Source organism: Oncorhynchus tshawytscha, linkage group LG14 (genome assembly GCF_018296145.1).
Source record: "Oncorhynchus tshawytscha isolate Ot180627B linkage group LG14, Otsh_v2.0, whole genome shotgun sequence".
Classification (NCBI taxonomy): Eukaryota; Metazoa; Chordata; class Actinopteri; order Salmoniformes; family Salmonidae; genus Oncorhynchus; species Oncorhynchus tshawytscha.
In genome coordinates, this window is record NC_056442.1 from 24,067,463 (window position 1) to 24,311,255 (window position 243,793).

Here is a 243,793-nt window from a genome sequence, read left to right on the forward strand (position 1 = left end):
CCTTCGTCTCTCCCGAGCCCGTACAGGAGTTGTAGCGATGAGACAAGATAGTAGCTACTAACAATTGGATACCACGAAATTGGGGAGAAAAAGGGGGTAAAAGAAAAAAAGAAAACAAATAATTTAGTTAAATTATTAAGCCACGGAAGTTTGGTTTGGAAGCGCGGCCGCCCTTGTTTTGAGGAACCAGGACGACCGGGTCCAATCTCTGGTCCTGATTGAGTAATGAGCCGAACCGGACCATAGTTAAAGAGCTCCCTCTAAAAAGCCATTGACTTCTCTGTCCTGTTCTGCTGCACTGTGTCTGTGGGGTTCTGGGATCTTCTGTGGGAATGGGGTTTTAGGCGGGATGGGGGCAGGAAGAGGGTGGTGGCGGTGGCAGCTCTGCAATGCCCATTTGGGGACAGTGGGAGAGCTTTTGAAAGAGGGGGAGCGAGCGAAGGAGGACAGGAGATTGATAGCGCCTGATGACAAGTGCGCGAGGAGGAGTGAGGACAGAGGCCACACTGGCCTGCTGCCACCTCTGAGCCAGTCCTTACCAGACCCCTCTCTGTCCCAACAGTCCCTTACAGAGCACAGAGCCACATTGACCCGCACTACTAACTAGACTAGAGCAATCGATGGTGGAGCAGTTGAAAAGCCTCTATCTGGAATGGTTGATCGCAGAGCCCGTCTCAGAGGGATCAAAGATGGATGCATTAAGACTGACCCCTAGCTTTGATCTAACCCAGCAGTGTTGACAAGTAGTCACCCACTGAGCTACAGCTGTTCCCCCATCCCCTCCACTGTCTGTCATGTCTGAGCTACCCTGGTCTCTGATCTGATGGTGCTGTATTGCCAACTCCTATGGTCATTGTCAATAACGCACAAACAGTTCTGGGACCAGGTTATGTCAGAGTCGCTGTGTTGAACCGGCGACAAGCATCACTGGAGGATGGGGACCATTCAAACGCATGCAGAGAGTGCATAGATAGATAGCTAGACCAGTCTGTGTGTTGACCACTGAAATCAATAATGGAAAGTAGGGATCATGATGTGGTTTAAGTCTGGAGAATGACTTCCCACATTGGGATAAGGTTGATTGAGATATGATTATGTCTGATAAAAGACTTGAGAGAATCTGTGTGTGTGGTAAGGATTCGGGCTTCAGAGCTTCCCACATGCAAGACGTCTTTCTCCACAGTTCTCTCCAGCAGATTGGTAATTGTGCAATTCAGGACGTGTCAACTTCAGTCATGTATCCTCTGCATATTTGCAAACACTTCTCATAACCAAGCAAATATTTTACCTGGGTTCCACCTATCAGATGTTTACCCAAATAATGTTCAGTACACTCTTGGAAAGAACCTAGAATGTTTCCCACCCCTTAGGAGAACCCTTTGAATAACCCTTTTTGGTTCCAGGTAAAATCCTTTTGGTTCCAGGTATAACCTGTTTGGGTTCCATGAAGAATCCTTTCCACAGAAGGTTCTACATGGAACCCTAAAAGGGTTATACCAGGAACCAAAAAGGTTCTCCTATGGGGACAGCCGAAGAACCATTTTGGAACCCTTTTTTCTAACAGTGTACAATATGTTAGTACAGTAAGTTATTTGGGAGTTGCGTAAGTCAGGAATGATCGTTTTTGTACCCTTGTGACCCTCCGTCCACATGCGTGACCCTAACCAGGTCCCTAAATCTGAGGAGACGAAGCCCCACTCGCAGAGAAGCAAGGTCTGAGAAACAAACACACACACACTCAAGTATCTGTGGACCTCACCACTGGGCATGCTTCTCTGTCGTGGTGCATTGACATCGCCTCTGTGTCCATTCTTTCATTTATTTATTCATGTATTCCTTTATTAGTATTTTCCATCCCTTTGTTTGATTGTGGTGGTGGTCATCCTCCGTGTTAACCCTGTCAGCCCCTGGAGTAGTTTCACCACTCTCGACCACACTCTTGTAACACTCTCGTAAGTTCCCCTCAACCAGGTCCCCTCAACCAGATCCCCTCAACCAGGTCCTCTCAACCAGATCCTCTTAACCAGGTCCTCTCAACCAGATCCCCTCAACCAGGTCCTCTCAACCAGGTCCTCTCAACCAGGTCCTCTCAACCAGATCAACCAGGTCCCTCAACCAGGTCCTCTCAACCAGATCCTCTTAACCAGGTCCCTCAACCAGATCCCCTCAACCAGGTCCTCTCAACCAGATCCTCTTAACCAGGTCCTCTCAACCAGATCCCTCAACCAGGTCCCCTCAACCAGGTCCCTCAACCAGATCCCTCAACCAGGTCCTCTCAACCAGGTCCTCTCAACCAGATCCTCTTAACCAGGTCCCTCAACCAGATCCCCTCAACCAGGTCCTCTCAACCAGATCCCTCAACCAGGTCCCTCAACCAGGTCCTCTCAACCAGGTCCTCTCAACCAGGTCCCTCAACCAGGTCCCTCAACCAGGTCCCCTCAACCAGATCCCTCAACCAGGTCCTCTCAACCAGGTCCTCTCAACCAGGTCCCCTCAACCAGGTCCTCTCAACCAGGTCCCCTCAACCAGGTCCCCTCAACCAGATCCCCTCAACCAGGTCCTCTCAACCAGGTCCCTCAACCAGGTCCCCTCAACCAGATCCTCTCAACCAGGTCCTCTCAACCAGGTCCTCTCAACCAGGTCCCCTCAACCAGGTCCTCTCAACCAGGTCCCCTCAACCAGGTCCCCTCAACCAGATCCCCTCAACCAGGTCCTCTCAACCAGGTCCCCTCAACCAGGTCCCCTCAACCAGATCCCCTCAACCAGGTCCCTCAACCAGGTCCTCTCAACCAGGTCCTCTCAACCAGGTCCTCTCAACCAGGTCCCCTTAACCAGGTCCTCTCAACCAGGTCCTCTCAACCAGGTCCTCTCAACCAGGTCCTCTCAACCAGGTCCCCTTAACCAGGTCCTCTCAACCAGGTCCTCTCAACCAGGTCCTCTCAACCAGGTCCTCTCAACCAGGTCCCCTTCAACCAGGTCCTCTCAACCAGGTCCTCTCAACCAGGTCCTCTCAACCAGGTCCTCTCAACCAGGTCCCCTCAACCAGGTCCTCTCAACCAGGTCCCCTCAACCAGGTCCTCTCAACCAGGTCCTCTCAACCAGGTCCCCTCAACCAGGTCCACACAACCAGGTCCCCTCAACCAGATCCCCTCAACCAGGTCCTCTCAACCAGGTCCCCTCAACCAGGTCCCCACAACCAGGTCCACACAACCAGGTCCCCTCAACCAGGTCCCCTCAACCAGGTCCCCTCAACCAGGTCCCCTCAACCAGGTCCCCTCAACCAGGCTAACTTAAAATAACAAACAGCTGTTCGTAATGAATGCTATTCCCCTCAGTCTCCTGGGACGATATACAGTGTAAAACAAAGGCATGTAGATTGATTGGAAACATCCAAGGATGGACTGGCAATAGTGCAATTCTGTCAAGTACCAGATGGGCTGGTCCATCTTTAGTCCATCTGACATATTTTTAGTTGTTGTGCACAATTATAATACTAATAATAGGTCTCTTAAATATTTAAAAATGGGCTGGTGTGGGGAGCCTCAAGAGAAACAAATGGTCCGCTGTGTTAGAAATGGCCGGGCCTATTTCTGGTCCCAGTCCGTCCCTGTGACCATCACATCACAGCATGTTTAGACATCATACACCAGCCACAGTGACGTAATGATGAACCCAGGGGCTCACAGAGTCAATCCTGAGACTCTCGTATCCCTGAGAGTGTCAGAACTCCTCCATCAGTGTTTGCCTGTTTGATGTCTGTGCTGTTTCATTGTGCTGAATAAGTCACCGTATATATGTTCACCCTGTGTTTCTGTGTACAAGCTTTCTATGGTGACTGACTGCCCCAGTTGTAATGTAGTTCAAGGCCTTGTTTGAATATTTTGCAAACACACCCTGCCTTCCTCCCTTTCTTGAAGCAATCACTGATCTTACACAAATTGATAGGTGTAAGCAATGGTTCTGTGCCACATAGCTTTCACCTACCCAGCCTTTTCAGATCAGAGATTTCCTTCAGGAAGTGAGGAAGAAAAGAGGCATTCTCTAAAGTATTTCAACAGGGCTCTATTTATTCCAGCCTGTAAGGTTATTGATCTGTGTGTGTCTCCCCTCTCTCTGTCTGACAGGATGACTACATCCCATACCCGCGGATAGAGGACGTGAGTCAGCGCTCTGATACGATCATATCAGCTGGATCAAAACACTATGCACACACAACCATGAATACCACAAAATCCACGTATGCATACGTACACCCACGCACACACGTGCAGTAATGCAAACACTGGTGGTCAATGTAAAACGAGGCTCAAAGGACATTTATAGACACATTTATGATCGAAATCCCAAGCTCTTATTTGTTTCTATGGCCCTATTCTTGTGGCTGGTGTAATTTTGGTACACAAACCCCTTGTCCCTTGTTTCTGTGGCTCAGATTCTGGAGAAGGGTAGCCCATACCCGCAGGTGATCCTGCCCCAGTTTGGGGGTTACTGGATTGAGGATGCCGAGGCGCCTGCGGGCACGCCCACCTCCTCGGAGAGCAGCTTCTGCGAGGAGGATGACGGAGGGGGCATGAGCCCTGGGGTTGGGTTCGGCTTCAGGCTGGAGTGTAACAGCTCGGCCAGGGCCTACCGCAAACACTTCCTGGGCAGGGTGAGTCAAGGCCTATTTGGCTAGCAGGAGTAATGGGTGTGTGTGAGTGGGGGGGGGTGTAAGCGCCTGCATGTGTGTGTCTGTGTGTGTTTATGTGTGTACGTGCGTGTGTGTGTGTGTTCTCTGTAAGGGTGTTTCCCTCTTTTAGTCCTTCTCCATCCAGTGATTTTTCCTATTTCAGACTTAAGGCTCTGGGGTTATGACTAAGAGTTAGGAATCAGTCATTTGGAAAATGAACGTATAATTGACTCCAATTATACGGAGATCTGTGAAATATTGACTGTAAAACCGTATTAGAAGGTGTTTAACTTCTTTAAACTGTCTCATCATACTATAGTAGTGATTCACTGTCTGTCTGACCCTCCCTCCCTTCCTCCATCACTTTCTCCCCCTCTTTCTGTCTATCTCTCTGCCTCTCTCTCTCCTTCGCTCTCTCTCTTTCTCTCTCTCGTCTTCAGGAGCATATGAACTACTACTGCACAGGCAGCAGTCTGGGGAACCTCATTATGTCACTGAAGCACGAGGAGGCAGAGGGCCAGGAGTTCCTCCGCATCTTGCTCAGGTAACTACACTAGGGCCAGGAGTTCCCCCTTCATTCCCAGGTAACTACACTAGGGCCAGGAGTTCCTCCTTCATTCCCAGGTAACTACACTAGGGCCAGGAGTTCCTCCTTCATCCCCAGGTAACTACATTAGGGCCAGGAGTTCCTCCTTCATTCCAAGGTAACTACAGGCATATAATGACATACAGTAGGGCCAGGAGTTCCTCCTTCATTCCCAGGTAACTACACTAGGGCCAGGAGTTCCTCCTTCATTCTCAGGTAACTACAGTCATATAATGACATACACTAGGGCCAGGAGTTCCTCCTTCATCCCCAGGTAACTACACTAGGGCCGCCAGGAGTTCCTCCTTCATTCCCAGGTAACTACACTAGGGCTAGGAGTTCCTCCTTCATTCCCAGGTAACTACACTAGGGCCAGGAGTTCCTCCTTCATTCTCAGGTAACTACAGGCATATAATGACATACAATAGGGCCAGGAGTTCCTCCTTCATTCCCAGGTAACTACACTAGGGCCAGGAGTTCCTCCTTCATTCTCAGGTAACTACAGTCATATAATGACATACAGTAGGGCCAGGAGTTCCTCCTTCATTCCCAGGTAACTACACTAGGGCCAGGAGTTCCTCCTTCATTCTCAGGTAACTACAGTCATATAATGACATACAGTCGGGCCAGGAGTTCCTCCTTCATTCTCAGGTAACTACAGTCATATAATGACATACAGTCGGGCCAGGAGTTCCAGTATGGATGCAGGATCTGACCTAACTATGATCTGCCCTGGCCTGGACCCATAAATACATCCACAGCAGACAGTGTCTAGTGGGCCTATGTTGGGTGGAGCCATGTTAGGGAGCCATGTTATAGTCACACTACCAAATCAAATCAAATCAAATTTTATTTGTCACATACACATGGTTAGCAGATGTTAATGCGAGTGTAGCGAAATGCTTGTGCTTCTAGTTCCGACAATGCAGTAATAACCAACAAGTAATCTAGCTAACAATTCCAAAACTACTACCTTATAGACACAAGTGTAAGGGGATACCTAGTGAATGTGGATTGACACCCTTTACACACTTATCATGTAACCGGAACTTTCACTGTAGATATAGGAAGTATGTGTGTGCGATGTGCACACAGCCTACCTTCTTTAAGATGCGGTTATTGACACTTGTTTTCCACAATCATCACCCAGGTCGAGGACAAAGACACACCATGACAGGATCTCTCTGGCAGGCCTCAACCAGCTTCCCAGTGTACCCCAGATAGCCAAGGTAAGGAGGACTGACCTAAGCACCACCAAGTACCACATGTTCACTCAATGCAACATGTGCTCCATGTAAAGTGGCGATCTGGATTTCAAATATCAACAATGCTGACAGGCTGGGGCTGAAGAAATGTAACCACTTTCAAATACATAGACTGACCATGAGATCAAAATGATAGTTTTAACCATGTGTTGAAACTATACAGTGTTTGTTAACAATGACATTGTTTACAAACAACGAAGTAACAAGCTTTGGGCTTCTGATGCGGTAAGACAGTTGAAATAAGCTCATGATTCATTTATACATATATTATAATTCATTTAACAGTCCAATAAGGGATGTACCAATACCAGATTGCCCCTTTAACCTAAAAATGGATTTATTTCCTTCACTGTGGTTTCAAATGGATCCGTATCTGTCTGTCTGCCTGTGGTTTCAGCTCCTCTGTGATGACGTGACTGGCCTGAAGTTCAACCCGGTCCTGTACCCCAGAGTGAGTCTGCTCCACTGTTTCCTTTCAGCCAGGCGCTTCCACCTCTACCACAGTAGCCATAGAACCAGGGACATTCATGAGGTCATGCTCTAGAAATATACATAATTTTCTAGCCATTCTATTTCTATGGGGCATGCAGCATTTTCAAACCGTTTTGCAATGGAACCCAAGTGTATCTTATTGGACAAGCCTAGGTAGTCTCTCCCTTTTTCAGTCCCTTTTCTTCCGTTTGCTGCCTAATGAACACGATCCAACTTCCACCTGGTCCACTATACAGCCTGACCACCCTGTTCTCTCTAACTGGTGTGGTGTAGGCAGTGCTAAAGACAGATCTGATCCAGGACCTGTTTGTCACATCAGAGGTCATTTGGATGATGGAGCTGCTTGTTGTGCCTCTACTCCGGGTCCAGTAGAACTCATCTGTTATTAGGGCAGTCTGCTCAGACTGCCCATTCCACACTGGTCACAGCTGACTGCCTTTCAAAATGGCCACAATCAACCCACTGTGGTCCTGGGTCGTATTCATTAGGGCATGCGACGGAAAACATTTTGCAGACTTATTGGACAAGTCCAAGTAGTCCATTCCTGTTTTAGTCAGTTTCTTTCCGTTTGGTGCCTATTGAATACAACCCTGACCTCCCCAGACGTGATAGACATATACTACCTGACCAAAAGTATGTGGACATCTGCTCATCGAACATCTCTTTCCAAAATCATGGGCATTATAATGGAGTTGGTTCCCCCCTTTGCTGCTTTCACAATGTCCTCTCTTCCGGGAAGGCTTTCCCCTAGATGTTAGAACATTGCTGCAGGGACATGCTTCCATTCAGCCAAAAGAGCATTAATCAGGTCGGGCAATGATGTTGTACGATTAGGCCTGGCTCGCAGTCAGCGTTCCAATTCATCCCGAAGGCATTCGATTAGGTTGAGATCAGAGCTCTGTGCAGGCCAGTCAAGTTCTTCCACACTGCTCTTGATAAACCATTGGACCTCGCTTTGTTCACAGGGGAATTGTCATGCTGAAACAGGAAAGGGCCTTCCCCAAACTGTTACCACAAAGTTGGAAGCACGGAATCGTTTAGAATGTCATTGTACGCTGTAGCGTTAATATTTCCCTTCACTCGAACTAAGGGGCCTTGTCCAAGCCAAGACATTTTTTTAATGTCCTACGTGCTTCAGCACTTGGCGATCCCGTTCTGTGAGCTTGTGTGGCCTACCACTTCGCGGCTGAGCCGTTGCTGCTCCTGGACGTTTCTACTTCACAATAACAGCATTTACAGTTGACCGGGGCAGCTTTAGCAGGGCAGAAATCTGACAAAATGACTTGTTGAAAAGGTGGCATCGTAAGACGGTGCCACTTTGAAAGTCACTGAGCTCTCCAGTAAGGCCATTCTATTGCCAATGTTTGTCTATGGAGATTGCATGGCTGCGTGCGCGATTTTATAGCCCTGTGAGCAATGGTTGTGGCTGAAATAGCCAAATCCACTCATTTGAATGGGTGTCCACATACTTTTGTATATCTAGTGTAAATGTCTGCCCGAGTTATGGAGGGACTTTATCACATAACTGGATATTATACAGTTGAAGTCAGAAGTTTACATCACCTTAGCCAAATACATTTAAACTCCGTTTTTCACAATTCCTGACATTTAATCCTAGTCAAAATACCCTGTCTTAGGATCACCACTTTATTTTAAGAATGTGAGATATAATAGTAGAGATAATGACAATTTCAGCTTTTATTTATTTCATCACATTCCCAGTGGGTCAGAAGTTTACATACACTCAATTAGTATTTGGCAGCATTGCCTTTAAATGGTTTAACTTGGGTCAAACGTTTTGGGTAGCCTTCCACAAGCTTCCCACAAAAGTTTAGTGAATTTTGGCCCATTCCTCCTGACAGAGCTGGTGTAACTGAGTCAGGTTTGTAGGCCTCCTTGTTCACACACCCTTTTTCAGTGCTGCCCACACATTTTCTATAGGATTGAGGTCAGGGCTTTGTGATGGCCACTCCAATACCTTGACTTTGTTGTCCTGACGCCATTTTGCCACAACTTTGGAAGTATGCTTGGGGTTGTTGTCCATTTGGAAGACCATTTGCGACCAAGCCTTAACTTCCTGACTGATATCTTGAGATGTTGCTTCAATGTATCCACATAATTTTTCTTCCTCATGCCGCCATTTATTTTGTGAAGTGCACCAGTCCCTCCTGCAGCAAAGCACCCCCACAACATGATGCTGCCACCCCCGTGCTTCACGGTTGGGATGGGGTTCTTTGGCTTGCAAGCCTCCCCCTTTTTCATCCAAACATAACAATGGTCATTATGGCCAAACAGTTCTATTTTTGTTTCATCAGACCAGTGGACATTTCTCCAAAAAGTACAATCATTGTCCCCATGTGCAGTTGCAAACCATAGTTTGGCTTTTTTTAAGGCGGTTTTGGAGCAGTGGCTTCTTCCTTGCTGAGCGGCCTTTCAGGTTATGTCGATATAGGACTCGTTTTACTGTGGATATAGATACTTTTGTACCTGTTTCCTCCAGCATCTTCACAAGGTCCTTTGCTGTTGTTCTGGGATTGATTTGCACTTTTCACACCAAAGTACGTTCATCTCTAGGAGACAGAACGCGTCTCCTTCCTGAGCGGTATGATGGCTGCGTGGTCCCATGGTGTTTAAACTTGCGTATTATTGTTTGTACAGATGAACGAGGTACCTTCATGCTTTAGGAAATTGCTCCCAAGGATGAACCAGACTTGTGGAGGTCTAAAAAGGTCTGAGGTCTTGGCTGATTTCTTTTGATTTTCCCATGATGTCAAGCAAAGAGGCACTGAGTTTGAAGGTAGGCCTTGAAATACATCCACAGGTTCACCTCCAATTGACTCAAATTATGTCAATTAGCCTATCCGAAGCTTCTAAAGCCATGACATCATTTTCCGGAATTTTCCAAGCAGTTTCAAGGCATGTATGTAAAGTTTTGACCCACTGGAATTGTGATACAGTGAATTATAAGTGAAATAATCTGTCTGTAGACAATTGTTGTAAAAATGACTTGTGTCTTGCTCAAAGTAGATGTCCTAACCGACTTGCCAAAACTAAGTTTGTTAACAAGAAATTTGTGAAGTGGTTGAAAAATGTATACTTCCGACTTCAACTGTATGTATATACACATCCTTATAATGTTGTTGTTTCTGTTTCAGGGCTCTCAGTTAATAGTAGGTTATGACGAACATGAAGTGAACAACACCTTTAAGTTTGGTGTCATCTACCAGAAGTTTGGTCAGGTGAGTGTGATATGCAGGTTTTTATAGCCAAAGGGGGTTTCAGTTTATTCCTTATCAATCCCATGCTATTTATTTTTGCCCTGTAACCTGCATTAACATCTCTCCCTTTTAATATTCTCCCGTCATCCCTCTCTCCTCTCCTCTCATCGCTCCATCCCAGACGTCAGAGGAGGAGTTGTTTGGGAACAACGAGGAGACGCCAGCCTTCCGGGAGTTCCTCAGTGTTCTGGGAGACAACATAGAGCTGAACGACTTTAAGGGGTGAGAGACATTGATACAACTTTACTACGGGAGAGGGAGGGAGGGAGAGACAGAGACAACTCTACTACTGCGAGGGAGGGAGAGACAGACTATGTGCAAAATGCCCACAAAATGAAGTGGAACTGAGCTGCACTTCCTAACCCTCTGCCAAATGTATGACCATTTTAGAGACACATATTTTCCTTAGATTACACAGATCCACAAAGAATTCAAAAACAAACCCAATTTTGATAAACTCCCATATCTTCTGGGTGAAATACCAGTGTGCCATCACAGCAACAAGATGTGTGACCTGTTGCCGCAAGAAAAGGGCAACTAGAGAAGAACAAAGACCATTGTAAATACTACCCATATTTATGTGAAATTATTTTCCCTTTTGTACTTTAACTATTTGCACATCGTTAACACACTGTATATATACATAATATGACATTTTAAAAGTCTTTATTCTTTTGGAACTTTTATGAGTGTAATGGTTACTGTTAATTCTTATTGTTTATTTCACTTTTGTTTTTACCTACTTCACTAGCTTTGGCAATACTAACATATGTTCCCCATGCCAATAAAGCCCTTATATTGAATCGAAATGTAATTGAGAGTGAGATGGGGAGAGCGAAAGCGAGAGAGACAGAGACAACTCTACTACTGCTCTGATACTGAGAAAGAGAGTCAGGCGCAGAGATCAGAGGGTTCAGTGGTTTGTAGATGTATTTCTCCGGCACAAAACGGTTACACCAAATGCATGGCGCATAAACACTGACCAGCCCAAACACAGGGCAAACGATCCGGAGAACAATGAAAACACAACCGACAGAGAACACAAATAATCCCGCACAAACCTAAGCGGGCCTAACAGGCTTAAATAGACCAGAAATCAAGAAACACAAAAGGAACAGGTGCAACTAATGAGACTAAACTAACAGAAAAGGAAAAAGGGATCGGTGGTGGCTAGTAGACCGGCAACGATGACCACTGAGCACCGCCTGAACAGGCAGGGGAGCCACCTTCGGTGGGAGTCGTGACAGAGAGGATAGAGGGGGATAGAGAGAGGGGGGAGAGAGAGAGGGGGATAGAGAGAGGGGGGATAGAGGAATGGAAAGAGAGAAATGCAGGACTTTGACTATATTTCATCATGAGTAGGGCCAGGAGTTTTCCCTGTCACGTGATCAGGAAATGCTCCTTGCCCTACCCAATAATTGAATGTCATGGTAATGTTAATCATATTGTGTTGTCACTGTGCTCCTAGGTTCCGTGGTGGTCTGGACGTATCCCACGGTCAGACAGGCTCTGAGTCCGTCTACACCGTCTTCAGACAGAGAGAGATGATGTTCCACGTCTCCACTAAACTACCCTTCACCGAGGGAGACGTACAACAGGTACTGAACACGCTACACCACACACAGCATACTAACAGTGGTTACAGTAGGTGTTTAGTGAGTGCGTGCGTGTGTGTGTATGTGTGTGTCACTCATAAACACCCTCTGTTTCCTCATCCCTCACACCATTCCTGTACATTTTGCCTCTAATAATTGTGACTAATTATACTGTAGAACATACAGTCTTAAGGTGTTTACAGAACGCTATGCTCTTGTCCCTCAGCTCCAGAGGAAGAGGCACATAGGAAATGACATCGTGGCGGCGGTCTTCCAGGAAGGTGCCACGCCCTTTGTGCCTGACATGATTGCCTCCAACTTCCTCCATGCGTATGTGCTGGTGCAGGTGGAGAACCCTGGTACTGAACACACAACATACAAGGTCAGTGCTATAGCCTACTATGAACCTAACAGGCTCACTATGTGATATTTGCGAAGCCATTTTAAATGTTTTATTACGGAGTGGGCCTTTAAGGCATGGATATTATGTAACTGGTGTGAAATGGCTAGCTAGTTAGCGGTGCGTTCTAGTAGCGTTTCAGTTGGTGACGTCACTCACTCAGAGACCTTGAAATAGTTGTTTGCCTTGCTCTGCAAGGACCGCTGCTTTTGTGGTAACGATGCTTCGTGGTAACGATGTGGTAACGATGCTTCGAGGGTGACTGTTGTCGATGTGTGCAGAGGTTCCCTGGTTCAAGCCCAGATTGGGGCAATGAAAGGAACGGAAGCAATACTGTTAGAATGACATAAGCCAGACTCTCCACACAGTAAATGGGTGGCATGAATTGCTTTGTGTCGACAGGTGTCTGTTACAGCGAGGGAGGATGTACCTCCGTTTGGACCACCTCTCCCCAATCCAGCGGTCTTCAAGAAGGTAAGTAAGAGGGAGAGAGAATTTCAGAAAAAGATACAGAAAGAAAGAGATGGAAGGAGAGGGATAAAAGACACAGGGAGAGCGAGAGATGGAGGGAGAGTTCAAGTTTCCCACTGTTATGTACAGTGAAAGTTTGATAAACTTGCCATTATACAATTTATTTATAAAGTATTCATACTGCTTGCTTTACAGCCTGAATTAGAAATTGATACATTTATGTTTTTTTGCACAATCCAATACCCCATGACAAAGTGAAAACATGTTTAAACAAATTTTGGCAAATGTATTGAAAATGAATTACGGAAATATATTATTTACATAAGCATTCACACCCCTGAGTCAATACATGTTAGAATCACCTTCTGCAGTGATTACAGCTGTGAGTCTTTCTGGACAAGTCTCTAAGGGCTTTGCACACCTGGATTGTACAGTATTTGCATATTTGCAATTTTCATGTCATGCCATTAGATTTCCACACCTATTTAAGTCAAAACTGTAACTAGGTCACTCAGGAATATTCAATGTTGTCTTGGTAAGCAACTCCAGTGTATAATTTGCCTTGTGTTTTAGGTTAAAAGGTTTGTTGAATTTGTTTCCCAGTGTCTGTTGAAAGCAGACTGAACCAGTTTTTCCTCTAGGAATTTGCCTGTGCTTCACTCACACACTTATTCCAATGTATTATTATTTTATCCTCCCTAGTCCTTGCTGATGACAATCATACCCATAACATGATGCAGCCACCACCATGCTTGAAAATATGAAGAGTGTTACTCGATGATGTGTTGTGTTGGATTTGCCTCAAACATGACGCTTTGTATGCAGGACAAGAAGTTAATTGCTTTGCCACATTTGTTGTAGTATTACTTTACTGCCTTATTGCAAACAGGATCAATGTTTTGGAATATTTTTATTCTGTACAGGCTTCCTTCTTTTCACTCTTTCATTTAGGTTAGTATTGTGGAGTAACTACAATGTTTTTGATCCATCCTCAATTTTCTCCTATCACAGCCATTAAACTCTGTAACTGTTTTAAAGTCACCATTGGCCTCGTGGTGAAATCCTTGAGTGGTTTCCTTCCTCTCCAGCAACTGAGTTGGGAAGGACACTTGTATCTTTGTAGTGACTGGGTGTATTGATACACCTTTCAAAGTGTAATTAATAACTTCACCATCCTCAAAGGGATATTCAATGTCTGCTTTTCTTACCCATCTACCAATGTACCCATCTTTGCGAGGAATTGATAAACCTCCCTGGTCTTTGTGGTTCAATCTGTGTTTAAAATTCCCTGCTCGACTGAGAGACCTTACAGATAACTGTATGTTTGGGGTACAGAGATTTGGTAGTCATTCGAAAATCATATTAAACACTATTATTGGTCACAGAGTGAGTCCTTGCAACATTATATTATGTGGCAACTGCTCGCCATCCAGACGTAAGGCGCTACAGAGGGTAGTGCGAACAGCCCAGTGCATCACTGGGGCCAAGCTTCCTGCTGTCCAGGACCTATATACTAGGTGGTGTCAGAGGAAAGACCAAAAAATTGTCAGACTCCAATCACCCACATCATAGACTGTTCTCTTTGCTACCGCAAGGCAAGCGGTACCGGAGCCCCAAGTCTAGGTCCAACAGGCTCCTTTACAGCTTCTACCCTCAAGGCATTTGACTGCTGAACAAGCCCCCAGGACTACCTACATTGACCCCCCTTGTTTTTAAACTGCTGCTACTCACTGTTTATTATCTATGCATAGTCACTTTACCCCTACCTTCATGTACACCTACATGTACAGATGACCTCGACTGACCGGTACCCCCTGTATATAGCCTCATTATTTTAATTTTATTGTGTTACTTTTTATTAAATTTTTTACTTTAGTTTATTTAGTAAATATTTTCTTAACTCTACTTCTTGAATTGCATTATTGGTTAAGGGCTTGTAAGTAAGCATTTCATGGTACTGTTGTATTCAGTGCATGTGACAAATAAAATTTGATTTGAAATGTTAAGCACATTTTACTCCTGAACTTATTTAGGCTTTCCATAACAAAGATATTGAATACTTATTAACTCAAGACATTTCAGCTTTTCATTTTGAAATTAAACATAAAAACAGAATTTCACTATCGGGGATTTTGTGTACAGGCCAGTGACACAAAATCTAAATGTAATCCATTTTGAATTCAGGCTGTAACACAACAAAATGTGGAAAAAGGAAAGGGGTGTGAACACTTTCTGAGGGCACCGTGTCAGTCCTTTCCGTCCCATCGACTCCAGACGACCAGATGATAATGAGTATGGTGCAGATGAAAGTCACCTCTCCCCTCCCGCTCTCGTCTCTCCCCAGGGTCCTGAGTTCCGCGACTTCCTCCTGACAAAGCTGATCAATGCAGAGAACGCCTGCTACAAGTCTGACAAGTTTGCCAAGCTAGAGGTGAGAGGTGCAGATGACTCGACACCCTTGATGTGCTGTTCAATCTCTTTCATCTATCGCAATCCCCTCTACTACTGCTTCTTAAATGATACATTGTGGTGTTGTTTTTTTTGCATGTGTGTGTGTGTGTGTGTGTTTGCTTCTGTGCATCTGTATACATCTGTGTGTGTCTCTATGGATCTGTGTGTGCATGTGTCTGTGCGTGCGTGTGTTGTAGGGGCGGACGCGAGCTGCACTGCTGGATAACCTTCACGATGAGCTCCACAGACAGACCCAAGTTACTCTGGGGCAAGGCCAGGCTGGGGAGGAGGACAAGCTGGAGAATGGGGGCCATGGGGGACTGCTGGAGTCCTTCAAGGTGACTCTTTTACACCATTATTTTTACATCATCATCCGTCGCCATGTCTGAACCTCTCTCTTTCTCTTTCTCTCTCTCGCTCTCTCCTCTCTCTTCTCTCTCTACCTCCTCTCTCGCTCTCTCTCTCCCTCTCTATCTCTCTTTCGCCCCCTCTCTCTTTCTCTCTCTCGCTCTCTCCTTCTCTTTTCTATCTCTCTGCCTCCTATCGCTCTCTCTCTCCCTTTCTCTCTCTCTGTCTCGCTCTGCTGTTCTCTTTCTCTCTCTTGCTCTCTCTCTCCATCTTTCCCTCCCTCCAACCACGCTGCTGTTGATTGAGATGAAGGGGTATTAATCATCGTACCCCCTTACCCATCTCTCCATCTCTCTCTCCCTCCCCTACCCTCCCTCTCTGACCATATGGTGTCTCACTGTCTGTTCACAGGCAGTGTGGAGGTGTGTGTTGCATGACACTCATTCAACCACTGGGGGTGCTGTGCTCATCACTACAACAGCAGTCACTGTTTATTACCTGTCATCGCAGATACTGTGTTATACTAATTGAGATACAGAACAAAGCATATCCCATGTTGAAAGCTTCTCCAAACATTGAAACACTCAATAAACACTGTTCTGGTGGTTTTGTTTGTTGTGTTTTATGCCATTCTAGACTAACGTTGAAACACACCGTCCCTGTCTCCCTTAGTCTGACCTACTGGTGATGACACGTTATCATAATGCAGGCAAAGGGGCAGGCAAAAGGCAGGTCAAGGGCAGGCAGAGGTCAGTAATCCAGATAGGTGGGGCAAAGGTACAGGACGGCAGGCAGGCTCAGGGTCAGGGCAGGCAGAAAGGTCAAAGCTGGGATAAACTAGAAAACAGGAAGTTAGGCAAGACAGGAGCAAGGGGAAAACCGCTGGTGGGTTCTACGAACAAAACGAACTGGCAACAGACAAACAGAGAACACAGGTATAAATACACAGGGGATGATGGGGAAGATGGGGGACATCTGGAGGGGGGTGGAGACGAGCACAAAGACAGGTGAAACAGATCAGGCCGTGGCATGTAGTTCCACGAGTAAAACACTACTGAAAACACGACCTAGATCAGAACTTAGTTCAACTACCACCAAGCTACTGCAAAATGAGGTTAAACTACTAGTTGAACTACATATACTGTAGTTCATTACTGCCCAACACTGATAATACTACAGTCATATCTCTCACTATCCAAATCAAATCAAATCAAATCTAATTTTATTTGTCACATACACATGGTTAGCAGATGTTAATGCGAGTGTAGCGAAATGCTTGTGCTTCTAGTTCCGACAATGCAGTAATAACGAACAAGTAATCTAACTAACAATTCCAAAAAACTGTCTTATACACAGTGTAAGGGGATAAAGAATATGTACATAAGGATATATGAATGAGTGATGGTACAGAGCAGCATAGGCAAGATACAGTAGATGATATCGAGTACAGTATATACATATGAGATGAGTATGTAAACCAAGTGGCATCGTTAAAGTGGCTAGTGATACAAGTATTACATAAGGATGCAGTCGATGATATAGAGTACAGTATCTACGTATGCATATGAGATGAATAATGTAGGGTAAGTAACATTATATAAGGTAGCATTGTTTAAAGTGGCTAGTGATATATTTACATCATTTCCCATCAATTCCCATAAGGAGTGCAGTGCATTCCCAATTCCATGCACTGCACTCCTTATTCCTCTGTGTAGGAGAAGTGCACTCTGGAAAAAAATGGGGTGAACTGATCTGGCAACTGGAGGGCTGCTGGGTTCACATCGTAAAGATGTTCCCTCTATTGTTGGGCCCTTAAGCAAGGCACCTTTACCACACAACATGTTCTGCATCCAGGGGCCCTGTGCTTGTCTCAGCTGTACAACTGTACTCATTTCCCTTCTCTTCCTCTGTCCTCTTTTCTCTCTCACTCTGTCACCGCTCCCTTCTAACCCACTCCCTCCTCTGTCCCCTCCTCTGTCCCCGTCTTTGTCCCCGTCCCCTAGCGTGCCATGCGCGTCCGGAGTCACTCCATGGAGACCATGGTGGGGTCCCACCGTCACCGGAGTCCAGGGGTGGGAGGGGGGGTCCCGGCCAGCTTGAGTGGAGGGGGGCTGCCACAGAGCACCGAGTGCACAAAGAGTACCTTCACGGTGAGCAGGGGGGAGAGGGTAGAGGGGGAGGAGCGGTAGAGGTTATAAAGTCATATTTACACACAAATGAAACTGGACATGCACATACTCTTGGTAAATTGCACATTTTGCAAAAATGTCCTCTAATGAGTTATGATATCAACATGTACTTTTGCAAACAGTCACATCCATGTAATAACTCCATATTATCAGTGTGCCGATGTAATTTCCACTGTTTTATATGTGAAGGATATTGGTCGATCACAATGTAGCCAAAATCTGCCTTAATGACGCTCTATCAGCCTCCTAATGCTGTATATTGCCTGCTTGTTAATGCTATTGACTGGGTGTCTCTCTCCAGCCACCAGTGCTGTCAGCCAAGTCTCCCCTGAAGAGTCCAGTGAAGCGTCGTTCAGGCCTCTTCCCCCGCCTCCACTCAAGCACAGAGAGCCCCTCGGACAGACACACGCGCAGGTCAGTAGGCTTTCCTTAGCCTGGTCCCAGGTCTGTTTGTGCTGTTTTGTTAATGTCCACAGGAGTTGGCAAAACATCACAAACAGATCTGGGACCAGGCTGTGCATTCAGGTCATAATACTGAAGCTTTAGTTTTGTCAATGTCTATTTGTTCTATCTGTTAACTTGGTCCGTATGTTGTTGCAGTGACCAAAAGACCCCAGACATCTGCCCGCTCGGACAGGAAGGGAGGTCAGAGACTTGGTCCAACCCCAGCTCGCCAGAGATCTGCCCCAACAAGGAGAGGTGAGATGAACCACAAACAAAACACTGAACATGAACACACAAGGTGTGCATGACGTATGCATGTGCTCTGTAAACCTCTCCTCTCCTCCTGTCCCGTCTCCTCCCGTCCTCTCTCCTCGCCTCCCGTCCTCTCTCCTCTCCTTCCCTCTCGTCCCGTCCCCTCTCCTCTCCTTCCCTCTCGTCTCCTCTCCTCCCGTCCTCTCTCCTCTCCTCCCGTCCCCTCTCCTCTCCTTCCCTCTCGTCTCCTCTCCTCCCGTCCTCTCTCCTCTCCTCCTGTCCTCTCTCCTCTCCTCCCGTCCTCTCTCCTCTCCTCCCGTCCCTCTCTCCTCTCCTTCCCTCTCGTCTCCTCTCCTCCCGTCCTCTCTCCTCTCCTCCTGTCCTCTCTCCTCTCCTCCCGTCCCCTCTCCTCTCCTCCCGTCCTCTCTCCTCTCCTCCCGTCCTCTCTCCTCTCCTCCCGTCCCCTCTCTCCTCTCCTCCCGTCCCCTCTCCTCTCCTTCCCTCTCGTCTCCTCTCCTCTCCTCTCCTCCCGTCCTCTCTCCACTCCTCCTGTCCCCTCTCCTCTCCTTCCCTCTCGTCTCCTCTCCTCCCGTCCTCTCTCCTCTCGTCCCCTCTCCTCTCCTCCCGTCCTCTCTCCTCTCCTCCTGTCCTCTCTCCTCTCCTCCCGTCCTCTCTCCTCCCGTCCTCTCTCCTCTCCTCCCGTCCCCTCTCCTCTCCTCCGTCCTCTCTCCTCTCCTCCTGTCCTCTCTCCTCTCCTCCCGTCCTCTCTCCTCTCCTCTCATCTTGTCTCCTCTCCTCCCGTCCCCTCTCCTCTCCTCCAGTCCTCTCTCCTCTCCTCCTGTCCTCTCTCCTCTCCTCCCGTCCCCTCTCCTCTCCTCTCCTCCCGTCCTCTCTCCTCTCCTCCCGTCCTCTCTCCTCTCCTCCCGTCCTCTCTCCTCTCGTCTCCTCTCCTCCCCGTCCTCTCCTCCTCTCCTTCCGTCCCCTCTCCTCTCCTCCTGTCCCCTCTCCTCTCCTCCCGTCCCCTCTCCTCTCCTCCCGTCCTCTCTCCTCTCCTCCCGTCCTCTCTCCTCTCCTCCCGTCCCCTCTTCTGGTCCTCGTCTATCCTCTCTTCTCCTCTCCTCTCCTCCTGTCCTCTCTCCTCTCCTCCCGTCCCCTCTCCTCTCCTCCCGTCCTCTCTCCTCTCCTCCTGTCCTCTCTCCTCTCCTCCCGTCCTCTCTCCTCTCCTCCCGTCCTCTCTCCTCTCCTCCCGTCCTCTCTCCTCTCCTCCCGTCCCTCTCTCCTCTCCTCTCGTCTCCTCTCCTCCCGTCCCCTCTCCTCTCCTCCCGTCCTCTCTCCTCTCCTCCCGTCCTCTCTCCTCTCCTCTCGTCCTCTCTCCTCTCCTCCCGTCCTCTCTCCTCTCCTCTCGTCTCCTCTCCTCCCGTCCTCTCTCCTCTCCTCCTGTCCTCTCTCCTCTCCTCCCGTCCCTCTCTCCTCTCGTCTCGTCTCCTCCTCCCGTCCCCTCTCTCCTCTCCTCCCGTCCTCTCTCCTCTCCTCCCGTCCTCTCTCCTCTCTCTCCTCTCCTCCCGTCCCCTCTCCTCTCCTCCCGTCCCCTCTCCTCTCCTCCCGTCCTCTCTCCTCTCCTCCCGTCCTATCTCCTCTCCTCCCGTCCTCTCTCCTCTCCTCCCGTCCCTCTCTCCTCTCCTCCCGTCCTCTCTCCTCTCCTCCCGTCCTCTCTCCTCTCCTCCCGTCCTCTCTCCTCTCCTCCCGTCCTCTCTCCTCTCCTCTCGTCTCCTCTCCTCCCATCCGCTCTCCTCTCCTCCCGTCCTCTCTCCTCTCCTCCCGTCCTCTCTCCTCTCCTCTCCTCTCGTCTCCTCTCCTCCCTTCCTCTCTCCTCTCCTCATATCCTCTCTCCTCTCCTCCCGTCCTCTCTCCTCTCCTCCCGTCCCCTCTCCTGGTCCTCGTCTCTCCTCTCTTCTCCTCTCCTCTAATGCTGTTCCTCTACCTCCTGTCACCAGGCCGTTCCTCAAGCTGAAGGACTGCAGCAGCAGACCCAACATCTCCCGCTCCTCCTCCAGCACCAGCAGCTTCAGCAGCACCACCGGGGAGGGAGAGGCCCTGGAGGAGCTTGACACTGTGAGGGCCTGCAGCCATTGGGGAGACAAGGGGGCTGGGGAGGCCCTGGAGCCATTATGCTGGTGGCGTATGTAGGATGGACAGAGGGTTAGGGAGTAGGGAGGCAGGGGGAACAATGAGGCAGTGGGCTGGGAGACAGGGGGGCAGGGTGGGCTTGGGTGGGCCATAGCATTTGGATCAGGACTGGCAGGGTGCTTCTGGAACATAATTGGGCAGATCACAGGCCTGTGGTGCTCAGTAGTTGTGGGACACAAAATGATGAATGGTATAAGGACCATGTTTGTTTCATCGTTAACTGCATGAAGGCATCATCAAATGACACTGTTGGAATGATTTGAGATAATTTGGCAGTACTGAGAGAATAAATTGAGATGATGCAATGACAGCTGGTGATTAAGTCAGTTATGGTTTCTGTCACTCTCTTTGGATCATATTGCGTTGGATGTCAATCACGAACAATTGGCAAAGGATGAGAATGATTGTATCATACACACATTAACACACACAGATCAGTGTTTACACACAAAGAAAACTGTTGTTCAACAGTTAACAGCTCAGTTTACAGTTTTGCTGTTGTACAGAACTCAGTTAACCGAAGGCTGGAATTTGTGTGCCCCTCTGGAGCAGTTTGGGGTTTAAGTTCCTTGCTCAAGAGCACAACGGCAGCACAGTGCTGAAAACCAACCATTTGTAGTAATTCCAGTTGATGCCTATTGGCCTTGAGTTAGTAGCCCTAGTATGTAGTGTGTAGTGTGTAGTCTGTAGTCTGTAGTGTGTGGTGACAGTAGAATGATACAGATGGATGACTACCCTCGCCCTGACAGCTCTTCCTAAACTTCCTCCTCCTCTTCTCCCTCTTCATCCTTCCCTCTTCCTCTCCTCCCTCCTCATCTTCCTCTCCCAGGGAATCCACCCGTCCATAGCCTCCTCATCTGTGTTCAGCCCCTACCCTTCCCTCAGCGTGGAGAGCCAAGGCTCTGCCACCCCCCTCATCATGTGTCGCAGTCCCACAGGTAAACACCCAACACTGATACACTACACAACACCTAGGTGTGATTGACTGGGATACAAACCCGGGTCTCCCGCACACCACAAGATCATGTTAAGCCCTTTGGGCTGAAGTCTAGGCATTCTGGAAGTCATCAGGGTTACTCAACACTCGAGCATCTCTGTTATATAGGTCTCTGTGCCCTCTGTATGCATCTCTTACACTGTAGATTCCAATGGTGGGTTTGTTGACGTTCTATACTTGAACTAATCAGGAAGCACACGTGTTACTTACTTTATTGTCCGCGAGTATGTTTTCTCGTCCTCAATGTGTGATTGACACTCAGTCATAGAGTGTGTACTCCTCTGTTAACGGAGGCTTTATCTTATTCTCCCTCCAGATGTGAAGAGTAAGATGTCTCCCAGGTCAAACTTGAAGTTCCGCTTTGACAAGATGAGTCACACCACAACTGTAAGTGATGTCTCACTGTGCTGTACCGTACTATACTGTACTATACTGAACTGTACTATACTGTACTATACTGTACTATACTGTACTATACTGTACTATACTGCACTGTACCGTACTATACTGTACTATACTGAACTGTACTATACTGCACTGTACTGTACTGTACAGTCGTGGCCAAAAGTTTTGAGAATGACACATTCATTTCCACAAAGTTTGCTGCTTCAGTGTCTTTAGATATTTTTGTCAGATGTTACAATGGAATACTGAAGTATAATTACAAGCATTTCATAAGTGTCAAAGGCTTTTGTTGACAATTACATGAAGTTGATGCAAAGAGACAATATTTGCAGTGTTGACCCTTCTTTTTCAAGACCTCTGCAATCCGCCCTGGTATGCTGTCAATTAACTTCTGGGCCACATCTTGACTGATGGCAGCCCATTCTTGCATAATCAATGCTTGGAGTTTGTCAGAATTTGTGGGTTTTTGTTTGTCCATCCTCCTCTTGAGGATTGACCACAAGTTCTCAATGGGATTTTCCGATGTTTTGTTCCCCGAGCCACTTAGTTATCACTTTTGCCTTGTGGCAAGGTGTTCCATCAAGATGGAAAAGGCATTGTTCATCACCAAACTGTTCCTGGATGGTTGGGAGAAGTTGCTCTCGGAGGATATGTTGGTACCATTCTTTATTCATGGCTGTGTTCTTAGGCAAAATTGTGAGTGAGCCCACTCCCTTGGCTGAGAAGCAACCCCACATATTAATGGTCTCAGGATGCTTTACTGTTGGCATGACACAGGACCGAAGCTTTCGGAAAGGGGATTCATCAAACAATCGGAAAGGGGATTCATCAGAGAAAATGACTTTACTCCAATCCTCAGCAGTCCAATCCCTGTACCTTTTGCAGAATATCAGTCTGTCCCTGATGTTTTTCCTGGAGAGAAGTGGCTTCTTTTCTGCCCTTCTTGACACCAGGCCATCCTCCAAAAGTCTTTGCCTCACTGTGCGTGCAGATGCACTCACACCTGCCTGCTGCCATTCCTGAGCAACCTCTGTACTGGTGGTGCCCCAATCCCGCAGCTGAATCAACTTTAGGAGACGGTCCTGGCGCTTGCTAGACTTTCTTTGGTGCCCTGAAGCCTTCTTCACAACAATTGAACCCCTCTCCTTGAAGTTATTGATGATCTGATAAATGGTTGATTTAGGTGCAATCTTACTGGCAGCAATATTCTTGCCTGTGAAGCCATTTTTGTGCAAAGCATTGATGACGGCACGTGTTTCCTTGCAGGTAATCATGTTTTGACAGAGGAAGAACAATGATTTCAAGCACCACCCTCCCTTGGAAGCTTCCAGTCTGTTATTCGAACTCAATAAGCTTGACAGAGTGACCTCCAGTCTTGTCCTCGTCAACACTCACACCTGTGTTAACGAGAGAATCACTGACATCAGTGATGTCAGCTGGTCCTTTTTGTGGCAGGGCTGAAATGCAGTGGAAATGTTTTTGGGGGATTCAGTTCATTTGCATGGCAAAGAGAAACTTTGCAATTAATTGCAATTCATCTGATCACTATTCATAACATTCTGGGGTATATGCAAATTGCCATCCTACAAACTTAGGCAGCAGACTTTGTGAAAATGTATATTTGTGTCATTCTCAAAACATTTGGCCACGACTGTACTATACTGTATTATATTATACTATACTGCACTGTACTATATACTATACTTTACTATACACTGTACTCTATTCTACCCTAGTCTACTGTGCTGCATGTGTGATAAACACACTGCTCAGTGAATGCAGTCTTGAAGTGACCCACTGCTCTCCTCCAGACATTGGGATATGATAGGTGGATATAGCATCAGGGACAGTAGCTTGGTCCTGTATCACAGTCCCTTCACTGCTGGGTCTGCTCTGAGCTGGGTCCTGTATCACAGTCCCTTCACTGCTGGGTCTGCTCTGAGCTGGGTCCTGTATCACAGTCCCTTCACTGCTGGGTCTGCTCTGAGCTGGGTCCTGTATCACAGTCCCTTCGCTGCTGGGTCTGCTCTGAGCTGGGTCTTGTATCACAGTCCCACCACTGCTGGGTCTGCTCTGAGCTGGGTCCTGTATCACAGTCCCTTCACTGCTGGGTCTGCTCTGAGCTGGGTCCTGTATCACAGTCCCTTTGCTGCTGGGTCTGCTCTGAGCTGGGTCCTGTATCACAGTCCCTTCGCTGCTGGGTCTGCTCTGAGCTGGGTCCTGTATCACAGTCCCTTCGCTGCTGGGTCTGCTCTGAGCTGGGTCCTGTATCACAGTCCCTTCGCTGCTGGGTCTGCTCTGAGCTGGGTCCTGTATCACAGTCCCTTTGCTGCTGGGTCTGCTCTGAGCTGGGTCCTGTATCACAGTCCCTTCGCTGCTGGGTCTGCTCTGAGCTGGGTCCTGTATCACAGTCCCTTCGCTGCTGGGTCTGCTCTGAGCTGGGTCCTGTATCACAGTCCCACCACTGCTGGGTCTGCTCTGAGCTGGGTCCTGTATCACAGTCCCACCACTGCTGGGTCTGCTCTGAGCTGGGTCCTGTATCACAGTCCCTTTGCTGCTGGGTCTGCTCTGAGCTGGGTCCTGTATCACAGTCCCTTTGCTGCTGGGTCTGCTCTGAGCTGGGTCCTGTATCACAGTCCCACCACTGCTGGGTCTGCTCTGAGCTGGGTCCTGTATCACAGTCCCACCACTGCTGGGTCTGCTCTGAGCTGGGTCCTGTATCACAGTCCCACCACTGCTGGGTCTGCTCTGAGCTGGGTCCTGTATCACAGTCCCACCACTGCTGGGTCTGCTCTGAGCTGGGTCCTGTATCACAGTCCCACCACTGCTGGGTCTGCTCTGAGCTGGGTCCTGTATCACAGTCACTTCGCTGCTGGGTCTGCTCTGCATCCCTCATCTCTTGTCTGTAGTACACTATCTAGCTAGAGATCCTGCTTTAACCTATCAGCTTGATCCCTCATTAGAATAGAGATGATGATGCTGATGATGATGATGTTGTTGTTGTAATGGGACATTTATGTTATTTTCTATTGCAGTCCGAATAGAAATCTGGATTTTCCAAAAAAGGGACAACACTGTTGGAGCAAAGAACATCCCCAACATCACCAACGCATTCACAATGGAATCACAAAATGTACTGAACTTCATGACTAAAGGGAATTAAGTGGATTAGCTAGTGCATAAGAGCACACACGCAGACAGATACTGAGCTGGAAAGGAGGGAGAAACCTGTGAGTCCTCTCAGTATCTCTCTCTCTCTCTCTCTCTCTCTCTCTCTCGATGTGTCTGGTACAGAAATAGCTCACAGTGAGAGGCTAGGCACCATGTGTTGCTGAAATTCTCATCTGTAACATTAACCTCATACAGCAACTAGACAAGGCAAGGTTTTAAGGTCCAATGCAGGCATTTTATCTCAATATAATATAATTTCTGGGTAACAATAAAGTACCTTACTGAGATTGTTTTCAAACGGTCAAAAAGAAACAGAAATAGCTCCTTAGCAAAGGATAATTTCTCAAGCAAGAATTTTGCTAGGACTATCTGGGAGTGGGGAGGGGAAAACTGAAAATGAGCTGTTATTGGCATAGAGGTTGGGAACTCTCTTTCTTATTGGTCTATTAACCAATGTACTGCGTGGTGATGTCACCAATGGAAGGCCAAAACTCCATCCCACCAGAACAGGCAGAAATTTCAGGGCTTTTCAAACAGCTCTTACACTAAAATGGCATTATCACCATTTTCACAATTTCACAGTATTATTCCAACCTCATAGTGTGGAAATATATATAGAACACAGGAACAGCTAGTGTTTGATTGCACTGGGCCTTTAACCTCACAACATTCATCGTCATTGATTTACAAAACTGTGGTTATAGGTCACTTTTTCGCTGCACTCATCTCTCAGATTACAGCGATTGTTCATTTTGGTCCTCTTCTGCTACGATCTCCATATATGGGTCCAGGAGGGTGTAAGTTGTGGTACTGGCCTTCAGAAATGGATGTTGTTTCACCATGGGAAATGTCTCTCTTGTCTTTGCCCCAGTTTGTCTGTCTGGGGACAGTTAGTCTATTGCCTTACAAGGAGTTCTTCCGGCAGTAGTTTTGCTTCTTTTTGAGTCACCTGTTGTAATGCTGGTCGTCTTCCCCTCTGGCCTCACACACAGTACAGTCAATGCAGGTCAATAGAATGGGTCAATCCACAATAGAGAAAGATACAGTATTTAGATACTGCATAGATTCTAGGGTTGGGGTCAGTTCCATTTCAATTCAACTACTTATTTTTTTATCTTATAGGAATTACATTGAGGACAATAAGGAATTGGAATTTTTGTTTACTTCCTGTTTCCGACATGGAATTGATAGATACGGCATTTATCTATATGGCTCAATCCTCATCAAACAGTATTGAAGTGATCGGGTTTGTCTTAAGCTGCCGAAGGAAGGGACTTGACCCTCATAAATCAAGTGCTCCATTTGTGGAGATTTGCTCACACGAAAAGAAAAATGCCATTGCGCTCTGTCACAAGCTTAATTTAGCCAAAGTCGCGCCTTACAATCTATCTGAAACCCTTTCACTTTCCATGTGCTTCTCACTGTGTGAGAGGTTGAGCAGAGAGTTTGGATAAGGTTTATTTTGGTTTACGTTTAGCTGTGGGTGTCTGATGAATCCAGACCTGGGTTCAAATACTATTCGAAATCTTTCAGATACTTTGAGTATGTGCTCTAGCCTGCCTGGTTTGCCGTTTTGGGACTATTGTATGTGTCCATTAAGCCAGGCAGGCTTAATCAAGCACAAATGACGTATTTGAAAAGGTTTAATGTAGCATTTGAACCGAGGTCTGCTTCTCACATGTCCTTATATAAACAGCCAGTTGTATTTCACCCAATGAATCAATGTTAATTGAAAACATGTCTGCTTCTAAAAGGGTGCATGTCTGGGAAACTCACAGACTGCTCCATGGAAATCATTTTCAGTAGTTGGAGTCATTTCACAATGCTTTTTTTTCTCTCGCTAACATTTCTCCAAAAAGAAATGTCAATATAATATTTTAAAGGGATCTTGCATATTTTGGAACTGTGATTGAATGCCTTGTGATTTTGATGGTTCATTTTTCAGTCTTAAGTAGAAGCAAACAGCAAAAAACGTTTGATCTTACAAACCCCAAAACAATGTTAGTGCATTGTAGTTCCAAAATATAAGATGGCTTTATCTTGTTGCAAAAGCTACATGATTACAAACAAATCATGTGTGAATGTCTTCACCCAGGAACACATCGAAATTGCATGGTCTCCATTGATGTGACCAAATCAGTCAGCTATATTTGAGTTTGGGAGAATATCCATGCACTATAGCTGTATAGAGGTTCATTCTTATCGCTGGAGTATTTGTGACTGGAGTTCTGTTATGTGGTACACAAAAACTCAGAAAGTTGAGCAGGCCAGAAAGTTATATAGGAACTAGTCTTTTAGTTTGTAGAGGGCATCCACAAGTGCCCCTCAGCCTACTCTTTGTTAATAAGGCCATAATTTATTGATTTTATCTTTTGCTATTGATGTTATGTAAAAATGTAATTGCAGATTAAATGAATGAAAGAGGTCAAATGAAAGGAAATGTTCATTTAAAAAGCCTAAACATGAATATGTATATTTCGTTATGTAATGTGCCATTAAGAATTTATTGTAAAATAAAATGTGGTATTTTGTGTCAATTTGAGTTGTGTTGCTTAATTCAGTGACCTCAGAGGAAGGAACAGAGGCATATCTGATCGTTTTTGTCTGTTTATTATAAAAGGGAGAGAGCATGCTTTAGACATGGGTTCAAATACTATTTGAAATCATCTTAAATAATGTATATGTGCTTGATTGAGCTTGCCTGGCGTAATGGACCAATAGAATAGTCCAAAAATGGCCAAACTCGCCCCTCAGGTCCCCCAGGAAGACTAGAGCAAACACTCAAAGCATTTAAAATATGTCAAATGGTGTCTGAACCTGGGTCTGCTTTACATGGAACATTGTTTTGAGGGGGGAAACATTTAATAGAATTTGCTCAACTTTTCTTAGCAGTGGCAATGTTTTGGTATGGAACATCAGTTCTAGTCTGTTGATTCAAACACACGGCAGAGAAAGTAATTCCCACAAATAATAATGACAGTGTTATCAAATAAAAGACAGTTGCATAAAACACAATTTAGAACACTGAACACAGATTATATTTACAGATGATTTTCACATGGCACCGCGATCTAGCTGAGCGCGAGGATGGAAGTTACTGCATGACACACACAAAATCAGAAAGCATCTGAAGTCATTCATTCCAGATCTCTGAAATGGGACCACTCGATCAACACAAGTCTGTTACATGCGGAGGTGAATATTGACGTGAATTCAGGGGATAGCATCGGCCAGGACTCGAACCTCGGTCCAGCGACTATCAACTCAATGCATTAGCCTTTACGACAAGAGATCCGAACCATTTGACGAGGTCACTGCCTACTGGGCACAGATGTCAATGCAACATTTATTCCACGTTGGTTCAACGTACTTTCGTGGAAACAACGTTGATTCAACTAGTGTGTGCCCAGTGGATAGGAGTTGGGTTGAGGTCTCTACAATATAAAAGTCTGACTGGCCATACATTGTCCATCCCACACTAAACAGTGAGTCAGGAGAAGCGGGGAGAGGAGTAGACTGTGAGCTGTGCGGCTTTTCGTTGAGGATTAGGATTCTGCTGTTCAAGGCAGTCCTTTGAAAGAGCTGCATAGACCAACTGCAAGAAAACAGACACTCAGGTTAGCCCGAGAAAGCATTCTAGAAAAACGTTAAGGAAAAGGGCATTCAGAAACAATTATTCAAATAATACTCACCTCTATCTTTGGTTTAGGCTTGGGTGTGGCTGCAAAGACAATATCAGGGTCAGAATTAGATTTAATACATTCCGTAATGGGCACTTCACAAATTAGCATTTGACTGGCCTTTAAATAAGCTGTAGACACGATCAACTGTACAAATTGATCGCATGTTCATGTACAATGCTGTAGTAGAAATGTACATGTGCAGCAAGATGTTATGAAATTGTATCGATAAAGAAAGAGATGTCTTACGGGGCTTGTCCTTGCGTGCACTTTGGGAGCGTGGTGGGGGCTTGGGCGGTGGTATTGGTGGGGGCTGAGATGGGACCTTTGACCTTATATGGTAAGCCAGACCCAAAACCAGGGTGATTACCAAACAGGTACTTACATACACCGCCACCCTGGAATAGACCTTCCTCATGGGTGTGGGTGGTATGGCTGCAGAGAAAAGGTACAGCACATCAATGAAGTCAGATCACATGCATACCAGTCTACCTGTCATCTGGGAATGTCCAGTGGTCATTTTCTGTGATTGATTCTCATTTTTTGGGGAAAATCTTACACAGCAATACATACTGTATATTCATTGTATGAAACATTAACATAGTTCATGTAGACTAGAAGGACCATATGTACCTGCAGTGATGTTCACATATATCATATGTCCAACACTGGTGGATCCTTCAACCCAGGTGATCTGGCATTGGTACATTCCATGATCTGATTGGTTGACGTTGAGGATGTCCATGATCAGACGGGTACTATTGGTTGTCAATGTGACTTTGGAGAGATGATGCCTTGGAGTGAGACTAAAGAGAAGGAACTGTCCCTCTGTTGACAGCCCCCATCCCCCTGTCCAGCCATCATCTCCACAATGCTGAACAACACAGGATAGGGAAAGAGTGCCCCCCTTTGGTACGTCAACAGAACCTCTCTTTGCCAAGACAGAAGTCACACATTCCTCTGAATCATAACCTGATGGACCAAAAGTTGACAAAAGTGAACACATAAATATAATATAAATATAATATAAAACATTCACAAGACAACAGAGGAGCAGCATCTACATCCATTCATATCCCAATGGCAATCTACATGTATAGTACGTGTATAGCAATGTATAGTAAAGAGTTCATTGAGAGAAGATATCTCTCATGATACCTCTTTTGTAGGGAAGCAGATGATACATACATTTAGATAAGATTATTTGATTACTTGTCCTTCCTTTTCTGATCTTGAGTGACATCCTAGATAGCTCTTTCAGTCATTTGTTGGTCATCCTACATATATGGTTATAAAACCAAGGTTCTGACCACAACTGTCAGGAATCCTAAACAAGAGTAGTTGGACTTACCCGGGAGAAAACATAGACAGGTCCATGAGAGAAACAGACAGTTGTACATTTCTTTCTTCCCCATAGAATAGTAGGACGGGTTCCATAGAGCAGCCCCAACACAATGTCCTGGTGCCTCAGGAAGCTGGACCCAACATTATTAGCGCAAAAACTACCGTGTTTTTACTAGGCGTATACAAATGGTTCTTCTTAGTTTCTCAATTGTTCTCTCACTTTCTCATGACATTTTTCTCCCTTCAATGGGAGTGTACTCTCCACAATTGCGAAATGGTTTCCAGTAGCTGCCTCAGTTGAGTTGGAAATAAGGAAGGAAGTACACGAGCGCACGCACGCACACACACACACACACACACACACACACACACACACACACACACACACACACACACACACACACACACACACACACACACACACACACACACACACACACACACACACACACACACTCTCTCTCTCTCTCTCTCTCTAACTCCAACTCCAACTCCAAAAGAAAAATCACATCCTTCCCCAAATTCTGAGGGCTGGGCACAATCATTAACTCCTTAGATAGAATATAATAGTTAACATTTAGCAATACATTTACTAAAGAATACCTTTCCATGAAAACCAAGAAAAAAGTGTGTTGAATGTGTAGGTTTTTGATTGTGTCTGTACATTGAATTTCATTTAATCCTCTTTCAAATAAAGGTTGTGTAATGACACGGCCCAAGTTGTATAGTAAATCTTCTTGTTGCATCTATCCACCAATTCAGGCCAACTGCAAGGTAGTTCAAAATGAAAAATGAAAGCAACAAAATGTGTTATTACCTAATAATAAGAATGGTATACATACATTGCACAATTATTGTCACATTTCATCCGAATAACTTGGTACAGAGCTTCAACTATGCTGACTCTGATATAAGGTCCAATGTCCTCACCAGTCTCGGGCATACTCTTAAATGCCAAGGGGCATGTTAAAGGAAACTGTTATGCCATTGGTGTTTGTGATACACAACATCCCAGTCTATTGTTACATTGTAACAATTATGTTTCCTGTTTCCGGTCGGAAATCTGATCGGACTGACTGACTGTCGGCGAATGAGATAAACAAAGAGCCGGTGACTTTTATAGACATATAGAAACACTTCCTAACCCTCTTCGGAAACATGGAGACTGGTATGTCATGTGTTACTTTGTCTTATTTCATTCATTGTCACTTGTATAGCCAGCATGTGAGCTCAATTTGCGTTCCCTAGCTAACGTTAGCCGGATAGCTAGCTTTATGTCACTTTTCAGATAGACCATTAGCTATCCGGTTAGCGAAGTTAGGTAACGTAGCTTAGCTAACATAGCATAGCTAACCAGCCAGCTTTCTTATGTGTTTTTTCACTTTGATAATGACATGACAGATAATGTTAGCTAGCTTGATAATGGTAGCCGACCAACTTCAGCACAGCCATCCAACGTCTTCCCAGCTATCAGTGCCAGAAAAGTTGATGGGTACTGTTACTACTAGTAACTAACGTAAGCTAGCTAACTCTATGTAATGTTAGTCAAGTATCGGCTTGGCAGCTAACTGTTAGTTATCCAGTCAGTCAGTTAACATAGGAGGCAGCTCAACTTGCTAGCTATTTAACCAACTGTTTAGGTGAGCATTAGCCAGTTCTATTCCATAAAGGGGATTTAACCCAACCCCTCTGAATCAGAGCGGTGCGGGTGACTGCCTTAATCGACGTCCACGTTATCGGCGCCCGGCTTAAACTGCCTTGCTCAAGGGCAAAACGGCAGCTTTTTTTTTTTTTTACCTTGCCGGCTCTGGATTCGAACCACCGACTTTAATTAAACTCTTAATCGCTAGGCTACCTGCTGCCCCTTTAATAAAGTGGAATAAAGTGAGACTAAGTGCGAAGCAGTGTTTGTCAACAAGCAGGCAGTCCACGACGAACCCAATACCTTGGTTGTTCAAGTAGCTAGCTTGACGTTAAACTGTCAGAATATGCCCTCCCCAGGCACAATAAAACATTAAGCTATCTGACAGGGAAGGATGTTTGACACTATGACAATGGGTTTATAGTGATAGACTTTGAATTTTTGGTGTGATGTGATTTTGGTACCTTGTTGACCTCAGAAAGACTTGCACCCAAAGACCAGGAAAGATACTAAGTCAGTCATAAAAGCTATACAACAACTTATATGTAAAGTTGCAAGTCACTCCAGACACCAGTTTGGCACCTTTCCATACAAAACTAAAGTGACACTGACAGTCATTCCCATTCATGCTTTTCCATTCTGTGGAGGCTGCGTTGGAATGGGCTCTCTGCCTATCCCTGCGTTTGTATGGCGACACACCCCACTTGGTTTTGTACACCGATTAAATCAGCATAATAGGGTCTCTATCATCCATTTACTGTAGCAAGCTGACAGCAGGAAATAATGTATGATTTATCCAATTTATGTGGTAATGATGGAGTACTGAGGCATGTGGGTTTGTCTATCCCTGTAGATCTGGGGTGTATTCACTTTGAACCAAATGGAAGCAAACTGCCGAAACAGGGAACCTCAATTTGTCCAGTAATGAACACTCATTTTTGTCGCAAAATGTTTTCTGTTGCAAAACGTTTGCTACGCTTTACCACGGTGTGGACTAATGAATACACCCCAGGAATGGCCAGTGCATTTGAACCTCGGTCATGTAAAATAGCCTGATGGTCCAGAACCAATAGGGCTTGAGTCAGGCAGTATGCATGATTAAGCAATGTTCTTTTCTGTGTTTAATTGCTGTGCAGTATTTGATGGAATATTACCGGACGTGTTACCTGTCCCAGACCTGGGGTTTTCAACTCTCTAGAGACAGCAGGAGCGGTAGAGATACTCTGAATGATCGGCTAAGAAAAGCCAACTGACATTTACTCCTGAGGTGCTGACCTGTTGCCCCCTCGACAACCACTGTGATTATTATTATTTGACCCTGCTGGTCATTTATGAACATTTGAACATCTTGGCCACGTTCTGTTATAATCTCCACCCGGCACAGCCAGAAGAGGACTGGCCACCCCTCATAGCCTGGTTCCTTCCTAGGTTTCATCCTAGGTTCTGGCCTTTCTAGAGAGTTTGTCCTAGCCACCGTGCTTCTACACCTGCATTGCTTGCTGTTTGGGGTTTTAGGCTGGGTTTCTGTACAGCACTTTGAGATATCAGCTGATGTAAGAAGGGCTTTATAAATAAATTTGATTTGAATTTGATGGAATGACACAGCAGCATTATTTTATCAGTGTACTACTACTACAGATAGTTCTAGTATCACATATACAGTGCCTTCAAAAAGTATTCACACCCCTTGACTTTTTCCAAAGTTTGTTGTGTTACAACCTGAATTTAAAATTGATTAAATATAATAAAGAAATGTGTCACTGACCTTCACTAATGTTCCCTACATTTTGGTCTGCTAAGCGCAAACTTGAACATTCTGTGCAACTTCCGGCACGTGTTTACTGTGAACACTGAGACTGTACCCACTTTACGTTACAGTTTTAACAGTGGTCATGTAGGCTACTGTGGCTATTTGATCATAATGTAGGCCTACCAGAGCGGGAAGCAGTGACACAACACCTATCCATATTTTCAAGCATAGTAGTGGATGCATCATGTTATGGGTATGCTTGTAATCGTTAAAAGTGGGGAGATTTTCAGGATTAAAAAGAAATGGAATAGAACTATAAGCACAGGCAAAATCCTAGAGGAAAACCAGGTTCAGTCTGCTTTCTATCAGACACTGGGAGATGAATTTAACACAAGGCCAAATCTACACTGGAGTTGGTTACCAAGAACACAGTAGGGCTGTCTCTGACTTGAAAAAAATCTTGGTCAACCAAGAGTCATCTGTTCTTTCGACCAATTGATTGGTCGAAATGTTAAAACATGTCATTTTCCATATACTGAATGTATGGTTAAATTATAAAGCCAGGCACATTTAACAGTTAGGCTATTGATTATATACCTAATTTAGTTGGTTTCCTATTTTTTCTTAGAAAATTAAGGCAAGGGCTGTTTTCTCTTCTCCTAACTCCGCTGCTGCCTCCGCCCATTGTTCTCAACACCAATATGCTGGTTAACTTTGCTATTATGCACATAACAACATGGTCCAGCAAAAGGAGGCAATTCAACAGCCCACTGATGTTTCAGAACCATGGACAGCAACCGCTATCCAACGCGGTAGAAAGCACATTTGTTATAAAACTTTTTTTTTTTTTTGTGTTTCCCCATTGTTCGTACGTAATATAACCATATACAATTTCTGTAGCATGTGTGTGATAGACTGTGCCACCCCCACGACCTTAACAATGGATTAGTCCACTCAGACAGGCGCCAATCAGACAGGTGTCTTGTACACCATGATTTTACAATGTTTTTTTTGCTACTGCTCGACTAAAGAAATCTCGGTCGACCAACAGCCTATCGACCAAACAATTGTTCAGTCGACTAAATAGGTTCAGCCCTAGAAGACATTGAATGTTCCTGAGTGGCCGAGTTGCAGTTTTGACTTAAAATCTACTTGAAATGTGATGACAAGACCTGCAGATGATTGTCTAGCAATGACCAACAACTAATTTGACAGAGCTTGAAGTGTTTTGAAAACAATAATGGGCAAATGTTGCACAATCCAGATCTGAAAAAGCTCTTAGAGACTTACCCAGAAAGACTGCCAAAGTAATTGCTTCTGCAAAGTATTGACTCAGGGGTGTGAGTACCTATTTCATTTTCAATACATTTGCAAACATTTCTAAAAACATGTTTTCACTTTGTCATTATGAGGTATTGGGTGTAGATGGGTGAGGAAAAACATTTCTGCAATCCATTTTCAATTCAGACCGTAACACAACATTGTGAAATAAGTCAATAATTTCTGAAGGCACTATATATGGATCGTTCCTGTCAAAATAGGATGAGAACACTTTTGTGAACTGGGGCATATTTGATACCGAACTTGATGTCCTGCTGTTTTGTACCACATTGTCCGGTGGGGAGTGGACGAAGGCGGGGCAAGGCATTATTTGATCGCTCCCTTTGCCACTTTTTTGACATTTCAATACAATACAACTTTATTAGTCCCGCTGCAATTCGGAACCCATTGCCACTTTGCCCGATCAAACACCAATAACATCCTCCTTATAATACAGCTCTTTACCACTTTGTTTCATCCTGACTGTTTCCATTTCTAATACACCCTGGCCTAGCCTGGTCTCAGATCTGTTTCCCTTTCTAATACACCCTGGCCTAGCCTGGTCTCAGATCTGTTTCCCTTTCTAATACACCCTGGCCTAGCCTGGTCTCAGATCTGTTTCCCTTTCTAATACACCCTGGCCTAGCCTGGTCTCAGATCTGTTTCCATTTCTAATACACCCTGGCCTAGCCTGGTCTCAGATCTGTTTGCATTTCTAATACACCCTGGCCTAGCCTGGTCTCAGATCTGTTTCTGCGTTTATGCCAACTCCTTGTCACGCCAAACAATGTTTGGCAGGCTAATTCCATTACAAAGTTGTCAAGAGAGCATAAACAGACCAGTAACCAGGCTAACCCTGTCCCTGTTTCCTTAAAAATTACAACCTCTCTATTGTCCTCCTCAGGTTTGAGTCAGGAGAAGATCGCCTCCTTTGTGAAGCGTTTGCGGGCGGAGCCCAGGTACCTGCTGGCCCAGAACGTGTCCACGTGCATCGACCCGCTGGAGGTGTGTCTGCACAGGCAGACGGTCCAGGACACCGTGCACATATTCCAGCACTCCATCCCCACAGAGGGCAAGCCTATCACCAACCAGAAAAACTCAGGTACGCTTACCTACAAATACGGTCAAATATATTGGCACCCTTGCACTTTACAATGGATTGCAATGGAGCAGAATGTTCTGTTTTTTCTTTTTAAAACTGGTTGTATGGCAATTTTTTACCCTGTAGCCACCGGGGAGGCAGGTAGCCTAGTGGTTAGAGCGTTGGGCCAGTAACTGAAAGGTTGCTGGATCGAATCTGTCGTTCTGCCCCTGAACAAGACAGTTCCCCGGTAGGCCGTCATTGTAAATAGGAATTTGTTCTTAACAGACTTGCCTGGTTAAATAAAGGTTAAATAAAATAAAAAATTGCAGATAATTTAGTCCAGGCCATTGTTGTCTTTGAAGTGAGAAATCTCAATTTTAGCTGTAAATCAAACAAATACACAAAAAACAAATGTTTTTCAATTTCAACAATTAAAAAATAAAATAAAATAATGTTGCGCGCAAGGGTGCCAATATATTTGACACCCAGCATCTGTAACTACTCCAGGGGCCTGGTCATGTACAAAGACTGCATGTGAACGAAATAGACCTACATACCTGATGCAGAGATGTGACGCCAATGTCGCCAATGGCGACAGCTAGTCTTACTGGTGCACTGTATATATTCCACCCTGCATACCACTGCTGGCTTGCTTCTGAAGCTAAGCAGGGTTGGTCCTGGTCAGTCCCTGGATGGGAGACCAGATGCTGCTGGAAGTGGTGTTGGAGGGCCAGTAGGAGGCACTCTTTCCTCTGGTCCCAAAAAATATCCCAATACCCCAGGGCAGTGATTGGGGACATTGCCCTGTGTAGGGTGCCGTCTTTCGGATGGGATGTTAAATGGGTGTCCTGACTCTCTGAGGTCATTAAAGATCCCATGGCACTTATCGTAAGAGTAGGGGTGTTAACCCCGGTGTCCTGGCTAAATTCCCATTCTGGCCCTCAAACCATCACGGTCACCTAATAATCCCCAGTTTACAATTGGCTCATTCATCCCCCTCCTCTCTCCTGTAACTATTCCCCAGGCTGTTGCTGCAAATGAGAACGTGTTCTCAGTCAACTTACCTGGTAAAATAACAGATAAATAAATAAATACAGTAGGGTAGTGCACTATATAGGGAATAGGGTGCCATTTTGGGACACAACCGTGGGGTGGGGAGACAGGAGGTCTAACTATGTGTCTATGAATAGGGGATAGAGTGTTATTTGGGAAGCTGCTATTGAGGCACAGCCCCATATACACAGTTCCATACTCATCTGTGCTGATTGTGGGTTTCAGGGAGATGTTGGATCTTCTCGTGCCTCAACGTCATGCGCCTTCCCTTCATGAAAAAGTTCAACATCGAAGAGTTTGAGTTCAGTCAGTCCTACCTCTTCTTCTGGGACAAGGTAAGACCTCATTTGTTCGTCACACGTATTCACTTGAGCAACTTTTAGTAACAGCCACTAGAATATACAATGCATTTGTTGTTACATTTCAGCGGTGGGGTGTGAACAGTGTTGGTGTGTTTGGCAGTGCGTATCTTTAGTACTATTAGACTCATTGTCTGCCTTAAACCCCCTTTGTGTGTGGCTCTGTACACTGGACAATGTTGTACCGATTGGACGTCACCGCCCCCCCCCCTCTCGTCTCCTCTCTCCATCATGTCCCCTTTCTGCACTCTCTCCATCCTCCCTTCAGGTGGAGCGGTGCTACTACTTCCTGCAGGCCTGTGTGGAGACAGCCCAGAGGAAGGAGCCTGTAGACGGCAGACTGGTCCAGTTCCTGCTCTCCAATCCCACCAACGACGGCGGCCAGTGGGATATGCTGGTCAACCTCATTGGTCAGTTCATACCTGTTACCCGATCAGGGGAGTGTTGCTGCTTCGGTTGCATTATTCTATGTCATTATGTCGCACCTTATTCCCTAAATTCGGTACTACCTTGGCCCAGGGTTCATATGTAGGGAATAGGGTGCCATTTAGGACTCACAGTGTAACTACCTTGGTAACTAGACTGTAACTACTCGGCGGTGGCCGTTTACTGCAGAAAATAAGCAAAATTCTACTGGAACTGTCTAGATTCTGTTTCTGGTGAGTTACTAATGTAGTAGTTACTGTGTAATTCCTTTTAATTAGACATTCTATGTAACTATCCTTCCACTGTTTTAATGGGTCAGGTTAATGGTTTAGATCAAGGGTGCGTCCCAAATAGCATTCTATTCCCTACGTAGTGCATTACTTTTGACCACAGCCCGCGGGCAAAGCCTTAAAGTTATGGTCCTCTGTGGCTCAGTTGGTGGATCACGGCGCTTGCGACGCCAGGGTCGTGGGTTTGATTCCCACTGGGGCCTCCCATAGGAAAAATGTAGGCAGGCATGACTGTAAGTCGCTTTTGGATCAAAGTGTCCGCTAAATGGCATATATATATATGTTATTACCTTTCCCCGATCATCAGAAAAGTATGGCGTTATCCCAAAGAAATGCTTCCCAGAGTCTCACAGCTCCGAGGCCTCGCGGCGAATGAATGACATCCTCAATCACAAGGTAGGTCGACTCACTTACATCTTTGCGACATTTCCGATTTCATAGTGATGTCTTGTGTAGAAGTACAACACCAAAAACCTAGTCCTCCTGTTTCATACCAAGACAAAGCAGTACAAGCATATACACCACGGAAAGAGCGTAGAAGCCACCTTTTTTCATTTTGGTGTCGTCTGTTTTCTTATAGAAGACCCAGATAACTAACCCCTAACCCGAGATGCTCCACAATGTCACGCGGTAATACATGTCGCTGTGTACTATGTCATGCCAATGTTCCCTGGCTTCCAGCTGAGAGAATACTGTCTAAGACTGCGCAACATGGTGGCCAGTGAATCCACTGAAGCCGAGCTGTCTGACGCCATGGACACCATGATTGAGGAGGTAAGCGCATGTTAGGGAAAGACGCACACGACTCGCACACCACACAGAGCGCACGACCCACACACCACCACCACATCACACACACCGCCACCACATCACACCACACACTGTTTTCCTGTTCAATAATGTTGTAGCACTGCGTCAGTTTGTCCAGAGGAGGGGGCTGTATAACAGACCGTAGATCTGTGCTCTGAGAAGGACACGTGCTGTAACACGCCTGTATGTATTTAACACAGCAGGTACTGGGTAGGCAAGGACGATAACCATTACGGCTCCAGTAATTATTAGGCAATATTTGTTTTCGGATTAGTTATTGGACATTCAATTCAAACGTATCTGTCGCCTGTTGTAGCAGCACACAGAAAGGATGATAACAAAGGTGTGTGTGTCTGTGTGTGTGTGTGTGTGTGTGTGTGTTACACTACCCTATCTAATACCATTGACTTTCACCACACCACTGATTCCTCTATCAAATCTGATTCCTCTAACTGTCAGACAGTGGATAGACCCTCCTCGGTTCAGATCTAATTTTGGAATTTGTTGGAGCTGTGTTCCCCCTTAAATAATGACGCTAATTAGTTTTCTACCTTAAATCAGCATGTTTGACATAAGTAGGGTTAGAAAAGGAACTGCTAGAAATGGCCAAATAGAGATGACTGTTTATTTTGTTAAACAGTGCTTTATCAGTAGTAATGAATTAGGACATAATCACAAGCCCCTCCCAGCACTGCATAACATTGCGTAACCCAACTCTTCCACATTTAGCAATGGCTGTAGTAATGGCTGTAGTGATATATGGTCGGTACTGTTTATAATCCACTGGTGACAGCTTGTCATTCTATACTTCTGGCTGCAAAGAGAGAGAGTGCGTGTGTGTGTCCACATGCGTGTGTGTGTGTCCACGTGCACTCACACACGCCTCACGGACCTGGTGACAGAATGTTCCATAAACAAGATCTTTATCGCAAGGCTCCTCACATTGAATGGCGTAAGGCAATTTCACTGTGAGAGAATAAAGCCTTAATGTCCCAACATTCACAGTACCACTTAAGACAGAGGTGTGTGTGGTCAGTCAGTCAATATCACACAGCCAGAGAGAGAACATTACATAAAGGATGTAGCTTTTGTGTGGAGCAGTTCTGTTGTATATGCCCCTGACTGCTTGTTTAAACAGACTCTGTGTCTACTGCCCTTACCGCACTGGATACACTACGCTCGCTACAGCACATTCTGATTGTGCAACACTTCCAGTTCTCCCTCGTTGCACTTCTATGAACAAGAGAGGGTTTTTTTTGTGTTTTTGTCAACGTGTTTGTTTGTCCACCTGGTAGTAGTTTGTTTTGTGTAACACAGCTCTGGCAGCCAGGGGGAGTGTGAAGAGAGAGAGAGAGAAAGGTGGGGGATGTTGGCTCGGGAGGGTGAAGGGTGTAACCAGCGCCTCTCCTCCCGTCCCGTGGGCATCCGTACGGAGAAGGGTGCGTTGACTGCGCTTTCGGGCTTCTATTTTATGCTTGGCATCTGTTGCGACAAGTGAAACATCACTGTTGTGCCGTGATTTAGATTAGCTCCTAGCTAGCAAGCCAACAAATTAGCCATAATTAATTAAGCTAGAATACACTCTGTCGGATGTGATCAGTTAGTCGGGTTCTTTTTCATTAATTAACTTCTCTGTGTGCTCGTCACTCAGCATGTTGTGTTGACACAGTAGGGCTACGTCCCAAATGCCACACTCTTCCCTTTATAGTGCACTATATATAGGGAATAGGGGGCCATTTGGGACACTTCCCAGGCCATTTGAAACGTGTCATGTTCAATTACAGAGTATTGCAGTCCTTTTCCGAGTGTTGCATGTGACTTCAGTGTGCGGGCTGTGCCACCTTGTTCTGGGTTCAGACTGCACACGTAAACCATGTAAACACCAAGTATGACAGGTTGTGGGTTTGTGCGTGTGTGAACGTTTAGAAGTGGTGTGTGTGTTTCTATGTATGCTTAGAAGTGGCTTGTGTTTATATTCAGAAGTGGTGTTTGTGTCTGTGGTTACATTTTAGAGTTGGTGTGTGTGTCTGTGGTTACATTTTAGAGTTGGTGTGTGAGTCATAGCTGATCAAAGCTCCCAGACTCGGCCCTCGTTAAGCCAGGGGATGTCAGGCCTACTTTAGGTGGGGAGGATCTGGCGTTGGGCACACTCCCTGGGTGAGGAGTGTGACGGGGTGCAGGTGCGCACAAACACAGGGAGACGTTTCCAAGCACACACACACACACACACACACCACCTCTGCTAGCACACGACCACACATAATACACACACACACACACACACACACGTTCCTCACATCCTCTCTGCAGCACTCCTTCAGGCCGGTTCCTGTTCTCTTCATATCCAGTCCTATGCGGTTTCTGCTGTATAGAACATGCCCATTTGGGCGCCGGACATTCTGAATAGAAAGTCTCCTTCGGGCACATATGACTGTGTTCAGTATGAGTGGTGTGTTTGTAGATTGTACGGAGTCATTGATTGGACAGTGAGTTGACTGACATGCTGCGTGTGCCTTTGGAGTGGCTACCTCTCTATGGACCCTCTTCCCTATATAGTGCACTGCTTTGACCAGGGCCCATTGGGGGCTCTACATAACCTACGGAAATGCTCCGTAACCCCATTTCATCTGAACAGTGCACTAAATGTAGTGCACTATAAAGGGAATAGGGTGCGGTTTGGGACGTAGTCAGTGTGTTGGCTCAGCGCTGGCTGTAGCCGCAGGCCGCTGTGGGTGGGTTTGTGTTATTGTGTGGGCTCGTTTGCCAGCGCTGAAAAGCGGCCCGCCGCACTTCATCAGCTCATATTTCTTAATTTGACAACGTTGTTACAATCTGTAATGGCCCCATGTGTTTTCTGTTTACAAGGCCAGAAAGTCTCAGTCAACCCCAGTCCATTTCTTCTACCCCAGCTGCTCTCTCAAACAGGTCATTTGCTTACAGTTTCATCTAGGCTCTGTGTCCCAGGGCTTTGGCTCAAAAGCAGCAAGGCCCGTAGTCACAAAGCATCTTGGAGTTGAAGGGCTGATCTAGGATCAGGTCCACCCTTTTCATCTATTGTGATTCAAAAGAAAAGCTGATCCAAGATCAGCACTCCTACTCTGAGACGCTTTTTGTGGATACGGGCCGTGGCAGGTTCCACCCTTCACAGTTACAAGCACAAGGTGTTTTAGTGTGTTCTGCTGTTTGTTTGTTTATTTCTCTTCTGACGAGGTGATTTCCCTCTGTTTGGGCAACGGGAGGTAACTCAACAAACAAACAGGCATGCGTGAGCCGACGAGGAGAGGATGGAGCGTGTGTGTTGCTGTAGCATTGACGCTAACTGGCTGGCGTGCTGCAGGCGCTCCAGTGTTTACTGCCAAGCATGCAAACACATGCTACGTAGGTACGCTCAAAGGCTAGCATGATCCGCTGAGACACGCAGCCTCTCCGGATGCCCCGGCATCGGCCAATTACAGGCCTTATTACCCACACCTGGGCTTCATCCATGTCACACGACACAAGAATACGGTCTGCGTTATCCCACAGGCGGCTGGAGGTGGGGGTGGGGGGGCATGCTGTGGATCTAGAGGAGCTTCCTTAATCTATTAATTGCTGGGCCTGTTCAGATGAAATGGGGTTACGGAGCATTTCCGTAGGTTATGAGTACAGGGCCTTGTTCATTAGGCACCAAACGGAAGAGAACGCGCAGGAAGGGAATATCTTGTACCTTAAACTTGTCCGATAAGAAACACTCCTTTTCGCTTTCCGTTGCAAAACCTTTGAGGACAAGAGCCAGGTCTTAGACTACTGTTAACCAGTCCCGTGTTGCCGTCTGGGTCAGTCTTTATGAAGACGGACACTTTCTTATTACAACGTGTGTTTTAATGTTTATCCCAGGCTGTTGTAGACTGTCCTCTGGTGCAGGCGGTGCAATTTCCCCAAACAAACACGGGTCACTCCGGCTTCCTGCTTTTGTCAATAACAGGGGATCCCAGCCGCCATCGCAGATAAGGCCCTAATTCAAACCTGGCCAAGCAGAAAATCAGGACCCGGGTGGCCTTGAAGAAGCCTGCCTGCGCTCAGAAGCCACACAAAAACCTTACTAATCTTTCCCAAACGGCTTACAAACCCACAACAGCCAGCCCCCGACAGACGGCAGCCATGGGATTCTTTCACCAGCTCCACCCACCCGCTGAAGCAGCGTGTAAGGAGTGGGAGGGAGAGGAGCTATGTAGTGTACGTCAGAAGATATACAGACAGCGACACACACATTAAAAAAAGAAAGCAAAGGTCTCTAAAGACACTGGTCAAACACGGTGTCCAGCATGGTCCAGCGGTCGTAAATCTCCCCTCTCCCTCTTCCATCCTCAACGCAGTGTGTCTGTCCTCAGTGGAAGGGCCAGGGTAAGGGTGGCAGGCAGGCAGGAAGGGAGGGTGGGCCGCCTGCTCCCCACACATGACCCTGTCAGCCTCTGCTGGTCCATGCTGATGGATGGTTGTCTGTGTCCTGAGAGGGAGAGAGCCAACAGGAATGGTTGGATATCTGTAAGAGATTTGGTAGCCTACTACTGAGGAGGACTGTACCAGTGCTGAGAAATGAACTGGGGGGTTTAACACAGTGAAGGAATACAATGGAACAAGGCTACTCATAATCAACATTTTAGCGGGTACAGGACAGAAGAGACAGTACCAAGAATCTTGGCGGTAGTGCTATATACATGATTCTAATGGAGACGTGCCCAGCCCACCCAGTGTCTCGTGCTCATCTTCGTCTGTCCGTTTTGGAAGCAGGTGATTCAATATTGACTCACTGAGGGCTGTGCTGCTGCAGCCTGCTGACGTCAGTGGGGCTCTGGCTCATTGTTTTGTGAAAAGCATAGCCTCGTTTCACCGGGTCTACATGGGTGCTCTGTTGTGTTTGGACGGGCAGGGGCGTTTATTTAACCTGCCAAGGAGGAGACCGGGATGTGAGGTGGGACAGGGGCCCGAGGGCACGGGGGGGCAAAGGGGCCTGTTTGTGTGTTCGGTGCATCTGGGGCCCGTGCTGGTTAAATACAGGGCAGGGATGGGCACCGTTGGCATTTAGTCTGCACCGCGGGGCAACGGGATAGAGAAAACAAACCCAGAGTCTTCAAGGCGCTGTCTTGTCTGGGTTTGGGAAAAGGTGAGGGTTACTGTGAGGGTCTGGGTAGGTGGGAATGTGACTGGGTGTGCTGTCTTTTTGAAAATATTTGTGTTTTTATTTAAGTCAGCAAAAACATCAAATTCTTAATTTACAACAAGGGCCTATGTGGGAATAGTTGACTACGATCAACCTGAACACAGGCATGTCATTTGTAGTTAATGTTGTTGACACAGTGGAAAAGTGCAGCAGCAACGGCCCTTGAGTGTCTCTGCTTTGGTGAAGAGCTCCGGGGCCAAACGTAATTCCCCAGCTCTCACCCTATTAGGAGTTTAATTTGCCTGGACTTTTTTGCCGAAAGTAAATGAAAATTGTGGGAGTCAATGGGAAGTCCTCGTAAATATAGGCGTGCGTGTATGTGTCTGTGTGTATTGCGTATGTGTGCTCGCGTACTAACGGTCGGACTACCTACGCGTACATGCCAGATTGGGAGTCAGTGTACACATTTTAAGCCTTTTTTTGTGATTGACAGCCCGACAGAGCATAATCAGACACCGACAATGGCTGGGTATTCTCGAACCGCCAGAACATCCGCTTACATAATAGGCTTTGATAGGACTGGTGTACACGACGTCTTTTCAGAAGGAAATTCCCGAGATCGACGTATCAGTTGGGAAGGCTAAGGGATAAGGGAAGGCTTATTCTGAGAACCCTGTCAAAACAGACTGGTCGAGGCCAGAGGAACGCCATGGGAACACAGTCAGAAACCACAACGACAGGAAGAGCCAGCGATACAGCCAGGCAGAGAGCGCAAGAGGGATTGGGCTTTGGCAGGGCGGATATCCTCCTCACACTACTGTTAAGCTCTCTTTGGTCCCCGAGTTTGAGTTTTAGAATGGCGCTTTTACATAAGAGACTATCTAAGAGATATCAATGTGCTCTGTCTGTGTCTTACAGTGGTATTGCATGTCTAACGTAAGGTCTTTTCTTCGTCCTGTCTGTTGTTTCACGTGCGCTGTTTACAGGTCTTCAGGGTGGCCACTGTGTGTCTGGGCAGCCCCGCTGACTCCATTTATTGGGAGTACAGAGACAAGGACAAGAACTTCCACCGCATGGGCCCCCTGTCCCCTCAGCAGTTCTACAAGGAGCTGGTCAAGCCCCTCTACAACATTCAGGACAAGGTCAACTTTTTACCCAGCTTTATTGGTATATTTGAATAAAATATCAATATCGGCTTTGAGTTGATCGTAATGAATTATTACAAGAGCTAATCATTATTAGGGCCATGAGTTTTTCCCCTGGGGTTGAAAAATTCCTGAAGTTCCTGGAAACTTTGGGCGTTTTCTGAATTTTTGCGACCCAGGAAAAGCACCGGGCCCAGTTAGTCTATATTAGACCAAGGGTTGGAGTCAGGAATAATGCCCTCTCTTTCCGTGTTTGTTGATGAGCTGAGTCTAACCTCTGTTCTCCCTCCCCCACCCCACAGGTCTGTCTGGTGAATGACCCGCGGCCTCAGAACCCCTATGAGAAGTTGTATAGCGTTGAGTTCCTGGGCAACATGGTGGGCGGACACAACACCCTGTACAATAACCAGCCCATCCAGCTACTCAAAAAGGCCGCCGCGGACTCCATCAAAGAGGGAGAGGTACTGTGTGTGAGCGTGTCCAGGAAGTTAGATCATGGCTACGTCTGACAACTGAGCGAGTGTGCAAGGAGACGACCTGTAACGCATGTTTCTCTCCCTCTTTCTCTCTCTCTCCCTCTCTCTCTCGTAGGCTGTGTGGTTCGGTTGCGACGTGGGCAAGCATTTCCATGGCAAACTGGGCATCAACGACATGAATGTGTGAGTTTTACGAGAGAGAGGCGAACATGTGTCAACATCGCATGTATAACTCACTATAAGTCAGATCTTTGTGCGTGCGTGTGTGTGTGTGTGTGTGTGTGCGTGTGTGTGTGCGTGTTTGTGTGTGTGAGTTCTCATCCTGTCCCTCCCTGTGTTCCCCCGTCTCTCAGGTTCAACCATGAGTTGGTGTTCGGGGTGTCCATAAAGAACCTGTCCAAGGCAGAGAGGCTGATTTTCGGAGACTCCCTCATGACACACGCCATGATCCTCACCGCTGTCACCGACAAGGTAGCACACACAGTACACACACGTATGTACACACACACACACATGCGTACATACGCGCCGCATTTGAGTGTTCCCCAGTGACTCTGCACCAAAGGCGTCCAGTGTGGTGTTTACAGTCGTTTGAATCGACTTTATGTTTTAAAATGGCTGTCAATTTCCCCCCCTGTATGTGAACCCCACCTGTCTCCCCGTTCTCCTCAGAACAGCTGGACAGGGCCCTAGGCTACACAACGTAGGAGTTACCAATCCTGCCCTGCACCCCACTAGGAATCCTGCCCTCCTCTGTTACTAATGGACATACTGTATCATTTGCTGAATATACTTCCACCATGTATAGTGTACTTCATGTATGACGGGCATAAATCAGAAAACACAGACTGACTTGTACCCAGCAAATGGAGAAGAAGTCCATCTGCCTCCTAATAATCACACATTTTGATTGAGCTCTGTCTCTCTCTCTCTCTCGTTCTCCCTTTCGCTCACTCTAGCAGGAGGAAAAGGATGGAGGTTATGAGAAGTGGAGGGTGGAGAACTCCTGGGGGGACGACCGTGGGAATAAAGGTGAGAGCGCTGAGTCGGCCAGAGGTCAGAGGAGGAGAGGGCCCGTTCTCACGCAGCCTTGTGATGTCTGTCTGCCTCTCGCAACACGAGAGCCCCTCTAGGTCCGCCTGAGCCGAGTTATGTGAAGGCCCAGACCCCTCGTCTCTCTTCTCTCTCACACCACAGGGCGTCAGTGTACAATCACCGGGACAGTTGAATTTCCTGTCAGGTCGATTGAATTTGAAGTAGGATTAGCTCCCTCCCCACCCGCCTGGCTTTGTTTTTGAATTTATAATTGACTAGGTGTGGAGGGCTGGTTTGGTTTGGGGTTAGTTTTGCGGCATACACTCATGTCTGGCCCCCTACCGTAGCTTTGTCTGTTATGGCTATGAACCCCAGAGGGAGAGAAGGCACAACAACGGGGATGTTTCCCAGACAACGGCCCTTTGTCCCTCTCACAACACAACAGTACGCCATTTTGTTTCAGCCTCCCGACTTCCTCTGTGTGGAAGAGTCCGGCTCAGACACTGTCATACTACAGGCCTGGGTTCAAATAGTATTTTCCTTCTTCCATCCAGCGCCACTAAAACATTTGAAAGTAAACAAATACTGAACCCTCCTCTGTTGGGACTGTGTGGCTTTTTACCGAAAATACGTAATTATCCACCATTCCCACCTCTCTCTTTCTCTCTCGCTCTCCCTCTCCATCCCTACGCACCCTGTGCTCTGCATTCCAGTGCAGATTATTTGGGTTTTGTTATGTAGTTCCACTTCCTGGTGAATGACTTCATGCCATCTGCATATTGAAAATGTATAAAAAGGCCTAACACTTTGGTGCCTCCTCAAATCAACTGTATTTCACTCATATTCCATAAACATCCACGCAGATGGGAGTTAGCCTTCATATCCGCACTCTTCCATCTCGGATGTATTAATAAAGTTATTGAAAACAAACGGTGTGGAGGACCCGCGGCGGTGAGCACCGCTTGATGGACAGCTGGGGACGGGGAGGGAGGACTTGTCAACGCCACGGCGGACGGAGAAAATGTGTGTTCGCAAAGTTTCGAGGGTTATCATCTATCCAATTGCCAGTAATATTTTGTTTCCCCCGAGAGGATCCCACCTAATTAGGTTAACACCGTGGTGCCTGGTGCAAACTGCCCAAACCCTCCAAACGCCAGGGCTTTTCTCAAGATGGATTATTATGGCCTCAGAGTGCACTATTTGTACCTTTCCGTGATTACTATACAAATATGGGGAATGTGGGCCAATCTGACATGTGATATTTCATTGTGACAGACTGTTTATAGGCTAGAGATGCCCTTCTCAACACACCTCTGGGATTCTACACCGCCCCTTTTACAGCTACTTCGGTATAGTGAGAAACAATATTTGTACTGGCTATTGCGATTCCCTTGTTAACATATCACGTTACCGGGCAGACTATGGACACACTCTTATATCTGCTATTACATTTACGTTGGTGACGTCGTCACAGATAGGTTTGGGAAATAATGTTGACGTTATGGCGAACTAAGGAGGTGATGGAAACAGGATGTGCTGCAGACAGTACTCGCTTTAGCAGTCTGTGACCCGTATTGCTCAGAACTTTTCAGCTGTACTATGGGATCTAAAGCAGAGTAAATTCCACCCACAGCTCTCCCTGTAAGGCGAGGTAGGACACATCTGCTGTCCCGTTAAGACAAATAATGCCGCTATACGAAACCGCCGCCCGACACGCACACACCTTTCCTGGAAACTGGAAAGGAAGAATACGCAGAGTGAACACCCAGGACGAATAACACCCAGGACGAATAACACCCAGGACGAATAACACCCAGGACGAATAACACCCAGGACGAATAACACCCAGAACGGATAACACACAGAACGGATAACACCCAGAACGGATAACACACAGAACGGATAACACACAGAACGGATAACACCCAGAACGGATAACACCCAGAACGGATAACACACAGAACGGATAACACCCAGAACGGATAACACCCAGAACGAATAACACCGAGAACGGATAACACCGAGAACGGATAACACACAGAACGAATAACACCCAGAACGAATAACACCCAGAACACAGAACGGATAACACACAGAACGGATAACACACAGAACGAATAACACCCAGAACGGATAACACCCAGAACGAATAACACCCAGAACACAGAACGAATAACACCCAGAATGGATAACACCCAGAACGGATAACACCCAGAACGAATAACACCCAGAACGGATAACACCCAGAACGGATAACACCGAGAACGGATAACACACAGAACGGATAACACCCAGAACGGATAACACCCAGAACACAGAACGAATAACACCCAGAACGGATAACACCCAGAACGAATAACACCCAGAACACAGAACGGATAACACACAGAACGGATAACACACAGAACGGATAACACCCAGAACGGATAACACCCAGAACGGATAACACCCAGAACACAGAACGAATAACACCCAGAACGGATAACACCCAGAACGAATAACACCCAGAACACAGAACGAATAACACCCAGAACGAATAACACCCAGAACGGATAACACCCAGAACGGATAACACACAGAACGGATAACACACAGAACATAGAACGAATAACACCCAGAATGAATAACACACAGAACGGATAACACACAGAACACAGAACGAATAACACACAGAACGAATAACACCCAGAACGGATAACACACAGAACAGATAACACACAGAACGGATAACACACAGAACATAGAACGAATAACACCCAGAATGAATAACACCCAGAACGGATAACACACAGAACGGATAACACACAGAACGGATAACACACAGAACGGATAACACACAGAACGGATAACACACAGAACGAATAACACCCAGAACGAATAACACCCAGAACGGATAACACACAGAACGGATAACACACAGAACGGATAACACACAGAACGGATAACACACAGAACGGATAACACACAGAACGGATAACACACAGAACACAGAATGAATACCACCCAGAACGAATAACACCCAGAACGAATAACCCCCAGAACGAATAACACACAGAACTTGGGGTATTGTTTTGAGCTGAGGTACGTTTTTCTGAGGTCCCTGTGACGTCATCGATAATGCAACTTTTCAGCGCGGGGAGAGATGTGCTCTAGGCACTGCCCGGGTCCAGAGATGAGAGGAAAACCAAACAGTGGTCTCAATCTGGTCTAGTCCCCAGCTCTGACCGTTACACAATCCCGTATAACCACAGGATCGCATTCATTAGGCACCAAACGGAAAAAAGCTGTCTGAAACACGGAGAGACCACCTGGACTTGTCCAATAAGAAACATTAGTTGGAAAATGTTTTAAAACGTTTTCTGCTGCGTGCCCAAATGAACCAGCCCGTGCCTGCTCAAATCCCAAATCTATCGCCACGTGGACAGATTGGAGCTGTTCCTCTCCCTGTCTGTAATCTGGGTTGTTAGTTTGTTCAGACAGGCCCATTGCCCTTGTAGATAAATAAGAACACTGTATGAGGAATGCCCCTATTGTCATTAAACATCCTGCTCTCGCCCCTCTAATCTCTTCACATCAAGTGTTTTATATGCTGCTCTTTATGATTTGATGTACTCTCGGTCACCCTGTCTGTGAGAGCGAGGCCATGGCCTGTGTCTGTACGTGTTTTCAGGGCCAAGGTCTCAGAGTGGGATCGTGTACACTGAAAGTTGTGTTTTTGGGCTTGTTATCAAAATGTATTAGAGCAGGATGAAGTGGCATTCGAGATATTCTTTCATCTTTTTTGTATGGGAAGGATAAAGTGGCCTAATGCTGTGTTAATGAATAAAATGATGTGTGTTTTCAGTCTCTCCCTTGCAATCTGGAGATTTATTGGGCTGAGGTGTGCGAGGTGAGGACAGAAGTGTGGGACAGACTTGGGTTCAAATACTATTTGACATAATTTCAAATGCTTCCTGCTTTACTTGCTTGGTGCAATGGAACAAATAGAAACGTCCCAAAAGTGCAAACCCAGCCCACCTGGCACTCCATGCAGGCTAAAGAAAACCAGTCCAAGCCATGCATTTGAAAGATTTCAAATAGTATTTAAACCCAGGTGTTGTGTGGAACAGACAGACAGGGTGAGGGGTCCGTCCTTCCTTCCCTCTCCCTGTGGAACAATAGGTCTGAGGCCAGGGGTGCTGACGGACGCCCCTCTTATCTGGTCTCACACTTTAGAACACTCGCACCTATTGCTTTCAGTATAGGGCAGTCCACTGAAGTACAGGGTGAGTCACTGGTACTGCTGTTGGCTAATGGATTTCAGACTGACTGGTCTTCGAGACGTTAATCAAGACTAATGATTCCTGAGAAGAAACTCCAGCGGCACGTTGGGGATCTCGACGCTCCACAGATTGAATGGATCTTATACCAACAATCTCAATTACACCTTCATCGGGTCTTTTTTAACCTTCTAACTGTATGAATTAACCCTGTGTGTGTGTGTGTGTGTGTGTGTGTGTGTGTGTGTGTGTGTGGCAGGTTACCTAATCATGACCGACGAGTGGTTCTCTGAATACGTGTACGAGGTGGTCGTGGACAAGAAGTACCTGGCCCCCGAGGTGCTGGAAGTAATGCAGAAGGAGCCCATCGTCCTTCCTGCCTGGGACCCAATGGGAGCCTTGGCCTTGTAACTATGGAAACAGAGGGTGCCATCCCACCCGCCTGGTTTCAGCCCTGGTCTGTTTGACTCCGCCCCATCTCTCTGGTTTTACTCCTCCATAGACTTCCACCCACCACAGCCTGTTCTCTAGACAAATAATAAAAGTCGGGTTTTTTTACTGGAAAAACACACGTCTTCTTTCGGCCATTTTGTTTTGTCCATGTCCTCTTTTGCTTCTCTCCGCCACCAGGCACCAGCAGAGTTTATTGCAATTCAGTTTTTGTTGTTGTGTGTCCTCTGGCTTCATAAACATTCTGTGGTATGTAGAAAGCTGTGGGGTTGTTAAAAGGTCTGTATGTACCATCTCTTTGTTAGGGCTGGTTCAGGGTCACGTCCTATGTAAGTAGTCCATCCCAGTCTTTCACCAGGAGACACACATATCCACCCCACCAGCCCTAGCTGTATTATTGAGGCCCAGCGTAATGCCATCCCTTCCTCTCTGCTAGCTTCCCTAGGTCAGAGTTCAACCCAGAGCAGCTAGACTAGAGTGAGGTGTGTGAGAGAGAGTTAGGCAGGGGTGTCAGGAAGCAGCGTACCAGTCGCCCGCCCTCTAACCACCCTCCCCCAGCTATGGTCCAATCCGGTGAGTTATCGTCCACTGACAGAAGGGGAAGTGCCAGTTCAGCACATCAGCATCCAGGGGAGCATAATATCACAACTATGACAGGTTCAGTCAGAGTTTAGTGGTGGTGGTCAGACTAGTATGTTTTGATGAATAAGCAGTAGGGGGAACTCAACTCCCAACACATTCAGTTCAGCTCATGTGGATAGAGACAGTTATTACGCACAAGCTCCCCCCTGTGAACTTGCCCCTGCTGCTCCTCGCCGTATGCCTTGCATTACTGTGAGCTCTGCCTGGAATGAGGTGACAGAAGGGCCGGTAGGCTGGAGCTCAGAGGGTGGGGGTCGGGAGGGGTCAGCTCAGTCCCCTGGAATCCCAGCCGTGTGAGGCGTACCACAGCCACCCGCCACTCCTCTCACCCCACTATTAAATCATTACAACTCCCAGAGATCCCCCGAACCGACAAACGCAGGAACGGCCGGCAATTGACCCCGACCCCTGAATTCCAACCCTCCTGAGTGGCCGAACACAGGGGCAGTACATTTCCCATGGGGTCAGACGGAAGAGAGGGCGAGTGTGTGTGTGTCCCTTACCGTTGAGCTCCACACAAACATGAACACAGCGTGTGTAAAAGTTCACCTTCCTTTCCGTCTGTGGTCCACTGGCTTTCTCTCTTGGCTCCTTCATTTGCGTCACAACCCCTGTCTCACTTTTCACCAGTTCTCCCCTGTTGGCACATAAGAGACTTGTTATTGTCGTAGCTATGAATGTCCCAGTGCAGATTTCTCCTGTAAGTAGGGAGCAGTGGAAGTGGAACACGTGGACGTGAGAACCATTCAGGTCCGTACTGGCATCCCTCTCACCTTAGGTTCCTGTTTATGGATCATCTCAAGTCTGAGGAGGAGTGCTGATCTCTGATCAGATTTGCCTTTTAGATCATAATAGATCAAAATTGATATTCAGTGGACGGGAGGGGGGGGCTGATCCTAGATCAGCACACCTACTTAGAGGCTTGTATGACTAAACACAATAGAGGAGCAACACAGTAAAGCTGTCAGATCTCTTGTTTCACCTTCGGGGAGGTTGATGTTAATCTCTCCGTTGAGTTTGTTTGGTATGTTTAGCAGCGTTAAGAGTTTGGAGGGGATGGAATGGTTTTTTTCATATAGGCTGCTGGAGAGTTACACACACACAAAGTCATGAACACACACACACAAAGTCATGAACACACACACACAAAGTCATGAACACACACACACAAAGTCATGAACACACACACACAAAGTCATGAACACACACAAAGTCATGAACACACACAAAGTCATGAACACACACACAAAGTCATGAACACACACGTACAAAGTCATGAACACACACACACAAAGTCATGAACACACACACACAAAGTCATGAACACACACACACAAAGTCATGAACACACACACACAAAGTCATGAACACACACACACAAAGTCATGAACACACACACACAAAGTCATGAATACACACACAAAGTCATGAACACACACACACAAAGTCATGAACACACACACACAAAGTCATGAACACACACACACAAAGTCATGAATACACACACACAAAGTCATGAACACACACACACAAAGTCATGAACACACACACACAAAGTCATGAACACACACACACAAAGTCATGAACACACACACACAAAGTCATGAACACACACACACAAAGTCATGAACACACACACAAAGTTATGAACACACACGTACAAAGTCATGAACACACACACACAAAGTCATGAACACACACACACAAAGTCATGAACACACACGCACAAAGTCATGAACATACACACACACAAAGTCATGAACACACACGCACAAAGTCATGAACACACACGCACAAAGTCATGAACACACACACGCACAAAGTCATGAACATACACACACAAAGTCATGAACATACACACACAAAGTCATGAACATACACACACAAAGTCATGAACATACACACACAAAGTCATGAACACACACACACAAAGTCATGAACACACACACAAAGTTATGAACACACACGTACAAAGTCATGAACACACACACACAAAGTCATGAACACACACACACAAAGTCATGAACACACACGCACAAAGTCATGAACATACACACACACAAAGTCATGAACACACACGCACAAAGTCATGAACACACACGCACAAAGTCATGAACACACACACACAAAGTCATGAACATACACACACAAAGTCATGAACATACACACACAAAGTCATGAACATACACACACAAAGTCATGAACATACACACACAAAGTCATGAACATACACACACAAAGTCATGAACATACACACACAAAGTCATGAACACACACACACAAAGTCATGAACACACACACACAAAGTCATGAACACACACGCACAAAGTCATGAACACACACACACAAAGTCATGAACATACACACACAAAGTCATGAACATACACACACAAAGTCATGAACATACACACACAAAGTCATGAACATACACACACAAAGTCATGAACATACACACACACACACACTCCGCCACAAACACACTCACTCCATCATGAACACACAAGCAGAGTTAGTTTCCATGTGAGGGGCTTTGGGGCCAGCTGGGCCCAGGATTGAGATGTAGTAGAGAGGCTGTTAAGGGGCTTTTAGGTGCTGTACCTTTTCCTTGGCAGCACTGAGTAGCAAATATGTAGCTTTGTAGTTTAGCCTCCCCCTGTGTTCCCAGAGAGAGATTCCAAGAAATTCCACTTCATCTTTTCAGGGCTTTGTCTGACTGACCTGATCGTGATGGGAGTCTGGATGGTGACTCATTCAACACTTAATACACACACAGTCCGCTTATTCAAGACTCATATTATACCCTCCAATTCTCCGACTTTCCCTGGCTCTGATGGACTGGTAGATGTCCTGACGTCACCACTACCGAGGATTTATCTGGGCTCAAAGTCCTTTGTTTCACACCAACTTAAAACCCTCAGAGGATGGATTGTTCTGCTTTGTTTATTTCTCTGCCTCCCCTCGTGTGTGTGTGTGTGTGTGTGTGTGTGTGTGTGTGTGTATGTGTGTGTGTGAGAGAGATGGCGATTAACCTACCACAGATTGGAGTGACTCGCACTCGCAGCAGCACCCCACACTGGTTAAGAGTGAGTCGTTGTGAGTATCTCTGTGTAAAAATAGTCATGATTACAAGGACTGTGTTGTCTTCTGTGTGTGACTCTCTCTCTCTCTGTGGGCCTCCAGTGACTGGACTTGGAAGTCCCTACCCTAGAGACTTAACCCTGGCACACACACATGGTGTATGATAGTCTAATGCAGGTGGTTGTAAGAGGAGTCAGGGATAGCCCCACTGCCTCTCAGCCAGGCTCTTTCTTTCCCTTTCAGAACTATGCGTCTTGGATTAAGAGCAAGGGATCCCTGCACTGGCAAAAGCTGTGTGTGCGCGCGTGTGTATGTGTGTGTGTGTGTGCGTGCTCGCACGCGTGTGTGTCTCTAATCAAGGCTAAGTAGAATGTGGCCTTGGGGAAGCCTAGCTTTGTCCAGTGTGTATCCGTGCCCGGCCTCTCCAGGATGCTGAGTTGGAACTGGGAGTGAGCTGGACGTCTATGGACAGCAGAGCTGGTTGCTGGTCCCGGCAGCACCCAACTTCACCCCAGGTAGGACACACCTCTCTTTCTCCCTCTCAGTCACCATTCTATGCTATCCACAGCTTGGACCTGACCTATTGCTACAGTAGAATTGCTTTTGTTCCAATTCCACCTCATTTCTTTCCACTGTCCCGGACCAAGACTAACACACATTCATATGTACAGGGAATAGAATGAAATACTGAATGAAAATGTTACGTAGGATATAATACATACTGTATGAGTACACAACAACATATGGTTTTTCCCCAGCCTCTCAAAACAGCCATAAAGCAAAGGTTCCATATCTATAAATCATCGGCTCTAAAACTTGGATGGTCTTGCTGTTTAGTGTTGGGAGACTCACCAGGGAGAATCAATGGAGATTACTGTAGGCATGTTTTATAGGACCCAGGTAGTGCTTGTGGAGCCCTTCATATCTGCTGGGGATTATTGCCGATTTAGTTATTCTATTATTCAACCTCCTAATCATATACCATGGTTGTGTATGGCCGTTGTTGGATTTTCAATGAGTCTTGCTATAATGACCGCAGTACGTTCCATATGTTTGTCTGGAATTGAACAGCACCTTTAGTCCCAGCCCCTGTGTTGCTGTAATGGTGAGACCGAGTGAGTGCAGTTCCTCTGAGCTGTACCAGAGGGAGCTCTTTTCTCCCTGAGCCGCGTCGCCCGGGACAATCCCAACCTGTTGTGTTGACAAGAAGTACTCCGTCTAGACAGACCGAGGGCCTAGAGGGAGAGGAGAGACTGAAGAGGAGGGTGAGAGAGGAGAAGTAGAGGACGGAGAGAGAGAGTGTCTCAGGGGGTTGGGTTGTAAGCAAAAAGGCACATTTACGTTCTCTGCGAGATAGTAGGGAGGGCGGTGAGAGGGACAGAAACGGTACGTGGTAGTTTTTATCTAGCTTCGTTGGACACACTGACTAAGTCGCTCTGGATAAGAACTTCTGGTAAATTAAAATGGGGAGGGAGACGGAAGGGGGGGGGGGAGGAGGGAAGGGAGGGAGTGAGAGGGGGGAGGAGGGCACGGAGAGAGAGCGAAAGAGGAGGGGAGGGAGAGAGGGGGAAGAGGGGAGGGAGAGGGGGAGGAGGGAACGACAAGAGAGAGAGGAGGGGAGGGGAGGAGAGAGAGAGGTGGAAGAGGACAGGGAGATGAAGAGATTAGGCTCCTAACTTGCTGATAGAGGGCAGCTGCCAGTGATTGTAATTGAAGAGATGAAATGATCCCATGGCTGGCTCCCTCCCTGCCTACAATGTCCCCTAGTCCTCTTGTGTTTTCTGGCTAATCTTACCTTCTCGATCGATCTCCCTCTCTGTCTGTCTCTACCGCCCTACCGACCTCTCTCTCTCTGTCTCTCTCCCTCTGTCTCTCTCTCTGTCTGCCTTTCTCTCTCAACTCTTATGTTCCCCTCGATATCTACACATTTCCCTCTTCCTTAGAAATTTGATTTCTCTCTCACGTGGCACACACAGAGACATACTTGCTCACACATGAGTGTCAGAAGGTTCAGATATTAATGAGAGTGCTGCCTTGTCCCATGCTGTTAGGAGTCCTAGCCTCCTTGCATAAATCCTTGTTTTTCTTTCCTACTCTACGATGGAGATGTGTGGAGATTTGTTTTTTTTTACAGCTATTCCTCAGTTTCACTAAGCTAGCTGGGGTTGCTCAAGACCCAATATGACTGGTTTTGTATGTGGGAACCACATTTAGTCAGAGGAAACTGCAAAACACTTTTGAAATAGTTTAAAGGTTAAGATGCTTTGTCCTCGAAGTCTACAGGAGGTCAAGGGGCCTCAGTAACCATAAATGGATGGAATCATAATGCATCAATTCCATTAAGTAGACCTTTTTAGATATGAAACAATAGAGAGCATTGCTATCTTCTAGCCAGCAGGGTGAGGTTAGGTATCCATACCGGATCTGCCTAGTTCAGACCGGGAGATGGTGGGGAGCATCACCAACGAAGAGGCGAGATGAGGGAGTGCACCTACCTGGCATGGCACATTTGACATTTTCCAAACACTTCTTTATCTGGATGTATTCCACCTGATCTGGGGGGTTACCAAGGAACTGGGAAACACCCTCTGAGGGGCGGTTGGAGAGCGGACACCTGTTAGCTGATTGTGTTTTAGACAGATGCAGCGAAGGCCTTTTCAGACTGCTGATGCCTAATGGCTTCCTGTAGGTCTTTGTTTGCGTTTGTTTGGGAAGGGCACGAGGTGGGTACTGCCAAAGCAAATGTCCAACAACACGATGGCAGTGGTAGTTCTGATATGCTTCCTGTAAGTGCTTGTTTTATTGTCTTTGTGTGTGTGTGTGTGTGTGTGTGTGTGTGTGTGTGTGTGTGTGTGTGTGTGTGTGTGTGTGTGTGTGTGTGTGTGTTGTGTGTGTGTGTGTGTGTGTTGTGTGTGTTGTTTTTCCCAGGGGATATGCACACTATCCTTCAATCTGTCGTTCGGCGTATGGGTTCCTATCGCGGACTACTTCCTACCGCTTGGTGATTGGCTTGTTATTTTTAGTCCAGAGAGCTGAGTGAGATTGAAGATGCATTTGGACTGGTCATCTGTTGGTCTTCTGCGTTGCTGTGTAACGTGCAACGCTGCTCATCCAGCACTTCAGACCGACTCCCATTTACGTCATGTCACTATTCACTATTTGTTTACAATATTTGGTTATTTTGAGAGGAATGCGTAACCTACAACTCAACTCCTCTTTGTGGCTGGAGATGTTTGCGAAACCAGGCAAATAGTCTTGCCAGGTGGAATGAGACAACCATTCGCAAATGGGGAAGAGGGGGCCAACAGGTCAATGGGAAAGGAGGACAGCGTCCGGTCGGGAGTGACATCTCCTTCAGAGAAACCCCTTCACCGCCAAATACATCTTGATAAGCACATTAGCTCGGCAAACTGCTCATAATGTCACTCTTAGATGTCTTCCTATTCTGTCTCGAAAACCAATGATCTAGTTATGCCAAGTTCTCTGTAAGTTTTAGTTTTCAGATTCGTCAACATGCTCTCTCAGGACTTCCTTTAGCGTCACTATCTGGCTTTCTATTTCTGGACCCTACCTTTTTAATGTTTCGGGTCAAACATGATTTATCTACAGCCCTGGTTGTATTATGACAGATGAAGTTCATGGGCAAACGATTCAGCTGATAAGAACAGCTAAGTGATCACCGTAGAGCGTTTCAGTCTGCAGACTCGATGGAGCTGCTGAAAGTTGTCTGAGGCTGCCCGTGAATTTGTCTGTCAGGGATTTGGAGTGTACCGGAGTAAGAATGATGTCTGAGGATATACTCTGTGTTTTGTTCACAGCTAGCCATGGGGACGAGGGGATGCTTTTGACGGCGGCTGTTAAAGCAACACAGAGGGGGGGGGGGGACTCCGTAAGGTGAGACCAACAAAGGCCTCGGGAAATCATCCCCTATTTATCGTCTTCAATATTCCATAGCTGATGAGGAGCGTAGATTGCAGTCCGGCGATGACAGGCGGATAGCGGTGCAGCTACCAGATGTCTGGAACTTTATCCAGGTTGTCCAACAACAACACAAAATGATTTGTGCATGTAGCCGTGTACATATAGTACTGCACATTTTTTTCCCACGTAGATGTAAATGATGCCAAAAGCGAAGTAAGCCGTAAGACAATATGATTGTGTATAGGAGAGACAGAGAGAGAGAGAGAGAGAGAGAGAGAGAGAGAGAGAGAGAGAGAGCGGAGTAAAGGGTGTAAGAAACTCCAGCAGGGGTGTAGGGGGAGTGTCTGTACGTGTTCTTCAGAGGGACAGTGGTGAGTACCACCCTGACGCAGACCCCCACATAACTACGGATGACTGGTTTTGTATGTGGGAACCACATTTAGTCAGAGGAAACTGCAAAACACTTTTGAAATAGTTTAAAGGTTAAGATGCTTTGTCCTCGAAGTCTACAGGAGGTCAAGGGGCCTCAGTAACCATAAATGGATGGAATCATAATGCATCAATTCCATTAAGTAGACCTTTTTAGATATGAAACAATAGAGAGCATTGCTATCTTCTAGCCAGCAGGGTGAGGTTAGGTATCCATACCGGATCTGCCTAGTTCAGACCGGGAGATGGTGGGGAGCATCACCAACGAAGAGGCGAGATGAGGGAGTGCACCTACCTGGCATGGCACATTTGACATTTTCCAAACACTTCTTTATCTGGATGTATTCCACCTGATCTGGGGGGTTACCAAGGAACTGGGAAACACCCTCTGAGGGGCGGTTGGAGAGCGGACACCTGTTAGCTGATTGTGTTTTAGACAGATGCAGCGAAGGCCTTTTCAGACTGCTGATGCCTAATGGCTTCCTGTAGGTCTTTGTTTGCGTTTGTTTGGGAAGGGCACGAGGTGGGTACTGCCAAAGCAAATGTCCAACAACACGATGGCAGTGGTAGTTCTGATATGCTTCCTGTAAGTGCTTGTTTTATTGTCTTTTTGTGTGTGTGTGTGTGTGTGTGTGTGTGTGTGTGTGTGTGTGTGTGTGTGTGTGTGTGTGTGTGTGTGTGTGTGTGTGTGTGTGTGTGTGTGTGTGTGTTGTGTGTGTGTGTGTGTGTGTGTGTGTGTTGGGTGTTGTTTTTCCCAGGGGATATGCACACTATCCTTCAATCTGTCGTTCGGCGTATGGGTTCCTATCGCGGACTACTTCCTACCGCTTGGTGATTGGCTTGTTATTTTTAGTCCAGAGAGCTGAGTGAGATTGAAGATGCATTTGGACTGGTCATCTGTTGGTCTTCTGCGTTGCTGTGTAACGTGCAACGCTGCTCATCCAGCACTTCAGACCGACTCCCATTTACGTCATGTCACTATTCACTATTTGTTTACAATATTTGGTTATTTTGAGAGGAATGCGTAACCTACAACTCAACTCCTCTTTGTGGCTGGAGATGTTTGCGAAACCAGGCAAATAGTCTTGCCAGGTGGAATGAGACAACCATTCGCAAATGGGGGAAGAGGGGGCCAACAGGTCAATGGGAAAGGAGGACAGCGTCCGGTCGAGAGTGACATCTCCTTCAGAGAAACCCCTTCACCGCCAAATACATCTTGATAAGCACATTAGCTCGGCAAACTGCTCATAATGTCACTCTTAGATGTCTTCCTATTCTGTCTCGAAAACCAATGATCTAGTTATGCCAAGTTCTCTGTAAGTTTTAGTTTTCAGATTCGTCAACATGCTCTCTCAGGACTTCCTTTAGCGTCACTATCTGGCTTTCTATTTCTGGACCCTACCTTTTTAATGTTTCGGGTCAAACATGATTTATCTACAGCCCTGGTTGTATTATGACAGATGAAGTTCATGGGCAAACGATTCAGCTGATAAGAACAGCTAAGTGATCACCGTAGAGCGTTTTCAGTCTGCAGACTCGATGGAGCTGCTGAAAGTTGTCTGAGGCTGCCCGTGAATTTGTCTGTCAGGGATTTGGAGTGTACCGGAGTAAGAATGATGTCTGAGGATATACTCTGTGTTTTGTTCACAGCTAGCCATAGGGACGAGGGGATGCTTTTGACGGCGGCTGTTAAAGCAACACAGAGGGGGGACTCCGTAAGGTGAGACCAACAAAGGCCTCGGGAAATCATCCCCTATTTATCGTCTTCAATATTCCATAGCTGATGAGGAGCGTAGATTGCAGTCCGGCGATGACAGGCGGATAGCGGTGCAGCTACCAGATGTCTGGAACTTTATCCAGGTTGTCCAACAACAACACAAAATGATTTGTGCATGTAGCCGTGTACATATAGTACTGCACATTTTTTTCCCACGTAGATGTAAATGATGCCAAAAGCGAAGTAAGCCGTAAGACAATATGATTGTGTATAGGAGAGATAGAGAGAGACAGAGAGAGAGAGAGAGAGAGAGAGACAGAGAGAGAGAGAGAGAGAGAGAGCGGAGTAAAAGGGTGTAAGAAACTCCAGCAGGGGTGTAGGGGGGAGTGTCTGTACGTGTTCTTCAGAGGGACAGTGGTGAGTACCACCCTGACGCAGACCCCCACATAACTACGGAACCGCTGCACGGTAGGGCTGCATTCTGGACATTGTGTGTGTGTGTGTGTGTGTGTGTGTGTGTGTGTGTGTGTGTGTGTGTTTCTCCACGGTTCTATGCATATATGTGTTTGTGCCAGACCAAACGTCAACGTGTCTATAGTGTGATGATGGAAGAGGTTTGAGTGCTGTACTGGGCAAACAGTGTGTCTTGATGTGTTTGTGCATGCTTATCCTGGCAAGTTCATGCCACGGCAGAGCATCACATAACTTCTAGGAGGGGGACAAAAGTTCCATTGGGTTGAATTGTCTGATTTTGAAGCGTGTCTGATTTGACGCAACGTCGACTACAGTTTGTGCGCCGTAGAGACTAGATACAGTGGTGAATAGTGATGGAGATCATGTTAGGTGTTCGGCTTCCTCATTGTCTTACAACGAAAACAAGAAGTACTCCCCGCTAGAAACCCCAAAGTTGTGATCCTCTATTGTTTTGATTCCTTATCCACTACTCAATATTTCTAATATACATCATTGGTTGTCTGTCTCTGTAACAGAACAATAATGCTCAGAGTTGGCGCGATGGTTGCTCTCGGTGTGTGTGGGTGTTCTTCTGTACTGACAGAATTGCAGGCTCTTTGTTAACGTAAGGTGAAGTGTTCCGGTGACGGACATTGGAAGGCCCCCGCCCCCCTTATGTTATAGTGTTTTTAATGTCACGTGTACAGTACAGTGAAATGCCTTTCTTGCAAGCTTACACTATGGTAACCTTGACAGAAGTGTTTTTTCTTCATAGCTCCAAGTTGCACCGATTTTCAGAACGTGTAGGATTGTGTGGGATCTGATCGCAATGATGTTTCGAATATGTGGTTCAGTCATTTCATTCTCAGCTGGAATATCGTTGATGATGAAGTGGTTGTTTGACGTTACTCAGTGCTGAGCTAATGTAAGTGCTGTACGGCAACCCAGCGAGTCAAAAAAGATGGTACTTTTAAAGGAAGTTTCATTTATCTGATGAGTTTGAATTAATTGTTACCCCCAGTGTTTATTTGTGGGTTTTACACTTTGCACTCTTTCTTCCAGCCGTTGTTTTCTCATCTTTATTTATGAATATCCATCAAGTGCTCTGCTTCCACCTCCTATATGTACTCTGTTGTCAGTCCAGGTGCCTTATGCGGCTTGGATAGGAGCATTCTGTTTGACTGATAGGGGGCATGGACTGGAATCCCATGGAGAATAGCAGGACAATTACTTTTAATTGGGATAATGGCATTCCATTTGAATTAACTCTCCCTTTGCCATTAAATTCCAATTGAAGCAAACGAGTATATAAACGAGGCGATTAGCTCTAAAACCTTTTTTTCTCCCCTTCATTTTCCAACGTTTTTTACTCAAATCATGGGACTTTTTAAGTGGGGTATGCGGTTAACGTTTGTAAATAAAAGAATCGGCAAAATATATATATATTTTTTTTAGTGCATCTTCAGTCAATGTAATATGGCGCATATTTAATTCATTTTAAGATCGATACAATTGTGTTTATGATATTTGTCAAATGTCATCAGTATACAAGTTTTGAGACGCACAATGATTTGTTTCTTTCGGTGTGAAATTCCAACATAGAAAAACATGGTATGATTCCGAGCCCCGTCACAAACGACATCTTTCTGGAGACGGCTTTCATCACTTCCATTTTAGTTTCCCTGTTTGAAGAAAATAGCTTCATAATAATGGGACTGAATACACTACTTTATTAAATGACTTTATTGCGAGTCTGTACATTACACCAATATTACATTACACTGGTACACTACTTTTTTCCCAGTCTATTGCTAAGACTTGTACTTTGTCTAACATATACAGTATATGGATTAGATTTTGTACATTACACCAATATACATTACACCAATGTTACATTACACTGATACACTACTTTTTCCAGTCTATTGCTAAGACTTGTACTTTGTCTAAAATATATGGATTAAATGACATGAAAATGATCATTCTCAATAATTGACATTAAAAGGCCCCAGAATGAAGGGTCGTTGCAGTGAAGAGAAAGGCAACAGGGAACACAATGGAAAGGACAGGAGAAACGCTCCTGTTGGATACTTTTGCATATAACTGTGGTAAACATCTACTGTGACCATGCTGAAAAGTAGTTAAACATAAAAACACATTTAAAATGTAGTCCAAAAAATATTTTTTCGAAAAAAAGGAGTTAAACATACAAAGTAGTTTGTTTCTTAATTTGATTTAACACATTTTTTGTTGTTGCTATGATATCTTGATTATACCCACGTACTGTCAAAGGAAAATGACGGATATGTCTGTGATGCGTGTTTTCTTTGATAATATGTCTTATCGGGGTTATCAGAATCAGAGGAAGTCACTTGGTTTCAAATCCTATCAACGTGTTCCATCCTGCCTTAACACACTGACTGCACATTGATTTCATCTCTCAAACGGACTTTTCTTCTAACTATTTTTTCTTCCTTACAAATCTTGTTGCTGCCTGAATTATTTTGAAAAATTATTTTTATTTTCATCTAATTTGGTGAAGTTCAACATTCATATTTTTTTTATTTTTTTTTTATCTCCAAAGGTATAGAGACCTACAGATGTGATTGTAGCTTCGGCAGTAACAGCATTGTGAAGAAAGAAAATAAACTAACGTGTTCTAGCAGAATCCCCTCAGGCCTTATTTGGCAGGGACATTCAGGTTTCACAATTCCCCCAGTGTTGCACACTTTTAACCCCATAGTGACATATCACAGTCACCCATTTGTCTCCGTCTTTCCCTGTGTTAACTAACCACTCAGGATCTTCCAGAGAAGCCCAAATAAAGAGCAAACCATTCAAGGCAAAATACACAAGTCATTCAAAAAAAAAAAAAATCATTTCTAAACATGTCCTGTTGTTATCACAATGGTCATTTACACAAGTGGTGTTGTGTTTGTGTTGCAGTCTGGTACAGGTTGTGTCAACACTGGTGTTTGCCATAGAAGGCAGTGGAGCCAGTCCAAGTGTCTAACCCTACAGCGGCGCCCCCTGGCCCCGGCCACACCTCTCCCTCTCCGTCTCTCTCTATGATATCCCTCATCCCCTGATGGGCACCTCATCACACCGTGCCACAAGTCCACCGTCGTCGCTAACAACCACACCACGCCACTAACCACCGGCCATCGCCATGGAGATGAAACAGTCAATGATGATGGACAGAGAGAACGAAGGAGGGGAGAAAGAGAAAGGGGAGGAGCAATCGCAGGAGAACGGCAGACTCATGCTGGCTGACGGAGGGGTGGCAGAGAAGGGGGACCCCAAAGTGAACTCTGGTGGGGGGTCAGGAGGGGTGTCCAACGGGTACCCCACGTCCACAGCACCGAGCCCCAAGGAGGGAGCGGGGGGTGTACCCGCAGGGGCCCTGAGGACTCTGGTGGTCCAGCAGACCAGTCTGGACCAGCCCCGGGAGACCTGGAGCAAGAAGATGGACTTTCTGTTGTCTGTGATTGGCTACGCCGTGGACCTGGGAAATGTGTGGCGCTTCCCCTACATCTGCTACCAAAACGGCGGAGGTGAGACCCGGGCCTGTTCATTCGAGCACGCTGTTGCAAAAAGCTCAAATAAGCGTTTCTTGTTGGACAAGTCTAGGTAGTCCCTCCTTGTTTCAGCCTGTTTTCTTACGTTTGGTGCCTAATGAACACAACCCAGGTTGAGGGAGAAAGTAACACTGGAAAGGAGAGAATCTGTAGCTGGGAAAGGGAGGTTAAGGAAATTGACAGAGGAAACTAAACCATCTACAGTATACTGGTAACAATAAGCATTAATGCAGATTGAATATAGTTTTCCACCCAACATATTTTCACACTTAATCATATAGCTAGATAAAGCAAGATAGATCAATCGGACAGAGCGTCTGGAAAACACAGACCATTCAAACCAACCAAAACTTTGATCAAATGAACATTTACACCTTGGACAGAAATAGCACTGGGTAAATGCATAACATTAAACCTTGTGTCTTCTGTAATGAATGTTAATTTAATGTTCCCAGATGTTTACAAGGGAACTCTGCTGTCCTCCCTGCCTTTCTACAACTCTCCTCCTCACATCAAATACAGGCCTCCGATTTCATTTTATTGAATTTGCAATAATAAAATCTTTGCAATATCCTGTTTCTCTGTTTAGTGGGAGCGAGGGAAAGAGAGAAAGAGAGATGGAGACAGGGAGACACTTGATAGAAGCAACACTATTAATTGTCTGTTTTTATGAGAGTGGCTTCAATCTATTCTCTCTCTCTCTCTCTCTCTCTCTCTCTCTCTCTTTCTCTCATTGCTTAATAACCTGTCTCCTAGTCCCAGCTACTGAATCAACAGTTATCTTTGCTTTCATGTCAACCACACAGATATAAATTCCTAATCAAATACAGAGACAGGCTCCAGTCCAGCCAAGCCCCTATCTCCCTGGTACTCTCCAGGGTTCGCCATGTCTTTTTTTCTCTGACATTTCCAATTCCTCCTCTCACTCCCTTTGCTCTTTAGGGTCAGCTACAGGTCAGTGTTGAATGTTCCAGATGTTGATGTCAGTTGTTGTTAGATAAGGTGTGTAGAAATCTGGCAAAGAGTGCAGATATGAAACATGTGGAGTTTCTATTTTTGACCCATGAATGAAATGATTTTTACTCAATATACCCCAACCTCCGCTTTTTCCTTCTCCCTCTCTCTCTCTCTCTCTCTCGCGTGCCCTCTCTCTCTCTCGCTCTCTCTCGTGCCCTCTCTCTCCTGCGTGCCCTCTCTCGCGAGCCCTCTCTCTCTCTCTCTCTCTCTTGCTCTCTCCGGTGCCCTCTCTCTCTTGCGTGCCCTCTCTCTCTCGCTTCCTCTCGCGCCCTGTCTCGCTCACTCTCTCTCTCGCTCCCTCTCGCGCCCTCTCTCTCTATCACCCTCTCTCTCTCGCTCCCTCTCGTGCCCTGTCTCTCTCGCATGCCCTGTCTCTCTCGCTCCCTCTCGCGCCCTGTCTCTCTCGCGTGCCCTCTCTCTCTCTCTCGCATGCCCTCTCTCTCTCGCTCCCTCTCTCTCTCGCTCTCTCCCACGCCCTCTCTCTCTCACGTGCCCTCTCTCTCTTTATCTACCCCTCTCTCTCCCCCACTCCCCTACCTGTTGTCCCAGGTGCCTTCCTGCTGCCCTACATGTTGATGGCGGTATTCGGTGGCGTGCCTCTGTTCTACATGGAGCTGGCACTGGGGCAGTTCCACCGTAGCGGCTGCATCTCCATCTGGAAACACATCTGCCCCATCTTCAAGGGTAAGAAGAGAGGAGGGGAGATGGAGGGAGGGGAGTGGATTCGACTAATTTTGTTAACACAATGAAGCTTGTCAACTATTTTGATAAGTGTTATGGAGGAGTTATGAGAGGAGAGGAGTCGGGAGAGGAGAGGAGTCGGGAGAGGAGAGGAGTCGGGAGAGGAGAGGAGTCGGGGGAGAAGAGGAGTCGGGGAGAAGAGGAGTCGGGGAGAAGAGGAGTCGGGAGGGAAGGAGTCGGGAGGGAAGAGGAGTCGGGAGAGAAGAGGAGTCGGGGGAGAAGAGGAGTCGGGGAGAAGGGGATTCAGGGGAGTCACGGGAAAAGGGGATTCAGGGGAGAAGAGGAAAAGAGGAGTCGGGAGAAGAGGCGTCAGGAGAGAAGGGGAAAAGAGGAGTCGGGAGAAGAGGCGTCAGGAGAGAAGGGGAAAATAGGAGTCGGGAGAAGAGGAGTCAGGGGAGAAGAGGCGTCAGGAGAGAAGGGGAGAAGAGGAGTGAGGGGAGAAGAGGAGTCAGGGGAGAAGAGGAGTCAAGGGAGAAGAGGAGTGAGGGGAGAAGAGGAGTCAGGGGAGAAGGAAAGTCGGGGGAAAAGAGGAGTGGAGTGGTAGATCCAGAAAGACAGTGAGCAGCTAGCTGCCTGTTAGAGCAGATAGATGAGTGAATGTCTGAGAGACAGATAATATGAACTCTCCGACCCCTTCAGCACGTTCCTCATGAAAGTATCTGCATCCCCTTGTTGTGGTGATGTCCAGCTCTCTGTTATGGAAATTGTCACATTTCCCGCGGAAATGCCAGCATGCTTAGAAACGTCATGTTATGTAAATCTCAGTTGTTTCCAAATGTCATCTCCTACTTGAGTCGGACTTGAATTAGCTTGAAAATAGATAGATAGGTTTAGATCTCTGAGTGATGGATGGAGCGAGTTATCCCCGACCAACCCCAACCCCACAACACAGAACACACCTTCATCTCAAACTCTCTTCCCATCTGGTCAGAGTCTGGTTTGCTCGATGCCCTGGTCCGCCACTTGCCTCGTTTGTCTCTCTACCCCACTCTCTGCCTCGTTTGTCTCTCTACCCCACTCTCTGCCTCGTTTGTCACTCTACCCCACTCTCTGCCTCGTTTGTCTCTCTACCCCACTCTATGCCTCGTTTATCTCTCTACCCTACTCTCTGCCTCCTCTCTCGTTCATTCATACCTGTGTTAATCCTAATGGAAAAACAGACTCTTTTCTCTCCATCACAAACTCTCTCGCTCTGTCTCTCCAACAGTTGTCACTATCGATATATGATTATAGGACGTTATAAAGGGGCTGTGCGGGTTCATGACAAGTCTGATGATGCATTATCATAACTGCATTGTCATGCATTATACCTTACATTGTCTTTTCCTTTCTGTGAAAGGTATCGGCTTCGCCATCTGCATCATAGCGCTGTACATTGCGTTCTACTACAACACCATCATGGCGTGGGCCCTGTACTACCTGCTGGCGTCGTTCCGGCCCACCCTGCCCTGGACCACGTGCTCCAACCCCTGGAACACGGTCAACTGTCTCCGCTACCTGTCCACCGACAGCAACGTCACCTGGACCAACACGTCCACCTCGCCCGCCGAGGAGTTCTATACGTAAGTCAAGACCATGTAAGTGCAAGGCAGGACGGAGGGATGAGGAAAAGGGGGCTGCCAGGGACATTAGACAGTAGAGGACGGAGGGGTAGACGGCATGATGGGCTCGGTGGAGGAGAGGGGAGGAGAGGCAGAGAGGACAGTGACTGGATGGGTGGATGAAAGGTAGATATGGATGGGTGGATGAAAGGTAGATATGGATGGGTGGATGAAAGGTAGATATGGATAGGTGGATGAAAGGTAGATATGAATAGGTGGATGAAAGGTAGATATGGATAGGTGGAGGGAGATGGGAGGAGAGGCAGAGAGGACAGTAACTGGTAGGTGGATGAAAGGTAGATATGGATAGGTGCATGAAAGGTAGATATGGATAGGTGGAGGGAGATGGGAGGAGAGGCAGAGAGGACAGTAAACTGGATGGGTGGATGAAAGGTAGATATGGATAGGTGGATGAAATGTAGATATGGATAGGAGGAGGGAGATGGGAGGAGAGGCAGAGAGGACAGTAACTGGATAGGTGGATGAAAGGTAGATATGGATAGGTGGATGAAAGGTAGATATGGATAGGTGGAGGGAGATGGGAGGAGAGGCAGAGAGGACAGTAACTGGATGGGTGGATGAAAGGTAGATATGGATAGGTGGATGAAAGGTAGATATGGATAGGTGGAGAAAGATAGATATGGATAGGTGGATGAAAGGTAGATGTGGATGAAAGGTAGATATGGATAGATGGATGAAAGGTAGATATGGATAGGTGGATGAAAGGTAGATGTGGATGAAAGGTAGATATGGATAGGTGGATGAAAGGTAGATATGGATAGGTGGATGAAAGGTAGATATGGATAGGTGGATGAAAGGTAGATATGGATAGGTGGATGAAAGGTAGATATGGATGGGTGGATGAAAGGTAGATATGGATAGGTGGATGAAAGGTAGATATGGATAGGTGGATGAAATGTAGATATGGATAGGTGGATGAAAGGTAGATATGGATAGGTGGATGAAAGGTAGATATGGACAGGTGGATGAAAGGTAGATATGGATAGGTGGATGAAAGGTAGATATGGATAGGTGGATGAAAGGTAGATATGGATAGGTGGATGAAAGGTAAATCTGGATAGGTGGATAAAAGGTAGATATGGATAGGTGGATGAAAGGTAGATATGGACGGGTGGATGAAAGGTAGATATGGATAGGTGGATGAAAGGTAGATATGGATAGGTGGATGAAAGGTAGATATGGACAGGTGGATTAAAGGTAGATATGGACAGGTGGATGAAAGGTAGATATGGATAGGTGGATGAAAGGTAGATATGGATAGGTGGATGACAGGTAGATATGGATAGGTGGATGAAAGGTAGATATGGATGGGGTGGATGAAAGGATAGGTAGATATGGACAGGTGGATGAAAGGTAGATATGGACAGGTGGAGAAAGGTAGATATGGATAGGTGGATGAAAGGTAGATATGGATATGTGGATGAAAGGTAGATGTGGATGAAAGGTAGATATGGACAGGTGGATGAAAGGTAGATATGGATAGGTGGATGAAAGGTAGATATGGATAAAAGGTAGATATGGATAGGTGGAGAAAGGTAGATATGGATAGGTGGATGAAAGGTAGATATGGATAGGTAGATGAAAGGTAGATGTGGATGAAAGGTAGATGTGGATGAAAGGTAGATATGGACAGGTGGATGAAAGGTAGATAGGTGGATGAGGTAGGTGGATAGGAAAGGTAGATATGGATAGGTGGATGAAAGGTAGATATGGATAGGTGGATGAAAGGTAGATATGGATAGGTGGAGGTAGAAAGGTAGATATGGATAGGTGGATGAAAGGTAGATGTGGATGAAATGGATATGGATGGATGAAAGGTAGATATGGATGTGGATGAAAGGTAGATATGGACAGGTGGATGAAAGGTAGATATGGATAGGTGGATGAAAGGATAGATAGGTGGATAAAAGGTAGATATGGATAGGTGGAGGAAAGGTAGATATGGATAGGTGGATGAAATGTAGATATGGATAGGATGGAGGGAGATGGGAGGATGGAGGCAGAGAGGACAGTAACTGGATAGGTGGATGAAAGGTAGATATGGATAGGTGGATGAAAGGTAGATATGGATAGGTGGAGGGAGATGGGAGGAGAGGCAGAGAGGACAGTAACTGGATGGGTGGATGAAAGGTAGATATGGATAGGTGGATGAAAGGTAGATATGGATAGGTGGATGAAAAGATATGGATAGGTGGATAGGTGGATGAAAGGTAGATGTGGATGAAAGGTAGATATGGATAGATGGATGAAAGGTAGATATGGATAGGTGGATGAAAGTAGATAGATGTGGATGAAAGGTAGATATGGATAGGTGGATGAAAGGTAGATATGGATAGGTGGATGAAAGGTAGATATGGATAGGTGGATGAAAGGTAGATATGGATAGGTGGATGAAAGGTAGATATGGATGATAGGTGGATGAAAGGTAGATATGGATAGGTGGATGAAAGGTAGATATGGATAGGTGGATGAAATGTAGATATGGATAGTAGTGGATGAAAGGTAGATATGGATAGGTGGATGAAAGGTAGATATGGACAGGTGGATGAAAGGTAGATATGGATGGGGTGGATGAAAGGTAGATATGGATAGGTGGATGAAAGGTAGATATGGATAGGTGGATGAAAGGTAAATCTGGATAGGTGGAGGTGGAAAAGGTAGATATGGATAGGTGGATGAAAGGTAGATATGGACGGGTGGATGAAAGGTAGATATGGATAGGTGGATGAAAGGTAGATATGGATAGGTGGATGAAAGGTAAGATATGGACAGGTGGATTAAAGGTAGATATGGATAGGTGGATGAAAGGTAGATATGGATAGGTGGATGAAAGGTAGATATGGATAGGTGGATGATGAAAGGTAGATATGGATAGGTGGATGAAAGGTAGATATGGATGGGTGGATGGAAAGGTAGATATGGATAGGTGGATGAAAGGTAGATGGATGGATAGGTGGATGAAAGGTAGATATGGATAGGTGGATGAAAGGTAGATATGGATAGGTGGATGAAAGGTAGATATGGACAGGTGGATTAAAGGTAGATATGGACAGGTGGATGAAAGGTAGATATGGATAGGTGGATGAAAGGTAGATATGGATAGGTGGATGACAGGTAGATATGGATAGGTGGATGAAAGGTAGATATGGATGGGTGGATGAAAGGTAGATATGGACAGGTGGATGAAAGGTAGATATGGATAGGTGGATGAAAGGTAGATATGGATGGGTGGATGAAAGGTAGATATGGACAGGTGGATGAAAGGTAGATATGGACAGGTAATGAAAGGTAGATATGGATAGGTGGATGAAAGGTAGATATGGATAGGTGGATGAAAGGTAGATATGGATAGGTGGAGAAAGGTAGATATGGATAGGTGGATGAAAGGTAGATATGGATATGTGGATGAAAGGTAGATGTGGATATGTGGATGAAAAAGGTGGAGATGTGGATGAAAGGTAGATATGGACAGGTGGATGAAAAAGGTAGATGAAAGGTAGATAGGTGGATGAAAGGTAGATAGATATGGATAGAATGGATAGGTGGATGAAAGGTAGATATGGATAGAAAGGTGGAGAAAGGTAGATATGGATAGGTGGATGAAAGGTAGATATGGATAGGTGGATGAAAGGGATATGGATGTGGATGAAAGGTAGATATGGATAGGTGGATGAAAGGTAGATATGGATAGGTGGATGAAAGGTAGATATGGATAGGTGGATGAAAGGTAGGTATGGATAGGTGGATGAAAGGTAGATATGGATAGGTGGATGAAAGGTAGATATGGATAGGTGGATGAAAGGTAGATATGGATAGGTGGAGGGAGATGGGAGAAGACCCGGCAGATAGAACTTTAAACTTTTCGGTTAAAGTGTTACCTGAACTTAAAATGTTTAGTTGGCCCAAACTTGTCTCATATGTTCATTCAACTGTTATTTGTGCATCTACCTAAAGAAGACTATGAAACTGGTTATACACACACACACAAACATGCAATATTTTCAACTTATCTATTTGACATAAGTGTTTACATTTTGCGTGTTCATTTATATAGTAATTATTATTCAACATGAACTCACACTTAATCTGACTTCTCTCATCTTTAATTTGATTTCAGCAATTTTAGGGTGTTTCCCATGCCAATAACGCCGAGAGAGAGAGAGCAAGAGAGAGAGAGAGAGAGAGAGAGAGAGAGAGACTAACATGGATGTCCATTCTAGTAATGATATTTCTATGGAAAAAAAGCAACTGGTTCTGTCATTCCTGACTTTGAGTCTGGTTCACTCCTATCAATCTAAGAGAGATTTGGGGCTTTGTCAAGGTTGACTCTATTCTAATGCACGTAAAACTCCTCTGCCTCATGTCTGGCACCAGAATTTCTGTGTTTTTTTTCATAAACCTTGTCATTCTGTCCATCTGGTATGTTTTCTTAACTGGCAACCTGGCATCTAGCTCGATCATCTCGATCATCTTTCACCGTACCAAGTTATCTTATCTCCTTATTCTGTGTCAGCATCACATATCCACAATATGTTTATTCAATTTCTATCCTTGTCATTTTCTTTTTTTTAAATCTATCTCTTGCCTAGTCCTTTCACGTTCTATCTTTTATGACCCTGGAAATCAAATCAAATGTTGCTCAATGCGTTTATTAAATAAACACACGCCATACAAGAGCAACTGTTTATTTTCTTTCAAAATATCATCAATTATCCCCATCTATCTGCAGCAAGAAACCTGCCAGATGTATGAATGCTTTTCCTCTCTTGATCACTCTATTTCCCTATAAATGACTCCTTTCTCTGTTATTCTGTCTCATCCCATCTTCTCATCTCTCTTCCCGACAATCCCCCCCCCCTCATCCATCTCCTCAACCCCTCTCTCACCCCTCTCTCTCCTTATCCCTCACTCGCCCCACTCTTTCACCCCTCTCTCTCCTTATCCCTCTCGTCTGACACCTTCCTCCTCATCCCTCTCTCCTGATCCCTCATCCCTCCCCTTATCCCCCTCTCTCCTCACTCCTCTCTCTTTACCCTCCTATCCGCTCCTCATCCATTTTGCTCATCCCTCACTCCTCTGTTCCGTAAAGGCGTCAGGTACTGCAGGTACACCTGTCCCCAGGTCTGCACCAGCTCGGCAGTGTGAGTTGGCAGCTGGCTCTCTGCCTCCTGTTCATCTTCACCATCGTCTACTTCAGCATCTGGAAGGGAGTCAAGACCTCTGGCAAGGTGAGCGTGGCTGGGGGATGGAGAAACAGTAGATAAACAGTAGATCACAGTAGGTAAACACTGTGAACTCTGTTTCTCACTGATGCCTCCTATTCATATGTGCCCCTCTCTTTCTCTCTGTCGCTCCCTGCAATCTCTTCCTTCCTCTCTCTCTTCCTCCTTCACCCTCTCTCCATCTCCCTCTCTCTCTCCTCCACCCTTCTCTCTCTCTCCTCCACCCCTCTCTCTATCTCCCTCTCTCTCTTCCTCCTTCACCCTCTCTCTCCCCCACCCCTCTCTCTCTCCCCTCTTTCTCAGGTGGTGTGGGTGACAGCCACCTTCCCCTACCTTGTCCTGCTGGTGCTGCTCGTTCGTGGGGCCACTCTGCCCGGAGCCTGGAGGGGCGTGGTCTTCTACCTCAAACCTGATTGGGGGAAACTACTCAGCACCACAGTGAGTTGGCCCACTATTTGTTTAGGTTTACAGCCAATCCTTTGTCATCATACAACACACTGGCACCGAGTCATACTGCCTGATGTTTTCCTAATACCTAGTTTGTCTGCTTCCCGCTTTCTTATCCACCTCTCTCTCTCTCTCTCTCTCTCTCTCCCTCCAGGTATGGATTGATGCTGCAGCTCAGATCTTCTTCTCTCTGGGGCCAGGTTTCGGGGTTCTCCTGGCCTTTGCCAGCTACAACCCCTTTCACAACAACTGTTACAAGTGAGTCTCCATTTCTCTTGATACAGTACAATCTATTGATGAACCTGCCCATATGGGATGTTTCTTTCCCTCTCTTTCTTCTCTTATCTCCCTCTTCATCCCCTCTTTCTTTCTCTATCTCTCCCCCTCACTCTGCCCTTGCTCTCTACCCCTCTCTCACTTCCTCCCTCCTTTCCCCCCCTCTCCCCTTATCTCAGGGATGCGTTGCTGACCAGCTCTGTGAACTGCCTGACCAGTTTCCTCTCTGGGTTTGTCATCTTTACCGTGCTCGGCTACATGGCTGAGATGCGCAAAATAGGTGTGGAGACCGTAGCCAAGGATGCTGGTAAATCAATCAAATCCATAATCTATTTTTCATATCCAGCAGTTGTTGTAGGATTTATTTATTTTTACATCAGGGCCCATATTCACAAAGCGTCTCAGAGTGCTGATCTAGGATCAGGTGTCCTCCCCTTCCCTTGTAATCTTATACAATATGATCTAAAAAGGCCCAGTGCAGTGAAAAACGTGATTTTCCTGTGTTTGTATTGACCAATAAGAAAGAGAGTTCCAAACCTCTCTACCAATAACAGCTACTTTTCAGTTTTCCCCTCCCTATTCAGAACACTCCCAGACAGTCCTCGCTACATTTTTGCTTGAGAAATTTCTCTTTGCTAGGAATAATTTTGACCATTTGAATTAAAAATAATTTCAGTAAGGTACTTTACTGTTACCCAGAAATGATTTGATATTGCGTTGGACCTTTAATGGAAAACTGATCCTAGATCAGCTCTCCTACTCTGAGACACTTGAGAAATACAGGCCCAGATAGTTCACAGGTTATCTGAATTCAGACAGGCAAGTGAGTACAGACCAGACTGTGGAGAATCCTAACGTAAGACACACGGTCAAAACAAATTCTCTGCTACGGTTCTAGTTACATTTGCATACATCAAGACAGGACTAATTTCCCACTATTCCTTTTTGATAAAGGCCCAACACCACATGTAAAAGCCTCAGGGGCCCGTATGGAAATAATTACGATCCCTTAGGTGCTTTCAAACATGAAAGAGGACAGTTAAGATGCCACATTTCCACCGTGTGTGTGTGTGTGTGTGTTCCCTTTCCTAATATGTTGATTGTCTGTCTCTTCTGCCAGGTCCCAGTCTGCTGTTCATCATCTATGCTGAAGCCATCGCCAACATGCCCGCTGCCACCTTCTTCGCCATTATCTTCTTCCTCATGATCATCATGCTGGGGCTGGACAGCACGGTCAGTGGCACACACACACACACAGACACACGTGTGCAAGCACAGATGAATACACATGTACAAATGCGCACGCACACACATGCATAAGGGCGTGGTAATCTCACAGAATTACTGGTTCTCAAATTGATTGTCTGTTTTTGATCAGTTCTCCGTTCTTACATAAATGTACTTCTGCTATGTGTGCTAATTCATTTAATCCAGGCTCTCAGGTTGTGTTGAGTGTGTATTCATCCAATCAGGCTCTGAGCTTACTAGGGGGGTTACTGTCAACAGAACTGATGCTGAAGGAACAGTTTGTGTCTGAGGATCTTTCTGTCTGAGTTTGCCTGTTTTTTTGTGATCTTCTATAGCTGCGCAATTATTATTTTCCTCTCTCGTGAGCATCTCTCTCTCACTCATCACTCTCCACCTGTCTCTCCTTTTCTCTCACCCTTTCTCCTCTGAGTTACTCCTCTACTGACTCTCTCAATTTAATTTCAGTTTAATGTCTCTCCCTTCTTGTCTTCCTGTGTAGTTTGCCGGTCTGGAGGGGGTGATCACAGCCATGCTGGATGAGTTCCCCCAGTTGTTGTCTAGGAGGAGGGAGTGGTTTGTCCTGGGCCTGGTGTGTGTCTGTTACCTGGGAGCGCTCTCCACCCTCACCTACGTGAGTCTCCTCTCCACTCTACCTAGCCTCGGTCCCACTCCACCTAGCCTCAGTCCCACTCAGCCTCAGTCCCACTCCCACCCAGCCTCAGTCCCACTCCCACCTAGCCTCAGTCCCACTCCCACCCAGCCTCTGTCCCACTCCCACCCTGCCTCGGTCCCACTCCCACCCAGTCTCGGTCCCACTCCCACCCAGTCTCGGTCCCACTCCAGCCAGCCTCGGTCCCACTCCCACTGAGCCTCAGTCCCACTCCCACCCAGCCTCAGTCCCACTCCCACCCAGCCTGAGTCCCACTCCCACCCAGCCTCAGTCCCACTCCAGCCAGCCTCGGTCCCACTCCAGCCAGCCTCGATCCCACAGCCAGCCTCGGTCCCACTCCACCCAGCCTCGGTCCCACTCCAGCCAGGCCCAGCCAGTCCCACTCCACCCAGCCTCGGTCCCACTCCAGCCAGCCTCGATCCCATTCCAGCCAGCCTCGGTCCCACTCCACCCAGCCTCGGTCCCACTCCAGCCAGCCTCGGTTCCACTCCACCAGCCTCGGTCCCACTCCAGCCAGCCTCGGTCCCACTCCAGCCAGCCTCGGTCCCACTCCAGCCAGCCTCGGTCCCACTCCACCCAGCCTCGGTCCCACTCCACCCAGCCTCAGTCCCCTCCCACCCAGCCTCAGTCCCACTCCACCCAGCCTCAGTCCCACTCCACCCAGTCCCACTCCACCCAGCCTCAGTCCCCTCCAGCCAGCCTCAGTCCCCTCCACCCAGCCTCAGTCCCCTCAGCCTCAGTCCCACTCCACCCAGCCTCAGTCCCACTCCACCCAGCCTCAGTCCACCCAGCCTCAGTCCCCAGCCCAGCCAGCCTCAGTCCCACTCCAGCCAGCCTCAGTCCCACTCCACCCAGCCTCAGTCCCACTCCACCCAGCCTCAGTCCCCACCCAGCCTCAGTCCCACTCCACCCAGCCTCAGTCCCACTCCAGCCAGCCTCAGTCCCAGCCTCTCCCACTCAGCCTCAGTCCCACTCCAGCCTCAGCCTCAGTCCCACTCCACCCAGCCTCAGTCCCACTCCAGCCCAGCCTCAGTCCCACTCCAGCCAGCCTCAGTCCCACTCCACTCAGCCTCAGTCCCAGCCTCAGTCCACTCCACCCAGCCTCAGTCCCACTCCACCACCCAGCCTCAGTCCCACTCCAGCCAGCCTCAGTCCCACTCCACCCAGCCTCAGTCCCCTTGGCTCATTACCCAGGTTATTATACTTTCATCCAATCTGTTTTTTTCTGGTTATTTAGCAGTGTCCAGAATCTCCTGAATGGCATGAAGCAATGCTGTCGGGAAATAAGTCGAAAATAAGCTGGAACATCAGTGGTATATACTGTAGAAATGTCTCTATAGTCTATATAGCTTTCTTCCCAACACCCATGCATTTCTCTGGAACTCTGTTTTAGGGAGGTGCGTTTGTGGTGAAACTGTTTGAGGAGTACGCCACGGGACCTGCTGTCATCACTGTGGTCTTCCTAGAAGTCATCGCCGTTTCCTGGTTCTACGGTAAACTGACAATGATGTTGCTGACAAGGCCCACATAGTCTGACATTCTTTGGAATCAGCTTTTTAATTTTTGATTTAATTGATGTGTGTTTGTGATTGGTTTGTAACCTGACTGCACTTGACATGTCTCATTTGGGACAATAAAACAATGGATGGATGGATAAGGCGATTCCATATTGAGACACTAAAGTGTGTGTGCATGTGTTTCATTCTGTGTCTTTGTGTCCATTTTCAGGCACGAGTCGTTTCTGTGCTGATGTCCATATGATGCTGGGCTTCTCTCCTGGATTGTTCTGGAGGGTGTGCTGGGTGGCCATCTGCCCAATATTCCTACTGGTGAGGCACACACACACACACCGGCTGTACATACAGTTGATGTCGGAAGTTTACATACACTTAGGTTGGAGTCATTAAAACTCATTTTTCAACCACTCCACAAATTTCTTGTTAACAAACTATAGTTTTGGCAAGTTGGTTAGGACATCTACTTTGTGCTTGACACGAGTCATTTTTACAACAATTGTTTACAGATTATTTCACTTATAATTCACTGTATCACAATTCCAGTGGGTCAGAAGTTTACATACACAAGTTGACTGTGCCTTAAAACAGCTTGGAAAATTCCAGAAAATGATGTCATGGCTTTAGAAGCTTCAAATTGACATAATTTGAGTCAGTTGGAGGTGTACCTGTGGATGTATTTCAAGGCCTACCTTCAAACTCAGTGCCTCTTTGCTTGACATCATGGGAAAATCAAAAGAAATCAGCCAAGACCTTAGAAAAATAATTGCAGACCTCCACAAGTCTGGTTCATCCTTGGGAGCAATTTCCAAATACCTGACTGTACCACTGTACAAACAATAGTACGCAAGTATAAACACCATGGGACAGCGAAGCCATCATACCGCTCAGGAAGGAGACACGTTCTGTCTCCTAGAGATGAATGTACTTTGGTGCGAAAAGTGCAAATCAATCCCAGAACAACAGCAATGTATCTTGTGAAGTTGCTGCAGGAGGGACTAGTGCACTTCACAAAATAGATGGCTTCATGAGGGAGGAAGATTATGTGGGTATATTGAAGCAACATCTCAAGACATCAGTCAGGAAGTTAAAACTTGGTCGCAAATGTGTCTTCCAAATGGACAAAGTTGTGGCAAAAGGGCTTAAGGACAACAAAGTCAAGGTATTGGAGTGGCCATCACAAAGCCCTGACCTCAATCCTATAGAACATGTGTGGGCAGAACTGAAAAAGCGCGTGCGAGCAAGGAGGCCTACAAACCTGACTCAGTTACACCAGCTTTCCAGAAGGAATGGGCCAAAATTCACCCAACTTATTGTGGGAATCTTGTGGAAGGCTACCCAAAACGTTTGACCCAAGTTAAACAATTTAAAGGCAATGCTACCAAATACTAATTGAGTGTATGTAAACTTCTGACCCACTGGGAATGTGATGAAAGAAATAAAAGCTGAAATAAATAATTCTCTCTGCTATTATTCTGACATTTGTAAATGAGAACTTGTTCTCAACTTGCCTACCTGGTTAAATAAAGGTGAAATAAATAAATACATTTCACATTCTTAAAATAAAGTTTTTATCCTAACTGATTTCAGACATGGAAATTTTACTAGGATTAGATGTCAGGAATTGTGAAAAACTGAGTTTAAATCTATTAGGCTAAGGTGTATGTAAACTTCCCACTTCAACTGTACCTGTTCGGAAAAACACCACTTCCTCTACGTCGCATCTCTCCTCAGTTCATCATTGTCAGTTTCCTGGCGTTCCCCCCGGAGGTCAAGTTGTTTGACTACGTCTACCCACCTTGGACAACAGTTCTGGGCTACTGCATCGGAGTGTCCTCCTTCATCTGTGTACCAGCCTACATGGTGTACCACCTGCTCACTGCCAAAGGGACCTTTAAACAGGTAAGAGCCTCCAGCGGGCTTGGGGAGGGCCTCTCCCCCTCCAGTCCCCCTCCAGTCCCCCTGCCATCACCAGGCTACTAACAGAGGGCACAATCAAAAGGAGAGATGCAGAGAGTAGGAATACAAGCCACCACGGCTTCCAGACACACACGCAAACATAGACAAGCGACAGACACCACGAGGACCTGCACACTGTCACGTTGCCAAGCCAGAAAACAGCCCCTTGTTTGAGAAGACAGACAGACTGACACCAAACTGCATGGTACACACAGAACCTTCCTCCCTCCTGTCCCTGCCTTTGATAAACCTGTCATCCAGTAAGCCCAGTGTTTGCCCCAGTGCCTCACCGCACAATGGGACTGAAAGACAGTGTCAGCGGGGGGGGGTTGCGTTACGTGTGTGAGCGTTGTTTGCCTGACCTGCCGCTGCAGCCAGTGATCGTGGACAGACGGATCAGAGCGAGGTCAGGATGTGTGTGACAGCGCACAGTCTGTGTGACAGTGCTCAGCAGGAGCGATCTGTCAGGTTACGCCGCAGTTATACCAGGCACTACTTATTGCGCTCAAGCTACCAGAAATCAGTCACTTTCAACAGAAGCAGACATGGGAAAGTCCCATTTTATGAGTGGCGAGGGACGGTCTTGCTAGATAGCTTTGACACTGTCTTGGATAGGCTAACAGCCAACGTGCCAATTTGCATGTTGTTCGGAATATAGAACCACAACGAGAGATCTCTGTGATTCCACAAGATAACTTGTAGTATAACTGGACTGTTACAAGGGGAACCCAACACGCAATTACAATGGATGACATGAAATAACCCCGGTGTTCCCTCCTACCCCTCTCTTTTCTCTTCCTCCCTTCCTTATCCCTCAGCGTCTCCTGAAGGGCATCACCCCTGTACCCAGTGGGCCTCACAGTGACATTATCATCACCCACGCCGTCTGACCCAGTGGTCTGACCAGGCCCGGTGGACTACACCCCCCTCTGCTGGACATAGAGCACAACTGCAGGATGGGGAGGGTTCGTCCCTTCCCCCGCTTCTCCTCCAGAACACCCACAGCAGACTTCAGCACTAAGGCACCCCGTCCATCCCACTGACCCCAGGGATGAGGTGGAGTGCCGGGCCACACTGTCTGCAGCATCCCACCCCTCATCCCGTCATCTCCCTCCTGGCTCATTCTGTTAGCTAAACCGTTAGCGGCTAATGGCGTCACTGTTTTCATGCTGGCCCACGCTGGTCAGAGCATTTCAACCACCCGACAGAGGGTTTTAGATGCCACAGCACAATGACATGTGTACTGTTACAATTGGAATCCATCCATTCAGTATGATTCATAAACATACACACGCACTCTTCCTTGTCTCTGTTCTGTCAGGTCCACTTTTATATCACAAACAAACGTCTCACGGCTTCATTTGACCTTCGATCCTTGTTTCATGAGTTCTGCTTTCAGATATTTAGCCGGACATTGATTGCAAAATCCAGGAATCTTTTTACATGTCTAAATGAAGCCAAATGTTCCATCGGTATTTCTACAGGTATTTCCAGATGTGAGCTGTTGTCATGTTTTAGAATGACTTGGTGGGAGCTTGTCAGTGTTTCTGAATGGGAATGGGATGGCTGAACCTATGAAAGGCCTTGATGTGTGTCAGAGCGTCTCCACACGGTGAAACGCTGTATGTTGGTGTAGTATGACGCACTGCAGTACTGATTATGCTCTGTAAGCATATCCAGGTTGTTGGGGAACATAGAGACAAGTTCAGAAGAGAACACAGGGCTTTGTCCAGTCGTATGTGGGGGGATTCTTGAGTTGCAGTATGGAAGGCTCTGGTTTGTGTGTGTGTTGGCATGTTGAGTGTGTGTGTGTGTGTGTGTGTGTGTGTGTGTGTGTGTGTGTGTGTGTGTGTGTGTGCGTGTGTGTGTCAGAAAAAATTGGAAGGAACGTGGGGAGAAGCTACCCTGTGCAGATTAGAAGGAGTCGTGGGTTATATTATTGCAATATACATATATATATTTATTTTAAATAATAATTATTGCTGTCAAATCTATGTATGCTTTCATGTAATTTACCAAAAACTGACATGCTGATTTAGTCTCTTAATATGTAAAACACCATTTACATGTGAATTACTTATAGTGGGAACCAAATGTCGATCACAACTATTTTCATCTCCATCGCTCAGTCCTCAAGGTTGCGTCTGAAACAGGTATCTGTCTTTACTCTCTACCAAATCATCTGTTGTGTGTTGGACTGGGAGTAAAAATATGGCATGTACGTGTGTATTAGTCTTGGTATCGGTATATGTCTCTTTGTTCTGTGAATACCTGTCTACTCTCTTGGATGCATTACTGTATGTTTTTGCGTGCCTCAGACCTGGGTTCAAATACTATCTTTCAAATACTTTGTGTTTTCTTTAGCCTGCCTAGGGCCAGATGGGCGGGGTTTGTTTTAGCCTGTCTAGGGCCAGATGGGCGGGGTTTGTTTTAGCCTGCCTAGTGCCAGATGGGCGGGGTTTGGCCTGCCTAGGGCCAGATGGGCGGGGTTTGTTTTAGCCTGCCTAGTGCCAGATGGGCGGGGTTTGTTTTAGCCTGCCTAGTGCCAGATGGGCGGGGTTTGCAGGTTTGCGACTGTTCTATTTGTTCCATTGAACCAGGCAATCAAATCTGAAGTATTTGAAAGGATTTCAAATAGTATTTTAACTCAGGATTGGTGTACGTGTGAGCGTGTGCGTGTGTATATTATGAATGGAAGTAGCCGTGTCGGACTTTGTGAGTGTGTGCATGTCAATGTGTGTAACCTGTGCTTCAACTTGTGTCTGTGAAGTGACCTTCTCTCGTCTTGTACTTCGCCAAAATATCCCATGAAGATGATGTTAAAATCCCTCCCTTGTACCTCTCGAGCCTACATAATGTATGATCTATATGCGTCTGTAAAAGATTGTATTGAGAAATAAACCTGTATAGAAGAAAGATATAAATATATATGAATTAATAGATAAATAAAGTTCAGATGTAAATGAGTAGCTATGCCTCTTGCTTTTTTTCCCCGAAATGCTTTTGTAACACTGTTTTTTATGTTTTGTAACATTGTAACTCTTGAATTGAGTTCATTTCTGAGATTATTTTAGGAATGAGGTAGTTTAGGGCTGAGGGCACAGTTAGACAGACCATTTTCCAAGTGCTTGAAGAACCAGCAATGCTTGATAAGTGATTGCTCACAGGTGTGGGTGATTGGCGGGTAATTAGTTATTGAGAGGTGGGTCAAAGATTTTGTATTATATTGACAAGATTGTCGAGTGACCGCTCTAATAATGGAAATGCATGTCCTCAAAGATGGAAGGCAGGCGGGAGGAGGCGAGATCAGTTGGGACCTTTCTCGCCAATAAGAGGGCAGATAAGCGTGTGAACAACCGGCACAACTTCGATATAAAGTTTTTTTTTTTCAAAGTTGGCTAAATGCCACGTGCATCCACTTAAATCAGGGCATTCCTTACAACCTAACCATTATGAAACTTATATTCAATCAAATAAGCCTCACGTAGCAAATTAGCAATACCTTTCTTTGTTGACCAAATTTGACACAAATTCCTCACTTTGTGGTCTTATTTTCATGGACATTTTCTCTTCTTACTCTCTGCCGAAACTAACGCCCTGCTTCCACTCCTGGTGGAACAAAAATATAAACACAACATGTAAAGTGTTGGTTTCATGAGCTGAAATAAAAGATCCCAGAAATGTTCCGTACAGTACACACAAAAAACATTTCTCTCATATTTTGAGCACAAATTTGTTTACCACCTGACAGGTGTGGCATATCAAGAAATGTATTAAATAGCATGATCATTACACATGTGCACCTTGTGCTGTGGACTATAAAAGGCCACTCTAAATTGTGCAGTTTTGACTCACAATGCCACAGATGTCTCAAGTTTTGAGGAAGCGTGCAATTGGCATACTGTCTGCAGGAATGTTCACAAGAGCTGTTGCCAGAGATTTCTCCACCATAAGCCGTCTCCAACGTTGTTTTAGAGAATTTGGCAGTACGTCCAACCGGCCTCACAACAGCAGACCACGTGTAACCAAGTCAGCCCAGGACCTCCACATCCGGCTTCTTCACCCTCGGGATCGTCTGGGGGAGGTGCTCCCCAGTGGGTGCGGTGTCATGTGAAATCCATAGATGAAGGTCTAATACATTTATTTACATTGATATGAACTGTAACTCAGTCAAATCTTTGAAATTGTTGCATGTTGCGTTTATATTTTTGGTAGTATCTTTTCTAATGCTGCGTTCGTAAGTGGGAAGGTGGTAATTACCCGTTGTGAAGTCGTAAATGCCAGTTGGATGCATTCTTGTGCTTTGAACTCATTGAGAAACCCTGATTGGCTAGTGGCCAACAAGCTGTGTTAACTAAAAGTGTAAGGCTGTAACTGTTAGTCCAAATAGTTGCAAAAGTTTTGCAACGAAAGCAAGAGTTTCTATTGGACAAATTCAGTTAGATCCCTCCTCGTTTCATTCCGTTTGCTTTCGTTTTGCAAAAGAATTAGCGTAATGACTACGCCCCGAGCTATCACGCGTGTAAACAAATTATATTTTTTGGGGTTGCATTTAACTGCCTAAAATGCTGTCATCAAAGTAATTTCCTTAGTAGGTGTGACGTCAGAGATCAGCATGTGGGCGAAGTCGGAGCTCAGGGATGATAGAGTTTACCAGTTCAAGCGGCATTCAAGTGGATTTTTCCTAGTCGTATGTGGTAAATACCACCTTCCCACTTAGTTATTTACCCAGCAATTACGCACGATTTGACTTCTGTCTTTCTGAGATGAATTCTTAGGTAAAAACACACAGGCCTCACACTGTCTTGTTGCTCACCCCTTGGTCCTTAGTAAACTCTCCCCCTCGTTTGTTCACGGTTGTCTCCCCTCTATTCCAGGGCTCACACTACATGATTATAAGATTTGTTTGTATATGACCGAGTGTTTGTATAGGCCGCTTTGTCTTTTGAAGATAATGCTTGATTATTCTCAGACCCTGTACTGTTGTCCTGAATGAGAGCAGTTCAAGACCACAGTAGAGAGAACGAGAGAAAAGCTACGGAATACAATTTAAAGGTGCAATCTGCCATACTTACTGTCTATTCAACAAAGTATATATCCATTGATTGATGAAGAATAATGACGAATAAAGGATTGCGGCTTCACGCAGCATCGGCAGCGAAGTTCAATCATCCATTGCGGTCTACAGGACCATACAGCACATACAACGGCATGTCTGTCCGTCACAAAGCATGATGTTCAAAGAGGAACCATTGAGGTTGCATAATCAAATTGCGGTGCTTCCTGACCTGGGGCTGGCAATGTATGATGGCTGCAGCCTGCAGGCCCGGGCGGGGTCTCTGTCATCAAGGCTTAATCCTGCAGCCGTTTAGCTTCAGTAAACACTCCGTGATGTTCACACACTTAGTCAACCACACAGAGATACACACAGTGTTGAGTTTCAAGCCACATGAGCCCGTACTTAGTGAGTAAGCCCATGATCTGAGGTGCAAGTCTCACACAAAGAGAAATGCATGTAGGCTACTTTGTGTGTGAGTTAAGAGGTCCGTCCTGGGTCTTATTAATCAGGGCACACCGTAGCAAAACACTTTGCAACGGAATACTAAAACAAGGGTTTTTTATTGGACAAGATCAGGTAGTCCCTTCCTGTTTCAATATGTTTTGAGTAATTTGGGTACCTAATAAATATGACCCTATGGTTAGTTTGGCTTTAGTTTACGATTGTGTCTCCTGATCCCTGTACCACAGAAGTACATGCTCTTAGGGACACTCACAGTCATGTCCTGTCTACTCCCCATTGCTATACACTTTTTTTCAGTTGATACAGACCAACCTGTTTGCAAAATGAGATGGATAGGACACAGTAGCGTGTGCAAACAAACCTACACCCACGTACATATACTTACACACACACACACACAAACTCCTGGGCTCTTCTCTCTGTATATTTTGGTGTGGCAATTTCCTCTGGGCTCCAATCCCCTAAGTGATTGAAGCTTCCTATTTAGATGTCTGGCATTATAAAAATTGAATCTATATTAAACACCATACCACCTCCCTGCCCCTCTACTCACTTTCCATCTCTGCATCTGTCCCTCTATCTATACCTTCCTCTCATAATCTTATTTCTCTCTCTTTCTTTATTTGGACTTTTTCATTGTGATGTCTTCTCCACTGTATCAGTGTCTTCATTTAAAACCTTTTACTTTGGCCCATGAACAAGGCTGCCAGACACTCTCCTGCTGTTTTTATATATGGAAACAGGGCTCTGTCGGGTTATACTGTCTGAGTCCGTTCAGCCAGTTGGGTTCTCTGTTCATCGCGCAGACAGGAATAAATATCTTCAGGAAGTAGAAGGGCGGGGGTGTATGTTTCACGATTAACTGCTCATGGTGTGATTGTGATAACATACAGGAACTTAAGTCCTTTTGTTCACCCGACCTAGAATACCTCACATTCAAATGCTGACCATATTACCTCCCAAGAGAATTCTCTTCAGTTATAGTCACAGCCATGTATATTCCCCCTCAAGCCAATACCACGACGGCCCTCAGAGAACACTGGACTTTATGCAACCTGGAAACCACATATCCTGAGGCCGCATTTATTGTAGCTGGGGATTTTACCAAAGCAAATTTGAGGAAAACGCTACCGAAGTTCTATCAACACATTGACTGTAGTACTCGCGCTGCTAAAACACTCGACCACTGCTACTCCAACTTCCGGGATGCCTACAAGGCCCTCCCCCGCCCTCCTTTGGCAAATCTGATCACAACTCCATTTTGCGCCGCCCTTCCTATAGGCAGAGACTCAAACAGGAAGTACCCGTGCTAAGGACTATTCAACACTGGTCTGACCAAACGTAATCCACGCTTCAAGATTGTTTTGATCACGCGGACTGGGACATGTTCCGGGTAGTCTCTGAGAATAACGTTGATTGATACGATGACTGAGTTTATCAAGAAGTGTATAGGAGATGTTGTACCCACGGTGACTATTAAAACCTACCATAACCAGAAACCGTGGATAGAAAAACTGAAAGTGCAAACCACAGCATTTAACCATGGCAATGTTACTGGGAATATGGCCAAATACAGACAGTGTAGTTATTCCCTCCGTAAGGCAATCAAACAGGCAAAACATCAGCATAGAGACAAAGCAGAGTTGCGATTACAACGGCTCAGACACAAGACTTATGTGGCAGGGCCTACAGACAATTACGGACTACTAAGGGAAAACCAGCCAGGTCGCGGGCACCTGACGTCTTGCTTCCAGACAAGCTAAAACACCTTCTTCGCCCGCTTTGAGGATAACACAGTGCCACCCACGCGGCCCGCTACCAAGGACTGTGGGCTCTCCTTCTCCATGGCCGACATGAGCAAGACATTTAAGCATGTTAACCCTCGCAAGGCTGCCGGCCCAGACGGCATCCCTAGCCACGTCCTCAGAGCATGTGGAGACCAGCTGACTGGAGTGTTTACGGACATATTCAATCTCTCCCTATCCCAGTCTGCTGTCCCCACTTGCTTCAAGATGTCCACCATTGTTCCCATACCCAAGAAATCAAAGGTAATAGAAGCACTCACTTCTGTCATCATGAAGTGCTTTGAGAGACTAGTCAAGGATCATATCACCTCTACCTTACCTGACACCCTAGACCCACTTCAATTTGCTTACCACCCCAATAGATCCGAAGACTATGCTATCGCACCGCACACTGCCCTATCCCATCTGGACAAGAGGAATGCCTAAGTAAGAATGCTGTTCATTGACTATAGCTCAGCATTCAACACCATTAGTACCCTCCAAGTTCATCATTAAGCTCGGAGCCCATGGGTCTCAACCCCGACCTGTGCAACTGGGTCCTGGACTTCCTGTCGGGCCGCCTCCAGGTGGTGAAGGTAGGAGACAACAGCTCCACTTCTCTGATCCTCAACACAGGGGCCCCACAAGGGTGTGTGCTCAGCCCCCTCCTGTACTCCCTGTTCACCCATGACTGCGTGGCCATGCACGCCTCCAACTCAATCATCAAGTTTGCAGACAACACAACGGTAGTAGGCCTGATTACCAACAATAATGAGACAGCCTACATGAAGAAGGTGAGGAGTGTGGTGCCAGGAAAATAACCTCTCACTCAAAAAAACAAAGGAGCTGATCGTGGACTTCAGGAAACTGCAGAGGGAGCGCCCCCCTATCCACATCGACGGGACCGCAATGGAGAAGGTGGAAAGCTTCAAGTTCCTCGGCGTACACATCACTGATAAACTGAAATTGTTCACCCACACAGACAGTGTGGTGAAGAAGGCGCAACAGCGCCTCTTCAACCTCAGGAGGCAGAAGAAATTTGGCTTGGAACCTAAAAACCTCACAAACTTTTACAGATGCACAATTGAGAGCTCCCTGTCGGGCTGTATCAATGCCTGTGCCTGGTACGGCAACTGCACCACCCACCCTCTCCAGAGGGGCAAACTAACTGCCCTCCAGGACACCTACAGCACCCGATGTCACAGGAAGGCCAAAAAGATCATCAGGGACAACAACTACCGAAGCCGGTACACCCAGCTATCATCCAGAAGGCGAGGTCAGTACAGGTGCATCAAAGCTGGGACCGAGAGATGGAAAAACAGCTTCTATCTCAAGGCCATCAGACTGTTAAATAGCCATCAGTAGCACCTTAAAGGCGGCTGCCCTACAGTGCCTTGCGAAAGTATTCGCCCCCCTTGAACTTTGTGACCTTTTGCCACATTTCAGGCTTCAAACATAAAGATATAAAACTGTATTTTTTTGTGAAGAATCAACAACAAGTGGGACACAATCATGAAGTGGAACGACATTTATTGGATATTTCAAACTTTTTTAACAAATCAAAAACTGAAAAATTGGGCGTGCAAAATTATTCAGCCCCTTTACTTTCAGTGCAGCAAACTCTCTCCAGAAGTTCAGTGAGGATCTCTGAATGATCCAATGTTGACCTAAATGACTAATGATGATAAATACAATCCACCTGTGTGTAATCAAGTCTCCGTATAAATGCACCTGCACTGTGATAGTCTCAGAGGTCCGTTAAAAGCGCAGAGAGCATCATGAAGAACAAGGAACACACCAGGCAGGTCCGAGATACTGTTGTGAAGAAGTTTAAAGCCGGATTTGGATACAAAAAGATTTCCCAAGCTTTAAACATCCCAAGGAGCACTGTGCAAGCGATAATATTGAAATGGAAGCAGTATCAGACCGCTGCAAATCTACCAAGACCTGGCCATCCCTCTAAACTTTCAGCTCATACAAGGAGAAGACTGATCAGAGATGCAACCAAGAGGCCCATGATCACTCTGGATGAACTGCAGAGATCTACAGCTGAGGTGGGAGACTCTGTCCATAGGACAACAATCAGTCGTATATTGCACAAATCTGGCCTTTATGGAAGAGTGGCAAGAAGAAAGCCATTTCTTAAAGATATCCATAAATTGTGTCGTTTAAAGTTTGCCACAAGCCACCTGGGAGACACACCAAACATGTGGAAGAAGGTGCTCTGGTCAGATGAAACAAAAATTGAACTTTTTGGCAACAATGCAAAACGTTATGTTTGGCGTAAAAGCAAGACAGCTCATCACCCTGAACACACCATCCCCACTGTCAAACATGGTGGTGGCAGCATCATAGTTTGGGCCTGCTTTTCTTCAGCAGGGACAGGGAAGATGGTTCAAATTGATGGGAAGATGGATGGAGCCAAATACAGGACCATTCTGGAAGACTGATGGAGTCTGCAAAAGACCTGAGACTGGGACAGAGATTTGTCTTCCAACAAGACAATGATCCAAAACATAAAGCAAAATCTACAATGGAATGGTTCAAAAATAAACATATCCAGGTGTTAGAATGGCCAAGTCAAAGTCCAGACCTGAATCCAATCGAGAATCTGTGGAAAGAACTGAAAACTGCTGTTCACAAATGCTCTCCATCCAACCTCACTGAGCTTGAGCTGTTTTGCAAGGAGGAATGGGAAAAAATGTCAGTCTCTCGATGTGCAAAACTGATAGAGACATACCCCAAGCGACTTACAGCTGTAATCGCAGCAAAAGGTGGCGCTACAAAGTATTAACTTAAGGGGGCTGAATAATTTTGCACGCCCAATTTTTCAGTTTTTGATTTGTTAAAAAAGTTTGAAATATCCAATAAATGTCATTCCACTTCATGATTGTGTCCCACTTGTTGTTGATTCTTCACAAAAAAATACAGTTTTATATCTTTATGTTTGAAGGCTGAAATGTGGCAAAAGGTTGCAAAGTTCAAGGGGGCCGAATACTTTCGCAAGGCACTGTATATACATAGACTTGAAATCACTGGTCACGTTAATAATGTTTACATATTTTGCATTACTCACCTCATATGTATATACTGTATTATATTATATTCTATTCTACTGTGTTTAAGTTTATGCCGCTCCGACATTGCTCATTCAAATATTTATATATTCTTAATTCCATTCCTTTACTTTGGATTTGTGTGTGTTTTTGTGAAATTGTTAGATATTACTTGTTAGATATTACTGCACTGTTGGAGCTAGAAACACAAGCATTTCGCTACACCCGCAATAACATCTACTAAACACGTGTATGTGACCAATACAATTTGATTTGATGTGATATGTTAATTTGACAGCCCCCTCTTGGCAATACTTGACACGATAGCCCTTGTTCTCACTAAAATACAAGATGTATAGGCTTGTTTGACATGTGATTCTCCTCACTCCCTTTCCAATGAGTGATATTTTTTTCATTTTGATCTATTTGATTGCTTTGTGAATCCTGGTATCTTTCTCTCTCTCTCTCTCCCTCCCTCTCTCTTCTGTTTCCTGGTGCCTCTCCTCTGGTGCTGCTATACCCGGCCCTGGCTCTTCTAGATCCTCCCTGATATGTCGGAGCTGTGAAGGCAGGAAATGAAACCTTTTTTCTCCCACCACCATTCCCTTTATCAGGCCACGGCTTGGTTCTCAGACCCACCGCTTGCCTAATGAACTCATTTTAGCACACTGAGAATGCAATCTTATCTCCACACACGTCCCCCTCTCCTCTCCTCTTCTGCTGCTGCTTCCTCAATCCTCCATCCACAGTTCATATTATTGTTTCCAGAATGCCAAGAACTTCCCCTTATCTGCTTTTTCATTAAAGGTGTGAGGGAGTGAGGGAGAGAGAGAAAGAGTGAGATAGAGAGAGAGGGGGGAGAGAGAGGAGTGGAGAGAGAGAGAGAGAGACGGGGATAGAGAGAGAGTGAGAAATGCCTTATGTGGGATTGGGCTTTATGACTTGAGGCAGTCTATGGCTCTAAAACAGTAGCTTGATTAAAGCCAATCATTTCTCAATACTTTGGAGAGATTTGCATTCATATCTACGATTAACTACCTTTTCGTTCATTAATTATAGCCGGACCTGTTATAGCCGGACCTGTTTCCTGCACATATAACCTGGGGGCTGTAAGTACATCAACTAAATGATAACAGCAAAGCAAACAGAAAATTGCAAGCACCTCATGATCAAAGTGTTCAGTCCCAAAATGTTCTCAAAGTGTAAATGTCAAAACATACATTCTTAAAAGTATGTGTATTTTTGCTATTGTAGGTTTCATGAAACATTGGCAATCTGCAATGACCTCTGATCAAAACTCTGCCTTTTGATTGGGAGAACATCACCAGGGAGCTTGTTCAAATACTGGCACTGTAGTAAAGTAACTATGCCAATACAATGCTGCTTGTTTGCCAGAGGTCTCAGCTCTTAAGTTTGTCAAGCAAAGAAAGGAAGAGGGAGGGATAGAGTAAGTTGATCACCTACATGTACAGTATGTGTTGAGAATGCTATAGGCTTTTTTTTACCCTTATTAGCGGGAGGCTGAAATGATTTGGCCCCTCAGATCCTCAGGAAGTTTTACAGCTGCACCATTGAGAGCATGACTGACTGGTTGTATCTCCCCATCTGGTATGGCAACTACAGCGCCGCAACCGGAAGGCCCTACAGCGCGTGGTGCGGATGGCCCAGCACATCACCGGGTGAGCTCCCAGCCATCCAGGACTTACATGCCAGGCATTGTCTGAGAAAGTCCACCTAGGACATGGACTGTTCTCAGTGCTCCCGTACAGAGCGTGGTGCGGACGGCCCAGCACATCACCGGGGGCGAGCTCCCAGCCATCCAGGACCTACATGCCAGGCGGTGTCTGAGAATGCGGTGTCTGAGAAAGTCCATCTAGGACATGGACTGTTCTCCGTGCTCCCGTCCGGGAGGCGGTAACGGTGCATCAAGGCTCAGACAAACAAACTCCAAAACAGCTTCTATCCCCTGGCCATAAGACTGTTAAATGGCCAACTACTGCTCCTCTCCCACAGACTATCCACACTGACTCTATGCCCATCCACAGGTTTCCACCCACTCAGACACAACCTACGTTGCTGCTAAAATGATAATTGATTAGATTTATTAGTCCATTAAACTGCTCTCCATTGAGTACACTTACGTTTGAGTCGTATCCAGAGCGACTTAAATGAGCAATTATGGTTAAGTGCCTTGCTCAAGGGCACATGAACAGATTTTACACCGAGTCAGCTCGGTGATTCAAACCAACAACCTTTCAGTTACTGGCCCAACGCATTAACCGTTAGGCTACCTGCTGATTATTTATTGCCGTTAGTATTTACAGTGCCTTCAGAAAGTATTCCTACTCCTTGACGTATTACACATTTTGTGGTGTTATAGTCTGAATTCAAAATGGATAAAAAACATTATAATAATTCACCCATCTACACACAATACCTCATAATGACAAAGTGAAAACCTGTTTTTAGAAATTGTTGCACATTTATTGAAAATGAAACACAGAAATATCTCATTTACATAAGTATTCACACCCCTGAGTCCATACTGTGTAGAAGCACCTTTGGCAGCGATTACAGCTGTGAGTCTTTCTGGGTAGGTCTCTTAGAGCTCTTTTCAGAATTCTTGAAGCCTTGTCAAATCGGGTGTTGATCATTGCTAGACAACAATTTTCAGGTCTTGTCCTAGATTTTCAAGTAGTTTTAAGTCAAAACTGTAACTTAGAGATAATTACAGATAATTGTATATGTGGGGTACCGAGATGAGGTAGTCATTAAAAATCATGTTAAACTATATTATTGCACACAGAGCGAGTACATGCAACTTATTATATGACTTGTTAAACACATTTTTTACTCCTGAACTTATTTAGGCCATAACAAAGGTGTTGAATACTTAATGATTCAAGACATTTTAGCTTTCCATTTTTTATACATTTGTAAAAAATAAAATAAAAACATTAAAAAACATAATTACACTTTGACATTATAGGGTAATACATGTTTAATTCAGGCTGTAACAATACAAAATGTGGAAAAAGACAAGGGGTGTGAATACTTTCTGAAGGCACTGTATCTACTTATCGTGCTACTGGTCACTATTACTCTTGTTAACATGTATATATTACTATTAACAGTGGCGGTTCTAGCTTGTATGGCTCCCTGAGGTCAACCTACCCCCGCCCCCTCCCCATCTCGTACTTCTGAGTGGGAGACCTTCCCAGGCAGTAGCCTGCCTAGCTCACAAATTAGATTCAGGGCGCTCACTCTGACAAGGTTAATTGACCCACAGTCCCACCCGGTGACATGATATCATTGACATGATGTGCAAATGAGAGAGAGAAAACCGAATGAATTAGCAAAACGATACTCAAGGCGTCATTCTGCTTATTCATGATCAAATCTGAAGCTGGTTTTGTTTATGTTACAGCTCACTCAGGTGTCAACCTGAGTACATAACATAGTAATTGAACATCTGGGACAGTCAAATTAGTATGATATGTTGCTTTTGGTATGGTATGTATTCATTTGGAGATGTCCATCATACATTTTGTATATTGTGTTTTACTAATTGCAATTCATATGGTTTGTTCTTTATCACAATTTGTATGATATGTTATGAATTGCAATTGTTGTGGCTAACGTTAGCTAGGTGGCAAATGCTAATGTTAGCTGGGTGGCTTATGTTAGCTAGGATTGGGGTTAGGAGTTGAGGTTAGGGTTAAGGTTAGGAGTTAGGTTAAAGGATTAAGGTTAGGGTAAGGGTAAGCTTACATGCTAAGTAGTTGAAAAGTAGGTAAAAAGTAGTAAGTAGTTGCAAAGTTGCTAATTAGATAAAATACTAAAGTTGTCCATGATGAGATGTGAACACGCAACCCTGACCAATCACCCTCCCTTCTGTCTCATGTAACCATACCAAAAGTAACATATCATACTAATTTGAGTGTTCCTGATTGTCATTTACTATGTTTTGTCTAGTCTATGAGACCAGGCTGCAACTGTAGGGTGAACCGGTGAAGTTTCCCCAGGACACTGATTTGGGGTCAGTTTTGTATATTCCAAAGTGATGGTTAAGGTTAGAATCAGGGTAGGGGAAGCTGATCCTAGATTTGTATATATGGGAAATCTCATCCCGGAGCGCGTCCCTCAGAGATTGGTCCATTGCTGTAGGCCTACCTGCTATGCAGCTGTGGACCAGCTCCCTGTCCACTCTCACTGCCCTGGCTAAGGAGTCAAACCTGGCCAGCATGTGGCCCAGGTCAGTGCTCACCATCTGATGCGAAAGGTCGAAGGTCATTGGAAGACAATCCTCATACATCCTCGTGATGTATCAAGTAGGCCTATTAAAAGCATATTGGTCATGTTTGAGTTCACCTACATTGCAGTCGGCTACTGCAGACTGACTGATCTCCAAATCACCTTGCAAGATAAATCGTTTCTCATTATTATTTTTACAAGTCAGTCTGTTCAGTTGGTGATCTACGATTAATGAAGATGTATGTAGGCTCTCAGAATAGGGCCATGGTCTCCCATTACGCAAACAGAGACAAGCCTGCATTCAAACCTAGTGAAATTCCCACCTTCTTAATTTGGCCCCAATTGTCTGCAGTAGAAGCACCACCTTCACACCTTGACTGACAGAGAGGTGGTGAGGTGTATCCTGGGAGCTATGGAGCTCCGCTACAATTGGTTGGTCCAGTCAGGACAGACAGCGATGGCGCAGGTGCTCCAGCGTGAAACATAGGAACAAGATGGACGCCCGCCGCTCCCCTCCCAGGGCCTCCGTCTCTGCAGAAGATAAATATTGTCTTAGATGAGCAATTAATTAATTAGCCAATTTTCTGGCAAGTCTTGGTAATTAAACTTTTGTGTACGGCTACTAGTTCCATAAAAAACTGCAGGAGTGTATGTAATATGTACTGTATGTATGTTGTATGACCAATAATAATCAGTATGGTTCTACTGTTTTCTAGTTTGGCCTCTTACCTTTCCCCTACCTCCATGCCTGGTCCTGTTCACCAGACGTGCTACCTGTCCCACAACTCTCTAGAGACAGCAGGAGCGGTAGAGATACTCCTAATGATCAGCTATGAAAAGCCAACTGACATTTACTCCAGAGGTGCTGACCTGTTGCACCCTCGACAACTACTGTGGTTATTATTATTTGACCCTGCTGGTCATTTATGAACATTTGAACATCTTGGCCATGTTCTGTAAAAATCTCCACTCGACACAGCCAGAAGAGGGCTGGCCACCCCTCATAGCCTGGTTCCTCTCTAGGTTTCTTCCTAGGTTTTGGCCTTTCTAGGGAGTTTTTCCTAGCCACCGTGCTTCTACACCTGCGTTGCTTGCTGTTTGGTGTTTTAGGCCGGGTTTCTGTACAGCACTTTGAGATATCAGCTGATGTAAGAAGGGCTATAATAATACATTTGATTTGATGCCTCTCACCCAGCAGTGTGTGTTGCCTGCTCCACTCAGTGCTCGCTCTATGCAGCTGAACACAGGCAGCCACAGCAGCAGACAGGTCCATGCGCTCGTGAGGCTACAGCCCCCCCTGGTGGCCCGGTGAGAGGGTTTCTAACTCCATGCCCAGCACTCCCAGGGCCCATCCAGCTGTGTCCCTCACAGGGAGCACCCGTCTGTACGCCCCAAACAACACATAGTGCCCAATGTCACAGCACTGGAACAGGTAGATCTACATTAGCCTGATCCCAGATCTGTTTGTGCTGTTTTGCCAACTCCTATGATCATTGTCATGTTTTAGTATCAGGCTAGAACTTCATGTGGACACTGGATGAGGACAATCACAGTAGTCCCATAGACTGTCATAGGCTGGTAGATCAATGTGTCATTACAGTGGTTTGGCATTGCATTGCAGTACTAGCAAAGCCATTCATTACAGACTAAAACAGTGATTTACCTGGAGAAGTGATCTGAGCGGCATAAGGAAGGAGGAGGGGAGAGCCAATGGGTGCGACTAGAACCACCCTCCATCACCATCATCTTCCTCAGAGAGTAGTCACTGCCCTGTAAATGGCGCTCATTAGCCTACTTAAAGTTGGTTTGATATCCTATTTGGTAACTTCTGTGTACCTGAACTTGTGGTTAAGCTAATGCTGGGGTGATATGTCTGTTTAAATGGTTAATTTAGTGTATGAATGCTGTGTATACAAAGTAGCCTGTATTGGATTGATGTCACCGTATTCTGTCCATCTGAAGGCTCCATCAGATAGGTGGTGGTACTGTGAATGGCAGAGACTCTGCTGTGTAGCCAGAGTGAGGCGCTCTCCACAATGTGCAGTATGCTGCAGCGAATCCCTACATACTGGAGAGCTCTGCTGAATTCACTGCTCACCCCCTGGGCAAAAATAGGATATCATTACTGATTCAAAGCCAATGAGCTATTGAATGGTGTTTTTAGGATATTTTCTTCCTCATTGAATACTCCTTGAGCTTTATGGAAATATCGACCGGAATTTTATACTGCATAATCCCAGATCTCTTTGTGCTGTCTTGCTAACTCCTGTGGTCATTGTCAGCCAAATGTTGGTAAGTTGGTAAGACAGCACAAACAGATCTGGGAGCAGCCATTCCTCTCGCCTGGTTGAAGTCTATCTCATGGCGTGAGAACAGGTGAGTGTCGTTTGAATCTCAGAGTGTGTCGAGACCCAGCGCTCCAATAGCTCGTCCCTGCTCTCGGGGGTCCAATATGGGAATGGCGATAAACGAGCCATAACACTGTGAAGAGGTTTGAGACTTGTTGAAAATGTAGACCCCTCCGTGAGCGCCCACTCTGGGCACATGTACTGGACTACAGCTCTCTATGGCTGAGAAACTACAGCAGGGAGCAACAGTAAAAGAGATAGTCAGAGATCCTATAATGAGAGAGAGATGATAGCTAAAATAACAGGTAACAGGGTTCTGAAAGAATTTCCTGTGCTCCCAAAAACCATAAGAAACTGTAACATTTCAGATCCGCATATGGTTGAAACTGAAATGGCATTAGTGAGTGAGTGAGGGAGGGAGTGAGGGAGGGCATAGAGGGGCTACAGGTGTGATTGATTGATTGGTTGATGTGTCGTTGACAAGGGCAGCACTATCTCCAGACACTGACCCCAGGGGCCTGGGGTGGCTGGGGCATCTTGTTGAGAACCAGCCAGGCATCCTCACGCTGCCTTAGAGCTCTCTACCTCCAGCAGGGCTACAGAGACACTCGGCAGCTTCCCCTCCACATTCACCTCTGCATCCTGCCACACACAGACAAGCGTGGCTTCAAATCACATTACTTTTATGAAGCTATAATTTTTATATCAGCAGTTGTCACAAAATGCTTTACAGTAACAAAGGGATTTACTGTGATCAGCTGGACAAACTACACACACTGTCTTCAACAAATCCACACAGCGGCATGCTTATGACCAAGAGGATAAACAAGACTCTATATAGAACCACAACTTATTTTAAAGAAGTATACACATTATACAATATCATTATATAGTATCTATCTCAGACTGTTGACTATTGTTTTATGCATCTGTATGCTACGGACCAGCCATTAGGTTTTGAAGTGAATCTACAGTCATGTTGATACGTCTGAAATGTAAGGTGTTGTTCCACTATTCTACACGTGTCAGACTCACTCTGAGCACAGCGCTAAACACGTCCACATAAACAGGCTCCATCTGGGCTGAACCTCTTTGGGCTGCTCTCCCAATCCCCTGCAGCCAGGCCTGCCTGGTAGCCCCTCTACCTCCGTCCTTGCCCCCTCGCAGCTCCACCAGGAAAGCCCTCAGTAAAGGCCTGGAATTGTCCCAGAGAGAGGACAGAGCAGCTGGAGAGAGGTGGCTCACCATGCTGCCAGGTATGAACAGAGCAGGTGGGGCATAAGAGAGAGTGTGTGGTTAAGGTTGTATGAAATGGACAGATCGATTATTCACAGCGCTCACAGGTGGCGGACTTCATCATCACCCATAGCACAGCAGCTACTTCAAGAGAGACTAGGTTTGGGGAAAGCTGGATGAAATTACATCAATACAACTAGATCACTGGTAGTTCTCCTTGTAATGTTCTTGTAATTATGTCATTTCAGGCAGTTTTGCTTGCTGGGGTCTACTATGTTGGTTAACCTCCAACGCCAAGTCCCCGTGACCTCTGACCTCTCTGTGAGGCCCCTTCCTCTGCTCCATCCTTGTACAGTCTTTAGCTCTCTCTCCACCTCCTCTTTGTCCCCAGCTCCTCTAAACTTGCTGTCCCAGGAGAAGAAAAGAGACAACATCTCCTTTGACCTCCTGCCCTCTTTCTGCTGGTTATACTAAAGACAAGACAGTAGACTACACAGCCCATAAGGCCTAGGTACACAGTTGGGCACAGTTTGTGTATTTCACCACTGCTTGCTAAGTTGGAGTCCACAGGATAGAAATAGAAGGCCGGTAAAAGCCCCTCAGACCACGGCTATTGTACAGTATAACACAGTACACTAGTCATTACATTTCTATGTGCCACAGACAGCTCCTTCACCATCTCCTCTCGTCTCTCATATCATCTGCTGCTGCCGGCACAGTGTCTCACTCTCTTTGTCTCTGTAACCAGCTTCGATGTGTCCAGCCAGGCTGTCCACCATAGCGCCACTGGATGCTCTGCCCAGGAAGCTGAGCACAAGCTGCAGGAACTGCCCTTGGCTCACCGCTTCACTTTCATAGGCACACATTGTCCAGCATGACCCAGGATCCTCTGCTTCTCTGGGGACTAGATGGTGAACAAACAAACGACGGCTAGGATCATGATTTCAGAGATTTTTGCTCCTCGAACTGAATCGAAAGTCTCCATTGTACTCTTATACTCTGTGTCTTGCCAAGCGTTCATCTCAAAGAGAAGAGAAGCCTGCACAGTGGTCTCCTATCAGTTTTTTAAAATTCAAGCTCACGTGTCAGCCTCATGCTCTGACGTGATACGAGCAAGAGCAATGGCAGGGTTTCTCTTTCCTCAAAGTTATCACATTATGTGTTAGTTCCTTTTAAAATGTCTATATATGAACCTCAACCAAAGAATTGAACACAATCACCTTCGGGTAGGGGACCAGACATAGCCCCTCTATGTCCAGGGCTGGGGTGTCCGACCCTAACCCCTTCATGACCTCTTCTATGTCCCCTCGTTCCTCTGGAGGTTCTGGGCTGTGTACGGCAATTTGGTGCCCCACACAAGGCTCTCTGTGTGGTGTAATCCTGTTCCCCTCTCCCCTCCTTTCTTCTCCACCCTTTATCTCAAGGCATGGAGGCTGCATGTCCCCCTGTCCAGCTTCACATGGCATACATGCCTTCTCTGTCTCCATGGCTACAGGGCTTCAAAGGTAATATGGCCATCTTCTTGTAACAGCCCTTGTGGTTGTTGTTGTTCTTGTTGACTACTGATTCGCCAATGAGTCCTGGCCCTTTCTTAATTTAACCATTCAAGCTGAATAATGGTAGCAATGACATGTCTGTGTTCTCTCTGTCAGTTAACATACGCCTTTACATTTGAAGGCAGTGAGTCAGTAATACTACAACTTGTCCACTAGATGGACTAGAGATACACGGACATATTGGCATGATGTCATTCCGTTGTGGTATATCATGTGAGTTTTGTAGACATTCAGAACCATTAACTCGTGATTGTTATTCTTCAGGCCTTATGTGAACATAATGGTGTGTGTGTGTGTGTGTGTGTGTGTGTGTGTGTGTGTGTGTGTGTGTGTGTGTGTGTGTGTGTGTGTGTGTGTGTGTGTGTGTGTGTGTGTGTGTGTGTGTGTGTGTGTGTGTGCGCACGCGTGTGTGTGCTGTGCGTGCGTGCGTGTTTACTCACAGTGGTTAGGATCATGATGGACTCCTGTGTGCTCTCATTCTGATCATGATAGAAACTCAGCAGAAGGACTAATACTTTCAACAGATCTCAAAGCACTTGGATTTTATTATGTTAAATGACATCCTCCGTCAATCCTGATGTGATTCTCTGCAATCATTTCCCCCACAAGCTACAATCCGGTATGCAGTAGAAAGATATGACGAGCTAATGGGAAATTCTGTTCTATAAACAAAGTGAATCAATGGTATTTACTGCAGTGTGTTAATGGAGGTGGTTAGGCATGGTTCAGTCAGTCACCATAGCACAGTCACAGTGGGAAGAGGCCTGAGAGAGTGTCTCTGTCCAGTGCCTCAAATTCTCAGCACAGCCATGTTCCCGGCTTCACAGGGAGAGATGTTCCAGAAACAGCTGGAGCTGGTCCTCAGAGAGCCCCGAGACATACTGACACACATACTGGGACACAGACAGACAAACGGACAAACTGATAGACAGACAGACAGATTAAAATAACAGAAGAGAAATACTGAGCACTGATCACCTATACAAATCACGAACTAGGGGGAAGATAAAAAATAAAAAAACATTTCACATGGACAACATTTTTTTTAGCCAGCTAATAGCCTAACCACCCCTCAAACAACATTATGGACTAAATGTTCAAATCCTGTTGCTGCAGGATTATTTTGCTCTGCGACAGTAGTTTTCAAAGTAGCCCTTTCCTGCAGTCGATGACTAAAAGCGCCTTCTTTGGCCTCATGGGTGGAACGTTATTCATATTTTTCATAATTTCATCATGAATAAAGATTACGATGAAAATCCAGTGTTTCTATGTAAAAACTATTTTGTTATATTTCAGTCTTCTGTGATGCATATAAAGTGTAATTTTGGGATGCAAATTCAAAACTGAATCAATTTCAACTCTATATCTGACATGGTACAGGTGTCTTCTTTTTTTAAAACCCATAACCATGTGTTAGTGGGCTGAGAGACGTCAAGTACACTCTTTCCACGGAGGGTTCTACAAGGAACCCAAAATGGTTCTACCTGGAACCAAAAAGGGTTTTACCTGGAACCAAAAAGGGTTTTACCTGGAACCAAAAAGGGTTATCCTATGGGGACAGCCGAAGAACCCTTTTTTCTAAGAGTGTATATGGATAGCGAAGAGTTTTCATTTTGAAAATGCTTAGAGGAGTGGTCGCTGAGAGATTTACCTGAGGCTGGCTAGTGCTCGGTATTGAGGATGAAAAGTACTGAATGCTTCCCACCCCCCCAAATATAAATTACACGGATTTACTTCTATTTTTCGTATCTGTCTGATGTTCGTCGAGCGAATTGGATTAAAACACAGAACAAGATTGCTTGTCTCCTCTGTTCCATTCTGTACAGTACATCTCTGAGTTCCGCCCTGCTCCCAGTCCCTGTCACTGATCCAAACACAGAGCAGCTTTAATTAAAAGCTGGGTTCTCTGTAGTCTTATTGTCTGTCTTGACGTTAAACCCCCAAAGCTTTTATCCCCAGCATTAATCCTAATCCTTACTCTCTCCAATCCACTAATCCACACGGAGGTAGATAGACACTAGCTCAGATCAACACTGAGGTGCATTGTACAAATCTGTACTGTAATGGTCTGATATGCACAATGAATAGGGCCAGGAAGTTCTCCTGACTACTCTGGACCTGAAATGGTCAGGGAAAACTTGTGGACCTCATCATACAACGCCCTACCTTGTATTCCTCATATGTCAACCCCTCCTCCCTTTATAAGTGTGGTCTGTTCCTACCAGGTGCAGAGAGAGGGTGTGGTCGGCTTGGAGCCTCCAGTCAGTGAAGTGGAGTGCCAGACACTCCCTCCGTCTCTCCACGGTACGCCTCTGGATCTCCTATCCCCTCTGCAGCTCCACCCTGCACTGCCTCATCTGCCTCTTCAGCTCAGGCAAGCTGGGACAACATAGAAAACATGGGAATGGTTAACCAGGGGTTAAATAAGGACATTTGTAGGGGCTCTCCAAAATGGTATGTTTTTCCCTGGACATTGAACAGGTATCCATTAAATTCCCACAATACTGCTTTGGTAGCAATTTATTTGGATGGTCCATCTGTAGATGCTCTACAGACTATCAGTAACATTTCAACTAACTATCTACTAACCCTAACCCCAACCTTAACCCTTATCCTAACCCTAAACCTAACCTTAACCCTTATCCTAACCCTAACCCTAACCCCAACCTTAACCCTTATCCTAACCCTAAACCTAACCTTAACCCTTATTTTAAACCAAACCCTAACTGTAATCTTAGCAAGCAGTTGCTCATCAACAGATAGTTTGTTGATAGTGTGACTATCTGGACTATCCAAATAAAGTGTGACCTATTGTTCTGCTGCAAGGTGATATGACTCTAGTAGAACACTTTACATCACAATGTTGTCTTTAAAAGTAGTCAGCGCTGGTGGGTTACACAGCAATTGCATATACATACTGTATTTGGGGAGGGAGGGGTTCTTGTTGATATAATACAGTAGATTACAGCCTCCATCATGGTCTTTAGAGTGCTTCCTGATGAAAATGCTGTACAACCGTCAGTCTTCAATTCTCGATTCTCCCTGTTTCTGTGTGTGAGACAGAGCGTAGCCAAATGAGAGAGAGCGTAGCCAAATGAGAGAGAGCGTAGCCAAATGAGAGAGAGCGTAGCCAAATGAGAGAGAGCGTAGCCAAATGAGAGAGAGCGTAGCCAAATGAGAGAGAGCGTAGCCAAATGAGGGGCACCGTGTATGTTGATCAGTTGAATAACAGTGGGCCAGATTATTTGAGACATGAGATAAATAAGGTACTACAGTACTTCTGGTGGGGTGAGAGCAGCCTTATGGGCTGTGACAATCAATGAGCCAAGGAATGAGCATAGAGGCACATGGAGGCCAAGATAGACTGTATGTTCCACCATCAACAATCTCCACCAGGATATTGCTATTCTATTGAATACAAATACCAATTTAAAGAAACAACCACGGTATGAGAATTAGGCGCATGAGTAGATTGTCACCTTCGGTTCTTATTATGAAAGAGTAGCATCCTAACCAAGCCTGCACTGACGGAAGAGGAGCAATACGTTTGGGGGGGGGGATGCCATCAATCATTCTGTCTCTACTCCATATGCAATCATCTCTCCCTCTCCTCTCTTCCTTGTCTTCACTTTGGTATTGCACCCCACCTGTGATTTCCTCTCTATCACCCTCTCTATCTCGCTCCCTCTCTCCCTCAGAGGTGATGAATATATCCCACTGGCTGCCTGGTACCTGTAGCAGTTGCAGGCTGAGCTCCAGCCCCCAGGCATTACTGGCTGCCTGGTACCTATAGCAGTTGCAGGCTGAGCTCCAGCCTCCAGGCGGTACTGGGCTGCCTCTGCCTCTTCTCAGTCAGAACGGAGGGGGATGGAATTGAGAGGTGGATGATGAGAGGGGGAGGAGGAGGACCTTATCAAGCATGGCCCTAAAAAAAAGCAGGGGAATGAATGGAGATGAACCCTCTTCAACCTCACCCCTCCTCCTTTCCCCTTCTCCTCCCTCAGTCTCTCCCCTCCGCTCTGCCTCTCTAAGGAACTGCACCACACATGGGACCAGAGATGGTAAGACCTTCTCCAGCAGGTAAATCCTATAAAGACAGTACACGTTCATGAATAATATATGGTGGCGCAAATGTTCTTGCTAAATGAGCTACATCAGATTGGGGAATGGGGAGATGAATGCTCTAACCTAGACTCCATGGATGCCTAGGTTAGAGGCTTCTAAACAGCTTCTACCCCCAAGCCATAAGACCCCTGAACACCGAATCAAATGGCTACCCAGATGGCTAACCCCCCCCTCTCTCTTTTACACCGCTGCTACTCTCGACGCCCCTTGGGTCAGCTGAGCTTTGCAGACACACTCCCTGTGGGAGTCCAGTCTGCGCCCCAGCTCTGACCCTCGGCTGGTGATCTGTCTCTCCAGAGTGCTCTCCCACCCCTCTCTGTCCTCCGGAGACCCTTCCATTTTCATCCCCCATTTCCCTGCTCAGATGGAGAGAGGATAGAGGGTCTGCTGTAAAATATAAAAATTAGGAGAAAACTGGGGCAACGGATCTGATTGGTGGGTATCTTTGGCAGAAAGGGGAGTGGAGCTTGTAGGCTATTTTGCACTCAAATTCATTTCTTTCAAAAATAAGGTATTTATGTTTTAAAGGTTGTTGCTGATATGTATGTGCAATACAATATTTATATTCAACAAAAAAACAAAATTATGCCAAAATTGTGCAGAAAATGCTTGAATAACCAAGAGTAATTGATGCATAATAAACTACCCTAAGAAATATGATTAATTTATGGAAAATACACAAATAACCCCCTAACCCCCTGATATTGTTTACCTTTTCCCGTTCTCCTTGTGTGTGAAATGGATTGACAACATTCCAATCCTCCCCTTTCTCTCCCCTTGAGTACAATTCCCAAAGGATGGTGGCAATGCAAGCAGTCAATAAACAACCCTATGGAAATGAATCTCTGCACTTCAAATCTCGATCTACCCCTGTAGCCAACAGCACCCTCCCCAGTGTGTGTAGGGGTGGCGTCTGCTTGTTGCTAGGCACAGGTCTCTATTTGATGGTCACTAAGGGAAGGAAAAAGATCACTTGTTGTAAATGAGAAGAGGCAAAGGGAGGGAGGGAGGGGTCACAGCCACTGAAACATGACCTCATCGCTCAGCTCAGCTGTACTGCAGAGCAGTGTGTGGTTCATATGATAGATTGCCTCCCTTTAATTTTGACACCTAATTGGGAGGCCTTTTCACAATAGGGGAGAGAGGGGTAAGTTAAGCCTTTTTTTACATTCAGCATCACTTTGTCAAGGGAAATATAGTATTTTTTTCTGATTAATATATCTACATATATTTCAGGATGTTGTGTATCCCTGGAAATAATCAGAATTCATGTAAGAAATTACAGTTTTGATGACATAGCTTGTCCAAAAAAAGTGGTCTCTTGGCACAACTTACTCCGGGTATGGAGTAAGTTGAGCATAGGGACAGGGTAAGTTGAGCCGCCTTGGGGTAAGTGGTAGATGGTGTCCTGTGACAGTGGGTGATGGTGCTGGTATGTCAAAGTTGAATTAATGGAATGGGGATGTGGTATATTGCATATCTTAAATGTACGCCTACATTCAGATATAGATCTCTGTGTTCAATATCACGTACCCTTCCATTTCTTGACCAGTTGTCTGGGACAGGGATGTTGTTTTGATATGCCAATTCATGGGCATGTTCTCTGCATTTGAGTCTAATGGGCCCATGAAACTGTTCTGCGAGATTCTTAATACGTTTAGCAATCTCAGACTCCATGTCATCAGATAAGACCTTGTGTGCCACTGCTACACTATCGTAGCCTCTATTTCACACAGGTCCGTTTGTTTTCTTTAGTGTCATTCAGTCATTTTTTCATCCCTTGTTGTTGCTTGAATGGACTTCTTTCCTTCTCTCACTTCCTTGGCTGCTCTTTCAAGAACATCAAGAGGGGCTAAACCCATCCAACTGGGCCCATCCCACTGTTTCACCATAATCTGTCAACGCACTGTGACGTGGAGTCGACTTGGAAAATACATTGGCGCCTGTATTTTTGCACAAAATGTTCTTGTGTTTTCTTTTCCCATTCCCCCCCTCTGTTGCATTCAATAGGAAATGCAGGCTAGGTCATGAATTTGGAAGTGACAGAAGTCACATTTCCTTTTCAAATCAACCTTTTGTACAATGACCTGATACTCTCTCTGCATCATAAAACGGAAACGGAAACTCACTGAAAAGCTATCTTTAAAAATCCTTCTGAAAGCGCTACGGTGCCTTCGGAAAGTATTCATACCCCTTGATTATTCCACATTTTCTGGTGCTACAGCCTGAATTCAATGGATTGATTCCTTTTCTTACCCATCTGTACACAATACCCCATAATGACAAAGTGAAAACAAGTATTCACACCCCTTTGCTTTGACACTCCAAATTGAGCTCAGGTGCATCCAATTTCCTTTGATCATACTTGAGACGTCTCAACTTGATTGGAGTCCACCTGTGGCCAATTCAATTGTTTGGACATGATTTACATCAAAGCACACCTGTCTATATAAGGTCTCACAATGCATGTCAGAGGGCAGAGTTTTGGAGGAAAAGATGGTTGAAGCTGATGTGAAGCTAAAACCTAATGGCGGTGGAATCAAGGAGAATTGGACTATTGTCCAAAAGGATGGAAAACGCGTACAGTGCTGAGAATGTCCCTTCTTATCTTGTAAGAGTGCGGTTCATTCATGAGGAGCAGTTGATTGGATTGCCAATCTTGAAGAGTCCATTTGAGATATTCAAACTGGTGGAGAGAGTGCTGGGTAAAGTGAAGGCTATGAGGATTAGATTTGAGGATCAGACGGAAAGTGTGTGGCGTCTCAACCGATTTGAGAAGTTTGATGTGTCGTGTCTCTTCGGAACAGGGCACCCCTCAAGGGTGTAATATCTAGCGTCTTGTGGGAAGTCGATGTTATAGAGATTAAAAATATTCCTGGATGAATCGTGTGGTGAATGAAGAATCCGGCTGAGACGTGAGAGCCCGACGATCACGCTGAGGCGTTGGAGAGACGAGAAGCAAGACGGGGAGTGAACATTTTTTTAATATACAGTATATTTTTTAATTTTACCCCCTTTTCTCCCCAATTTCGTGGTATCCAATTGTTAGCAATTACTATCTTGTCTCATCGCTACAACTCCCGTACTCCAGGAGAGACGAAGGTCGAAAGCCATGCGTCCTCCGAAACACAACCCAACCAAGCCGCACTGCTTCTTAACACAGCGCGCATCCAACCCGGAAGCCAGCCACACCAATGTGTCGGAGGAAACACTGTGCACCTGGCGACCTTGGGTAGCGCGCACTGTGCCCGGCCCACTGGTGTGCGAGAAGCAAGACGGGGAGTGAACATTTTTTTAATATACAGTATATTTTTTAATTTTACCCCCTTTTCTCCCCAATTTCGTGGTATCCAATTGTTAGCAATTACTATCTTGTCTCATCGCTACAACTCCCGTACTCCAGGAGAGACGAAGGTCGAAAGCCATGCGTCCTCCGAAACACAACCCAACCAAGCCGCACTGCTTCTTAACACAGCGCGCATCCAACCCGGAAGCCAGCCACACCAATGTGTCGGAGGAAACACTGTGCACCTGGCGACCTTGGGTAGCGCGCACTGTGCCCGGCCCACTGGTGTGCGAGAAGCAAGACGGGGAGTGAACATTTTTTTAATATACAGTATATTTTTTTATTTTACCCCCTTTTCTCCCCAATTTCATGGTATCCAATTGTTAGCAATTACTATCTTGTCTCATCGCTACAACTCCCGTACTCCAGGAGAGACGAAGGTCGAAAGCCATGCGTCCTCCGAAACACAACCCAACCAAGCCGCACTGCTTCTTAACACAGCGCGCATCCAACCCGGAAGCCAGCCACACCAATGTGTCGGAGGAAACACTGTGCACCTGGCGACCTTGGGTAGCGCACACTGTGCCCGGCCCACTGGTGTGCGATGAGACAAGGGTATCCCTACCGGCCAAACCCTCCCTAACCCGGACGTCGCTAGGCCAATTGTGCGTCGCCCAACGGACCTCCCAGTCGCGGACGGCTGTGACAGAGCCTGGGCGCGAACCCAAGGTCTCTGGTGGCACAGCTAGTGCTGCAATGCAGGGCCCTAGACCACTGCTCCACCCGGGAGGCCCTCGGGAGAGAACATTTAATGGAAAACAGACATCAAACCAAACAAGGACCGCTTCTGGATGGGGCGAACAAAACGACATGACGACAATAATGCTGACACCACTATTTGAAGCATCAGGGAGTTCTTGTTTTTTGTTTTTGGTGGTGATGTCGGGTCCGGGTGTCGCCGCCGATGGAACCGGGGGTGCCTCAGCTGGCTCATCAGTCTCCCATCCCAAGTCATGCCTCAGCCGGCTCATTAGGATTCCGAGTCTCAGCGGGTTCCTCAGGTTCCCACGCCTCAGCCGGCTCATCAGTCTCCCATCCCAAGTCATGCCTCAGCCGGCCCGTCAGGATTCCGCATCTCAGCGGGTTCCTCAGGTTCCCACGCGTCAACCGGCTCATCAGTCTCCCATCCCAAGTCATGCCTCAGCCGGCCCGTCAGGATTGCGCGTCTCAACGGGTTCCTCAGGTTCCCACGCCTCAGCCGGCTCATCGGGCTTCTAAGCCTCAGCTGGCTAGTCCAGCGCCCATGCCTTGGGCTGGCCTGTCAGGCTCGCCCAGGTGGGATGCCGAGTGGCGCCCCTAGAGGGGAGGTACTGTCATGCCTGCTCCCACTCTCCCTCTCTGGCGGTAGAGGGTGTCAGGCTGCCCTTCATTACGCACACCTGTCACCATCATTATGCACATCTGCGCTCGTTGGACTCATCTGGACTCCTTCACGTTCTTGATTTCCCCCTCTATATCTGTCTGTTCCTGTCCTTCCTCTGTTTAATGTCCATTTTCCATTTAATGTTCACTCCCTGTACTTGCTTCTCGTCTCCAGCGTCGGTCCTTACAGAATGCTGACACAACTATTTGAAGCATCAGGGAGTTTTTGTTTTTGGTGGTGACGTCGGGACCGAGTGCCGCAGCCGATGGAACCGGGTATGCCTCAGCTGGCTCGTCGGGCTTTACTTCCACACTTTAGCTGGCTCGAGATGTTTCCATGCCTCGGTTGGCTCGGCAGGTTCCCATCCCACATCATGCCTCAGCCGGCCCGTCAGGCTCCCACGCCTCAGTGTGATCGTCGGGCTCCCACGTCTCAGCCGGATCGACGGGCTCCCACGCCTCAGCCGGATCGACGACCTCCCACGCCTCAGCCGGATCGTCGGGCTCCCACATCTCAGCCGGCTCATCGGGTTCCCATGCCTTAGCCGGCTCGTCGGGCTCCCATGCCTCAGCCGGCAAGTCCAGCACCCATGCTTTGGCCGGCCCGTCAGGCTCGCCTAGGTGGGAGGCCGGGTGGCACCCCTAGAGGGGCGTACTGTCACGCCTGCTCCCGCTAACCCTCTTTGTGAGCGCCAGGCTGCCCTTCATTACGCACACCTGTCACCATTTTACGCGCATCTGCGCTCATTGGACTCACCTGGACTCCTTCACGTTGTTGATTGCCCCCCCTTTATCTGTCTGTTCCTCAGTGTTGTTCCCTGTGTTAGCATTATTGTTGTAATGTCGTTAAGTCCCCCCTGTCCAGACACTGTCCTTCCTCTATTTGATGTCCATTTTTCCATTAAATGTTCACTCCCTGTACTTGCTTCTCATCTCTGGCGTTGGTCCTTACAAGAAGAAGTGAAGAGTTTATCTGTCCACCATGACCCATATATTTTAAAGGTTAAGTAGGTGGACTTTGTGGCCTTTATAGCTATGGTGATTAATGGCACTGCCAACTTGGATAGGAAGTACAGGAATATAGATATCGTTGTGGATGCGGTGGAGTGGTTCCTGGGACTGAAAAACTTCTTGGCAGAGGAGTTGCATGGAGTATTGTCACAAGCCATACCACCCTCACAGGCCCAAGAGCCTGAGAAGGGAAATATTGAGATTTGAAGGAAAGAATATGGAGTTTTGTTTTTGTCAATGTACAATTGTTTTGGGGGGTGGACTAAGTTCGTTTTCTGTATGAATGTTATTTTTACCTTGTTTTTTCAACCCCGTACAGTTGGTAGCGGCAATACACCTTTTGGGGTTGTAGTCTGCCATAAAACCCACAGAAGAAGAAGAGCAGGTCAGTTTTTTTAGTTTAGTGTGCTGCTTTGAATAGAGACATGTATGCGGGAGGCATAGAACATGAACAGGAATATTGGGAAAGGGACACAGAAACGTGGTTTTCTGAGGAATTATGGTGGCAAAAAAATGAGGAAGAGGAGGTCGAAGAGAATGAGGAAAGCAGAGGTTGGATTTGCATCTGAGGAAGATGGCGATAAATTGAGATAGGGTGTCAAGTGCAAACAGATTGAGACTTGCGCCAGACTGAGTTCTGGAGGGGAAATGAGAGTGAATGAGGGAGTGTTAAGTGAAGTGAAGAGCTTGGAACCTGAGCTTGACATCGTTGGACATGATTAGAAGAATCTAGTCCAGTAGGAGTAAAATCTATGGAGAAATTGGACCCTTACCTTTTGGCAAATCCATCTGTGGTTTCAGGGTAGGTGAAAAATGAGTTGGGTGGAGTTGAATCAGTGAAGGTAACCTGTAGTGGGAATTCAACATCTGTTTCTTGCTTTTCTCATAGGAACAGGGCACCATTGAAAGGAGTGATTTCTGTGGTAGCGTTAAGTGTGGAGGTGGAGCAATTGATGTTGACAATTCCTGGTGTTTGTGACACCTGCCGTTTGGTGTGACGCAGACCAGGTGGGGAGCCTGGTGAAACAGAGGAGTCACTGTCAGTCCTTTTGAGTTTTGAGTCAGTCTCTGCCAGACAAAGTCATGTTAGCATATCTGAGTTATCCACTGCGTTGTTTCAGGTGCAACGTTTAGGGTCATGTCGTAGCAGTGTGTAGGTGGGAGATTCCAAGATGTGGGAAGTGTGAAGGAGGACATGGGACAGAGGATTGTGTCATTTTGGTGGATAAAGTTGCGTGTGTCAACTGTAGGGGTGCCCATGTTGCTGGGGATCGGAAGTGTCCAGGCAAGAGAGGCAGGTTGAAGTGGCCAGAGTCCGATTTGTGCAGAAGGTGTTGTATGCTGAGGCAGTGAATAAAGTAGAGGAGGATGGGTCAAGGGTGAGGGATCCTAAGATGATCCCAGTGAGTAATAGATTTTCGCCAGCACAGAGGGATAGGCCAATGAGTGATTTATGCTTCAGTGAGATTGCCTTCTTAGCGTTCATAGCAATGGTTGTCAACTGTACCGCAGAAATGGAATCACAGAAAATGGTCGCAGCTGCAGAAAAGTATTTGTGTATATGAGATTTGACTTCAGAAGAGTTACAGGATGTGTTGAGGGGTGGTAGCTAGTCCTCCCAGGCCGTTGGCATGGTGCAGGAGCAGATTGGGTCAAAGTAGTGGAATGGGGAAGTGGGTTTTTATTAATGTAGTTGGCAGCTACAGAAAAGTACCTGGTTGTGAGGATTTTATTACAGAAGAGTTGTAAGATGTTTTGAGACTTCTATTTTTTTTTAAATAGTGGTATATAGGGTATGTAGGGTTGGTTGGTGGTGCAATTGTGTTATTTTTCCCCGCCTTCTATATTTATTGTATCACAAATGTAACGTGATTGAACACAGTACCACACAAACAAAATGTGTGAACGCCATGATAACAAAAAAAAGGAAGTGCATGTCAGAGCAGAAACTATACCATGAAGTCCAAGTGATGAGGCGTATATCTGGGGAAGGGTATAAAACAATTTTGAGAGCGTTGAAAGTTTCCAAGAGCACAGTGGTCTCCATCATTGGGAAATTGAAAAAATATGGAACTACCCAGACTCTGCCTTGAGCTGGCTGTCCGACCAAACTGAGCAACCGGGCAAGGAGGACCTTGGTCAGGGAGGTGACCAAGACCCCAATGACCATTCTGACAGAACTACAGAGTTCCTTGGCTGAGAGGGCCAGAAGGACAACAGTCTTTACAACACTTCACCAGTCTGGGCTTTACGGGAGAGTGGCCAGACGGAAGACACTCCTGAGAAAAAGGCACATGACAGCACTCCTGGAGTTATCAAAAAGGCTCGTGAAAGACTCTGAGATTGTAAGGCAAAATATTACGTGGTATTTGGCCTGAATACAAAGCGCTATGTCTAGAAAGAAATCGGGCACAGCTCATCATCCGTCTAACACCTTCCCTAACGTGAAGCATGGTGGTGGCAGCATCATGCTATGGGGATGCTTTTCAGCAGCAGGGACTGGGAGACTGGCAAGGATAGAGGGAACCATGAATGGAGCCAAATACATGCCAATCCTTGATGAGAACCTGCTTCAGAGTGCAAACGACAGTAGACTGGAGTGAAGATTTACATTCCAACCGGACAATGACCCCAAGCACATAGTCAAAGCAACACTGGAATGGCTTCAGAACCAGAATGTGAACGTCCTTGAGTGGCCCAGCCAAAGTCCAGACTTGAATCCCATTGAAAATCTGTGGAAAGACTTGCTCCCTATCTAATTTAAGATTTTCAGAAAATCTGAAAGGAAGAATGGGAGAAAATCCCCAAATCCAGATGTGCAAAGCTGATACAGACATACCCAAGACGATGTAATGAAGCTGGAATCACCGCCAAAGGTGCTTCTACAAAGTATCGACTAAGGGATGTGAATATTTATGTAAATGGAATATACCTGTATTTAATTTTCAATAAATGTGCAACAATTTCTAAAAACATGTTTTCACTTTGTCATTATGGGGTATTGTGTGTAGAGAACAAATATATTAAATCAATTTTGAATTTAGGCTGTAACACAACAAAATGTGGGATAAGTCAAAGGGTATGAATACTTTTTGAAGGCACAGTACAAGACGTCTCACAGGAACTACCCAGTGGGCACAGATGTCAGTTCAACATCTAGTTTTGATTTACATTTGGTTGAGTTGTAAAATAAAAATAAAAAAATCACCATGTCATTCAATTTTGGTTCAAATTTGGGTGAAAAAAATGCTAAAATCCCCTTTTGGTTGAATTTACGTTGAAACAACGTTGATTCAACCCGTTTGTGCCCAGAGTGGATTGCCTTTTCACATCCATTGCAGTTCACTCAGGTGCATCCTGTTTAAACCGTAGATTTATGTAATTAGCTATATTTGGTGAGAGGAGCCTCGTGTCAAAACGTAATTTTCAAACGTGTAGGACCGCATTATTTTCAGCGGTTCTGGTTTTGCTGCGTTCATAGCCTTAAATCCCGTTCACAAAATATGTCAAACGAGTTCAAAGCATTTTAATGCACACAACAGACCCATTCTCCCAGTTTTACAAGTAGGCCTAGTATACTCCAAGTTTCCCACTTGTTATGAACGCAGCAAAACCATGCTGGAAACTGTGTCAGGAAAGGGTGGAAGAAAATAATGCGGTCCTACACGTTTGAAAATTACGTTTTGACACGAGGCTCCTCTCACCAAATATAGCTAATTACATAAACCTACGGTTTAAACACTATGCAGATTATGTCAATCTAGCGGTGAAAGTACAGCTATCATGCTTTCAAACAAATTATAGTGTTAAAAAATGACAATAATATATCGTTTTCTATAAATAATGTTTATTTTAACTGCCGAAAATGCTTTTATCGAAGTAATTTACCAGCGTTTCGCTACACTCTCAATAACATCTGCTAACCATGTGTATGTGCCCAATAAAATGTGATTTGATTTCCTTAGTATGTGACGTTAGAGTTCATCATGTGGGAGAAGGTGGAGCTCAGAGATGATTTCCCACAAGTAATTACGAGTTGGAGGGGCGTTCACGTGGATTTTTCCCCAGTCGTATGCTAGTATTTACGAATTGTTATCAATGCAGCATTAAACAATGTCGTTTGACAGCTGGCCAGCGGATCGCATGCGTCAAAATACGCTGCTGAATGAATAGGAGGGAAATCAGCAACGACCGAATAACCTCGGGCGCCTTGCACATCATCTACTCAAATTATGAACATCTCGCCACCTCTGCTTTCTCTAACTAAGGTATCCTTTTCCTGGACCTTGAATGGCGTTGGTCACGGTTCAGCGTTCGCCAACACCCAGCGTTACCTCCAGCCCCTGCGTGTCGGTGAGTTGTCGAGCTTGGTCGTCTGTCATAGCACGGGATTTAAGGCTAAACTCTACTGTTATTGTTCAGGGTGGATATGGCTAACGTAGCTAACAAGCAGGTTGTTGTCCCATACACTACTGTTAGTTAGCTAGGGGAAATACTTTTCACGGCATTTCGATACCGAACTGACCTTTTCGTAGTAGGAGATTTAGGATAAGGTTAGGAAAAGGGTTAGGGTTAGCGGAAATGGTCTCCTAACCTGCGACGAAAATCACTTTGAAACGAAGTGCGGTGAAAAGTGTGTCCCAACTATGTCCTGCTTTTCTGTGCGCATGCGTTCCTAAGAAATTGTTCAACTGAAATGTGTTTTAGCTGTCTGCGTTGTGTATAAAAACACTTTTGCATATAAAGTTAAATAAACAAAGTTAAACGTCACAGCCTGACCAGCTAGCTAGCCAGGTACAGTAGTGACTGTTTTGCAATGCAAATAATTCCAGTGCATATCTGACCTGTTTTATCCCCAAGTCAATTATACACATGTTCTTAAAGAACTCAAAAGAAGCCAGTTTAGTTTTCTTAGTCGGTGTCAATCTGTGTTGGCGAGTTTACCTGCGCATAGCTAGTTGATCATAATGTTGCACTCGGTCACTGCCATAAATGTTTGTACTGTATAGAGTTAAAACTCACAATTTGTATTAAAAAGACCTAGCTAAAACAATGTAATGGACTCTCACAACAGGTCCACGTCAACTAGGCTCAAGTTATTCTCATATTGTGCGTGAGAACCGGATTAGTTTGACCTTTTTATGCTCCACATTGGGGAAGATCCCATATGACATCGAGGGTTAAAGTAGTGGACAAAAGTGAAAAGGGAGCTATTTGTGACGTATCCATTGCGAGCTGTCTGTGGCTAGAGAAAAATAGTTGCTGTGACATGTCTCTGAATCACATTAGGCCAGTATAAATGGGAAAGAGGACCATGAGTGATTCACTGTCTTTCTCTCAACAGCCATGAAAACAGCTAAAGCAAAGGTGAACACAGAAATGTAGAGATGTGTTAAGAGCAGTCAGTCAGACAGAGATATCAGGTTATGTAGGTGAAAGGAGCAGATAGCCTATTTATACGTAACTGACAAAATAAATGAAACCTAAAGTGTCTTAATTTTGAAAAAAAAAAAGAAACTTGAACTAGGCAAGTCGGATAAGAACTAATTCTCATTTACAATGACTGCCTACCAAAGGCTTCCTTCGGGGATGGGGGCTGGGATTAAAATAAAAATATGACAAGAGACCTAAAACAACAACATAGTATGACAGCAACACAACAGGACAACTACATGGCAGCAGCACAACATGGTAGCAACACAAAACATGGTACAAACATTATTGGGCACAGACAACAGCACAAATGGCAAGAAGTTTGAGACTACAATATCACGTGAAGTAGCCACAACTGTCAGTAAGAGTGTCCATGATTGAGTCTTTGAATGAAGAGATAAAACTGTCCAGTTTGAGTTTTTTTTTGCAGCTCGTTCCAGTCGGCAGTTGCAGCAAACTGAAAAGAAGAGCGACCCAGGGATGTGTGTGCCTTGGGGGCCTTTAACAGAATGTGACTGGCAGAACTGGTGTTGTATGTGGAGGATGAGGGCTGCAGTAGGCATCTCAGATAGGGGGGGGGAGGAGTGAGGCCGAGGAGTGAGTCCTAAAAGGGTTTTATAAATAAGCATCAATGGGTGTGTCTTGCAACGGGTATACAGAGATGACCAGTTTACAGAGGAGAATAGAGTGCAGTGATGTGTCCTATAAGGAGCATTGGTGGCAAATCTAATGGCCGAATGGTAAAGAACATCTAGCCGCTCGAGAGCACCCTTACCTGCCGATCTATAAATTACATTTCCGTGACCTAGCATGGGTAGGATGGTCATCTGAATCAGGGTTAGTTTGGCAGATTGGGGGTGGGGGGTTGAGATCAGCTCCTTCTTCAGTCTGTTCAGCTCTCTTGAGTTTAGGATACTCTTCTAACTTGGGTGTTGGGTCACCACAAGCTGCCAGAACAGCTGCAATGACCCTTGGCATAGATTGGACAAGTGTCTGGAATTGTATTGGAAAGCTGCAACACCATTCTTTTTAAGAGAAATTCCCTAATTTGGTGTTTTGTTGATGGTAGTGGAAAATCCTGCCTCAGGCCCTGCTCCAGAATCTCCCATAAGTGTTCAGTTGGGTTGAAATCTGGTGACTGAGACACACCCTTAACCCCCCACAACTGCTCCCCGGCCACCGCCGTGGATGTTGATTTTTAAGGCAGCCCCCGCACCTCTGATTCAGAGGGGTTGGGTTAAATGCGGAACACATACTGCATTCAGTTGTGCAACTGACTAGTATCCTCTTTCCTTTTCCTTATGCTACTTTGAGACCTCTTTGTAAGTCACTGAGATATCTTCTACTAGCCATGGTAGCCAACATAATATATATTTATACGTAACCTTAAGCATGATGGGATGTTTTAATTGTTTAATTAACTCAGGAACCACACCTGTGTGGAAGCGCCTGCTTTAAACATACTCTGTATCCCTCATTTACTCAAGCGTTTCTCTATTTTGGCACAGCGATGGCGCTGAGGGCACCCAGCTGCCTGTCGTGTGACCTATGAGGCACCCATGTGAGTGCTCTTGTGAGATGCCCTAGGCCTTCTCGTCTTGAGAAGGTCCGCCTCCGCTATGTTCTACTGGTAGACCATTACCACAGCAAGATGCCACGCAGGTCAGGGTTATTATGGCTGGCGTCCTTGGAACGATGGATGGTCATGATGATTGGGGGGAGTGTGGACATAGCGCTATCATCTCCTTTAGCTCCGTGTCTTGATATCCCATTGACGTTAACACCATGCAAGGAAACTTTAGGCCTAGCTTATTTGATTTAGGCCGATTCTGTCTCTCACTCCTACCACTGACTGTTGTTTAGGTAAGTATCGGCGCAGACTGAAGTGTCAAATATTGACTCGCCTATTAATTAAGCCTACTCTGTATTCTGATCATCGAATCAGAGAGAGGGATTGCTGGACTGGGGAAAATATGCCTATTAGCAACACTAAATCCTCCCCTCTCATTGGCTCGATGCAATCCCCTGTACATCCTTCCTCCATGTGATGGCATGGTAACCATGGAGATAGGCCTGTACATAGTATTACATGTATGGTGACTTAACCACGGGGAGAAGAGGAAGCTTGCGGTCTCTCCACTTCTCCACTAAAACACCTTTCTATAGCAGCCTATTGGCCTCTGTTGCTTTCGCTGTTGAAAAACAGCGGGTGAAATGTTTTGGAAAGCTCCTCTCATTGAAGGGACGGCTGGCTCCCTCGAGTCATATTTCTCCTGAGTCACCATGTTTCTTTTCTGTATTTCTGATGTGTGAGGGTTTATGTCCAGGCCAAGGCATGTTTGCCTCCATTGTAGTAGTCTACAGTACATTCAGTGTGGCAGTCCAGCATTAACTGTCTGCTTTTTGATTTGTGCATGTTTGCGCGCCATCATGGTCATGTGCCCAAGCCCAACAAGCAGATCTCTTTACATAGACGAGGCCTAAATGTAAGCATTTCTGTGTTCTTGAGTATAGGCCTGAGCTCTCTCTGGGATTTTGTGTGTGTTCTCCTCTTCTGTGAAGATTCATTCGCTGAACCACTTCATCCCATCCCCTGTGTGTCATGTACATCGTGTCTGTATAGGACATGGTGAATGTAGCCAATGTGTGGGGCATTGGGCTTTATTAACCCAGTTCAGTCTCTCTCTCTCTGTCTCTGTGACCGTGTGGCTGGACAGAGATGGGGGAAATCTGCTAGGGCTGCTGTGTCCAGGATTGACAGCCTGATCCCTGGGAGAAAGTTCCCTGAGTTTGGGGATTACTGGAGCAGAACAGGCTGGGATTATGGCCTGTCTGTGTCTGAGCAGGGACAACAGACTGCCTGGCCTGGGTGAGTGGGGGTGGAGCGAGAGGGACGCTTCAAAACAGGCCGGCAGCCATTTTAACCCTTATCTATTCTGCCTTATTCTGGGTTTTGTGAAATATCACAACGGCCAACCCCATGACATGGATGAAAGTGCATATTTAGCGGCACATTTAGCCATTGTGGAATTCATTATCCTCTTTAAAATAAGGTTATTTCACTCTTCCTGACGCAAAATCTCCCTTGAATAGATAGCTATACACTTAAGTCTATCAAGCCTAAATATTAACAGATGTTTTGACTGGGTGTGTAATTCTTGTTCAAACGGTCTGCCAGCGACACACCTCCTAATATTGCTGTAGTACTAAGAATCTGTTTGGCTCATTGTTAGACATTTGAGTCACTCGACTTGATTCATATGCTTATGTCCTTGCTCAGGCCGGTTATTGTGAACAAGCAACCTTGTCTAGTCATGTGACTGCAGCTGTCTGTCTCTGTCTGTGCGGTCACACATTGATGGGTGTGTCTGTCTGTAAATGTGTCATTACTGTAGTCCGTTTATGAATGCGTTAGTGTGCACATGCATGCGTTTGTTGGTTTCTGACTGGTTTTCTGCTCTCTCCCCAGGAGGCTGACAGTGGTGAGGATGACCGTCGCTCCCAGCCCCGGAGGTAAGATGGGATCATTACCAGTCACACTGACGTGATTGGCTGAAGCCTACTGTTAGAAGTCAACGTATTGTAATTGAACAGCTCTGAAGTATTTTTGGCCATTGTGCTGACAACCTTCCAGGCCCGGCTTAATTTCTCCTCAGTTATTGTTGTGTTCAGTGCCTGAGTCAGCTGAGACGACAAATGTCTGTCATTGGACCTCTGGAAGCTCAGCTGTAGTTCCAGCTACTGTCCACTAGGGGGAATGTGTTGACCGGAGTTAATGTGCTGTCTTGGCAGTTGGGTTGATTATCAATACTGTCTCTTGGATCAACTCCGCTCACATACTCTGCTGCAGAGTCAACTGACTCTCATTTAGCCAGAGACCGAGGCAGCACAATGACTGACAGAGGGGGTCTCAGCAAACACTTGAACAGAACAAGAATATTATACAGGCGGGTGTGGAACATTGGGCTCCCGAGTGGCGCAGCATCTCAGTGCTAGAGGCGTCACTACAGACCCTGATTCGATTCCAGGCTTTATCACAACTGGCTGTGATTGGGAGTCCCATAGGGTGTCACACAATTGGCACAGCGTCGTCAGGGTTTGGCCGGGGTAGGCCATCATTGTAAATAAGAATGTGTTCTTAACTGACTTGCCTAGTTAAAATAAAAATGATGACTAGGCCTGGGCTGTTATAAAAAGCATACACAAGCATAACACGAGGGACTGCATATCTCCTTTCAATTTACAGTATATGATCAAATATATTTTCTAATATCTTGAATGACATTTTTAATCAACATGTAGACTTGTAATGTAATGGTTGCGGTTTTGCGTCTCCAAAACACTAGGATTTTTGAAATGCAAAATAGTCAGCCTATAAGTATTTGGGTTGGTTTGTAGTACTCGTGTATGACTACTCCAATGAATTACTCCTGCTGATATATTTGCGTAGTTGTATCTGATATCTGTGTTACCTGCCGCTTGACGCCAGTGTGTGCTTTATAGAAGGACAGGACATCACTTGTTTGTGTTGGTTCACTTGTCTTGGCATTTGGGTTTATCAGTACTGTCTCTTGGAATAAGGTTCATTCACACAGGTTAATAGTTATAAACTCAGCAACAAAAAAAAGAAATGTCCTCTCACTGTCAACTGTTTTATTTTCAGCAAATGTAAATGTAAATATTTGTATGAACATAAGATTCAACAACTGAGACATAAACTGAACAAGTTCCACAGACATGTGACTAACAGAAATTGAATGTGTCCCTGAACAAAGGGGGGGGGGGGGGTCAAAAGTAACAGTCCGTATCTGGTGTGGACACCAGCTGCATTAATACTGCAGTGCATCTCCTCCTCATGGACTGCACCAGATTAGCCAGTTCTTGCTGTGAGATGTTATCCCACTCTTCCACCAAGGCACCTGCAAGTTCCCGGACATTTCTGGGGGGGAATGGCCCTAGCCCTCACCCTCCGATCCAACAGGTCCCTTGGTGGAAGGGATTGAGATCTGGGCTCTTTGCTGGCCATGGCAGAACACTGACATACCTGTTTTGCAGCAAATCACGCACAGAACGAGCAGTATGGCTGGTGGCATTGTCATGCTGGACGGTCATGTCAGGATGAGCCTGCAGGAAGGGTACCACATGAGGGAGGAGGATGTCTTCCCTGTAACGCACAGCGTTGAGATTGCCTACAATGACAACAAGCTCAGTCCGATGGTGCTGTGACACCCCGCCCCAGACAATGACGGACCCTCCACCTCCAAATCGATCCCGCTCCAGAGTACAGGCCTCGGTGTAACGCTCATTCCTTCGATGAAACACGAATCCGACCATCACCCCTGGTGAGACAAAACCGCGACTCGTCAGTGAAGAGCACTTTTTGCCAGTCTTGAGGTCGACTGATTAATCGGAATGGCCGATTTAATTAGGGCCGATTTCAAGTTTTCATAACAATCGGAAATCTGTATTTTTGGACACCGATTTGGGCATTTTTTTAATGTTTTAAAAGTTATTTATGTATTTTGTTACTAGTCCAACGCTCGAACCACCTGCCTCTCATTGCACTCCACGAGGAGCCTGCCTGTTACGCAAATGCAGTAAGAAGCCAAGCTAAGTTGCTAGCTAGCATTAAACTTATCTTATAAAAATCAATCAATCATAATCACTAGTTAACTACACATGGTTGATGATATTGCTAGTTTATCTAGCGTGTCCTGCGTTGCATATAATCGATGCGGTGCACATTCTCGAAAAAGGACTGTCGTTGCTCCAACGTGTACCTAACCATAAACATCGATGCCTTTCTTAAAATCAATACACAAGTATATATTTTCAAGCCTGCATATGTAGTTAATATTGTCTGCTAACATGAATTTCTTTTAACTAGGTAAATTGTGTCACTTCTCTTGCAACAGAGTCAGGGTATATGCAGCAGTTTGGGCTGCCTGGCTCGTTGCGAAGACCATTTCTTCCTAACAAAGACAGCCAACTTCGCCAAACGGGGATGATTTAACAATGGCGCATTTGCGAAAAAAGAACCATCGTTGCACGACTGTACCTAACCATAAACATCAATGCCTTTCTTAAAATCAATACACAGAAGTATATATTTTTAAACCTGCATATTTAGCTAAAAGAAATCCAGGTTAGCAGGCAATATTAACCGGTTTGGGATAGGGGGCAGCATTTTCACGTTTGGATGAAAAGCGTGCCCAGAGGAAACTTCCTGCTACTCAGTCCCAGTTGCGAATATATGCATATTAGTAGATTTGGATAGAAAACACAGAAGTTTCTACAACTGTTTGAATGATGTCTGTGAGTATAACAGAACTCCTATGGCAGGCAAAAACCTGAGAATAAATCCAACCAGGAAGTGGGAAATCTGAGGTTTGTAGTTTTTCAAAGCCTGGGCTATCGAAAACAGTGTCTATGGGGTCAAATTGCACTTCCTAAGACTTCCACTAGATGTCAAGTCTTTAGAAACTTGTTTGATGCTTCTACTGTAAAGGAGGGGCTCATAAGGGCTCTGAGTCAATGGTCTGGCAGAGTGCCACAAGCTCGTGACACTCGTTCACGTGAGAGGTAGCTCACGTTCCATTGCTTTTCTACAGACAAAGGAATTCTCCAGTTGGAAAATTATTGAAGATTTATGTTAAACATCCTAAAGATTGTTCTATACATCGTTTGACATGTTTCTACGGACTGTAACAGAACTTTTGGACTTTTCGTCTGGCCCTACTGCTCGCGCCTCATGAAGATGGATTACTGGGCTGAACGCGCCAACAACAAGGAGGAATTTGGACATAAATTATGGACTTTATCGAATAAATCAAACATTTATTGTGGAACTGGGATTCCTGGGAGTGCATTCTGATGAAGGTCATCAAAGGTAAGTGAATATTTATAATGCTATTTCTGACTAATGTTCACTCCACCATGGCGGATATTTCTTTGGCTGGTTTCGTCTCTGAGCGCCGTACTCAGATTATTGCATGGTGTGCTTTTTCCGTGCATTTCTTTTGAAATATGACACAGCGGTTGCATTAAGGAGAAGTCTGTCTTTAATTCTGTGAATAACATTTGTATCTTTTATCAATGTTTATGAGTATTTCGGTAAATTAATGTGGCTTTCTGCAAAATCACCGGATGTTTTGGAAGCAAAACATTACTGAAAGTAACGCGCCAATGTAAACTGATATTTTTGGATATAAATATGCACTTTATTGAACAAAACATAAATGTATTGTGTAACATGATGTCCTACGAGTGTCATCTGATGAAGATCATCAAAGGTTAGTGATTACTTGTATCAATATTTCTGCTTTCTGTGACTCCTATCTTTGGCTGGAGAAATGGTTGTTTTTGTGACTTGGCTCTGACCTAAACAATCTTATGTTGTGCTTTTGCTGTCAAGCCTTTTTGAAATTGGACACGATGGGTAGATTAACAAGAAGTTTCTTTCATTTGGTGTATTGCACTTGTTAATGTGTGAAAGGTACATTTCTAAAAATATGTATTTTTGAATTTCAGCGGAATGTTGTCGAGGGGTGCCGCTAGCTAGCGGAACCCCTAGCCATAAGAATTATCCAGGTGAAATTGTCACTTCTCTTGCGTTCATTGCACGCAGAGTCAGGGTGTATGCAACAGTTTGGGCCGCCTGGCTCGTTGCTAACTAATTTGCCAGAATTTTACGTTATTATGACATAACATTGAAGGTTGTGCAATGTAACAGGAATATTTCGACTTATGGATGCCACCCGTTAGATAAAATACGGAACGGTTCCATATTTCACTGAAAGACTAAATGTTTTGTTTTCGAGATGATAGTTTCCGGATTCGACCATATAAATGACCTAAGGCTCGTATTTCTGTGTTATGTTATAATTAAGTCTATGATTTGATAGAGCAGTCTGACTGAGCAACGATAGGCACCAGCAGGCTCGTAAGCATTCATTCAAACAGCAATTTAGTGCAGTTTGCCAGCAGCTCTTCGCAATGCTTCAAGCATTGCGCTGTTTATGACTTCAAGCCTAACAACTCCCGAGATTAGGCTGGTGTAACCGATGTGAAATGGCTAGCTAGTTAGCGGGGTGCGGGCTAATAGCATTTCAAACGTCACTCACTCTGAGACTTGGAGTAGTTGTTCCCCTTGCTCTGCATGGGTAACGCTGCTTCGAGGGTGGCTGTTGTCGATGTGTTCCTGGTTCGAACCCAGGTAGGAGCGAGGAGAGGGACGGAAGCTATACTGTTACACTGGCAATACTAAAGTGCCTATAAGAACATCCAATAGTCAAAGATATATGAAATACAAATGGTATAGAGAGAAATAGTCCTATAATAACTACATCCTAAAACTTCTTACCTGGGAATATTGAAGATTCATGTTAAAAGGAACCACCAGCTTTCATATGTTCTGAGCAAGGAACTTAAAAGTTAGCTTTCTTACATGGCACATGTTGCACTTTTACTTTCTTCTCCAACACTTGTTTTTGCAGTATTTAAACCAAATTGAACACATTTCATTATTTTTTTGAGGCTAAATTGATTTGATGTATTATATTAAGTTAATAAGTGTTCATTCAGTATTGTTGTAATTGTCATTATTACAACCCCCCAAAAATTGGCCCATTTTAATCGGTATCTGCTTTTTTTGGTCCTCCAATTATCGGTATCAGCGTTAAAATCATAATCGGTCAACTTCTTCTAGTTTGTGCCCATAGGTCACGTTGTTGCCGGTTATGTCTGGTTAGGACCTGCCTTACCAACATGCCTACAAGCCCTCAGTCCAGCCTCTCTGACTATTGCAGACAGTCTGAGCACTGATGGAGGGATTGTGCGTTCCTGGTGTAATTTGGGCAGATGTTGTTGCCATCCTGTACCTGTCCCAAAGGGTGTGGTGTTCGGATGTACCGATCCTGTGCAGGTGTTGTTACACTTGGTCTGCCACTGCGAGGACGATCAGCTGTCCGTCCTGTCTCCCTGTAGCGCTGTCTTAGGCGTCTCACGGTACGGACTTTGCAAGTTATTGCCCTGGCCACATCTGTCCTTGTGCCTCCTTGCAGCATGCCTAAGGCACGTTCACGCAGATGAGCAGGGACCCTGGGCATCTTTCTTTTGGTGTTTTTGTCAGTAGAAAGGCCTCTTTAGTGTCCTAAGTTTTTGTAACTGTGACCTTAATTGCCTATCGTCTGTAAGCTGTTAGTGTCTTAATGACCGTTCCACAGGTGCATGTTCATTAATTGTTTATAGGTCATTGAATATGCATGGAGAACTGTTTAAACCCTTTTACAATGAAGATCTGTGAAGTTATTTGGATTTTTACAAATTCATCTTTTGAAAGACAGGGTCCTGAAAAGGGGATGTTTCTTTTTTTTCTTTTTTTTTGATGAGTTTAGGTTAGGCTGTAGGTTATAATGGGTTATCCTATAGGTTAGTAGCCCATAGGCTAACCTATTGTATAGTCTATAGGCCCGGGGATCATCAACTAGATTTAGCTGCAGGACCCCCAAAAAATCTTTTTTTGCTGGAGTGAATGGTTGGGCGTCAGAACATAATTACGTAATTTGTAGACTGCAATTTGACAGCAAGAAGCCCAAATGGATATAACATTTGACTAAAACATAATCATTTCTAACTTTTCTTACATTTGTATACAATCATGTGACTCCTTGTTGTGCGTGGGAATACTTGATCCGATTTCTTAAAATAAAATAACTTTGAGTAGATTTCCTGGTGTTTTTGCAGTCAATAAAAATTCCACAGAAACAAACTATGTATACAGTGCATTCGGAAAGTATTCAGTCCCCTTCCCTTTTTCCAAATTTTGTTACATTACCCCCTTATTCAAAAATGGATTAAATATAAATTCCTCATCAATCTAGACACAATACCCCATAATGACAAAGCGAAAACAAGTTTTTAGAAATGTTTGCAAATGTATATATAAAAGAAATCCTTATTTAAATAAGTATTCAGACCCTTTGCTACGAGACTCGAAATTGAGCTTAGGTGCATCCTGTTTCTATTGATCATCCTTGATGTTTATACATCTTGGAGTCCACCTGTGGTAAATTCAATTGATTGGACATGATTTGGAAAGGCACACACCTCTCTATACAAGGGCCCACAGTTGACAGTGCATGTCAGAGCAAAAACCAAGCCATGAGGTCAATGGAATTGTCCGTAGAGTTCTGAGACAGGATTGTGTCAAGGCACAGATCTGGGGAAGGTCGCCAAAACATTTCTGCAGCACTGAAGGTCCCCAAGAACACAGTGGCTTCCATAGTTCTTAAATGGAAGACGTTTGGAACCACAAAGACTCCTCCTACAGCTGGCTGCCTGGCCAAACTGAGAAATCGGGGGAGAAGGACCTTGTTCAGGGAGGTGACCAAGAACCCGATGGCCACTCTGACAGAGCTCCAGAGTTCCTCTGTGGAGATGGGAGAACCTTCCAGAAGGACAACAATCTCTGCAGCACTCCACCAATCAGGCCTTTCTGGTAGTGGGCAGACCGAAGCCACTCTTCAGTAAAAGGCATGTGACAACCCGCATGGAGTTTTCCAAAAAGGAACCTAAAGGACTCTGACCATGAGAAACAAGATTCTCTGGACTGATGAAACCAAGATTGAGCTCTTTGGCCTGAATGCCAAGTGTCACATCTGGAAGGAACCTGGCACCATCCCTACGGTGAAGAATGTGGGGGCAGCAGTATAACGCTGTGGAGATGTTATTCAGAGGCAGGGACTGGGAGACTAGTCAGGATCGAGGGAAAGATGAACTGAGCAAAGTACAGAGGGATACTTGATGATAACCTGCTCCAGAGCGCTAAGTGCCTCAGACTCTGGAGAAGGTTCACCTTCCAACAGGACAACGACCCAAAGCACACTGCCAAGACAATGCAGGGGTGGCTTCGGGACAAGTATCTGAATGTTCTTGAGCTTGGCACCCATCTCCCATTTTTCTCTGCAGATCCTCTAAAGCTCTGTCGTGTTGGATGTGGAGCGTTGCTGCAGAGCTATTTTCAGGTCTCTCCAGATATGTTTGATCGGGTTCAAGTCCAGGCTCTCGCTGGGCCACTCAAGGACATTCGGTGACTTGTCCCGAATCCACTCCTGCATTGTCTTGCCAGTATGCTTAGGGTTGTTGTCTTTAGCAAACAGCCAAGTCATGAGGTTTAAGGAATTGTCCATCGAGCTCTGAGACGGGATTGTGTCGCGGCACAGATCTGGGGAAGGGTACCAAATAATTCCTGCAACATTGAAGGTCCCCAAGAACACCATTCACCAAGACTCTTTCTAGAGCTGGCTGCCCAGAGTTCCTCTGTGGAGATTGGAGAACCTTCCAGAAGAACAACCATCTCTACAGCACTCCACCAATCAGGCCTTTGTGGTAGAGTGAGTAGGTGTGTTAAAATTTTATACTGGTGCTGTATAATTATATATTTGAGATTCTTCAAAGTAGCCACACTTTGCCTTGATGATTGCCAAGAGTGTGCAAAGCTTTCTGTCAACCAGCTTCATGAGGTAGTCCCCTGGAATGCATTTCAATTAACAGGTGTGCCTTGTTAAAAGTGAATTTGTGGAATTTCTTTCCTTAATGCGTTTGAGCCTATCAGTTCTGTTGTGACAAGGTAGGGGTTGTATACAGAAGATAGCCCTATTTGGTAAAAGACCAAGTCCATATTACGGCAAGATCAGTTCAAATAAGCAAAGAGAAACAACAGTCCATTACTGTAAGACATGAAGGTCAGTCAATCTGGAAAATTTCAAGAACTTTGGAGGTTTCTTCAAGAGCAGTCACAAGAACCATCAAACGCTATGATGAAACTGAAACTCATGAGGACAGCCACAGGAAAGGAAGACCCAAAGTTACCTCTAATGTACAGAGTTACTAGCCTCAGAAATTGCAGCCCAAATAAATGCTTTGGCGTTCAAGTAATGGACACCTCTCAACTTCAACTGTTCAGAGGAGAATGAGTGAATCAGGCCTTCATGATTGAATTGCTGCAAAGAAGCCACTACTAAAGGACACCAATAATAAGACTTGTGCCAAGAAACGCAAGAAATGGACGTTACCGGTGGAAATCTATCCTTTGGTCTGACGAGTCCAAATTTGAGATTTTTGGTTCCAACCACCGTGTCTTTGTGAGATGCAGAGTAGGTGAACGGATTATCTTTGCACCGTGAAGCATTGCGGTATGATAGTGTGGGGGGGTTTTGCTGGTGACACTGTCAGTGATTTATTTAGAATTCAAGGCACACTTATGCAGCATGGCTACCACAGCATTCTGCAGCGATATGCCATCCCACTTGGTTTGGGCTTAGTGGGACTATCATTTGTTTTTCAACAGGACAATGACTCAAAACACACCGGCAGGTTGTGTAAGGGCTATTTGACCAAGAAGGAGAGTGATGGAGTGCTGCATCAGATGACATGGCATCCACAATCACCTGACCTCAACCCAATTGAGATGGTTCTACATGATTCTGTTTGTTTTTTCATAGTTTTGATGTCTTCACTATTATTCTACAATGTAGGAAATAGTCAAAATAAAGAAAAACCCTTGAATGAGTAGGTGTGTCCAAACCTTACATGTATTTATGTATTATTTCTTAGCTCAAAACTCGAGGGGCCAAGTAAAAACCACCTATGGGCCAAATTGGTTAATGAACCCTGCTATAGGCTGACAGGACCTGGTTATAGTATCCTTGGAACTGACAAGCAAGGGTGTGTGTTTGTCTTGGTTTGAGTATCGGCCTAATGTCAAGTATTGTTCTCGTCAGTAGATTTTCACCTGAACTCTCAATCATAGGACCTTTCAGAAATTCACGGCATGATAATGATATTACATAGAATGAATTACTTGACGACAGAGCTGATTGTTGTAACGAGCCTAACTTTACACAGTCGTGGAAAAGTCCATTGTCTTTGGAAAGCTAGTCGGCATTATAAAGTCTGCTGTACTAACTACTTATAGGCCTATTCAGCTGTCATGGCTGTTTTATGTTCTCATGTTCCTGTTATATACACCTAACCCTTGCAATGTAGCATATTTTCTGTGCATTGATTTAATTTGACTTCTGGTCAGGAATTAGTCTATTGAATTCTGCTAATGCAAGGTAGGAATCAGAGTTCTCCATACCAGTGCAGTTCTAGTTTGCAAACATACTGGCTCCACCACTGTGAACTGTTTGGCTTCATGCTGAGAAGGAGCCACATGACATTGTGTGCATTTGGCCAGTACAACCCCATAACAGAACATTTAACGCCCATTATGCTTTGCACTGACTTCACTCTGCACTCCAATGCTGCAGGACATGTGGGCTCAATTATCTATTAGGTAATACTATTGCAATGGTGAGGTCATTGCCCCCCCGCCCCGCCCATTCAATGTCCTCTGTGAGAGTGTTCAGATCTTGGGCTATTTTGTCATTTGGCTGCCTCTTTTGCCAATTCCTCCCCCCCAACTCCTCACCCAACCCCTTTATTGTAACAGCCTGACCCCCTCATTGGTTATGTAACAAGAAGCCCAAATTATCAGTTACATAAATGCATACATGCATGCATACATACATACATATAAGGATTCCAGTACTAGAAATACATTGAAGGCAATGTTTCGTGCGGTACTCAATGTTCCACGTTTTGCTTAGTCTTTACCAGTTATGGTAAGAGTGCCAATATCATCTATTCTGTGCCACGCACAAACACGCACGCGAAAGACACGACAGCTGTTGGTCCCACGGCTCTGATTTGAAATGTAACATACTTTAATACATTAATCTGTGCTCTGGCTGTGCGACGTGTATGCACGGTGATGAATGTCAAGGACAGCATACTATATAGGACAGGCCTAGGTCTACTTCATTGTCGTTAATAGTAAGGAGAGGGCTGTTGGACTGCAGGCCTATTGAGGGGGAGAAGGGATCGGCTATAGGATGTTCAGCGTCCTCTCTGTGACCCTGTATTCATTGTTATCAGTAGGCATTTCCTTTCAACTGTTAACTTCAACATGGCTCGTAAGATTTGAGATGGTAGACACACTGATGTGCAGGGCCGTGCACAGACCTTTCAGCGGGCAGGTTAAAAAAAATAAATGTTTAACACCTTTTAAAAATCTCAATTCATAACATACCTGCTGTATAGATTTGTGATATTTTTTTAAATTATTGAGCATAGGTCTGTTTATTTCTGTGACACATTCACTCGTCACTAATTATAAGCAAGCTACACTATATATACAAATGTATGTGGGCACTGCTTCAAATGAATGGATTGAGCTATTTTAGCCACACCGTTTGCACACAGGTGTATAAAATTGAGCACACTTCCATGCAATCTCCATAGACAAACATTAGCAGTAGAACGGCCTTACTAAAGAGCTCCGAGTTCCAAACTGCCTCTGGAAGCAACGGCGGCACATACCTGTTTGTCAGGAGATTCATAAAAGGGGTTTCCATGGCCGAGCAGCTGCACACAAGCCTAAGATCACCATGTGCAATGCCAACCGCCGGCTGAAGTGGTGTAAAGCTCGTCGCCATTGAACTCTGGAGCACAATGATGCAAACTAGTCACCTTTTGGCAGAATTCGCTGTTTTTTAAGCCAAAATAGGTCAACTGTGATTCGTGTAGATTTTTGTGACTGGGGTCTTCTCTAATATGTACGTTTGGGTCACTAATGGCTGTAAGCAAACCAGTGATGCGCGTTTGGGAGCAATTATATCTATATCCAAGGCTCGAGCCTGGGCTCAGCCAGCCATTCACATAAGAACAGGATGCAGCACAAGAATGAAGACAACCAACTTGCTAGTTACAGTATCAGTGCGCGTTCTGGAAAGACAGCGGAGAGTGGAAAGGCAGTTTGATTTGGTGATGAAGCGTACTTCATGAGCTGTAACCAAAAAAAATGGTATTTGGAAAGTTTGAGGTGAGGGAGCAAGTGTGATGGAACACGTTTTGTTAGCATTAAGTACTATTATCTTGCTACAGTAGCTGGATCAAATTATCTGTTAGCTAGCCAGAGAAATGTTGAGCAACATTATCTAACTTAGCTGATCAAATAATTGAGTTTGATGTGAAAATTAGCTTGCTAACGTTACATCAGATAACTTTAATGTTCCTGAGGAACCAGTTAGCTATAGTGTTAACTGGTGTGTATTACTCCTTGCCGTTCCTCAAGCTATAACGTCAACGTAAACTCACTCACTTTTGTACATCACCTTGGTCCGTACAATTAACCTTATTTTTGCGCCCAAAAAACATAATACTTTCAGATCAACTGTAAAATCAATGTAAAGCACAATTTCTCTCCTTTCCAGCAAAATCAATGACGAGACCTTCATGATTCCCATAATTCAAGAAGGCAATGAGCTCGGTCTGGTCTTTTTTAAAAATTGCGGGTGGGCAGCGAAGGCTACGAAGTGATCGTGAAAGGGGGAAATATGTTGTGTGAGGAAACAACAGGTTTTTTCGCCCGATTTGTTAAACAAATCAACTTTAAAATGTAAATAAAACAAATTGTTTATGTAATGTCACATCACTTACCTGTTTGTCGAATTTGAAGAGGGGTTTAGGGCTGCGCTAACGTTAGCCTCACAAGTGAACTGCAGCTGTTCCGACTTTTGAGTCATGATGGCTCGCAGTAATGACGTGAAAAAAATACAATTGGCACCCTAGTCATGAAATATTAGTTTAATATTAGCAATAATTATATTAATTTAGACAAGAATGACAGTCACGACAGTCGTTTTCATTTGCAGCCTCGTTTGAATGTTGCGGTTACGCACATTTGTACGGAATGGGGTGAGTTTACGTTAGTTGCTCACTGGACTCTGGCAATCCTGTGAAATGTTAACTAGTTAGTTCATAGCTTGCTAATGTTTTCCCTCTGGTTAATTTTCAGAATGGGATAATTAGGTGAAAAATGAGGCGTTGCTTGTTACACAAGTGGATTCAGGGATCAAGTGTAGCTGGGCCTGGCTTAAACTGGATGCCGACAGAGTTGAAAGGAACACCACACTTTCCCACTTTTTTTCAATGAGGTGTAGAAAAAGGGGTATGCCAAGTGTACTCTGCCTGAAAGAGATCAATTATACCAACAAAGGGTCTCATTCTCTGCTGTTGGCACATTGTAGAACAGATGTACACAGGCAAAGTGTAGAACGTACTAATGCTCAGTGTAGCCCATTTTATATATTGCTTTTGTTGTTGCACTTTACATACTGTAACATTTTTGTGAGTGGGGGATTATTAAATTTTTTTACTTAGTGAATGTTATTTTTACACATGTAGCTTTGTGCAATTAATCAATGTGTACTATAGTGGCCATTATAATAGAGCAAAAATAGAATGCCTGTTTCATTTTCTACTTTAAGATGTTTCTTTCCCAAGTGCGATATTTTAGATTGTGTGGTCACGAGCGTTCTATTATAAAGGCTGTCATGGCAAACTGCAATATTGTGTTTTTCTCTGGACTTGAGTGTCATTTGCAGTGAAGTCTAGGCAACAAACATCATCGGATTGCTTTCCTTAAAATGTTTAGCTATGAGTTTGGTTCACAATAACCACTTTTTATTTTACACACAGAGACTGATCATATTCTTTGTTGGTTAGTTAGTACACAGTTAACCTGCATTTCAAGACGGGATCCAGCCTAAAAGTCACTAGAAATGTTAGCATTTTAAAGCTAATAAAACATTTAAAGTACCCTCCTAGCAGTGTTTTTAGTGGGGGGCACCTTTTGGATCCTCACTGGGGCTGTTTTTCATGGTTTGGTCTAGGGCCCTTAATTCTAGTGAAAGGAAATCTTAACGCTACAGCATACAATGACCATTCTAGACGATTCTGTGCTTCCAGCATTGTGGCAACAGTTTGGGGAGGACCCTTTCATGTTTCAGCATGACAATGCCCCCGTGAATAATGTGAGGTCAATACAGAAATGGATTGTCGAGATCGGCGTGGAAGAAGTTGACTGGCCTGCACAGAGCCCTGACCTCAACCCCATCGAACACCTTTGGGATGAACTGGAACGCCGACTGCAAGCCAGGCCTAATTGCCCGACCTCACTAATGCTCTTGTGGCTGAATGGAAGCATGTCCCGCAGCAATGTTCCAACAACAAGTGGGAAGCCTTCCCAAAAGAGTGGGCTGTTCTAGCGGCAAAGGGAGGACCTACTCCATATAAATGTCCATGATTTTGGAATGAAATGTTCGACGAGCAGGTGTCCACATACTTTCAGTTATGTAGTTACAGTGCTTCCTAAAGACATGATTGACGTTGGGAAAAGAGGATGGGCGATCAGCTAATCAATTGATGCTGATGAAACCAAGTTAACTAGCTCGATTTTATTTTACTGATGTGATTTTTACTGATTTGGTGATTTATCTTCTACGCTGTATCAATAACTTCATAATATTATATTCATCTTCATGATATATGGCGATTTAGCTAGTCTTGACTACCGGTGTTGCTGCTGCCAACTGAAGAAGGGATGGAGTTGAGTCTGCGGGTCGTTGATGCAGCCAATCCCCTCTACCTCTCTGTTGTGCGTTTCACCCAACCAGATCGAATATTGACGATGTAAATCAATTGATAATCAAATGTTATGCTTCTGTGGCAGTACTGTTGCTTTTCAAACAAGGTAGCTAGCTCCACACACACTCAATCGGTGACCACATCTCAAGCCATGCATGTTTGGATAATGGGTGTGCACAATCCCAGTGTAAGGTGGACTTGGTAACAGGTGCAACCGGGCGTGTGCAAGCGCTGTACAGGGCAGACCAACAGGCGCAACCAACGGACTGGGTGGCCAACTTCACAACGACTTGCGGGCAATGGGTTCAGAACAACAACTTTATTTAAAAAATAAATTACCACCACCCAAAAGGGCACTTGGCGAGTGGGAGGGGTGCAGGTTGGCTATATCATCTATGCAGCGCCTCAGTTGTGGCTGGCAGAGCAGGTTCTTCTGGATTTGGGTTACCTTGTGCTCAGTGTTCACGCAGTCCCATTACCGGTTGTGGGAAGGAAATGGCAGACGCAGCAGCCAGCTAGCTGTACATGCTGACTCAAACCCCTGGCCTGGAGTCCTCTTTCATTGCAGCCTGTTTCTCACACCTGTCTGTCAGGTGGGAACACCTCTCCTGGCTACCAGCACCGCCCTACTAACCTCCACTGACAATGATTTTCCTGATCATATCACTGTTATCCTTCTAATTCCTGGTGCCTTAAGTGTCTCGTTTTTTTTAACCCTTCACTTAGGTCCGAAGGTTCTCAGATCACAACCAAATAGGCGAGGTGGTAGGTAAACACTTTAGCTTGACGGGGCATGCATTAGCCTGTGCTTGGCCTTGTATTGTTTGTCCTGTCTTACTAGTGCTGCAGTTAGTGTAGACTAAGTGTTCGGCTTGTCTCATTTCAGCCCTGTGCTTCTCCAACTAGCTCCAGTGCAGCAGGCCTATAGGAAGCAGCTGCTAGCTGGGTTTTAAGGGGTTACTTGGAGTACACAGAGACCCAGTGACTGACTGCTGCCTGTAAAACTTGACCTTTTTTCTGCTAACTCTCATTCAAAGAGCCAGAGAGGGAGACGAGCCATTGCGCACTCGGACTCACGTGTTGCCCCACATGTTCGGACCCTATTACCAGAGTCGAAACAATGTGATTTAGTATTGGGTCTCGCCTATTAAAAGTTGTGCAAAACATTCTGTGCCACATAACTAGCACAGATGCTGGTCACACAGTGCTTTTTAATGTGTTTGGCTGGGATGATGACACAGTGGGTGACTGGCTAAACCTCCTGACCTGCTGAATGGAATGGAATGGAGAAGACCATGTGACGATGCCCTCTAACCAAAGACGCCCAGCTATGTGTGTGATTCTACGTCTCCTTCCCTGTCATGTTATTCTGAGTGCACGAGGGGTCAAGTGTTTTACACACACACACACACACACACACACACATTGTAAACACGGAGTGTAACCATGTCCCACGCCGTCGCGGCTAGCCTTCTCATCTCTCTGGCCACTTAGGTTTTATGACTTTAGAGAGGAACTTGCATAGTAGCTCCCTGTTTGTGTGCCAGCTGCATGTGTTATGTAGTGTCTTGGGTAATGGCATACAGTGGGGAGTGGAAACATCAATGGTGTGTTTTGACTAAGTGCCCTACATTTGCATAATACAGCTTACAGACCTAGCCTCTCTGGAACTGAGGAAAGGGAGCATTTGGGAAAGCATTTGAAAGTACATTGGCCTCCACCATTTAAAGGGGGAGATGGGGGGGGAGCTTTCCAGTATGAGTGAGACCAAATGAAGCTATAGCTTAGTTTTTAAATGTACTATGGCCTGTTTTTATTAGGTGGATATTTAGCCATGTAAGCCTATACAATGTTTGTTTTTGGCTGAAGCGGACCAGGAATGAAGGAAGGAAGTAAAGGACAGAGGAAGAGCTGTGTTCTCAGAACTATCGCCTTTGTTGTGTACACGCATTACCGCTTTCATTCTTTTATCCAAGGCCAGGTCGCGTTGAAGTGAAATTCCTTGACTGGCTTCTCTTGGTTCGGAGACGAGGGACAAAGGGGAGCAGGAAAGAGGAGATGGAGCTGTTGACTTTCTGGGGACTCATTGTAGAGCAGACCTTAAATACTGTACGGTTGCCTGCCTTGTTTGTACAGAGACTTAGGAACATTGATGGACACCATCAGATGCACTAAAATAGCTTCCATAGAGTCCGCTTTGTCACTTAGCTCTCTGGATACTGTTGTGATTACCTCGACTAACTACTGTGTTATTGACTTGTTAATTGTTTACTCCATGTGTAACTCTGTCTGTTCACACTGCTATGCTTTATCTTGGCCAGGTCGCAGTTGCAAATGAGAACTTGTTCTCAACTAGCCTACCTGGTTAAATAAAGGTGAAATAAAATTTAAAAAAATAACCTGTACCCCCGCACATTGACTCATTACCAGTACTCCCTGTATATAGCCTCGTTATTGTTATGTACTTGTAACGTTTTGACTGATTTTAGATTTTTTTTTAAACTTTAGTTTCAGTAAAACATTTTTTTTTTACTCTTTCTTGAAATGCTTTGTTGGTTAAGTGCTTGTAAGTAAGCATTTCACAGTAAGGTCTACCTACACCTGTTGTATTCAGCACATGTGACAAATAAAATTTGATTTGAACTTTGATTTTATAACGTCTCCCATTGGCATTGAGTGATATATGCAAAAGTCGAAGTTTAACACTTCTCTAAAGTCTGAAATGGGCACCAACTGTAAGTCGAGTTAAGATAAGTATATTCTTGGTAATAACAATCCCTTAACTAGCTAGCCTTTATGACATTGGGTGCATCTTAATTGTGTTTCCTTGACTCATGTCCTCTTTCCTCCTTGCCGCCGCCTCAAAACACATTGGAGGAGAAGGTCCTAGAGGAGGAATCTGACCTTCTCCTCAATGCGTTTTTGAAAAGGAAGTGAGGAGAGCGGACACGAGGAAACACAATTGATATTCCTCTCTTGTAGCCGAGTGGAGCCCAAATGATCTCAACCCCAGTGGAATAGAACAAAGTTCAGATGGGTTGTAAACACGGTGCCCTCGTGTAGCCTATTTTACACTGCTTCATAGACCTCTCACTTTCCTATTTCAAAAACTGTATATTGCTTGACAGTCTGCTCCAGATAACAGGCCAACACATGAGTCTGGCCTAAGATGAGCATCGCAAAATAGTTTTTGTATAACAATGGGGCAGATAACTTACAGGTGTGGTGCCATTTTGGTTTGAGTAGGTGTTAGAATAAGTTGATGGGCCTTTCCTACTGACATGCACCCCATGGACAATGTGTCTATCAGGTAGAAGCTTTGTGCACCTTGTATTCTTACTGGCAGAGCACCTGGTCTTCCTCTCATGTGGGCCCTTGCGTAACATCTGTCTCCTGGTCAGTGTGAGAAAGGAGGTCAGTCTCTCACTCCACGAATATGATCTGGTTCACCTTACATCGGATCGGAATGGCAAAAGTACAGCTCGTTTTGCAGTTTCTTCTCAAATCCAATTTACTCAGTTATTTAGCCGCGTATTGTAAGCAGGTGTATCCCCACAGGTGTGGTTCCTGAGATTAAAATGATGTTAACCATATGCCATGCCCGTCTGTCTCCAGATCTCAACCCAATTGAACACTTATGGGAGATTCTGGAGTGGTGCCTGAGACTGTGTTTTCCACCACCCTCAACAAAACAAACTTATTGTGTTTCTCAGGGATGAATGGGGTTTCCATCCCGCCAATAGAGTTCCAGACAGTTGTAGAATCTATGCTAAGGTGCATTGAAGCTGTTCTGGCTCATGGTGGCCCATTGCCCTATTAAGACTGTTGGTGGTTCCTTTATTTTGGCAGTTACCTGTGTGCTCGTTCTGTACTTTAACTCTTCAGCACCTCACTGTACCTGTCAGTCATAAATATGGCTGTCTTACTCTTCCACAACCTTGTCGCTGCAGGTGTGCCCAATGTGTTGTGTCTCCTTGTCGCCCTCCCCTCGTCTTTCCATCGGGCCCTTCTTAGCACATGTCAGCAACTCCTCCCTCCCACGAGCTGAGTTTGTAGTGCCTGGTTGTGTCCCGTTTAGAAGTTGAAAGCTTTTACTTTAGGACGGACACGAGTGCTCTTCATTGACCGATATTGATTATAGGTTGTTCTGAAGGATCCTACCGTACGGTGTTACGGAATTTGTGTTGCAATTAAATAATACTGTACTTCATATCCAGTAAAATGTGTGTTTCATAATTTTCTTTTAGGCTACACGTTATCTTTCAAACAGGATACTTTATTTTCTAGCTGCCTATTTTATAATGCCGCTAAGGAGATAGGTCGACATACATACTGTCAAATATCTATTGGGTTCGTTGGACTAATACGTGTTGACCATGGTCCGATTGGAGTGAACATTTTCGAGGATATTTGACGCCGCGGGTCTCAACTATCGGTCTACGGTTCGGTGGTCCAGTCATGACGCTCGGTAGTGTGTCCGCCACCGGGAGCTCGGCGGAAGGCTGCTTCTGCTCCTGCTGTGGAGTGAAAATGACACCCTCCTTCTCCGACAACGGAGTTGTGTCTCAGAACCAGATCAACCAACTGTGAGTTGTGCATTTTTTTGCGATTAATATTTGTGATTTTAAAATTACGAAAACATTTCCCCACTATAATAATTTGCAAACAGGAATAATTTCCCCATGTAGTGGACATGCTATATTGAAGTTAATTTACTTTGCCTCAGTTGTCACACTTCTCAGATGTGGCAACATTTATTGTGAAGGTATCGAACACATTTCTAATAACGTTGTGACAGTCCATCCTGACTGCATGCATTTCCCGAGAGTGACGTAACAGGATACAAGTCATCTTGACCGGGCTTCCTCTCCTGGTTGAGAAATAAAAGCACAGATAGCACAATGGGTTATCTTTGACAGCATGGCGTAATATCTGAATCATCTACCTGGCTGTCTCCAATCTGGTCTGACGAATCCTGTCGGTTAGATATCCATATAAAGCATCAGTGTCTGCTCTGAACTGCCAGTCTCACTTCACCCCCTTTTTCAGGTGTATGGCTTTCCCTGTGTCCCTAAGCCCCTAAACTTTCCCAGGTGTATGGCTTTCCTCTGTGTCCTCTAAGCCCCTAAACTGGCTTCCCCAGGTGTATGGCTTTCCTCTGTGTCCTCTAAGCCCCTAAACTGGCTTCCCCAGGTGTATGGCTTTCCTCTGTGTCCTCTAAGCCCCTAAACTGGCTTCCCCAGGTGTATGGCTTTCCTCTGTGTCCTCTAAGCCCCTAAACTGGCTTCCCCAGGTGTATGGCTTTCCTCTGTGTCCTCTAAGCCCCTAAACTGGCTTCCCCAGGTGTATGGCTTTCCTCTGTGTCCTCTAAGCCCCTAAACTGGCTTCCCCAGGTGTATGGCTTTCTTCTGTGTCCTCTAAGCCCCTAAACTGGCTTCCCCAGGTGTATGGCTTTCCTCTGTGTCCTCTAAGCCCCTAAACTGGCTTAAACTGGCCCAGGTGTATGGCTTTCCTCTGTGTCCTCTAAGCCCCTAAACTGGCTTCCCCAGGTGTATGGCTTTCCTCTGTGTCCTCTAAGCCCCTAAACTGGCTTCCCCAGGTGTATGGCTTTCCTCTGTGTCCTCTAAGCCCCTAAACTGGCTTCCCCAGGTGTATGGCTTTCCTCTGTGTCCTCTAAGCCCCTAAACTGGCTTCCCCAGGTGTATGGCTTTCCTCTGTGTCCTCTAAGCCCCTAAACTGGCTTCCCCAGGTGTATGGCTTTCCTCTGTGTCCTCTAAGCCCCTAAACTGGCTTCCCAGGTGTATGGCTTTCCTCTGTGTCCTCTAAGCCCCTAAACTGGCTTCCCCAGGTGTATGGCTTTCCTCTGTGTCCTCTAAGCCCCTAAACTGGCTTTCCTCTGTGTCCTCTAAGCCCCTAAACTGGCTTTCCTCTGTGTCCTCTAAGCCCCTAAACTGGCTTCCCCAGGTGTATGGCAGGCACTTTGATTTTTTTTGTGTGCTGCTTAAATGTATACAATATATATTTATATCTTATCAATTATGCTTTGGCTGATTTGTTGTATTATGTGTCCTGAGAATATTCTATAGCCCATCTATCTGTGTTTTTGAGTTGAAGCTTTTTGTTCTGAAGCTTTCAGCCATTCCAACTGGGCTGATTGGCTGAGGTGTTCATACTTGTTCCTCTGTTTTTATACAGTGTGAGACCAGTCATCAGATCCAGGTGGCCGGCCAGAGAATGATTTGATAGCTGCCATGTAGTACAGGTGTGAACATAATACAGGAATGATTAGAACTCACCTGTTAAGTGGAGTGCTTTGAATACAGATAAATGGCCTACCTGATGAAGGGTAGGTAGGGTGAAGGGTGGGTAGTGGGTTGTATTTGTTGTGTAGGAAAGCACTCAAGGGAACCTGTATTTCCAGGTGTAAGTCCATCAGATGAATTGAAGTTTTTATACAGTGTGCTGTTAAGTGTCTGTTGGAACTAGCCTAGACACCCTTGCTCCAGAGTTTTAGTCTAGGTCTACAGTGTGTTTCAGGGCAGTAGCAGTTCATCAATACAGACTTGATCAGTGTTTTGGATGAACCAATGTGATATGCTTGAATCAAAAAGGCCATATCTGTGTTGCAAAATACCGCACCATCAAAGCTGCAATTAACTTATTTTTTAAATTTATTTTTTAGCACATTCCCCTGTGACAATGACTGGCTGTCTAGGCCATGTTGGATGTTACGCAACCCTGATGTTGCTCCTGACTGAGTTTTGCATTGATTGACCATTTGCTCTGACGAGTGCTGAACGAAGACATGCAAATGTGTTGTCAGCTGTCCATTTACTAACTCTGCACTGGTTTCCATCACTACATGGGTAGTAGTACGACTTATTTGTTTATGGGGGATATTAGATGTCATTGCTGATAGTGCGGGCCTTATCTGTAGCGTGGGTGCTTTGTTAACTCAGCAAAAAAAAAGAAACGTCCTCGTACTGTCAACTGCGTTTTTATTTTCAGCAAACTTAACATGTGTAGGTATTTGTATGAACATAACAAGATTCAACAACTGCAACATAAACTGAACAAGTTCCACAGACATGTGCCTAACAGAAAAGGAGTAATGTGTCCCTGAACAAAGGGGGGGTCAAAATCAAAAGTAACAGTCAGTATCTGGTGTGGCCACCAGCTGCATTAAGTACTGCAGGGCATCTCCTCCTCATGGACTGAACCAGATGTGCCAGTTCTTGCTGTGAGATGTTACCCCACTCTTCCACCAAGGCACCTGCAAGTTCCCTGACATTTCTGGGGGGGAATGGCCCTGCCCCTCACCCTCCGATCCAACAGGTCCCAGACATGCTTAATGGGATTAAGATCTGGGCTCTTTGCTGGCCATGGCAGAACACTGACATTCCTGTCTTGCAGGAAATCATGTACAGAACGAGCAGTATGGCTGGTGGCTTTGTCATACTGGAGGGTCATGTCAGGATGAGCCTGCAGGAAGGGTACCACATGAGGGAGGAGGATGTCTTCCCTGTAACGTACAACGATGAGATTGCCTGCAAAGACCTCCAGCTCAGTCCGATGATGCTGTGACACACCGCCCCAGACCATGACGGACCCTCCATCTCCAAATCGATCCTGCTCCAGAGTACAGACCTCGGTGTGACGCTCATTCCTTCGACGATAAACACAAATCCGACTATCCCCTCTGGTGAGACAAAACCGCGACTTTTTGCCCGTCCTGTCTGGTCCAGCGACGGTGGGTTTGTGCCCATAGGCGACGTTGGTGGAGGGATTGTGCGTTCCTGGTGTAACTTGGGCAGTTGTTGCCATCCTGTACCTTTCCCGCAGGTGTGTTGTACCGATCCTGTGCAGGTGTTACACGTGGTCTGCCACTGCGAGGATGATCAGCTGTCCGTCCTGTCTCCCTGTAGCGCTGTCTTAGGCATCTCACAGTACGGGCTTTGCAATTTATTGCCCTGGTCACATCTGCAGTCCTCGTGCCTCCTTGCAGCATGCCTAAGGCATGTTAAAGCAGATGAGCAGGGACCCTGGGCATCTTTCTTTTGGTGTTATTCAGAGTCTGTAGAAAGGCCTCTTTAGTGTCCTAAGTTTTCATAACTGTGACCTTAATTGCCTATAGTCTGTAAGCTGTTAGTGTCTTAATGACCGTTCCAGGTGCATGTTCATTAATTGTTTATAGTTCATTGAATAAACATGGGAAACATTGTTTAAACCCTTTACAATGAAGATCTGTGAAGTTATTTGGATTTTTACAAATTATCTTTGAAAGACAGGGTCCTGAAAAGGGGGTGTTTCTTTTTTTTTGCTGAGTTTATTTCCTCACTCACTAGTTCACTTGTGTGTATGACGAGGGCTGTCATCGTTGTTATATGGTCTGGACTAGTTAGTCATTTGAATAGCCTAGACTTTGTTTGTCTTCATTTGAAACACAAGTACTGTACACTCACACTCTCACTGGCCCGCATAGGCACTTGTACGCCATAAATGGCACCAGATGTAAGAAAGCCAACTTCCGTGTTTTGGAGGAAAACTTTGACCGGGTTGTATGTTTTCTCTTAGCCTTGTCGGGGTAGGTAAACCACCACCTATAGGCTATATGATGGCATCATGGTTTCTTTTTCTCTATCTCTGGCAAACCAAACAATCCAGAAAATCAATGGGTTTTGATTTACAAACCGATTTTGTTGTTAGTGTCTAACCGTTCTATAAATAGCCAGAGGAATGCCTGTGTGTCAGCAAGACTTTAATGTTTAACAATGGGCTGGGCTAATTGTAGGTTTACAGTGTTTGGATACCTGCTGGAAACCTGAAATCTGAACGATTTTAAGGGGGTGTGCAAAGATTGGCAGCCATACAGGGAAGCCAGATTTAAGGGGGTGTATAAAGATTGGCAGTCATACAGGGAAGACAGATTTAAGGGGGTGTGTAAAGATTGGCAGTCATACAGGGAAGCCAGATTTAAGGTGTGATTGTGTGTCATTAGTAGTGGTCCATAATATAGGAACAACACTAAACAGAACAGGAGACATTGATGTTAATGAGATGTTTTACATGTCTGGTTCAGCAGCAGTCTAGTGAGACATTACCATGACGATGCTACTAGTAGCACTATGTAGGGAATGGGGATGTGACAAGTGTTTTGAACGTTTAAACTGCAATATTCTATAGCTTTAAACCATAAGAAAAAAAAATAATTAAATGCCGTGAATTCACAATTCAGATAGGATCCTGTGTGTAACCTCTAGGGGGCAGTGCAGTTCAATTTACCACAATCCTGGCTACTTACCAGATAGTGTGCCCCTTACTGCTGGTAGTTTATGCCATTTTAGCTTCTCTGCCATATCCCTCTCTATTTTCTCAGTTGTCAGCACATGGGACTACATGTCCCACTTCTCATCGATGTGGTGGCTCGTTGCAGTGACGTATGCTTGCGCTTTATACTTGCATTGTAAAAGTTCTCCATCCAGGCAGTCGGGGTTCTTCGACATGGCTTCTTGTAGTCTTTGTTCTAGATATGCTATCAGGCCAGTGAAGAGGACATCCTCTACCGTTGACCATGTCTACGTGTCAACTGAAATCATTTCTGTAATCAGCACTGATTTTTCTCGCCAGAAACGGGTTGGGGTCTCGCGGTGCCTCCCTTCCAGATGGTTAAGCATGGCACCCGCACTGCCACTGTAGCGCAATTCCGCCTTGCAGGTTTGTGTGTTTATTTAACCGCCTTTTTCATTGAACATTTATCAAAGTAAAGCCATACAGAACTTCGCTGCTGTTACTTCCCTGTCTCGCTCTCTGCCACGCTTCCAACTGTTAACGACGACGACGTGCAGAGCGCTTTATAACCATGGGAAATCATTTGAAAGATGCCTTTCTCCTCCTAGTAACGTTACATCATTGTTGCGTTAGGTATTTGTAAAAATATATATATATATATTTATATATATATTTATATATTTATTTATATATATATATTTATATATATATATTTATTTATATATATTTATTTATTTATTTATTTATATATATTTATTTATATATAATAAAAAAACCTTTAATGAATGAGCTCTGTTAGTGATAAATGCACAGTTTTTTTCGGTTTGGGTTTCTTTGTAAATGGTAATGATCCCAATGTTTTTAACTGTTAACACCCCTAGTTGGGAATAGGGTGCCATTTGGGATGCACCCTTTGATTTGAACACAGGCTGCTTTTTAACATCTCAGCGCTGATGGGACCCCACCTTCATTCCAGTGGATTGGAGTGTGGTGGTAGATGAGGGATCCTCCTCTCAGAATAGTCCTGGGGCCTTTAACTTGAATACCTCTGTCACTGCGATGCAGCCCTATGAGGAAGCTAGGTCTGTTTACCGGAATTAGTCCCACGCCCGACGGCACTTACTAGGAAACTGGGACTCTAGACTTCAATCCAGCCCTAGAAATGCACTCCGGTTGAGTCAGTTTCTTTAGGCTTGCTTTTTTTGTCTCTTTCCCTGTATGCTTCTCGCTCTCAGGGTCTCTGGCATAATTATCTCCCCTCGTCCGTTAGGCTACTCTTGCTCTGTATTTAAAAACAGCTCGCTAATTCACATCTCTGTATGAGTGAGTGCGGGCACCTGTCTCTCATTGCCTAATCTGTACCTTTGGAAGTGCTAGAATGCAGCCCCTCTATCCACCCCACACTCTCTCTCACACTCGCACCACCACAGCCCCTATCTGTCTGGCCTGAACTCATAAAGCCTTGAGCAGCGCTGGCCATGGCAGCCAGGCCTCTGCAGCCTGGGCCTATATTTATCGCTCTCCTAGTTAGTGGGACTAATATGGGAGGGGAGAGGGGGGTGTCAGTCACACACACACACACACACACACACACACACACACACACACACGTCTTTCTGGACGTAGGAGGAGAGTGGGGTGCTATCAGAGAAGGGCCTCTCACATAGTGGTGATTTGTGTCTGTGCCCTAACAAGTACTGCCCTGTGCTGCATGCTGAAAGATGAGTGTCGCCCTCTGCCTCAATGCCCGCTCCTGCTACCCGTAGACATGAATCAGGGCCAAAGCTGCTCTAGTCTAGAGTGGCTCTCTTTCTACCATCATACAGCCACACTCATTATTTCCACTGTTAGGGGCTGCACCCATAGGGCTCTGGTCAAAAGTAGTGCACTATTTCAGGATTGGGGTGCCGTTTGGGACACGCACGCATAGTGGTGATTCAGAACACTATCATAGTCAGAATAGTTCTGAAATATTTACGACGGACCGTGTATGAGTTTCAAACTACATTGGGGAAATGATCAGCCGTAGCCTCATCAGTTGAGGTGTGGATAATATTTCACATTGGAACCAGTTACACAGAGTGTTCTAGATAGTTAGTGGACAACAATGCCCCCTTTTTGTCTACTGATCCGACTGCTGGGTTTATCTTACACAGTAAAGATGCACCCGAAGGAGAGCCATTTCCCGTGCTTCATTTGAATGTGAATTACAGTGGCTGATCAAGGCAGTCTAGTCATTTATTTAATTTGAGTTATTTTATTTGTAGTAATTTTAAAGAACAAATATATTTTGTAGCAACAGTAAAAATCCACTTGACAGTGATGTATGTCTGGCTACCTAGTTTTGGATTCCTACGCCGGCGGGAGGTGCAAAGCTCTTCGCTGAGGGGTCAGTGTTGTATTACACTTGACATTGTGCCGCTTCCTGCTGGAGCTCTGTCCTGTCTGCCGCTGCTGCCTGTGGTGCTGTCTGTCTGATTCTGATAGGCTACTCATCGTTTTCAGGTGTCCCGTAGTGGAAAACACAAGGTGAATGCTTAACCCCCTCTCTTGCCTTCTCACTCTGTCGCGTGCACACAAACGCACGCACTGTACACACCACGCGAGATGCGGCTCTGCTCCTCCTTCCTGCCCCGGGCTTGCATGTGCTACACCCCGTGGTTCAGACATGGTTAGATACAGCTGTACAGGTGGGGAGAAAAGTTTGTGTGAAACATAGCGACATAGCGGTGTGAAGGCGGCGCGAGAGATGGCGAAGTAGGAGGAAACTGCTGGGTCAGGGGTGAATGGGTCAGGATGGGAAGTGAGCTCAACCCGAGCCAAGTTTTTTTTTTTTTTTTTTTTTTTTTCTCTCTCCCTCTTTGTTTTCTTTCTATTTGTGGTCAAGGCGTGTCCTCCTCAGATTGCACAGCATCTCTCTGCCACGCCACCCCCATTCTTCTGCTATTCGGCTCATCGTTGCTCATTTCCCCATCCTGTGTCTGTCTGTGAGGGAGGACAAAGACCGACGGACGGTACTGACTCTATGCCTCCCAATCATCCACGCAAGATGAGGCTGGCTGTATGGATCAGTATGTAGGGCTTAGCATAGTAGCAGCTCACAATCAAGACACACTTCACATGGGGGTCAATAAGGCACAATGGTAGCCTAGGCCTGTATGGGGTCAATGGTAGCCTAGGCCTGTATGGGGTCAATGGTAGCCTAGGCCTGTATGGGGTCAATGGTAGCCTAGGCCTGTATCAGTCACCTGACAGTCTTCAGTAGGTCTCCTCGCCCTCTGATATGAGTTAAGGTCAGTGTGCCACCATGTGAGAATATGTTTTGTGTTGTGGAGATGTAAGCTACACACTCGTGTCTGTACACACACACACCATCTCCATCAGCTAGTAACCCCTGTAGATCGCGTGACCTCCCCTCTTGTTCTAGTGTGGTGATGGTGTGCTGTGTACTATAGTTAACGTGATTATGTGGTACCACAGAGGAGTGATCCCGCACATGAACTCCCACAGCGGGAGCTCTGCTCCATCTGAGCCAGTTGTGCAGAGGGGGGCTCTAACTGACCCTCAGCCCCCAGCTGTTAAGGGGATGTGGCCTGGCCAGAGGGGAACATTGTGTTCTGTGCTGGAGTGCACGTGGCTCTGTCTGTTTATTACATGTAGTTACACCGGGTTGTAGCTAGCGCCTGGACCACGTTGTTGTTGTTGTTGCTCTTCAGACTGACTTATGAAGAATGAAGCTCTGTGTGTGTGTGTGTGTGTGAACCTCTAGCCCGGAACATTCTGTTAGCCTCATTCTCTGGCCCCTCTGTGACCCTGTTTTCTCTCTCCAATCAGCATCAGCGACAGCTTCCTGACTGTGAAGGGCGCCGCAGTCTTCCTGCCTCGGGGAAATGGCTCCTCCCCTTCCTCGGCGCCCGGCACCAGCCAGCGGCAGAACAAACACACAGGTATGCCCTCCCACTGTCGGACGGACTGACAATAAACCAACAGACAAACACAACCATAGGACAGGGGTGAGAGTTCATTAGGCAAACGTTGTGGAACGTTCATGATAGAAATGCCACACATACAGCCAACGCGATTCCTTACTTTACATGTCAGTGATGCCTGTCTGTTCAGCTCTTTATAACAGGCTATTTCTATCTGAATGTTCCACAACGATGTGTCCTGCTGAACGCGCCCCAAAACTCAACACAGACTCATGGGAAACTGACACAGCCCCAACATGAGACCTAACCATAACTTATCGTTGGAATGCAGCAGGCATTCTGCAGTGTTGAGGGAACCAACCCTTGTGCTGTTGTAAGTCACCAGAGCAGAGCTGTCCAGTTCAATTGACCCCATAGCTGTTACAATATGACACCGGTGGTCCACTGACTGCACGTTGCCTTGCCATAGAGTTGCTATTTAGGTGAGTGTTTTTCCATACCAGTGTCCTCGTGCTCAAGGGCAGAGATACTTGTTGTAACTCTCTGCTCCGCTGGGTTTGCTAGGAGGTTTTTCCCAACTCTGTTAGTCATATGTACCAGCCCTAATGTTTTTTTTTCTCTTATTTTCAATGACGAATGTCCTTTTGGCCCTTGTAGTAGTAATTGTGAAGGACACTTCGTGTTTCTTCGGCTGCTTTCGAATGTAAATGTTTCTCCGGGCTGTGTTTAAAATTTTATTTATTTTTTTACGTTTCTTGCTTCGTTTTAATCAGACACTGTTTTGTATGCCTGTATAATGTGGACTGACTTCACCCAGAGGAGTATTGTGTAGGCGCAGATGGCATGCAGGGTGTACGCCGCTGCTCGTGGACTGATGCTCGCTCTCTCTCCTCCCTCAGGTGACCTCCAGCTGCACCTGCAGACCATGTTCACCGTGCTGCGGCCAGAAGACAACATCCGCCTGGTACGTCATCTCGCGCGCTCGGCGCCGCGCTCTCATACGTGAAGCGCAAATGTCAAATTCATGACGTTTCATTCACATGGCAGACAAATGAGTCTGGGGACTATTCTGACGAATACTTCCAAAATGCAGAGAGTTTGACCTCATCCCTCCTTTTCTCTCCCTCTCCCGTCGTCCCATAAGGCTGTGCGCTTGGAGAGCGCGTACGCTCAGCCTCAGTGCACGCGCTACATGGTGGTGGTGTCCACCAATGGGAGACAGGACACAGAGGAGAGTGTGGTGCTGGGCATGGACTTTGGCTCCTCAGACAGGTTCGTAGTTAGTACTACTGCATGCAGTGTGTGTTAGAGACCCACATCTTTTGGAGGTGTGTGTGTGTGTGTGTGTGTGTGTCACGTCTTTAACAGCGGTCTCCTCCTGCAGCTCATGCAGCTCATGCACAATGGGGCTGGTTCTACCCCTGTGGAGCGACACACTGATCCACTTGGACGGAGACGGGTAAGAAGAGCGATACGACACCTGTTTCCTCCTCCCTGCGTTTACTGTCGTTCTTCTGCCCAGTAGGACTGTCACATAACCTGTCTGTGTCTCTGTAGGGGCTTCAGTGTGTCCACGGTCAACAGGGTCCATGTCTTCAAACCGGTCTCTGTCCAGGCCATGTGGTGAGCGCTCCCCCTGTCATCGCCGTCTCTGTTCCTCAGACTTTGGACCCCCCCTCTTCCTCTATACTTGTCCCCTGTTTTACGTTGTTTATCCTGTTATCATGCTTTTACCCCCTCTTCTTACCTCTCCACCTCCCCCTGTTCCCCCCCAGGTCCGCCCTGCAGTCGCTCCACAAGGCGTGCGAGGTGGCCCGCTGTCACAACTACTACCCCGGCAGCCTGTTCCTGACCTGGGTCAGCTACTATCAGAGCCAGGTCTCCTCTGACCAGGTCTGCATCAACGAGTGGAACGCCATGCAGGACGTCCAGTCCCACCGCGCCGACTCGCCCGTCCTCTTCACCGACGTGTGAGTGTACCAGTCAGTCAGTCACGCGCGCGCACACACACACACACACCCATATTAAGCAACTGTGGTGAGGTCTTGTGGGGGTTAGGTCAGCTGGACTCACACCAACTTATCTCCCAAAGAAAACAACATGGCACTGCACTCGTAATTGGGCAATCTGATTCCCTTGTTGCCACGACTCCCAGCTTCAGGCAGACCTTCTAGGACCCCTGCGACCTTTGCCTTAGAGACCAGCGGTCAGACCCCTCAGAGCTCTCAGCATTACCTGGTTATGACCGAGGTATCAACAATCTGCTGTAGCGGGAGGATGCAGCTCTGGGTTTCAGGTTGTATTAACCGGGGAAATTCCCCACCCAGTCGCGGTCACGTGTGCCTGCTCGTTTAGGGGGGCCTTTCTGTAAACGCCGGAACACTGCTTGCGTGCCAGCAGCGTCTAAAATAGCCCTCTCTCCGTGACCGCTTTATTTCTGCATTTGGAAAAAGTAGCTAGACAGATGGGTAGACGAGTGGACGGATAGACAGAAGCAGGTGGGCAGTTGGAACGAAGGGGAGGATGGAGGGGTGACGGATGAGTAATTGAGTAGAGATAATACCACTTGACATGCTGGGAGACGTTTTAAGGAGAGGAATGGACTGAGTGCCACCGAGGCAGGGGAAAGAGGTCAAACCCAAAGCTGTTTAAAGGTATTTTCCTGGAGAGATGAGGAGAGTAAAGCCTCTCCCTAAGCCTCCGCAGTGACATCAAACGTCCCAGCTAGCGTTAAGGCGCGCCATGCAGGCACAGTGGAAAGACGTACACATACACACACACACATACGTGCACACTCACCCTGGTTAGGCTTGAGTACTGTGCACACACACTTAAAGGCAGACTATGCTAGTGTTGTGTTATTAAATCCTGTTGGGGTCACTGCCGAAGCTAAGATCCCTGTCGATGACAATCAGACATCATATTATTTGCCCTCGCTCATTGCACATTCCTTCTATTCAGTATTGAGGCCATGCTCTGATTTTACCCAGATTTGTCCCTGCAAATATGCATGTATAGCGTGAATGTGTGAAGTTGCATACAGTGTATCGCTTACGACTGTAGTGTGTTGGGGTCGATTTCAATTCAGGTGGTCAACTGAAATTCCAATGGATTCCAATTCCGTGTTTACTTCTTGAATTGACTGAGTTAAAATTAAATTGATCCCTACCCTTGAGTTCATTGGCGTGTGTGTGTGTGTTATTCAAAGTGGTCAGGGTCTCTTGGCAGAACCAGTAACCCAACCCCGGCGGTAGCTCTGTCTCGTCCTGGAATGTGCAACAAGTTTCAAGTGTTCCAAGTCCCCAAACCCTTTCCTCAAGAGGGCAATCAAGTCTTTGTTTCTATAAACAAGCTCTTTCCGATGTTCCAATAAGGACGTGTCATAATAATAATAATAAGCATGACGAGTCATCAGACTGGGACACAAAAGCCCAACACACCTGTTGCTGCTGCTGCACAATGTTGACTGTTGTGGGAGCATAGCCACTGACCTACATTACGGTGTGAATTGTGACGAGAGGTGATTTGGTAGGAGCAGGAGCGAGAGATCGCGAGGGGGAACAGACGAGGATAGAGGGAGGGAGTGAGCGAGTGATTGGGGGGGGTGGGGACTGAGGGAGGGGGGAGAACAGAAGCAGGGTCTCATGGGACCTAATCAGGGCATGTTTCCCTTAGTGCTGCGCAAGTGGCTAAATGTGTCCTCAAATGCAGTTAGAAGGGAGGGCAGGGACTCGTTATAACAAGAACAAATGTGGACTGAGCTCTGTGGTTTTGTATGATGTGGAGAACCTGGGGCACGATGTGGATTTAGGGAGTTCCTCTATTTAGTGTGGTGTGTCAAGCTGTTTTGGGTGAGAGGTAAATTGAGCCCCCGTAACCCTCCGAGGTGGACTGAGAGGTGTGTGTACTGAGGGTGTGTTTTGTGTGTCCACAGGCCCACAGAGAGGGAGCGCACGGAGAGGTTGATCAAGACTCGCCTCCGCGAGATCATGATGCAGAAAGACCTGGAGAATGTCACCTCCAAAGAGGTGGGTTACAGGTGTCGACGCACGCACACTACCGGTTCTGGTTCGAACAGGTTATGTACGGGTTCTAACGGGTTCTCTACTGGTTCCTCATCAGATTCGCACAGAGCTGGAGATGCAGATGGTGTGCAACCTTCGGGAGTTCAAGGAGTTTATTGACAACGAGATGATCGTCATCCTGGGTCAGATGGACAGCCCCACAGAGATCTTTGACCATGTTTACCTGGTAAGTACACGGTCAAGGACTGTGGCACCCTATTGCCTGTATAGTGCACTACTTTTAAGTCGTCTTCCTCTTTTTGTCCCTTTTTCTGCCTGTTTGTCTGCTGATATCTCTAAGATTATCTGTCGAGTTTGGACTTAATTCTGTTTTTGTGTCCAGGGCTCTGAGTGGAACGCTTCAAACTTAGAGGAGCTGCAGACCAGCGGGTAAGAGACCATTCTGACTTGTCTATCATCAATGTCAGACTGTTGGTTACTGTGACAGTTTCAATACTGAGTAGAAGTTCCAACGAGTAATGTTCTCCGTTTCACTCCTTCAGTGTGAGGTACATCCTCAACGTGACGCGGGAGATCGACAACTTCTTCCCGGGCATGTTTGAGTACCACAACATCCGCGTGTACGACGAGGAGGCCACCAACCTGCTGGAGTACTGGAACGACACCTACAAGTTCATCACCAAGGCCAAGTAAGAGCTCTGATATGATGCACTCTATTCGGTGTCCTGGAGTCTCTAGAAAGCCATCTGTCAAAGAAAATGTAGTATTATTGATTAGGTTTTACGAGGATTCGCTTTAATTTTGAGAATGTTTATATTAAAATTTCAGTTTTTGCATATTTGATTTTAGCATTGTTCTTTTTAGCAATGTGAATGGTCTTTACCAGGGGTATTCAACTCTAACCCTGCGAAGTCTGGAGACAGCTGGTTTACTGTTCTACCTGAGAATTAATTGCACCCACCTGGTGTCCCAGGTCTAAATCAGTCCCTGATTAGAGGGGAACAATGAAAACAAGCAGTAGAACTGGCTTCTAGGTCCAGAGTTGAGTTTGAAGGCTCTATACCATAACCATGAGACACTATATCAAGATACAATACTGTACAGTGCATTCGGAAAGTATTCAGACCCCTTTCCCTTTTCAACATTTTGAAACGTTACAGCCTTATTCTAAAATGGATTAAATAAATAAAATCCTCATCAATCTACACACACTACCCCATAATGACAAAGCGAAAACAGGTTTTTAGAATAAAAAAAATAAAATAAAAAAACTTGAAATACCTTAAGTATTCAGCGCCTTTACTGTGAGACTTGAAATTGAGCTCAGGTGCATCCTGTCGCCATTGATTATCTTTGAGATGTTTCTACAACTTCATTGGAGTCCACCTGTGGTAAATTCAATTGATTGGACATGATTTGGAAAGGTACACACCTGTCTCTACACACCTGTCTCAGAGCAAAAACCAAGCCATGAGTTTGAAGGAATTGTCCATAAAGCTCCGAGAGAGAATTGGGAGACTAGTCAGGATTGAGGGAAAGATGAACGGAACAAACCTGCTCAGGACCTCAGACTGGGGCAAAGGTTCACCTTCCAACAGGACAACGACCCTAAGCACACAGCCAAGATAACGCAGGAGTGACTTCGGGACAAGTCCCTGAATGTCCTTGAGTGGTCCAGCCAGAGCCCGGACTTGAACTCAATCGAAGATCTCTGGAGAGTCCTGAAAATAGCTGAACAGCAACGCTCCCCATCCAACCTGACAGAGCTTGAGAGGATCTGCAGAGAAGAATGGGAGAAACTCCCCAAACACAGGTGTGCCAAGCTTGTACTGTAGCATCATACCCAAGAAGACTCAAGGATGTAATCGCTGCCAAAGGTGCTTCAACAAAGCACTGAGTAAAGGGTCTGAATACTTATGTAAATGTTATATTTTATATAAGAGATTATTTTTCTACACCTGTTTTTTATTTTTTATTATGTGGTATTGTGTGAAGATTTGATGAGGAGAAAAAATAATTGAATCCATTTTAGTACAAGCCTGTAACATAACAAAAATGTGGGGAAGGGGTTTGAATACTTACTGAATGCACTGTATGTCATCAGCTTGTCCTCTTCACTCCCTCTACTCTAACCCATGCTCTGTGTTCCCCTATTAGGAAAGCAGGGGCTAAGTGCCTGGTCCACTGTAAGATGGGTGTGAGTCGCTCGGCCTCCACGGTGATCGCTTACGCCATGAAGGAGTACGGCTGGGACCTGGGGAGGGCCTTCGACTACGTCAAGGAGCGTCGCGGCGTCACCAAGCCCAACCCCTCCTTCATGAAGCAGCTGGAGGAGTACCAGGGTATCCTGCTGGCCAGGTAGACACACACACACAGCTCTCACATCCTGGGCCACACAGACGACTGGCTCTGCAGTGACCTCTTTTCCAGTGTAAATGATGGAATGAAGAGAATTGACAGTTTGTTATTTTCCTCCTCCTTTCTCTGCAGTAAGCAGAGGCACAACAAGTTGTGGCGCTCCCACTCGGACAGCGACCTCTCAGAGCGCCACGAGTCTCTGCTGTGTAAGACGCGCCCTCACAGCCACACCTTGGGCCACTCGGACCCCCACAACAACGGCCCCACCCCATCCCTGCAACGCTTCCTGCTCCAGGCGCTTGGCGCCGCCAATGACCGTAACAACAAGGCCGAGGGCTCCCACATCTCAGACACGCAGTCGGAGCCCGTCCGACTCACTCGCTCACACTCCCACTCCCCTGGCCCGTCAGCGTCCAACGGTCTGTGTGACTCCCGGGAGAACCGGTTTTCTCGAGGGCGGGGACCCCGCCAGGACCCCTTCCTCCCGCCGCTGCCTGCTCCGCGGGCGGCTACGGTGGTGCCGGAGGAAAGAATGGACAACTCTGCTCTGGCGGTGGTGGCTGTGACGGTGCCAATCACCGCCGTCCCCCATCCTCCCCCCTCACTGCATATCCTCCCTCCTTCTCTCTTCCCCCAGCCACTGGCCAAATCCCTCCATCTAGGTTTGAGCACACAGCTGTCCAGTCCTGTGCCTAAACAGAAAGACCAGAGTGTAGTGCTGACCCTGGATCTGCCTGACCTCAGCAGCTCAGAAGTCGTATCTCAGGCCACCCTGGAGTCCAGCGACGACTCGGACACCCTGGGATGCTCCCTGTCAGACCCGCTGAGCGAGAGGGGGGAAAGTGTCATTATGGCGTCCCCGGGGATCCCCATGGCCGTGAGCCCACTCACCGCAACAACGCCACTGTCTTTAGGACCCTACGCCAATGATGACAACAACAACCCCAGTGGCGGCAGTGACAAAGATACTGTCCTCGCTAACCCTGTTGACACCACATGTGTTATCGCGTCCTCCAACCTCAGCACAGACAGCATTGACTTCTTCAGCGCCCGGGAGAAATTCCTGGGCCTGTCCCAAGACGGAAGGACTCGGATTCTTTCAGAGCAGATGGCTCAGCGGACGCCTCAGCCGCGGTGCCCCAGCCAGGAGCTGCAGCCGCTGTCCCCCGAGAACCCTGCTGGAGCACTGCCAGTCACAGAGGAAGAGGAACAGGGAAAGGTGAGGTGGCCATGTTTTTTTGTGTGTTTTTTTTTATACATTGAAATTACTTCAAATGATGAACGCCAGCCTCCTGTCTATGGTCTTCAGGGCTCCACAGCCCTGCTGAGAGTTACTGAGTGATTAACAAGATTACAGTACTCAATGGAGGCAGTCAATCGAATGGATTATGATCAAATCCATTGGATAGGGAGGGGGAAACACAAGGATGTCTTTGGGGATGGTTTGTACAATACTGCCACCTATTGAAAGTACCGTTACATTATGATCAGTTTCCATTGCTAATACATTGCTAATATGTAACATCAGGGGCCCTATGTATCAAGCGTCTCAGACTAGGAGGGCTGATTTGGCATCAGTTTTGCCTTTGAGATCACAACGAATAAGATTATATTGACAGGAGGAGCTGATCCTAGATCAGCAGTCTGACACAGCTGTTGTCTGCAGACTTTGATGGTGGTGTTCTTTTCTGTCTGTAAAATGTCTTTTAGAAGCTTTTAGTGATGCTCCAGCATTAATACAAAGGTAACTGTGCTTAGGTATCATTTAAAGCAGACATTCAAACCATTCTCTCTGTCATTCTCTCTCTCATTCTCTCCGTTCTGTCTCCATCTCAGAGTTCCCCCCATACGGAGGACTGTAGCGACCGATCCAGTCACGCCAAAGCCTCGCCGCCTCCCCATCACGACAACGGCGTGTCAGTCCGCCATATCGTCACAGAGATAGAGTCCATATCCCACCCTCCGGCAGCGACGCCCCTCTCCTCCGCTCAGCCGGCTCCCCGCAGCCCCCAGCAGCTGTGCCCAGATGACCAGGACGAGGTGGCACCACTGACCTCGCCCTCCTCCTACCCACAATCTCCCTCCACGCCTCCCTCGGATTGGCCGGCTGGCTCGGTGCGCAGGGCAACCAAACAACTGGAGCAGAGGCTGAGGCAGGAGCTGGACTTAACTCTCAGCAACACGTCTACCCAACGCTCCCCTCTCCACTCCCCCAGTGCAGAGTTTCACCCCACACCCTCTCCTCTCCAAACGACAAGCACGGACTGCCCACCCCTCCTCGCTCCTACCATTGACTTCCCCCCTGCTCCTGAACAAGGAAGAATACTGAACGAGGCTTTCACTGTGTCTGCAGAGCCCAAAGGAGACACAGAGTTTACCAGAGGAACAGAGGGAGGGTTTGTCGTCTTAGACATGGACGTTGCCCCAGAGCCTTCCTTCTCTCACTACCCAGACGCCCGCAACACCCCTAAGCCAATCCCAATCATCGTGTGCCCGTCTCTGGAGCCATCTAGGGCCCAGCTCCGGGCCTCCCCTGCACTGCTGTGGCTGGAGGGGGTGACGGCCCTGGACTCAGACACGGATCGCCCCTCTCCTCCCCCACCCCACCACGGAAGGCTGGCCCTGGCACGCAGCAGTGAGGAGCTGGAGAAGATCCAGGAGACCCTGAGGGAGCTGCAGGCCTTCCTGTATGAGGCGGGGGGGCTGGGACTGGGGGCTGGAGAGAGACCTGGTCAGGGGCAGCATCCGCTCCAGGGCCTGCATCACAGGGAGATGCCCTTGTGGCATAGGGCCATGGAGATCGAGGTGCGGATCCGCCAGGCGGGCCTCACGCCCCCCTCCTTGATGAAGCGCTCAGCCTCGCTGGCCAAGCTGGACTGCCTGGAGCTGTCAGCCAACGACCTGAGTGACTGGGACCTACGGCCCACCACTGCCAGCCCTCATGGACCCCCATTGGTGCCCACCCCTCACCCCCGCTCTCACCATCACCCCAGCTTAGAAGATGTCTCCAAAAAGCAGCGGGTGTTGTCCTGGAACCCCCCCACCACCCCCAGGGCCCCCCTAAAGGGGGTGTACCCACTGGACCCAGACAGGACTGATAGGGGCTCCCAGATTGCATGGAGTGATCCCCCATCTCCCTCCTCACCTCCATTTCTTGTTCTTCAAGGGGAGGAGCTAGAGACAGACCTCTCCCCCCAGCTCACCCGCACCCAGTCCCCGAAGAGTGGGAAGAGTCACCTGCTGCGGCGGGTCCGCAAGGCTACCGACAAGAAACGGACTGCCACTGTGCTCTACAATACCATGTAACCTCACTACACTCGGCCCTAGGCCGAGGGTGTCTATGAGTGTGTGTGTGTGGGGTTGCCTCGGCCCTACATGTGCACTATGTTCCAGACTGTCCCCCTTGGGCCCTTGTCTGTCGTATGTGTGCACTGACTAGCTGTGTTGGACCCTATGTAATCTGTTAGTGTGGACTTGTGGTCTGTGTATGTTCAGGTGAATGCTGAGTCTGTGGAGGTATGTGTGTTTGTGCCCCCCCCCCCTTATGGTTTCTAAAACAGCTGTAATTTCTACAACTATAATTAGTGGGCTGTTTCTCAAACAACATGCACTTTACTCTTGTTTTAATCTTTTTTAAAGTTGTTTTTACCTGGGGAATGTTTTTGCACTGATTCTATGGTAGCCTGTCTGTGTGTGAAGAGAAGTGTAAGTCACATCCTTTATTCTTATTTTAAATGAGACAAAGTTGTTTTTTTTTATCCTGTAGCTGTTACCTATTAAAACATTTTTTTAAATACATGACTCCTGTGATTCATAATTGAAATCAAGGAGTTTTATTTTTTTAAAGAGATCTCCTGTAGTGTTCTGTGTTCAGTTGTAAACGTTGTGGAGCATTGTTGATAGAAATGTCCTGAACAGAGACGACATGGTCGCTTCTTCTACATGTCAGAGAGGTGTGTTTTGTTCTACGTAACATATTTCTCTGTGAACACTGCTCAACGTTGTGCCCTGCTGAACTCAGCCCAGGTTTCAATGGCTCTGCTTTATATTGAGGATCTGTCTTGACGTCCCCCATGTGGACAGGACAGGAAGTGCAATGTTAGGCCCAATGTGTTCTGAGGCGTTCAGGAAATAGCAATTGGAAAAAGCACCAACTCAAAAATATCCAGCATCTACATGTAAGTAATGTTTCCCTAAGGTAGTGAAGTCTTCACTGCAGAATATTTAACACTGACAATTTTACTTCCCTGGTTCATCGGTTTAATTAAAATCGTCTGAGATTTAGGTTGCCAGCCTCCCAGATGATATAGTGTCTGATATACACAGGGTGCTGTCATATTGGAAAGCTTTCAAAGAATCTACCTTGTGAATGAAATGTAAAGCCTGCCCATAAAACGCAGTAGTTTAACTCAAATGTAGAAATATTTGTGAAATGGTACAAAAACATTTAACGGGTTTATTAAGAAATTCAATATTTGCCCTCCCTGATGTAAATGTGGGAGAGTGTTCCAAATGAAGAGCCTCATCCTTGGTGCAGATGTTTGGTTTAGCGCCCTCCAAATGCATTTGGGATGGATACGTTATTTATCCTCTACCTCTAAAGATTCTCCACACGTTTACAGCGCTGAGCCCCTTGTACTGTTTTTATTCGTTCCAGCAAAATCAGATTTGTTTTTAAAGATGAAAGTGGATGTGAATGCTGCTCAAAAAAGCCTGTCTGGTTCCTGGGCTCGTGCTTGTGCTTTTACTTCTCAGTCATTTGGTGAGCTGGCTAGTAGATACTGAACTAAGTAGGAAAGTTATCACCCAATGATGTGTATAAACCCTGGATTGCTGTGTAAATGGCCAATGAGTGGTTTGAAGCCACCGGCTGCCATATTGGTACTCCTCCATAGGAATGAATGGGAATCCTACAGTATTTCAAATGTTTCAAGGACAAAATTACATGTATTTAAGAATTTCTTTGTTGTAGTGAGGATAGTAACATTACTGCTCAATAGAATGTTTATATATTTATATACAGCACCAGTCAAGTTTGGACACCTCATTGAAGGGTTTCTTTATTTTTACTATTTTCTACATTGTATAATAATGGAAGACAAACTATGAAATAACATATTGAATCATGTAAACAAATCAAAATATATTATATGAGATTCTTCAAAGTAGCCACCCTTTGCCTTGATGACAGCTTTGCACACACTTGGCATTCTCTCAATACTCTTCACCTGGAATGCTTTTCCAACAGTCTTAAAGGAGTTCCCACGTATGCTGAGCACTGAGTTGGTTGCTTTCCCTCAATCTGCGGTCCAAACCATCTCAATTGGGTTGAGGCCTGGTGATCGTGGAGGCCAGGTCATCTGATGCAGCATTCCATCACTCTCCTTCTTGGTCAAATAGCCATTACACAGCCTGGAGGTGTGATGGGTCATTGTCCTGTTGAAAAAAAATTGATAGTCCCACTTAGCCCAAACCAGATGTGATGGTGTATCACTGCAGAATGCTGTGGTAGCCATGCTGGTTAAGTGTGCCTTGAATTCTAAATAAATCACTGACAGTGTCACCAGCAAAGCCCCACTACACCATCACACCACCTCCTCCATGCTTCACGGTGGGAATCACACATGCAGAGATCATCATCCGTTCACCTACACTGCGTCTCACAAAAAGACACGGCGGTTGGAATCCAAAAATTCCAAAGGACAGATTTCTACCGAATGTCAATTTCTTGTGTTTCTTGGCCCAAGCAAGTTTTCTTATTGGTGTCCTTTAGTAGTGGTTTCTTCGCAGCAATTTGAACATGAAGGCCTGATTCACACACACTCCCCTGAACAGTTGATTTTGATGTGTCTGTTACTTGAACTCTGTGAAGCATTTATTTGGGCTTCAATTTCTGCGGCTGGTAACTAATGAACAGAGGTAACTCTGGGTCTTCCTTTCCTGTGGCGGTCCTCATGAGAGCCAGTTTCATCATAGCACTTGATGGTTTTGCGATTGCACTTGGAGAAACGTTCAATGTTCTTGAAATGTTCCGGATTGACTGACCTTCATGTCTTAAAGTAATGATGGATGTCGTTTCACTTTGCTTATTTGAGCTGTTCTTGCCATAATGTGGACTTGATCTTTTACCAAATAGGGCTATTTTCTGTATTCCGCCCCTACCTTGTCACAACACAACTGATTGGCTAAAACGCATTATGGAAAGAAATTACACAAATTCACTTTTAACAAGGCACACCTGTTAATTGAAATGCATTTCAGGGGACTACCTCGTGAAGCTGGTTGAGTGAATGCCAAGAGTGTGATGTCATCAAAGCAAAGTGTGGCTACTTTTGAAGAATCTCAAATATAAAATGTAATTATTATTTCTTTAACACTGTTTTGGTTACGACATGATTCCATATGTGTTATTTCATAGTTTTGTCTTCACTATTATTCTACAATGTGGAAAATAGTAGAAATAAAGAAAACCCCTTGAATGAGTAGGTCACTTTTGACTAGTACTGTAAATGTTCAGTTCACATATAATTTTAAAATGTGGATTAAGGAGTCTGTAATATAATATACTTGTCAAACACGAATGTAGACATTAATAAATGCATTTCTATAGATTCCAAAATATTTTACAATGCAGGTGTACCTAAATGGCGGCACCTGTGTGTAATCTAGGATTAATACTTATCATTGGTATCAGCTGACTGCAGGGATACAGTTTGTGTTCATTTTGTTAACAGGTAAGTTGACTGAAAACCCATTCTCATTTAGAGCAACAACCTAGGGAATAGTTACAGGAATGAGCCAGTTGGAAGCTGGGGTTGATTAGGTGGCCATGATTGTCAGATTGGGAATTTAGCCAGGACAACAGGGTTAACACCCCTACAATAAGTGCCATGGGATCTTTAGTGACCATAGAGGGTCAGAAGGACACCCGTTTAACATCACATCTGAAAGACAGCAGCCTATGATGGGCAATGTTCCCAATCACTGCTGTGGGATATGGTTTTTTTTAGAGAAAAGAGTGCCTCATATTGGTCATCCAATACCACTTCAAGCAGCATCTGGTCTCTCATCCAGGGACCAAACCTGCTTAGTTTCAGAGGAAAGTCAGCAGTGGGATGCAGGGTGGTATGCCGCTGGCACGAAGTACAGTATATTCAGAGATCAGCCAAGGTACTGGGTTGTCATAAACTGCAGTGAAGATTGCGCTGGTTTATACATGTTATTGTATTTCCTGTTCCATGATGGCATCTGGAGTAATTCTTAATACTTTTTCTTATCGTATAACTTTAACAGAATGTTTAAGTTAGACACTGGTTTGGTGCCGGAGATAAGTCATCTGATGTTAAAAAGCTGTGCATTTGTCCTTTAATGAAAGAAACGGGAATACCACCGATGTTTTGTTTTTATTGACTTCCATACATACGCCACATTGTTTCATTACCTCTAGCTCCAACTTTGTGAAAACCAGCCACTTAAAATAATAATAATCTGGCAAGCTAAACAATAAATAGGAGTATGAACCAGACTCCTAACTTGTGCTGATGTTCTAGTACTATTTAATTTTTTTTGTACTAAACCCCACCCCCCCCTCCAGAGTTTGGCTCAGGTCAGAAATGAAAACCCACACACGTGTAGGCTATGCTGGAATGTCATACAAATACCGCAACTCCACACAGACAAACACATCACAACTCCATTCATATCAGATACAGATGCTTTTTCATTAGAATTTCAAACTCACAAAGCTCACCATGAAACGCGTCTCCACCAGTCCCCATGTGTCATCTCTATTCTCTCCATATCTCACCTCTCCCTTGATAACAGAAACCTACAATATCTGTGCTCCCTGTAATAACCTCCATGAAAAAAGATGGATCTACACTGAACACAAATATAAATGCACCATGTAAAGTGTTTGGTGCCATCTGTTCAAATGAAAGATCCCAGAAATGTTCCATTTGCTCAATTTTTTTTTTTTTTTGTACATCTGTTAGTGAGCATTTCTCCAAGATAATCCATCCACCTGACAGGTGTGGCATATCAAGAAGCTGACTAAACAGCATGATCATTACACCGGTGCACCTTGTGCTGGGGACAATAAAAGGCCACTCTAAAATGTGCAGTTTTGTGACACATATGTCACAAGTTTTGAGGGAGCTTGCAATTGACATGCTGACTGGAGGAATGTCCACCAGATAACTTGCCAGAGAATTGAATGTTAATTTCACTACCATAAGCTTCCTTCAACGTCGTTTTAGAACATTTAGCAGTACGTCCAACCGGCCTCACAACCGCTGACCACATGTAACCACGCCAGTCCAGGACCTCCACATCCGGTTTCTTCACCTGCGGGATCGTCTGAGACCAACCACCAGGTCAGCTGATGAAACTGGGTTTGCACAACTGAAGAATTTCTGCTTAAACTGTCAGAAACTGTCTCGTGGAAGCTCACCTGCATGCTCGTCGTCCTCTCAAGGGTCTTGACCTGACTGCAGTTCGAGGTTGTAACTGACTTCAGTAGGCAAATGCTCACCTTCGATGGCCACTGGCATGCTGGAGAAGTGTGCTCTTCACGGATGAATCCCGGTTTCAACAGTACCGGGCAGGTGGAAGTGTATGGCGTTGTGTTGACGAGCGGTTTGCTGATGTCAATGTTGTGAACAGAGTGCCCCATGGTGGCGGTGAGGTTATGGTTTGGGCAGGCATAAGCTACAGACAACGAACACAATTGCATTTTATCCGAATGCACAGAGATGCCATGACGAGATCCTGAGGCCAATTGTCATGCCATTCATCTGCCGCCATAACCTCACGTTGCAGCCTGATAATGCACGGCCCCATGTCGCAAGGATCTGTACACAATTCCTGGAAGCTGAAAATGTCCCAGTTCTTCCATGGCCTGCATACTCACCAGACATGTCACCCATTGAGCATGTTTGGGATGCTCTGGATCGACGTATACGATATCCAGCAACTTCGCACAGCCATTGAAGAGGAGTGGGACAACATTCTACAGGCCACAATAAACAGCTTGATCAACTCTATGCAAAGGAGATGTGTCCTGCTGCATGAGGCAAATGGTGGCCACACCAAATACTGACTGGTTTTCTGATCCCCTCCCCTACTTTTATGTTAAGGTATCTGTGAGCATCAGATGCATATCAGTATTCCCAATCATGTGAAATCCATAGATTAGGGCCTAATGCATATATTTCAATTAACTGATTTCCTTATATGAACTGTAACTAAGTAAAATGTTTGAAATTGTTGCATGTGCATTTATGTTTTTCTTCAGTATATATTCATTTATGTGAAGCCATATAGTTTGGCTTCACATAAAAGGTTATTTCAGCCCCTACGGAGTCCAAAGGGAGAGCAACAGCAGCTGCATGATGGCCGTACACATTGAAAGGTTTAGGATGCTGTAACTGTTTAGGATGCTGTAACTGTGAGCAGACTAGCTGCCAACGAACCAGTCTCCTGTCATAGGGTTATCATATTAACAATAACTTCTGACGTTGTGTTATCATATTAGCATGAACTCCTGTCATAAGGGTTAACATATTAACAATAACTCCTAACATTGTGTTATCATATTAACATTAACTTCTGACATTGTGTTATCATATTAACATTAACTCCTGTCATATTAGCATGAACTCCTGTCATAGTGTTATCATATCAACATTAACTCCTGTCATAGTGTTATCATATTAACATGAACTACTGTCATAGTGTTATCATATCAACATTAACTTCTGTCATAGTGTTATCATATTAACATGAACTACTGTCATAGTGTTATCATATTAACATGAACTCTATAGGGTTAACATATTTACATGAACTCCTATCATAGTGTTATCATATTAACATTAACTCTAGGGTTAACATATTTACATTCTCCTGTCATAGTGTTATCATATCACCATGAACTCCTGTCATAGTGTTATCATATTAACATGAACTCTATAGGGTTAACATATTAACATTATCTCTATGGTGTTATTATATTAATACTAACTCCTGTCATAGTGTTATCATATTAACATTAACTCATGTCATAGTGTTATTATATTAACATTAACTCCTGTCATAGTGTTATCATATTAACATGAACTCCTGTCATAGTGTTATCATATTAACATGAACTACTGTCATAGTGTTATCATATTAACATTAACTCCTGTCATAGGGTTAACACATTAACATATTAACATGAACTACTGTCATAGTGTTATCATATTAACATGAACTCGTATCATATTAGCATTAACTCCTGTCATAGTGTTATCATATTAACATGAATTCCTGTCATAGTGTTATCATATTAACATGAACTCCTGTCATAGTGTTATCATATTAACATGAACTACTGTCATAGTGTTATCATATTAACATGAACTCGTATCATATTAGCATGAACTTCTGTCATAGTGTTATCACATTAACATATTAACATGAACTACTGTCATAGTGTTATCAGATTAACATGAACTCCTGTCACTGTGTTATCATATTAACATGAACTCCTATCATATTAACATGAACTCCTGACATAGTGTTATCCTATTAACATGAACTCCTGTCATAGTGTTATCATATTAACATTAACTCCTGTCATAGGGTTATCATATTAACATGAACTCCTGTCATAGTGTTATCATATTAACATGAACTCCTGTCATAGGGTTATCATATTAACATGAACTCCTGTCATAGTGTTAACATATTAACATGAACTCCTGTCATAGGGTTATCATATTAACATGAACTCCTGTCATAGTGTTATCATATTAACATGAACTCCTGTCATAGTGTTATCATATTAACATGAACTACTGTCATAGTGTTATCATATTAACATATATCATAACATGAACTCCTGTCATAGTGTTTCACATTAACATATTAACATGAACTACTGTCATAGTGTTATCAGATTAACATGAACTCCTGTCACTGTGTTATCATATTAACATGAACTCCTATCATATTAACATGAACTCCTGACATAGTGTTATCCTATTAACATGAACTCCTGTCATAGTGTTATCATATTAACATTAACTCCTGTCATAGGGTTATCATATTAACATGAACTCCTGTCATAGTGTTATCACATTAACATATAAACATGAACTCCTGTCATAGTGTTAACATATTAACTTTAACTCCTGTCATAGTGTTATCATATTAACATGAACTCCTGTCATAGTGTTATCACATTCACATATTAACATTAACTCTATAGGGTTAACCTATTAACATTATCTCTATAGTGTTATTATATTAATACTAACTCCTGTCATAGTGTTAACATATTAACATTAACTCCTGTCATAGTGTTATCATATTAACATGAACTCCTGTCATAGTGTTATCATATTAACATGAACTCCTGTCATAGTGTTATCATATTAACATGAACTACTGTCATAGTGTTATCATATTAACATGAACTCGTATCATATTAGCATTAACTCCTGCCATAGTGTTATCATATTAACATGAATTCCTGTCATAGTGTTATCATATTAACATGAACTCCTGTCATAGTGTTATCATATTAACATGAACTACTGTCATAGTGTTATCATATTAACATGAACTCGTATCATATTAGCATTAACTCCTGCCATAGTGTTATCATATTAACATGAACTCCTGTCATAGTGTTATCATATTAACATGAACTCCTGTCATAGTGTTAACATATTAACATATTAACATGAACTACTGTCATAGTGTTATCATATTAACATGAACTCGTATCATATTAGCATTAACTCCTGCCATAGTGTTATCATATTAACATGAACTCCTGTCATAGTGTTAACATATTAACATATTAACATGAACTACTGTCATAGTGTTATCATATTAACATGAACTCGTATCATATTAGCATTAACTCCTGTCATAGTGTTATCACATTAACATGAACTACTGTCATAGTGTTATCATATTAACATGAACTACTGTCATAGTGTTATCATATTAACATGAACTCCTGTCATAGTGTTATCATATTAACATGAACTACTGTCATAGTGTTATCATATTAACATGAACTCCTGTCATAGTGTTATCATGTTAACATGAACTCCTGTCATAGTGTTATCATATTAACATGAACTCCTGTCATAGGGTTATCATATTAACATTAACTCCTGTCATAGTGTTATCATATTAACATTAACTCCTGTCATAGTGTTATCATATTAACATGAACTCTATAGGGTTATTATTCTATTTCTCTACTTATTAGAACCTTTAACAGTCATCAAGTGTCCATCCACAGTCTAATTACAGTACTTTCAATTTTGTGCAAATCAGGGGGTGGGGGGGGATGTAGCAATCTATTAAAAATGAGGAAGAAACAGAGTATTTCAACATCCCACCCCACTTGACCCAACTGACACTCACACAGAGGGCAGTATTCACCAGGGCACACTATAGCAGAATGATTTGCAACGGTAAACAAAAACAAGTGTTTCTATTGGACAATTTCAGGTAGTCCATCCCTGTTTCATTACATTTTCTTTCATTGGTGCCTAATGAATAAGACCCAGGTCTGTGAAGTGGACACAAACCCTATACCCCAATCACAGGACCATTTATTAAAGAGTGGCCTTCACAAACACAATTTGTATTACCGTAGCACCACTGATGTGGTCGGTCAATGTAGCATTCCATTAAAAGTGTTTCTTCTTGTTTCTTGTTGTAAACTTGCACTGACGGCGAGTGCAGAGTGGCACCAGAGAGTAGTGAGTCTGTACTGTAGCTGTATCAGCACTGTAGAGCCCTGTTGTGCCACACAGACAGGCTCTTATTGAAGGAGCGCAGTGGGAAAGGGGATATGGGATGGTCGGAGGAGGAGCAAGGCTGTCACAGCCAGGAGTAGAGTGAACTTCTTGACTACCCTCTCTGGACCACCCTCCTCCTCTCCCATACCTCCTAGAGCCCATCTGGCCAATCAGGCCCTCATTTCTCCAAGAGTGACAGTTGGATGATCCGCTGCAGCTCCTCCTCCTCTTGCCGTCGCCGTAGCTCGGCCTCTGCCTGCTCCCGCGCCGACATTTCCATTGCCAGACGGAGCTGCTGGTCGTAGCTGCAGGTTGTGTGGGGCTTCTTGGTGGGCGTGTTACAGAGGCTGGCTGGAGGGCAAGGCCTGTGCTGGGGAGTCCTGGAGGAAGAGTGTGGGTGGGTGGGTTGGAGACAATGAGGTTGGAAACCTGGTTATTGTGTAAGGAGAATAGAGGAATTGACAGTGACAGTGGAAAAGGTTGAAAAATATGGTGGACCTAGATTCATTTTGACAGGACATAATTTGAGTAGGAAAGAGGGGTTGTCATGTGTCATGCACACACACACACACACACACACACACACTGAATTGTGCTAGTTTGAGCTTATGTAACATGCAGTGTATTGTTCCCAGAGAGGGCATACAGGAGAGAGGCAGAGTTACTGTATATCAGTGGGGGCCAGTCACTCAGAGTGTATCTACTGTATGAGGTGCAGGGAATGCAGACAAAGACAACAGTGTGTGCATGACTGGGAGTGAGTCAACAGTGACATTGTGTGCTGTGAACGCAGCCAGGAAGCTCCCTGGCCTCCAGTGTGCTGGAGAAGGACGAGCCAAGGCTTTAGCAAACAAAGGCTGAGAAGGGTAGCGAGTCGAGTGCGGAGAAAGTACAGACCTTTGCAGGCGACTGGGGTCACAGGGAAGAGTACGTGTGCTGGGCTTGCTGTTGGTCAGCGCCTCCCAGATAGTCACCTATACACAGACCAGGAAGTCGACAGACAGAGTCAGAGAGATAGTCCAAGTCAACAAGAAGACTCACCAAACTTTCTTGTCATTTCCATGTTTCAATCTCAGTGTTGACACTGGATTATGCCCTAGGATACTGAGTCAGCTGTTTGTCTAGCTAGTGGATTAGGACAGACGTACACAAGTCTTTACAGTGTATATGGAATTTGTAGCTCTTTGCACATCTGTACACACTACTAATACAATGAGCATGTAGTTGATTAACATCCCGAATGAGCCCCCCAAATACAGTATTAATTCAGAGTTAAGGTTACAAGAAAAACATACAATGCTTTATGTTCCACTGAGGAATGAAGAGGACTACCATCATACCATACTTTGTGTTCATTAGGCACCAAGTGGCAGGAAACAAACGAAACATGTAGGGACAACCTGGACGCTCATTTCCATTTTCCTTTGTGTTCTTTAATGGAGACGAGCCAGGTTTTGAGATGGCAGTTATCCCTATGAGGGGCCAGAGTGAGTCTGACCTGGTCGTACTCCGAGCCAGCCTCCAGCAGACTCTGTTGGATGGCAAACTGCAGCAGATCCTCCTCCTCATCACCACGCATGTTGTTGTCCCTCTGGTTGCCTCCCAGCACAGTGTAACCCTGAGGGGGCTCGAACACACATGGGGGGATCTCCCCTCCACGACACGACGCTGCATGGAGGAGAGACACAGGACAGGAGTGATGGGATGTTATGGGTCATTCTTGAATTTTCTTAGATTAAAAGAAAAATAACTTTGTCCTGGTCAAGTCATAAGATTGGGAAACACTCCTGGCCCTAATTGTAGAGTAAATATGGATTGTGTGTGTGGGTGGGTGTGTGTGTGGGTGGGTGGGTGGGTGGGTGTGAGTGTGAATGTGAGTGTGAGTGTGTGAGTGTGTGAGTGTCTGTGTGTATGTGTCCATGTGTGTGTTTCTCACTTGTGGAGCTGGAGCTGGAGACACTAGAAGAGTCACTGCCTGGGGAGGGGGTGTCTGTGTCAGTCCTGGGGCTGCTGTCCTTCTGTCCATCCACCTCCCCCTCCACCCTGCCCGGCCCTGTCACCGACCCCTCCTCACACCCGTTCAGGTTCCCAAAGGTGATCCGGGCATTCAGGATGTGATAGATGGGAATTTCTGAGAAGATGAAGAGATGACAGAGACAGTGACAGAGATGTTTAGGATTTACGATTATCACTGGATTCATAATTAATGTGCAATAGGTGTAAATCTTCCAAACATGTTAAGAGCTCAAATTACCACATTTTGGCATATCCCAATTAACCATATTTGAGGCAGCATCTGAATGAATTTAAGGAGTAGCCAGAATGTCCAACATGGCATAAGGACAGGTGGGTCTGCTTCAGTGGTGGAAAAGGCATTCAATTGTCATACTTGAGTAAAAGTAAAGATACCTTAATAGAAAAATGCTTTAAGTAAAAGTGTAAGTCACCCAGGAAAAAACTACTTGAGTTAAAGTCGAAAAGTATTTGGTTTTAAATATACTTAAGTATCAAAAGTAAATGTCATTCCTAAAATACATTTAAGAGTCAAATGTAAAAGTATAAATCACATTCCTTATATTAACCAAACAAGACAGCACAATTTTCTTTTTAATTTTTTTTTAAAATTGACGAATAGCCAGGGGCACACTCCAACTCTCAGACATCATTTAGAAATTACGCATTTGTGTTTAGCGGATGAGCCAGATCAGAAGCAGTAGGAATGAACCGGGATGTCCTTTTGATAAGTATGTGGATTGGACCACTTTCCTAAACATGTAGGAGTACTTTTGGGTGTCAGGGAAAATGTATGGAGTAAAAGGTACATTATTATCTTTATAAATGTAGTGAAGTAAAAGCAAAAGTTGTCAAAAATGTAAATAGTAAAGTACAGATACCCACAAAAATGAATTAAGTTGTACTTTAAAGTATTTTTACTTAAGTACTTTACACCACTAGTCTACTTTTGATAATCCCCCACTCCCGGTTTCTCTCCACTTTAACTACCATGATGTGCCAGCTCTTTAGGATGCAGACTATCTGGTTACAGGAGTGTACTCTACTCTCTCACCGATCTTGACAGGGAAGCCAGGTGGCAGTCGCAGGGTAATGAAATCCCTGAGCTTGGCGAAGAGAGCATTGGAGATGGCCATGAGGTCAATGATGGGTGCCACCTGCTCCGCTAGGGACAGAGGATGGGCCTCACACAGCCACAGCTTAGCCTTGAACCTGAGGAAACCGGGAAACATGTACAGTGCATTCGGAAAGTATTCAGACCCCCCAGAATTTTCCACATTTTACGTTACAGCCTTATTCAAAAATGTATTAAATACAAACAAATTGCCTCAACAATCTACACCCCATAATGACAAAGCGAAAACAGGTTTTTAGAAATTTGTCGAGGCACAGATCTGGGGAAGGGTACCAAAATATTTCTGCAGCAATTGAAGGTCCCAAAGAATACACTGTCCTCCATCATTCCTAAATGGAAGAAGTTTGGAACCACCAAGATTCTTCCTAGAGCTGGCTGCTCAGCCAAACTGAGCAATCTGGGGAGAAGGGCCTTGGTCAGGGAGGTGACCTGATGGTCCTGATGGTCACTCTGACAAAGCTTTAGAGTTCCTCTGTGGAGATGGGAGAACCTTCCAGAAGGACAACCATCTCTGCAGCACTCCACCAATCAGGACTTTATGGTAGAGGGGCCACTTCTCAGTAAAAAGGCATATGACAGCCCACTTTGAGTTTGCCAAAAGTTTGCCATTGTTTCTCACACGATGAGAAACAATATTCTCTGGTCTGATGAAACCAAGATTGAACACTTTGGCCTGAATGCCAAGCATCACGTCTGGAGGAATCCTGACACCATCCTTACAGTGAAGCATGGTGGTGGCAGCATCATGCTGTGGGGATGTTTTTCAGCAGCAGGGACTGAGAGACTTAGTCAGGATCGAGGCAAAGATGAACGGAGCTAAGTACAGAGAGATCCTTGATGAAAACCTGCTCTAGAGCACTCAGGACCTCAGACTGGGTTCACCTTACAACAGGACAACGACCCCAAGCACACAGCCAAGACAACGCAGGAGTGGCTTCGGGTCAAGTCTCTGAATGTCATTGAGTGGTCCAACCAGTGCCCGGACTTGAACCCGATCAAACATCTCTAGAGAGACCTGAAATTAACTGTGCAGCGACGCTCCACATCGACTCTGACAGAGCTTGAGAGGATCTGCAGAGAAGAATGGGAGAAACTCCCCCAAATACAGGTGTGCCAAGCTTGTAGCGTGATACCCAAAAAGACTCAGTGCTGTAATCGCTACCAAAGGTGCTTCAACAAAGTACTGAGTAAAGTGTCTGAATACTTATGTAAATGTGATATTTCCGTTTTTTTTTTCATTTCATACATTTGAAAACATTTCAAAAAATGTGTTATTGGGTATTATGTGTAGATTGATAAAGGAAAAAAACAATTTCTTCCATTTTAGAATAAGGCTGTATGTAACGTAAAAAATGTAGAAAATGTCAAGGGGTCTGAATATTTTCCGAATGCACTGTGTGTACAGTACCAGTCAAAAGTTTGGACACACCCACTCATTCAATGGTTTGTATTTTCTACATTGTAGAATAATAGTGAAGACATCAAAACTTTGAAATAACACATATGGAATCATTTTGTCACAAAAAAGTGTTAGTGTTAAACAAATCAAAATATATTTTCTATTTAAGAATCTTCTAATTAGACACCTTTTGCCTTGATGACAGTTTTGCACACTCTTGGCATTTTCTCAACCAGCTCCATGAGGAAGTCACCTGGAATGGATTTCAATTGACAGGTGTGCCTTGTTAAAAGTACATTTGTGGAATTTCTTTCCTTCTTAATGCGTTTGAGCCAGTCAGTTGTGTTGTGACAAGGTAAGGGTGGTATACAGAGATATCCCTATTTGGTAAAAAACCAAGTCCATATTATGGCAAGAACATCTAAAATAAGCAAAGAGAAACGAAGGTCAGTCAATCCGAAAAATGTCAAGAACTTTCTTCAAGTGCAGTTGCAAAAACCATCAGGCTCTATGATGAAACTGGCTCTCATGAGGACAGCCACAGGAAAGGAAGACCCAGAGTTACCTCTGTTGCAGAGGATAAGTTCATTAGAGTTACCAGCCTAAGAAATTGCAGCCCAAATAAATGCTTCACAGAGTTCAAGTAATAGACACATCTCAACATCAACTGTTCAGAGGAGACGGTGTGAATCAGGCCTTCATGGTCGAATTGCTGCAAAGAAACCACTACTAAAGGACACCAATAAGAAAAAGCGACTTGCTTGGACCAAGAAACACGAGCAGTGGACATTAGACCGGTGGAAATCTATCCTTTGGTCTGATAAGTCCACATTTTAGATTTTTGGTTCCAACCGGCGTGTCTTTGTGAGACTCAGAGTAGGTGAACGGATGATCTCCGCATGTGTGATTCCCACCATGAAGCATGGAGGAGGTGTGATGGTGTGGAGGTGCTTTGCTGCTGACACTGTCAGTGATTTATTTAGAATTCAAGGCACACTTAACCAGCATGGCTACCACAGCATTCTGCAGTGATACTCCATCGCATCTGGTTTGCGCTTAGTGGGACTATCATTTGTTTTTCAACAGGACAATGACCCAACACCTCTCGGCTGTGTAAGGGCCTTTGACCAAGAAGGAGAGTGATGGAATGCTGCATCAGATAACCTGGCCTCCATAATCACCCGACCTCAATCCAATTGAGATGGTTTGGGATGAATTGGACTGCAGAGTGAAGGAAAGCAGCCAACAAGTGCTCAACATATTTGGGAACTCCTTCAAAGACTGTTGGAAAAGTATTCCAGGTGAAGCTGGTTGAGAGAATACCAAGAGCGTGCAAAGCTGTCATTAAGGCAAAGGGGGGCTACTGTACATTTTGATTTGTTTAACACTTTTTTGGTTACTACATGTTTCCATATGTGTTATTTCATAGTTTTGATATCTTCACTATTATTCTACGTAGAAAAATAAACAATGTATGTAGAAAAATAAACAAAAACCCTTGAATGACTAGGTGTGTCCAAACTTTTGACTGGATATACTACCATTCAAAAGTTTGGGGTCACTTAGAAATGTCCTTGTTTTCCATGAAAACATACATGAAATTAGTTGAAAAATGAATAGGAAATATAACCTTGACAAGGTTATAAATAATGATTTTTAATTGAAATAATAATTTTGTCCTTCAAACTTTGCTTTCGTCAAAGAATCCTCAATTTGCAGCAATTACAGCCATGCAGATCATTGGCATTCTAGTTGTCAATTTGTTGAGGTAATCTGAAGAGATGTCACCCCATGCTTCCTGAAGCACCTCCCACAAGTTGGATTGGCTTGATGGGCACTTTTTATGTACCATACGATCAAGCTGCTCCCACAACAGCTCAATAGATTTGAGAGCCGGTGGCTGTGCTGGCCACTCCATTATAGACAGAATACCAGCTGACTGCTTCTTCCCTAAATAGTTCTTGCATAGTTTGGAGCTGTGTTTTGGGTCATTGTCCTGTTGTAAGAGGAAATTGGCTCCAATTAAGCGGCGTCCACAGGGTATGGCGTGGTGTTGCAAAATTAAGTAATAGCCTTTCTTCTTCGAGATCCCTTTTACCCTGTACAAATCTCCCACTTTACCGCCACCAAAACACTCCCAGACCATCACCTTGCCTCCAGCATGCTTGACAGATGGCGTCAATCATTCTTCCAGCATCTTAATTTTTTTTCTGCGTCTCACGAATGTTCTTCTTTGTGATCCGAACAGCTCAAACTTAGATTCATCTGTCCATAACACTTTTTTCCAACCTTCCTCTGTCCAGTGTCTTCGTTCTTTTGCCCATCTTAATCTTTTATTTTTATTGGCTAGTCTGAGATATGGCTTTTACTTTGCAACTCTGCCTAGAAGACCAGCATCCCAGAGTCGCTTCTTCACTGTTAACGTTGAGACTGGTGTTTTGCGGGTACTATTTAATGAAGCTGCCAGTTGAGGACTTGTGAAGCATCTGTTTCTTAAACTAGACACTCTAATGTACTTGTCCTCTTGCTCAGGTGTGCACCGGGGCCTCCCACTCATCTTTCTATTCTGGTTAGGGCCAGTTTGCGCTGTTCTGTGAAGGGACTAGTACACAGCGTTGTACGAGATCTTCAGTTTCTTGGCAATTTCTGGCATGGAATAGCCTTCATTTCTCAGAACAAGAATAGACTGACGAGTTTCAGAAGAAAGGTCTTTGTTTCTGGCCATTTTGAGCCTGTAATCGAACCCACAAATGCTGAATCTCCAGATACTCAACTAGTCTAAAGAAGGACAGTTTTATTGCTTCTTTAATCAGCACAACAGTTTTCAGCTGCGCTAACATAATCGCAAAAGGGTTTTCTAATGATCAATTAGCCTTTTAAAATGATAAACTTGGATTTGCTAACACAACGTGCAATTGGAACACAGGAGTGATGGTTGCTGATAATGGGCCTCTGTACGGCTATGTAGATATTCCCTTAAAAATCAGCCGTTTCCAGCTACAATAGTCGTTTACAACATTAACAATGTCTACACTGTATTTCTGATCAATTTGATGTTATTTTAATGGACAAAAAAAAGTGCTTTTCTTTCAAAAACAAGGACATTGTGACCCCAACTTTTTGAATGGTAGTGTGCATATTATACAATACTCCTGACTCTTGTTTAGTTGGTCTCACCGTAGCAAATTGTTTGGAAACATAAAATGAAGGAACGTGTCCCACAGAAAGAGTCTTTGTTGGTCATGCAGGCATATTGAAAGACTGTGAGAGACTGGAACTCTAGTTCTATCTCATCCTAGAGCATTGATCACATCTTGTCATTTGTTGCACTGGTTTCTGTTCAGACCAATCAATGTTTATGTTCAACTGATGAGATCATGTACTTGCAGCCTAGTGATCGGGCTGGGACACCATCTCACTGTTGTCTTGTCACAATCTATCCAATAACCAGCAGAATTCTAAATGGCCATTGATGTGATCTCAATTTTCATAGTAATTGATCAGATCACACAGCCTACATACTGTAGATTGGATAGAAAGAAAACATGTACATGCATGGGACAGAGCCAAACCACTTGACAGGACCAGAGACCTACTGTAGACTGCATCCAAAATTGCACCCTATTCCCTACATAATGCATTACTTTGGGCCCTGGTTAAATTAAATGCACTATAAAGGGAATAGGTTGCCATTTGGGATCCAGACATGTTGTATGGTTCTGGATAGGGCTATTATAGCCAAGGGCCCCAGGCATAGAGGGTGTTATACGGGCTGGGATGGCTGTCGCTGTCACCTCTGAGTCTTGGTGGTGAGTTGACAGGGGTGGCCAATATCCCGGGTGCCCAGGGGCAGGTTGGGATTGAAGTACTCCTCGGCTGTCAGGGCTGTGGGGTTGGTCACGGCAGGACATGACATCTGAGTCACTAGGGCCTGTTGAGAGAAGGGGAGGGAGGGGGATGGGGAGAGAGGAGAGAGAGAGGGAGGGAGATATAGAGTAAGAGAGACAGAGTGAAAGAGATTGAGACAGAGTGAAAGAGATCGAGAGAGAAAGAGAGAGAGGGATAAAAGGAGGGGGGGTTAAGAGAGAGAAAGAAAGAGAGGGAGAGGATGAGAGAGGGGGATAAAGATTGTTCAAAGACAATTCAAATGGTGATCAATATTTGAGAGAGAAGAGATGCCCAGAGACCTCTTTACTCATGTCAAAATTGACAGCCACTCTGGCTATAAGGTAAAATCCCTATACAATGATGAGGATGAGGATGATGATTAGGATTGATGATGGTGATGAGGAGGATGAGGATGATGAGGAGGATCATGGTTTGGATAAATGATGATGATGATAATGATGACTATGACCACTAACCCCATTGTTGGGCCCCATGTGTTGCTCGGCGATCCCTAGGAAGTTTTGCAGGGGCGTCTTACCGACTGAGAAAAAGGTCACATCAGTGGAACATTCATGAGAGGAACTCAGAACAAGTCTGTGACCATAGAAATAGGGTTAGTAGAACCTACCTGGTAGTGGGAGTGGGAATCTCTGTTCTACCAATACTATTTCTATGTCTGCAACACTAACCTAAGAATTCTCGACTGCTGTCTCTTGTCAATTTTGGAGGGATGGAGATGGGGTAAGGGACTGGAGGAGTTGGGTTCTTGGAGGGAGGGCTATGAGAGAGACGGGCCAGTGATCAGACAATAGCAAGGACAATAGTCTTCTCTGGCCTAAGAAATTACTGTGGAAAATGCTTTAGGGGCCATTTATTGGGGCTTCTGTGCAATTATCACCATCAGAGCTTCTTTATTAGGTCAAACCATAGCTAAATGTTTTGCAACCAAAACAAGCATTTCCTATTGGACAAGTTCAGGTTAGTCCTTCCCCGTTTCAGCCCATTTTCTTCCGTTTGATTCCTCGTGAATACACTCCAGTTTATTTAGGGCCTGACTTGAGATCAGCACGCTCAACTCAAATCTTTGCTCAATTCTCCCATTGACGTCAATGAATGACTTACACCAAAGTTTGTGTTGCACACGCTTATCTCAGCTCTGAATTGGGCCCTTTCACTGCATCTAAGCCAAGACGTGGAAGATTACCAGTATTGATGCAAGGGGATTTTTAAACTAATATGTAGAACTTCAGGAAAAAGAGACACCTTTGGGCTTCGCCTTGAGTGGCTCACTGAGATGGTCCGTTCGGGTTCGAGTGATCAGTTCCACATTGGAGGCGCCGTACACCTAACAGAGAAGACAAAGGACAAGAAGAACGTCATGGTTATGGGACTCTAGTTCCTAGTGCCAATTGGGACGCATGTTCTGTGACTGCTTTAGGTTAGTGATGTAGTAGGGAGGTGGTCTCACTGCTGAGTCTATGTATATCTGTATATTGATAGTGCCTTACTCTAGAATCAGCGCTCAGTGAACAGATTACATTATATACTGTACATCTTGAACTTTAGAGTATTTTAGGTCATTCGGGCAAAACCAAATTGAAAGCCAGAGATATAAGGATTAACGACTACTTGTCTGTACCTTAGCCTCATACCCGTTCACCATCTCGTTCTTCTCACTGCGCCAGCCTAGGATGCCAGTCTTATTCCTGCCAGACAGACAGAGCCAAACACAAAACAACAGGTCTGACTTAGAGGTGGTGTTCTCCCTCCCTTCAATTCATATTCATAAATGGATTATTGGCATGTCGAGCATCCCCCCTGGTGCTGCCAAAACGACAGAGGTGACACTCAGCAAGCAATAAATGATGATTACACTCTCCCTCCTTCTCACCTCTCACTCTCTCTCATTCTCCTCCCTTACTTTTTCATACTATCTGACCTGCATGAGAGATGTGTCTGGTCTTGCCCTTAGTGACCCCCTCCCTGCCTCTCCTCTTCCTCTCTTCATCTCCTCTCCTCATTCCCTTATCCCTTTCTCACTATATCATTATTCTACTCCTTTTCATTTCCTACCTATCTCTGCTCCTGCTCAATGCTAACACTCCTTCTCTCGTTCCCTCCGACTCTCACCTCTCGAAGGTGATATTTTTGGTGTCTAGCTGGGTGGTGACCACGGGGGCGGAGAGGCGGGCTACCACCTGCTCCCCGCTGGGCTGTAGTGCCCCCAGGAGGCCCAGGCTGGCAGTGCCCCGCTGCGAGGTGGGAGACGTCAGAGAGGACACACACAGGGTCTCACAGAACACCAGCTGTCTGTCGTGGTCCACCTCCATCACCACCGCACTGGAGTCTGACGGATAGACAGAGAGGAGTAGTTAGAGAGAGAGAGAGAGAGAGAGAGAGAGAGAAAATGTGAGAGTAAGAATAAAATTGAGAGAGCGAGAGGGTGGGAGGGATGGATTACAGAGAAAGAAAGACAGAGAGAAAGATGGGTGGGATAGAGAGAGAGAGGGGGAGATAGGGTGGATTAAAGACACTGATAAATGGACACAAATGGATTTAGACAGGGCTTGAGAGAGAGAGAAAGCAGGGTTAGAGAGAGAGGGAGAGGAGGAGGACGGGATAGGGAGCGGCAACAGACAGAGAAAGAAATATGGATTTAGAGAGCGATAGACTGAGAGATGGACAAAGAGAAGGATGGAGAAGAGAGAGAGATGGGAAGGGAGAGGAAGACAGGTTAGAGAGAGATAGACAGAAAGGAGGAGGAACAGTTCAACCAAAGAGAGGGTGATAGAGGTGGGGAAGAGGAGGCTCAGACTGACTTACGTAGGAGGAGAGTCGAGAGTCGAGAGAGAGTGAAGAGAAAGGTCACATAGACAGAGATGGAGTGACACAGAAAGACGGAGGAGGAGGAGGAGGAGGAGGAGGAGGAGGAGGATTTAAAAAGCTGGAGGAGTCAATAAAAGACAGTGAGAGGAAGTAATATCAAAACAGGATATAGTCCTGAGTTGGATAGATTTGTCAGACAGTGACTAACATAATGATGGCAGTGATAGGGGGAGAAGAAGGAAGGAAGGAAGTCCTGTGACAATAGAAAAGAGGATTCGACCACACACACACACACACACACACACAAACACACACACACACACACACACACACACACACACACACACACTGGACCCCTGACCTTGACCCCGGAAGATGAAACTTCGGTTTCCTCTCTGCCAGGTCATCTGATCAAAGCCCATGAGAGTGGTGTCTACGCGCAGACACTGGCCACTCTTCCACACGCGGTATGTGTCACTGGGACAGATACGAGACACCAGCGGCACTAGGAAAGAGAGAGAGATATAGACAGCCATAGAAATATAATTCCTAGAACAGGCGTCACTCCCACTCTAGTCAATTGTCCTGTGATGGTTGGCCTGGCGGCTATTTTGAGTGTAACTTTTTTATTGCCGTAATTTGGGGGTCTTTACCCATTTTAGTGATTTTATTTCTATGGAGACAATGCAGACCCACCGAGAAAGGAAGTCTGTCACCAAGCTCATATACAGTCAGGCAGGAAGCCATCATCCATGCAGATAAAAATCTGAGAGGCAGATAACATTATTTATTATGACTTACCCCAGCTTGTAAACTCCCATTTCATCTCCACGTAAAAGTCCTGAGCCTTGGGAGAGAGAGAGAGACAGAGAGAGAGAAAGAGACACAGAGAGAGAGAGAAAGAGAGAGAGAGAAAGAGACAGACAGAGAGAGCGAGAGAGAGAGAGAGAGAGAGAGAGAGAGAGAGAGAGAGGGAGAGAGACAGACAGAGAGAGCGAGAGAGAGAGAGAGAGAGATGGAGAGAGCGAGAGAGAGAGGGAGAGAGAGAGAGATGGAAAGAGAGATGGAAAGAGAGACAGAGAGAGCGAGAGAGGAAGGGGGAGACACCCACACACACACACACACAGAGCGAACAGGGACAAGAGAGGGAGAAAGGAAAACACCACAGGAAAAAAGAGAGTAATTTGGTTAGGGTGGCCAGGAACAAAGGACTGTCGCTGTTCCAATCCCATCCCAGGGCTGATGGTGAGACAGAGACATATGGAGGGAGTGAGATTAATAATAGAATTAGTGGGGGGAATGCAGCGTTCTGGACTTGGGAGAGATGAAGAAAGGGGTGCACATCAATCATAAACTGTAACCATACACATTTATAGCTGTATCCGAACACATTTATAACTGTATCCGTACACATTTTATATCTGTATCCGTACACATTTTATATCTGTATCTGTACACATTTTATATCTGTATCCGTACACATTTATAGCTGTATCCGTACACATTTATAAGTGTATCCGTACACATTTTATATCTGTATCCGTACACATTTTATATCTGTATCCATACACATTTATAGCTGTATCCGTACACGTTTATAACTGTATCCGTACACATTTATAGCTGTATCTGTACACATTTATAACTGTATCCGTACACATTTATAACTGTATCTGTACACATTTATAACTGTATCTGTACACATTTATAACTGTATCTGTACACATTTTATATCTGTATCCGTACACATTTATAGCTGTATCCGTACACATTTATAACTGTATCTGTACACATTTATAACTGTATCTGTACACATTTATAACTGTATCCGTACACATTTATAACTGTATCCGTACACATTTTATATCTGTATCCGTACACATTTTATATCTGTATCTGTACACATTTATATCTGTATCCGTACACATTTATAGCTGTATCCGTACACATTTATAACTGTATCCGTACACATTTTATATCTGTATCCGTACACATTTATAACTGTATCTGTACACATTTTATATCTGTATCCGTACACATTTATAACTGTATCCGTACACATTTATAACTGTATCTGTACACATTTATAACTGTATCTGTACACATTTATAACTGTATCCGTACACATTTATAACTGTATCCGTACACATTTTATATCTGTATCCGTACACATTTTATATCTGTATCCGTACACATTTATAGCTGTATCCGTACACATTTATAACTGTATCTGTACACATTTTATATCTGTATCTGTACACATTTTATATCTGTATCCGTACACATTTATACTGTATCCGTACACATTTATATCTGTATCCGTACACATTTATAGCTGTATCCGTACACATTTATAGCTGTATCCGTACACATTTATAACTGTATCCATACACATTTATAACTGTATCTGTACACATTTTATATCTGTATCCGTACACATTTATAACTGTATCTGTACACATTTATAGCTGTATCCGTACACATTTATAGCTGTATCCGTACACATTTATAGCTGTATCCGTACACATTTATAGCTGTATCCGTACACATTTATAACTGTATCTGTACACATTTATAGCTGTATCCGTACACATTTATAACTATATCCGTACACATTTATAGCTGTATCCGTACACATTTATAGCTGTATCCGTACACATTTATAACTGTATCTGTACACATTTTATATCTGTATCCGTACACATTTATAACTGTATCCGTACACATTTATAGCTGTATCTGTACACATTTATAGCTGTATCTGTACACATTTATAGCTGTATCCGTACACATTTTATATCTGCATCCGTACACATTTATAACTGTATCTGTACACATTTATGACTGTATCGTACACATTTATAACTATCTGTACACATTTATAACTGTATCTGTACACATTTATAGCTGTATCCGTACACATTTATAACTGTATCTGTACACATTTATAGCTGTATCTGTACACATTTATAGCTGTATCTGTACACATTTATAGCTGTATCCGTACACATTTATATCTGCATCCGTACACATTTATAACTGTATCTGTACACATTTATGACTGTATCGTACACATTTATAACTATCTGTACACATTTATAACTGTATCTGTACACATTTATAGCTGTATCCGTACACATTTATAACTGTATCTGTACACATTTATAGCTGTATCCGTACACATTTATAACTGTATCTGTACACATTTTATATCTGTATCCGTACACATTTTATATCTGTATCCGTACACATTTATAACTGTATCCGTACACATTTATAACTGTATCTGTACACATTTATAACTGTATCTGTACACATTTTATATCTGTATCTGTACACATTTTATATCTGTATCCGTACACATTTATAACTGTATGTGTACACATTTATAGCTGTATCTGTACACATTTTATATCTGTATCTGTACACATTTTATATCTGTATCCATACACATTTATAGCTGTATCCGTACACGTTTATAACTGTATCCGTACACATTTATAGCTGTATCTGTACACATTTATAACTGTTTCCGTACACATTTATAACTGTATCTGTACACATTTATAACTGTATCTGTACACATTTATAACTGTATCCGTACACATTTATAACTGTATCCGTACACATTTTATATCTGTATCCGTACACATTTTATATCTGTATCCGTACACATTTATAGCTGTATCCGTACACATTTATAACTGTATCTGTACACATTTATAACTGTATCTGTACACATTTATAGCTGTATCCGTACACATTTATAACTGTATCTGTACATTTTATATCATTTATATCTGTATCCGTACACATTTATAACTATCTGTACACATTTATAACTGTATCCGTACACATTTTATACACATTTATAGCTGTATCCGTACACATTTATAACTGTATCCGTACATTTATAACTGTTTATTTTATATCTGTATGTACACATTTATAGCTGTATCCACACATTTATAGCTGTATCCGTACACATTTTATATCTGTATCCGTACACATTTTATATCTGTATCCGTACACATTTATAGCTGTATCCGTAAACATTTATAACTGTATCTGTACACATTTTATATCTGTATCTGTACACATTTTATATCTGTATCCGTACACATTTATAACTATCTGTACACATTTATAGCTGTATCTGTACACCTTTATAGCTGTATCCGTACACATTTATAACTATCTGTATCCGTACACATTTTATATCTGTATCTGTACACATTTATGACTGTATCGTACACATTTATAACTATCTGTACACATTTATAACTGTATCTGTACACATTTATAGCTGTATCCGTACACATTTATAACTGTATCTGTACACATTTATAGCTGTATCCGTACACATTTATAACTGTATCTGTACACATTTTATATCTGTATCCGTACACATTTATAACTGTATTATTTATAGCTGTATCCGTACACATTTATAGCTGTATTATTTATAGCTGTATCCGTACACATTTATAACTGTATCTGTACACATTTATAGCTTATCCGTACACATTTATAGCTGTACACATTTATAGCTGTATCCGTACACATTTATAGCTGTATCCGTACACATTTATAGCTGTATCCGTACACATTTATAGCTGTATCCGTACATTTATAACTGTATCTGTACACATTTATAGCTGTATCCGTACACATTACACATTTATAACTGTATCCGTACACATTTTATATCTGTATCATTTTATATCTGTACACATTTATAACCGTACACATTTATAGCTGTATCTGTACACATTTATAACTGTATCTGTACACATTTATAACTGTATCTGTACACATTTATAACTGTATCTGTACACATTTATAACTGTATCTGTACACATTTTATATCTTATCCGTACACATTTATAGCTGTATCTGTACACATTTTATATCTGTATCCGTACTGTATCTGTACACATTTTATACATCCGTACACATTTATAGCTGTATCCGTACATTTATAGCTGTATTTACACATTTAACTGTATCTGTACACATTTATAGCTGTATCCGTACACATTTTATATCTGCACATTTATACTGTATCTGTACACATTTATGACTGTATCGTACACATTTATAACTATTATTTATAACTGTATCTGTACACATTTATAGCTGTATCCGTACACATTTATAACTGTATCTGTACACATTTATAGCTGTATCCGTACACATTTATAACTGTATCTGTACACATTTTATATCTGTATCCGTACACATTTTATATCTGTATACACATTTTATATCTGTATCCGTACACATTTATAACTGTATGTGTACACATTTATAGCTGTATCTGTACACATTTATAACTGTATCCGTACACATTTATAACTATCTGTACACATTTATAACTGTATCCGTACACATTTATAGCTGTATCCGTACACATTTTATATCTGTATCCGTACACATTTATAACTGTATCTGTACACATTTTATATCTGTATCCGTACACATTTATAACTGTATCCGTACACATTTATAGCTGTATCTGTACACATTTATAACTGTATCTGTACACATTTATAGCTGTATCCGTACACATTTATAACTGTATCCGTACACATTTATAACTGTATCCGTACACATTTATAGCTGTATCCGTACACATTTATAACTGTATCTGTACACATTTATAGCTGTATCCGTACACATTTATAACTGTATCTGTACACATTTTATATCTGTATCCGTACACATTTTATATCTGTATCCGTACACATTTATAACTGTATCTGTACACATTTATAGCTGTATCTGTACACATTTTATAACTGTATCCGTACACATTTATAACTGTATCTGTACACATTTATAACTATCTGTACACATTTATAACTGTATCTGTACACATTTATAACTATCTGTACACATTTATAACTGTATCTGTACACATTTATAACTGTATCTGTACACATTTATAACTGTATCCGTACACATTTATAGCTGTATCCGTACACATTTTATATGTGTATCTGTACACATTTATAACTGTATCCATACACATTTATAACTATCTGTACACATTTATAGCTGTATTTGTACACATTTATAACTGTATAACTCACCACAGGTTAATGACGGTGTGCTTGAAAGGATGCACACAACTCTGCAATGTTGGGTTGTATTGGAGAGAGTCTCAGTCTTAAATCATTTTCCACGCACAGTCTATGCCTGTATTTAGTTTTCATGCTAGTGAGGGCCGAGAATCCACTCTCACATATGTATGTGGTTGCAAAGGGCATCAGTGTCTTAACAGCGCGATTTACCAAGGCAAGAAACTCTGAGCGCAGCCCTATCCAGAAATCTGGCAGTGGCTTCTGATTAAATACAATTTTCACAGAACCGCTTGCTACAATTTCGATGAGGCTCTCTTGTTCAGATATCGGGAAGTGGACTGGAGGCAGGGCATGGAAGGGATAACGAATCCAGTTGTTTATGTTGTCCGTTTCAGGAAAGTACCTGTTTAATTGCGCACTCAGCTCACTCAGTTGTTTCGCTATATCACATTTGACATTGTCCATAAGCTTGAGTTCATTTGCACACAAACAAATCGATGGAAAGACCTATGTGTTGCAGACAGAAAAGAGCTCCAACTTCTTAATCATAGCCTCAATTTTGTCCCGCACATTGAATATAGTTGCGGAGAGTCCCTGTAATCATTGATTCAAATCATTAATGTGAGAAAAAACATCACCCAGATATAATTCGTCATCATGCAAGCGGTCAGACAAGTGAAAATTATAGTCAGTAAAGAAAGCTAGTCTCTCAATTCAAAAACACTTGATAACCAGCACACTTCTGTATGTTGTAAAAGCGTTACATGGTCGCTGCCCATATCATTGCATAATGCAGAAAATACACGAGAGTTCAGGGGCCTTGCTTTAACAAAGTTAACCATTTTCACTGTAGTGTCCAAAACGTCTTTCAAGCTGTCAGGCATTCTCTTGGCAGCAAGAGCCTCTCGGTGGATGCTGCAGTGTACCCAAGTGGCATCGGGAGCAACTCTTTGCACGAGCATTACCACTCCACTATGTCTCCCTGTCATGGCTTTTCTCCATCAGTACAGATACCAACATGAGCAGCAGCTACGTTTGGCTACATACGGACCTTTAGTGGAATTCCCATGAGAGAGTAACTGCTAATGTGATTGGATGTTAATTATTTGACTAGGCTACCTGTATTTGACATTGTGTTGTGATTTCGCTGAACACTAGATGGTTTACTTTTATTTTTGGCAGTGAAACGAGGCTACTCAGGCGAGAAAAAAACCTCACCCAAATGTATAGCCCCATTGGAAAAAAAAAAAAAATGTGAATCACATTTTTATTTGGCATACCCCTGACGGCATTGCGCGTACCCCTGTTGGTGGGGCATATTACTCTGTTTCAATGTTACTCCTTAATCGTTATGATAAACAAAATGTTTTTTCTTGAGTGTACTTTTAACAAAGCTGAGATGTACTTTGCTCTGTAGCAATATAGGTGAAATCAGTTATTGACACAGACATAGTGGCGTAGCAGGAATGCTGTGAATCAAGAGGTTGTGAGTTCAAATCCCAGGTGAGGAAATGTTGAATATTAATTACTGTATAAATGAACATGCACATTGTCAAAAGGTGTCAAACATGTAAGTTGAATACAATGTATGTTGAAAGCACTGTGTGCGTGAGACTAGTTCCACAGCCTTTTTTAAAGTAAAATGCCCAAATAAGAATTTCTAGTTGAATGAACATATATGAGACAATTTGAGCAAACACATCATTTTAAGTTGACTGAATTTTTGGGCCATCTAAAAGTTTGGGCCAACTAAAAATGTTCTGGGTATCACTTTGACCGAATAGTTGAGTAAACAAAAAAAGGAACCAGTTACTTAATAATATTTAATTTAAACAACAATAAAACATTTTTTACAGTGTTGTTCAACAAGATAAGTGCTAACGCAAAATATATCTACAAGTGTTTCCTAAATGCCTGTATTCTGACGTTGCTATTGTGCTCTGTACTTGTGTTCAGTGTCAGTGCCTCTCACCTGGTGCAGTCTCTCCAGGAGGACAGGGATTCCCGCCAGTCTCTTAGTGGTCCGCTGGTAGTCACGGTAATGCAGAACTAGACGCACCAGCTCCGGGTCTCGTGTACTGACTGCCTCCTGGAGCACTATGGGAGAGAGGAAGACAATCTTCACCATATGTATAGACACACACTCATGGGCCAGTTAATGGTTTGCAGTGAGTCCCGTAGCCGTGGCTTGCTATATAAAGCAGGCAGACAGGCATTGAGGCATTCAGTTACTGTTGAATTAAACATTAGAATGGGCAAAACTAGTGAGCAAAACTAAGCGACTCCTGGGCTTTTCACGCACGACCGTGTCTAGGATTTACCAAGAATAGTGCGAGAAACAAAAAACATCCAGTCAGAGGCAGTCCTGTGGGCGAAAATAGCTTGTTGATGAGAGGTCAAAGGAGAATGGAAAGAATCGGGCAAATAATGGTACAGTGGTGTGCAAAACGGCATCTCGGAACGCACAACTCATCGGTCCTTCTCACGGATGGGCAACTGCAGCAGATGACCACACCAGTTTCCACTCCTATCAGCTAAAAACCAGAAGAAGCGGCTCCAATCGGCACGCGATCACCAACACTGGTCAATTGAGGAGTGGAAAAACATTGCCTGGTCTGACTAATCCCAGTTCCTGTTGCGTCAGAGTCAGGATTTGGCGTAAGCAGCATGAGTCCATGGTCCTACCCTACCTGGTGTCAAAGATACAGGCTGGTGGCAGTGGTGTGATGGTGTGGGGAATGTTTGATACCCTTGATACCAATGGAGCAACGGTTCCATGCCCCGAAGAATTCAGGCTTACCTAGAGGCAAAGGGGGGTCAGACCTGGTACTAGATGGGTGTACCTAATAAACTGTGTATATTGGACTGTACTGTGCTGTTCTGAACTATGCTATGCTGTGCTATGCTATACACAATACTACAATACCTTAAACTGGGTGGTTTGAACCCTGAATGCTGATTGGCTGACAGCCTCGGTATATCAGACCATATACCACGGGTATGACAAAACATTTGTTTTTCCTGCTCTAATTACGTTGGTAACCAGTTTATAATAGCAATAAGGCACCTCAGGGGTTCGTGGTATATGGCCAATATACCACGGCTAAGGGCTGTTCTTAAGCCCAACGTAAAGCAGAGTATATTATTGGCCATATACCATGAACCCCTGAGGTGTCTTATTGCTTAAGTATACTTGTCACACCTGCTCCCGCTCTCCCTCTCTCTGGCTCGAGAGCCCCAAACTGCCTATCTTTACGCACACCTGTCCCCTTCGTTACGCGCACCAGCGCCTCATTGGCCCCACCTGAACTCTATTATTATTTGATTGCCTTCGCTTTATCTGTCTGTTCCTTACGTTATTCCCTGTCAGTGTTGATTTTGTTACTTTGTCCCATCCAGACGCTGGTCCTGTCCTGTTTTATTTCCGTAGTTGATTAAATGTTCTCCATGTACCTGCTTCCTGTTTCCAGTGTCGTGCCTTAGAGAATGCTGACACCAAAATTGGAAGCATCGGGGAGTGCAGGCGTTCCGGTTGGTGGTGACGTCTATCCGGGGCCCGCCGCCGATGGAACCATGGGTGCCTAGCCAGCTCGTCGAGCTTCCACACCCTAGCTGGCTCGAGAGGTTTCCTTGCACCGGTCGGCTCGGAAGGAGCCCATCCTGCGTTGGGCCTCAGCCAGATCATCAGGTTTTTTACACCCAGCTGGCTCCTCAGGCCACTACGTCTACGCCGGATCATCGGGCTTCCACGCCACAGCGGAATCGACGGGCTTTCACGCCATAGCGGGATCGACGGGCTTCCACGCCACAGCGGAATCGACGGGCTTTCACGCCACAGCGGGATCGACGGGCTTCCACGCCACAGCGGAATCGACGGGCTTTCACGCCACAGCGGGATCGACGGGCTTCCACGCCACAGCGGGATCGACGGGCTTCCACGCCACAGCGGGTTCGACGGGCTTCCACGCTACAGCGGGATCGACGGGCTTCCACGCCACAGCGGGATCGACGGGCTTCCACGCTACAGCGGGATCGACGGGCTTCCACGCCACAGCGGGATCGACGGGCTTTCACGCCACAGCAGGATCGACGGGCTTCCACGCCACAGCGGGATCGACGGGCTTCCAAGCCTCAACCGGATCTTCAGGCTCCCCCGCCTCTGCCGGTTCGTCGGGCTTCTTCGCCCCAGCCGGCTTGGTGGTGACGTCTATCCGGGGCCCGCCGCCGATGGAACCATGGGTGCCTAGCCAGCTCGTCGAGCTTCCACACCCTAGCTGGCTCGAGAGGTTTCCTTGCACCGGTCGGCTCGGAAGGAGCCCATCCTGCGTTGGGCCTCAGCCAGATCATCAGGTTTTTTACACCCAGCTGGCTCCTCAGGCCACTACGTCTACGCCGGATCATCGGGCTTCCACGCCACAGCGGAATCGACGGGCTTTCACGCCACAGCGGGATCGACCGGGCTTCCACGCCACAGCGGAATCGACGGGCTTTCACGCCACAGCGGGATCGACGGGCTTCACGCCACAGCGGGATCGACGGGCTTCCACGCCACAGCGGGATCGACGGGCTTTCACGCCACAGCGGGATCGACGGGCTTCCACGCCACAGCGGGATCGACGGGCTTCACGCCACAGCGGGATCGACGGGCTTTCACGCCACAGCGGGATCGACGGGCTTCACGCCACAGCGGGATCGACGGGCTTCCACGCCACAGCGGGATCGACGGGCTTTCACGCCACAGCGGGATCGACGGGCTTTCACGCCACAGCGGGATCGACGGGCTTTCACGCCACAGCGGGATCGACGGGCTTCCACGCCACAGCGGGATCGACGGGCTTCCAAGCCTCAACCGGATCTTCAGGCTCCCCCGCCTCTGCCGGTTCGTCGGGCTTCTTCGCCCCAGCCGGCTTGTCCAGCGCACATGCCTCGACCGGCCCGTCAGGCCCGCCCCCGTGGGACGCCGGGTGGCGCCCCTAGAGGGGGGGGAGGGAGGGGTACTGTCACGCCTGCTCCCGCTCTTCGTCTCTCTGGCGCTCGAGGGCGCCAGACTGCCTATCTATACACACACCTGTCCCCTTCGTTACGCGCACCAGCGCCTCATTGGACCCACCTGAACTCTATTATTATTTGATTGCCTTCACTTTATCTGTCTGTTCCTTACGTTATTCCCTGTCAGCATTGATTTCGTTACTTTGTACCATCTAGATGCTGGTCCTGTCCTGTTTTATTTCCGTAGTTGATTAAATGTTCTCCATGTACCTGCTTCCTGTCTCCAGTGTCGTGCCTTACAATACTATACAGGTCCCTTCCCAGTGCCACAGTCCTAAATCAACTCTCTGAGGAAACTCTGACTAACCAACTCTCTGAGGAAACTCTGACTAGCCTACCCAATCAATTTCAATTTCATTTTAAATTATCAATAAGTGCATTTAAAAGCAATTGTGCCTAATTACTTGATTAGATCCATCCATAGCGGCCATTTGGCTCACCATCAATCCACAAACAAATGGTTCCTATTCGTAGAATCCAATCACCTCAATCTATTTCTATAGAGATTCCATACAGTACATCCTTCCAGCCTTTAATTGTGAGTCACTATTAGACTTCTCCTAGAAAATGTATCTATGCTTTCACAGTACACATGCCTGTTGTGTTTTATGGATAATTCTGCTGAAAAACAATTTCTCCTTGAGGGTAGATAAAGTACTACTACTACTCCAACTCCTCCTCCTCCTACTCCTACTACTCCTATTACTCCTACTCCTACTATTACTCCATCTAATCTTATTACTCCTACTACTACTACTATTACTCCTACTACTCCTACTACTCCTATTACTCCTCCTCCTCCTCCTACTATTACTCCTACTACTCCTCCTACTACTATTACTCCTACTACTCCTATTACTTCTACTACTCCTCCTCCTGCTACTACTACTCCTACTCCTGCTACTCCTCCTACTACTCCTCCTCCTACTACTACTCCTCCTACTCCTCCTCCTATTACTCATACTACTACTACTCCTACTACTCCTATTACTTCTACAACTCCTCCTCCTACTACTACTCCTACTACTGCTACTCCTCTTCCTACTATTATTCCTCCTACTCCTCCTACTATTACTCCTACTACTCCTCCTACTATTACTCATCCTCCTACTATTACTCCTACTACTACTACTACTCCTATTACTTCTATTACCCCCTCCTACTACTCCTACTCCTGCTACTCCTCTTTCTACTATTACTCCTCCTACTACTCCTCCTACTACCACTCCTACTACTACTCCTATTACTCCTACTACTACTCCTATTACTCCTCCTACTATTACTCCTACTACTCATCCTACTATTACTCCTACTACTACTACTACTCCTCCTACTACTCCTCCTCCTACTCCTCCTCCTACTACTCCTCCTACCACTACTCGTACTAGTCCTACTACTCCTATGACTTACTCCTACTACTCCTATTACTTCTACTACTCCTCCTACTACTATTACTTCTACTGCTCCTCCTTCTACTACTCCTACTACTCCTATTACTTCTACTACTCCTCCTCCTATTACTTCTACAACTCCTCCTCCTACTACTACTACTCCTACTCCTGCTACTCCTCTTTCTACTATTATTCCTCCTACTCCTCCTACTAATACTGCTACTACTCCTCCTACTATTACTCATCCTCCTACTATTACTCCTACTACTACTACTCCTATTACTTCTACTGCTCCTCCTCCTCCTACTACTCCTACTCTTCCTACTACTCCTCCTCCCACTACTACTCCTCCTCCTATTACTACTACTACTACTCCTCCTCTTATTACTCCTACTACTGCTACTCCTGCTACTCCTCTTCCTACTGTTACTCCGCCTACTACTCCTCCTACTATTACTCCTTCCTACTACCACTCCTACTACTACTTCTATTACTCCTACTACTCCTATTACTCCCCCTACTCCTCCTACTATTACTCCTACTACTCTTACTACTACTACTACTACTCCTCCTCCTACTACTACTCCTCCTCCTACTACTCCTCCTACTACTACTCCTACTACTCCTATGACTTCTACTACTCCTCCTACTCCTCCTCCTACTACTCCTATAACTCCTATTACTTCTACTACTCCTCCTCCTCCTGCTACTCCTCTTCCTACTATGAATCCTCCTACTACTACTACTCCTCCTACTATTACTCCTACTACTCCTCCTACTATTACTCCTACTACTCCTCCTACTATTACTCCTCCTACTACTCCTCCTACTATTACTCCTCCTACTACTCCTTCTACTATTACTCCTCCTACTACTACTCCTATTACTCTTATTACTCCTACTACTCCTACTACTCCTCTTCCTACTATTACTCCTCCTTCTCTTTCTACTATTACTCATACTACTCCTACTGTTACTCCTCCTACTACTCCTATTACTCCTACTCCTCCTCCTACTACAACTCCTACTACTCCTATTACTTCTACTACTCCTCCTACTCCTCCTCCTACTACTCCTACTCCTCCTATTACTCCTCCTACTACTACTCCTACTACTCCTATTACTTCTACTACTCCTCCAACTCCTCCTCCTCCTACTCCTATTACTTATATTACTCCTCCTACTCCTCATACTACTACTCCTACTACTCCTATTACTTCTACTACTCCTACTACTATTACTTCTACTCCTCCTCCTACTACTACTCCTACTACTCCTATTACTTCTACTACTCCTCTAACTCCTCCTCCTCCTACTCCTATTACTTATATTACTCCTCCTACTCCTCATACTACTACTCCTACTCCTCCTACTCCTCCTACTACTGCTCCTACTACTCCTATTACTTCTACTACTCCTCCTACTAGTATTACTTCTACTACTCCTCCTCCTATTACTCCTACTACTTCTACTACTCTTCCTACTATTTTCTACTACTATTACTTCCTACTATTTCTTCCTACTACTCCTATTACTTCTACTACTCTTCCTACTACTACTACTCCTACTACTCCTACTACTCTTCCTACTACTACTCCTATTACTTCTACTACTCTTCCTACTACTACTATTACTCCTACTCCTACTACTCCTACTCTTCCTTACTACTACTATTACTCTTCCTACTATTACTCCTACTACTCCCACTACAAGTATTACTCCTACTACTACTACTACTACTCCTACTACTCTTCCTACTATTACTCCTACTACTCCTAGTACAAGTATTACTCCTACTACTACTACTACTACTACTACTACTACTACTCCTACTACTCTTCCTACTATTACTCCTACTACTCCTACTACAAGTATTACTCCTACTACTACTACTACTACTCCTACTCCTCCTATTACTCATCCTACTACTACTCCTACTACTCCTATTACTTCTACTACTCCTCCAACTCCTCCTCCTCCTACTCCTATTACTTATATTACTCCTCCTACTCCTCATACTACTACTCCTACTACTCCTATTACTTCTACTACTCCTACTACTATTACTTCTACTCCTCCTCCTACTACTATTCCTACTACTCCTATTACTTCTCCTACTCCTATTACTTATATTACTCCTCCTACTCCTCATACTACTACTCCTACTCCTCCTACTACTGCTCCTACTACTCCTATTACTTCTACTACTCCTCCTACTAGTATTACTTCTACTACTCCTCCTCCTACTACTCCTACTACTTCTACTACTCTTCCTACTATTTCTCCTACTACTCCTATTACTTCTACTACTACTCCTACTACTCTTCCTACTACTACTCCTATTACTTCTACTACTCTTCCTACTACTACTACTCCTACTACTCTTCCTACTACTACTCCTATTACTTCTACTACTCTTCCTACTACTACTATTACTCCTACTACTCCTACTACTCCTATTACTTCTACTACTCTTCCTACTACTACTACTACTACTCCTACTACTCTTCCTACTATTACTCCTACTACTCCCACTACAAGTATTACTCCTACTACTACTACTACTACTCCTACTACTCTTCCTACTATTACTCCTACTACTCCTACTACAAGTATTACTCCTACTACTACTACTACTACTACTACTACCACTACTCTTACTACACAAATGAAATCAATCACATTTTATTGGTTACATACACGTGTTTAGCAGATGTTATTGCGGGTGGAGCGAAATACCACCGTAATATTACAACCCCTCCCTGTCTCACCCGTCCAGCCGTTGCGGTTCTCCTTGCTGACGTCAGCACCATGTTGGAGGAGCAGACGGGCACAGTCCAGGTGACCCAGAGTGACAGCCAGGTGGAGGGGAGTCCGACCCCGGGGATCCAGGGTCTCCACATCCACCTGAGGGAGAAGAGGAGAGAATTGGGGTCATTGTATTGTATGGTGTGCAGGGCTCATCTGGCAAGGAGAGAGATAGGGTGGAGGAAGTGTGGAGGAGAGAGTGATGGAAGGAGAAGAGACAGGTGATAATTGAGCTATCACATCCTCACATGAACGGAGCGCCAGTGTTCTAGACGGGTCGGCTTTATATAGTGAGTTACGCTGTAAGTGTCTAGATGTAACGTCTCTGTCATTCTCTAGAATTAATCTATCTCTCTCGCTGTCTCAATTTCAATTCAAGGGCGATATTGGCATGGGAAACATATGTTAACATTGCCATAGTGAAGTAGATAATAAACAAAAGTGAAATAAACAATACAAATTAACAGTAAATATTACACTCACAAAAGTTCCAAAAGAATAAAGACATTTCAAATGTTATATTATGTGCAAATAGTTAAAGTACAAAAGGGGAAAGAAATAAACATGGGTTGTATTTACACTTGGTGTTTGTTCTTCACTGGTTGCCCTTTTCTTGTGGCAACAGGTCACAAATATTGCTGCTGTGATGGCACACTGTGGTATTTCACCCAATAAATATGGGAGTTTATCAAAATTGGGTTTGTTTTAGAATTCTTTGTGGATCTGTGTAATCTGAGGGAAATATTTGTCTCTAATATGGTCATACATTTGGCAGGAGGTTAGGAAGTGCAGCTCAGTTTCCACCTCATTTTGTGGGCATTGTGCACATAGCCTGTCTTCTCCTGAGAGCCAGGCCTGCCTATTTCAGCCTTTCTCAATAACAAGGCTAGGCTCACTGTACATAGTCAAAGCATTCCTTAAGTTTGTTCAGGTATTCTGCCACTGTGTACTCTCTGTTTAGGGCCAAATAGCATATAGTTTGCAAAATGTTTTTGTTCATTCTTTCCAATGTGTCGGTCAAGTAAATATCTTTTTGTTTTCTTATGATTTAGTTGGGTCTAATTGTGTTGCTGTCCTGGGGCTCTGTGGGATCTGTTTGTGTTTGTGAACAGAGCCCTAGGACCAGCTTGCTTAGGGGACTCTTCTCCAGGTTCATCTCTCTGTAGGTGATGGCTTTGTTATGGAAGGTTTGGGAATTGCTTGCTTTTAGGTGGCTGTAGAATTTAACGACTCTTTTCTGGATTTTGATAATTAGCGGGTATGGGCCTTAATTCTGCTCTGCATTCATTATTTGGTGTTGCATGTTGTACACTGAGGATATTTTTGCATAATTCTGCATGCAAAGTCTTAATTTGGTATTTGTCCCTTTTTGTGAATTCTTGCTTGGTGAGCGGACCCCAGATCTCACAACCATAAAGGGTTTCTATAACTGATTCAAATATTTTTTAGCACGATCCTAATTGGTATGTCGAATGTTATGTTCCTTTTGATGGCATAGAAGGCCCTTCTTGCCTTGTCTCTCAGATCGTTCACAGCTTTGTGGAAGTTACCTTTGGCACTGATGTTTTGGCCGAGGTATGTTTCGTTTTTGGTGTGCTCAAGAGCAACAGTGTCTAGATGGAATTTGTATTTGTGGTCCTGGCAACTGGACCTTTTTTGGAACACCATCTCTCTCTGTCTGTCTCAGCCTCTTCCTGCCTCAGTTTTGATACAGTAGCTATATCAGTCTAGTAGACTACTGCAGTGTGTTTGATGTAGGCTCTCTGCTCTGCAGTCTAGTTGGTCTAAATCAGCAAGTCTCTATGTCTAGAAATATGGTCTCTGGCTTGTGATTAAAAAAAGTTCATTAGAGCACCTGGCAGGTTCCAAGGTCAAGAATAAACCAACCACACGCTGACATCCTAATGAGGGAGGCTGATAGAAGGCGACTGGGGTGCGTCCCAAATGGCACATTATTCCCTCTTTAGTGCTCTACTTTTGACCAGAGCTCTGTGGGGGCCCTGGTTAAAAGTATATATAAAGGGAATAGGGTGCCATTTGGGATGCACACAAGGAGACGCTCTGTGGAATCTGAATCTGCCTTACTGGTGGATGTGGAAAATGTATTGAAGAAATGACAACGCATGGAAATGGATGGATGGATGGATGCTGCTGTTGTGAGGGGAGGATCAGTTGTCACAGGGAATAAGGGCAATAGCTTTATGGTACACTTCCATCCGAGCTTTGCATCTATTCATATTTGCATTGGAAATGTTTCAAATCACAAAGTACACACACTGTTGAGTTGTGTTGTGTGAGGGCTTGCGTTTTGGTTCACGTGTGCCCCAGTGCAGGTCAGTGCAGCCCCGACGTTTGGTGTTGGTGTGCTGAGTGTACTTTGCAGTGTGTTACTGGGGAGTGTGTTGTACAGTACATCAGAGGGATGAGGCTGGGTTGTTTTTCACCAGGAGCAGCCTCCCTCCTCCCACGTGGAGCCTCCTCATCTCCCCCGCTGCTCTCCCTCTCCTTCCAGGGGCCTCCCTGGGGGCCACGCCCTGTTCTGTAATTAGCAAGCACAGCGTTAGTGCTAGTGACGCCACCGCTTGATCGTAAGCAACAACCAGGGCTCCTAATCCCAAAGAGGGGGTAGGGGGACGCCGGAGAGGAGAGGAGGAATGGAACGGCAGAAAAACAGTAGGAGGAATCCACACAGGCACTGTCAGAGGTGAAGGACGAGGTGTGGAGGGAATAGAGGGAGAGAATAGAGGTGTATCGCTATAGCAACCAAGAGAAGAAGAGGCGGGAGAGAGGGAGAAGGAGGAAGGTGTGCTATGCGTTGGAGCTGACTGGTTGAGTGGCGGCGGCTGCACTGTGAGATAGAGAGGGTGGTGATGGCGTAGGCTGTGGGTGTACTGAATAAGGGGTAGTGAGCGATTGATGTCAGTGTGGCTTTGTAGGGCCCTCCAAGTGGCCCTGGAGATTATTCTGAGGAAAGAGAGAGAGAGAGAGAGAGAGAGAGAGAGAGAGAATAGATAGAGATAGATAGATAGATAGATAGATAGATAGATAGATAGATAGATAGATAGATAGATAGATAGATAGATAGATATAGATGATAGATAGATAGAAAAAAAAGGATAATAAAGGGAGTGAAACTGGCAGATAACGGTGAAAAGTACATAAACAGCAAGAGCAGAGCAGCAAAGGATTGTGGTAGTATATTGACGGCTGGTCGTTCGTTCTATCGGTTGCCAGAGACACGATCCAGTTGCTAATTATTTTTGTTCTGTATCTATGGACAGAACAAGTCGTTTGTTCTAAATGTCTTATTGCCATACTGGCTGGCAACATTCTTATCCCTTGCTTGCTAGCTAGCCAACTACGGCTAACTTACAGTCACGCCAAACAGTGCAGCCAGAATAACAGCAGAGTAGCTCCATTTGCGTTTGTTTAAGCTGTTTTCTAGTGACATTTATTTGGGTACATCCATAATAATGAGCAAATGATCCGATTTCACCTAGCATAGGAAATGTGCTCTCTGTTGTTCAGAGGAGCTAGCCAACAACACAGCTAACTCAATCACTTCAAACTGAAGCTGAAAAGACTGCAACTAGCTGCACTTAATTTAGTTTGACCTGTTTTCTATTGATATTTCTTTGTATATACAGTGCATTTGGAAAGTATTCAGACCCCTTCCCTTTTTCCACATTTTGTTACGTTACAGCCTTATTCTAAAATTGATTAAATAACTTTTTTTCCTCATCAATCTACACACACTACCCCATTTTGACAAAACAAAAACAGGTTTTTCGAATTTTTGCAAATGTATTACAAATTAAAACAGACGCTTGCTATGAGAAATTGAGCTCAGGTGCATCCTGTTTCCATTGAACATTGAGATTTTTCTACAACTTGATTGGAGTCCACCTGTGGTAATTTAAATTGATTGGACATGATTTGGAAAGGCACACACCTGTCTATATAAGGTCCCACAGATGACAGTGAATTTCAGAGCTATAACCAAGCCATGAGTTTGAAGGAGATTTTTCGTAGAGTACCGAGACAGGATTGTATCGAGGAACAGATCTGGGAAAGGATACCAAAGAATTCCTGCAGCATTGAAGGTCCCCAAGAACACAGTGGCCTCCATCGTTCTTAAATGGAAGAAGTGTGGAACCGCCCGGCCAAACTGAGCAATCGGGGAAGAAGGGCCTTGGTCAGGGAGATGACCAAGAACCTGATGGTCACTCTGACAGAGCTCTAGAGTTCTTCTGTGGAGAAGGGAGAACCTTCCAGAATGACACCAATCTCTGCAGCACTCCAACAAGCATGCCTTTTTGGTAGAGTGTCTAGGCGGAAGCCACTCCTCAGTAAAAGGCACATGACAGGCCCGTTGAAGTTTGCCAAAAGCCACCAAAAGGACTCTCAGACCATGAGAAACAAGATTCTCTGGTCTGATGAAACCAAGACTTAACCAAGGAAACCTGGCACTCTCCCTACGGCGAAGCACTGTGGCGGCAGCCTCATGTTGTTGCGATGTTTTATGTGCTTTATGTGTAGATTGATGAGGGGAAAAACAGTTTAATCCATTTAAAAATAATGCTATAACGTTACAAAATGTGGGAAAATGGTTTTTGGTTTGCTCAGATAAATTATTCAAATATTTATTATTCTGAATCTAAATGTTATGTTGCCTGTTTCTCTTTTTTTGCCAGGATAACACATACTGTAGATGGTGGACAATCTACTCTTACTGTAGTACTGACTAAATGTCTGAGACAGACAGACTGCCAGGTTTATACAAACTACACTGTTGAAAACGAAATGTTAGTCTAAAAAGAAATGTGAGATAATGTCTAGATGCTTTTTATAGCGGAGATCAAGTTTGTAAATTGCCTGGCTGGGCTGATGAAACAGTGGACTGCGCAGTCAGATGGAACAGAGTAAATAGGCATGTTAACGTCCTAGATTTAGTCGGTGGTAACTTGTGGCATAGACACCGGCCGGAATGCGGTTTTAACCAATTCAGAATTAGACCCACCTGTTGTATGAAGCTAATTAAGTATAAGAGCAAATAGAAACACTCAATTAGAAACACGACAGCAGCCACTTTCTCACACAAACAAACATGCAATCACGCACAGACACAAGTCCTCTCTCTCTCTATCTGTTCAGTAAAAATAGATAAAAGAAAAAAAATGTATATATTAAATAAGGAAACCACTCTTGACAAAAACACTGATAACATGATTGGTCAGTTACGGTATAGAACTGACATGCTAAACCAATACACTCAAATGTAACACTTTTCTGCTGTGGTACAAAGACACACAGCACCTCTTAGTCCACACCTCCTCATCCTCACGTCTTCACACTAGTGCACACATTAACCCTGAAACACAGTGGCACACTTACTCATTCGCATGTGAACAATGTGGTTCTGACCAACAAACAGCCCACAAATAGAGCCATACTATCCTGCACACAAACACGTACAGACCCACACACACAGGCCAGACATTAGCTGGAGTCTCAGTATAGATGCTGATTTAATGTAGGATCAGTTTTGCCTTTTAGATCATAATGAATAAGATTGGGGGGACCTTATCCCAGATCAGCACTCCTACTCTGAGGCACTTACAGAATCGACTGGCCCAGGTGGTTACAGTAAGGATGTTATGTCATACTGGGTCTCCCCATTCTCTCTGCTCATCCTAATCATCCACTGACTGACTCGTAGTGCCTGCTCACTCTCTTTCTCTTCCTCATTGGGTCCATCTGTGGCTCAATCCACCCTTCATTCTTCCATCCCCCCTTGGTCCTCCGCTATCTCCCTCTCCTCCTCCACCCTTCCTTCCATCCCTCCCTTGGTCCTCCCTTCTCTCCCTCTCCTCCTCCACCCTTCCTTCCATCCCCCTTGGTCCTCCCTTCTCTCCCTCTCCTCCTCCACCCTTCCTTCCATCCCTCCCTTGGTCCTCCCTTCTCTCCCTCTCCTCCTCCACCCTTCCTTCCATCCCTCCCTTGGTCCTCCCTTCTCTCCCTCTCCTCCTCCACCCTTCCTTCCATCCCCCTTGGTCCTCCCTTCTCTCCCTCTCCTCCTCCACCCTTCCTTCCATCCCTCCCTTGGTCCTCCCTTCTCTCCCTGTCCTCCTCCACCCTTCCTTCCATCCCTCCCTTGGTCCTCCCTTCTCTCCCTCTCCGTGGAAACTGCATAATTGATAGACATCTCTGTCTACTCCTGCACTCTCTCTGCTTTGCCTTAATGTTCTCTGGCAGCTACTTAAACCAACATCAATCATTTATTGTGAGACCAAAATATGTTTGTGGTGGGCGGAGAGGGCATGCACGAGAATCATGTGTGTGCTCATTGGGAGGGGTTAAAAGAATCAACCTGTACCCCTTATTTTCATTGTTACCCTTTTTAAATTCGGTAGTTACTATGCACAACTGTGATTGATCCCTTTTCAATATGTGTTGGAGAGTTATAGCCTAGTTATAGCCAAACGTTGTATATGAAAACATGACAGCGCTTGGGATAATGTCTCTTTATGCAGTCCTTCTCTGTGCGAGTGTATGGTGTAAGTGGGGCGTATGCAAATGAGACCACACCATCAGATGCATGTGTGTGATCGGCTTATAGATATCTCAAAATAACTTAGATCATTACCATCCCTCTATCACCAAATGCAGGTCAGAGAAGGAAAATGAGGCCAGAGCGGGAGTTAGTAGTTGGAGCCTGACAGTCTGAGCCCAGTAAATTTGAGCGAGAGGGACGGCTGGGCAGAGGTGAGAGCAGCAGAGGGACTGAGGGAGGATGGAGGAGGATGGAGCTGGGTGAAATAACTCTGCCATGGTCAGTGAACCTGTCACAGGCAGGGTGGGGAGAGATATGTGATTCTCTCCCTCCTCCTCGATGACAGATGTGACAGCACTAGTCTCTGATACAACTGAAGAGACTCTAAGAGACTCTAAGCTCTCTCATACTTGCGGATGAGGGTGAAAATTATCACCTATACATTTATATTTGGGATAATATTCAAACCAATGGCAAACCATTAGGCTATAGCCTTTAGTGTTTCATCTGAATCACCACTAAACCTCACAATCAGCTACACTTGTGTTAGTGTTTTAAACCAAAGTCAAACCTTCATTATGCTACAGGTTTTACTGTTAAATCACTAAAACTTTTAAGACGCATTATATTGGCAACATGCCTTTTAACCATTGTTGTCACTTGTCAGACCACCACAAGGCTAATGTAATAACATGTATTACTTTGCTCAGTGATAGGAGACAACAGATGGTATTCTGTGTGAAGGGAGGAGGAAGTTGTGAATAGAGAAACACTGGATAGAGGAAAGTCCCCCACAATGCAAAGCGAGGAGGAACCTACTCCTATCTCTAAGGTAGTAACCTCACATTTGATCTCCTGCATGGAATAGAAGCTGAAAATACCCTGGATTTGCATAATCAAATGACAACAAGATACCGTGGTTAAGCAAACACCAGTACAAAATGTCGGAACGGAAACTGGAATTGCTTTGGTGCAGTTTGTTCCAGGAAACAATAACATGACTATTGTGGAACAACTCTTTCCATGTCTGATCGTTGATATAGGTTAGGATATCACAAACAATGTCTGTGAACTGATGGAGAATTGGAGGTTGAATTCAGTACTAACCTCAAAGAGTTTTATGCATAGCTATTTACAACCGGTCTATGTGTGTGCACGCGTGTGAGCGTGTGCATGTGTGGTGTGTGTGTGTGTGTGTGTATGCGCATGCAAATATACAGTAAGTCTGTCCCTACGTTATGGTTTGCAAAGGCAGATATGGGCCACGAAGTACCATTCATTTCCTCCATGCCTTTTCAGGCACACAAATGCAACCCAATATTAGCAGGGACATCTTTTCAAGCTTTAAGGAGTACTGCTGTCTGTTTCTGTCCTCTCTCTCGGTTAAAAGCTTTCCGCAATTGAACTAAATGTAGACGAATCACACCCCTATCCCTAGTGACACTGCACTGCTGCAATTAGCGTAGAGTTTCACTGCACTGTAGGGGTAAGTAGAGGGGGGAGAAGATGGAGGTATGGAGCACCATTGAGGGGAGTCAGGTGGAAACTAAGATCGTTGGGTGCGGGAGGGAGAAACTGACAGAGAGGTAGATGGATGTTGTGTATAACGGGTCAGGGTAGTTTACTGTAGATTACAGGCAGGGATAGACAGATGGTACAGCAGAGACAAACTAGGAAGGAGGACAATGTAATTTGTGAGGCCTGTGTCCACCCAGTATGATATCATCAGACTTCAAGACTGCTGAGTTGACATGAGCGCCCAGCTGAGACTGTGAGCATCGTACACATTAGAGTGAGGGTGGCTCCTCTTCGCCTCTTTGGTAGAAGGTTAGGGCAGTTATTTTTTAGAAAAGGATCCTGTTCCATTTCAAACATATCTGGCTTGCATTTTTAGTGCTTGGATCAGGATATAGTGATATGTTGCTGCACACTGCTGTTATTCATCCCTCCCTTCCTTCCACTCCTCCCTCATTTCTTCCCTTCACTTGCATCCTCAAGTTACTTTACAACCTCTGGCTATTCCTCTCTGTATCTACCTTGTTGTCAGGTCTCTCTATTCCAAGAATCCCTCTGCTTTGTTTGATGACACTGCTTAAAGAAGCTGCATTGAGCTCTCCCTCTTCACTCTCCTCCCCGCTCAATTTATCTTTAAAAAAAACTTTTGCTCTTTTATGTGCATCTTCTTCTCCTTCCGGGATACCAATACCAATAACATTTTCTCTCGCTGCTGGCGCAGCACTTCTCTGTTCTTTCATCAGTGAGGCGCAGGCCTTGCTTACCTTGTGTGCACTCGCTCCCTACACCCTACACCCTGTGCATTTCTTGTGTCCGGCACTCCTTTAGATACCATTGATCCTTGACACATATGCAACCACCGCCAGCCATATCCAATCCACTCATGTGCACACTTGACCGTCCATACATCCAGCCAGTCAGTCTGGGAGTTCCAGACAGACAGTTGGCCAGCCAGTGTAACTCTTCCCCTGATGGAGCCATAAACACACTTCTATAAGCCTGCATGCTTTGCCAAGAGAGGCCAAGATTTATCTGTCAGCGCCCTGTAAATGACACCAACTGGGGGTGCGTTATATAGTTATAATCAATGGGGCTCAGACTTGAATCATCACCAGCATCACAGTGCGCTGCACAGCATTGCATCCGAGCCAAGAGGTGCTAGGCTTGAGTGTTTACCATAGGTTTTAACAGTGTGTACGGTCAAATAAAGTTATTCGAATGGAATTGAATTTGGATTAGTATATAAATATGACTGAGAGGGTATGACATTCGAGTCAGGTTCGCAGATGCGAGAGTGAGAGTAAACTAGTCTTATAAACGTCCTAAAAAAAAAATCTAAATGTAAATAAGGTGTCAATCACAGTGACCGGACATATGAAGGACATATTCCCCTTTAAACTTTTTTTTTTTTTGTGCTCACATTCAGAGTGGAAAAACAACCACAGCCCTTATGTTGATGTGACAGTGTTACAGTAGGGAAGCCAAGCCTGTACTGCACATCAACCTGGTGTATAATAGGCAGCAGAACAGGGAACTGGCATTTCAGTCTACTGTCCTTTAAAACCTGCACTCTCGCATTTGCTTACCATTTCTTATCAATATTAAATGCATTGCATTATATGCTTTGTATTGTAAACACATGGGATTAATCTTGCTTGAAATAATAAGGCACTGAAATTATGCAGATCCTCATGAGAAAATGAAATTAAATCTCCGCATAGTGTGCAGGTTTTGAGGTTTTTCGTTCAGTCGTATTCATCCTACTGAATTGTCCGTGTGCCTGGGAAACTGCAGGAAACCTGTGTTAGATATTCCATATTCCTGCAGAGGTGCACTGACTGTTCATTTAAGAGAGTATTTTCAGGTGTCTGTCTGTCATGCCTTGTGTCCATCAGTCTGTCCTGTAGTACCTATTTCCATTGTATGCATGCACCGTGTTCTAGATATTTATGGGTTCAAATAAATGGACGGACAGGCTAAAATGTTCCGACAGTACATCCCAAAAAGAATACATGAACACCTATGCAATTTCGTTCTGTAGGTATGGACATATCATAGAAATAGTAAACATGGCATAGTCACACATCCTCTTCTGACGGCTGAGTCAAGACTGGTATTATTTCCATCACTGTGCATGTGCATCAATTCGCCCACATTATATCTGCATTGTCTCCCACGGTTTCCTCCTCTTCGTTTAGGTGGTGGGGAGGTACAGTATTGGACACAACACGAAATAGTATTACTAGCAGCTTTACACACGCACAGCTATAGCTTGTGAAAATGTAACAAATAGCAAGGAAATGGTAATGAAATGGATTAGGCTAGAGGAGATGATTTTAAGAATGATACAATTTTGCAAGTTCATGATGTGGTCGCTAAATGCAATGACATCATTATATGGAATTGTAGCAAAGCCTAGACACATTTTCTGACTCCCACTGAACGACAACGATGGAAACACATTTCAAACGAGGTTTACGGTATTTCATGGTATGGGCTAATTTGCAATCTCGAGGTAAACTCGTGGCAGGTAGCCACCTATTGAAACATATGTAACTTCCACCCCCCCTTACCGTTCAATTCATTCTACGAGCCCACGGTTCGTGAACTGTGGTCACACTAGATGGCACACCAAACCTAAACCTATCCAAATGATATTGGCACGGCCCACGCTTTTTTTATCAGATAGACGAGGACGTGTGGTCCGAAGACTCACCTGCTCGTTCCCGGATAGCGCTTTCTCTAGTTGCCGATGTTTGTCGTGCCACACCATGTAGTGAATAGGATAACGACTCTTTTCCGGAGTTTTCTTAGCAGAAATCATCTTCGGTCATAGTTCGCCTTCTCTCCTCTGTTTTTTTTTTGTTCCGTATAAACCTGTCTTAATACTTCGCTTTTGACGGACTATTAGCTCATGTTCTCGCTCTGTCGTGACATGTCACTTTACAAGACATGCCTTCCGCATTATAATATGAAAGTATGAATACAATGTTTCAATGATTTCCCTTGCAGTCTGTTGGTTATGATAAAGACTAGTCAACAGCCCTAGATCTAAGAAGAATCTGCAAGAGAACCCTTACTTGTATTTAATCTAGCCTACCTCTGTTCTCCATGCCCTGCCCCTCTCATACCTTTCTCTTCCTCCTTGAATAAACTAGCGAGGCAGACGCCCATCTACTCTCCGCTCCCTCCCATCACAGCGAATGGTGACTGTGAGATGCCCTCTGCACTGTTGCGAGACAGTGATGACAGCCCGCAATAAAATGTAAGCAGCCAATCAAATAGAAGGGATGCTGATGAGAGTGATGAATAAGGTGCACGCGAGTAGAGTGGCTAGTGTGGCTACATACTGTACGCCCCCTGACAGTCATTATGAGTTAGTCATTCACTTTTCACTTGATGTGAATACACGAAAGAATAAGCCTATATAGCTTAGCCTATAACATTATCACATACAAATAGCCCGAAGGCCTACACCCTTGATGCTGTCTATTGGCTCATTGGCTAGGCTATAGCACGGCAATGTTTTTGCAACATGAAGCTCTCTGAACATTTATTTTGGCTATTTGTAAACCTGCTTTTATCCCCATATTATTACAGATTAGTCAATGTCTAAAACATCAGAATTGCATTTCCAGCCACCAATATTTTCCTTCGACAGCCTCGCCTGTAATATAAGCGCCTCGCCTGTAATATAAGCTAGCCTAAGCCACTATAAAGCTTTACAAAATATAATCAAATAAATAATATCTAGAGACCTAGCTAAATGTGAACATTTATAGATGGAGGCCTACATGAATGGGTATCGATGAGATTCCAAGCTTTGAGCGAATACGAGATGATTTTAGAGCTATCTCTATTCCTATTGGCATTGGTGAGATAGAGAGAGAGAGAGAGAGGCGATGAGAGCAAGTGGTGGGAGAGCGAGTCGAGTGACAGGTAGGACGGAGCGCAGTTATCCTAGGTCTCGACATTGGCAATGCAGTGTGCGCTAGTGTCTTATATCCCTCTAGATATGAGCCAGCCAGTGATAACCATCCCACCGACGAGGACTGCGACTCACTGAATCCGGAGTTTAGGACTGAAACCGGTTAGGAAGAAAAGGGAAAGCTTCGGGAGAGCCAAAGACCACAACACCGGCTTCCGGGGATTCAGGGCAGCATATAGAAACAGCATAAGGCGGTCTTCGGAAGGGGCGAGCATCCATTAGATATCATTTGGATATACAACCACTGCTGTAGTGGAACCCTAAACATGTCAAGAAAGGTCCACAGAACCGAAGTATGCGCCGACTGCAGTGCACCAGGTACGATGAAAACTGAAACAATGTGTTGTTTTAGTCTTTGATATGTGTGCTAGCTGGCGACATTTAGATGGGACGGCGGAGGCCTGTGCCCGCTGTCAAGTAGTACAATAAAACGGCGCAGGTTCACAGGCAGTTAGTTAGTCAGGCCTTTAAACAGAGTGAAATTTTCATTTTCAGTGCATGTGAATAAATGAAGTGACTAGAAAGTTACTTTGGTTTATTTGACAAGAACCATATTCTGTAGATGAATTTGAGTGTCGGATTTGTTTCGCCTACTTGACTAGCCAGCGCAGCTAGCCAAGCAACGTATAACGTTTGCTTGTATTTCTCGTGTTAACCGCCACATATATCTGGTAGCTAACCACGTACCTAGTTTGCTAACAAATGAGAAAGGGTGTCTATCTTGTCTGGTCTAACTTGAATAGCTTGCTATCACATCTGTCTGTAAAGTTGGCTCTGTAGCCTCACGGGCTAACTAGCTAGCTGGCTAGGTAGCTAGTTACATTTGAAGACGACAGGCTAGCTAGTTTGGCATGTCTTCCTCCAGAGTACTTTTATAAATGTGACCAATTTCCCGTTGTAATTTGTGTAACGTTAGATAGCTAGCCAGTGTGCTAACGTTTAGAGTCTAGAAGATTAGCTGACCGTTGTTACTTAGTTAGTTAGCTAGCTAGCTAGTTAAATTATAATAAAATAGTAGTTGAAGCTAGTTGGCTAGCTAGCTGCCTGCAACCAGCCAATGTTAGCAAGCAGTGCGGCGCAGAGTAGGGGCGTTGATAGTATAGGTTGTGAATAGTGATTGAGTGAGTGCCTGTAATCAGGACTCCTGACCTGTCTAGACTGCTCCATCTGTAGGCATAAAACATTTTTTTTAGCTTAATCCTTCATGTCATTTTTTTAGTAGTTACTCATAAAATCATGAATACATTCTCCAACTCTGTTTTTCTACAACATTATTGTGCACCCACAACTCTGATGTGATGCCAACCTTGGCATCCTGGCCCTCCCTGCCCACATAGCCTTGGCCTTGCACATTTAACCCCACCTGCCCCAATGTTTTGGGGAGGAGGAGAGTTTGGGATGGGGGTTGGTTGGAGTGGGGTGCATGGCAGCTGCTCTCTCCTTCACAGCTGCTCTCCCTTCAGGAATGTGTTTCTGCTATCCCAGCTGATTAATGACACTCCTGACCATCACTCCTCTGCAGTTACCTGCGTTAACCTGGCTTGCTTGTATACCTACTCTGTGCGTGCACTGTGCCGTTTCTTTTTCTTACTTACAGTCTACTGTCAGCTTTCTGCTGCCTCGGCAGCCCGTCCCCTTCTGGGCAAAGGCAGCTCTAGCAAGCTGCTGATCCAAGCCACTAATGTGTGACTCCTTGTCACCCTCCACACTGGAATAGCTACTGGACTCATGAACAACCTCCATATTTTGGAAGAAGTCATATATCAACCCTAGGCTATTAAATGTTGTTACAGCCAGTATGCTCGTAAGGCCTATTTGTTTTTCTATCATAATATGGTTAGTTTTATGGGCAGCACAGCATGTGGTAGAATGCTAGACTGAAGAGAGGGCTATAGCCTTCAGTAGTGTTGACTGTAGATATAGTGGTACAAGAGACTAGAGTGGCCCCATATGCGCTGTGTCTGTGTAGCCTAGGTCAGTGTCTGTGTGAGTGCATGCGTATGAAATCACATTAGGCGCTGCACACACTAAGTGGAAGTAAGTGTGGACATGGAGAGGAAGAGCAATGGGGTTGTTCTGTGAAGCATGAATTATGACGAGATTGAACTTTTAGTGTTAACGATTGGAATCTATACCAATGAAGAGTCCTGCTCCCCGCTCTTAACATTTGATTTTGCGCTCTGCTTTGTCCTGTTCTGCCATGGGTACAAACCCAACAATTTTATTTATTTATTTAACCCTTATTTTTACTAGGTAAGTTGACTGAGAACAAATTCTAATTTACAGTAATGACCTGAGGAATAGTTACAGAGGATGAATGAGCCAATTGTAAGCTGGGGATGATTAGGTGGCCATGATGGTATGAAGGCCAGATTGGGAATATAGCCAGGACACCAGGGTTAACACCCTCTACTCTTAAGATAAGTGCTATGGGATCTTTAGTGACCACAGAGAGTCAGGACACCTGTTTAACGTCCCATCCGATTGACAGCTCCCTACACAGGGCAATGTCCCCAATCACTGCCCTGGGGTATTGAGATATTTTTTTTAGACCAGAGGAAAGGGGACCTCCTACTGACCTTCCAACACCCCTTCCAGCAGCTTCTGGTCTCCCATCCAGGGACCAACCAGGACCAACCCTGCTTAGCTTTAGAAGCAAGCCAGCAGTGGGATGCAGGGTGGTATGCTGTTGGCTAAAGAGTTGCTGCTTTTCATAGATTATAATCTTTGAAAACAGTAGGCATGCTTTGTTGAGTATTGCCAATAGCTATTTGTTTCAGAATTGTCCCTCAAGAACAGATCTCTCTCTCTCTCTCTCTCTCTCTCTGCATGTATTCACTCCTCCCCAGCCCAATCTGTAAGCTCTTAGGCCTACCAATTGAGAATAAATGCTCCATCTAGTTCCTCGGATAAAATAGGCCCTTTGCATGTCGTACACAGTTAGCTTAGCCTAATTATAGTAGGATCCTGAGGGTGTAGACTAACCTTGCCCCGGCCAGACTTAATGACTAGACTGTGTGGCCCATGGTTCTGTCTGTGCCCACTGAACCCTGGACTTGTCTAGTATGATGATCTCATTACCACCTAAAGGCACAATTGGGTGGTACTGGAATTTTTAAGGTCAGACGTGTATTTAGGCTATACAGTATGATGCTAATAATACGTGTTTTGTTGATTTGTATGGTCTCGAGAACTCCTCATTGTGAACTCCCACATGTCAGGCAAACTGTCAGTCTATTCATCACTCTCACATTTTATTATTTGAAATGTGTGCAGTAAACAATAATGTCAAATATTAGGCCTAACTGTATCACCGGTAAGAAACGGTAAAACAAAGCTATAGGCCTAACGATGAACCTGAGATGAAATAGCCTAAGTTGTACACACCTGATCCCCACCCATACCCCTCTCTCACTTTATCTCTTTCTCTCTTTCTCTGTGTTTTCAGATCCGGGCTGGACCAGCATCAACAGGGGCGTTCTGATCTGTGACGAGTGCTGCTCGGTGCACCGTAGCCTGGGACGCCACATCTCCATCGTCAAGCACCTGCGGCACAGCGGCTGGCCCCCTGCACTGCTGCAGGTACCTGGGGGAACAACATAGGGGGCTGGGCATTGGAGATCATTACTGATGGGTGTACAAGTAGCCCTGTATTTGGCAATCAGCTAAATGACAAGTAACCCAATTCAACCAATGTATTAGGCCTTTACCTGTTTATTATAGATTTCTAACATGTAAATCTATACTGATAAAAAACAGTTTATAAACTGTATATAAATTAGGGCCAGGGACCTCACAATACGATATTACAATATTTAGGTGCCAATATGATATGTATTGCGATTCGATTGCGAATTGATGTCCCAAACATATTGCTCTCTATGTGTCTGCTGCAGAGAGACGAGTGAGCATGGAAATAAAAGTGCTGTAAACATGTTGGCTCACTATTTAAAAAGATGATGGAGATCAAGCTATAGGATGAAAAATACAGGCGTTTTGGCACACGCCCAGCCATCTAGCGCTAGCTGACGCTACCTAGAAAAACTATTAAATACATTTAAAATAATTTTTCAATATTTAACTATCAATTGTTTTTTTTTTCCTCCATCGCTAATATAAAGTAAATGTTACCTGGCTGCTGGACAGAAAAGATTTGAGAAGACTTTTGTTAGGAACTGGATTTAAATGTATTCTTTTTCTTTTTGTATTTTCACTTTATTCAGACAGGAAGGAAATTAGTGGGGAGGGAGATGCAGAGAGTGGCCCTGGGGTCGGGATTCACACCCACGCTTGGTGGTGTATAGGTGCTGCAGGCGGTGGCTTTACCCACTAGACCAGCCTCAGGCACTGGAAGAGGCTTTGATTTGCTCTACGAGGACATTCCACCCCAACATTAGATACTTTCATGTTAGGGATGTGTTGTCGTGTGTCTCATTAGTGTGTGTGTTTTAGATGGTGCAGACCCTGGCCAGTAATGGGGCTAACTCGATTTGGGAGCACTCCCTGCTTGACCCAGCACAGGTGCAGAGCGGCCGCAGGAAACCCAACCCACAGGACAAAGTCCAGTAAGTTTATTTTTTATTTCACAACATATATTTTCACGACACGTCAGATGAGAACCAATTCTCATTTACAATGATGACCTGGGTGGGGACATTCCCCGCTGACGTATAGTCTCTGTGTTTGTGGAACTCACTCTCCCCCACCACGATCTCAAGAGATTCTTTTCACTCGGTCAATTGTTATAGTCCGATCAGGCTAATAAGCTTATGTGTTAGATGCAGCTCAGCCTTTGCTCATTAACTAGTATCAGACTATTATGGGATCAGTGAGGATTTTCCCCTCAGCATCTCATGCTGCAATGATTCATACATACAGCTGATGAGGGCCTCCCGAGTAGCGCAGTGGTCTAAGGCTGTGCCACGAGAGATTCTGGGTTCGAGTCCAGCCTCTGTCGCAGCCGGCCACGATCGGGAGACCCATGGGGCAGCGCACAATTGGCCCAGCGTTGTCCGGGTTAGGGGACGGTTTGGCCGCTAGGGATGTCGTTGTCCCATCTGCGCACTAGCGACTCCTGTGGTGGTCGCAAGGTCTACGGCGTTTCCTCCGACACATTGGTGCGGCTGGCTGCCGGGTTCAGCGGGCATTGTGTCAAGAAGCAGTGCGGCTTGGTTGGGTTGTGTTTCAGAGGATGCACGCCTCTCCCGAGTCCATATGGGAGTTGCAGCGATGGGACAAGACTGTAACTACCAATTGGATACCATGAAAAAGGGAGAAAAAATCCATACAGCTGATGTCTTACCTTATGTCTTACACAGCCCCACCAAGTCCGAGTTCATCCGCTCCAAGTACCAGATGCTATCCTTCGTCCACAAGCTGCCGTGCCGTGATGACGACGGTGTTACCACCAAGGATCTCAGTAAGGTGAGGCCCGCCCCCTCAGGTCAGGTGTCAGAGGTTGACGTCCTTCACAGGCTGGGCTCGTCCACTCAGGGCCATGGCTGGTGGGCAGGGGTGCCTCCCACTGAGGCCACACACACACACACAGAGCCTGCCTTTCTTCTTCTCTCCCCTGTAGGCAGGAAGGAAGCACCTTAATGACACCACAGGAATAACTAATGGAAGCCGCTGTGTGGAGCTATTAAACACCACTAATGAGGGGATTCACAGGGTCTCTCGCTCTGTTTCTGTCTCAGCAACTGCACTCCAGTGTGAGGACGGGGAGTCTGGAGACATGTCTACGGCTGCTGTCCCTGGGAGCACAGGCCAACTTCTTCCACCCGGTGAGACCCATACCACCCCCACCCTGCCACCCTCGGTTACTGCAAATTACCCACTTTCTCACCACTCACCCTCCCACCCCCTGTTATGACAAATTACCCACTTTCTCACCACTCACCCTGCCACCCCCTATTACTGCAACTTTCTCACCACTCACCCTGCCACCCCTATTACTTTCTCACCACACTCACCCTCCCACCCCCTGTTACTGCAAATGACTTTCTCCCACTCACCCTCCCACCCCCTGTTACTGCAAATGACCCACTTTCTCACCACACTCACCCTCCCACACCCTGTTACTGCAAATTACCCACTTTCTCACCACACTCACCCTGTTACTGCATATTGCCCACTTTCTCACCACACTCACCCTCCCTTCCCCCGTTACTGCAAATTACCCACTTTCTCACCACACTCACCCTGTTACTGCATATTGCCCACTTTCTCACCACTCACCCTCCCATCCCCCGTTACTGCAAATTACCCACTTTCTCACCACTCACCCTCCCACCCACCGTTACTGCAAATGACCCACTTTCTCACCACTCACCCTCCCACCCCTATTACTGCAAATTACCCACATTCTCACCACTCACCCTGCCAACCCCTTTTACTGCAAATTACCCACTTTCTCACCACTCACCCTCCCACCCCCGTTACTGAAAATGACCCACTTTCTCACCACTCACCCTCCAACCCCCTGTTACTGCAAATTACCCACTTTCTCACCACACTCACAACTTCCCTATAGAGCATCGCTCCAATCGCTCTATGCTGTGTCCATGCTCCCTAATTTGAAGTTATGATGCGTGTGTGTGTGTGTGTCTGTGTGTGTGTGCGGTTGTCCTCTCAGGAGAAGGGCACCACTCCACTCCATGTGGCAGCCAAGGCAGGCCAGGTTCTGCAGGCAGAGCTGCTGGTCGTGTACGGAGCTGACCCCGGAGCCCTGGACATCAACGGACGCACACCCATGGACTACGCCAGGTAGGCTACACCAGGGGTATATTCATTAGTGTACACTGTTCCAAAACATGTTCCAAAGGAAAACAAGGGTCTCTTATTGGACAAGTTCAGGTAGTCCCTTCCCGTTTTGCCCTGTTTGCTTTTTGTTACTAGTGAATACACCCCTGGCTCACTCTTTTTAAACATAGTATTGATACACACACAGTTTTGTGTGTGACTCTGTCATAAGGTATTCAGTTTGTTAGTTATTTTTTTCTGCCTTGTTGTGTCAGAAAGCTGTGTCATATACAGTTGTAGGATCAGATCGTTGTACTGTGTGTGTATGTGGCAGGCAAGCGGGCCAGGTGGAGCTGGCAGAGCGGCTGGTTGAGTGTCAGTACGAGCTCACAGACAGGCTGGCTTTCTACCTGTGTGGCCGACGCCCTGGTAGGTGACCTTTTTACCCCTGCCAAGGACCTTACAGAGGGCTCCGAGTTGAAGCGATAATCAGCAATCAAGTCATTGAGATCTCGCTTGGTGGGTGTATCCTTCAAACAGCTAGCATGACAGCAGTTTTGTTGTTCGCTAATGTCAGAGCTTGCTAACAAGAGCCCTCTCCCTAAATTTGCATAATATTGGGACATTTTCAATTCTGGTCACTAGTTCTCTCCTCGCCGACCGCTAAGTCGCTGTGTGTCTCTTTCCATTGAACATGACTGGTTGATAGTTCGCTGATTATCGCTCCAAGTATGGACCCACTGTTAGGCTTAACTAGTAGGGCTGTTTTTCACCCAATGACTGTTTTACACTATACAATGATTTCACTCCGTTGTACTCTATCCTGTAGATCACAAGAATGGACATTATATCATTCCTCAGATGGCTGACAGGTAAGTGTCAAAGGCTTGTGTTCAGGGTCTGAATGGGTGGGAGGGTGTGGGGACTATATTTATAAATCTGCATGGCGGTTGATATTTATTATCAACTGGGTGGTTCGAGCCCTGAATGCTGATTGGCTGACAGCCGTGGTATATCAGACCGTATACCACGGGTATGACATAATATTTATTTTTAATGCTGTAATTACACTGGTAACCAGTTTATAGTAGCAGTAAGGCAGTTCGGGAGGTTTGTGATATATGGCAAATATACCACGGCTAAGGGCTGTATTCAGGCACTCTGCGTTGCATCGTGCTTAAGACCAGCCGTGGTATATTGGCCATATGCCACACCCCCTCTGGCCTTATTGCTTAAGTATACATAGGGTGTTTTTTCAGGCACAGATTAAGGCTAATCCTGGACTAAAACGTATTTTCAAATGAGATTCTCTATTGAGCATTTTTGTCTTTGACGTGACATGATATCCTGGCAATGCCTTTGATTTTCTGGACTCTACAATGAAATGTTATGAATACCATGTAATATTCTGGCATAAGTGAAGTGGCTAGGTGTATTGCAGTGTTTTGACCAGTAGGTTGTGCCCTGTTGTTAGTCAGTCTGTACTGCTAGATGGGAGAGGAAGGCCCTGTTACACTGATGCAGACTGCATGTCTGTCTGCTGAGCTACAACAGACTTCTACAACACTGCTATTACTGTACTGTACTATACTCTGTACTATACTGTACTATACTCTGTGGAGAACTAGTGAGCGGTATTCACAAAGCGTCTGAGTAGCTGATCTAGGATCAGTTTTACCTTCGATAATAATTAATCTGGTTATATAGACAGAGGGGGATCTGATCCTACATCAGCACTCCTACTCTGAGACACTTTGTGAATATGGGCCCTGGTGTTGATATGGAGTGTATCCCCCCCTCCCTCTCTCTCTCTCTCTCTCTCTCTCTCTCTTACTTTCCACCTGTCTCTTTCTTGTCTCGCTCACTCGTTTTCTGTTCTCTCCATCTTTGCTGCGCTTGTGGAGGCAGAGCTCGCCCTAAGTGCCCGACACAGAGGTATCTCTCTCTTTTCTCTTACTCACTCACTCCCTCAACACCCCCCCCCCCGTCTTTTATCCCGTGCGCTCATCATCTTCTCGCTGTTGTTAGGGAAGGAGGGAGGGATTCCTGTAATATTTTGTCTACCTTTTTAAAAATGTTATATAGTAGCATTACTTTTATGATGTCTTGATTCAATAAACATTGACGGGAGCCCTTTTGCTTTTAAATGTTATGTTGGCTACCGTATCTAGACCACCAGTACTCATTGTCGATCATACAAGTACAAGGCCTGTAGTTTTCAATGTTGCCAAACTGAAATGGAAGGAGCTACAGGTAACTGCCAAAAATAAAGGAAACACCACCGCCAAGTGTCTTCGTATGGCGTTGTGCCACCACAAGCCAGAACAGCTTCAATGCACCTTGGCATGGATCAGGGGTAGGCAACCCTGGTTCTGTTGTTCATTTACCTGACCTGGAAGACCAGGTGTGTTGAAATTTGGCAATCAACAAACTGATCAATTAGCTTAGTTGGTTAGGTGTGGTGCCTAGTTGGAACAAACTCCAGCAGTAACTGTGGATCTCCCGGGACAGGGTTGTCTACCCCCTGGCATAGATTCTACAAGTGTCTGCAACTCTATTGGAGGGATGTGACACCATTCTGCCCCAAGAAATTCCCCAAATGTTGGTGTTTTGTTGATAGAAAGGTGGAAAACGTGGTCTCTGGCGCCGCTTCAGAATCTCACATAAGTGTTCAAATGGGTTGAGATCTGGTGACAGGCGGCCATGGCATCTGGTTTACATCGTTTTCATGCTCATCTAACCATTCGGTGACCACACGTGCCCTGTGGGATGGGGGCATTGTCATCCTACGGGCGCATAGCCATGGTAGCCAAAATAATGGCCTGCCCAGCATTTTTATACATGACCCTCAGCATGATGGGATGTTAATTGCTTCATTAACTCAGGAATCACACTTTGCATCCCGAAGTGTTTCCATGATTTTGGCAGTTACCTGTATACGTCACCTGATTATCTGCCATGGCCCTCGCTCCATGACCGAACAACCCTCTTGTCTCACCCCTCCCACCCACCACCCTGAGAAAACCCCCAGTTCCATGTCCTCCACCTCACTTACCTTTCTGTCCTCTCTTCTTTCTCTCCTCACCCCTCTCTCTCTCTGTTGGTGTCTGTGGTTGTTTCATTGTGGCATTTTGTCTGTCTGTGTCTCTGCGTAGCCTGGACCTCTCAGAACTGGCCAAGGCAGCTAAGAAGAAGCTCCAAGCGGTGAGTAGTGCTGGGTGGTCAAAGGGTAGGGGTCATGGGTTAGAGTTGAGGCTCTATCCATCTGGTAGACTTCCTGGCTTGTGTTCATTAGGACACGCAAGGGAAAACATTTTGAAACGTTTTCAAAGGAAAACAAAAACGAGGTATCCTCCCTGTTTTTCTTTCCATTTGGTGCCTAATGCAAACGACCCAGAAAACGAGCTAATCTGATAATAAACTGAAGCAGTGGGCCATGTCTGTATCAGTGACTCTAATTGTCTATGACAGAGGACTATGACTTTCCCCATTTCCTGTGTATGGTATAATCAATTCTCCTCTGGCCCAGGCAGTAAAAGGACAGAGCCTTTTAGTGTAGTGCTACTGTTTGTGTTGACAGTATTGCTGTACGTGGTTGTCCTATTATTTTAACCGTGTGTGTGTGCGTTTGTGTTTTATATATATTTTTTCCTCGCTGGTATTTGCTGTTTTGGCGTGCATTGCTTATTTTTGTCTTGGTCTTGTGTACACTTGTCTGCGTCCCGTACATTTCCTGTGTGTGACAGCTGAACAATCGATTGTTTGAGGAGCTGGCCATGGACGTGTATGACGAAGTGGACCGCAGGGAGAACGATGCAGGTGAGACAACCCGCCCCCCCCTCCTTCTTCTCCCTCTCCTGTGTAACCCATCCCCTGCTTCTCTCCCTCTCCTGTGTAACCCATCCCCTGTTTCTCTCCCTCTCCTGTGTAACCCATCCCCTGCTTCTCTCCCTCTCCTGTGTAACCCATCCCCTGTTTCTCTCCCTCTCCTGTGTAACCCATCCCCTGCTTCTCTCCCTCTCCTGTGTAACCCATCCCCTGCTTCTCTCCCTCTCCTGTGTAACCCATCCCCTGCTTCTCTCCCTCCCTCCTGTGTAACCCATCCCCTGCTTCTCTCCTTCTCCTGTGTAACCCATCCCCTGCTTCTCTCCCTCTCCTGTGTAACCCATCCCCTGCTTCTCTCCCTCTCCTGTGTAACCCATCCCCTGCTTCTCTCCCTCTCCTGTGTAACCCATCCCCTGCTTCTCTCCCTCTCCTGTGTAACCCATCCCCTGCTTCTCTCCCTCTCCTGTGTAACCCATCCCCTGCTTCTCCCTCTCCTGTGTAACCCATCCCCTGCTTCTCTCCCTCTCCTGTGTAACCCATCCCCTGCTTCTCTCCCTCTCCTGTGTAACCCATCCCCTGCTTCTCTCCCTCTCCTGTGTAACCCATCCCCTGCTTCTCTCCCTCTCCTGTGTAACCCATCCCCTGCTTCTCTCCCTCTCCTGTGTAACCCATCCCCTGCTTCTCCCTCTCCTGTGTAACCCATCCCCTGCTTCTCTCCCTCTCCTGTGTAACCCATCCCCTGCTTCTCTCCCCCCTGCTTCTCTCCCTCTCCTGTGTAACCCATCCCCTGCTTCTCTCCCTCTCCTGTGTAACCCATCCCCTGCTTCTCTCCCTCTCCTGTGTAACCCATCCCCTGCTTAACCCATCTTCTCTCCCTCTCCTGTGTAACCCATCCCCTGCTTCTCTCCCTCTCCTGTGTAACCCATCCCCTGCTTCTCTCCCTCTCCTGTGTAACCCATCCCCTGCTTCTCTCCCTCTCCTGTGTAACCCATCCCCTGCTTCTCTCCCTCTCCTGTGTAACCCATCCCCTGCTTCTCTCCCTCTCCTGTGTAACCCATCCCCTGCTTCTCTCCCTCTCCTGTGTAACCCATCCCCTGCTTCTCTCCCTCCTGTGTAACCCATCCCCTGCTTCTCTCCCTCTCCTGTGTAACCCATCCCCTGCCTCTCCTCCACCTCTCTCCATCCTGTTCCTCTTTCTGTCTTTGCCTTTTTGAGTCATGCAATCTGTTTGGGCCACTCTGGGGTCCGTGTCCCAAATAGCATCCTATTCCCTATATAGTGCACTACTTTTCACCAAGCCCTGGTAAAAAAGTTGTGCACTATAAAGGGAATAGGGTGTTATGTGGGACGTAGCCCCTAGTGTAGGCTGTTCCCCCGGAGAAGGAGTCACTGTTTAGAAAGGAAACCTAAAAAAACGCATAAACAAAGTCTGTAAAAGGGCACTGGGTGAGGTCTAAGACGGGAGAGAGAGAGAGCGAGGCAATTTAGAGGGAAGGAGCAAGTGAGAAAGAGAGAGCGCGTTGGTGAGCAAAGTGCCTCAGGAATCCTGGAGTCTCTCTCTTTCACTCTCCTCCCTCGCTCGCAGTCTCTCGGAAGCAGGAGCAGTCGCGGACTGCGTTGTCTGACAGAGACTCTCCACAGGTAAGCAGGATGGGGTAGAGACCGAGAGCCGGACACGCTCAAGCACACACACACGCACACACAGCTCTAGGTATAGCAGAGCATTCTCAGAGGAGTGAAAGTGTGTAAGTCTGTAACTGTTCTGTGGTCTGTTCCAGTGGAGCTGTGCACTGTGTGTATGTGTGGGCGGCAGGCAGGGTGTGTTGCTGTGCGTGTTCCAACTTCCAGCTGAAATGACCTTGTTTCTCTCTCACTCACACATCAGTGTATAATATCTCTCTCTTTCTGTCCTTCCTCCCCCTTTCCCCAGTGTGGCTGACGACTCAGAACCACAGCACTCTGGTGACGGAGCGCAGCGCGGTGCCCTTCCTGCCTGTCAACCCCGAATACTCAGCCACACGCAACCAGGTAACCACCACCACCACTACTACTATCAGACACACACACACACGCACGCGAAAACAACGTTGGATGACCGCCAGCAAATGCTTGAATATCTTCGTATGTATCCTTCTCCAACCGCTGCGTAGGCTTAGTGATGACAGCAGGCTGAAGACGATGCTAGACACAGTGACACAAGCAGGCAGTAGAAGGGACTATGGAGAAGTCCTCCGAGAGCACGACAGATTTTAAAACGGGAACAAAAGAGGAGAACAGAAGGGCAGACGAGGAAAGATCAAGTCGAGAGAGAGAGAGAGAGAGAGATGAAAGATCTCATTCTATTAATAGTTTTGTGGCTGCACCGGGATGTCTGAGCTTCTGCACTGGCCAGTGGGATGTAGAGACGGCGAGAGAGACATTTTCCAGCTGTGGGGGAGGGTGAGGGGAAACGAAAGGGGCTGTGTGTGATCGTGGGTCCTCCCTCAGTTGGCTAGCTCGTTAGTGTAAACATAGGCCTTAACACATCAGCACCCTCACCACAGTGATCTCCGCAGCTAGGATTGGATTGAATAGGGTTGGAGCCATCTGACTGGTCAGCTGTAGTGTTTATGTTTCATGCAAGAGAGACTGGGGGAGAGAATACACACACACACACACGACAGTGTGCTCACGGTCGGACCGTGTTTAGAATTGAAACCACATGGATACGAAGCCTGCATTTTTGTCCCCTTATGCAAACACAAACGTGAATTGCTAGGTGCAATGTTTAGTGTGTGTGTGTGTGTTACTATGATCAACTGTAGCCCCTATGACTGTGATTTTCCACCCCACATGACCAGTGACCACAGCAATACCAGAGACTGTGGCTTCAATTAGTCTTTTCTTTAATAATACACCAAAAAATGTCTGAATACAATTTTCTCCTGTAAACCTACGTCTCTGCGTTGGAGGGTTTTTTAGTACTCAAGAATGAATACGTGTGTCCCCTGCCTATTTTTCTCTTTCAGGGTAGACAGAAGTTGGCCCGTTTCAACGCTCGTGAGTTCGCAACGCTCATCATCGACATCCTGAGTGACGCCAAGAGGAGGCAACAGGGGAAAGGCCTGAGCAGCCCTACCGGTGAGAGAGGGAGAGGTGTGGAGGAGAGGACTAAGGAGGGGAGGGGAGAGGTGTGGAAGAGGAGGAGAGGACCAAGGAAGGGAGGGGAGAGGTGTGGAGGAGGAGGAGAGGACTGAGGAGGGGAGGGGAGAGGTGTGGAGGAGGAGGAGAGGACTGAGGAGGGGAGGGGAGAGGTGGGAAGAGGAGGAGAGGACTGAGGAGGGGAGGGGAGGTGTGGAAGAGGAGGAGAGGACCAAGGAAGGGAGGGGAGAGGTGTGGAGGAGGAGGAGAGGACTGAGGAGGGGAGGGGAGCAGAGGGGAGAGGTGTGGAGGAGGAGGAGAGGACTGAGGAGGGGAGGGGAGCAGAGGGGAGAGGGTGGAGGAGGAGGAGGAGGGGAGGGGAGAGGTGTGGAGGAGAGGACCGAGGAGGGGAGGTGTGGAGGAGAGGACCGAGGAGGGGAGGGGAGAGGTGTGGAGGAGGAGGAGGAGAGGACCGAGGAGGGGAGGGGAGGGGAGCAGAGGGGAGAGGTGTGGAGGAGGAGGAGAGGACCGAGGAGGGGAGGGGAGCAGAGGGGAGAGGAGAAGGCAGGGACTGAGGCCAGTTCAAACAAGGTCTTTTATGAATTAAGTATGCTCTGGAATTTAAGCTGTTTTGGCACACTTCAGTCAATCCATCCATTGCGATGTATGAGTGAAAAGGAGAAGTTACTGAGATGTATTTTAAATGTCGGGGTTGCCTGGTTGTGTTATGGTTAAGTTGTCACTAGTTAAATTGAGCTGTAGTTTTTTCCTGATTTTTATTTTTTTGTCTTCTGTGGCTTAATCTCAAAACGTCTTTCTGCACTTCCTCACATCCTGTCTCCTCGCATCCTTCTCAACCGTATTCAAGGAAAAGGTCCAAGTAGCCCTCCCCTCGCACTTTCTTCTCCAATGCATTTTCAGAAGGAATCGAGGAAAGACGAATTGAGATTGAGCCAGGGCCTATGTTGTTGCTCTGATCCATCCCTTTTAGACTCTAGTCTGGACCTGGGGGCCGACGACGACCAGCATGACTACGACAGCGTAGCGTCGGATGAGGACACGGACAGCGAGCTGACCACTCAGAACAACAACAACACGCAGCGCAACAACCGGGCCAAGGTGAGGAGAGAAGGGCACAGGAGGACTGCAGGGTTGTGTTCATTAAGCATCAAATGGAAGCAAACAGGTCCAAATGAGGAGGGACCTACCTGAATTTGTCCAATGGGAAACATTTTGCACCGGTTTGCACTAATGAATACACTGTGTTCACTAGGCACCAAGCAGCCTGAAGCATAGTGAAAGGGGGAGGTACTATTCGGAACTGACCTAATAGGAAGCTCTTGTTTTCTTTTTCCATTGCAGACCGTTGTGCTATGTCTTTCTCTGCAGGCCAACATTAGAGTACCAGAGAACAGCCAGAGTATTCCCCTTAAACCCAGTAAATAGATGGATCAAATGTGTACTGAGAGAAATGGAGGTGGAGCAAAGTGACCAGGAAGTGGTCCTATGTTCCCAGCCCTGCTTTGAGTTAAGGGTCCATGCGTATCAAGTGTCTCAAAATAGGAGTGCTCATCTAGGATCAGGTCCCCCCCTGTCCATGTAGTCATATTCATTGTGATCTAAAAAGGCAAAACTGATCGTAAATCAGCACATAGTTCTTCTTAGCCTCTTATAGTGATTGCAGTGTTATCCCCAGCAGCCAGCAGTATCTTCCTCCCCGCCTGTCCCAGCATGCCTTGCGGGAGTGGCAGTGCTGCTGCTGCTGCTGCCACATACTTCCACAGTGACATCACAGCTATTCTGGGTCTTCAATCAGAGGAGCATTGTTCTACAAGCAGGGGGGGAGAGGGGGCTGGTGAGAGAGGGAGGGAAGAAGGGGTGGGTAAGAGGAGAGGAAGGGGGCGGATGGGAGAGGAGAGGGGGCGGGTGAGGAAAGGGGGCGGGTGAGTGGAGGGGAGTGGAGAGAGAGGGGGCGGGTGAGTGGAGTGGAGGGGAGAGAGAGGGGGCGGGAGAGAGGTGGAGAGGGGGCGGGTGAGAGGTGGGAGAGGGGGCGGGTGAGAGGTGGAGATGGGGAGAGGGGGCGAGGGGGCGGGGTGAGAGGTGGAGAGGGGGTGGGTGAGAGGTGGAGAGGGGGGCGGGTGAGAGGTGGAGAGGGGGGGTGGGTGAGGGAGGTGGAGAGGAGGGGGGGCGGGTGAGAGAAGGGGAGGGAGGAGGGGGCGGGTGAGAGGTGGAGAGGTGGGGGGTGGGTGAGTGGGGGGTGGGTGAGAGGAGGGGAGGGAGGTGGGTGAGAGGAGGGGAGAGGATAGGGTGCGGGTGAGAGGTGGAGAGGGTGCGGGTGAGAGGTGGAGAGGGTGCGGGTGAGAGGTGGAGAGGGGTGCGGGTGAGAGGTGGAGAGGGGGGCGGGTGAGAGGTGGAGAGGGAGGCGGGTGAGAGATGGGGAGAGGAGAGGGGCGGGTGAGAGGTGGAGAGGGGGCGGGTGAGAGGGGGGTGGAAACCCTGTTAAAACACGCTCCCACAGCCACAGGACGTGGTGGAAAAGCTGCTGTAAAATTAGAATTTCATGTTCACTGTGTGAAGAAGCTCTGTTCTGGTATCATACAGACAGAAGCTCTGTGCTTCTCAGATATGGCTGAGCTGTGAATGGTGAATGCTGTTCAAAGTCATTTCCAGTTAAGAGATTTCTCAAATATGGTTTCAGTGTTGATTGTGAAAAGATTGTTATTTTAACTGTGCTCAAACTTCTCCATTTACTGCTAAGAGTGATGATGAAACCGAGTCCCGCTTATTGCTCAGACAATATCCCACATAAATGACTCCCACATGCTTGTGTTTGTGTATTTTAGATTTAGTTATATAGTTTTATTTCTATGTTGTGTGTGTGTCCCCTCAGAGCATGGACTCGTCAGACCTGTCAGACGGGCCCATCACTCTGCAGGAGTACCTGGAGGTTAAGAAGGCCCTGGCCTCCTCCGAGGCTAAAGTCCAGCAGCTGATGAAGGTCAACAACAACCTGAGTGAAGAGCTGCGCCGGCTGCAGAAAGAGGTAAGGAGAGGGAGGATTAAAAAAAATGTGAGGGAGGGACGATGGCAGGGAGAGGAGGGGAGGGGAGGTATGGAATGGGAGGAATGGGTACAGTGATGGATGGATGGAGGGAGTGGAGAGAGGAGGGTGGAGGGCAGGGTGCACGACAGAAAGATGGGAGGAATTTTTCAATTATATTGTCAGTTAATGGAAGACGTATCCTTTCTGCCTCAGTATGTTAGTGTGTTGTCACTATCAGTGTTGATCTAGTCTGTTCCCAGAGCTGTCCTTATACTGTAGTAAGCAAATTGTGCAGCTCAGAACAGTATCTGTTAGTTTTGGTGTAAGCACTGCAGTTTGTTCTTCAGTGTGTCAAAGTATCAGGTTTCGTTCCCATCTGTTGTTACGCCATATTTAGTCACTTTGTTTCTGTTCCGTCTCTCCATGGTGGTATTGTTGTTTTGTTCTCATGAATGCCCGAGCTGTTGTCCCATGTCTGTCCCATCACTCATGTCTAACGCCAGGAGAAATACCAGCCCCTAGGCACACACACGTCAGCCCCTGCACACACACCTGGGGAAATGCACAGCAGTTCTCTTCCAGTGTTGATAGGTTGACAGGTACATACAGATAAAACAATAACACAGTGTCAGTGAGAGTAGCCCCACCCCCCCCCGTACCCCTCAATAAACCATGCATGTGTAGTTCCATTATTTTCCAGTACTAAAGATCCACCCCCAGTACTGCCAATATGTATGTTTATTGGTTAAGATACAGTGCATTCGGAAAGTATTCAGACCCCTTGACTTTTTCCACATCATGTTACGTTACAGCCTTAATCTAAAATGGATTACATTGTTTTCCCCCCTTAATCTATCTACACACACTACCCCATAATAACAAAGCAAACAGGTTTTTAGATTTTTTTTGCAAAAGTATTCAGACCCTTTACTCAGTACTTTGTTGAAGCACCTTTGGCAGCGATTACAGCCTTGAGTCTTCTTGGATATGACACTATAAGCTTTGCACACCTGTATTTGGAGAGTTTCTCCCATTCTTCTCAAGCTCTGTCAGGTTGAATGGCGAGCGTTGCTGCACTGCGATTTTCAGGTCTCCAGTGATATTTGATCGGATTCCGGACATTCAGGGACTTGTCCCGAAGCCACTCCTGCGTTGTCTTGGCTGTGTGTTTAGGGTCGTTGTCCTGTTGGAATGTGAACCTTGGCCCCAGTCTGAGGTCCTGAGCGCTCTGGAGCAGGTGTTCATCAAGGATCTCTCTGTACTTTGCTCTGTTCATCTTGCCCTTGATCCTGACTAGTCTCCCAGTCCCTGCTGCTGAATAACATCCCCACAGCGTTATGATGCTGCCCCCACTATTCTTCACCGTAGGGATGGTGCCAGGTTCCATCCAGATGTGACGCTCGGCATTTGGGCCAAAGAGCTCAATCTTGGTTTCATCAGTCCAGAGAATCTTGTTTCTCATGGTCAGAGTCCTTTAGGTTCCTTTTTGGAAAACTCCATGCGGGTTGTCACATGCCTTTTACTGAAGAGTGGCTTCGGTCTGCCCACTCTATCAGAAAGGCCTGATTTAGTGGAGTGCTGCAGAGATGGGAGAACCTTCCAGAAGGACAACCATCTCCACAGAGGAACTCTGGAGCTCTGTCAGAGTGACCATCGGGTTCTTGGTCACCTTCCTGACCAAGGACCTTCTTCCCCAATTGCTCAGTTTGACCGGACGGCCAGCTCTAGGAAGAATCTTGGTGGTTCCAAACGTCTTCCATTTAAGAATGATGGAGGTCACTGTCTTCTTGATGACCTTCAATGCTGCCGGAATTTCTCGGTCCCTTCCCCAGATCTGTGCCTCGACACAATCGTGTCTCGGAGCTCTACGGACAATACCTTCGACCCCATGGCCTGGTTTTTGCTCTGACATGCACTGTCAACTGTGGGACCTTTCCAAATCAAGTCCAATCAATTGAATTTACCACAGGTGGACTCCAATCAAATTGTAGAAACATCTCAAGGATAATCAATGGAAACAGGATGCACCAGAGCTCAATTTCGAGTCTCATAACAAAGGGTCTGAATACTTATAGAAATAAGGTATTTCAGTTTTTTATTTTTGATACATTTGCAAAAATTCTAAAAAACCTGTTTTTGTATTGTCATTATGGGGTATTCTATGTAGATTGCTTGATTGGATTTTAATCAATTTTAGAATAAGGCTGTAACTTAATCATGTGGAAAAAGAGAAGGGGTCTGAATACATTTGGAATGCACTGTAGTTATACCCATCCACAGACTAGCCAGTTTACCCCCTTATATCCACCTATCAGTATAGACTATAGATGGCCTATAGACTCCCTTGATCCCCATTTTATAATCTTACCTCCATCAATATCTAGTATGTGGTTAGCTAAATGAAGCTCCCTGTACAGTACCTGTGTATGTGGATGGTTGTCCATGTGACCTTTGACACATTAAGGTGACCCTCCTCCCCCGTCCCCACCTCTCCCCGTAGATCTCGCGGATGCAGACGGAGAACAGTGCGTTGCGGGGCGGCCAGGTCGTCGGAGGAGGGGGAGCTGGCGGTTTGGGAGGCGGGGGAGGAGGCAGCCCGGCACATTGGCATGGGGGGGTGAGAGGCGGCAGAGGGGGAGGTAGGGGAGGGGACCACTCCAGCCTAGCCATGTCCTCGGCGCCTGCCCACCGGAGGGACAGACAGGCTTTCTCTATGTACGAGCCGGGGCCCGCCACCCCCAAGCCCCACTCCCACTCCCCGGGCCTGGACTCCCTGACGGGCCGCCTGCAGCCTCTGCACCCCAGTGTAAGTGTGAGCAACGCGCTACGGCCCGCAGGTGGCCGTGGTCATGGTGATATACACCACCTGCCCTCTCTGTCGCTACTGCTGCCTACCTTCTCTACTGCTGTCTGGCATGCACACACCGCTTACCAGTGGAGTGCGCCTCTACTTTAACCCCTAACCTTTGACCCCCAGCCTCTACCGCTGGCGCAAAGCTTTCTGGTCCAGATGTTGCACGCACGCACCTGCCCCAAATACACACAAATACAGAGACTTTGACACTGTGACAAATCACTCTTCTCCTCCACTCACGTTACATGAGTTTATCTCTCAGATTGAGGTTTCTTTTGAGTGTAGAATGTCATCATTTTTTAAGCTAAGATGGCAGGTATCTTTCCCACCATTGAGTGTCTATCATAGCTTTCCCATTCCCTATCTCTAGTGTGAGTAGCTCAAACACGAGGAGTGTCAGTGGTTTGTCCTGCACCGTGAGCCAATAGCCATACGCTCTTCTCAATGGATCCTTCAAGGCACTGTGTCAGTCACTGACCCACTCGGTCACAGTGGAGCCTAGGGCAGGCTGACTTACACGAGTGTGGGTCAACTGCTGGGTGTGTTGACAAACAGTGGCAATTCAACATGTGGAAATGATCAGAAAATGACGGCCGATGATCTGTGGTCCGAGGCGCTCTAAGCTAATGCACTACCTACACACACACACACACACTCACCCCTGCTTCCAGACACTTCGACTGGTGTGGAACTTGAATAGGAAGCCAGGAGGTAAAGTCTGTCTGTCTGTCTGTGTCTCTCTCTCTGTCCTGACTCCTGTCTCTGTCTATCTGTTGCTCGTATTCTGGGCACTTCCATCTGTCTATCCTGTCTGTCTTTTGTTGTGCTCATTGTTGCCTTCAACCTTTACATTCCATTATTCATGCGGGTGATGCAAAATCCCAATTCAGTTTGCTTTATCTGTGCATTTTTCCGTGTTTCTCTTTAGTTTGTATTTTGTAGGGCATTACAGCGTAGCAATTAGCAAATGCACAATTTCTTATTGTGTAGTTTGAAAGACATTTTATTTGTATTTTGTGTAGAATTTAGAGTTCTATATGCTAGGATATATCTAGATAAGTTGTATTTGTCTGTATATGTCTTGTTGCTCATACTGTATTTATAAGTCATTTAAATATGGCTATACTGTATATCATTTTAATATAAAAGTTGTTTTTTTAAATCAATGTTTTTTAAAGTTGTACAGTTTGGACCCCATCATAGATATTGGACCACACGGTGGTAAAACCCAGTGCTCTTTTGAAAAGCACCGATGACGATGACTTCATTTTATGGACATTATTTGTGTATCATATGCCAGCATACAAGTATTCACAGATGTTCAGTCTACATCAAGTTAGCTCTCCGCTAGGGAACAGTGAGTGCAAGAGTGGCCTACTGGCCATACTGCCTGGGATAACTCACAGCATAGCCCCTTATGTCAGCCAGCTGTATCTAAAGAAGTGTCTATAATCGTGCTGACTGTCTGGGCCTGCATAAAGTGTCTCGGGGGAGGGCTGATCCAAGATCAGGGACCCCCCCCCCCTTATTTCTTAGAATTTTAAAAGCCTAAACTGATCCTAGATCAGCACTTCTACCCAGAGATGCTTTATGTATACATCTGTTGTGAATGTGACTAGAGAGGAGACGTGATTTGAGGCAAGCTAATGAAAGTTAACCGGCTTCTCTGTCTTCTCCTGTGTATGTCAGACAGTATGTTTGTGTGTTTGGTAATGTTAATGATGTACTCCGTGTGTGAGCTGTTCTGGGATAGTGACTCACTAACTACTTGGCAGGACCTAGCTCAAGACTCACACATTTCCTTTTGAATTCCAGTCAACTTGGGCCGTACACATTTTCAGTATAAACCTGTCCTGGGGAAAGTTGCTCGGCAGTTTAGCTGTTGAGTTTCAGTCAAAAGTTATTTGACAAAAAGAACCGAATTTGACCTCGACGTATTATAGGCTACTGTCTCCCCGGACAGAGCTGAGCTGACTCTGCTCAAGCATGTATAGCGCATCCCAGTGTCTGATTGGAATCTTCCTACTAAAACTCAAACATTCTGTCAGGCAGTGTTCCTTCTGCGGTTCCTCTGTTGCTTTTCATTCTCTTGAGTTCCTGTCCCGTTCTGTCTATCCTTCAGGTGAGGAAGGGGGGTCCTGGCGGTCCGACACCCTATGGAGGACAGCACCTCTCTAGCTCCATGGAGATGGGGAGATACATGGTAAGACTGGCTGGCTGGCTGTTGCCCTCCCTTACAGTTGGTCGGCTCATCTGTGACTTCCAGTGTTATTAGACTACTTCGCTACCAACCCCAGACCGTGACGGCTGAAACCTTCAGTGGCGTCTTATGAAAGCTGATACTGACTGACACTGTTTTATAGACCAATATGAGCTGATGCATTGCTGAGGATTATATATTGTGGCTTAGTGTAAATGTTTGTGTGAATGGCTTGCTTTTGATTGGTTAATAAAGGCCTTGCCATACTCTCACTGATGTCTGCCTTTGGAATCACTACTGCTACCTTTTGATGCTGATAAGGTGTTCTGTTTGTCCACAGGTTCCAAAAGGAGAGAAGCACGGCAGTGGCACTGATAGTGACTATGACAACACTCAGCTGTATGAGCTGTCGCTAAGGTAAGGCTGGGGGGGGGAGATATCTGGAGCAGGTGGCTGGGCAGTGAACGAGTCATTCTGGGGTCTCGACCAACACGTAGAAGGGGCAGACAGGCCCGGCTCTAGGGTCTACCTAGACATCTAGCAGACTGGCGGACTGTTTGTCTTTGTCAAGGACATATTTACTGTGGGTGATTACTTCAGAGATGCTTACCTCTTTGCTCAATGTGGGAATTGCAGGCTAATGAGAGTGTACTGATTGAATGTGTTCTACAGTAGGGGGCGCAGCAGTGAAGAGGAGAGCCGGGGAGAGTCGGAGGAGTGGGGTGGGGGCGAGGGGGGTGAGCCGGATCCTACCCTGCCCTGCACCGAAGACGTCATCCTCAAGACGGAGCAGGTGACCAAAAACATCCAGGAGCTTCTGAGGGCCGCACAGGAGTTCAAACACGACAGGTAGGGCCCCGACTACAAAACTCACTCCATGACACAGTCAGACTGAGGCTTACGTTGTATCTACGGGGGTAACAAGAATGTGTCTTATGTTTTATCTATGGTTGTAACAAGAGGTTGTCTTATGTTCCCTAGTTTCGTTCCATGCTCTGAGAAGATCCACTCTGCTGTCACTGAAATGGCCTCTCTCTTTCCCAAGGTAAGGTTTTGCTCTAGCTCTCCCTCTTTCTAGAATTTCCTTAAAGATTCCGTATTGTGTGAAACTGCCACCAACAGTGATTATTATTACCAAAGAGGTTGCTTCAAACAACAAACATGTGTTATTTTATTTTTGACTGCCTGATAGAACAGCAGAATATATACTGCACATTTCTTGGGACCAAATACAGATTCTAGCTGTAGGCAGTAAGTGTTGTCTCCCCTCAGCGGCCCGCCCTAGACGCCGTGCACTGCTCCCTGCGCCTCCTGGCGTCCAGCGCCTCCCGCCTCCAGGTGGAGTGTCGCAAGGCGGCACCCCCGGACCCCTCAGCGCCCGCCGTCGACTACCAGCTGCTCACCCAGCAGGTCATCCAGTGCGCCTATGACATCGCCAAGGCCGCCAAGCAGCTGGTCACCATCACCACCCGCGAGAAGAAACAGTGACGGGGGACGGACAGGGGAGTGGCGAGGGGAGTTGCAAGACTGACAGAGGGGAGAGGGAGAGCCTCGATTTCCAAGCTTCCTAGTCGAGTGATGAATGACACTTGGAAGGTTGGCATCTCGAGAGAGAGGGAAATGCCAGCAAAGGGGAGAAGATATATTGGCTGCAGACCGAAAAGAAGATCTCTGAGGATGAATAAATAGAAAATGAGGAGTCGAAGGTAGGGAATGAAGAGCGGGAGAAGACCAGGTGGTAATATTATATGACAATAGAACAAAGCTGAGAATCCACTGCAGCCCTTGATACTATACCTGAGTGGACTGAGTGCAGCTCTATGGGGGAGGGGACTCTAAGGAGGAGGAGGAGTGTGCACCATTGAGAGTGTAATTGCATGCGGGAGATGGGCACAGTGGCTCAGCTCTCATCATCTCACTATGATCTCAGTCTATCGTTCCTTTGGAGAGGGGGGGAGGGGGGTCCTTTTACTTCAACACCCCTCTCTGTGCAGCACCTCAAACTCTGATGAGACCGAGGCAGGCTGGGCCCGGAGCTGGGGCCAGTCAGTGTGGCCTACAAGGGGGCCAGGCCTTGGAAGAGATCCACCCTGCTCTACCCCTCTGTCTCTCAGACAACGCCTCCACTATAGTCCCAGGCTCTGCTAAGGAGGGCCTTTCTACTCCTTCAGACCCCCGGTACACTACAGCATGTCTTGGCATGGTGGACAAACGACTAGGGGATTTTTTTTTTTTTTTTGCCAATCCGTTGGCCTGTACCTCTGGGACAAGAATTACTGACTTAAGAAAAAAAACGTACACTGGAATTATTGTGATTTATTATTATGCCCATTGTTTTGTATTTTTACTGTCATGAGTTACATTATCATGTATGTTTACGTTGACGTCGTCTCATGTATGATGGTTCCTGTTTAGGGACCAGGAAGAGCTGTGACAATACTCGCTCGCCCTTTTGTCTGACTGGGTCTTGACACGTGCGCACACACACACACACACACAAACACTTAACTTGTGAAATGGTCCTGGAGCAGTCCAATTCCTCCCAGGTGACATTTCACTTTTTCCTTCCTATAGATGATTTTTTCCCCCCTACCTGTCATGTTCCAATATGTCAGTAGCCAAGGGGTTGAACAGATGCCAAAGGGGTAGGGAAGGGGTCGAACATGCGATAGGTAGAAAAATCCCTGGAAGCAGCATGACGATATTATATATTATGCAGCCATTGGCTGCTTCAGTCGCTAGGCAAAGCTTATCATCTCAATCGCACTACAGTGGGATGCATACGAAGCTCGCTCTTCAACATATGCCAACTCGAGGCAGACTAGCTAGATAGGGAACAAATGTTTTGTCAAAATGACAAACTGCACCTGCTGTAGGTTTGTGGGGGGGCACTGGGGAAGCTGCCCTGTTTTTATACTTTACCAAATCAAGTGAACGGTCACACTTCGCTTGGTGACACACGCACTCCACGTGTTTAGTTTGATTTCTTAGCTTCAAGGACTTTAGTGATCGTTTTGTCGGATGGATCTGGGTCATGTTAATTATGAAGTAAACGGTTGAAAACGGACTGAAACAGGGAGACTACTTGGATCCCCGCCACACACACACACACAAGGCTTGTGTGATCCTAGACACCTGAAAGCGCTTCCATGTCACCTTGACTCATGTTCTGAGCCACGGGGTCTTGTCGTTTCACTAATCTGCCTGACTGCTCTCGTGCTCACTACATTTAGTGAACCTGTAAGGGGACGAGATCTTTTATCTGTTCCCCGTCAAAATATTGTCAAATGTAACGTTCCAATCATGATTGCCTCTGCACATCTCCTGCTAGTCTGGCTTAATACTTAGTGATGTTGTAGCTGTTTGGGTTCCCTGAGTTGATTATCTATCTCCATCTCACACACTGGGACAGTATCAAATACTTTCTTCCCCATTACAATGTCCTCTGTTACCTCTCAGACAACCTGTTGTAGAATAGAAGCCTATATATAAACATATTTTCATGCTATTTTTTTATTAAGCTACATGTTCGTATTGTGTTTGGGAGATCTGATCTATTGATGCTTGTTGTGGTGGGTTCCAGGCCTGAGGGGTAAGTGAATAGGGTCTGAAGTCTGCCACTGATTAGCACTAAACTCATCTCAAGTCTGAGGGGAAAGGGCTATTGCACAATGCTACGCCTTCCCTCTTCTTCTTAGTGGGCATGTTGGAAATGTCAGTCTGCCTCCATGTTGTGCACATGTTCACATGTGCATCCCGAACACACACACACACACACACACTCTCGTCATCATGTTGTTCAGACAGTGGCACTGCTCTGTGCCCAGTACTGTTTTCTGTGTATCACAAACCTGGGAGATCAATGATGGGAGAATATATTTTAACAGAAGTAAAAACTGTAAAAAGTAGAACATTGAAAAAAGGTCAATTGTAATGGAAACTCATAAGCTGTACATTTCTAATAAAATAAAAAAACTAAAACAAATTGTCTTAAATGTATGTATTTTTTGTTTAGCTCGAGATGCTACATTCATCAGGAGGTAAGCCAAAGGCCATATCAAAGGAGCGTTTCTGGGTAAGCTGTACAAACTACAATCTCTCACTTTCTCTCTCTGGTTCATGTAGTCACACTTTAACCGTCCTCTTGGTGTGAATGATTTCACAGGTAGTTAGCTTTTATGTCTGAAGTCTTTAACATTTAATCACAGATCATTACATAGTAATGGCAGATGTGTCCCAAATGGCACCCTATTCCCTTTCCAATACAATACCTTTGACCAGAACCCTATGGGCCATAATCTCGGTTAACCCAGAACTAAAGTGTCACATTTGTCAGCTGCTCGATTAAATTCTGGGCCCATACGTGTTGAGAAGAGATGCTAGAGAGGAGAGCAGAACCCTCTCTCTTTGCATGTTACAGGCCAAATGTCCCCCCCCCCCTCATACCAAAATATGAAAGATGCGAACACCTGAGAAATCAGGATTTGTACAAATGACCAGCGCCAGAACTACTGCTGCTCATTATCCTCCGCATTCAGTCCCGACAGATTCTCTCGGTTTACATGAAGAATCTTTCCAGCAGAGGTTGTATGGGCCACACTAAAAAGTAGTGCACTACTTGGTACGCGTACACACTAACGGTCTCGAGGACGTGATGTTGGACATGCTGAAGCCTATTAGGGACAGACATTTACCATTTTCAATGATTACGTCCACAATGACACACTATTCCCTGTGTGGTGCACCTTTATTTTTTATGATTACGATCTTGTCTCATCGTTGCAACTCCCTAACGGGCTTGGGAGAGGCGAAGGTCAATTTCATGCGACCTGTCAAGCCCTGCTTCTTAACACCCGGCCTCGCTTAACCCGGAAGCCAGCTGCAGCAATGTGTCGGAAGAAACACCGTTCAAAGTGCCTTAGACCGCTGCGCCACGCAGGAGGCCAGTGCACTATTTTTGACCAGGGCATAAGGGAGCCATAAAGTTTCTATTGACAGATAGTCTACAAAACATTAAGAAACACCTCTTTCCATGACAGACTGCCCAGGTGAAGACCATGATCCCTAATTGATGTCACTTGTTAAATCCACTTCAATCAGTGTAGATGAAGAGGAAGAGACAGGTTAAAGAAGGATTTTTAAGCCTAGAGACAATTGTGACATGGATTGTGTGTGTGTGCATTTGAACGGGGTATGGTCGTAGGTGCACGTTGCAACGGTTTGTGTCAAGAACTGCAACGCTGCTGGGTTTTTCACGCTCAACAGTTTCCCGTGTGTATTAAGAATGGTTCACCACCCAAAGGACAACTTGGCAACTGTGGGAAGCATTGGGCCAGCATCCCGGTGGGAACGCTTTCAACACCTTTGTAGAGTCCATGCCCTGAAGCATTGAGGCAGTTCTGAGAGCAAAAAGGTTTTCCTAATGTTTTGTACACTGTATATGGCTACAGCTGCTCCATTATGGTAACCACATCTATGGTGATTTTTGTTTTCACGGTTGTAATTTCATTACTTAGTAGGATATGACTGAAGATCATTATTCTATGTATACATTAGTATTGTAAATAAGAGTATACACATCTACATCTGGTACAGGGTTACTAGTAAACATCACACAGTAGTTAAAAACAAATAAAAAGCCCTCACAGGGTATTGCTGCTCCCAAATGTTTTCATTACCATGCATAGCAACATCATGTTCAATCGTTTTCATATCCTGTGGTTGTTCAAAGCATAGAAACAGAATCTCTCTAATTCTGTGGTTGAAACGGTTAGCTTCCAACCAATAGCTTCATAGGAGTACACTGGCTGTGTAGTAGGAGACAAGCAATAATCCACATACAAATCCTCTCTGTCCATGTCTTGATTCACTGCAGCCATCATATATTAAATAACTCACAAAACATGATTTAACCCCCATCACACAACAGCATTTGATGGACTCGTACCCACTACTGCAACTGACAGCCCATTGCTTACAACAGCAACTACGCTCCCCTCCAGATTTATTTGGACTGTGAAGCTAAACCTTGTCATTGGGCTCCAGCTTTTAGGATTTTAGATCACATGATTCATGAGGTGACAGTACAGAATGTCAGCTCGAGGGTAATTTCATATCTGTTTAAACATTTAGAAAGGAAAGCACTTCATCTCGTCCCCCCATGTTGAAGAATTCACTTAGTGTTAAATCATCAAAAGTTGAGTATTTGGCTACATATTCCTTGAACTCCGTGACTACATCAAGCTTCTGGCTCTACAATTTGTTGGATATATTTGCAGATTGGTTTTTTTGTTGTTTCAGATTATATTTTGCCCAATGGGAAATGAAGGATGACTGGAGTACATTTCTTTCTGAACACTTCCAAATGAATCCTGATAATGCCAAGATTAAGACAAATGGTGAATAATGATGAGTGAGAAGGTAACATAAGCTGCAACAAAACATGCTAACCTCTCACCATTTCCAATAACAGGAGAGGTTAGTATTCACTCATCATTATTCACGATCCATTCATGATTATGCTCTTCCTACAATATGCTCTTCCTACAATAAGAGCTTGTAGGGTCACAAGCTTGATGTGGTCATTGAGTGCAAAGGATTATGGGATCAAATACAAAACTTGACTACTTTAATACACAAATACACAAGTATTTGTCCAAATACTTCAAATGGAGAAGTCATTTCTAAAAGGTAAAACAGATATGAAAATACCCTCAAATTAAAAGGTTGCCTCATTGAAACATTTGACCTAAAATAAAAAATTGTTAGCTTCACTGTCCAAATACATATTTAAAAGGGATTACTTTAGATAAATGAACAGAAAATGTATTGAACAAAAACTCCCTTGTCAATTCTGTCGGCCAACCAGTGGGTGTTTTCTGGGGTTGAATTACATTTATTGTTGGCGCCACACCCGCAAATCTTGCTGCAAGCCTGAATACCAACTACTTGGAAGTGCTTAGGAAAGGCGTAGGTTTCCTAAGTCTGAATCGGCCCCTACGAGAACATTTGAATGTGTAGTAAAATGGTATCATTGGTGGTGATTGTGAATGAGATCTGATTGAATGGGGTTTTATACTATGGAGTGGTGTATGACAGTTAAAATACTAAAATATTCCTTAACTACCAGCGATAGAAGATGAATCGGAGGTCTCCTTCCAAAAAAAATGCATAAAATGCTCAGTTTCTTCAACAGAGCAGTGTTATTAGGCAAATGGGAGTACCCTGCTTTTAGGTCCCAGTGTCCTTTCTGCTCCCAGGGCTAAAGACAAGATGGGTATAATAAACAGATGTCTGTTTCTACTCGTCCTCCTCTGTGCTGGAGCTGGGTGGTAGGAGGACACATTCCTGTCTTCGGCTCTTGGACACCCTCCTCTTCCTCCTCCCTGGCATCTTCAGCCTCCTGTGGATCACATCTAAGACACAAAACACAACTAGACTTTAACCATTTTAAGGCCCTCTGATCTATTTCCCCCCAAATGTTAATTAAAAAAAAAATTTTTTTAGGAACTCGGGGTCTCAACTTCAAAGTTCAATTTTGAAATGTGGTTGTCCATCAGCTTTTTTGCTCTGTCAGTCGCTGATAGTGAGTCAACTCAGCTAACCTTTTTTAGATAGCTAGCTGCTAAACTAACTTAGCAATCTAAACATGATATCATGTTCCAATTACCAGCCAGTGGGCCCCCATAGACTGTGTTAGTCTCACTCAGATATCATATTCAAAACTGCAAACATTTGTCTCCACCCCATGGCAAAATGTGTTGATTTACCTGAAATGAACACCAAAACTACATCCACTGTCAAGAGGGGGTCATTAAAATGTTTTGCTCACAATGTGGGTGCGTGTGGGGGGGGGGTTTATGGATGTGGATATGCAAACCCGCGAGCAACTATGGCCCCTCGTGATGAGTTCATATTTTTGGTGTAGACATATTGTACATGCGCACAATACCCCCCACACACACACAGGCATTCCTGTGCCGTTTCAGGAAGTTGCAGGTAAATACGAATCACTGATGTATTATGTTGTTGTATTATGTTAATCTTAGGCAAATTAATAAAGGCTCTAAGTTCAATTCATTTTTTATATGGTTGAATTCCGTTTCAATGTCTGCATTCTGTACTTCTGTCCACATTCTATGAAACACAGATTTTATAGGGCCCTAAGAAGTGTGTGTTGGGGAGGGGGGGGATGTTTAAGTCCAAATGAACCCACCTGCCACGCTGTCGTAGTCCTGCTTAGGGTCATGCCAGTACATGCTGGGCGTTGTGCGCCACTGGCGGTAAAGGCGGGTGTGCAGCATGGAGAGTGCCAGCAGCACCAGGAGGAAACCCAACGCCGCCGCCGCCCACACCGCCTCGTCTGTCCGCGGAGTGGGCAGCATCCTGTCACCGGGCCCAGCCGCGGCGCTCCCTAGCGGAGCTACGGTCTCAGTGCACTCGCTGTGGCCCACCCTACCACCACAGTCTGCTCTCCTGTCCTGGCTGTTCGCCTGTGTGACAGCCAACTGCTTACGGCGACTCTGAGACAGAGCCTTTTCCCTCTCGGTTGGAGAGTTACGGGGCAGTCTCCCTCCCTCGCGTCTGCTGCTCTTCACCCCTCTCCCCTGGATGTCTCGCGGTTTCCCGCTCTGCCTCTTGTCCTCTGCTTCGTTCTGGTTCAGCCAGTCTGTTTCTCTCACTTTCCCTCGGGGCTCTTTGTCATCCGTGTTATTTTCTCTGCGGCGAGGTTGGGTCACTTTGAGTCCTTGGTCCGTATCTCTCTGTGTAGCCCTCACTATGGCTGGGCCCTGTGCTTCAGGTCTGTTCAGGGTAGTCCTGTTGGTCTTGGTGACTGCTAGAGGGTCCGTATCTCTCTGTGTAGCCCTCACTATGGCTGGGCCCTGTGCTTCAGGTCTGTTCAGGGTAGTCCTGTTGGTCTTGGTGACTGCTAGAGGGTCCGTATCTCTCTGTGTAGCCCTCACTATGGCTGGGCCCTGTGCTTCAGGTCTGTCCAAGGTAGTCCTGTTGGTCTTGGTGACTGCTAGAGGCAGCAACCCGGTGGTCCGGCTCTCTTTCTCCCTCCCCTCGTTCCCGAGTGCAGCTCGGCTCTTGCGGACCCTCCCTCTCCTCCAGTCTGTCACCTCCAACCGTCCATCCAGCAGCAGAGCGAGGGTCTCCTCACAGCACTGCTTCAGAGACTGGTGATGATCAACAAATAGGCACACTCAGTAAATCATACAGTCAAATCATCGAACGACAGCGTCGAGACATCATGTTACTTTACACCAGTGCTATTTAAAGTCGGGGTCGCGACCCTGGTTGTGGGAAAATTCTAGTGGGTTCGCCAAATACCTAAAATGTATATATTTTCAGAGTATTTTTATGTACATTGGTTCTTTTAATTTGGATAAGAGAGATGAAAATGTAATGAATTGAAGGTCATTTGTGGATGTGAAAATCAAAATGTACAGATTTGACAGTTGTTTCATTAGATTTGGGGTGGAATGGGGTCCCCAGAAATTCTGGCCAAAAAAAGTGTGGTCCCCACTGAAAAAGTTTGAATACCACTGCGTTACACTGCCTTTCAAATGTTCAAACATGCAGTGCCCTCTCCTCTCTCTGTCTTCTGGCTCACCTTCTTTGGGTATGCGTGTTTGTGATCCGCAGGATGGGTCAACAGCAAGTTATACTTCCTGTTTGGACCCACATCGCCACTGTTACCGTGTGCCGCTGTCAACTGCAGCCAATCACAGACCTCCGGAGTGGTCACCTGGGACAGCTCCAGAGTGCGACCCCAGGACACCAGCGCTAACGGCTTCAACAGGAGAGAGATTCAGCCCCCACAGGGTCATGTTCAGTAGGCACCAAATGGAGAAAAAAAACTGATGTGCTTATCCAATAAGACACGCTTGTTTTCCTCCTTGTTTTGTAACTGTGTGCCCTACTGAACACAACCCTCATTTCAATGACATGCCACTGAATATGTGTTCTACTGTGTTCCCCATTGTTAGAAGGAACATTCTGGTCTCTTGTTTCACCGTCACGACTTTGTCTATGCATCTGTTGGGATGTCAATTGAATGCCCTGCTGTCACAGTAGACATGTTGTCATCTGTTTTCAGTGTAATCTATAAATCGGGTTCAACTAAGCCACTACGGAGGTGCCATTATGGGTTTTCTAGAATCCTATTGGTAAGGAGATGGGATATCAGTCAATTCACAAGCTAGTACAGAGTACATGGTAAATTACTTCTACTGATATCTTAGTGTAAGTAAAGGTAATGTTTCCTTTGAGACTGTCTTGTGTGTGTGTGTGTGTGAGACTCACTCACTCTGTGTTTGCTGAGGTCAGGGTGTGGCGTTATGATGTAGTCAGACAGACAGCAGTGGCCCAGGACAGACAGCAGGTCACGCTGACGAACAGGAGCACACGGATGGTACAGCAACACTGTTGCGCCATACTGCAAACACACACACACACCAGTAGAGGCTGATTAGAGTTGGACAATCAGTTATGGCAATACTAGACTAATGAAAAATATTAGCCATCTCGGAGGTTGGTTGGTTGTGTGTGTGTGGTCATGGTTTTAGTGGTTACCTGCAGGTTGTTGAGCCAGCGTTGAGGGGGGCAGTACAGGTACTCTCCACTCTCTGCCCCTACAGTCCGGTGAGCACCACTACACAAACCACCCACATAATGACAGGATAGTAAATGGAACGCAACACAGGAATCAACATTAATCTTTTTTATTTTACTACCATCTTGTCTCATCGCTACAACTCCCGTACGGTCTCGGGAGAGACGAAGGTTGAAAGTCATGCGTCCTCCGATACACAACCCAACCAAGCCGCACTGCTTCTTAACACAGCGCCATCCAACCCGGAAGCCAGCCACACCAATGTGTCGGAGGAAACACCGTGCACCTGGCAACCTTAGATAGCGCGCACTGCGCCCGGCCCGCCACAGGAGTCGCTGGTGCGCGATGAAACAAGGATATCCCTACCGGCCAAACCCTCCCTAACCCAGACGACGCTAGGCCAATTGTGCGTTGCCCCACGGACCTCCCGGTCGCGGCCGGTTACGACAGAGCCTGGGCGCGAACCCAGAGTCTCTGGTGCGCCCTTAACCACTGCGCCACCGGGGAGGCCCCGACTCTGGGTGCGAACCCGACATTAAGCTCTCTGAGGCACTTGTCCATCATGCAAGTCAGGAGCTGTTTCTATTTATGGTTGTCACTTGCCCAGAAAATGTATTTGGCTGTTTACATACATTTGTTACATTGTCACATTAAAGAGTTATTACAAAGTCATATTTAACTGACAATGGGATTTCACACAGGTTCCCAGGTGAGTGTGTATTTTGCGTACTTGGTGATGTAACACTTCCTCTGTGTGTGTGTGTGTGTGTGTGTGTGTGTGTGTGTGTGTGCAAGTCAGAGCTGTTTCTATTTATGGTTGTCACTTGCCCAGAAAATGTATTTGGCTGTTTACATACATTTGTAAAGAGTTATTACAAAGTCATATTTAACTGACAATGGGTGTAACACTTCCTCTGTGTGTGTGTGTCTACAGCATCTTACCTGTTGGGGATAGTGTGATTGTAGGTGATGGGTGTGTCCATGCAGACATGCTCAATCGGCTGAGGTCAGACAGGAAAAGAGGGCAGACATATCAGATACAAATGTCACGAAGAGACCAGGCGTGATTTCCCATTCTACATGTCAGAGAGGCACGTTGAGTTCTACACAATACATCTCTACGTGAACGTTCTGCAACGCTGTGCCCTGCAGAACGGGGCACGGGAGTAGTATTTTTGTGTAAAGAATCAGTCGCTCCAAATACTTACCACTATCAGTAATAGCTACACTAAGGGTTTGGAGAGAATGTGTTCACAACGAAAGATAATGCTAGCTCATTGTGCTTTCTGTTTGACAAGTTGATTGATTTACCTGTGGGGGATAGTCTGTCTCAATGCTAGGAATCTTCTGCAAACAGAGGAGAGAGACCTGGGTTGCACTGTGTTCCAGCAACGGATTTGCTCGGAGAAATGCACACAACAAACGCACAATATGAAGCCAAGTGCAAAAGATAAATAGGCGACATAATCAGAAATGCTCAAGTTTACATGTAACTCATGCTTACAGTAGTTTACTACCAGTCGGTCTGTATGTTATGTGGAACAGTGGTTCAATAGGTCAAGTGGTTAGCTCCATGGTTACCTGGGTAGTGGACTCTGGCCAGGAAATCACAGGGCAGCTCCATACAACTGACAGGGGCAGGTCTCTCCCCAGCAAGAGCTGTCAGTCACAGAAGACACATTATACAGACACAAAACTGCCACAGTTTGCTTGCTGTCTGGAGTGGTAACATACAATCGATGGCGCATATATTAATCATGCCATTGCATTGTGATAGCTATGGTTTTTCTTCGTGGTCGTTGTTCAGATCGTCTAACAATTATACTTGAAAGCAGGCAATACAAAGTCAAGTGAAGTGACACGTGTCAGTATAAAATAGTCTTAGAATGATTCACAGTGTACCTTCCCATTGTCACAGGCTTGCCACATCGACCTAGCAGCACAAGACAGAACCAAGAACAGCCACAGTCCGGACAGCAGAGTCGCCACCCTTGGAGACATTCTGCTGCACACAATGGAGAGTGCGCTAGTCACCGCGCTGTGATGATCTTCTGGGATGTATCATTTGATTTCATCTCTTTAGCTAAATACATTTTGTTTTTCAGAACAGCCATTAGTCAACATGTGGATCATCCCATCCATGTACCTCCCACGGCTAGGACCATCAGCGCGAGCTACTGCAAGCCCTCTCCAGTGCAAAGCGAGGCACTGATGCTGTTTAAAGCTGGTTTCCGACAAAATACTATATTCCAAGCTCTCCTTTTCTACCATCGTGCCATTAACACTGGCTACGGCATCGCAAAGGGGACAGAAAATGTAGGTTCTTTGTCTATGGGTTCTACTAATTTATTCCACATGGTGGCGCCAGATAATCACGAAACCATCTGAACGCTGAACACTTGAGGGCAGCAAGAACACAGAACACTGTCCGCAAATGTTAATGTGGAAATCCCTATGGGAAATCCACACCTCAAAATTCATCTGTAAAATGTGATTGATAAGATGAACAAATACTTTCAATTACAATTACATGTAGTGAGTAGGCTTATAGAATGTGGTGTCCTCTCACCATTCCCCAAATGTTTGACCAGAAAGGTTATGCCTAAATGTAGGCAACCTTGCAACGAAAATGAGTTTCTTTTGGACAAATTCAGGTAGGTTCCTCCCGTTTAATTTCATTCTGTTTGGTTCCTAGTTTTACACCCCAGTGTAAAATGGACAAAATTTGATCCCTTCAATACTAAACCACAAAGAATTTGATTGATTAGAAATTCTTTACCCACTTTAAAGCGCCAGGCAGCTACTGGCATTCTGTGCTTTTATACCACACAGTCCTACTCAATTCCGCATTTTATTTTATTATTTTATTTGTCACCCCTCAGACATTTACTATTTTGGTTGAGGCCCGGTCTTGAGGCAGCAGTTTGTGTTTTGTGAATGGAAAAAAGTTGAGCAAGGATTGAATCATAATAATAATACATTTAATTTGTAAAGCACTTTTCTCACAAGGCGCATAAAAAAAAACAATAAAACAATCCAAAACACAGAACACAGGCAACATTCAAAGCTACACTACATTACCAAAAGTATGTGGACACCTGCTCGTCGAACAGCTCATTCCAAAATCATTAGGCGTTAATATGGAGTTGGTTCCCCCCTTTGCTGCTGTAACAGTCTCCACTCTTCTGGGAAGACGCTCCACTAGATGTTGGAACATTGCTGTGGAGACTTGCTTCCATTTGGCCACAAGAGCATTAGTGAGGTCCGGCACTGATGTTGGGTATTTAGGCCTGGTTGGGGTTCCTGAGTTGGGATTCCAATTCATCCCAAAGGTGTTTGATGGGGTTGAGGTCAGGGCTCTGTGCAGGCTAGTCAAGTTCTTCCACACCGATCTTGACAAACCCTTTCTGTATGGACCTCACTTTGTGCATGGGGCATTGTCATGCTGAAACAGAAAAGGGCCTTCCTCAAACTGTTGCCACAAAGTTGGAAGCACAGAATTGTCTTGAATGTCATTGTATGCTGTAGGGTTAAGATTTCCCTTCACTGCAACTACCCAAACCATGAAAAACAGCCCCAGACCATTATTACTCCTCCACCAAACTTTACAGTGGGCACTGCATTCGGGCAGGTAGCGTTCTCCTGTCATCCACCAAACCCAGATTAGTCCGTTGGACTGCCAGATGATGATGCTTGATTCATCACGCAAGATAACAGATTTTCATTGCTCCAGAGTCCAATGGCAGCAAACTTAACACCACTCCAGCCAATGCTTGGCATTGGGCATGGTGATCAGCTGCTCAGCCATGGAAACCCATTTCACGAAGCTCCCGACGAACAGTTATTGTGCTGACATTGCTTCCAGAGGCAGGAAGTCAGTACTGAGTGTTGCAACCGAGGACAGACGATTTTTACACGCTTCAGCGTCGGCAATCCCGTTCTGTGAGCTTGTATGGCATACCACTTTGCAGCTGAGCCGTTGTTGCTCCTAGATGTTTCCACTTCACAATAACAGCACTTACAGTTAACTGGGCTGCTCTACCAGGGCCGAAATTTGACAAACTGACTTGTTGGAAAGGAGGCATCCTATGATGGTGTCATGTTGAAAGTCACTGATTTCTTCAGTATGGGCCATTCTACTGCCAACGTTTGTCTATGGAGATTGCATGGCTATGTGCTCGATTTTATACATCTGTCAGCCACGGGTAGTGGCTGACATAGGCAAATCCACTAATTTGAAGGGGTGTCCACATACTTTATTCCATGGTTATGCGTAACTTTTATTCAATGCATTAATTTGGTCAGGGCGTCCTCGTGCATTTAATTGTTGAATCTTATCATCGCATATTTATGCCCATGCTTCAGCCTATTTATTTATAGCCACTATGCTGCATCAGTTGGGCTACAGGTGATAATGCTTATTACTAAATAGCGAACCTGCCTGATAATATGGACTAATATATGATATTGGGCTCATTTATAGAGGGAAAGTGTTTATTTTAAATGGTGTCATTATCATTTACATTTGTATTCATTTTGGAGTAGAAAAATCTATGTAAGAAAAGTCCAAAGTAATCAGCCTCTCTGATTCCAGGTTGTCCAACACAAGACTTGAATAAATGTATTCATGATATAAACTTCAGCCTAATTAGACCTGATTTCCTATAAGACCCCATTTGTGACGATGTATTGTCTATATATCGTTGTCAAAACAAGTCCGCGGCGCTGCGTGCTAATGGTTAGTTCTGGTGAGCGATTGGATAGCATGCACTGCAGCACACTGGGCAGCTGTGATTCAGATCATTTGATTACTGCCAGGGGTGATTAGACTGCGCCAGGCAATGGTCTCATGTGGGCATGAATGTCATCCAAACCCAACATTCATGTAAATCGTGACGATCTCAGTTACACAAATCTCACAGAAATTAGCCTACTTACACTTTTTAGTCCATTTTGGCATTGGAATAAATGTTTCTGACTAGTATCAATGCCACATAGGCCGTTTTCAACCAGAGAAGTTGATTTTTGCCTTCAGCTGTTGCTATTTAAAGTAATACATACAAATATTGATATTTGAGCTTTGATTGGGCTATATTGACTAAAATATCAGCAAAGTGTTGGATGTACCATTTCTTTTAAAATGCCCCAGATCCCCTTACAGGGTGTTGACCTTGGAACCAACATCCATACCCACACATACAGTCAAATTGTGCAATCGGCCCCAGGCTTTTGGGAACCCTAAGTGAGATTTGGTTGGTAGGGACCTGTACTTTGCGGACAAAACATTTGACTGGCCCCGTATCTTGATGGCAGAGAGAAACATTTTAGTTTTACAGTTCATTTTCTGCAGTTCTACACATTTTGCCATGTGGCGGAAGAGAAGGTTTTACCAATTTTTTTTTACAAATTTCCTGCAATTCTACACGTTTTGCCATTACTTGTGTCATGTCAATATAATGTCTGAGTGAGGGGGACTAACAAAATCAATGGGGGCCCCCTAGAGGTCAGGCCCCCTTGACATGCCTGGTCGGGTTAATTGAGTGACTGACATAACAAGAGAAAAACTGCTGCTAGACAACCGAATTTCGAAATTGCACCTTGTGTATTCTGCTTTTCCAACTCTCAACAGTATATATATTTATTATTTATATTTTTGGCCGTGGGCCCCGTTTTTTGGAAATTGATCATCAGGCCTACAAAAGGAGGGCCAACCCTGCTTTATGGTCAGAGTGGGATCTCTGGTACTTTTAGAGAAATTATCCAATTTTAAGGCATTACCACAGAGCTAGGTGTTGTGGTGGAGAAAAAAACCCAGCAAGGCTTATCCATTTCCTCAGGTTTTTTTAATCAATTCTCTCAGATTTTTTTATCTGTTACCTCAGGTTTTTTTAATCAATTTCCTCACTTTTTATTCGTGCCCTCTTCTTCTTATGTTACCATGACGGTCCAACTTGGCCATAGCATATTGCAGCCTAAATGTAATTCTATTTAGTTAATTACATGTTTCAAATGGTGATGAGCCTTTTTCCAGTTTGTGTTTCATTCCCTCAAGTTCCCTCATTCTGTCAAGTTCCCACGAACCTACAGTTGTAGTCGGAAGTTTACATACACCTTAGCCAACTACATTTAAACTCAGTTTAATGTCAGTCATGACATTTAATCCAAGTAAGAATTCCCTGTCTTAGGTCAGTTAGGATCACCACTTTATTTTAAGAATGTGAAATGTCAGAATAATAGTAGAGAGAATGATTTATGTAAGCTTTTATTTCTTTCATCACATTCCCAGTGGGTCAGAAGTTTACATACACTCAATTAGTATTTGGTAGCATAGCCTTTAAATTGTTTAACTTGGGTCAAATGTTTTGGATAGCCTTCCACAAGCTTCTCACAATAAGTTGGGTGAATTTTGGCCCATTCCTCCTGACAGAGCTGGTGTAACTGAGTCAGGTTTGTAGGCCTCCTTGCTCGCACACGCTTTTTCAGTTCTGCCCACACATTTTCTATGGGATTGAGGTCAGGGTTTTGTGATGGCCACTCTAATACCTTGACTTTGTTATCCTTAAGCCATTTTGCCACAACTTTGGAAGTATGCTTGGGGAAGACCCATTTGCACCAAGCTTTAACTTCCTGACTGATGTCTTGAGATGTTGCTTCAATATATCCATATAATTTTCCTTCCTCGTGATGCCATCTATTTTGTGAAGTGCACCAGTCCCTCTTGCAGCAAAGCACCACCACATCATGATGCTGCCACCCCTGTGCTTCACGGTTGGGATGGTGTTCTTCGGCTTGCAAGCCTCCCCCTTTTTCCGCCAAACAAAACGATGGTCATTATGGACAAACTGTTCTATTTTTGTTTCATCAGACCAGAGGACATTTCTCCAAAAAGTACGATCTCTGTCCCCATGTGCAGTTGCAAACTGTAGTCTGGCTTTTTTATGGCAGTTTTGGAGCATTGGCTTCTTCCTTGCCGAGCGGCCTTTCAGGTTATGTCGATATAGGACTCGTTTTATTGTGGATATAGAACCTTTTTACCTGTTTCCTCCAGCATCTTCACAAGGTCCTTTGCTGTTGTTCTGTTGTTGATTGGTTTGCACTTTTCGCACCAAAGTACGTTCATCTCTAGGAGACAGAACGCGTCTCCTTACTGGGCGGTATGATGTCTGTGTGGTCCCATGGTGTTTATACTTGCGTACTGTTGTTTGTACAGATGAACGTGGTACCTGCAGGCATTTGGAAATTGCTCCCAAGGATGAACCAGACTTGTGGAGGTCTACAATTGTTTTTCTGATGTCTTGGCTTATTTCTTTTGATTTTCCCATGATGTCAAGCAAAGATAGGCCTTGAAATACATCCACAGGTACACCTCCAATTGACTCAAATTATGTCAATTAGCCTATCAGAAGCTTCTAAAGCCATGACATCATTTTCTGGAATTTTCCAAGCTGTTTAAAGACACCGTCAACTTAGTGTATGTAAACCTCTAACCCACTGGAATTGGGATACAGTGAATCATAAGTGAAATGATCTGTCTGTAAACAATTTTTGAAAAATTACTTGTGTCATGCACAAGGTAGATGTCCTAACCGAGTTGCCAAAACTATAGTTTGTTAACAAAAAATATATGGAGTGGTTGAAAAACAAGTTTTAATGACTCCAACCTAAGTGTATATAAACTTCCGACTTCATCTGTAGAGGGGAAAACTGGGCTAAAATGTAACACGAGTTAGTTGTAACAGATAAGCCTACATTATTCAGTCTGTATCAAATC

General features: G+C 45.3%; 8 protein-coding genes and 1 long non-coding RNA gene across 38 annotated transcripts in view; 6 read left to right on the forward strand and 3 right to left on the reverse strand.

Annotated features, from left to right (window-relative positions):
* Positions 1-27,737, forward strand: part of rap1gap2a (RAP1 GTPase activating protein 2a) — a 110,363-nt gene extending 82,626 nt beyond the window's left edge. For 5 of the 8 annotated variants that reach the window (XM_024444668.2, XM_024444667.2, XM_024444665.2 and 2 more), the window contains 20 exons: positions 1,669-1,713; positions 4,125-4,157; positions 4,433-4,651; positions 5,110-5,213; positions 6,406-6,484; positions 6,918-6,971; positions 10,168-10,251; positions 10,412-10,512; positions 11,759-11,888; positions 12,112-12,267; positions 12,688-12,759; positions 15,101-15,187; positions 15,405-15,545; positions 17,559-17,705; positions 18,046-18,158; positions 18,345-18,443; positions 20,435-20,552; positions 21,457-21,565; positions 21,941-22,011; positions 25,065-27,737. In XM_024444668.2, coding sequence (XP_024300436.1) covers positions 1,669-1,713; positions 4,125-4,157; positions 4,433-4,651; positions 5,110-5,213; positions 6,406-6,484; positions 6,918-6,971; positions 10,168-10,251; positions 10,412-10,512; positions 11,759-11,888; positions 12,112-12,267; positions 12,688-12,759; positions 15,101-15,187; positions 15,405-15,545; positions 17,559-17,705; positions 18,046-18,158; positions 18,345-18,443; positions 20,435-20,552; positions 21,457-21,565; positions 21,941-22,011; positions 25,065-25,073 — 1,971 coding nt within the window. In that variant the 3' untranslated portion in view covers positions 25,074-27,737. The remainder of the gene's footprint in view (positions 1-1,668; positions 1,714-4,124; positions 4,158-4,432; positions 4,652-5,109; positions 5,214-6,405; positions 6,485-6,917; positions 6,972-10,167; positions 10,252-10,411; positions 10,513-11,758; positions 11,889-12,111; positions 12,268-12,687; positions 12,760-15,100; positions 15,188-15,404; positions 15,546-17,558; positions 17,706-18,045; positions 18,159-18,344; positions 18,444-20,434; positions 20,553-21,456; positions 21,566-21,940; positions 22,012-25,064) is intronic. The other 3 variants (XM_024444666.2, XM_024444671.2, XM_024444672.2) reach the window with 1 other exon arrangement.
* A 54-nt stretch (positions 27,738-27,791) lies between these two features.
* Positions 27,792-30,539, reverse strand: LOC112266825. Its single transcript, XM_024444673.2, has 5 exons — positions 30,232-30,539; positions 29,514-29,852; positions 29,130-29,315; positions 28,893-28,921; positions 27,792-28,795 (listed from the first exon to the last, which is right to left on the reverse strand). The coding sequence occupies exons 1-5, from the start codon at positions 30,293-30,295 to the stop codon at positions 28,691-28,693; spliced, it is 723 nt and encodes a 240-aa protein (XP_024300441.1). The 5' UTR covers positions 30,296-30,539; the 3' UTR covers positions 27,792-28,690.
* Positions 30,540-31,241: 702 nt separating this feature from the next.
* Positions 31,242-51,582, forward strand: LOC112266826 (bleomycin hydrolase). Its single transcript, XM_024444674.2, has 12 exons — positions 31,242-31,392; positions 35,841-36,038; positions 37,299-37,408; positions 37,701-37,842; positions 38,456-38,544; positions 38,830-38,922; positions 45,085-45,240; positions 45,546-45,704; positions 45,835-45,902; positions 46,073-46,190; positions 46,679-46,751; positions 51,273-51,582. Exons 1-12 carry the CDS (start codon positions 31,383-31,385, stop codon positions 51,422-51,424), a joined length of 1,368 nt encoding a protein of 455 aa, XP_024300442.2. The 5' UTR covers positions 31,242-31,382; the 3' UTR covers positions 51,425-51,582.
* A 2,925-nt stretch (positions 51,583-54,507) lies between these two features.
* On the forward strand, positions 54,508-82,966 carry slc6a4a (solute carrier family 6 member 4a). 3 transcript variants are annotated; one of them, XM_042297191.1, is made up of 14 exons: positions 54,508-55,698; positions 64,650-65,257; positions 66,848-66,982; positions 68,379-68,601; positions 73,751-73,889; positions 74,187-74,321; positions 74,485-74,588; positions 74,786-74,913; positions 75,727-75,839; positions 76,354-76,485; positions 77,918-78,017; positions 78,253-78,353; positions 79,773-79,940; positions 80,816-82,966. In XM_042297191.1, exons 2-14 carry the CDS (start codon positions 64,873-64,875, stop codon positions 80,885-80,887), a joined length of 1,935 nt encoding a protein of 644 aa, XP_042153125.1. In that variant the 5' UTR covers positions 54,508-55,698; positions 64,650-64,872; the 3' UTR covers positions 80,888-82,966. The 3 variants fall into 3 exon arrangements, with proteins under 3 accessions (XP_042153125.1, XP_042153126.1, XP_042153127.1); XM_042297192.1 differs by lacking the exon at positions 54,508-55,698 and adding an exon at positions 61,566-61,718; XM_042297193.1 differs by lacking the exon at positions 54,508-55,698 and adding an exon at positions 62,451-62,628.
* LOC112266828 lies at positions 68,623-71,925 on the forward strand. 12 transcript variants are annotated; one of them, XR_006078816.1, is made up of 9 exons: positions 68,623-68,880; positions 68,926-69,154; positions 69,226-69,264; positions 69,573-69,958; positions 69,990-70,028; positions 70,120-70,263; positions 70,340-70,389; positions 70,502-70,621; positions 70,696-70,738. It is a non-coding gene; the product is annotated as an uncharacterized LOC112266828 (long non-coding RNA). The 12 variants fall into 12 exon arrangements; XR_006078815.1 differs by having other exon boundaries at positions 70,502-70,540; positions 70,685-70,706; XR_006078814.1 differs by lacking the exons at positions 70,502-70,621; positions 70,696-70,738 and adding an exon at positions 71,840-71,925 and having other exon boundaries at positions 70,340-70,403.
* A 30,610-nt stretch (positions 82,967-113,576) lies between the features above and the next one.
* On the forward strand, positions 113,577-155,955 carry LOC112266829 (protein phosphatase Slingshot homolog 2). Of its 4 annotated transcripts, none has more exons than XM_024444682.2 (15): positions 113,577-113,949; positions 118,499-118,542; positions 145,684-145,796; positions 146,678-146,742; positions 146,923-147,050; positions 147,163-147,237; positions 147,336-147,401; positions 147,554-147,748; positions 149,713-149,806; positions 149,901-150,029; positions 150,186-150,232; positions 150,346-150,492; positions 151,961-152,161; positions 152,294-153,380; positions 153,998-155,955. In XM_024444682.2, the coding sequence occupies exons 1-15, from the start codon at positions 113,887-113,889 to the stop codon at positions 155,465-155,467; spliced, it is 3,924 nt and encodes a 1,307-aa protein (XP_024300450.1). In that variant the 5' UTR covers positions 113,577-113,886; the 3' UTR covers positions 155,468-155,955. The 4 variants fall into 4 exon arrangements, with proteins under 4 accessions (XP_024300450.1, XP_024300451.1, XP_024300448.1 ...); XM_024444683.2 differs by having other exon boundaries at positions 147,172-147,237; XM_024444680.2 differs by lacking the exons at positions 113,577-113,949; positions 118,499-118,542 and adding an exon at positions 136,631-137,147.
* A 7,112-nt stretch (positions 155,956-163,067) lies between these two features.
* Positions 163,068-202,767, reverse strand: LOC112267371 (ankyrin repeat domain-containing protein 13B-like). Its single transcript, XM_024445651.2, has 15 exons — positions 202,350-202,767; positions 191,529-191,664; positions 184,290-184,414; positions 177,033-177,078; positions 176,593-176,736; positions 175,536-175,752; positions 175,045-175,111; positions 174,669-174,750; positions 173,882-173,946; positions 173,312-173,448; positions 168,038-168,195; positions 166,907-167,101; positions 166,469-166,638; positions 165,868-165,944; positions 163,068-165,350 (listed from the first exon to the last, which is right to left on the reverse strand). The coding sequence occupies exons 1-15, from the start codon at positions 202,455-202,457 to the stop codon at positions 165,149-165,151; spliced, it is 1,929 nt and encodes a 642-aa protein (XP_024301419.2). The 5' UTR covers positions 202,458-202,767; the 3' UTR covers positions 163,068-165,148.
* Positions 202,768-203,530: 763 nt separating this feature from the next.
* LOC112267372 (ARF GTPase-activating protein GIT1) lies at positions 203,531-230,569 on the forward strand. 5 transcript variants are annotated; one of them, XM_042297198.1, is made up of 21 exons: positions 203,531-203,939; positions 207,070-207,203; positions 208,074-208,186; positions 208,940-209,045; positions 209,318-209,404; positions 210,256-210,386; positions 210,697-210,791; positions 211,192-211,234; positions 212,271-212,297; positions 213,518-213,566; positions 214,109-214,181; positions 216,118-216,215; positions 217,196-217,307; positions 218,299-218,426; positions 220,198-220,350; positions 222,851-223,156; positions 225,327-225,407; positions 225,745-225,821; positions 226,077-226,253; positions 226,386-226,449; positions 229,420-230,569. In XM_042297198.1, the coding sequence occupies exons 1-21, from the start codon at positions 203,888-203,890 to the stop codon at positions 229,555-229,557; spliced, it is 2,244 nt and encodes a 747-aa protein (XP_042153132.1). In that variant the 5' UTR covers positions 203,531-203,887; the 3' UTR covers positions 229,558-230,569. The 5 variants fall into 5 exon arrangements, with proteins under 5 accessions (XP_042153132.1, XP_042153129.1, XP_042153130.1 ...); XM_042297195.1 differs by lacking the exon at positions 229,420-230,569 and adding an exon at positions 226,677-229,389 and having other exon boundaries at positions 203,534-203,939; XM_042297196.1 differs by lacking the exon at positions 229,420-230,569 and adding an exon at positions 226,677-229,389 and having other exon boundaries at positions 203,534-203,939; positions 226,080-226,253.
* A 487-nt stretch (positions 230,570-231,056) lies between these two features.
* Positions 231,057-238,331, reverse strand: LOC112266830. 3 transcript variants are annotated; one of them, XM_042297202.1, is made up of 11 exons: positions 238,169-238,331; positions 237,925-238,024; positions 237,604-237,681; positions 237,334-237,369; positions 236,965-237,023; positions 235,983-236,061; positions 235,717-235,845; positions 235,021-235,200; positions 234,380-234,583; positions 233,620-234,286; positions 231,057-232,819 (listed from the first exon to the last, which is right to left on the reverse strand). In XM_042297202.1, the coding sequence occupies exons 1-11, from the start codon at positions 238,291-238,293 to the stop codon at positions 232,704-232,706; spliced, it is 1,773 nt and encodes a 590-aa protein (XP_042153136.1). In that variant the 5' UTR covers positions 238,294-238,331; the 3' UTR covers positions 231,057-232,703. The 3 variants fall into 3 exon arrangements, with proteins under 3 accessions (XP_042153136.1, XP_042153135.1, XP_024300452.2); XM_042297201.1 differs by having other exon boundaries at positions 233,620-234,162; positions 234,256-234,583; positions 238,169-238,330; XM_024444684.2 differs by having other exon boundaries at positions 233,620-234,583; positions 238,169-238,330.
* Positions 238,332-243,793: the final 5,462 nt, after the last annotated feature.

Excerpts from the sequence above, each read along its gene's own strand:
- LOC112267372 (XM_042297195.1), top strand. The coding sequence starts at position 203,888 with ATGTCAAGAAAGGTCCACAGAACCGAAGTATGCGCCGACTGCAGTGCA. Across the intron at positions 220,351-222,850 it reads TGCGCCGGCTGCAGAAAGAG|ATCTCGCGGATGCAGACGGA; the intron begins GTAAGGAGAGGG and ends CTCTCCCCGTAG. Across the intron at positions 226,450-226,676 it reads TGGCCTCTCTCTTTCCCAAG|CGGCCCGCCCTAGACGCCGT; the intron begins GTAAGGTTTTGC and ends GTCTCCCCTCAG.
- LOC112267371 (XM_024445651.2), bottom strand. The coding sequence starts at position 202,457 with ATGATTTCTGCTAAGAAAACTCCGGAAAAGAGTCGTTATCCTATTCAC. Across the intron at positions 166,639-166,906 it reads CTCCAGCTCCAGCTCCACAA|CGTCGTGTCGTGGAGGGGAG; the intron begins GTGAGAAACACA and ends TCCTCCATGCAG. Across the intron at positions 165,351-165,867 it reads GACCCCAGTCGCCTGCAAAG|GACTCCCCAGCACAGGCCTT; the intron begins GTCTGTACTTTC and ends CTCTTCCTCCAG.
- LOC112266829 (XM_024444680.2), top strand. The coding sequence starts at position 137,020 with ATGACGCTCGGTAGTGTGTCCGCCACCGGGAGCTCGGCGGAAGGCTGC. Across the intron at positions 146,743-146,922 it reads CAGAAGACAACATCCGCCTG|GCTGTGCGCTTGGAGAGCGC; the intron begins GTACGTCATCTC and ends TCGTCCCATAAG. Across the intron at positions 149,807-149,900 it reads AGAATGTCACCTCCAAAGAG|ATTCGCACAGAGCTGGAGAT; the intron begins GTGGGTTACAGG and ends GTTCCTCATCAG.
- LOC112266826 (XM_024444674.2), top strand. Across the intron at positions 38,545-38,829 it reads ATGACATCCTCAATCACAAG|CTGAGAGAATACTGTCTAAG; the intron begins GTAGGTCGACTC and ends CCTGGCTTCCAG. Across the intron at positions 45,241-45,545 it reads TCTACAACATTCAGGACAAG|GTCTGTCTGGTGAATGACCC; the intron begins GTCAACTTTTTA and ends CCCACCCCACAG.
- slc6a4a (XM_042297191.1), top strand. The coding sequence starts at position 64,873 with ATGGAGATGAAACAGTCAATGATGATGGACAGAGAGAACGAAGGAGGG. Across the intron at positions 78,018-78,252 it reads CGCCGTTTCCTGGTTCTACG|GCACGAGTCGTTTCTGTGCT; the intron begins GTAAACTGACAA and ends GTCCATTTTCAG. Across the intron at positions 78,354-79,772 it reads TCTGCCCAATATTCCTACTG|TTCATCATTGTCAGTTTCCT; the intron begins GTGAGGCACACA and ends ATCTCTCCTCAG.
- LOC112266825 (XM_024444673.2), bottom strand. The coding sequence starts at position 30,295 with ATGGGGAAGAAAGAAATGTACAACTGTCTGTTTCTCTCATGGACCTGT. Across the intron at positions 29,316-29,513 it reads ATATGTGAACATCACTGCAG|CCATACCACCCACACCCATG; the intron begins GTACATATGGTC and ends TTTTCTCTGCAG. Across the intron at positions 28,796-28,892 it reads AGCCTAAACCAAAGATAGAG|TTGGTCTATGCAGCTCTTTC; the intron begins GTGAGTATTATT and ends GTTTTCTTGCAG.
- LOC112266830 (XM_024444684.2), bottom strand. The coding sequence starts at position 238,293 with ATGGTAGAAAAGGAGAGCTTGGAATATAGTATTTTGTCGGAAACCAGC. Across the intron at positions 236,062-236,964 it reads AATCACACTATCCCCAACAG|TGGTGCTCACCGGACTGTAG; the intron begins GTAAGATGCTGT and ends TGGTTTGTGTAG. Across the intron at positions 235,846-235,982 it reads GCTGGCTCAACAACCTGCAG|TATGGCGCAACAGTGTTGCT; the intron begins GTAACCACTAAA and ends GTGTGTTTGCAG.